Here is a 214,244-nt window from a genome sequence, read left to right on the forward strand (position 1 = left end):
TGAATCTGTATTTATTGAATATTTAGTCCAATAAATAAAAAAAGCAGAACACACTTTTATTGATTATTTAACAAATTTTTATAGGGTTTACTCAAATATCTTACTTTTCCAGAGTCAATAATTTAATTACCTAGTGAAGAGAAAACAAATACGTATTTCAAACTGAGATATTAAATTACTCCCTAAAATTACCTGAAGTTAATATGCACTCTCTTAATATGCATCATTCTTGAATTCCTTGGATAAGAGAATAAAGTACTCAAGCTTATTAAATTTCATTTTCGCATTACTTCAACTACTGTACTTAATACTCAGTTTTAAATAAAGGAGATAAAGAGTTTCCTAATTCACTTAAAAAGAAATCAATGCAAATTAATATTTTTTTAAGGAAATAATATTTATGTAACTGTTACTTATCTTTTTTTTTATATACCACATGGGCATTTCTTGATGGAAGATTTATTTAATAAATTCTTTTGATAACTTTTATCAACTGATGTGTAATTATATTTTTATGTAAATAAAAGCAGAAGTCTATGTTTAAAGGCTTATTGTATATAAATATATTTTTGAACTTAAACCCCAGATTCTGAAAAATATTTAATCAAATTTATATATGTTAGACTTTAGGAAAAAATGGCAGGTGATGTTTTGAGATTATATTCCGTTTGAAAACGTTAGACATAAGTTGTAATTCAATCACTGTGATAACGATATACAATAGAAGATAGCAATTTTCCCTCAATGAAACTTGCACATTTCGAAAAAAGTAGCAAATGAATAACGAACTGTGTTTTTTACGAGCAAACGGAAGTAACTGCGTCTGTTAGCTGACTTTTAGCCATTCTTAGAATCGCTACCAAACTTTAAATTCTACTTCGAACAAATAAAAATCAAGAAATCGATTCTCATATAACCTTTTTATATTATTAATACTTTGTCCTAGAAAGAATAAATACCCTGATAGTATAATTATTGTTTCTTTCCTTTTAGCTTCATGTTTGCAAATAAATGTACAGTATATTTCCACCATTCACTTGTTTACAATTTGCACGTTAAATATTCACAAGACAAACGGGTATTGACAGAGAACAAAAATTTGTAAAATAATTTCAATAAAAAAAATATGCTTTTACACCATCATTAATTTTGCTAATTGAGTAGTACTCATTTTTGAGCTGAACTTTTTTAATTTTTCAAAACTTTTAGAAAACGTGTATATTAAATTATCAGTAACCACCTCAATGAACATAAATACACAAAACATGTATGACAAAACATGCATCCGAGACAACTTATCATTTTTTTTCTCTGTAGTAAAGGGTAATTACATTAGAAAATAAGCTGATTCTTTATTTAAAATACATATTTGTATTATTCTAAAACTAGTTAAAATTAAATTCTTTTAAAACATGTCCAACAAAAAGTCTAAAAAAATTTCGCTAACAAGAATTTTAAGAAAAATGAGGTAAATGTCACCTGTTTTCAAGCAAAACGTGAACAATCAAATCGCTGGAGACTACAAGAATAATTAAAATTTGATTTAAAATAGTAAGAAGAACAATACTAGCTAAACTTCCGTTTACAATAAAAAATTTCTCAAGTGAAAAAAAAAGTAGTTTACCCTCAAAGCCATAAGGACCATAAAAATACAGATCTGTCCACAGTTTTTTTTTCTCTTAAAATATGTGGCCTCTGATCACAAATTAATATTGTGCTCGTAAAAATAATTTTCATTCCGAACCATCACGTAGTTTGTTGATTCAAGGCGAACAGTGGAACGAGGCGAAGAAGTATAGTGCTGCCATCTATTATAGAATTAGAAAATTGCATATTCCAATGTAAGGGAATGCTGATAAAGAAATTCTTTGCACCCGAACAGGATAAACTCGGAATTTTTGTGACAGTAATCTGATACTGTAACCACCATAGAATGCGATGCGTGCACCTCCGATATGACGTCAGCTTTAATCAGTTGACCGTTTAATTCGCTGTCAACTCTACTAATTTTTCTGGAGGTTACAATTACGGGCGCTGAGCTTTTTCTCAAAGAGGAGAGCTGGCTGTAGAAATTAACAAACAAATCTTCGGGTATAAAGAAAATTCCTAAGTTATCTTATAACTTACTTTTAGATTAAATAACATTTAATACAAATATAAAACAAAATTTTATATAAATACAACAGCAAACAGATATAATTCAGATATAATTTATAATTTCCCTCGAAAATTAATAACTTCACTAAGAATTTGAGCAAACTTAAGTATTCAGTACGAAAAATTCTATATTTCGTACAATCACGAAGTAATTATTCTTTTTAAAATAATAATACTTTTGAAGTTTTTCGAATAGATTTAATATATATTGATTATAATATTAACAAAATGTAACTACAAAATTTTTTTTGTATTATATGTCTGCACAGTGAAATAGTTTATATCGAAATCGTTTTAAAAAGTATTGCGAATGAAGAAGTATCTAAAACGTAATTTATTTTTACATATTTTCTAAACAGCATGAATTACAAAATTTGATGAGTCCAAACCAGCCTAAGAACAGCTGGATCCGAAATAGGATTAGGAAAAGCAATCTTTATCTCGAAGCTGTTAATTAAGACGTTGAAAACAGATGAGGAAAAGCAATAGTCCTTTCAAAATTGTTAATGAAGCTTATAAATATTTTTCATCACTGCCAATAATAATTAAAAATAAAGTAATATTTATAATTCTTTTTCAGTGATCACATTTTTTATAGCGATTATCACATTCAGGTCACAGAAATAAACAAATAGTCTATTTTACACGCAATCAATATCATGCAAATTTATATTGAAATCAGTTCGATAAGCATCGTCAAAAGCCTAATAATTATTTTAAACATAATTTCGTTATCCTTTATTCACAATATGTATAACGAAATTTTGTAAACAGAAAAACTATTTTTTTCAAATTTTTATTATTAAGAAGAAAAAAAACATTAAAAGACTATATAAATTAATTATATTTAATTCGAATGTATACTGGTGACCAAAAATAAAATATATACGCTTGATCGATTTTTTTCCAGAACTACTGAAAGCATTTTAAAGAAATTTGGTTTATGCATAGGTTAATATAACTCAAAAAATAATAATAATAATATTAGTAATAGTAATAATACTAATAATAATATTTATAATAACCTTAATAATAATAATAATAGTAATAATATTAATAATAATAATAACCTTAATAATAATAAAAATAATAACAATAAAATAATAATAAATCTGATAATTATAAAAATAATAATACTAAAAATAATAATAATTATGATAATTATAAAAATAATAATGCTAAAAATAATAATAATTATGATAATTATAAAAATAATAATACTAAAAATAATAATAATTATTATTAAAAGTATCAATATGTTCTATTATTATAAAGTAATGTAATGTTATAATGTAGTCTTATGTAATGTTATACTATTGTAATAATAATAATTATTATTATTATAATTATAATAATTATAAAAATAATAATAATAAAATAATAATAATTATTATTAATAATAATAATAATAACCTTTCAGAATTTCTTTCAGATCACGTGTAGCACTAATCGGAAAGTATGAAACAGTTATAATTGAATCAATTAAAAAATACGGTTTAATAGAGGGCAAAGCACATAAAACCATTTTTATCAGACGAGTGACGGAGAGTGATTGCTGCCCTTTAGTGTGAATTGCCTTAGTGTAGTGCGCGTCCATGCCAGTGCTGTCTTCAGGTCCTCATTAAGGATAAATGTTAAACAGTCGCCATTAGCCCATTAGTGTAGCTGTAAAGCTTCTATTAACAAAGTAGCGTAGCTGTAAAGCTGTAAAGCCCCATTAGTGTAGCTGTAAAGTGGTTTCATTACTAAACCAAAGAATGCGTGCGCCTCTCCCTTTTACAGACTTATTGACTTACACAGAAATTTCCTATTATACTTAAGACAAATTTGAAAATTCAGCGAAAATTAGTACGCAATGGTATTATACTGCCGGTATTATACCGTAATAGTGTACGTAATTAGTACTGCTGTAAAAAATGTCAAACATAAAACTCCTTAAATTCTGTCTATAACTTTTGGAGATAATCAACCAAATCTTAAATTTTTCCTAATTTTAAACACCCATATAACAGAATAACAAAGAGCGCTTCTCTTCCACTATAAATATAACAATAATACGCGTTAGACAACTCTGATGCCTTATTCCTACAAAATAAATGTAAATTGCAACTCTTTTTCAAAAAAAAAATCTAAAATTAGGAACTTTACTTAATCGAAAGTTAGGAACTTAGGTCAATTTCATTAATAAAAAACGATCATACCCTTCTTTAAAAGATTTTCCTTTAAACTCTTCATTCCTCAAATCGGAGTTGCTGATTTAAATAATCTTTTTTTTTTAATATTTTAATCTAGCATTTAAAAGAATTTTTAATTATTTATATTACATAAATATTGAAAATAGTTCAGTTACGAGAAAAAAATGCAAAACAAAAATTTCGAATGAAGCAAAATATTATCGTTTATTATCCTAACATTTTTTTACTTGGTATTAATTAACTACCCTATACTGGATTAAATATTCTAGCATCTATTTTCTTTACAGTAAAAATTTTAGTTCTTTTTTTTTTTAATATTTCAGGTATAATGCAACTTTTTTCCTTGGAATTCAACATTTTTATGTTCCACAAATTTAATATATCTTTTTCTAAACATTATTTTATTCTCATAAATGCATGAATTATTTTTTACTCTGAGAAGGAGATGAAAGTTTTTTTTTTAAAAAAAGGTTTTATACATAATTTTTTCATGTTACTACGAATTTTTTTAATTTTCGAACCAAATTATTTTTTTTTAAAAAAAACTACAAAGAAAAATTTACGGTTTGTTTTTTTGCCTGCCATGAATTTAAATTAGCCAGAGACTTTTAGGCATAAAAAATATTAAAATGAATTATATGAAATAAAATAAACAAAGCCGGTGTAGAAAGGTTCAAATAGATTTTTTTTCCTCTTTTAATAATAAAAAGTAAATACATTCGAAAAAGATTAAAATAATTTTCAATGAAAAATACTTTTTTGTGAAATTGAATTCTTTTTTGTTTGAATATTTAATCGAAGAAAATCGCAATCACATTCATTACAAAAAAAAATATACTTTTTTAATTAATTTAAATAATGGAAAATTAAGTAAAAAGTGCTCTTGCTTCAAGACATTTCAGTAATTAATTTTTTATTCATTTTACAAAATAATTCAAAGCTTATAAATAAAAAATAATCATTAGGTCGATTCTTTCCTTAAAAGTTATTTGTAGAAATAACTTTATTAATTATTTGAAATTGCAAACCGACGAGAAATTCAATTCTACAAAATTGAATGACATTTTATGCAGATTATTTCATAAATATTGAAATTCGGAAAAAAGAACTTCAAAGCAAAATAACATAATTAAGGTAATATAAAAAAAATTATAATTACATACTAAAAAATTTTTACTGATTTTTCAACAATATTCATTGCTATGGGCATGCATTTGCCTCCTGTTCGTTATCATTTTCCGACTCAGTTTATTGACGTTTGTTCGATCGAAATTAGACCTTTTCGATTAAATTATAAAGCTCAAAAATTTTATTGCTTTCAAACAGATTTGGTTCAATAGATTTAATGTCTGATTCTATAATTTAAGTCCAGTAATTGTGTTCAGTTACCATTGCAATTTCATCCACTAACTGGTTTCTTACCACAAAGAATATTCGCAGTTTCGGTTGACGATGAATAATACAGAAAAACTTTTACAAGTCGTATTTTTAGCACTAGTATTTAATCTATTTAGAAATGGATGAAAGTTTACGATAGATAGTTTCATTGATGAATTCGCTTAGAAGCGGTCTAGAAAATAATTACAACTTGTGTAGCAAAAAGTTGTGAATGAAATTTGGTTATAAGGAGAGGTATAAAAATTTTGATTGGAAATGAATCCTGTTAATATTGAATGCACGTAGCGATCAAGAAACAATTGAAAATTAAATTTTCTGCAAACACGGAACTCTCAGAAATATATAAGTACTCTAGCTAGTCAGAAAAGGTCGAAATTTCCATTACTGAATTTCATCGTTAAAAACACAAAAGTAGGTAGATAAAAATGTCTTAATAAAAATTAGCCCAATTTACATTTTTTATTTTCATTTTTGGATGCTAATGAAAACCAACCTTTCTAATATTTATTAATCTTCAACGCAAATTAAACATAGTATCATATTATCTGTATTTTTTTCTTTTGTTTTTCTTTTTAATTTTAAAAATATGTTAGTACCACCTTTACCCCAATATTTAAAATAACTTCTATTTCAGAAAAATAAATCTGAAAGAAATTAGTTTTAAAGCATTTGAAAACTCAATTCTTTATACTCAAGAAAGATAGTGTTGTACAGTCAGCAAAAAAAAAAAGATATCACCCTGAATAACTTTTGTTCTAATGATCGGATTTTCACGATCTAAGTGTCAATCTTAATGGTTCCCGGGGGTGACCTCAAATATGCTAATTAATTAGTGCTAACTATTAATTAAGTTACGAAATCAGACACAAAAACGTACTTTCTCTGAATAAACATGTATTTTTTTTTACATATTTGGATTCCTGACCTTCAAAATAGGGGGGGTAGACAAAATATCGAAAAAAATGGGTTGTAAATTAGGTGGCAATAAGGATTTATATATCTGGCGATGGTTTAAAAATATGCCAAATTACCTCGCCATAGAAGGGGAAATAATTTATAACAACCATAAAGAAACTGAATGAATGACAAGATGGGAAAAGATAGTGCTTCTCGTTGCTAAGCAACCAAAAGAATTTTTCGTGTTGCTTTCTGGGCTTTTTTTTTTTTTTTTTTTTTTTTTTTTAAATCTCCTTTAAAAAGGAAATTTAAATAAATTAATAAATTATTTTTGATTCTCCAAGATTACAGAATCTTTGAATTTTTATCTGACATTATTTATTTTTTTAAAGCTGTTTTAATGTAATTTGTATGACAGTTTTGAATTAAAACCAAATTTTCATAAGTTATCATAAATTTATGAAGAGTTGTAGGGTTAAATGCTTTTGCCCCTCACTTCGAGTTTCTTAGGAAAGGGAAAAAAAAGCGATCAAGCAAAGGTGAACCTGAAAAAAGATAGCTATTCTGATGCATAATCGCAAAATTTTATAGAAATCACGGTATTTATTTTCGATAAAATTGTAAAACTTAATAAATGTTATATGGCCAGCGATTTTGTCCCTTTTTTTTGTTAGTTGAAACCAGCTTGCGCATTCTTGTAATTTTTACATTTTATCTTTGAAATTTCAATCTCGAAAGACATGCATGAAGTGACGCATAGTCCAAAGAATCTAAGTTAAATAGTTGTAAGGCCGATTATTACGAAAACAATTAACTACTCTGGTTCAATGAAACAATTACAGTAAAACTTGTGTAAGTTGACCACTTCATGTGCATTGTTTTAGTGGCCAACGTAGACAAGTGGTCAACTTATAGAAGGGGTGGGACATTGCTTACTTTTTCGCTTCCTACATGTTGCTATACATTAAAATTTTTTTTTTACTTGACTTAAAAATTTGATTTAGCAAATGGCCAAATGAATATCTCAAGAAATGTGTTTAAACCTAAACGAACTTCAATTTGTTACACAGAAATAATTTAATATTTAACTAACTTTTTAAAAAAAATTATTTTGTTAGTTATGCATGTGAAGTGTTTAATAAAAATAATTTCTTAAAATATCAGAACACGAAAACATTGAAAATTTTAACAAAACAAAATTATTTTAACACTTTAAAATTTATTCTGTTATTACTACACATACAAGCCTATTTGCTCACTATTGCAACTGGAAGAGCAACTTTTCAACCAACACACCAGTTTTCAATGAATGAATGAAAGAAATGGTCAAAAGCTGACTCCCTACAGTTTCCCCAGATGGTCAACTCACAAAAAGGTTTAGATTAGCTTTTTACACTATTTCACCAAACAAGTGAAATATTAACATACATTGCAAAATGACAGAAAATTTTCTGAATTTTTTTTTCTGGTCAACTTATGAGGGCTTTAGAATAGAATTTCATAATACTCCTAGACAAAATTAACTTATTTCAGTGGTCAACATACAAGATAGACAGGTGGTCAAGTTACAAAGGTTTTGCTTCTTTATTATGTAGGAAAATTTCCGTTCTTGATAATTGAGGTCAACTTATTCAGGTGTAAAACTTACAAGTGTGATCAACTTGGCAGGTTTCACTGTATAAATAAATCATTAATATTTTTGTTTTTTTATTACGAAATATTAGGAGAAATTTGTATACATAATTTCTTCAAAACGTGTGTTAAAACTATGATTATAAGTTATTTAAGAAGAAAAAAGTCAAATGGAGTAAAAGAACAATTTTTGAGATGATGATTCTAAAAATAGCACGTTTTTCAAATCTTTTTACAATTTTTTATTTTAGTAGTTGTTTAACAAAACAAGGCATATCGAACATTTTCCTGATATAGCAATATTTTTTTGAACTGTGCAAAAGTTGAGAAATCATACAAACAACTTTTAAAGAAAATATTTTCAACTTTTTAAGACAAAAGGGTAACTTAAAAGGGTTAGCGCACAAGATTAACTTTGAATGTTGAATTAAAATTGCATGCCCATAGTTTTTTGTTCATTTAAAAAACAAAACAATCTGTTAAATTTTTCCCCTGTGCGCACATACGCATTTACTTTTCATTACTCGAATAAATAAGAAGCAATAAAAAAAATAAAATTAATAATTTATCTTCATTTTTCGTAAACAATAGTATTTTTAGTAAATAGTCAGCTGTTCTGCTTCGAATGATATTGTGTGTGATCAGTAGAATATTTTTAATTTCTTAACAAGATTTAATTCTCAGATAGCTGGCAATAATTCTAAGTTTTCTTTCAATAAGAACTTAGCAATAATTTAAAAAGTAATTTTATTTTAAAGAAAAACATAAATTAAAGTACTTAAATGATTAATTAGTATATTATTGGAAAAATATATACATAATAGAATTTAAAAAAAATTGCATTAAAATTCAATAAAAAAGTTAGAAAAATAATTCTGCGAAACACGCACAGACAGGTAATTTACAAATTTATTTTAAGATTAAGGCGATATATAAGATGTAAAGAAGTTTTAAAAAACTCTACTCTAAACTCAGCTGCACGACAGCCCATGGAGGGCCAAGGCCTACTGTGCCCACCTCATTTTTCTAGACCTAGGGCTCTGGGGTGCAGGAGCAGATGTTCCGGTCAGGTGGTCAGCCGAACGCGGAACCCCCAGTGTTTAGTTCCCAATCATGCTTGGTATTTATTTATCGACCCACTGAAGGGATGAAAGGCTGAGTCAGCCTTGCCCGGCCCGAGGAACGACATCGCGAAGCGCTACCGCTCAGCCACCGGGCGAAGTTTTAAGATGATTAAAAATGTTGACTACGCATTCGTATTAATAATTATAAAATATATATTCAAGAAATTGATAAATATATTATTCCAAATCTATGCATACGTATGTATATTATTGAAATTGTATCAGTTATTGAAAAAGAAAATCAAAAATTAAAAAATAATCACATTAAGTAAGCACAATCTGGTGCATAATCATATTCTATCAGATGCACGCCTTTATAAAACTAGACATTCGTTGAATAAAGTGTTTTTTATTCAAAATGTTTTATTCATAATTTCTTTACTGAATTACAAATAAATTATTAAATGACTAAAAAGAAACATCGTATTTTATACTTTGAAAGAAATAAAAATAAAAAGATTAACAAACGATTATTAGCGAAAAAAATATGAATGAAATTTTACACTACGCGCGCGAAGTCAAGTTCCTCGCAAGTTTATCACATTTTAATATTAATCGCCCCATTTAATCATTTTTTTATTGTTGCCAAATTATTTTTTTAAAAATAATTAATTTTAATCTTTTTCAGATTCTAATAAATAAAAACAGTTGAAACTTTAGATTTTTCTATTGAAAAATATGTAGATTATTATGGTATAAAAAAATTCATACCTTATAATTCAATATTTTTTCATCCTCACTTTAATTAAATAATAAAAAATAATAAATAAATATTAAAAATTATTTTTTTCATGAAATTATCTTTGGGTAAATGAGTTTTATGAGTGGGTGCAATTTTTTTTTGAATTGCTTCATTAGTTTTGAAAATATGACTGAAAACGCAAAAAGCGAAATTAACATTAAGGGGTACGAACTTTGGATCGCTCTCCTGACCAAACTATGGGGACCACATTTCCCAGATTGCGGCTACCCCCTATATTTTGAAGGTTAGGAATCCAAATATGTAAAAAAAAATACATGTTTATTCAGAGAAAGTACGTTTTTGTGTCTGATTTCGTAACTTAATTAATAGTTAGCACTAATTAATTAGCATATTTGAGGTCACCCCCGGGAACCATTAAGATTGACACTTAGATCGTGAAAATCCGATCATTAGAACAAAAGTTATTCAGGGTGATATCTTTTTTTTTTGCTGACTGTACAGTCCGCAAAAAAAAAAAGATATCACCTTGAATAACTTTCGTTCTAATGATCGGATTTTCACGAACTAAGTGTCAATCTTAATGGTTCCGGGGGGGGGTGACCTCAAATATGCTAATTAATTATTGCTAATTATTAATTAAGTTACGAAATAAGACACAAGAACGTACTTTCTCTGAATAAACATGTATTTTTTTTTACAAATTTGGAATCCAGACACTTGATATAGGGGGGTAGACAAAATTTTGAAAAAATTGGGCCTTAAATTGGGTCACAATAAAGGTTTATATATTTGGCGATAGTTCAGAAAACCGCCAGAAAAAGTCGCCAACGCAAATTAATATTTTAAGGTAACCCATTGACTAGTTCAAAGGAAGAAGACTTAATATCACTAGGTTGCTAAGCAACCAATTTCTGAATGTAAAAAAAAAAATTTAAATAATGCTCTGTGATTGCTTGGTGAGGTTTAATAGAAATATCTCAAAGTTAATAGAAAATATCTCAAAGTTTCTAGGATATAGACAATTTTTAAGCTAATTTCTGTCCAAGAAGCAAATTTTTTTTTTTTTTATCTCCTTTGAAAAGAAAATTTGAATCGATTTATAAATTATTTATGATTTTCTAAGTTTTTAGAATTTAAATGCATGAACTTTTTATCTGATATTATTTAGATTATGTTGTTTTTGTTATAAAAAATCGAGGATTTCATACTAAAATCAAATTAACATAACTTATTATGGCTATATACAAAATTTTAGGGATAATCATTTTTACAGCTTTAATCGAGTGTTCTAGGCAAGAAAGTTTGAAGGAAAAAAAGAGCTTGAAAAATAAAATGTATATTGTATAATAATTCTAATGCGCATTCACAAGGTTTTCTATAATTTACGATATTTCTTTTTTCTATAACTCAAGGAATTGCTGAATGTTTAGTGGTATTTTAAAAACGCTGAAATATATTATGTTTAAGAATAAGATATTGAAAGAATATGTTGCATATTGTAAGAGTCATTGTTTAAAAAATCGCTTCATTTTGCTAGATATTTAGGTTGCAAGGCTTTCTTTGGATAAAGATGATTAGCAAATACCATCCTCATCTTTCGATACATTCTGAAACTTACATTCGCAAATTCACCATAAAATGTCGCACAGCATATTCAAATACGATTACAGCTACATTTACGACCAAATACTGCTACTATGATTATTTTTGTTTTCTTATATATGTTACCGGCAAAGTATGAGACGCCGGTCTTGAATAGAATGTCTCGGCATTCTATACAATGCCGGATGTTTTTAGGCAAAGTATGAAATATAAGAGGTATTACATACTTTCCCTAGGCATTCTATAGAATGACAAATGTTATTTAGGCAAAATATGAAAAAAACATGCTGATGAGGTCATTATGTTATATTAATGCTGTGCAGGTTACTGTGAATGATCGAAATCGGTGGTTGTTGTCTTTCACCGGTGAATGTTGACAATCACATAGTCGCTTTGGTGAATGTCCGAAATATTTTTTACAACCGATTTGATATTAATTTATTCGCTGATATTATTACATTTATTCAATATTTTAATACTTACTGACGATAGATTAGAAGAAGCATCATTGTAGGGTATACCGGGCAAATGCATACCAAGGAGTGGCACTTGACCTTAAAAAAGCATCAGTGTAGGATATACCGGGCAAATGTATACCGGGCAGTGGCACTTGACCTTAAAAAAACATCAGTGTCTGGTATACCAGGCAATTGTATACCGGACAGTGGCAATTAACTAGAACTAGTATGACTAGACCTTCGGTAAATGTCCGAAATATATACTAGGTCTAGTTAAGTGCCACAGCCCGGTATACATTTGCCCGGTATATCCTACACTGATGTTTTTTTAAGGTCAAGTGCCACTCCCTGGTATACATTTGCCCGGTATACCCTACAATGATGTTTCTTCTAATCTATCGTCAGTAAGTATTAAAATATTGAATAAATGTAATTATATCAGCGAATAAATTAATATCAAATCGGTTGTAAAAAATATTTCAGACAATCACCAAAGCGACTATGTGATTGTTGACATTCACCGGTGAAAGTCGACATTCTCCAGATTTCGTTCATTCACGGTAACATTCACAGACAGGTGATTAAAAAATCACTTTTAAGATTAAGACGATGTATAAGATGTTGAGAAATTTGCAATGATGTGAGAGATACTTAAAAATGTTGACTACGTATTTTTATTTATATTTATAAAAAATATATTCAAGAAATTGATAAATATTTTATTCCAAATCTATTCATACGTATGTATATTATAGAAATTGTATCAGTTATTGAGTAAAAAACTAAAAAATAATCACATTAAATAAGCAAAATCTGGTGTATAATCATATTCGATCACAAGCATGCGTTGATTAAAATGTTTCATTCAAATTTCTTTGCTAAATTGCAAATAGAATTTTAGACGACTAAATAAGAAATATCGTATTTTATAGTTTTACAAAAATAAAAATAAAAAGTTTAGCAAACGATTATTAGCGAAAAAAGTATGAATGAAATTTTACGCCACTCGCGCTAAGTCAAGTTCCTCGTAAGTTTATCACATTTTAATATTAATCGCCCCATTAAATCATTTCTTCATTGTCACCAAATTATTTTTTTTTAAATAATTAATTTTAATTTTTCTCATCTTCTAATAAGTAAAAACAATAGAAACTTTAGATTTTTCAATTGAAAAATATGTAGATTAAAATGGTATAAAAAAATCCCTACCTTATAATTCAAACTTTTTTCATCCTCACTTTAATTAAATAATATAAAATAATAAATAATTATTATAAAATATTTTTTTCATGAAATTATCTTTGGGTAAATGAGTTTTATGAGTGGGTGCAATTTTTTTTGAATTGCTTCATTAGTTTTTAAAATATGACTGAAAACGTAAAAAAACGAAATTAACATTAAGGGGTCCAAACTTTGAATAGCTCTCCTGACCAAACTATGGGGACCACATTTCCCAGATTGCGGCTACCCCGTATATTTTGAAGATAAGGAATCCAAATATGCAAAAAAAATTATATGTTTATTCAGAGAAAGTACGTTTTTGTGTCTGATTTCGTAACTTAATTAATAGTTAGCACTAATTAATTAGCATATTTGAGATCACCCCCCGGAACCATTAAGATTGACACTTAGTTCGTGAAAATCCGATCATTAGAACGAAAGTTATTCAGGGTGATATCTTTTTTTTTTGCGGACTGTACTGAATAGTTTGTTAGACTGAATAGTTTAAGTTAAATGAATTTGAATTAGGAAGAGTAAATAAATTTATAATCTCGAAAATAATACCCTTTCTCTCTCTTTAGAAATATCTATTAAAATATTTTAAGCTAATTTAAAATAGATAATTCTCCTTTCGTACATCATAGTTAAAGTTTATTGTCTCTGAATAAAATTGTTGGTTAAGTAAATCAAAAGAAACTCCAATTCAAGTTTGATATTCTAATAACATTTATTTTATAACAAAAATAAGAAATTCAATATAAATATAAATCATTCAAAAGTCAATTAACATGATGAACGAAAAAAAATATTATGAATGCTGTTATATGAATTTTATTTCTTCTACTTATTGTTATTATTGTATTATTATAATAATAAAATTATATAATAAAATATACTCCAATATTTAAGGCTATGTCCTGAGAAAATGAACTTAAAGTATGAAAATCTTTTATAATGTATTCACAATTTTTGTAAAGAGTTTTGATGAAAAATGTTTACTTTTTTAATATTTATAATTAATTTTATGATATTAATTATCTAATAAAGTCTTTTGATGACATTGGTTATGTAATAAAACTATTTCATTAACTTTCAGAATAAAATTTTTAAAAAAAATCAATTCTAATAAAAAATCTCGATTTAATTAATATTTTTTTCCTAATTATCCTAAAAAAATGTACCATCTACTATTTTGTCAAAAGAAAATTGCCTACGAAGTGCTGAACACGTCAGCAAGTAATTCTTGTAAAGAAAAAGATGTTATCGGGGCTCGTATCACAAAAATAAAATAAAAATTTAAAAAAAGGATTGTTCTAATTTCTATAAGGAAAAGAATACCTAACTCCTCGTGGAAAATTGTAGTCGATTGTTTTGGATCGCACATCTATGAATTTCTTTTGAACGAAAGTGGGTAAAGGTTATTCCTGAATTTAAATAAAATTTACTTAAAAACTGAACAAGAAAGTTAAGAATACTCAAAATGTGTCTAAACTTTTGGATCAATAAATCTTAAAATAAAAATTTTAATAAGTCGTACATACGTTTTTATTCATATGCAATCCATCATGCAATTCCTAATGTACCTTGCCTTAAAAAAATTTTAAAAACGAAGTAAATTATAAGGTTTTCCTCAGACAGAAATTGAATACGAATATAATTGAAAAATGAATAAAAAAGAAGAATATAAACGAATAATTCAAAATGAAGTAAAAATGAATGATATAAATATAATTCAAGAATAATATTAGCTCTTGAAAGTTAGAGAATGGGAATATAGTAATGAATGAGAGGAAAATAAAGAATTTTGCTAAATATATAAGTTTCTATTCATCATGCAATTCATAAATTTACTTAAATAATACGTTAAAAGACAGAGAGAGAAAAATCAAGTACATATTATTTGTCGCAATACTTTTTTATGAAGATTTAAATTTAGCCTTAAATTTTAAATGATCAATTTTATAATATTTAAGTGATAAAATAAAGCTTGAAATTTTTCCAAGAAATATTGTTTTTTAACCTTAATTACTAACTTATTTTTTGATCCTAATCGTCAAAATTGAGATTTATTTACTTACTTAATTTTAAAAAGAACACTCTCTAGTGAAATATGTAGAAAGCAAGAGATATTTCACTAGTTTTCATTACTAAGTCTAATATATATATAGCTCTTCATATAAAAGTCAAGTGTCCTGTTTCAAAAGCTGCTAATAGATGGCACCACCTCTTTTTCCGCAATTCAAAAATCTAAAAAGAACTATAAGAACAACTACGAGAATTATTTGATCTGATACTCGCTGTTCTAAATAGCAAAAGTAATCGAAAATAAATGAAATAATCTTCCATTTAAATAAATAACACTTAATTGATAATTTTTAAAGAAATTAAATGAAATCTCTTTTTCTTATACATAACTTCATTTATTATGCAGTAACCTTCAAGGCTACTATATGATCGTTATTTTTTGAACCACATAAACTGATTTTACATCAAAACCAAATATTATTAAATCAAAATATCCCAGAAACTTTTTTTTTGTATCGACGCAGATTTAGTTTCCTAGATAAAGTTTCCGTTTTTATTCTTTCTATAAGCAAAAAATGAAACCTAATCATTTTGCTCGGTTAGCATTCCAGTTTCATTCACAACTTGTTTTTATAAAACTCGGATTTATTTTTATTTTTGTCAAAAAAAATAAGAAAATAACTAACTCTGTATTTATTTTTTTGAAAAGAAATTATTTTTCAATAGTGCAAGGAGTTAATTCTAATTTGTGCTTTATAATTTTGTATTCATTATAACTTAACACGATGATGGGGCATGGGCTTACCCAGAACTTTTAATATTAGTAAACGTAACTTATTTATTATTTAATAATGTAAAATGGTTAATAAGTTTTAAAACTGATTTACATATGGTTTTATATATATATATATATATATATATATATATATATATATATATATATATATATATATATATATATATATATATATATATATATATATATATATATATATATATATATATATAATATGGCGTTATTAAGTAACACCATCGGAAAAGAAGGTATGTATTAAAAGAAAAACAATTTTTATATTTTTATACTATAATGATAACCTATTAGATTGATCATAAGGAAACACCGATTTCAGTTATAAGCCTTTAATTTTTTTTTTTACAATAATCAAAATTGAAAAGTAATATTAGCAAAGAATATTGCGATAAAAGAAATATTACGGATAAATACTTTTAAAATCGGAATAAAAAATATGTTACGACAAACAAAACTTTTAAAACTTTAACTGATGTTGTGCTGATTACGACCGAAAAAAATGTGGTGTTTTTATTGTGAAAGCTGTAACCATAGCATGTGGTTTCTTTTTCTGACCAATAAGAATACGTCTACAATAAGGGAAAATGGTTAAATGCCATCACGTTTATATGTGATACTCTCTCTCTCTCACTTGTTAATCAGATTTATTTTTAGCCTTTACAGATTCTTCTGTGTTTTTACTATTGAGATTGTGGGAGGAGAAGCTATCAACAGTGCCAACCTTCATCCATCAAAAGGTACCTCCTCCATCCACATTGGTGACCCGGACGTGATTTGGTATTTAATATTTGTAGTGGTAGTTACGCCACATTACTCACCTTCCAGAATTTTATCTGCCATAGAATTCGATGAACGATTACTAGTTGATTCATGCTGTTTATATCATTTTCGCTCATTATATTTTTTCTTCCTTTTTTATAGCATTTTGCTCATTATTTTTTCTTATTTTTGTTTATAGCATTTCTCTTATTTTTTTTCTTCAATAATGTTCATTGACCCCGGGAGACTATTTACTTCACCGGATTTTTTTTAAGCAATTTATATTAAGCAAATCAACTGCTTATTGTGGACCATCCATCATGTTAGCGAGTTCATATCACGTCCACGATCACCATTCAAGGGATTTCAATTATCGACCATGTCATCTATCAAAAGGTGCCACGTGATTGAATCAAGTTAGCATGTCTTATATACCAGTGAATTGATGTTTAATAATTGTAGTGGTAGTTACGCCACAAGATCATTCTCACTACATGCGATTTCACTTGAAAGTAATTGGCGCATGAGCGAGTAGTTCCTCTTAAATTAATTTTCTTAACATTCGCTCCCAGAAGACTGTCATACTAATTTTTTCATAGGTTATATTATAGTTATTTAGAAAATGGTTTATGTTGTTTGTTAAAAACATTCTTTTGAGATATTGAAGTTGCTTTGATAGTTCTTATCAAAAGACTTCATTAAATGATGTTCTCTTGTTTCGATATTTATCTTAATAAGAAACTTGAAAAGTTTAAAAACAGAAATATTTATTATTTAAATAACATTATCTGATCATTATTAATATTATTATCTATTTTTTGTTACCAAAATAACTCTCGAATAGTAACTTTCGACTCTCTTTTGATAAGCATTAACCACAACAGCAAATATTTGACTGCCTTCTTTAAAGAAATATAAAGAAGTTATTCTCAAGTAAAAGAAATATTTTTACAAGAATGTTTTCATGAATAATTAATATATTCAAACAAATTCAGAAATATTGTGCAGTAAATTCGTTATTTTATTTTGTTGTATTAAACATTTTATACTTTGCACAAATTGCGGTATAAAAAGAAGTAACCTAACATCATAACTAAGCTTTTTAAGGCAGCTGCACGCATGCTAAACATCACAATGGCAACTAACAGCAATATAAATATACTAATACTATCAGCATCTTACGGCATGAGCTTTTAACAATTGATTTAAATTTGAGCTTTTAATAATTAATTTAAATTTGAGCTCTTAAAAATTTCTTTTAAACAATTGGTCTAAATCAATTTCAATTAATTACTTTCCTAAGACACGTTAAGAACTTTTAGACACTGAGAAAAGAAGAAGAAAAAATGCCTTTTAAATATAGAAAAAAAATTTCACCAATCTCTAAGCACGAGTAATTCTGAGAGCCATGTTGCCGGCTACAATGTTAGGAAATCCCCATGTTTCCTATACCATAGCATGCTTCCTATACTATAGTAATCTCTTAATTTTATTCAATTTAAGCACAATTACATTAAAATTAATGCTATAATTATACTTCATTGAATATTTTTCACTCATTTCTTATACTATTTTTGTATTACACATTGATATCAGGTAGTTTACAGAAATATCACTTTGAAATCGTTTATTCTTTTTTTGAAGACAATTTTTAACAAAAATAACAAATAATTATAAATTAAGTCAAATAAAGCTTGGCCATCAGAAACATTTTCAGTGTCCCTTTAGAAATGATTAAAGTAGCGATATTAAATTAAAACGTTTAATTCCATGGTGAACAATAGTTTTTTAACCTATATTTTTTAAGTAAAATTGTTACTATTACAATAAAGTTCTCATGACCGTAATTCAGTAGCTTGGAACTCTAAATGATGTTGAATATGGCAAGATAGGTTATTGGTTATTGCAAAAATTTTCAGGCTTGTGTGCTCAAAATAGGCTTATAAACCTTCGTCAAATAGAAAAGGACAGATAGCACAATACGTGAGACAGCACCAAGTAGTACCGCCTCAAAACCCGGCAAGATAGTTTTTGATAAATAAAGCTTCAAAATGCATACCGTTATTTTAATCCATCCTATGCTAACTTTATTTTAAAACAAAGAAACTGTATGCAACATGTAAACATTAACGTTTTGACGTAGATGAAACACTGATGTTCCTTTTGTATAGTTTTCTCTAACGCTCTAATTGGAAGTAAAAATACATTTCGGTATCTTTTGATTATAAAAAAAATTGTTAGATTATAGGAATTATATTTGTACTAAAATATGAAATCCAAAATGAGTAGTTTGATTTGTTTTATTCATATTCAAAATTTTATCAATATTTGATTTTGTATATTAATGAAATTTCAATGATAATAACTGCTTCTCCTAGACCTAAATAACTGCTAAAAAGTGCAAATATTAAAAACTATTGTTTAGGAAATAGCCATATTCAGGCGATCTTACCTTTAAAGTAGAAAAAGACATTGCTTCATGATGTATTTTATTACCATAAATTATTAAAAATCTTAATATAATATTTTTCTCTTATTTCGACCTAAATTAATACAAAATAATAAAAAAAGCAGTAAAAATATGTTTAATAAAAATTCTGAGTTAGAGGGTATCAGCTACGGTTATATTATTTTATTAAATTAAAACCATATACTACTGACAAGTTCCCAAAATGACACTTACTTATCTGATTACTGACTTATTTTAATACATTATTTGTTTAAAAAAGAATTACAAATATTTACTTTGAGAATATTATTAATATTCCAAGTATTAGAATTATCAGAAAATATTATCCATATTATTTTCGAAATAGACAAAACATTAAATAAAATCTCTTTATTTTGGAATATGTACTGATTTATATTCGATTCATCAAAGCCTACAGTATTCGTCTCGCAGACGAAGTTCTACTGGCCTTAAAGTTAGAAATAAAGTTAAAAAATTACAAAACTTCAATAAAAAAATTAAAATTGAAATATTATTTCCTAATAAAAAATCGATTTCATTTCTACATAACAATTCGCATACCTTTCCTGTGAGTTAAACAGAAAACCATTTGCTATTATTATCTGTATGCACAGCTTTTTTGTTATCAAATTTTATAGTGCCATTAATAACTTTGTATTACTCACATAATATAATAGAAAAAAAATTACAAGCAATATGTTCCAAACTGAAATATGTTATGAGCTTAAAAAATCATAGTAAAGCACAGCTCTTGAAAAAAATGAGGTTTTCCAGATTTATGGTAATATTCTTTTTAATGCGTGGGTTATTAAAATTAAATGCATTTTTATGTATTGTTGTTGCTATTTCATAAATCAAATTTGATGTTCAATATTACTTTTTATAATATCATAATCATAATTACTATTATGTAACTCAAAAATTATCCATCTTCTCTGTTTTCTTCCGTGTTTTTTTCTCTTCATTTTAAATTCAGTGCATCAATGACAATTAAGTAAAATAATCAGAATTTTAAGTCAGATAAATATTGAAGTATGTTTTGAATTAGCAGCTTTCTAAATTACGAAATATACGTTTTTTCGCATGTCATTATGGTTTACATAGCAGTTTATTTTTATGCAAAATTTTATCTTCACCTACAGGTTTTTTTTTTCTTGTGAGTTTGATGCTCAAAGTTGCCGAAAATAACCATTTAATTGAAGTAACAAATAATCTAATAATATAATGTGTCTAGCTAAAGGCTGAAGACGTAATGGGAAAATGTTTTAGCGTATTACTTATAACTTTTAAATTATTTGTGAAGTATGAAAATACCACTCTTATTTTTGTTATATAATTTCAATGTTCTACAATATAAACAAATTCTGATCAAATTACGGTAAAATGTATCAGCACCCTGGGTGCATCATCGTAAAATTAATTTTACCATTAAATCCATTTTACCATGACAAATTATTTTTTGCAGTGCTTCAATGATTTTACGATAAATATTACCGTAAAAATTACGATATTTCAGATTTTTTGTTTCTTAAAATGTTACTGCAAAAACGGATTATATGGTAAAAAGTAGCAACGAATTTCAAAATTCTTGGGACAAAAGAGTATTTTTAAAGACAAAATTCTGTATCTATCATTTAGAAATTTATACACCTTAAAAGCTATCACTTCATTTGAAAAACTTATCGTTTAATTTGAATAAACATTGATTTGAAAAGTAAATTTATAATAATTATTATCATTTGCATTTATCATTTTTAAAGCTAATTTATATTCATTATTTTTGCATTTTCTGAGTTAATTCCCATAGAAATGCAAATGCTACATGCAAATATATACTATCATTTCATTTGAAGAATATATTACACACTTGCATAATCTATAATTTCTTTCAGAACTAGCATTTGCCAAGCTTATTCATATTTTTGATAACTTTTGCATTTATCATGTACCAATAATATAAAATCATTTGCAGAAATCTATACTATCATTTCATTTGCATAGTCTGTCATTTGAAAGGTTAATTCATAATTATTTGTTTTTAGAAACAAGTGAGATATGTCCCGACGTGTAGAAGTCCATTATCTACTTACTCGTCTTCTATCATCACCTTCTTAAAAAGAAATGAAGATCTCTGGATTCATGAGATGTCTCTTCCTCGACTTCCTGTACCGCCACTTCAAGCCACATTGGCAAAATATTTATACTCAGTTCGCCCATTCCTGTCGAGTGAGGAATATTTAAAAACAACAAATGTAAGCTTTTTTTTTTAAGTTTATCCTATTTTTTTTATACTTTAACAACATTTAAAATTTTTCATTAAAAAAAACTCTTTAGCAACTTTTTAACACAGTTCTTAAGGCATAAAATTAAATAACGATTTTTAACGAATTTTTTATTTTAATAACTGAGCCGGCCAGGTGGCCGAGTGCTTAGCATGCCTGACCTGCGAAGCCAATGGCTGCTGGTTCGAATCCCGCTCTGGGCATGTTTCTCTCGCTCTCTGTTGTCATCTGATGTGTGACTGTATGAATGTGGCCCACCCTATGAGCAAGTATTCGTGGCAGTGTGGCGTGGGTAATGTTGCTCGCCTCCGTGACTTTGATTCACGGGTGCCCACTGGGTAACAATAAATAGGAACCACTTACAGCATCTTCTAAGGCGAAGAACGCAAGTTCAGTGCCTGCCGTTATTTAAAAAAAATTATAACTGTCTTGAGTTTTCTTCTATTTTATAGCCAGTGCTGTACAACCGACCCAATTTTGAATTTACGACTCTCCCTTAGATAGATGGATCAACTACGTATCATTGTATTTTTAAACCAGAAGACAAAGACATCCAAAACAACCCAAGGACTACCCAAAAGGCAAGGGAACTCCTGTAACTCAAACTAACCTTCACGAAATAATTTTTGATGAAACTAATCCGCATTTGCATGAGACGGTGAGAAAAACCACGAAAAGATCCCATGGTAAGCCCATCGGCAAGAGAATTCCAATCCATGATCCATCTTCCAATGAGGATATTTTGTGTCACCACTGTGGTAGCAAAGTTCGTATGGAAGAGCCATAGTTGGGATACGAACATGCGTCCCCTCTTTGAGAGGTGAGAACTCTATGCTCTGTGTCAACATGATTCCCAGTCGTGAGTTTGTAACAGTTATTCATGATGATAATATTATGTCTTGATCATCTTTAACCACTACGCTAATTATTAAAAAGGTGCAAAATGCTAATAAGAAAAGAATCGTAGTTTTGTGAAAACAAAAAGCGTTTGTGGGAAATATTTTTAAATTTTAATGTTTAAATCACCTAGTATACGAATAAAAAACTCACAATATAACATTTTAATATAAATTTATTAATATTTGAGAAGTTGTCCCTTCTCTGCATTATTTGCACTCCTGAAAACATAAAAATGAGCATTATTCATTGATTTTAATATCTTTGATCAATACATGAAAAAATATTTAAGCTAGTCATGCGTTACAAATTCCTGACGATTCTCTTCTCTGAGGTAGCATATAAAATTTTATAGCTATATTATCTGAAGTTCTGTAACCATTAATCATTTTTTGTGTTTAATTAAATTTGTTAAAAAAATATAAAATTTTGGTCTACTTAAATATTTTAAAATAATGGGAAAAAACATTTGTTAGATTAAAGAAACAAGTACCTTCTGGCTATAAAGTCTGTATTCAGGAAATATATAAATTTTGACTAATTACAATATAAAGATGTAAATGCCAACTTTTTAACGGATCAACAATTATAACATCCCAATTATCCTGTAGTTAGCACAGGACTTGTTTTGTCGCACTAGAACTGCACAGTGAGCAATTGGTGACGGTCTGGGAAACATCCCTAAGGATGATCCGGAGACAGCATACATACATCACATCCCGTTTAATAGGGAGATCACATTCACACGCCATCCATTCGCCGTAATTTTGATTTGAAACATAGCTCGATCAATCTCCATTCCAGAATTCCCAGAGGTATAGATTTGTAATGTGAACTAGGAAGACTTTGTGACCTCAACAGATTTAGCTTGCACCAGCCACCATTTTGTACTCAGGGAGTCATCGGCCATCGGAAATCGAACTCACGACCTCTCGAACTTGAGTCTCATGCCCTCTCGAACTTGAGTCTCACGCCCTAACAGCCGGGCTATCCCGGTATCCTTGTTTTGAAACATAAAGCTGTTTTGTGAAATATCATCATAAGTGCTAAGGCTCAAACTTTCGTCACAGATGTTACGCATATTCCGTTTTCTGACTCAATGAAAATCTTGCTTATGACTTCTAAACACGCGTACGCCATTTAAATATGATAAGAAGTATTCAGATGGTATGTAACTTACTAAAAAAATAGTTTTGAAATTTATTCGAAATTTTAAAATTAATCAAAAGCCTTTCATTATAATTCTACTTGTAAGCTACAGAGAGAAAAACTCGCCAGCATGTTTTTATATAGTTCATATTTATTTATAAATTAAAATTTTTTAGCCATTTACTTTATTGAAAATATGGGTTTTAGGAAACTTATAAACAACATAGCAATATATTAACTTAATAAAAGTTATTTTTTATGCTTATTACGATACTGCTCTTGCTGGATCATTTAGCTGTGGCATTTTGGGTAGAATATTCAGGTTATAAAAGCTGACATTAAAATTAAAAAACTCACTGATTAGCTACACAAATAGAAAATTAGTTATTAAATCATAAAGTAAACGAGACAATTGAATTTTTTTAAATTAAGTTTGTTTCATTTCATCTTTTTTAATGCATTTGAATCTTCAGACAAATAACTTAAATTAAAAAGATATGAAAAAAATTACATTTAGTGAAATTACATTTCATGAAACACAATTTCTTTGTTTTATTGCGCTATTGCATACATTCACTATTATTAAATTATAACATGTACTATAATATATTTCTTGTTTATTTTAACTTATAATCTTATTATTCAAAATATAATACGATAGAAAGGTAGTAGGAGTATCACATTCATGTATCGACCCTGAGCTTTTTGTCCGAGAAATAGTTCAAAATACTTTTATACGAAAATGGATAGAACTCAAAATACATGTTCATAAAAATAGACATAGCTCAAAGTGCACGTTTACGAAGATGGACTAAATGCGTGTTTAAAAAATGAGCAAAACCTTTCTAAGAAAATAAACATAAAATTTTATTTAATTTTTCAAACTTCTTTTATGAGTTTGGTTCTTGATTTAAAGACCATACTAATACATGTGACATCATCCATCAATCGTATTCACTATAAATCACTTCACACGTTTTATTAAATTACCATTTTTGAAACTCAGCAGTTTCGTTTGTTTTTTTTTTTACAATTTTGCAACGGATCTTATAAATTCATAATACTAGTATAGTAGTTATAATAGTGGTGTACTACTTTGGATATTAAAAAATTACTTTATCGTGCAGAATTCTGAATACGAACACATCGCTAGAAAAGTTACAAGTGTTATATGCCTAGCTAACTCGACCCCAAAGTTCATGACTGTTGCTATGATATGATTATGTTTAAATAAGTAAGAAAAAGTAAGCACAAAATTTCTCGTTTAGTTGTTAAATTCGAGTAGAACTATAAAAAACTCATTTTTGGCTGTATCCATTTTTTAAACACGCATATCAAGCTGTGTTCATTTTCGGAAATATGCGTTTCGAGCTATGTCCGCTTTTCTAAACACGCATATCGAGCTATATCCATTTTCTTAAATATGCATTTTGAGCTATATACATTTTTCTAAATCCGCATATCGAGCTGTGTCCGTTTTCATTTTGAGCTATGTCCATTTTTGAAAATACGACGTATTTTGAGCTGTGCTCAGAACAAAATGCTTACCGACAAATGTTTCTTCATAGATTGTGAATGAATTTGCCTCACCTAATGGATTGGGAACTAAGCTGCAAACCATGTTGGCTGAGAAAGCTAAAAGAAGCTATGATTGGGTGAATATATATTTTTGTGACGTTAATTTCTTAAATAAAAATTTTTATTCGTCTTATTATGAATTAAATAACATGACCCAGAATTCTTGGTAACGTTACAGTTAAAATGCAATAACTTCGTTTCTTATAATCTTGTTACTATCAGTAATTTTAGAGGGAAAAAAATTTTCCTAAATCATTCTCCGTTTCGAAACATTAAGAAGTCAGTGCTTGTAATAGTCATTCATCAGAATTTCTAACTTAAATAAAATTATTAAATTATTCATTTGAAAAAAAAAATATTAAACAAGAAAGTAAATAAAGCTTTAAGTAATAAAACCATTCAAAAGAATATAAAATATTTGGGAAAGATTATTGTAAAAGATAATGATTGAATTTGAGTGAACTCTGCAAGTTTGCCTGTAAAAGTAACTTACATCAGTGATTTCAACTACAAATGCTATATTTACGATCAAAACATAGCAAATGCAAATGGCAGTAAAAAAAAGAAAAGAAAGAAAAAGACGTCACCTTTACAAATATATTTCTAAATGTAAAGTAAACTACCGGTTTCAGTAATGTTATTTCTTCATGCACTTAGACTTAAGAGATTGCTTTTAGATTAAAAACAAGCTTTATCTGATACATAAACAAAGCAATTTTGATTAATTGTTTCCATTTATTACTCATTGCGTTTTACTTATTGTTCTAAGAATCTATAAAGAATTACTTATTAGCATCAATTGAAAGAATTCTGACTGTATATATTTTAATGAAGATAAAAATTATAAGGATTTAACAAGATTTAACAAGGATATAAGTAAAAAAGATTTAACGAAATTTAAAAGGAAACTGGAGGGCTCCCCTCCCCCACAGTTCACTGAAAAGCTCAAAACTGTTCTTGTATTTTCTTTCGGCCTGCTCACTGGAGCGAGCGTAGCGTCATCTGAAATCTCTGGTTTATACATATTTTAAAACTATTTCATCTTGGAGGGTGTAAAAACCTATGAGGGGGCTGTATATGAAAAGAGGCTGTATAAAAGAGCCATGGTGGGTAGAGTTTTCGCCTTCCAATGAGGTGAACCGGGTTCTAATCCAGTTTAGCGATGGAGGTACGAATTCCGCATTCAGCTTGCACCGACTACAATGCTAATGTAAAATATCCTCAATGATAGACGGATCACGGGTTAGAGTTCCCTTGCCGTCCGAATAACCTAAGGAGGTTGTCGTGGTTTTCCTCTCCATGTAACGCAAATACGTTAAATGCTGAAAACTGATTTGTCTAGATAATGAGCATTTGATTTACTCTAATTTGCATATTTTTTACTCCAATTTTAACTAGATTCAAAAATCAAATATTAAAGGTTATTCAAAAATCAAATCAAATATTAGGTTATGGAGAAATATCTTGTAAACGATAATATTTATTTCTAGTCAGATGAATTGCAATTGAATACATATTTCCTTGAAAATCGGAAACCTCTAGTTTGTTACAAAAGTCCAAGCTGTGGAATATATTATAAAAGTTGCAAGGGAGACAGACTTTGGTAAGTAGCAACGTTTTTTGTTCTGTTACTTTTGTTATAATAATTATTATATTGCCAAGAAAACAAACATTTGTTCTTATAAAGAATTGGAAGTGGTATGTACTATTTTTTTTATCAATTTATATTTAAAAAATTTCTCATTCTCCTGTATTAGTCCTGTATAATATGAAAATGACAAAAAATAAGCATAAGCTTGTTTTGTTTTATAGTACGAAGAACAGTGCTGTTGTAGAAGTTTGATTTACAGGCGCACAGAGTGCGAAAAAAAAATTTAAAAAATCAAGAAAGAGCGAAACGGGCCACCCTGAATGACATTTGATTTTAAGGTTCGGACTTTCACTTTCTGGGACTCAATCCTAATGATTCACAGGGGTGACCTGAAATATGCTAATTAATTAGTGCAAACTATATTTTTCGTTACGAAATAAGACATAAAAACATACTTTTTCTCATTATTTTTGATTGATTTGATCCCCAAAATATAGGAGCTAGGCAAAATATACTTCAATCCGGAAAATATAATCTCAATAGTTTGGTTAAGAGAGTGGTCCAAAGTGCAGACCTTTTAGTTAATTTTACTTTTTGCTTATTTCGTCATATCTCGAGAACATCTACAGCGAATTCAAAAAAATTTGCTCACAATTATAAAATCCATATATCCAAAGATAATTCCATACAAAAACTAACTTTTAGTAAATATTTATAATTTTTTTATTTTTTTAGTGATAAGAATTTTGAATACTAAGATATAGGTAAATTATACTTTTAAAATTCAATTCCTCGTGAACTATTCATCCAATTTCGCTCAAATTTTGTATTTTGTCATCTTAAATTACGTACTTTAAAATGATTTATAAATTAGTATACCTTACAAAAGCTCTGAAACTATTAGTAAATACATCAATAGGAAATATTAAATTTCTATTAAAAGTTATTTTTTGCATAGAATAATCTTTTGATAAACTAATTTTATAATTGTGTCCAAAAATGCATGATTTTACTTAAAAATTTCTCGAGGTATGGCGAAATACGCAAAAAATAAAATTAACAACAAGGGTCAAACTTTGGACAACTGTCTTTACCAAACTATTAGGATCATATTTCCCAGATTGTGACTTCGTCCTGTAATGTGGGTCAGTAATCTCAATCAGTCAAAAATTCAGAGAAAGTACGTTTTTGTGTCTGTTACGATTGGGTGTTAGAACGTGAGATTCGAATATTGTTATTCAATGTGGTTCCGTTTTTTTACGCACTTTTCAGTAAAAACAAAATTTGTCTGATGAGAATATACGTTTTTGAAATATTTAAAATCATTTCATAGAAATTATTTGTATTTGCTTATCGCTAAATTTTACCATGACGATCCTTATTTTATCATTATTTATAATTGTTACCAACTCTTATCTCACGCGAAGTGAATAGTGTCATAAATAAGTAATAATATTTTGGAAAAACTTTTCATGTATTCAGCTTATGCAGTATTTTTTTTTGTTTTCATAACGATTATAATCTTATAATTTATTTATACTTAATATTTTGCTCCCTTCAATTTGTTCTTGTTAAAATTACAAGTTATAGTTTCTTTGGATAGGCTCTATAAAAATTGTACAAAATTATTTTCAATGAAGTTTGAAATAAAACTGATATAATACAAATTGGAAAGTTAGAATCCAGGGAAAATGTTTATAATTATCTCCATTCAATGATATAATGCTTTTCAGAATTGAAAAAAAATATTTCTGATTTTTTTTTAAATACAAAAAAAAAACATTTTGGCAAAACTTATATTTGGCAATTTATGCGTCATAAACTAATTTTTTATTTTTTTACTACCGTCGTTTAATAGCTGACAAAACTTTTAAGTTTGCGACTACTAATGTTCAACTCCTTAGCCTTTTAAATTTTATGACCACCATTGAACAGTCGACCCAATTTTTGGGTTTACGACTACTAATGTTCAACGCCGTAGCCTTGTAATTTTGAACCAATCCAGAAGACAAGGAAACTCCTGGATTGGTACCCGCAGAGGTATTGATTTGTTATGGGAACATGGAGGACTTTGAGACTCGACAGATTTAACGTGCATCAGTCACCATTTACTACACGGGGAGTCTTCGACCAGTGGGGACCGAATCCATGAACTCTTGGACATGGGCCCCACACCCCACTGACCAGACTATCCCGGCCTAACTCCTTAGCCTTGTAACTTTGAAACCAATCCCGAAGACAGGGGAACTCCTGGATCAAGAATCGAGAGTAATTTGTCTTCGTGGAAGACTATTTAATCGCACTAACCCGCATTTGCGTTAAATGGAGAGAAAAACCACCAAAACCTAGCACGCGTCTCCTGACAGCAAGAGGGCTCTAGCCAATGATCCGTCAACCACTGGGGATATTTTATTTCAGCATTGTGGTCGGTGCACGCCAGATGCGGAATTTGTAACAACCAGCCATCTCTAGGATTCTAGCCCGATTTATCTTATTGGAAGGTAAACACTCTTTTCCCTGAGCCACCACGACTTTTATAAACTATTTATAGAGCTTAAAAAGATTTTAAAAATACTCTTCAACACTTTAAATGATTGGTGCGCTAATAGTTACAATATGAAATATTAATGTGATCCTCAAAAATAATGAAGTCTGTCGTAATTTCGATACTCAATTCTATTTCTCAGATGCAAAGATTTTAATTTTTAGGCAGGCATCTAGGATGGTAGCTGGACTTCTGAATTTCAAGAAATCGATAGACAAGTAAGTCAAATAATTTCTTTATCTGTCTACTAAGCTAAAAGCTTAAAATTTAATGCAAAATTTCGAATGAAAAAAACTTTATTTCTAATTCAGAAATTTTCAAATTGAAGTTTCAGTTTGGAAAAGAAAAAATATGTAGTTTTAGTTTAAAGAATAATAGCAAAAATTGAAATTTCAAATTTCTATTTTAGTTGAAATTTAGGTCATTTGATGATCCTTCCCAAAAGTTCTATAGTTAAAGTGGGCTTTTTGAGAAATCATTTATCATTAAAACGAACCCATCTAAAAAAAGCGAACATTCTGCAGAATATTTCATCCCGAAAACGGACACTTCATGAAATGAGAATTTGTTGTTTTGAGGAAATGAAATAAAATCTTTAATTTCTAATTTTAAAACTATAGTCGAACTTCTATTTAACGAACTTCTTTTTTTTTGCGAATTTCTCTTATATGAGGGGGTTTTTCTTGGGAGGGGGTTGAGGAATCAAGAATATTGTGGAAATTTCTTCGTAAAATAACTCCCAAACAACGAAGTGAATTTTCTATTTAACGAACTTTTCTTTGAGAATCACTTTTTCCTATTTCCCAAAATATTTTAGAACATTTCATCAAATTTGTTAACGAATTTTATGGGGGAAATTACCTAGAATTGATTTTCGAAGACACTTAACGTTTTGCAAAAACAGTACACATTTTTCAAAACATTTTTTTTTTTTCAAATAACACTGGCCCATTACATAGGGCTAGTGTGGACATATTATAGGGCTTGTAGGAACAATTCATAAAGCTTATTATTTAAAATGCTATTATGAAAACGCAAGTGAAATCAAAACATAATCAATTCAGTTTAAATTTACAGTTTTGAGAAAAGTAATCTTAACAATGTTTATTTTAGTTTATGATAGAACTAAGTAAATACATAAAATTAATGGATGAGTTTTTCTCGAATATTTAAAGTGGTAGCAAATATTACACATTACCATTTAATATTTGATTTCATTAATTTTGATTTATTATGATCTCATCCATCACATTTTACAAATAATTTAAACAAATAAATAGGGCTTGATATTCAGGCGGTTAGGTTTTCAAGTGCCTAAAAAATTTGATTTTCTTGATATTTGTTACAGAACAATTTATATACAATAGGAATATGCAACCTTCCAGGTTACATGTATGTAAATATAGATTTAAAAATTAATCTAAGTATAATACAATTACGTAAAAAAAACTGCTGCATTTGACTGCATTTTAATATTTGTTTGATAGAATAATATTTTATTAAATCAAATATGGTTTTGTTTTCTATGTCTTTTAAAATAGTTTGATAAATTAATATTAAATCCCTTGTCAGAGAAAGAGGTATTAACAGAGTTTCGGAAGTACACATTTTAAAGTTGCTACAAAAAATAATAAAACTCCAAAAGTTATCAATAATTTTTAATTAAAAAAATCTTAAACTGCGTTGAAGAATTAACCTAAGCAAAAACTAATCTAAACGAAAATGGAGAATTCAAATTTGAAAAATTACTGTTTGGAAAATTTTATCTTTAACACAGGAAAGGCTCCTGTGTTTTATATTATATTTTACAACCATAAGTTATTAAAATGCAAAATATAACATTTTTAATTTATTTTGACCCAAATTAATACAAAATAGTGAACAAAATTAAGAAAAATACGTTTAATAAAAATTATGCGTGAAAGGGTTAACAAAAATTTAGAACCCTGTTAACATTTACATGTCTTGAGAATTCCCATACCTATGTGTCTACATTTGTCCCATGGAGGTATTTATACTTTTTAACTTATTCTCGGTTAATTAAAAGAAGTCAAGTAAAACATTAATTAAAAGAAAGTAAATCAAGAGTGACTATTAAAACATATAACAAACTTGTCATAACTACATGCTTACTACAAGAGAAAATGTAAATTAGTTTTGCCAACCTGACAAAATATATTTTAAAAAAATTTAGATGGCAGAAATATTCCATTTATCAACTTTAGCTCCATGTTCACACTACACTGTAAAAAACTTTAGATCAAATTATGCTATAAAATACCGGCACTTTGGGTGCAGCATCCGTAAAATTCATATTTCCGTAAAATCCATTTTTATTGCGAAATATTACACCAGAATTTTTACAGTCGCATTTATTTAATTAGAGTGATTCAATAATCTTATGTTAATTATTAATGTAAAGTAACGGTATATCAGTTTTTTTTCGATAAAAATTTATATTACAGTAAAAAGTACCAGCACTCTGAAGGCCGGTACTTTTTGCCATAAATTTTAGAAGATTTAAATCCAGAATTTTTATAGTGTAGTCCTGTCTCTCTACTGATGAAATGCGTTTTATATGTCTTTTCATTGCTGTCTTTTCATTGTTTTGTAATTTTAATAATTTATTTCAGCTATTTTCTACCAATTCAAATTAAATCTGATCAATCTGATGATTTGCTGGCTTATTATAAAATTTTCTACACATGCCGAATTCCTGCTATACCTAAAGATAAACTTGAATTTTATGGTTTGGATAATGAAAAAATTAAACACATTATTGTCATTCATAAGAATCAGGTAATCAAAGTGTATTATTTAAAACAAAATTAGTTGTTTTGCATGGGAATAGAGTAGTATGAATACAGAACAGAACATAGAATACTATAGACTGGTATGACCATAATTAATTTTAATTAATAATTGATTTTAATAATATTAATTTTTAATAAATTTATAAATATATAAATATGGTGGACTAAACTCGTCAAAATGTTTTAAGTTCAGGCATTCATCTTATTTCCATTCTTAATATCAGCTATTTTAATTTATTGGTTAAAAATAATGAGTTATATTTTAATTTTTAAAAAAAAAATTTCTTGAGTTTTCTGCTTATTTCAGTAATGATTTCATATTTCCCATGATTTCCAAAAAGTATTTAAATGGGCAAAAAAATTCAAATTAAATAATATAAATAAGTAAACAAAGCAAAATAATAGAGTCAAAGAAAACGTTATTATTAGCGATATATTTATAGTAAATCTAATATTGAATCACGGAATAGTAATTCGAAAGTATATTTCTTTTACTTTCCATTCTTAATATCCAACTTTTAAATTAATATTTCGTTCAAGAAATAAACTTAACATAGCTTTAAATTTCTACACAAAGTAGGAAAATTCCCTCCATAAGACATCCAATATAAATTATTATTAAATGATACTTTTAGTGAAATAAAATGTTAAGAAGAATGTAATGTTTAGAAAAATGTTAACGGTTAATGAGATAAAATATTCGCCACATAAAAAACTATTTTAACAAAACACGAGAAGTGTTTTTTACGTAATAGCTACTTGAAAATCAAATCCAACTGAAGAAAATTCAATAGCTAACTTTTATTTTCAGATTCTGCATACATTTCTCTATTTTCGAACATAGTTGTCATGTCAACATTTATCATACCATACCTGGATTTAGCATACTCTCTTAACAGAAATTTGCCGTCTGTTCCGGTAACTTGTTTTTACGTTTTCGTCATCGTTGTATTGGTTTGATATTTAAGATAAATTTCATGATGATATATAGGATAGATTAAGATGATATTTAACATAGCGGAAAAGATAAAAATCACTCGGCGCAAGTTCTGGTCTGTAGGGGGATTATCCAAAACATCCTAGCCAAAAAAGTCCAAGAAACCTCCGGTCTGAGCGGCGGTATGAGACCTTGCATTGTAATGGAGTGTCAAAATTACATCTCTCAGTATGCAGTCTGTTCTCAAGAGTTTTTGCTTCAACTGAAGCAACCATATTGTCTGTGATGATGACCTATCGGGGAGAGACTGGTCACGGACGTTGTCGCAGCCAGCTTTAAAGTCTCTGACCCACCTACGCACTTTGCCTTCATTCATGGCAGTAGCTCCATAAACTTCACAAATATTCCGGTAAATGTCTGCAACAGACGGGTTTTTTGTCGTCAAAAAACGTATTACTGATCAAACTCCGCACATGGTGGGTGATTCGATAGTCGTTAACATCTTAAAGAAACAGAACAGACAGTAAAGATTACCTGCGCAACTACTGCTGAGCATAGTCGCTCCCAAGGAATGCAGGGAAAGTCGCAAAAGCTTAGGGGATAAAGCGCTCGCCTTCCAATGAGGCCTTCCAATGAGGTGAACCGGGTTTCGAATCCTAGCGATGGCTGATCGATACGAATTCCACATCCAGCCTGCACCAACCACAGTGCTGACGTGAAATATCCTCAGTAGTAGACGGATCATGGGTTAGAGTCCCCTTACCGACAGGCTAACCGTGGGAGGTTCTCGTGGTCTTCCTCTCCATGTAACGCAAATGCGGGAAGAAAATAATGAGAATTTGCTAAATATAATATGTAATTGAACTCAATTGTTTTTTTCATCAACAGTAGCAACTATATTGCAAAAGTAATAAAAAATAAGTAATACTAATGTCTAAGAAATTGTTGTTACGTAGAAAGAAACCTTTGAAAGCATAAAGTTTATGCGTAGGCAGGCGTATCATCATTAAGTGTAGGCAGTACTGCACTACACTTTAAGGAATTTCGAATCAAATTGCGGTGCGTTATAAAGTACTGGGACTTTAGGTGCATCATAGGTAAAATCCATTTTTACGTAGAATATTAAACTGTGATTTTTACAGAAATATTTATTTCATTATAGTGTTTCAGTGATTTTAAGGCAATTATTTCTGTAAAAATTCCAGAATATCAGATTTTTTGTTGCGCTACATGATCTAGCAGAAAGGGATTTTATGGTAAAAAGTGCCGGTACCCTGAGTACCCGTACATTTTGTAGTAATTTGATCCTGAATTTTTTACAATTTCCAGAAAATAATACATTAGTCCCTTGAACCGTAATACGAAATAATATGCTTCAAGCTTGTAAAAAAAGACGAAATTGAGTTGTGTTACATTCAAGTTATACTATATTATTGAGTAATTCAGTTTAAAAAGAATTAAATCTTTCAAATTATTAATTTATTCAACTTAGTACAATTTAACGCTGCAGCAAATTTGAAAGAAGTTGTGGTTCAACGAGATTAAGAATTTTTAACATTGTAGATTTTTATAACCAGCATGATGTAAAATAAAATTTCTATGCAAATTCAAATAACAACACACAGGGCACAAAAAATTCAAAATGAAGTTTTTATACGTTAGGCAATTTTGTATGACGAGCTGAATAATGGAAAATATTTTTTTTCGAAAAGCAGTTCTTAAACAGTACTCTTAAATTTCATTTTAGCGTTGATAGCATTAACAAAGAAAAAAGAACAGTTGTCACGACATTTTTTGGAAGTCTATCGTGAAGAATTTTCGTAGTTTTTTTTTTCAATTTCATGGCAGTAATAAATTTACCAACTGTTTTTGACTTTGAAACCAACTAAATCAAAATTTTATGTTTTTTCTCTAAATTCAACTTTTTTAGTTTCTTTAAAAGTTTGGCCTTTGACCTCTTTAAGTGATTCTGAAAAAATGCTTCTAGACGTTTTAATTCATCTTTCTTTTACTTTTTCGGAATTCAAAATTTTAAGAAAACTATTAAAATATTCTGGTAAAAATGTTTGCATTTCTTTTCCATATGCATGCTTTGTTTTTTTTTTTTTTTTTTTAGTATATATTTGTTCTTTTACATACATCTACATAGTTTTTCAGTGTGGATGTCTATGACAATGATGGAAATGTTCTAAATGAGAATCAAATTGAATATCAGTTGAGAAAAGTAGTGGAAATGTCACCAACTAGTAAAAACCCCATAGGTATTTTAACCACACTTAACAGAGACAAATGGGCAAAAACTTATAAATTACTGTTACAATGTAAGTAATTTAGCTTATAAATTATTAAAATAATTTTTTTATTATAACCTTTAAGAAACGGCTGAATAACCCAGTCAAAAAATCCAGTAAAACATATTAACTTATTTATAAGTTTCATGCCACTTAACCCTTTAAATTTCTATTACAATGCAAATCATTTTGCTTATAATTAAAAACATCAAATAATTCGTTACAATTATTACTTATTATAATTTATTATGTTAAATTATTCCTTCCCAATACGTAAAAATGCCATTGAAATAATCACCACCATTAAACTTATAAACACTAAAAATCAATTTTTAAAATGCAAGTTAAGTAAAACAATTTAGCGTCACTGCAATTATATCTTGTTAATTCATTATAGCAAACCATTTCATATATTTAAAATTTCTATGCAAATTCAAATAACAACACACAGGGCACAAAAAATTCAAAATGAAGTTTTTATACGTTTGGCAATTTTGTATGACGAGCTGAATAATGGAAAATATTTTTTTTCAAAAAGCAGTTTTTAAACAGTACTCTTTTATTTCATTTTAGCGTTGATAGCATTAACAAAGAAAAAAGAACAGTTGTCACGACATTTTTTGGAAGTTTATCGTGAAGAATTTTCGTAGTTTTAATAAGTTGTATAAAATATTAAACTGCAAATGTTTGCTAAACATGCCCATTGTTTTGAAAATTAAAACGTAAAAAATGCATTTTTAAAATTTAGCATCAATATTTGATAAAACAGGATATATTCATAAAAACTATTACATAATCTTTATGCTTTCTATGCCTATTAAGCAAGTTTTTAATTTAAAATAACTTAAAGTTTGCTTTCCTTTTTACTGAATTATACAATCATTATGAAACAATTCAATCATAATTATTATAAGATAGAAAACGAAAACTATTGTTTAAAATATGCATTTCTTTGCTGGTTTTAACAGAAGGTGTGTTTATTTATTCACAAGATCAGTTTAAGGAATCTAAAGGGTTTTCCTTAACAATATTCGGGACTTTTTTTGAAAAAAAATATATGTTACGGCCGTTTTTGTTATGGTCAATTTACACCAAGTACAAGATAATCCTCAAAAAACTTCTAAGTTACAGTAAAAATACTGAACTCCACGCAATACAGAAGCCAACTGAAAACAAAAAAAGCATCCCCATTTTCTGAATAGGAGCCATCTGAAAAATCACATTTTTTTTGTTTAAAACTATTCAATCGGTTTCACTGTCCAAGCTACAACTTCTAGTAAAATTTTTAGTTCATGTTTTGCCGAAATTTACAAGTTTAAAGGAGTTATATATTACAGAAGGATAAATGTCACGACAAACGTTTAGGGGAGTTATGGCGCATCATCATGATTGAAATTGCAACAGAACTCATGCCCGGAAATTTCGTCGTACGCATCTAGGGCACTTCTCTATTATGATGCTCTCATCATATGTTTCTGAACAAGTCATAATAAGGACGTGCATCTAGCCACGTATGATGACATTTTCGGGAAAGGGTTCCTATGAAATTTTAATCATGATGAGCCCTAAAACCCCTTGAAGTTTGTCGTACTATTTATGCGATCTACGTTAAACTTAGATATTTTAACAACAAAAAATAGATTAAGAATGTTATTTAATTAAAAAAATCTGTAGCTTTAGGAGCAAAACTAATTTCAGATTTGAATTCCCCACGTACCAGGTAAGCTCAAGTATTTACATAAATGCAACAAGACATTTGCTCCCCAGTGTAATCTGTCATAATCTCCAAGCGTAGTACAAAGGGCTTTTTATTTGCTTCTGAAACTAAAAACTTCCAAAGAACTAAAAACCAAAAGAAACTAAAAACTTTCTGAACCTAAACTTTCAAAGAAATGAGGAAAATCTCATCGTTAAAACTGAGTAGCATCACAAATGAGAACTTTGAAATAGGTTTATTGAACATTAGCAGTCGAATATATAAAAACATAACAACACGATGTGGTTAAGTCGAAACTTTTTGAATGAATAAATTCACACCCTATTTTTCAAAGTTACAAGATAAATCCTAGAAATTAATATTCGTAACTTGAGTGTTAATGCTGTTACAAATATTTCTAAAAGTATTTACATGCGTTATATATTTTTATTAGATGACCATGTAAACAGAAAATCACTTGCAACTATTCAGAGATCATTGCTTGTTGTATGCATAGATGAACCATCAAAAGATCTTTTAAAACCTTATAAAGACCAGTTCAATAAACAGGTCATTAATGGTGGCACTGTTGAAGCAGGTGGTAATAGATGGTATGACAAACCATTACAGGTGAGGTTTTGAATAAGATTTCCTTACATAAAAATGCCGGGTCAGCTAATACTCTACTTACAGAGATGCTGGAATCGCAGACTGTAGAGAAATGTAGAAATCAGCCTAAATATGACTTTGATACTTTTCATTTCAATCTTTTTTTTATCACATGAACATAACAATTATACATACTGGGAGCTGCAAACTTTTAAAATCTCATAAGCAACCTTATGAAAAAAAAGTATAGTCAAGTAACATCGTTTATATATCCATTTTAGTTTCATAAATAATTATAAGCTAACTGGCGCACCCAAATTGTAACCTAATTTTAAAATTTTATTTATATATATATATATATATATATATATATATATATATATATATATATATATATATATATATATATATATATATATATATATATATATATATATATATATATATATATATATATATATATATATATATATGTATATATATATATATATATATATATATATATTCTACAGTCAAATCACTCTTTTACTACTAGACAACCTTGAGAACGTTGATGATTAATGATAGAATTTATTGGAAAATTTTCTTAACGGACATTTCCTTTTGATGACATCTCGAAAATTCCGGAAGCATTCAAAACAAAAAACCAGAAGATATCAAGATGACAGAATTACTTTATAGCTTACACAGAGATATTAACTTATGGGTTTTAAATGGAAGTTAGCAAGGTAAACATATTCAATTGAGTAATTGGTAAAATAAAACAGGTAAAAGTAGAGATTGTTGTGTGATGAACAACATCACACAACTGATCATGAAATTTGAAACACTTAAAAAATATTCTTAATGTGAACCTTACGCTGAAAACTTCTCAAGCTTATACACATATAACAATGAAAACGTCAGAATGATAACGCATGTAGAGTTCGAGCATAATGTTTTATGTTTGGAAATTTTTCTTTATTCCAAAAGACTTTAGGTGTATTCGTGCGATAAATACCACACAGTGCCTCTTCTTAAGAGACTAAAAGCTAATATGCCATGACCAACAACGACTGTGAATCCATACATGTATGCGTATAAATGCTTACATTTACATTATATGCCACACCGCAGATGAAACGTAATTTGATAATCAAACAAGTAGTACTAAAAAAAAATTTACACGTCTCTTCCTTAATGTATAGTAAACAAAAATATAATAATAAACCTCGATCTTAATGACTCAAGGAGTTGAGTTTAAGAATGCAAATTAATTTGTACAGACGATAATTTAACCTATGAAATCAGACACAAAAACGAACTTTCTCTGAACAAATGTAACTTTTTTCGAAGGATAATGATCCAAAATCTGGGGAATAGCCACAATCCTGGAGATACGATTCTAATATTTTGGTCAGGAGAGCGATCGAAAGTAGACCTCTTAATGTTAATTTTACGTTTTACGAGATATCTCAAAAACTTTACAAACGAACTGAAATTTTTCGCACACAATAATAACATAGCAATTTATTTATCCAAACATAGTTCCTGGCAAAAATTATAATTTATAATTATTGATTCTTTTCACTATTTTAATTAATTTCATTCGGTAAATTTTGAATCAGAAGGTATACAATTTTTTACATAATTTTAAAAAATGTCATTTTACGTGACAAAACACAAAATTTGATCGAAAAATGTTTCTAAGAAATTACATTTTGAAAAAGGTATCTATCAAATGTCAGACAAATTTGGAATAGGATCGCTAATCCAAATTTCAAACTGTTTGATATAGCTGTTGTCTCAAATTGTTTGATATGAATTAAAACACTAAGGAAGATAGCATTGCTCCGCGTAACATCTGACATGTACATGATAATTATATTAACTAATTTTAAACTATGATTCAGTCGAAAAGATTACTTGTTTCCAACCACAATACCATTGATTAGTTAAACATTTGAATGAAGAAACTTGGCATACAAGCTAAGTTGCATTAAACATAATCAAATTATAGCATAAAACAATGGCGTACTTATGTATAATTATATATTTTATTGTTAAAGATAACGAAAATAGAATCGAGGAAAGGCTTTACAATTCATTATCGCCATGTGGACGTATACGAACTTTCCATCTATTTTTAGATAATTATCACACGTATTTTAATTTTAATATTTATGATGCATCTCTTTTATTATTTCTGCTTCAGGTTTCATGCAACAACTTTTCCAACGAAAACCTAACAAACTCTTCTACTTTTTTAACTAAAACCTAGCTTTGTGGATGCATAAGTTCACCTTGTTCAGATGTTGTACCTTCAGTTTAGCCATATGCGTCATATGCAATTCCGTTTAAACAGTTTCCTGCAATCTGGATATGATTCATTGATTTAGATACTATCTGAATCCATTTAAAATCGCTGCTCAATGCTCCGAATTCCAAATTTCCAATCAAACTGAACTTTTAATCACTACAATGTTCAAATTGGCTGAAGACATGAAAATTATTTTTTTAATCCAAACTATTTTGCTTAAATTACATGATTCTTTGCTGCTGTTATAGTGTTTATTAACATTGGTGTCTGTTAACTTTGTCTTTATTTAAGAAACAAATTAAATAAATTGTTAAATTTTGAAGTCAAACAGTAATTTTATCAAAGTTTCACAATTTACAAAAAGTATCTTTTATCGTAAAGTTTATCTTTTATCCTAAAATTAATTTTATCTTAGAATTATTCTTTATCGAGAAATTTTCTTTTAAGCATAACTATATCTTGATTATAAAATTATCCTCTATCAAAAATTTCTACTTAAATGCTATTTTTACCTCTTTTATATGTTTGTTTCATTGAGATTTTGAATTTATTTATGTTTATCAGCTAATTGTAGGCGAGCATGGAGCATTTGGAATAATTTTCGAAATTTCTGCATTCAATGCAAGACCGCTTATAAATGTATTCAAATATGTAAATGATTATTTGTAAGTATATATTTTTTAATTTTTCTTTAAATGCATTTCTTGATAATTTTCTGCAGAGTTGTTTTGTTAACTTGTTTTATTAAAAGGGCCAGAAATGAGGAAATTAGTACTATATCTGTGACAAAATATAATCCGAAGCCCAAGAAATTGAATTTTTTCTTGCCTTTAAAAGCATTACAAGACATTCAAGAAGCTCGACTTAACTTGGAATGGTAAGAATTTCCAAAATTTGTTGGTGTTCACAATGTCTTTTATAACTCAGTATTTTCTTTCTTTTCACCTACTCTGTTTTATTAAACTATGCGAATTATATTCTCCAGTTCAATGTTGAACCGTGATATCGTTTTCTTGAACTACAATATAGTCCACACTTTCTACAACCAAATAAAGTGTCATTTTAAACCAATTTTCAAAGAACTATACTATGTTATTAATTTTATGAAATACAATGATGTAGTTTAACTTAGCATATTTAGATGGTGGCGAATTCGAACGATGTTAAGGGTCAAAAAGTTTCAAACTTTTCAACAAATTAAAAAAAAAAATAAGTTAAGGGAAGTGTTCCGATAAAGAAATGCTTAAGAGCTAGTAATTTTAAGTATTAGGCAGGGTTTGCTAATTGATATATTTTAATTTTGTTAAAATTTTCAGATATATTCTTTATGTAAAAGTATTAGATGGGTGATTTTTTAATTTTACTAAAAACACATTTCAGCATTTTTGGGGGTTAAAACTGAAGGTTCTCTGGAATTAAAATAAACACACATCTTCTTACATGCGTTACTACTTTTTGAGAAATGAGTGAGCCGCAGACACTGATCATTATTTTATATTCTACTACTTTCACACCATTAAAACATGACATAAATTCATGGCAGGAATTCTATCATTGGATATTTGCATGGAAGATCAAACGCCATTTAAAGACCATCGAAATAAAGCTATTTTGTTCGACTTTGGTCCTCAAAATCTATCTTTGCCAACAGAAAACCAAAAAGATAAAGGTTTCTGTGAATACATACAGACTTGTAACATGTAAAAAATGAACATGTGTGCAATTTGGGGGGGGGGCTTAAAATTGACATTAAATTATCGAGAAACTGAAACTTCAATGGTCATTGAGTATTGTTCAAAACTTTATTAAAACAAGCAAGTATGAAATTTGGAGGAAAACAATTCTTGATAATAGTCGAAACAAAATTCACAGATTTAAGCATACTGTTTCAATTTTTAAACAATATGTCCCGTAACTGAGCACATAAACGGTTACGGTACGAATTAGAGTTTGTAACTTTTATCCATACAGCCATACTTACAAAATTTTGACTATATTTGATAATAATTTATTTTTATGGCAATTTTAATCCAAGTGTGACTATTTAAGTTTCAAAAAATATCAGCGCAAACACACGATAACATAAGTGAAATAGAATGATATAATATAAAATTGCATTAAATGTTGAAAATTAAATTAGTAGACATAAAATAAAACTCTTGAGCTGCAACGTAGTGAGTTATCAATGATGTTATGGCTTCGCAATTTCATGAATAACGGCAGGATTGTTTCCTGACCAATGATCAGCATTGAGCACTGGTCGCTTCAATTCCCAGATACGTTGGTACCTCTCAATCTGAAACAGGGTGGGCTTAATTGAATCATGGGTTATGGAGCCCCAGTCCTTTCCAAATTACAGTTCAGTGTCCTATTTACGTAATACTTTCTGTACTTTAATTTGTCAATTTTAAGATCAAATAGAATACTCATATTTGTTAATGCATGTGCGTCTGAAATATATAACTAAGGAATGCAAATTTAAGCATGTTTTTCATGTGGCTATGGTAAAAAAAATAACTTTTAATACTTTTCTATGAATTTGAAAACAAGTGTCAAAACTAAAGTATACATTAGCTTTTGTATTAAAGTGTTTAACAGTGATGGTTAATATACTTTTAGGATTATTGATAACTGTGATGTTGGAGAATATTATTTTGATGATTTCGAAACAGAGTGCATTAAATATCGAAATGCAAGTCCAGATAGTTATATGCAGATGGCTCTACAACTTGCATTTTACAAGTATGATTTCTAACTTCTTGAATTTCGAAATTAATGAACTTCCTCTTTTTTAACTACATAATTATAAGAATTGAAATTTAGACTTGATTTAATTTTTCTTTTTTCATTACTTATTCGAGCATAAGAAATTTCGAGCATTACAGTACATAGCTCTCAAAATCACCGAAAATAGGGAGAAAAAAATTTCTGTTTTCAATGTAACATAATTATTTATTCGAAATACTAAAAGAATTGTTTGCTCTTTTTAATGATCGAAATATTCGATAAAAAGTTAAATATCTAGAGTTTTCATCGAAGATAAAAAATACACCTTATTTTTCCAATAAAAGAAACACCAAATTTCGTAAAATGAATACAAAATTTTGACAGATTATTAAAATGTTAAGCTTAATCGCTTAAGAGCCACAAACAATTTTACTGCGCCTAACTTCGAAGTTAATACAAAGTCAAAGTAGTAAAAATCATAGGATATTATTATCTTAGCCTGATACAAATAAAAGGGAAAAAAATATAACAAAGAAATAATGAAAACAAATATTCTTAATGCTCTTAGAAATCGTGTAATCCTAATTTACCTACTTATAAAAAACTACATCAAGGACAAGAATATGACAGATTTTTAATTTTCTTCTTCGTTTTTTCTCTTTGCTAAAGAACTACAAAAATAGTATATAACACACATGATGACTATTCTCTTTTAACCAAATCTATATTATCTTTAACTAGTGATTTTCAGTTATTTGTTCTACTTAATATTTCTATGGTCTAATGTGTGCAAGAAATATTTTAAAGACGTAGTTCTTTCAGAGAAAACGTCTTAGTGATCAACTACATGAAATTGTAAAACATTAACCTTGGAATTCACAGACTTGAAATATAAGAAAAAATATTACATTTATGTCAGGCATAAATATCCCAGGTGTAAAACGCATGAAGGAATGTAAATAAATCTGTTAGTGAAATTTATAAGCAAACAGTAAACAAACAGTTCACTATTTAAATGTTCAGAAATTTATTTTTATATATATATATATATATATATATATATATATATATATATATATATATATATATATATATATATATATATATATATATATATATATATATATATATATATATATATATATATATATATATATATATATATATATATATTACTTTTCATATATCACTTTTATATATTGTCAACATTACAAATTTGGTTATTTTAATTGTGCTTCTACCAAAGGGAAGATTTTGCAAATGGATAATTTTTAAAAATTTTGGATTGTAACTAAACAATTTTGGCGAGAGGGGATGTAACATAAAAAGCTTCAATTAATCTTTTTATGTTAGTTTCTTTTATGAAACTTCATCCTAATTATTATTCTAATCGAAATACTTTCTCACACTTTTAAAAGCCACATTCTGTTCTTAAATCTATTTTTGGCTCAAGTATGCATTTAATTAAAAGCAGGACATATTTCCCTTTGCTCTGTGTGGGAAACATTCGATCTATTTCATAAACCAATAGCAACTACTAAGATTTCCCTCTTTCCCTAAATGAAGACATTTTACGGATTTTACTTTGCAAGATTTTCCCTAACATATATCCAAGGAGCGCAACTTTTCATGTGCACTTTTACTCACTCTCATGACTGCTGTTGTCTAATAATTAATAAATAAATTTTGTACCCTCCTTCCCGACCTATGACCTGTTTTAATATATATATATATATATATATATATATATATATATATATATATATATATATATATATATATATATATATATATATATATATATATATATATATATATATATATATATATATATATATATATATATATATATAACGTCGTTGCCGAGAGGAAGGATTAAAACAGGTCATAGGTCGGGAAGGAGGGTACAAAATTTATTTATTAATTATTAGACAACAGCAGTCATGAGAGTGAGTAAAAGTGCACATGAAAAGTTGCGCTCCTTGGTTATATGTTAGGGAAAATCTTGCAAAGTAAAATCCGTAAAATGTCTTCATTTAGGGAAAGAGGGAAATCTTAGTAGTTGCTATTGGTTTATGAAATAGATCGAATGTTTCCCACACAGAGCAAAGGGAAATATGTCCTGCTTTTAATTAAATGCATACTTGAGCCAAAAATAGATTTAAGAACAGAATGTGGCTTTTAAAAGTGTGAGAAAGTATTTCGATTAGAATAATAATTAGGATGAAGTTTCATAAAAGAAACTAACATAAAAAGATTAATTGAAGCTTTTTATGTTACATCCCCCCTCGCCAAAAATGTTTAGTTACAATCCAAAATTTTTAAAAATTATCCATTTGCAAAATCTTCCCTTTGGTAGAAGCACAATTATGCAATGCGGTGACTTGCAAAGCGGACCATATAACCATGTAAGGTTGCATAGCAATACTTGATGATTGATAAGTGTCAGCAAATAAGCCGGGAAAGTGTCAATTGGGTATTTGCACTTCATGAAGAAAATGACGGATACCCACTCATGTGACCTATGGCGTCAGTGCCAGCTGATCGTTTTTAAGCAAAATGGCTTGTTGACATTGATTTAAGTATCTCGGCGTAAGTTAGAATGTTATTTAACGTGAAGTTAGTTAAATACAGCGCAGTATCGCTCATCAAATTTGCTGAAATATAATTCTTCCTCCTCTACGTCTTTTACTTAACTTAGATTTATTATTTGTTTGTATTTTTATTGTATTGTAGCCATGGCGTATTCTTGTTTTGTGTGCCTTGCAACTTCGCTGAATAATTAGTTTATGTTCTACATAGCTTCGTGTCTGTCTTTGTGTTAATTACGAAATACACTGGTTATCATAAATTAAGGAAAAATCACAAAAATAGCGATAACTCTTTCAAAAGTAAGCCAAACCGTGCAAAATTTGCATATGTTGTCCACTAAGAGTAGCTGAGTAAAATTGCAATATGCAAATTAGTGGCGCTGCACTCGGCTTACGTCATCTGCCTGGAGCATAAAAGTCCAAGTTTGAGAGAAAGCACACAAATTTTACTGTGATTGCGACATTGAAAATCTGAGATAGCCAATTCGTAATAATGACCTCTAGGCATCATTTGCCTGAAGAACTACGATGGAGAGCCATCGGGAGACTAGAGGCAGGGCAGAGTCAATCAGAAGTGGCCAGATGGCTAAATGTGAGTCCATCTGTGGTTCATAGACTTTGGAGGCAATTTCAAACCACAGATTCGGCATCTAGGAGGTTCAGTCAAGGACGGCCAACTGTTACGACCAGTGCCGATGACCGATATTTGACATTAAGTGCACGCAGGAATAGAACCGCTACTCCGACACATCTTAGATCCTCTCTTGCTGCAGCCACCGGAAGGTTGGTGTCAACGTCAACTGTGCGCAGAAGGCTCCACGAAGGTGGTCTGTATGCGAGACGACCAGCCATTTGCGTGCCGCTCACATCACGCCATAGGAGAGACCGTTTGCAGTGGGCCCGACAACATGTCCACTGGACGTCAGATCAATGGAGGCCTGTTCTCTTTACGGATGAGTCCAGGTTTAGTCTAGAAAGTGACAGTAGACGTTATTTGATATGGAGAGAACCTGGGACCCGTTATCATCCATCAAACATCCGTGAAAGAGATGCATACGGAAGAGGCAGTGTCTGTGTTTGGGGAGGCATATCCTTAGGAGGGCGCACATACCTCCATGTCTTTCCAAGGGGAACCGTGAATGCTCAGGTTTATCGAGACAACATCCTTGATGCTTATGTGCGCCCATATGCCGGGGCAATTGGTGATTGCTTCCTGTTACAGGACGATAATGCAAGACCACACAGAGCTCGCATTGTTGATGATTATCTTCAACAGGAAACAATTACTCGCATGGAGTGGCCAGCTCGATCCCCGGACTTGAATCCTATCGAGCACGTTTGGGATGCTCTAGGGAGGCGTGTATCTGCCATCAATCCGCCCCCTCAGACCCTTGCCACGCTTGCAACTGCTTTACAAGAGCAATGGCTCTCACTTCCTATTGAACTGATAGACCGCATAATTGAAAGCATCACACATCGCTGTTTGTGCTGTATTGCTTCTAGAGGCAATCATATTCCATATTAAAGGTACTTTTTCTATTGCAAACCGATACTTCCAATTTGTTTATTTTATACATGTGCTAATTTCTATACTACTATTAATGTCTGATAATTTCTTTTTATGTTGTTTAATACCTTACTATGTGTTGTATATTGTGGGTAAGTTTCATAAAATTCCATGTGTAATTTCTTGAGTTATCGCGATTTTTGTGAATTTTCCTTAATTTATGATAACCAGTGTATATAGTAAAAGAATTGAAATCATTGTAAAAGAATCTTTGTGTAAGAATATAGAATATATCACTTAAGAGAATTGATACTTGACGGACTTGGCTTATTCGAAATAGAATGGAAGGAACAGTTGCTAACGTAAACAAATGTCACGTTTCAACAACCAATCAAAATCGAGGTACCCGCACTACATTACTTGCAGGTATCCCATTAACCATTTAAAAGCGTTGAATGGTCTGACCTATACCACCATAAAAGTAAACAAAAATGTGGCTCGTAAGAAAAAGAAAAAATTGTCAGCGGTGGATTGGTGCAGCTTCCGTACGCTCCCGAACCTAAGATTTCAAGTAATTACGCTTGCACTCTTCTAGTGCGCATGCGTCAGTTCAAGTGAAATGCGTAAGCGCCCGTGAAAAAATATAAAACTTAAGTAAGTGAAAATAAGAGATTTTGCAAAAATCTGCAAGTTAAAAACGCGAACGTAGTGGAAAATCATTTTAACTTTGACCACAAACTCAAAACAAACGCATACAATGGACGTAAACTATCTCTTTAAAATTGTTGCATACGATTCAAAATGCTTTGCACTACGTAAAACTGCCGTTATGTTAGAGAAATTTGGTAGATTATAGAGTTTGATGAATTCAGTAATAAAAAATACAGTTTTTTATTATTAATAATGTTAAGAAAAATATTATTAAACTTTTATTGATTATTTTACTTCTTTCAACCAAATTCTAGAGTTAAAATAAATATAATTTATAATTTTAAAATAGCGAAAATATATCTAATTTTTTCTGGAACTATTGCAATTATACAAACATAATGTTAAATAAAAACCAATCAAATTATTTATTTATCGAATGAACTAATTGTTTCAAGATCAAACGATTCATTTCTAAATTTCATCAATATATTTCTTAAAATTCGCATTCCATATTCATGTTTTTAGTTCGAAGGTAGGCTTAAACAGAAAGCAACATCTCTCTAATCTTTTGATCTCCTACTCTGTGCCAAAACTACAAATGTGAATGTCACATTTAGGAAGACAGAATAACATATGCTAAAACTTCATATACAGTACACAGATAAAATAATAAAACTTTAAAGATATATATCTTAAAAGTAACTTTTCAAAAATTCATGGTTTTGGCATGGTACTGAAAATATGTTCTACATCTTTTAATAGAGTACATCATGAAATAGCTGCTGCATATGAGACCGCATCTACGAGCAAATTTTTCAATGGTCGCCCTGATTGGATACGATCAACATCTGTAGACAGTGTGAACTTTTGCAAAGAGATGATGAATAAGTCCTCGTCCTTTGTTGCTAAAGCAGCTGCCTTAAAATCTGCGATTCAAGTCCATCAAGAACACACACATCAAGTAATTTATAACTTTATTCGGAGAAAAATAACATTTTATTACTAATACATTTTAAGATCTTCTATAGTGTCTAGCATAAGTTTTCACCTAGAATTTCGATCTGGTACTCTGAGGGAAACGTATGGAAACTTCCCAAATTGAAGCGCTCATATATAAAAGAAGATGTTTCTATTCTTTGCTAGTTATGGAAGTAGGCCTTTTCAAAGATTTCAATGTCATTAAAATACTTTCAATTTTTGACAATAAACTGTATGAATATAATCAGCTGTAGGAATTTAACTAAATATAACTGCCCAGAAGTTATATTTAGCAGGACAATTCAATGAAAAAAAAAATTTACTACAGTATTTCTGAAATGGAGGGACAATGATTATAGATAACCATAATAAAAACAACAAGAACAAAAATTTTATAATAAATCATGGAGAGGGACAAAAATTAATTAGTGAATTACTTAATGCCAAAAAACATGAACATTTTTTGCAAATATTCCTATAATCAAATCGAGGAGAATACAAATAGTTTTTACAAATCCTTCTTTTATGATAAAAATTTGTATTTTTATTATATATTTACGTATAAAATCTTCTATGACATGTTCGTCGAATTTATAAGGAGAAATTGGGAAATGTTTCAAAGTTCATACATTAGCGACGCTTAAAATATTGTTCAAATGTTAGTCAAATCATTAGATAAAGCATATAATGACATGTTTCTAAAAATTCTTTGGCTAACAGCTTGAAACAATTTTGCATGCAGTCATTGGCTTCATTGTTTGTTTAAAGAGATAATTTTCAAGGTAAATTTTTTAGATAATCAAAAATTCCGAAGTCACGTGATGGTGAAGTTGAAGGGAAAAAAAACGAATGTTTTCCACGCACATCAAAACAAATTTTCCACTTCATCTGTTTTAAAAAGTTTTTTTTGTCGAATAATACGTTGAGAAAGTCTTCAGATATTACGAAATTTCGCGTTAAACGTCTATTGGAAACTATACTTAATAGTAATTTAAAACATTAAAAAGCTGCATTGAAAATTCGCTTCTGAGGCAGTGTTGCCAGTCTGGCAACACTTATCAAAAAACGCTACAAACCACAAAAAATTTAAAACCAATTACTTCTAAACGTTCACCATTCTTTTTTTTGCGACCACTAGTTTTATTGCAGCATGGATCTCAAGTATATATCTTTATTTAGAATTTATAGTTCAGGATTGAAGTTACTAATATGCTGGCTGTCTAAAATTTTCAATTAACATTTGCTGCGCCATGAAGGGTGTAGGTAGATCAAAGCTCATCTTCAAAAACTCGTAATTGTGACTGCAAACCTGAGAGCGAAGACACATGTGACCAAGTCTTGAGATAACTTAAATCTCTTGCGAAACTTTTTCAATGAAACTCTTCGGTATTGATGCTACAAAGAGAGGAAAACCGCGAAAAATCTTATAACCACCAGATGATAAGGGAGATATAACCCATAATTAATCTAGCATTAAAGATATTTTCTCTTAGAATTATGATCATCGTAAGCCGAAAACAACAAAATCAAGCTGCCCTCACAGGAATTCCAACCCAGTCAGCCTAATTAGAAAGCGAGAGCTCCCCCCCCCCCTCCTAACTGTACCGTTACATTGCTGTTGTTGATTTAGTTTACTAATTGTATCTATAAATAAATGTATCGTTGTAGTTTTTTTATTGTCAAATAATGTGATTTTCTTTTATTAGGCAATAAATGGTATGGGTATTGATCGTCATTTCTTAGGTTTGAGAAAAATTGCTGAAGAAAATAACATGCCAACTCCAGAAATATTTTTAGACCCAGCATATTCAAAATGCTCTTACTTCAGAATGTGCGGCAATCAGGTAACTTTCTAGAATTTAGAGATCAATTCAAGATATGCTTTTAAAACATATTTAATGGCCAATCAAAGAAATTGAAAATGCCATTTGATTTCCACCTATAAAACTATTACAAAAATACTTTAAAATACTAAATTCATTTAGATTACAAAATTAAATTACTTTAAGAATTAGTAATAAGCATTTGCTTCTAAGACCACATACTTATCAATATTTTTAATTATATACATAATCAATTCCCCAAAACTTTTTATTGTTGTACGAGTTTAAAAAAATCTGACAAAATATTTAATACTTGCATTTGTTAAGAGATAATTAAACACAATGAAACTAAATTTTTACACTCTTCATTGATATGTTTAGTTTTTTTTCCATATAGTAAATATGGTACATGGTCAATGTTCGGAAGTAAAGACATACAAAGTGTTTCTAAATTTGATCGACATATTAAGTGATGTTATAATAGGCATCAAGAAAATAAAAATACTCTAAGTAACATGGTATGACGTTGAAAGGAATCTCTGAATCTCATCACACGGATATCCAGGGTTAAGCGGTCAAATCAATTGAGAGTTTACAACTGTCAATGTACAACTTCATAGCTATGTAATTTTGAACCCAACCCAAAAGACAAGAGAACTCCTGGATCAAGAGTTGGGACAAACTAGCCCTAGTGGAGATCTTTTTGACGGAACTCACCCGCATTTGCGTTATGTGGTACAGAAAATCTCGAAAAACTCCCATGGTTAGCCTAACGACAAGGGTACTCTAACCCAAGATCCTTCTACCACTGATGATAAAAAATATCATATATAACTGCGTATAACATCATGTATAACTGTGGTTGGTGTAATCCAGGAGCAAAATTCATATCGACCAACCATTGCTGGAATTCGAACCTGAATCACCTCATTGGGAGGCGAAAGCTCTATTTTCTGAGCCACCGGGGCTCTCATAGCACGGATTTGATTTGACTTTATAACCGTCGTTGAACAGTCGACCCAATATTTTGGGTTTACGACTACTAATGTTCAACTCCGTAGTGTAATTTTGAATAGTCGTTATTTCGGCAGATATTTAACGCACGCCGGATTGTGTTCGCGAATCGTCTTGATGTCCCTGTGATATCTTGTTAGCGAGCACCAATTCTTAAAATGATTAATCAAATAAATATTTTCGTTCGTTTGAAGTATCCTTTGTAGTTGTTTCCCAGATTGACATCGAAACGACTGCATGGGTTTTTTGCGTTTTTTACCCTTTTGACGTGGATTGAACCAAGAGTAATGAAAAAATTAGTCCAGCTCACTAAATGCGTAACTGGCATGGAAAATTTCTCAGTACGGAATGCTGTACCATAAGAATAACTTGTAGGGAGAACAGCATACTTAGATTTAGCAGAGTATCATATATTATAAAATTCAGTGCATGAATATTAGAAACAAAAAGTCACGTGAATCGGATGTTCGTTTGGAGCGATGCCTCCTACCAACCATTATTTCATTCTTCCATTCCATCTCAAAATGTGCTAGAAGATATAATCAAAATGGATGATATGAACAAATTCTCAAAGAAATTTCTTAATAGTACAGTACTGTTAATAAATAGCGTGAAAATTAAGCAACATGCCAACCATAAATAAAAAGACAAACATTCCTTCTCCATTCCCAGGCAGTGATTGGAGGGAAAGGTGGGTTCGTGCCCCTTTACAAAAAGATCTTCTGCTCCTGTGCCCCTTAATGTTAATTTTTACTTAATTCCCAGGTCCCTTACTTTCCAATCTCTCGGGGAACGCTTTGCATTCTGTCTATAGACGTTAGCTTTCCTTCCGCATGTAGGGGAGAGTCGGGAAGCCCCGCCCAGCGGGTACCCCCGTCCACAGTCAATTTCATATGTATAGACTATTTTCCAAGTCAATGGGCCATCGGACATTAATTGTCATATTAAAAAAATATTATTTTCAAAGTTTCAAGCATTTATGCAGCTGTTAACATGGTAAACAATAGTTTTGAAAATATTTTGAATACAGTAGTCATGAAATTAATAAAAATTGGTTGAATGTTTCGATTAAACTTCATTTTAATACAAAAGAAATAATTTTTTCTATACATACAGCATCAAAGTATGCAGTCTTAAGTTTAATTTGCACGAAGAAAGAAGTTTATATGTGAAAAATTTTTCGAGTAATTACAAATTTACAAAAAAATTGGATTTCGGGTAGCCCCGCTCACATGAATGTCGGGTATCACAGCCCAATTTTATTCCGTCGATAAATGTACGGTTGCAAAGATTATTTTTTTATTGCTTCAAATTTGAATGCTATATGCATTTTTAACAACAAATATTGTTGTTATTAAATGATAGAATTCACTAAAAGTATATAAACATGTAATAAATAGAATAATTTTGTGATAAAAATGATAAATGAGGTTTATCTATTGTCAATACATTGGTCACTTTCATTTACTCCTGAAGAAACAGTCAAAAAACATAATTTTTGTAACTGGGCGGAGCTATCCGACACATTTTGAAAAGAGCTGAAAAACATGTTTTTTTAAATTTCTATTTTTTTAAGTTAAACTATTCTTTTTTGGTTTATTCTTTTTGAATTATTTAATTAGATGGTAAAACAATAGAAACATACAAAAATATTGATTATTACTCAATATTATACAGAAATATAAGCAATACTCCTTAAGTGGGAGGGGCTACCCGACTCTCCCCTATATTCTTTTGGCAACACGATTAACATGAACAACCATTGGAAGTTTCTCTAGTTACCTTTTATCATTCCACTGAATTTTTCAGACAAATTTTGATACCCTGTGTAGAATCTGTAAGTCAACAGTTTTTTTTTTTTTTTTTCATAATGAAAATCAATTAATTTATTTAGTTGCGTATTGTAGTACAGCTGCATACACATTAGATAATTAATGCAAAGGTCTTTAGCGTTTCGTATCACGAAGTTAATCTGTGTCTTAAAATTATAGGTGCCAACCAAATTTGATATTTCTCCACATCAAAGTCCTTTGGAACCTGATGGATATACTTGTCTATACAACCTTCATTTATCTCCCATTAGATTCAACATTTGTGCGCAAAAAGGTTGTCATGAAACATCAACTGCTGATTTTTACGAAGCATTGAGAGAAACTTTGATAGAAATGAAAACTGTAATAGATCATTCCAAAAGTGCCAATTTATGATGTAAGAGCTTCCTATCGTAAACTGCGATAACTTTGATCCGCACAGGTTACTTTGTACAGCTTTTTTTATCCAAACGTCGAAAAAATATGTGTTTTTCTAGTAGTTTGCCAAAGTGTAAAGTATGAGTTTTTTGATATAAAAAAAAGACTTTAGTTGACAGAGATTTTATGCTTTTGGGAATTTATATGTTGTTATTCTAACTGCCATTAGCTTTCGTTTAAAATAAAGTAGTTTAATATAAAAATTGTGTAATTGTACAATGCTTGCAACTCAGCAAACTTTTTACTGTACAATCTGTAATGGAAAAGTACAAAAAAATTAAAATGTGGGAGCACCTCTGTTAGCCGCAGTCATCTTGTTATTTCTATTGGGGTTTTCAGGCGTTTTTTTCTTCTCTGTTCTCAATTTCAATGACAGGCTGTCATAATTTGTCCATAGATTTTAAATATATATACATATATATAGGTATATACACAATATATATATATATAGTTATGTCTATTGCCCATATATATTGTGTCCATTTGTCTTTCATAATAAATAAAAACACACTCTTTGCACTGCTTGACTACGTAAACTTTTTTTTTAAAGTTTGTTATCTTCCTAGACATTTTACAAATTCTGATATCATTGGTTTTGCTTTTCTGTAGCTCGCAAATATGTAACATAATTGCGAATATGTAAGCAGAGGGTATGTTACACATAGTACTGCACATTTAACAAAATCTATTATTTGCGAATTATTAAACATTTACAAAATCAACAAACAAAGCCAACGAAATTTTGAGAACAACTGTTACACGAAGAAACTATGTCAAATAGGATTTATAAGCTTAGTCATTATTAAAGAGAAGGAAATTTCTTGTTCATTAAACGCCAATTTTACGGCGAGTATATATTTTTGAAAAAGTTATTTACATAGTTTTTGCTTTGCTTTCCTTATAATTTCTGTGATCTTTAAGTTGTTATGCCTAATTTTTACACTGAATGAAATAATGTAAATTATAAAATAGCATTTATTTCTTAGCATTACGAGAGAAGACATAATTTCGATACAATTTGTAAATATCTTCATACCTACTTGACAAAAACACATTCATTAAATTTTAATATCAAAAAAGAAATTTAAACTCTATATGATGCTTCGAATTATTTAACACATAGTACCATTCATTAAAAATATGTATTAAAAGATATTATCTGTTGATATGTTATATTTGCATAGTTATGGAGCGAAACGAAGTTATAAATTTACAGAACAATATTTTAGACTTAGACAAGATTTACAGAATATATTTCGACAGAATTGTATATAGTTAGTTGGAAATTGCGTAAGAGCTACCCAATATATTACATGTATGGAAAGAAGAAATGCGACACATAATATTTATGTGTCTTCGAGTAAAAACTTGGCGGTAAGTTATTTAATAAAGAGACACGACTGCGGCACTTACTGATCGTTTATTCACAATGCAAATGAACTTTCACCTAAAAAGGTGGAAAATCCCCATTATATCTTCAGGTCTAATAAAGTTCGTCAGTATAAAAAAGAACCTTCCATATTTTTCAAGGTCTCATCTTCCGAAAACTCAACCGGAAACTCAGAACCTGTCAGGAACCTTCAGTCTTCATAGAAGTTCCGTCGACTTATCTTTTTTTTTTTATATATAAAGATAGCTCTTACGCAATAATAACTTAAGTTGTAATTATGTGAATAGAAAACAAAACAAGCAACTCTTTTTTTGCTCGGGGCCAGTTCTCAAAAAAAACATAACTATCACACGTTTAAATCTAAAATGAAGTTAATTTTTTGTCATATTTGGAAAACCCTCACTTGTTCCGTCAAGTATTATGGAGTTGATAACTTTTACGAATAAATTTATAAAAACTAGTGATAATCAAAGCGGTAAGAGAGGTCGATTAAATGAAACATTTAAACTGGATTTTGACAAATGTTTTAGTATACGGATAGTCTTATTTGGACACTACAAGGTAAGTCTTCGAAGTTTCTTATATTAATTTCTTCTTTCTAAAAAAAAATTCTTTTTTTATTTTTGCTTTTGATTTGAAGGGTCGAAGCAATATAATGATGCAACACTTTTTCTAATAATTAATGAGTGTATTTTTGATGAATAACGCAGCAATTTACATGTATGCAGTCCGATATTTCTCTGTATTGTGCTCTGTCATTGTGCTAGAAGAAATTTCGGAAACCTGTGAAGTACCTATCTGGAAACTATTCAAGGGAACAATTTGATGAGAATTATGTCGTCTTCGAACGAAAATGAAACTTTTCACTATATTGACCTAACCCTTTATTTAATAGCAAGTAAAAGTTTTGCTGAGTAAAATATAATTCGTGAAAGTGATAGATCTATCAATACTACTACATTTAGTTTTAATAGATCCACCAATACAGTCAATTTACATTTAGTTATAGTTTTGAGCAACGCAACTTTAATGGCTTCTCTCGAGATTTCTTTTCGGTTTAAGGCGGGCTTTTTTTAAGTATTTACTACGCAGTTTTTCTGTTTACTACCTTTCTCGCTGTGTTTTTCATTTGTATACTCTAATAAACACCTCTTTTTAAAATAAATGTTGTTTCAAAGTAGTATAACCTCAGAAAGTTTTTCTTTTTAATATTTGACTAGGTCGCTTTTAATCTTTTTATTGAAAAATACCAATCAAAAATATTATGTTTTATGTATAAAAAAAAATATGTAAAAAATAAAATAAAATGATGAATAACATAAAATAGGAAAAACTTTCTTATTTTTAATTTTTGCGTCATTTTCAACCAAAACAAAGTAGAAATATTTTGATCATGCTGCTTTTTTTAAAATACTCTTAAAAAATATTGTTTTAATCGAATGCGTAATCCCACTGTCATTTTAAATAAATTGAAGTAGATTAATCTATTTCAATTTTGAATGAAAATCTCGAAAATAAAAAAGGAAATTATTAAACCACTTTGGTTTCATGCCATTCAAAAGATACATACTAGCAAATCAGCAGTAGAAATATTATTATGTAAAAAAAATAAGAAAAAAAGGCAGTTTTTACATTGCCAAAGTAAATGTCACGATATCATGTCAATTTTAATTACGAATATGATCAAACAATATCATGAATCAAAAACTTCAATGTTTTGTTTTATTCATTTCTCTGTTACCATTAACAATTACTGTTTTGTTTTCCACAATCAGATCTACTTAGCAATTTACTCTTTTAACTTAACAAACTTAGAGCTTATTTTATGTTTCGGCATTGATTTCTTTTTGAATTTGACATTTTTCGACATCATTTACATTTGAAATTTAGAGAATACTGAGCTGCATTTTGTTTATCAACTAGAGAGGTATGTTACATCAGAATATTTAACAAACAAATGACGGGAATAATGGTTTTATGTATCTTAAAATCCCAGTAAATATTTAAAATAGAAGTATGAAGAAACATTTTTTTGAACAAAATGATGATAAGCCACATTTTTAAATTGCTCAGGAGAGTGTTTCTGGTGAAAAATACCACGTATCTTGTAGGTAATAAATATCTCAGTGCATTGTTCTGTTATGTAAAGTAAATTCTGAAAACTTGTAAACTATTTATCTGGACAGAATATTAAGGGACAGTTGGAAGTAAAACTATCAAATTTTGAAAATTGAGTAAACTACTATTGCATTATTGAGGGAACTGCTAATTGAGTTACTACACCTTATGATCCCAGAGTGTACCATGCATAGTATGGTACGCTTTTCATACCATACTCACCCAATATATAGTCCCACCCTTTAAATTCATCTACAGTAAATATTCTAATGTTACATAACCAAGTATGTTTACTAACAATCTCTGCATATTATGTCTTCTTAAAACGCATAATTAAAGTACAGAAGAACCTTTATTATCCGAACCTCTTTCATCCGAATACCTATGTGTACCTATTTCTCATACCTCTTTCAATTGAATGCGAAGTCGATTTTGAAGCGTTTTCCTTAATAAGCTCATGGTTTTTTTGTTATTTTCCCAATCTATACCTGAGGCCTTTACCAAGCTATGCCTGAGGCCTTTAGAATAAATAACACATTTTGTAATGCATGACTACTTAGAATATTTATTTGAGCGATAAATAAGTGTTTTGTTAATTGATTACTTCTATTTCTGAAAGGTGGTCTTGTTGTTCAATCTACATTTTCTATTTTACAAGCTCGTGAGCTAGTACCTGAAAAATTAAATTTTTAGTTAGTAGCCAGAGATTGGTAGACTCTAATAATTAGTAGCCACTTTTTCCTAAAACCAATACTTAAAGTCTTTCTGATTTAATAGCCACTTTTTGCTTCTTTTCTTTTTCGTTTTTTTTTCTCAGATAAAAAATTTTTTAACAATTCATGTATATTAGATATATTCTACGCTGTAACAGGTTAAGTCAACAATAAAAATAAAATAAATTTCAGACCGTTGCCTATAGCCCATTGTAAAGCTCTAGTGCGATGTATATAAAATATGCTTCGACTACCACAATTTTACTATTTCACTAATTTTACTACCATTTGAGCTAAAAGGTTAGCATATCAGCTACATTAGAAAATATTATATCGTAATAAAACTGGATTTGGTCAAAAAAAAAGTTTTTCAGAGATTGCAAAAGAATATAATTCAGTAAAATCAACGCGAAAACAATTAAATCGCCAAATGATTCAGAATTTGATTCTGCTTCGTGTAAATGAATTGAACATACATGATTTGATATAAGTTTTAATATAAATAATTCGATACAAATGATGTTCGTACAAATGATTTGATATAAGTGATAAGGAATCAAAGCCAATATTGCAAGTGAATTTTAAAATGAATAACTTTTTACTCATTTCTTGAAAACATCTTCATTAAATGGTCACGCTAAAGCTAAATTAAATTATAAGTAGTACAATTATTGAAAAAGTCAATTTTCAAATTCAAATTGTAGTAGTACTTTCTTAGATGGCCAAAGTAGAGCAGCACAAATGACAAATATTTTTTATATTGTTGCTGTTAATTTACGTCGCACTGAAACTGCACAGTGGGCTATTGGCGACGGTTTGGGAAACATCCCTGAGGATGATCCGAAGACATGCCATCACAATGTTGATGCTCTGCAGAGGGGATGGCACCCCCGCTTCGATAGCCCGACGACCTGCGTGCGAAGTCGAGCACTTTACGGTAGAACAGTTTAACGAGGACCAGTACCGCCCACCCTCGGTCCCTACGCAGACTGATCCAAGTGGTCACCCACCCGCACACTGACCGTAGCCAGTGATGCTTGACTTCGGTGATCTGTTGGGAACCGTGTCTTAACAATCAGTCCACTGGAGGACAAATATTTTAGATGAAAAATGATTAAAATTACTTCAGTTGTCTGAACTAGGCTCGATCCTAATTTGTTTGGTTGATCAAGATCTTACTGTACATGAAATACAAATTTGCCAAAAAACAACTGAATATATGTCAAGAGTTACTGTCAGAACTGAACCGGCTACCCTAAAGTTCGTGGTATTTTGTGGGAAGACAACAACAATGGCTGCTAAAGCTTTTGAATGTATTTAGGAAATATTTTCTCTTCTGAAGATTTTAAACTTTAAGTAATTGTAAAATTTTAATGTTTTGGTGAATCACTCATTTTTGTAAGAACAAAACTACTTACAACTTAGCAAGAATAATCACTTAAGTTTTCAATAACAATTTAAATACTCTCTGACAATCATGAGAAAAGTAACCTCACTGAGATTTCGTCTCGTGATTGCTAGACTATATTCTAACTGTTCTCATTATTAATTTAAGCACTTAACTATTTGTTGTTGTTGTTGTTGCTAATTTACGTCGCACTAGAGCTGCACAATGGGCTATTGGCGACGGTCTGGGAAACATCCCGGAGGATGATCCGAAGACATGCCATCACAATTTTGATCCTCTGCGGAGGGGAACTTAACTATTTATTATTCACTTTAAAAATAGTTAAGAGTCAAACCGATACAGTGATTCAAAAATATATGAAAGTGCTACTATTTCGACTGATAGATACGTGGTACTTTGGCACTTTACGTCATACAAGAGATGCACAATAAGCTATTTTAATCCTCGTAGAGGGATTGTTTCCCAAGCATCAATATCGCGCATCCTCATTGCCTGATATTAAATATTAAGAGATGGTCCATGATGGGCATTCAATAACTTTCCATAATTCATAATCAGCTTTCATTTGGAAAATTTTAAATTCCTTTCATTTATTTTTAAGAGTGTTTCCTTTAATTTTCACTAAAATGGCCGGGATAGCCTGGTTGGTAGGGCACTGGGCTTATGTCGAAGAATTCGTGGGTTCGATCCCCGCATGCCGAAGACTCCCCGTGAAGTAAATAGTGACTTATGCCCATTAAATCTGTCGAGTCGCAAACTCCTCCATGTTCCCATAACAAATCAATACCACTGGGGTACTGATACAGGAGTTGCCTTGTCTTCTGGATTGGTTCAAAATTACAAGGCTACGGAGTTGAACATTAGCAGTCCTAAACCCAAAAATTGGGTCGGCTGTTCAGCGACGGATATAAAGAAAAATTCCCAAAAAGAGCCAGGATATCCTGGTAGCTAGGGCACAGTGCCCACCTCCAAGAGGTCGTGGATTCTATCCCCACCCGCCGAAGACTCTCCGTGTAGTAAATAGTGTCTGGTGCATGTTAAATCTGTCAAGTCACGAAGTCCTCCATGTTCCCATAACAAATCATACGTCTGCGGGTACTGATCCAGGAGTTTCCTCGTCTTCTGGATCGGATCAACATTACAAGGCTACGGAGTTGAACATTAGTAGTCATAAACCCAAAATTGGGTCATCTGTTTAACGACATTAATAAAATAATGTAAAATTTTCCCAAAAAATTTAATCCTCTTCGGAGCTCCACGGGCTGATAAAAGTGGTTACCCACATGCTCACTGACGGCAGCGAGAGATGCTTGACTTCAGTGATCTACTAGGAACTGTGTCTTTTTTTTTCTTTTTTCCAATGCCCACTTGGAGAATGACCTAGGTCATACAGGCATCTGAAGGACAGATTTGTTGGCCACTCTTTCAGGGACACCATATTTGGTGGGCCAACGTTGCTCCCACATTAAGGACAGATAGTACAGAGAAGGAAAGAACATCCATGCCTTACCCGGGATTCGAACCCAGAACCTTTCTGATGCAAGGACAGTTCCCTAACCCTTACACAGGCCGGTCGGCACGAACTGTGTCTTACGATCACTGTTTGTTGTGGGACACCGTTTGTATCACAACTCAATGTTATTAGCATGCAAGTGATTACATATTTCAACAATTTGAGACACAAACCTAAAATAATTATGTCTTCCCGTACAAAATTGGAAGCGTGATCCAAAGTGTTCAGTGACTTCGGAAGCGTTCATTAACTTTGGAGCACGAACCTACGACATTGTCAGAGAAGGAAGGGACCTCAGTCTCTCGGCCATTTTAGCCTAATAATTTTTCTCGATACTAGAGGGATCATGATAATACGAAACTGACGAAAGCCATGATCTGTAATGTGTCAAAGGATCGTAAGACAGCCATGAGATCTGTTATGAAAAATTAAGTTCGGTATTGTTATGAAGATTCGTAAAACGAGAAAAAAGTGCCTGAAATTTTAATTGTTTAAAATAAACTTTAAGTAGTTTTTAAAGGTAAGAATTTCTTTTCTACTTTTAAAATATGCCTATGCTAATTTTAATAAACATTTTAATTTTCGGTGATAAGTTAAATCTTTTCTATGGATACTTCTTACCCTATTTTAAGAAATGAATTTGAAGTACAACTGGTAGAAACATCTTTAAAAAGTGTAATACTTAAGTTTTGTTTAATTGATGAGTTCCTTTTACCAATAAAAAGATTTATTTGAGAAATTTTAAAATTGAACAACTGAAAAAGGGAAATGTTTCATTAATCAAATATATCATATTCAAGTTCAAAATAAAATGTGTCTTGATGTTAAGAAGGGTTCTTATATACGTCCTAATTAAATATTTTTTTAAAAAAATTAGGATTTTTCTCTACTTTAAAATAGTTTTTATTTAAACTATGTAACTTTTTCCAAGGTTTTGAATAAAAATTTTGATGTAAAAAACCTAATGATAGGCTGTTAATCGTTACAGGAGCGTCTATAGACTTACACATGTTAATTTTATGGTTACACTAGATCTGGATGTGCAACTATCTATAAAATAAATTTGTATATGATTTTGTGCTATCTTTAAATACTGTATTATAAAGCATTAACTTGTCCTAATGAAGTATAATTGGAAATATTAAGCCATAATTAAAGTATTATCTTTTAAGTCCTTCTTTTGAAAAACAGAGCGAGAAACGTTGTAAACAAAATGTTGCAATCATAATTCTGAATTTGATTGCAGAGGAATTAGCAGATAAATTGAAACATCATTGTAATTTTTGTAATATGAAAGAATTCAAAAGTACATATAAAAAGTTGGAAAATAAATATATTTTTTATATTCTGGCATGCATTTATATAACTGCCAAAATTTAATAATTACTTTTTGTGATCTAATCATTTTAAGATTATTTAATTTTCTTTTTACTCCAGGAGCTGATGCAATTATTAATTCGGTTGCGTCTTCAAGTTCAATAATTTTTGCGATTTGTTCTAAATTTTAACAATCAAAGAAATAAATGTTTTAAAAAATATATATTTATTCAAATATACCAATTGAAATTTGGTTAAACCATTTTAAGAAATCTGTATATCAGGATTTAACAAGCAGAGAATGTTATTTAAAAAATGATTATTTGATTATTCATCAACTGGAAAACTATTGAAACTCTAAGTTTGCAAATCTATTTATGTAAATTTTCTTCTTAGGTAAATTTGCGTTCGGGACTTATAAATAAAAAGAATTTATTAATAGCATATTTTTAATATAATAATTATTTCAAATCAAGCATTCAAGCAATAATTCATAGGTTCAGAAATGTGATAAATTAAGTTTGTGATAAGTAATAATTGAAATAATTGTCATAATATCCATTTCATCAATATTATATTACCATTATATCATAATTCCATTATATCACAAAATCTTTTATCTTATTTTTTTTATCTAAAGCGATAAAAAAAAAAGTTTAGCAAATCGAAGTCTGAATCAAAAACAATTTTGACACAGACTCCTGAAAATATTTCTACAACTCAAAATTGGAAAGATTGGAAAGGCCTTCAAATTTCATGTGGCAATCAAACTAGTTTTGTTCCATGTTCCTCAAAGTGATTTCTCAAATCTAACAAAATACTTTTTGCTCAAATTTTAAATTGCGATCCCTAACATACTTTTCAAATACTTCTAACATATTTTAACATACTTCTAAACATAATTTTCAAATTACTTTTTTTATATAAACAGAACAATCAGACAAGCAAAAAAAATTTAATTAACTTTCGCAGTCTTAAGTTAAATATTAAAATGAAAATACATTAACTAATACTTTCCATTTGCCGTATAGAATCTCCAAATAGTTCATAGTTTCAGTTAATAGTGGTCTACAATTTCATTGAAATAATTGATTTCATTGATTACCAGTAATCGGGATAACGGATAATTATGAGCCTAAATTAGCCTTTCCCATTGCAATTATTAAAGTGAAATCGCATGTTCCGGAGTGAAATCTGATTATTTCCGTTAGAAATGTTTTCCAATTGAAAGCTTTCGAAACAAGAAAAGGATTGTCCGTAAAGTATGAAAATGTTGGAAAACATTAATCTAAGTGAAATAAAAGCACAGTCTTTTAGCTTTTTCTTTGAGTTTCTTTTGGTATTCCGCCATTTTAATATTTGTCAAACACTCAGTACTGTATCCAGGGTACCGGTGGTTTCACAACATTGTAATAGTATTAGTTAACTTTTCAACAAAGCAGAGAAAATTCACCTGGTTCAGCAACCATGTAAACGCTGCAAATTTTCACCTCAGCCATAAATAACTCTTTGTATGTGTTTGAGTTATCGAACAAATAAGGATAATCGGAAACGTTGCATGCTAACTTCCTAGAAATATGAAATAAATTTTTAACCACTATAATAATTTTTAGGGCCGAGCAAGTCTTGCTGGTAGGGCGGTGCTGCCATGTCCGAGAGGTAGTGAGTTCGAATCCTACCTGGAGAAGAATTCCCGTGTTCAAAATGGTGACTGGTGTGAGCTAAATCAATCTGGATCACAAAGTCCTCCAAGTTTCCATAACGAATACCTCTGGGGGTACTAGATCGGAAAATCATCGCTCTCAAGTTGAGATCAAAATTAAGATCTGTGGGTGGATAATTAGAGTAAACATCCCTGTTAAACAAGATCTGACATATGCATATTGTCTCAGTATGATCCCTTGGAATGTTTCCCGGACAGTCACCAACAGCCCATTCAGTACGTCCAGAGCCACGTAAATACAGTTCCAAAGTACCACGTACCTACAAATAGAAATAGTAGTACTTTCTAATACTTGTGAAGGAACAGAATAATTTTGAAGGAATTCGGACCCCTCAGAGAATCACCCATTTCAGATTATTTGATCTATAATTAATGCTTCAAATGCATCTAATAAAATTTAGTAGGCATATTTCAGGCAATTCAGGTAAATGAGCTTTTGTGGAATGGTCAGACCATTCCACGAAATCTGTCTTTAAAATTACAGGCGTAAATAAATAACATTTTCTTTAAGCTCGTTTCTTCAGGAAAATTTAAATAATCTTATCAAAATTTTTTTCTTGACGAACGAGAATTTTTTTCTTAACAGTGGTAAAAAGTTTGTCTTGTAGAAAACATATTTCTTCTGCATAAATTGGTGTAACTCATTGTTCGAAACAGTAGTAGCTTAGGAGATAGAGCGTTCACCTCCAGATGAGGTTTGAATCCCAGAGGTGGCTGGTTGATATGAATTCTACTCCCATCTCGTAACAACCACAGTGATAACGTAAAATATCCTCAGGGGAAGGCGGACCATGAGTTAGATTTCGTTACCGTCTCGCTAATCACGGGGGGTTTTCCTGGTTTTCTTCCCCGTGTAACGGAAATGTGGGTTAGTTCCATCCAAAAAGTCCTATATTGAGGATAGTTTGTACTTTATCCAGGTTATTAATACTTAATCCAGGAAAATGCAACTTATTTTATGTCATTTATTGATTTTTTTCAAAACATCGCTGAACTGTAAAAAATAATTATTTCTAAAACTCCCACGTGCAACGAAAGTACATCAATGCAATTTAAAAAGGTTGAAACAGAATGAAATTTGAACAATTTTTTTAACTTATTGAGTACAGCAAGTTTTAGATAATTCAAAAGTAGGTTGTAAGCAATATTTTACATAAGCGCTTGTTTTTTAAATTGTATTTTGTAACATGATAAAAATACAAATTAAAATATGGACAATAAGATTAAAAAAAAAAATCAAGTGTATCACAATCGTTCAAAATTCACTAAAAATCCTTTTTAACAGGCTTCTAATGTGTTGTTCCTTCATAAAAGCATAATTTCTAAATAGATTTTATTTTTCATGCCAGGTAAATCAATTTTTTAAACTTTAAAAACAAAGATTTATATATAGCATAACTTTAGCTGCCACTCAGTTTTTTCCTTATGATCATTATTAACTAGCAGCTGTGCAATCTAGAAAGATGATTTTGCACAATTGGGTTATCATACAGCAGAACAACACTTAACTAATAAAATGTTCATATTTTCAATGGTATATTCATAAGAAATGAGCCATAAATTACATAATTTGAAAAAAATGGATTTACTGTTTTGAGTAATACAATAATTCAAGTGAAATTGTACTTGGTTTACATAAATCCAGCAAAATAAAATTTCTTGATTTCTTAAACAGAACATGATTATGCCTTAAATTGTTTATTCATTTATAGTTTAATACTTATGTCTTAAAATCTTTCATTTACAGGTAGCCTCAAATTTAAACTTTTTACCAGAATTTTAAAAATATATTTTGAACATGGAATTGATTGCAAACCTTGAGAAAACAAAGTGAGTATTGTAGACGTATCTTTACTTTAAAATTCTGTTAATCTACAGTTCTAACAAGTTATTAATTTTTTTAATTAATAATGCATTTTAAGAATAATGAATTACCCTATAGATCCTCAAGGTATTGTAAGTATACATTCAAAGATCTTACTAAAATATTTTTGTTATTTAATTTATTGTGTTTTTAATTTTATAGTGTTCATTTTTTAAGTCTGTAAGCAATTATGAAATATTTATTTAATCGATTATTGACAGTAATTTATACTTTAACAGCAAACAGCTAATAACCGCATTTATAATTTATATTTAAACAACTTGAAGTAGTATATTAACCCTTAGCTCTCAGTAAGTATTTCAAGTAAACCTCCCAACAGACATAATTATAATAATTAATTATAATAATTAATTATATTGTTATCCATAGCTATGTAGTTAACTATAGTTAAATTAATTATAAATATGATAACGATGAGGGGGAAAACTAAAATTATTTTTGCCGTTATTTACGTGATATTGAACCTGGAACGTTAAAGTTGCAAACCACTTATATGCCATTCATCGGTCTGTTAGGGGTTAATACCAAATTTAAGATTTTGTATTGTTGAACTGATCATTTTGAGGACCTGAAAAACTAATAAACTATGAAAAAAAGAGATCTAAATATAAATTTTTGTGTCTAAATTAAAATTACAAATGTCTTAAAGATTTTTTATTTATTGCACATCAGGCCTTCTGAGGGACTTACGCCGGAAAACTTGAGATACTTGGAAGAAATCTTCAATAATGCCGTTGGTAACAATAAAGAAGTTGATTTTGAGAGTTTTAAAAATATAGTGCAGTCAAAAAACGTAAGTATTTTTTTATCCATTTTAGAATCCTAATTAACATAGCTTTTGTCCTGAGATGTATAGGCTTAAAAGAAAACAAAATTTTAAAAAGTATAATCATAAATAAAAGTAAAAGTTTAATGAAGGTATAATAAAAAAGTATAATATTAAGTTATAATATATATATAAAAGTATAAATACTCTCTACAAGCGTTTTCCTTCAAAAGAGTCCTCCTTAAAGGCGTCCTCATTTTTCAGTCCAATTTCGTGCATTATTGCAGCTCTTTGTTCTTGAGCCAAAACTCCTCATTTTATAACATAAATTTTATAAATTTTATAAATCTCATAAATTTTATAGTTACTAAAAAAATATGATTTGACAAATTATTTTTGTAAACAGATTATAGAAAAAAAATGTCCCAAAAATCGGGAAGAAATTTACTTATTTAATATATAAATTGAAATTGTTCAACAAAAATCAATAATGAAAACTTATTTATTGTAACATTAAACTGAATGTTAACTAATCCTTATGACTGAAAACTTTATTCCAATGGAGGCAGTTTCAAAATTTTAGTCATGGTTAATCATTTTTAATTATATTGATATTTTAGATGCAATATGATAAACTCGTAATCTATGCAATGTTAATACCCTCTAAAAACAAAATTTGCAATAATTTTCCGTTTAACGGGTGAGGAAAAACACAAAACTAGACTTAAGAAGTCTATAAAGTACGAAAAGTAGACTTACTACAAAATGGGGAAGAAAAAAAAATTTTTTTTGTTTATTAAATAAATTATATTTTAATAAAATAAATTTTATTAAAATAAATTTCAAAATACCAAGTGACACACAGAGGGAAAAAGACCCGATCTAAGGATTTCAAATTAATAGCAAATAAATTAACCAAATATCAAAAGCATTTGCCAATTCTCGAAAGTATTTGCGAATTCTCCAAATGCGAATCGTAATATTTTTGTATGATTAATTTTTTTCCCATAGAAAATTTATTTTACTGTACTTTGATTCAGACTTATATTATTTGGATCCAATTCTAATTGATTATGCGGCTGCATCTACCGAAAATTACTGTAATATAATAAAAAATACCTATTTGTTTAGAAAAAATTCTTTTTTTAACAGGTGTTTTTTGTAAAGCGCATCTTCCATATCTTTGATGCCGACAAATCTGGAACTGTATCACTCGAGGAATTCATGAGTGTTATAAAATCTTTTGCCAATCAAACGCCATCAGAAAAACTTCATTATCTGTTTCAAGTTTATGACATTAATGGTAAGTAAAATTTTTGAAAACGTTTAAATTAAAAATAACATGAAGCTTTTTTCAAAGCACTTTTTAATAAATTGTTTAAGATTTATTATTTCAAAATTTTTCCGAAGAATATTTCGAGATTTTGTTTTCTTTTTGCTTTGTTTTATTTTCAATTTTCGAAGGTATCATAAAATTTGAGAGCTTATTGCCCCAAATAATTTTGGAAAAATTTAACAATATTTAATAGATTTTATGGTTAACTTTAAATTAAGAAAAAAGCATTACTTTCTTGCTTAATTTTTAAATACACTTGTTATTTTTTACAATTTATTAGTTGCATCAAAATGAGCTTCCTGCAATCTTAGTAAAATGCATCTCATAACATTTTAAAACTTTTTGCAGGGTAAATGTAAAGGGATACCTGCAGTTTATTTTTTACAATTTATTAGTTGCATCAAAATGAGCTTCCTGCAATCTTAGTAAAATGCATCTCATAACATTTTAAAACTTTTTGCAGGGTAAATGTTAAGGGATACCTGCAAGTGACGTAGTGAGGGTATCTCGATCCTGATTGGTTGTCGAAAGGTGTCATTTGTTTTCGTTAACAACTGTTCTTCCCCTTCTATTTCGAGTGAACCAAGCCCGTCACGTATTCATTCACTAAAATGAAGCATTCTATATAATTTGGACCCATTAACGTTAATTCTATTTTTTGCTTATTTCGCATATCTAGATAAATGTCTTTGCTAATTGAAAACTTTTTGCTTACAACTTTAAAATTCGTTTATCCAAAGATGATTCCATAAAAAATATAACTTTTAGTAAATATTTATTTCTTATTTCTTTATTTAATATTAGAAGAAAGAATTTTGAATCGTATGGTATAAACATTTTTACATCATTTTAAAGGATGCGATATAAGGTTCTAGATAATAAGTTTTATTTAAGATTATTCAAAAAATAGTGTTATGTTTAACTTATCGAGAAAAATTTCAAATTACAGAAAACTAATTTTTAAATTTGCATTTTTTTTTTTAACTTTTAAGACTATCAAAGTGATTAGGGTGAATTCTAATGCATAGAATATTTTAGTCAAACTCAATTAATGAGGTGATTCTAATTAATATAAATTTATATATTTTGCTAACGTTTATTTATGATTATTTTAACGTATATTTACGATTATTCTATTGTAATTTTATTATGATGATATATTTATTATGATTATTATTTCATGATTATTAACATTTATAAGCACTTATTTATGATAAGCGCCTTTGTGTGACTGAAATATCGTTGAAATAGTTTTACTTAGCACTAGTTTATGTATATTAATTAATCTAAATATTATAAAAAACATTGTGAAACTCTTTTATTTTTTTTTAATTTTAACGTTACTATAAAATACTTGACCGTCTACCGGATGCGACCTTTTTTTTTTGTCTAAGATTCTGTGTCCAATGCATTGGACAACATTCGGTATTATTAAAAATTTCTTTAAACATTTTTTTTTGTTTGTATGGCTTTACAAAGCCATTGTCAACGCAACAATATAATTAGATATTTTTACGTTGAAGAATTAATTGTGGAAGAATTTTAAGTGGTCAGAATTTCTAATTACAATGGAAAAATTACAGAAAAGTTAGGAATTTTCAGTCAAGTAAACTTTGGGAAAGTTTTATATTGCATTATTAAATATATTATTTGAGCCAGGTTTATTTTATTTCATGACCAAAAGGTGAAGAAACATATTGTAAAAACATCCTACATTATCACAAAAAAGTTTAAAAATTGAAATTTGTCTTTTTTTATGTAATTATCGAAAATAAAGTTCATTGGTTTAATTGAATTATTAAAAATTTTATAACTTGTTTATGTGTTTACTTTCTAAGTCAGATATTTTTATCAAAAGTCATATTTTTGCCATTATTTAAAGCTCTGATCTTAGGAGATTATACCATCTAGATATGAGCGTTATTTTTAAATGAGAAATTTTAAAAATATAGATATTAAAATAATATTGTAAGAAGATTAAATTTACTATTTTATTTAAACAATGCTAACAGAATTAAAAACCGAAATTGGAATTCTTCTCTAGTCTGACTCATATGTATGAGTGCAGTGCTTGCTAGAAATATAAATATGCTTATTGTTTTTATTTGAAGGCGATGGAACAATTCAATTTAATGAGCTACGAAATGTTATAAGTGAATGCATGAAAGAGAATGGCCTGAAGTTTCAAGAATGTGAAGTTGATGAGTTAACACGTATGCTATTTGAAGATGCTGATGCTGACGGAAGTGGCAGTATAACATTCACTGAATTCAAGAATCAAGTAGAAAAGCATCCAGGTTTCATGGAGAATTTAACTCAGAGGCAAATATATCCTTCAACTTTAACATTCATTTCATGAATAAAAATTATTTTCCTCATAAAATAAGAACATTATAATAACGTTTATACTATTTAAATGTTATATTCTAAGTAATAAAGTATTGAAAACAATGCTCGTATCATTAAAATACAAAAAGAAATTAAATTAAAATTTTCGTAAAACCAATATAGTCCTAGTTGTCCGGGATTATTTTATTTTATGACCGCCGTTGAACAGCAGACCCAATTTTTGGGTTTACGACTACTAATGTTCAACGCCATAGCCTTGTAATTTTGAACCAATCCGGAGGACAAGGAAACTACTGGATCAGTACCCCCAGAGGTATTGATTTGCTACGGGAACATGGAGGACTTTGAGACTCGACAGATTTAACGTGCAGCAGTAACCATTTACTACAAGGGGAGTCTTCGACCGGCGGGGAACGAACCCACGAACTCTTAGACATGGGCCCGGCACCCCACCGACCAGGCTATCCCGGTCTAGTAGCGACAATTTATCAGAATTATTGCTGCACCGCACCTGTGGACCTGCTGCAAGGGGAGTATTAGTTGATTATATAGTCGATTATGTCAGTAAATGGAAATTGTCCGGGATTATTGTAATAAGATCGGGGTGCGTTTTTAAAATTCAAACCTAAATTTTTGGTTTCCTTTCTTCTTTCAAAGCACTACAGCCTATTACAGGCCAAAGACATCTCAAGTAGTCTTTGCCACCTGGTCCTATCCGCAGCAAAGCTCTTTCAGTTTCCTTTACTATTTGAAAGTCAGACATCCAGTCAAGCCACCTAATTGATGATCTTCCTCATTTCCTGTTTCCCATCGGATTAGTAAAAGGGTGCTTTTTACTGTATTTGTATTATCACATCGGAAAAGATGTCCAAACCATTGTAGTCTACTGCATTTTATGACTTTAACAATATCAGGTTGCTTGTCTCTTTTGGTAAATTTCAAAGTTACACAAAGATCTCATTATTACTATCATAGACTGCACCAACTATTTTTCTTAAGATTTTCCGTTCAAAGGTCAATTTATTTTCATGTAACTTGGTTCTTGATCAGCATTTACTCCCATATGCCAGAAAAGGTCGAATTAATGTTTTATAGATGTTGATTTTTGCAATAATGAAAAAAACGTTAATAGTCCCTCTCTAATAAAGTCCCATTTTCTGCTGTCGGTACATAACACCGTTAGACTTTCTCATCCAAGTTAAGCGTATTGTTAGCGTTTCATACAGCTCAGACAATTGCAGTTAGCACCAAATAACATAACAGTACAATTGTTATATGCATGTTAGTTTCAATAAATTGCTTACTTTTTTAAACTTTTGTGATAATACATTTCATTTTCATATACGTAGATGTACAGGAAGCAATGATCTTTATCCATCTGATGAAAACATCGTTTTACAACCTTACTATGCATTAATTTCCTTCAGATCGTAATCTACAGACAACATTAAAATTTTAATTGAACTTTATTGAATTTCCGTAGCCATTTCCGTTTGAATGGGAATCGCGTCCGTTATAATTAGATAATTACTACACTAATTTAAACTTTCACTTAGACAACTATAAAAAATAATGAAATTACAAAGCTTTTTCTGTTCTTTTCCTTTATGCAAATGTGGAAATCACGCTGTCAAGTATCCCTAATGACATTTCCTCGTTTCAGTTTCTACTCTTTTAATCAACCTATTTTCTTTTTACTAAACTGGTCATTTATAGTGAAATTCTGAGATCAACATTTCTTGCCAGCAAGTTTTGAATAAGAGAATAGTGCAATAGCTTTTTTCTTTTGTGAAAGCACACAATACAGCTAATTTTATTTTTAATATTATCTAAAAATTTATGTAGTGGTCCGAAGTATTGGATACGAATTTAAAGCAATGACAATTATCGCAATTTAAAGTTATAGTACTTGCCTGCATAATATTCAAATATGACATTTATTCTTTGGAGACAAATACCAAAACTGAATAGATTTTCACGATTCAAAGTTCGTGAAATGAAATCGTAAAAAAAAAAAAATTCCTCCACATAATAAGCTAGTATGTTTTAGAAAAACGTTTCAAGCTTACGAAAATAGTAGTAGTCAGGGTCCGTAATGATTATGAGCTCTGGATTTAAACCGCTGGTTACATGAATATTCCCCTAGTTCTGTAAACCCCCGGTTATATTGAATTACCATAAATCTTTTGTGCTGAAGTTTGAACCTTTTAAAAACTATAATTCACTCTGTTCCGTTATGGCTGTCCTTAATTTATATTTTAAGACGCCTTGTCAATTATAAACATTCCCACCTACTTAATTAGAGATTCGTTACATTTCTATAGTAATTTCCCCATTTAGATGTATGTAGCGTAACTACCAATACCAAAATTAAACATCAATTCACTGGTATATAAGACATGCTGACTTGATTCAATCACGAAGCACCTTTTGATAGATGAAGGCATACCCTCCAACTGCTACGAAATTTCCGTAGTTTCAGAATTCTTCTTTTCAGACGGTAGCAAAATTAATGTCTTAATATTTAAAAAAAAATTAATTTTAGCGTAACTTGTCCACTATTACTTATAAAAGTGCAGACCATATGGCTAGATTCTTAAATTCTGATAAAAGTTTTATCAGAGATCCATTAGCTTTAAAAATTTCTACTTTGGTTCGCTACCACTAGAAAGAATTATTTTCAAAATCTTCATAAGTTGGAGGGTATGTGAAGGTGAACCCCCACATTGGTGACCTCCGGACGTGATTTGAACGCGCAGTAGCGCCCACTTCGCAAAATAACTTGATGGTAACGCCTACTTCGATGGATAATCCACATTGAACAATTGACTTGTGACTGCAGAATGCAACAACAAATGCTACGACGTGATGTTAATACTCCTCTCACATTCAGCACTCAACAGCGCTCTCCCGAACTTTCACAAATACCGCAACTAGTGTTATCAATTCATCGAATTCTATCGCCGATAAAATTCTAGTGAGGGAGTATTGTACCGTAACTACCACTACGAAAATTAAACATCAATTCATTGGTATATAAGCCATGCTAAATTGATTCAATCACGAGGTACCTTTTGATAGATGAAGGTTGGCATAGTCAATAACTCCCCCCCCCCCACACACACCCACATATATTTTCTATAACTTAGCTCAATATTTTCCTTAAACTTAGTGTCATAAAACTCTACATTTAATTTTAATATAATCCTTTTTAATAAATTTAGCATGTTAACGTATAAGATTTTTATATTTAATGTTAAAATTATCATATTTTTTGCAAATTTCCCATTTTGCCATGATATATGATTTCATGTTTTTTTTTACATTTCTTTGATATTACACACTATTTAATATGCGATTGATATTCTTTGATTTTTCAGTATTGAAAGATGGTTTCTGCCACCAATGAAACCAAAAGAAAAGCAGTCTTTTTCATGTTCTTGCTTTCCGAGACGAATAAAATGGCTGCACATCAGAAACAACTTGACAAGTGTAACTTTCCTACTCATGTTCTTCCTTCTCAATGTCACTTTGTTTACTTCAAGAGCTTGTCACTACTGGGACACAAATATATACGTCATACTCGCTAGAGCCTGTGGTAAGTTGAAGTGACTCGAAATTCCATCAGTGAGTTTAATTTCAAAGTGATTACTTAAAAAAATTCACAAATTCACTGTTAGTCACATTATTATAAAGAAAGTACATCATCGGTGAGTATTTTATTCTTTGCGGAGCATATTTTCCACATAAACGACTGCTTTAAAGAAAAATGCATATTCTTTGGTTTTTAACTGTTATCCGCCAAATGTTAAATAATAGGGGGGTTACGATTTTTTCTGCGTCTTTGACGGTTTAAAGCTGTTCGGTAGATAACTGTTCTTCTCTTTCTTAAACGTAATTATATATTAATTAAAACCGTCAATTCAAATTCTAGTTTTTGCCATTTAATTTTGTTTACCGTTCGATAGCTTTACATTTTTTTCCAATCGTTTTAAGATTATTTTCTATACTTGCTCTTAATTTTCAGCTATTATTTTATGGTTTCTTGAGCATCACATAATCGCCTGCGAATCGACTTAATTGTCAAAATGATACTCTACCAGATTGTTTCTTTAGATTTAATTTTGTGGTAAGTTAAGTTGCCAGACTATTTCATAAAAGCAGGTCACTATAGTTTTCAATGATTTTACATTGAAATATAATTTCTATAAGACTTTTAAGATAAAAACAGTTTACGAATTGCATTCATTAAGAAAGTTAGAGCTTTCAGATGACAGAACACTCACTTTCCAATCAGGCAACCAAGGCTCGAATCCCTGTGATGATTGGTCCTATGAATTTTGCTCGTGGCTCTCACCATTCTTAATGCTAAGTTATTTTATAGTTTTTTGTTAAAATAAGTTATTTTTAAATTGTTTGTTAAATTAACGAAGTTTGTATGCTAAAATAACAGTACTTAATTGCTTGAAAAACAGTTGTTCGTTTTCAATTAACAGTAATTTCCTGTGAAATAAACGGTTTTATGCCGCCACACCAGCTGATTTTTTTTTTCGTAAATTTAAGATATTTTTTTAGTGCAATATTTCAAATATATAAATATGTAATTTGTAATGATATGTCTATAACTGGAATATCTTGACATTAAAAGTTAGTAGCGTCTTGGCATTAAAAGAAATTAAAAGTTAACAGCCAAAAATAATAGAATTTTTATCTATAAAAAATCTTAAACTGTATAACGGATGATTCTATCTGATTTGTCCCGCTCATCACGTGAAATAAAGGTAGTTATTAATGATCACCCATCTTTGTTAGCTCTACTTTTTTGTTCTTTTACATGTGCTTGTTGAACTGCAACACAAACATGTTGTAAAAAAATAATAGTCTCAACTTGTTCTTGTAATCAATTAAAATATAATGATATGGAAGGATTAAACTCCCCTTGTTCATGCTTTTCATTTTTAAATTACTAAGACTTAGTAATTTCTAACATTTCTGCGATATCGATTTCTATTTCCAGGACAATGTCTCAATTTCAACTGTGCTTTCATCGTCTTTTTGATTCTACGGCAAACGCTCACATGGTTGCGAGCGCATGGGTTTTCCGAATATTTTCCTATCGATCAACATCTCTACTACCATAAACTAACAGGCTGCGTCATCGTATTTTACAGTGTCTTACACACAGTAATGCATGTCATTAATTTTTGTAAGTACTTGTTTTCGTATGTTAGTTTGTTAATGAATATTTATTGAAAGTTTTCTACGTATTTAATTTTTCCGCAGAAATGGTTGCATAGCATAGTTGGAGTACCAACTTATGCGTTTAATAAATCTATGTTTTCCTTTTTTTTGTTTTTGTGATAAATTGTGAAAGTAAATTGTGATTAGATTATTTAAAAAAATTCAAATTTTTGATTGAAATACAGCGACAAATACTGAATTATGCTATCATTTCTTCAACCTTGTCCCATCGAAATTGTTTGAATAACTTCCTTTTTTTCCCATAAAATTAATGGTGATAAAATTCTCCATAATGTAGCATAAGATTTCTTGATTACATTTTTGAATTTATAAGCTTTAAAGCTTCCCTTTGTTTACAAGAAAGTTACATTTTAAAGCTTTTGAAACAATTTCAAAATTAGAAAGTCATCAAAAAAGAAGGTTCAAAAGTTAAAATCATAAAAATAGGTTTCATCAAAATAAGTTTCAGAAAAATAGGGTTGATAGTTTCCTTGGAATCAATGTGACAAAATAAATTTTCTTGAAAACACAATTTATTATAGAGAAATAAAATAAATAATAAGTATACTAAAAATAATCAGATAAATTTTTACTTTGCGGAGCGTGTTACAAATCTCTCTATAAATCAAAAAATAAACTTTTGTAATGCCTCAAAAAATCTGTTTTTCATAAATTCTGTATTTAGACAAATTATTTAGCACGCCTTCTTTTATACAAGCATAAATTTAAAAACAAAATCAATTCGTTTTTTTCTATTTACTTAATATAAACGGCTTAAATTGAAACTTACATTACAAAAATATTTTTTTAACATTTTTTCTAACAATTTATGGCAGTTAATTGTTAAATAAATTGAAATTCCTGCTTTGTAGTTCCTAAAATTCCTTCCAAAGGTTTTTGATTATAGAATTGAAGCGTTTTGAAGGGTTTCGAAAATATTAAGCATTTATTATTCTTTACTTGATTAAAAACTTCACTCACTTCAAAAAATACACATAATGAAAGTAGCAGTCAACATGTTTCAAGAGCCCCTTTTTAAGATTTTGCCAGGCTCAGGCGATATTCACTATCGCCGAAATGGAAACTTTGATGCATTTCCCTCTTCAATTAACATTTAATTCGATATCATTATCTTTTAATACTGACTTTTTAGTAATAACATAAGTTCCTCCCCAACACTCCATAGGGCTTGGAAATACATTTTAACCTAATTTCCCCTCCTCGGCTTCTTTGAGCTTTCTTGTTCCGTGTTTTTAATCTTTTTTTCTCTCAGCTACTGTGATTTTTTTCTACTTTTCTTTATCGCTATTATTTATCCATTTTTCGTTAAAACTTTGCGTTTTACATTTCAAATCAATTTTTTTCTTTTTCGTTTGGCAAGTCTTGAAAATGGGCACCGATTTTTGAGCATGAACTTATACTTTAAAGCGAATGAAGTTTTTAATCACGCAATAACTTACTGCTTTAGCTTCTTGAGATTATCGAATTCATTTTTCCTATTCACATGTTACACATATCGATGAGAATGTGTTCATTGAGACATCTGTTTTTAGAAATTACAATGCTCTTATTCACCTGTAGGGCTTTGAAATGTTCTCGTGTTTATTGATTGTAGATATTATTTAAGAGTAAGTCGCCATCAAATTTAATAAATGTATAGCATTTAGGAAATATATAGCATTTCCGAATAAAGAATGATTTTTCAGCAATTAATAGTTTTGGCAGATGACTAAATTCTTTTCTTTTTTTTTTCAGATAACATGTCTGTACAAAGTGAAAGTAAGGACGAAGAAAGTATTCCCTTTCTACAATTCCTCACCTCCACCCACCTGAATATTGGTTGGATCGGGGGTGCAGCGTGTATAACTGGGTGGATTCTGATACTTATTTTGATAATCATGTTTATATCCTCCATGCCTTTTGTTCGTCGAAATGGAAAATTTGAAGTAATTTAGTCTTTTTATAAACATTTAATACGATATCTTTTACGTGCAATCACTAATTCCTCAATACGTAATCACCTAAAATCAAGGACAAATATAAATTTTTGAAATAAACTAAGAATCTATTAAAATGAAATTTGTAAAAAGAAAAACTAATACGCAAGGTTTTTTTAATAGAAAACTTGTCCTTATAAATGAAGTTCAAAAAAATTCCCTACAGTCAGCAGTACCCTTCCCCAGTCCCGCCGTGGACTGATCGTTAAGACACGGTTCCCAGCAGATCACCGGAGTCAAGCATCACTGGCTGCGGTCAGTGTGCGGGTGGGTGACCACTTGGATCAGTCTGCGTAGGGACCGAGGGTGTGCTGTATTGGTTCTCGTTAAACTGTTCTTCCGTAAAGTGTACGACTTCGCGTGCAGGTCGTCGGGCAACCGAAGCGGGGGTGCCATCCCCTATGCAGAGGATCAAAATTGTGATGGCATGTCTTCGGATCATCCTCAGGGATGTTTCCCAGATCATCGCCAATAGCCCATTGTGCTGCTCTAGTGCGACGTAAATGAACTACAACAACAACGCTTCCCCCATTTTTGGAAGAAATTAAACGTCCTTTATGCAATGTACAATTTTAAAGCGAGACGTTATTTCCGATAAAATATTTATGCTAATGATATAGAAGTAAAAAAGGTTTATGTGGAAAAAATATGATTAAGTGAAGCATTACTTCTTGTGCATTTTTAGTGCTAAATTAAGGGATCAAGCGGAAGTCAATTGAACTGATAGTTCAGAAGCTACGAAAGTTTCAATGTATATTAAAAGTACTTTTATCCATAACTTATTTACAATTTAGACTAGTAGGCTATCTGAACTAGTGAGATACAATGTAATGTACGTACAACGTAACATAATGTCGTGCATTATATTACGCTGTATCACGTAAAGACATGTTGGAGACTGATAGCTCAAAAGTTATACTAGTTTAAGCACAAAAGGAAAAATGTTTGACTTGTACCTATTTATGAATCTGCAATTACTATCTAAACAGATGAAATATTGCTTCACCCTATTTTCAATGAAACTAAACATTAGCCAATAGAATTGATGGCTTATAAGCGACATAAATGTATTTCTAGCATAAATTACAATAGCATAAATCTAGCATAAGTTACTATTTTCGACTTGTGCTACTATTTTACTTATATTTTGTAAGCTGTACTTTCTAAGTGTTAATCCTATGGGCTCAGATTTGGTTTTACTCAATTCAATATAAAATACTCGAGGGGGGGGGGACAATGACTCAATGGTGTAGATAGCAATATAAAAATGAAAATAAGTTATATTAATAACTCTTTTCGTACTTAAAACTATTATAACTTACAAATCTATATGTATTATAACTTCTTAAAATGTTTTATTTTCATCAAATGATATTCGATTATTCTAATATTTTGGATCAATGTCATAAAAATTTTATTTTTACACAATTTTTTTTCATGAATATTAAGTTTATTTTGCCTTATTCACATTTGCTACAGGCATATACGCATATTTAAATATTTTTTCGGCAATATATTTATTTCCTGCCTCACTTGTCGTACAAAACCGTGGAATTACAATTGGTACTAGACTTAATATGGCAACAAGTTTCTCTTATCTAAGTTGACATACAAAGTGTATAGGAATTGCCCCTCTATATATTTTAAGAAGCCTTGTCAAAGTTGAAGTGCATAAAAATGCTATAGAATTCTGCAGAATCAGAAACAAATCACATGAAGACCTCTAAATTGTTAGTTGTAATGCAAAGCCCAGAAATTTCGCATCAAATTGCGTAAATAGAAACTTTTGATTCAAAATACATAGAATAATACAGCGAATTGGATGCCTACAATTGACGTCCTCTTATGCAAATCATGGCATTTGTCTATTCAAAAGCCAATCAGGTTCGACTCAGCCTTCAGGTTTGATATCACTTATATGTATCAAATTAAATCTGATTCAAATCACAGGGTTATGCGTAATCACTTCTCTTCTTGAGCTGCAACTAAACTAATAATAGTCTCTGTATTTTTATGAAACTTATAAAAAATATCTGTTACTAATCATTTGTATTTCTTGTAGGTATTTTACTACCTCCATCAATTATCGTTTGTGTTTTGGATGTGTCTAATACTACACGCCCCTCATTTTTGGAAATGGTTTTTAGCACCAGCGTTACTCTTCTTAGTTGAAATCGTTACCCGCATTAGTCGGCATTTATCCAGCAATAAGGTAGCATATGTTCAACATGGAATCCTTCTACCTTCTAAGGTAATAAATTTTTATTGATGAGCAGTCACAATAATGCTAGTCAAAATTCCTGAAAGGTTGAATACAGTTTTAACTGTAAACGAAGGGCAGAATAAACCTACAGCTATGCAAAATTCTAAATATATTCCTTATGTTCCTTGATTATTTTTTTTTCAGTTTAAGAAGTTTAGACTATTAATTTATTGCTAAAAATAAATATTTTAGTGGAAAATAGTTTTTCTTTTCTTCGTTGTTTCTAAATACTAGTGGGCCTGCGCCCACTATTCGCTAACGCTCGCCAACCCCCAAAAATTGCTGCACAATCTTATATGTTTTGCTTCGCTCGCTACTAACTTATTTACATTGCAAATGCACAAAATTCTAAGAATTCAAAAAAAATCATTCAAATCAATATAACAACTTTTTTTTTAAAAAAAATTACATCTTTTTAGTAAATACTAAATCACAAAAATAAATTTTAAATCAAATAAATGACATGTAATTCGTTAAATATATTAGAAATGTGCTGTAGTATAAAATCTTAAAGCGTAACAGCACGACTGAGACTCATTTTTCAATGAATAACAATAATAAAACAAATAAATTCGTGATATAAATCAAAAATCGTCAAATAAATTCGTAATATATAAATTCGTGAAGAAAAGCGCTTTCGACAAAATACTAACATAGAGATCTATCGACAAAGACTACTCACTTCTGCCTAGCTTAATAGTATGAGAATGCCGCAGCTGATAGGGTGAATTTCGGAAGAGATCACATTTAGTGAGAATGCTCTCTCTGGTTATTTTCGTTTCCGTTTTTAAAAGCGCTATATGTTGAGCCACCTCAGCTTTATTTGGCATGTGACATTTTTAGCCACAATCATTGGTCGATTTTCTAGCGTTGCCATTCGGGGAGTTGTAATGAGGCTTTTTTTGTCGCCGTGTAAGAGAAATATATATATAGATACTCGGCTTAACCGACCAGACTGCATAAAACTGGTTTTTTGCGTGATTCCAAAATTAACTTACCATCCAAAATGGAGTGTTATTTTTACATTATTCTATTTTTGAGCAAAAAGGCAATTTTTATCGTTCAAAAAATTAAAAAGTAAGCAATTGTATTCAGATTCTTTGGAAAAAACCTAAAAATGGGGACCCAGTTTTTTTTAACTTATCCCCTACCTGTAAGAACCTTGTAAACTCACTTCTTAATAAAATCGAGGTGCAGTTATAAGGTAGTAAATAATAGGTTAGTTTCCCGACATGGATTTTCGAAATCAGCTCCAAACTCTTCTGACGATACCGTTCGAAAAAAAGCTGAAAAGTTCAATGGGTTTTCATCTTAAAGGAAGAGTTTAGATATTATTTTCCCTTTTTGTTAAAAAGAATTTCATGCAGAATTCAATTATTTTAAAAACAAACTTTTCATTTCGATACAAAATATTTTCCAACACTGCTGCGACAATACTTTTTGTCACTTCTTCAGCAAAATAGAAATACATATGAACCATACTTTTAGAAAATGAAAATTTTATTGGTGCATTAAAAGTAAAGCGATCAAACCAAATTCAGTGGAAATGTTCCCGAAATTTTTAGAAATCGTGAATTGTTTATTATTCTTTAAGATTTGAACTTTTTACTGTACGTTAATTTTCTGAAAGAAATAATTAAAATATTGGCAAAAAATTATTAAAGAATAAAGATATCATGTGAAAATTATAAAATGAATCAATCTAAAATTATGCTGTTAAACGAGTAACAAATGTTAACTGTTAAACGACAAGCTTCTCAAAAGTTGAAGAAATTTAGAGGGCTCCAAAAGCTCCATGTCGTGGAACAGACCTAATGTTTATATGATTTTACTATGACTGAGTTTTTGTCTGTGAGCTTATTATAGATTAAGTTTCGACATCACATCCAATTTTGTTTCAGGTAACTCAACTAGTTATCAAGAGGCCTCCCAAATTTGATTACCGCCCTGGTGATTACGTTTACATAAATATTCCCGCGATTGCAACGTATGAATGGCATCCCTTCACAATTAGCAGTGCTCCAGAATTAGATGGTAAATACTTTTATGCATTTGATGGTAAATACTTATACAATGTATTACTTACTCAATGAGCAATCTGTGTGCTTTATTACTAATCATTCATATTCATATTTTCTTAATTTTTAAACATAATTAATAAGTTATTAAAAATATAATTTTTTGGTGTATTTTCATTTAAAATTTTTGTGACTGAGATAACGAAAGTATTTATCCTATTTTCTGGCAAACCAATCTATTTTTCAAAACAATTTATTCTTCAATTCTTAGACTGTTAACAAAACTTACTTAAGTTGATAGTTAATACAAATGGAAATCTAAAATTAACTGTCCAGGCACGTACAACCTCACAATAAAAATTTATTCATTTTTTTAACACCATAAATAAAATATTATTCTCAAAATACTTTTAAAAGTACCGGAAGTCAATCATGAGACGCATTTAAGCAACACCTCCTAAGAAAATGTAAGCCTCAGCACGGGTTACCATAAATATCCTTTAGTAGTCCAAACGTAATGACATATTTCGTATTTTCTACCACTGCGCAGCTTAGTACCCCGAACGTAATGACTTCTTTCTTATTTTTCATCAACTGCGCAGTTAACTTCGTCACATCGGACTACTAAATTGATCCGTGCTGAGGCCTTCCTTCTTCTAGGAGGTGTTGATTTAAGCCAACCCATATTGAATGGTAAGTAAAGATGCCTTGTGAGCGATGCCCTATTACGTTGTCACAATCACGCAGTTGGTCTCGAAGCTGTGGATTCTTAACTTTCGTCACCTCCCTGTTCTACAACGTGCTATTACGGAAATGTAATTTTCCTTTTTTTATTTTAAATACAATAGTCATAACAGTAGTTTAAGATCTGTGTTCATTTCCTATTTTTAACCGTTAAATTCAAGTTATGTCCCTTTTTTAAACACGTATTTTGAGCTATTTCTGTTTTTTTTTTTTTTCATACTGCTTTGACACAATGTTTCAGCTCATACGCTTTATTTGGAGAAAACACAAAAAAAATCAGACCATTAAAAGTCCTCTAATTTTATAATTTAAATTTTTTATAACAACTCTTCTATTAATACCGTTCACAGACACTTTCTGAATCACATAAATATGATTTCATTTTATTTTACTGAGCTTACTACTCTCATAACCCTTTAATTGCATTCTTAAAATTTTAATAGATATTTTACAAACAGGGATAAAATATTAAATTATCTAAATATCCTAAACTTCATTTACGAAATTCTTTATTTTATGTTTACATTCTTTGTTATAGATGTTATTTGGCTTCATGTTAGAGGAGTCGGTGAGTGGACTAACAGCCTGTACAATTATTTCGACAGGACTGAGAAAGAAGCTGTTCTAAGTGATGAATTAGCGAAAAATTTGGAAGTTGAGTGTCAGTCACAAGTAGGCAGCGAGCAGCTTAATTGCTTTCGAGATTCTACAACATCAGACGTATTAGCGGGTACAGATAGAAATTGTAGCGCTCTGTCCTATTTAAAAATAAACGATGCAACTTTTATCTGCACGCCTGAACCAGAGCAAAAAATTATCCACAGAGAAAATGCCCTGATTTCTTCCAGCAGTGACATACTAGATGACACCTTTGTCAATCCATCTTTTGTATCTGAAGACGATGCAAACCAAACTGTCATAGAAATGGAATTAGGTAAAGGAAGACAGCAAAATAATTCAAATAAAGACAGCGTGAGCTCCCTGAGCATCAATTCAAATGTTGATCTTGTATGGCGAAGAACGTCTTTCACGTCAAATTCTACAAGCAGAGCAATACAGAAAAAGAATCGAGAGGATATTAGGAGCTACATGGCTGAACAAAGCATTAACATTAGTAGACCTGATACTACCACAAACAGATCTTCGTCAAGATTATCAGTAAAAGGATTTCCAAAATCTAAGAGGAAATCGGTTCGAGTCTCCATTGCCAAGAAAGGTTTACGACGATGTCAAACAGTCATTGTAATGCCAACCGTCGCAGAAGATGAGGAAGAAGAGCCGAAGATGGATTTAGACAAAGATGTGCTACCCACTGAAGAAGAAATCAAGGATTTAAATAGGGAAATCGAGTTTGAAAATGTCATTGTAAAACAAGAACCCTTAAAAGTAAGTCATAACTTTAAAAAATCAAAAATTCTGTTTTTGGTCAAATCTAGATAGTGAAACTGAGTTATTTTGAACATTGCATGAGAGCGATTTATAATTTTAAAAAAAATTAAATGTACCTCCGATTTCCATAAATGATGGATAGATTCCATAGATTGTCGCTTTTTATTTCAATTTAAAGTTCAAATGGATTTACTAGGTAACGAAACGTACGTAACGGATTTTTTTAAGTAACGAAACGTACACCTGAAATAATAACGGAATACTGTTAATGAATGACATGAATTGCAGAAACACAAATGTCCACGATACCTAAATTTTTTTACAAATATTGTTTTAAAGAATTGGAGATTCTAATCTATTTTTAATTCAATTCATAGTAACTTACACAAAGTACTCTCTTGCACTATAACAAGTCTAGTTAGAATTCCGGCAATACTAACTTGGTTCCGTTTCTGTTTATTTCAATATTCTATTCGTCTATTTTAAACAATGCTCATCAGATTTTCCCACAGATACGCAGACCATAATTTTCAGATGTTTTTGACCCAGGAATACTGTATTTTGTTCTATATAGTATACCTTAAATGAAAATTTCATGCACATAAACTGCTCGAAGTAGAAAAAAATTCTTTCACGTGAACAATTCTTTCTCGGACGTATTTCGGTGAAAAATTTCAGTGTGAAGCTTCATCTAAATGTCTGATGCTTAAAGCTCCTTGCGAATTTTTTTTGACGCAACCTCTCTGTTACTTTTATTTCCTGATTAAAAATTGCTTTTTAAATCGATTCAAAGCAATTCTCAAATGTGTGAATTTTGTAAGAAGCTTAAATCCACTCCGTAGCTATTTGTCATTTGGCTCAGTGAACAAATACTAAATTTTAATTTAAAAAACTATTGTGGAATCAACTATATTTGCGATTGGAACTGTTACTAATTACTGTTAATTGCAACTAATTTTTGATTTTAGGAATTTTCAAAATTTTGCAACTGGTATTATAAGTTGTTCTTTATTTTCAGATATATTTAGATGGACCTTATGGATCTCCATCTCGCCACATATTCCACGCAAAGCATGCTGTTCTGATTGGTACTGGTATTGGAGTAACCCCTTTTGCCAGTATATTGCAAAGCATTATGTATCAATATAGAAAATCTAGGCACACATGCCCCAATTGTAACCACAAATGGTCTGATCCCCTTCCAGTATCAAACATGCACCTTAAAAAGGTAAGTTCATTTACAACTGTTTCTATATTTTTTCATTTATTTCATTAAATTAATAAAGCTTGATATAGTGTTTTTCACAGTGAATGTATAGTATATTAGTTAATAGTATATTAAGGTGATAATTCTAAAGGTGAAATCTGAAAATGTTGATCAACTTCTAAAAAAATACATACCTTATATAAAAATGGAAGATAAATTCTAATGTTCTCGAATCTCTAAACATCATACAATTTTTTGCATGCTTAAAAAAGTCCTTTCACAACACGAAAAAAATTTTATTTCTTAAAAAAATTGGAAATAATAAGTCTTCTGGGGTATTTTGAAACACGAACTAACTTCTTTGTTTCCCGCTGCTCGATCAAGACCAAAACCAGTTTGGCTTGAAAGCATTTTATCAGATATGTTGGAGCATTCTTTGCTAGAATTAGGCCGCCACTTGAGTATTTTACGAGCGAATAATTAAAAAGAAAACTGCTTAAAAAGACTTTATTTGCAGTTGAGACGTGTAAGACATGACAATCTTATTAATTATATGCGTTACTACATGGAATAATTTCAGTTCTCTTTGTATTTCTGAATCCAAAAAAATATTTTCCCCAGATGCAATGAGACCGACATTTACAAATTCAATTAAGTTAATTTCTCCTTTTATGTATTTTCAACTGCTAATTCTATTCTCTTTCACTCAAAGGCTGTCACTGGCGATCATACAAAAGTCTTATTTATTTAAAAGCGTAATTAATAATTAAATTAAGGTACTTGAAACACATTTGCTTTTGTGTAAGTTAAATATTTTGCAGTTAATTTCAGAATTTGAATAAGAGTATTTGGTAATGTTCCGTTTCGGTCGTTTCCAGTTGAAGCGGTGCACTAAAATAGTCCTGTTTGAAGCGATGTTTTCATATTTGGTGTTACAAATTAGTTTGGCTTCAAAATGAATTTTAAAATATCTTACTTGCATCCTCCAGTGACCAGCTAGTTCGCCTTTTTAAATAAGTGAAATTTCGAGACTTAAAATCGTACAGTCAAAAATCAAAACAATCATACAGTAACGGTAACTCATATTGCTCAAATGAAAGTGGATTTAATTTTTGTCTCCTACATGCTCGTATGGTATCGTGGTGACATTTTTTTACTAAAAGGTTCAGTGAAACATACGCTAACATTAAAAATAAATTTAATTATCTCAATGACATCTTTGATGAATAATAAATCAAATTAGAAACTTTATCAAATCAAATTGTGCACTTATTTTCTATTACTAATTATGCAAGCCGGTGAATTTACTTTGTAAAATATGTTATAAATTTCTTTAAGCTAAAGGATTGCACAAACCTAAAACAGCAAACAATACATTATAATGTAAAAATTTAAATTTAAGAAAATAATTTAGCTTAATGGCGTTGTTCAAGAACTAAAAAACAACATAATCAAGTAAATGAGTATTTAAGTATGAAAAAAGTTAATCAGTCTTTACATTTATAAAACACATTTAATTGATAATTGAAGTAGACTTCAGCCTGAAAACTAGTTTCACTTAACTTTAAACCTAGACGAAAGATTTTTGTGATCAAAAACTTTTCTTATTATTAAGACCCAGGAGTTAAGACTTAACTTATCTAAGTCTTAAATGTGTATATTCAAATATATAATTTTGATACTTTTGGGGATCTGTCGGCTGTTGACACTCATCGTCTCATCTTCTACTTATCGGTTATAAGGATCGGATCTACTTTTTCGAGTTGTCACTCAAACAAATATTAACACCCATGACTAATATGTAAAAATTTTAATATTGCGATACATTGTCAAAAACTTATCACGATACTTTCCCAATAAATCTAATTTCTATATTGGTGTCAATATTTTTTTCCCAAATAAAATTTAGCAGCATTTGGAATAATATCATATTCAGTAATTATCGCTTTGCAGAATACGCACGATATTGTCCTATTCGATGCACCTATGTGCATTATCGTGCTCCCTTGACCAGTGTAAATCAGAATCTTACAAACGTTGCTTCATGGTACCAATAACCGATAAATGCTGATTTTTTATAAAGCTTATATTTTCATTTAAAGGATAATTGTTATTCAGTAAACGTATGTTAACAATTTAAACAAAAAAAAATGTGTTTTGGCTAAAATGGTATTTGTGAGGATACCATGTATTATAATCAGCAAATTGGTTAAAATCAAATTGTACACTTATTTGCTATTATTGATTATAGTTGTGTTTGTAATTAAGGCAGATTGTTTTCATTGTTGACTCAACGATATTTTTATTCATTTTCCGAGTCAATAACATTTGTAAGAGCTTTTTTTACACCATAATAAAATGAAATTTCCTTTTTTTCCGCTCAATGCCGATTAACACGTTGAGCACGGCGTCAGCCATCGGTGGCTGACACTGGACTTTCCATTTAGGTCGCGTCAACCACCGGTGGCTGACACTAAAATTACATTTAGGCTGCGTCAACCACCGGTGGCTGACACTGAAATTACATTTAGGCTGCGTCAACCACCGGTGGCTGACACTGAAATTACATTTAGGCTGCGTCAACCACCGGTGGCTGACACTGAAATTACATTTAGGCTGCGTCAACCACCGGTGGCTGACACTGAAATTACATTTAGGCTGTGTCAACCACCGGTGGCTGACACTGAAATTACATTTAGGCTGCGTCAACCACCGGTGGCTGACACTGAAATTACATTTAGGCTGCGTCAACCACCGGTGGCTGACACTGAAATTACATTTAGGCTGCGTCAACCACCGGTGGCTGACACTGAAATTACATTTAGGCTGTGTCAACCACCGGTGGCTGACACTGAAATTACATTTAGGCTGCGTCTGCACCACGTGTTGACACTGACCTTTCACATAGGCCGCGAAAAACAGCTGTCTGACAGCGTATAACATGATATAGAACTATAAAATTTACTCTTTTATGGAATTGCAGAAAATTTATTCAAAATTTACTTAATTATAGTGATTCTTGATTTAATAAATTCTATTTAGTAGATTTTTATCCACCACTATTTTTAAACAATTCGTAGTCTTATATAACTCACCACTTTTGTCATATATGTCATGCTAAACCTTTTAAAACTAGCAAAATCTGTCTAACATTAGCAATTTTAGTTTGTAGTTAATTACAGTTTGGGCAGACGGGCAAGCCATGTAAAATTAGCGTAGTGTTCAACGTATTAAATGAATGCACAAATTGGAATCGCTAAATAATTATTTTTAAATCAAAATAGTTTAATGGCGCTGTTAAAGAACTAAAACGCAGCATAACTAAATCAATAAGTACTTATGTTTAATAGTTAAAACCAGTCTTATCATTTATCAGACATGTTTATCAAACAAATAAAATCAAATGAACCAGCAGTAAAAAATAATTTTAGAAAACCTGAGTGAATGAAAATGTAAGGAGTAGCTTGCAAGATTTACTTATAACGTTGCAAAAATATTTAAAAAAGGAAAAAAGTGCAAATGTTTTAGTTTTCAATAAAATTACGTCTCAGCAAGCTTTTAATACTAGCATACGCTGTTTCAACCTGTTTTATTTAACTTTTAAGCTTAAATGGAATATTTTTAGTAATAAAATTTCCTTTAATATTGAGACAGGCGTTGCGACTTATCTAAGTTTCAAATCTGAGTACTCAAATTTATAATTAATGTTTGTTTAGTTCATCTAGACGTCTAACCTCTCATCTTTAAAATTATAGATGAATAGTGCATACCAGTTATAAGAAGCATGCTTTTCATTCTATGAACATCTTTTTCGAGTTTTCATACACGCGAACATGATCCCCAAAATTTGTAACTACAAATTTTAATAAATCGGTGTGTTGTCAAAAAATGTGCACATTTAAGTACTACTACAATTTTTTTTAAATCTGTAAGATATTGATAGTAGATGGTATTGTTTAGGCTGTATGTCTTCACTTTGGAACATTACATCAGAATAAGTCAAATGATTCTATCTGCTCGTCGTTTCCAGTTATAAATTTGTTAAATAAATATGTGATCGTCTAATTGTATCTTTCCTTTTAACTCATCTTAACCTAAGGGTATAAAATGTCCGAATAAATATTTCCTTGTCAAACTGAGCTTCAAAAAAGAAATGAAAGAAATTTATTTCCGAAAATGAATATTTCTTACCCGAAGAGAAGTTGAAACTTCTCCTTGTACGCTGTCGGAAATGCCAGACGTCTGAATATGTCCCTAGAGAATAATATATAAAATATTATACAGTTTAAATCTGGAAGAAATCTTGTTGATGTGAGTAGAGTAGCATAAATGCAGGGAAGAATGAGATGAAATTTATTTCTTGTTAAGAATTAAATTAAAATTGAATAAATAAATAAATGAATGACAGATGCGTCTGGCTGATGCGCATGATTACCATCTGATTCTAAATTGACGCTGCCAGATTGAGTTCTGAAAAAGGTTTGAGGAAATAAGTGTTTATTAATTTTGTTTGTCTTGCAAGTATTTATAATCATATTACATACAGAAGAATATGCTAAGGAATATTATATGAAATGGATTATAAATATTTCATAGAAGGAGGTTTAGTAAATAATAGGTTTTTATATCAAATCAGAAATGCAGAAACTAGAATATACATAAAGGCCATATATTTTTCTTTAATCCATGTAAATAAATTAGAGAAACAAGTAATCATTTTTGAAAAGAAACTGTTTATCTATAACAGTTCTACAATTTTCTAAGAGTTATTTTTGTGCTCCTCAATATTTCTATTTCTATTTTCCATTTCAAAGGGGAAGAATTAAATGAACTTCCAGCATTCTTAACTCAGAAACTGTTATTACCTTTTAAAAAAAACTAGTCTTTTAGTTTGAGTAATATAGCTGTAGATTATTTTAATTATCGAAATAAAATTAGTTTAAGCATGTTAAACTGGTTTTAATTATCAAAATCCAAAATTTCAGCGAAATTGGTTGAATAATTTTAGAGAAGTTCTAAAACTTATGTTTTAATATTCATTTTTAGTGTCTAGTCTTTTTTTTTTTCAAAAGTATCTTAAAGAAAGTTTTCCAATCACCAAATTTGAGAATCATTTTATTGCAGGTGGATTTTTTCTGGCTCAATCGACATCAGCGTGCATTTGAGTGGTTTGTGAATTTGCTCAGTGAACTCGAAATAGAACAAGCTCAACTTGAGGAGAAAGACAGATTTCTGGATATCCACATGTATATAACATCGGCCTTACACCGGACAGATATGAAAGCAGTGGGTCTACAAATGGCATTGGATCTTCTTTATAAGAAAGAGAAAAGAGATCTTATCACAGGGTTAAAAAGCCGAACCCAACCTGGCAGGCCAGATTGGAACAAGGTTCTATTTTTCTAATTTCAATTTTAAATCACGTATTTTACTGTAAAATTCGCTCATGAATTCATAAATCTTTAGCAATTTTACTCTATTTTAAGCATACATAACTTATAAAATTATGTTTTTATTTGTAGCAAAGTTCACCCAGTTGGTTGAACTTAAACTCCAAAGATCTAAATTATGTAATAAATCGAATAAAAATTGGAATGATAAATCTAATAAAAATTGAAATAATAAATCGAATAAAAATTATTTGTTAATGATTCCACCCAGAAATTCGCACCAAACTGTGCCCGATTTTAAGATGTATAGTTAATAATCCATTGCCCAATTTTTTCTTTCGAGAGCTTAAATAGATCAACATTACTCTAGTGGTAAGTAATAAACAACAGTATTCGCACAAGCATCGTAACTGTTTCTTTTCAGAGTAAATTTTTGTCTCGAACTTGGTTGCCATGAAAAAGTTTTAGCCGGCTTGTAATGTAATGAATTCTGTTTGTTTCTGTATGCAGAATAAAATCTCTCAGTTGTGCGTTTCCTGGAGTCCTAAAGCCGTTTCTTTTCCTATTGAACAAACTTAAAGTTATTTTTTATTAACTGTAAGTTCGGTTAACTGTTAACTTTGCTAGAAAGATCGTCTAAAAGAAAGATTGTCTACTGAAGATAAGGGGCAGTCAAACAGGTAATAAACCAGCGGTCCAAACGGTGAGGAGAGCAAGATATCTTCTACATGCCTTTAACTAAGAAAGTCAGTTTCAGATTTTCATGAACTTTGCTCTAACTATTAAGGCCTAATTGCGCTTTTAATAATAATCTGAAATTTAAATTCTTTCTTAAGATTGAAATTTCATAAAAAATTGAGTTTAATAATCTCTAAACTTAATAATATTAATAGCTGAATATTTTATTTCAGGTGTTTTCTTCAATTGCAGAGCAGCAGAAGGGAAAGGTGACAGTATTTTTTTGTGGGCCAAATCAACTAGCAAAAACATTGCAAACCAAATGTGATGAATTTGGATTCCGATTCAGAAAAGAAATTTTTTAGTGCGTTTATTTCGTTAAAATTTTAATGTTTTTACAATTTTCATCGAAATTATTTTTATAAAATAAATTACTGTTTTATTGTTCTATAAATGTGCCAATTATTATTTGCAATTTATAACATTTTCAATTTTCTAATTTCATTATTTAGTTTGAGTAACAAATTATCTGTTACATGAAGCAACTTTGCAGGATTATAGTTTATAAAAAAATAGAAGTTTGGAAAGTCCGCAAAGAAAATGCCCTGATTTCTTCTGTCTAGTCTAGAAACTGTCTAAAAGCTGAAACTGAGCTGTGTGTCAGAGCCACCTATTACTGCACACATGCTTACACAAAAGTTTCCTTTTAAGTTCCTAAATAAAAAAAAACTATTTGAAATATTTTTTAGATATCCCACACTCTTTAAAATTTCGACTTTTTCAAGATTTTAACAAACATTTTACATTTTTGATGAACACAACGCTTTTTAAAAATCTTGACCCCTTAAAAGTTTCATTTTAATACCCTTAATATGAAATGAAAAATTATTGTATTCTGAACATTATTAAAAACCCACAATGACTTTGAATTTATAAAATAATGTTCTTTTATTTTACCAACAAGATGTTATCCGTTTTCATCAGTGTTTCGAAGCTAAAAGCACATGACCTCTCAAACATTTCTGTTACTAAACATTTTTGCTCCTAAGCCTTTATTAAAACTCTCAACCAGTTTTTATTAAAAACTAAATTTAAGTAAATGACCTTGTACCATTCGTTTTCTTTTTCTTGTAACTAGTTAATAAGTTATACGACAAACGTAAACTTAACATACATTCTAACTTTTTCTTTCGAAACGGGGAATACCTGAATTTGAAATTAATGTAATAGAGGAAATATGTCCTGAAATTGCTTTTGAATTTGAAGCTACAAGTATGATTTATTAAAAGATGCCTTACATGATCAAAACACGGAAGTGTAGAAATTATGTCATATTTGTCATCTCTCAAGAACTCAGTGGCGGAAATCTACCGACATACGAAGATGTCATTAAATATTTTCTTTTTAAAGTTAGAGTCAAAAGCTAAAATATTTGTTTCACTAAGTAAAAAAGTGATCGTTGAAATAGAAAGAATAATACAGATATGTAAAGAAAGTGCAACAATCACGTGCATGTTATGTACACAGTGGGTCGTAAAGCGTCTTAAAAATTATTTTAAGAAATGAAATAATTTTAAGAAACCACGCAAGAAAAAATCCATTTCGAGAAACATACAAAGGTGATTTTCTATCAAATTACTGCCCAACACGAAAAAAGGTTATTGGTATCATTATTTTGCCAGACACTCAAATAAAATATGGTGAGACAAGAAATTACAAACCGAAGAAGGACGCCGCATTAAAAATGTTCAGGTGCCTCGTAGGAAAATCGATGGCATCTAAATTAGTGAAAAGGACATGCACAACACGGAATTCGAAGACCCAGGAGAAAGTGATAAAACTGTCATATTTTGAATGCATCCGAAAAGAAGAGATCCAGAACAGCAAAGCAGACATATTTAAAGAAGCTCTCAGATCACTTCCCGCAGCTCTAAAAGTGACTCAAACAGCAAGTTGCTTTGCCTCCTACTGCTTTAATAGTATCTGCTACTCTCACTGATTATGGTCTGATAGCAGAGGACAATGTGACCAAAGCTATTAAGCATCATAAACTCTATAAAGAAAAAAAAAGGCTAAAATTCTTCGAGGAAACTCCGAAGAAAATATAATTCAATATTTTGAAGGCCGGGAGGATTTAAATACGAAATATTGAAAAGGGGGAGAAAAAGAGGAGCAGAAAACTAATTGAACAACATTATGTAAAGTTGATAGAATTCGACGTCTACAAACATAATCACGTGATACCAGCTACAGAACATTCAGATTCCATTGCATCCAGTATTACTGATCACTTGACAGGAAAAAATGGTCAGAAAAATACTTGATATCAGTTGGTGCAATGGAACTGTAGTTAATACAGAATTAAGTATTAAGGTGTTAAAATTCTTGAGAAATATGTAAATAGTTGAGAAATATGTAAAATTTCATTGGTTCATATGCCGATTGCATGGAAAAGACATTCATCTTTTTCGACACCTGTATGGCATTATAGCATGCCCTGAAGCCTTCTCAGGACCTATAGAGTAGGGATGCGAAACTATGGAAGTTGTTGAATTTGAGAAAATATCTTAATCATTTTAACTTTGGAGCGAAAGGATCAAAGTACTAGTCAATTGTACTTAAAACATCTTAGTTAAGCAGTAGCCGGTGGAGCACAGTGCACACCTGAATAGTTTGGTTGTAAAAGATACGGTGAAATAAGCCATTCTTGGTGGCTCAAAAGTGCAAATCACGCATTATTGCATCAATCGCCTTCAAGATGACGAACTATATAAGAAACTATGAACTGTTGACGTATATGTTATAAAATTTTACTAAGTTGTATGATTCATAAACAAGGCCAGACCAAATCGAACTCAAGGAGCTTAGAATAAGTTCTTCGAGGTACTTTTCCGAGGATTTAAAATCTGCTATATCGACCTAGCCATCCAGTGTATGGCACACTTAGCCAGCACTGAAAACTTGCTGCTGATTATGATAAATGACAACCACAAACACGAAAGAACATTAACTTTCAAGAGAATTCTACGGAACAGAAATTCAACAAACAAGTGCAGCTCTACTTAATAATTTTTTGTTTCTCCTTCAGGAACTTGAAAGGAGGAACAGGAATTCCTCTTTTTCTCCGCAAACTTTATTTTAAAACCCGTGTTGAACAGATAAAATTTTGAGTTTGATTATCAATGTTTCAACTCCGTAGTCTTGTAATTTAGAACAACATTAAGAAAAAGCAAGGGAAATCTTGGATCAAGAATTTGAGTCGAATTAGTCTTCGTGGATAACTTTTTAATGGAACTAACCGCATTTGCGCTATATGGAGGGAAAAACCTCCCACAATTGGCCCGTCATCACTTTGTCGATGCGAGCCGAAAGTAGAATCCGGATCGACCAGTTATCATTGGATTCAAACCCGGTTCACCGTGCTGATCCCAAGTAGACTGATCGTAAAGACTTAGTTCACAGAAGAACATAGAAGTCAAGCATCTTGAATAGTGGTCAGTAAACGGGAGGGTGACCCCTCTAATGAGTCTATGATGGGAACCAGTGAACGGGGTTATTGGTCCTCGTTAAACTGTTCTAATATAAAGTGCCCGACTTCTCACAGATATATATCAAAATGGAGGAGTTTTCTCCTCTGCAAAGGATCAAAATAGTGATGCCGTGTGCTCGGATCATCCTACGGGGTGTTTCTCAGACCGTTGCCATTAGCCCATTGCTTAATTTAAATTTGCCATTGGACTTGCTTACATTAAAACTAAAATATAGCTCTTAAGCACTTTGCTTTTGAAAATATGTTGCATAATATACAATACATACCTTACACAGATTATCGATATTGCTGGCTATCTTAAATTAAACTAACGGTTTTCGAAAAATGTATATTAGTTGTACCGATAATTTTAAAATTTTTATTCTTGCAGCTTATAAATCTGACGGATTTGAAATTTCCTAATTGAACTTTTCTGGTGTTAGTTCAAAATGTTTCTACAAAAGGTGCTGCAGAAAAATAATTGAGTCTCATCTCAATTTCATTTTAATAAATCAAAATAGTACATTAATATTTTCAAAATATTTACCGTCAGCCGTAATCACTTGTCGTAATATTACACATGGTTTGATTCATAATTTTTCTTTGATTTATGGAATTAATATCCGCTAAACCATCTGTCAAAAAAAAAATTTGAGCTAACATCGGATACTTTGTAAAAATATATCATCCTATACATGAAGATATATATATAAAAACCTTAATCGTTTTCCAGTAAAAAAAATTTTTAAACCGTTAGCTTGTAGCCTGCGTGCTGAAGCGTAGACGTAGCTAGTTTGAATCTGTGCTATCAAGGATGCATCTTCTATTGTCTTTCTCTAATTCGTGCAATCTGTTCTTTGTGTCTAGCCCTTTTTTAACATTTCTAATTAGTTTCCTGTATTGAGTACTCTAATCCATTTACGTGTGTAAATAAATAATGCTTGATTCAGAACACCCTGTTTGTAACTACTATGAATTAATGTATATAATTGAAGCGAAAATATACTATACATGTAAATGCAGAATTGTGTGCTCAATACGGTTTAAAAGTCCTTGTCGAGCTGAAAAATAGAACAAATTAGAGACTTATAACACCATGGATTTCAACGGGACTCGAACTCACATTCTTTGCGCTAAGAGCAACAGAATTACTGGGCTTGGAAGGCCCCATGGTTGTTTATTTATTGCTACACATACATATGCTGGCTTGTGTGCTCATTACAAAGATTACTTAAAAGCCCTTTTAAAATAGAAGAACAAATAACGCGATTTGTAGATGAACATCGCAATGACACTTTCAGATTTACTGTGTTTTTTCGAGCCCCCGTTAACTAGAGGTTATGAATCGCTTGACGAATCGACAAGGCAGCTCAATGGCCTTATCTCACTGGATACGATTTTATAACATCCGAACAAGAAACTGGACTGCCAGTTTCTCGAGGGTAAATATTTTCAAAAATCTGGTTCTCAGTCACATGCAATTTTTTCGCATGCAAAAAATAGCATCCAGCGAGAACGGTCCTTGCCAAAGAGGCCCTCATTTGTATATAGTTTATTTTTAACTTCTCATTTCTGTTCATTTTATGATTCAGTTTCTTTAAACTCTTAATTGCCACCGAGAGAAAAGAAATTTAATCGGTTTTGAGACACTAAACGAATTTGTGTTTTGCATTATACATCAGGGCCTTTCTAGTCAAGCTGTTTCTTTGTTCCACAAATGCTCTATAGCAAAGGTGTAGCGAGTTCGAAACCTGCCGCAATCCTTGTTATAACTTTTGCTCTCTGTTTTTTTAACTTAACAAGAACTTATAAGCCATTTTTTGAAATGTGCACCTAAGCCTCTATTTACGTAAGTAACAATAAATAAAAAAAGTATTTAACTATTGAAATTTAACTATTGAAAAAGGCATTGAGTTCTCAGGGACATTTTTATTTTATTTTATTTCAGTTCTTAGAGGCCTCTATTGCAGAACGGTCTTGCTGATCCACCAAACTCTAGAACGCGGAGGAAGCGGATTCGAACTTCGCCGTAACCCAGGATGTATATTTGTAATGTCTTTCTCGAATTTGTTTTTTATGTGCTTCTGTATGACAAGGGCTCACAAGCCGTCTTTTCAATGAGCACACAACCCTGCATATGTATGTGTAATAATAACGAAATAAATGTTAGCTCTAAGCTAGCTTTAGCTTTTGATGCAGAGTCGAAAGATATTGCGATATTTAAAAAATATTGGTGATTATAAATGAGATGGTACACAATAAATAAATAAGACTTCTATATCACGAATAATATTAGAAAAAATTATTAAAATTTACAGGTGTTTTTTTAACTCCTATACTTTTTTTCTATTAGAAAAAATTACAAGAAATATGAAAGAACGGAAAATTTTTCAACACAATCATGTTTAAAAGCATAAAAGTGCTTATAACTTAAGATGTATTATTAAGATACGTATTTTTCATTTATTTTTTCTGCTCATCTTTTTAAAATACGAAAATCATCATTTTAATATTCCAAGACAGAATATTCCAAGATATTTTTATTCTAATATCTATTATGCCGAAATATACTTTATAATTAGTTTATAAAAATATTATGAAATTCAAAAATGAAACTTTTTTAAATTAGGGAAACATATTCTAATGAGTTAAATACTGTTGACACTCGATATGAGGACCCTTGTGGTCCAAGGAAATATGGGTATCAGAACGTAAAAATCGCAATAACGTAAGTACTCAAAACTATAGCAAATATTTGATCATAAATACTGGATTTTTCTCTAAAATATCCACTACCAATCTAATCAATGCAATTCCTTCAAACTTTTTAAATTCTTTTCTAAGCATATGGCTTTTTGCAAATTAAGTTGAGAGCAGACCTTTTTTTTTTCTAAATATACACCCAGAAAATTGAAAAATTTTACACAAAATAAAATCAAACGAATGTCAAATTTACTGCGAGGATTCAGCATTCTCATCTAATTCTCAATATTGGAAGATCCCGCAGTGGAATGGTACACACAGCAAAGTACTCCACGCCCGATACCGAGTTTTACCGTTGCCAAGAAACTGAAAAAGGGTGGTATCACAACGATCAGTATGATGCGTTCCGTTGACGCCAGTTCACCGGAGTCGCTGTTTAATGTGGTGTCGGGAACACAACAACAGGACAGATTCGCAATGGGGTCGAGTACTCCTCAAGAATGAGAGCCGATTTAGTCTTTCCAGTGATTCTGTACTCAAACGCATCTAGAGAGAGCTAGGAACAAGCAATGACCCCTCTATCATTATCGAAAGAGACTGATTTGGGGGAGGCGGAGTCCTTACATAGGGTGATATCATGCTTGGTACCCGTACTGATCTATTCATCTTCTAAGGTAGTTCAGTCACTGGTGCCCGCTTTACATATTTTTTTTTTTTTTTTTTTTTTTTGTACTGAGGTTCTCCTTCCTCGTGCGCGTCTTTTTAGAGGTGTTGTGGGTTCTGAGTTCCTCTTTCTCTTCATGGACGATAATGCTACACCTCATCGTACAGTGGCTATCACAAAACTGTTGGAAGATAATGCACGCAGAAATGGCCGGTAAGATTCTCAGATATCAATCTTATTAAATGCGTGTAGGCCACTCTAGGGAAAGTCCCCAATCGCTAGTAACAATTCCGCATCTGCGATTAGCTCTACAACAGGAATGGGAAGCAATTCCTCAAGAGCTTCTTAACATTTTAAAGGCTGAAATTTTCTCGCCAATTCCGTGTAACATTGATGTTTTGGTCATTTGTACAATTGTGTCTAAGCATACATTTCAATAAAGTTCCTTATTAATAAGGAACTTTATTGAAATGTATGCTTCAAAATAAAAAATATTCAAACCTCAGAACAATTGTTCTGAGGTTTAAATATTTTTTTCTTTGCAAGTTGCTTACTTGCCCATATTCTTACATTTTGAGGATCCTATAGTATGATTTTTTCAATTTTCAACACTGTTCACACTTACATTTTAAAAACCACTTTGTCCTAAATTTCTGCACACCAGTGTATTAGGTTCTCCTCCTTTCTTGACGGCGATCAGAGTTACGTGAATCACATGCAGTGACAACCATTCCTCAAATTGAAAGAACGCATTAGCAGTAAATATTTCGATATTCTATTAGCTTTTAGCTTTAATGCTACAAATTAATTATTTGTGCCGTAGTCTGGCAACAATATTAAAGTAAACAATAAACAAAACATAAACTATAAAAATGAGGGATGAGATGTAAAAAGATTTATAAACTACTAAATTGATTTAATACACTGTTACTGGAATCTTATATCTTTCTTAATGTACTTCCTTTAATGTATTTCGATTAAATGCTCACACCATTGTAACCAGACAAGTACTTAAACACATAGTTTATGTTTCATGCTTGATATTTAAAGTATCTACATTTTTTTAATAATGATTTCTAGGTTATCCATTAGATTGGTAATTATTTTTAAATTAATATAATAAAACTAAAATCTCTCTGATTGTATTTATAGTAATTTTTTGTATAAAATAATGCTTATGATATTTAGTTTCTTTTTCAATATCGAAACATTATCCAAATTTTTAAACTTATTCACTTTTAAAAAATTAATGTAATTCGCAAAACAACTGTCATTGTGATATTATTTGGAAATATTTTTTTCTTTATTTCTCTTTAGAAAGGTCGTTACACTACGACAGCCAATTATTCTACTAATTTATCACCTTGCAACCTGCATTGTGTAATATTTTCCTGACGGAATTTAGAGTAAATTTTCCTCATCGGGCTTTATTTTTATGGTACTGTTAGAAAGCAATCTTTGTCATAAATTAACATTGCTACCAAATTATTGTTTAAAATTGTACTTTATATTTTATTTCCCTGAGACTTCTAATCTTATTTATAAAGATAACATATCTCGTTCAATTGTTGTGACGAGTTACGCTTTGTATATTTTTAATAAATATCAGTTAACTGTTGTGTGTTGTAGTTTAAAATCTAATTATTGATTTCATTAGCATTAAACACATTTTTAAGTAAACCAATATGTTTTCTGCTTTGGAAATAATTTTATATTTAATAATAATTTCCTTAATCATTGTTCCAAAAAAAATTAAGTATTTTTACTAACGTTCCAAATGTTAAGCTTCTAAATTAAATTATACAGAAATTTTTCTCCTACATTTTTACCATTCAATAACATGTAGAAATTAGTTTTTTGATGCTGGAAAATCTGCCTCTGAAAGTTCCAAAAAAGCTGAGACTAATGCTGAGAAGGTTTATGTATATCTTTCTTCTATTGGCAGTATATTTTATCCTATATTTTTAAAGAGCTTAATGGAGAATCTGAAATGTCATTTCGAAAATACTCGTCTATCTTGGAATGGCAAATAATTTATAGTTGCTTTTAATTACTGAACATCAATTTATTATGCCAAATTTTAAAATTAGATGACATTGAATTAAATTGGATGTTTTTGTAAGGAACTTTAACTTAATGTTCTATTACATTTTAGAATTAAATTTATCTTATAAAAATTATTATTAATCATGTCTCATCCATAATAGCTGAATATCTCCAAAAAAATTATTAGCATAGTCATTCATTCACCAAGTTCTTCATTAATCTAGTTAATTCCAATTTTTTATGTGTTTTCTTGTATTATTTTTACCACGAGCATTATTATTTTTTACCATGTTCACATCCTCCTTATACATGTTAAAAAATTTAGTTATATTTAAGCATTTAATCACTTAATAAATAAGTTTATCCAATATCTTATATAATCTTTACTTTTTAAAATAAGGTGTCCTGAAAAAAATAATTCTATATAAATTTTAAAACTAATCTTTATTTAAAATATTTTAAATGAATTTTATTTGTCAATCTCTAAAGTTTCTTTAAAATTTGTTTAAGAATGAGGAGTGACTATCAGAAGAGTTTAAAGTAAAATAGAATAATGTGCCATATTATTCTAAAATGCTGGAATGTGAACATAATAAAAACCAACTAGATGTCTTCTATATTGGAATTGCAACTTAGTATTTGCAAATGAGCATGATTTCTATCCAAAACAAAAATAAATATATATGTAAAAATTACAAACGTTTTGAAAGTAGAATAACTCTTTTGTAGATATCATATTTTCTGTTTTAAAGTACAAATTTTTAGTAATCAAATTATTTAGATTTCTTTCAATCATGTAGTGGTATATTAGACGATAATATAATGTACTTTTAATAACCTGTTTTTATTCCAGATTGAAAGACTCGGACTATATTCTAGCAAACAGCATTTTGTTACTTCTGCTTTTTCATTTAACAACATAAAAATGAATAAAGAAATGGCTGCTCACCAAGAATCATTGCCTAGGCTTCCAGTCCCACCTCTTCAAAAATCATTAGAAAAGTATTTATGGTCAGTTCGTCCATTTCTCTCAGACGAAGAATACCTTAATACCTCAAGAGTGAGTTTATTGCTTTCTATATTTTTAATAAAAGTTCTTGAAAAAATTTACTCTCTTAAATATAATACTTTTTTTATGGGAGAAAGATGTACAGTGCACCAAAAAAAGGACCACCCTGAATAACTTTTGGTCTAATGATCGAATCTTCATGTTCTATTACTCACTCTTTATGGTTCAAGTGGGTGACCTAAAATATGCTAATTAATAACTGCAAATGATATTTTTTTAAGTTATAAAATCACACACAGAAACGTACTTTCTTTGAATAAACATTCGGATTTCTGACCCCCAAAGTACAGTATTCTATTCACCTAATTTCTTTCCTTTTAAATATGGTTTGTTTTTCAGTTATTTAACTAATAAATTAATTAAATGTAAATTAAAAGAATATTAAAAGATTTTTTATGTTACATAAAATGTTAAGCAATTACCTTTTATTTTTATGATTGGATTATTAAAAAAATTTTAAAATTTAATTACATAGCAAAAATTTCAATCTCTAATCACAATAACCATGCATTATTACCAATATTTTTTTATCGTTAATCCACCAATAAACTCCCGTGTTTTATTTTCTGAAATATGATATATTTTCTGATATATAACAACAATTTAATCAATAATGTACTCTCCATTGTTTACGACTTCCTCCCAATGTTCGAGGAGTTTTCCGGTGCCTCTTCAGTAGAAATCACCCGGAAGCATCTTGAAAAAGTCGCCCGACCAAGCCCGTAATTCGACGTCATTATTGAACAAAACGCCATAGCATTTGAAAGCGATCGGAAGAGGTGAAAATCTGAATGCGCCAAGTCCGGATAATATGATGGATGTGGCAGCACTTCCCAGCCAAACATTTGAATAGCTTCCTTGGTCATATTGGCGATATGATGTTGGGCGTTGTCGTGTTAGAGAATAATGCCTTTTTGTCGATCGGATGTTTTTGTTGAGGCGGTGCATCTGTTGAACATAAGGCTCTGTGTTTACTGTTTGGTTCCTGTCAAGCAATTCATAGTGAATAATGCCTTCCCAGTCCAACCAGACACACACCATTGTCTTCCGAGGATGAAGATCTTGCTTCGCTCGCAGGGTCGCTTGTTTTTCCGGGCTTAACCATTCTTCGCGCAGTTTCATGTTGACGTACAAACACCATTTTCCATCACCAATAACGATGCAATAAAGGAATCTTTGCTTGTGTCCATGAATTGAGCGGTAACGGGCAAGCAAACTGGCAGCAGTAGTGGAACATTGATTTCTGTTGTTTACGCTCAAAACACGAGGAAACCATGCGCCAAGTTTTTTAACCTGGCTCCCAGGTGTTGAACTATAGTCGATTAATCGCAATCCATTTTTTCCGCTAATTCTCTGGTTGTTTGACGTGTGTCTTCGTGCAGAAGTTGATTCAAACGCTCTTCATTGAACTCACTTGGTCATCCAGAACGAAGTGCGTCATTGAGGTCAAAATTGCCAGTTTTGAACTTCGTAAAAAAATCTTGAGCAGGTTCTGTTGGCTGTAGCACCATCTCCATACAAAGTCAAATCTCTCTAGCAGCATCTGTGACTTTGGCACGCCGATTAAACGCAAAAAGAAGGTGGTGTCAGAGATGCTCGTTTTTATCGACTTGACACTCCATTTAAATGCTCTAAAAAGTAACAAAATCTAATGTCAACAGGAAAAATAAATACACTATTTTATTGAGCAAAAAATTCTCTTTTGAATAACACAAAAAATTATGCCAAAAAAATTAATTTTCAACGGAAATTTTTTCAATTAAAAAAAAAAATGCAGGAACTTAAGCATCAACAAAATAGTTTGTATAAATTTATTTAAATGTTTATTTACTAGTGTGATTTTTATTTATTTCAGCAAATTATGCTTATTTTATATTATTTATTTTTATTTGGCTCTTTTTGATTTGTTTTATACTTCGGTTTGGAAATGAGCTTCATTTACTTATTAAAATTCTCATTTGATTATAGTAATTCTTATACTATTTGATATCTCTAGGTTAATACTTGACTTAGCTAGTTCATTGAAGTAATAATTTAAATGGATTTGTGATTTAAAAATTGTTGTCCTAAGTTAGGGGTGCAGAACCATTTTGAGTGAAGGGTCGCATGCCAAAGTATTTAGACATGTTGACAGTAATTGTAGGTAGTAATTGTTATAAAAACATCATTGTACTAGGCCCTGAATTCTTTTTATCAGTTAACCCTGAAATATATTGGCATAAAATTAAATACTTTTAAATGTTTAAAATTAGAACTTGAAAAACTGATTACTCAGAAAATAAAACAGAATCGGAATCAATTTATCAGAAGAAAAAAAATTCAGATGATTGAAATAATTAAAAGCAATGGGACAATTCATATTTTTTTATCACATTACATATTACAAAAATAATATTGAACATTTAGTAAGGCATCTACTTCAACTTTAAAATATTTATTTCAAATAAATTATAAGACGTCGGGACTGGGAGAGGAAAGAAAACGTTAATTTTGAAGGAACTATTTTCTTAATAATACAAAACTAATAAAATACTTGTTTGCAACTCTTTATGATCAAAACTTTTTTAACATAACACTATTTACAATTACTACACATATATTATCAATTAATTAAAGCTTACATTACTGATTTTTATCTTGATTTCATTTTTTTGCAGTTAAAATTTTATGATATACAAATTTTTTCCCAGCATATGATCATAAATTATACAAAATGGCCTACGTAGATAGAAAAAAGTTTAAAAATTTTCGTAATGATTATCCTTCAAATGGCAAAATTTTCAAATTTTATGATAGTTTTATCTATTTGATTATGTGATAGCTTTTTCAGGCCATTGAATGAAAATTTAATGATTTTGTTTAAAGACTGTTCCTTGATTTTGAACATACCAAATTCATTTTGAAAACAGCCTTTCGACAGAAGCCGTTGTTGTGGGCAGTATTTAACTTTAGGCAAGTAACTTGATAATTTGAAAATTTGTCCCAGGTGGTGTTTTTCTTTTCCTGATTTTTAAATCGCGTGAACACGAGTAACCGATGTGTGATTTTTAAATTGCATGAATAAAAGACGTAATAAGTGGTTTTTAAATTGCGTGAATATGAATTGAGATGTGTGATTTTTAAATTGAGAGAAGACTACAATCTATGATTTTTAAAGTGTGTGAATATGAATTGCGATATGTGGTTTTTAAATTATGTGAATATTAACGTCAAACGTGATAACTAACATTTGAAATTCGTGTATCATAAGAATGCTGTACTAAAAATATTGGTATTTTCAAAACCATGCATAAATCCGTAGTCTTAACCATTGAAAAAAAGCAATCGAAAAGCTGCATTGGTTGAGATTGGGTACATCAAAAACTTAAATGCTCAATTTCCAATTTCCAAATTATTTTTTTATTTTTGAAAAATAACTTTTATTGTTTTTTTTTTTTCATTTTCTTCAGGTTGTGCACCCCTCATTCCTAGATTTGAAAACTGTAGATTTAACAGAAACCCTGTTCTTGTTTATTGTCTATCTAAACTAAACTCAGTGGCGTGGCAGCCCATAGAGGGCCAAGGCCTACTGTGCCCATCTCAATTTTCTTGACCTTGGGCTCTGGGGTGCAGGAGCAGATGTTCTGGTCAGGTGGTCAACCGAACGCGGAACTCCCAGTGTTTAGTTCCCAAGCATGCTTGGTACTCATTTATCGACCCACTGAAGGGATGAAAGGCTGAGTCAACCTTGCCTGGCCCGAGGATCGAACCCAGGACCTGGGGCACGGGAGCGCGAAGCACTACCACTCAGCCACCGGGCGTTGTTTATTGTCTATCAGTTTATTCAAATTCTAATAAACTCGAGACTCCCGAAATATCCCCTGGATTAATCCGCTGGAGAAACTCTCTAAATCGTATGTTAAGTCACTGTTGAGAATAAACTTTATATCACCGTTTATCTACCTTTTTTAGTGGTTGACAATGCATCCCTAGATAGATATCTGATTATGAGGCAAAATTAGGAAGTTTTGCTTATGACCAGTAGCCAGCTGTAGTATTTTTATCAGTGGCCTTTTTTTTTTCAAAAATAAATTTTTAAAAAAGCTGATGATATTAATAATGTTTGGCATTTTCTTTGAAACATTTCTCAAAATGTGTCAAACATTGGAACATTATTATTTTAAACGTTATTATGATTCATTTCTAAAATGAATAAAAAAATTTAAGAAACGTGCCTGAAATAAAGTAATTTTTAGACTATTATAAAATATTCCTAATAATTTCATTTTTAAAAAAAGTAAATAGAATGTAAATATGGGCTATTTCCAATTTAAAAGAGGTGATCAGTTGGTGATTCTCAGGCAGTTTTTTTACTTTCCATTTATTGTATTTAGTCGCTCTTCGACTGGTGGTGACTGTTAATTTTTTCCTTTAGTTGCCATCTTTAAAAATAAATCCCAGACTGTTGCCAATAACCCTAGTGTAGCTCTAGTACAACATAAACAACCAAAGCAGTTGTAACATCAGAATTTTTTTAATTTGTATTTCTTTTCTATTTTGCGTAAATTGTCTGCTATTAAAGTTAAGTTATTAATAGCAAGCATGATCAGCTTTAAGAGAGCTATTCTATATGTTTTGTTTTCCTTTCTCTTTTCTTTTAAGTATAAATAGTTCAGTTACCTTTACCTTTTTTACATTGTCTTTTTTTACGCCATGTCATACTGCTGGGGCAGCCATAACCCTTGAGTAGAGAAAGGGATTGCATCTGAATTCTAAGCGAAGTTATATGTGCAAATAAAAAAATACTGTTTGCTACATATACCTTTATACTATTTGTTGCAAACATGTTCTAAAGTATGCAATCGATTGCATGTGAAAGATTAATATTAATTTTTCCCATAAAATTGTAATAAACCTAACACTCAAAAGCATTTGGTCCATTGTTGCTATCATGTCTTCATTTTGATAGAAAATGTCACAACTTACTAAAAATCTTACAATAATCTGCCATTTATAAATATCTAATTGTACTCAAATATAACTGTTAATAAAAATAATTTTTGTGTTAAAAATGTTTAGTTTCTGTTACATTTAGCGTTACTCGGTGTATTTGATTTTAATATTACTGTGATTTGGCCAGATAAGCTTACAGCACGTTTACTAGCATGGATAATTGTAATTTTTATGCTTTCATTAGATAGTGAAAGAATTTGGAGCACCTGGGGGCTTAGGTGAAAAGTTGCACGAAAAGCTGTCAGAAAAGGCCAGAACTACAGAAAATTGGGTAATTATAAAATCATTTTTATTTCTTCTACTTTTAATTACATTTTATATAATTTCTTTTAAAAGCATTTAACTTCTTTTTATTTTCACGTTTGAATTAAGTGAATAAACTTCTGTTTAGTGTTGGACATTCAACATTTTATTCTTACCTAAATCATTTATTATTTTTAATAACTTTGTATCAAAAGTAATAAATGATTATTTTTTAATTTAGTAAGAATCACACCTTTTCAGTCTTGTTTTAAGCCTTTTTAAAACTTTTTCTTATGTTTGGCATCTATAATTATATTGATGTTTGCTTGTCTTAAATTTTTTTCAGCAAGAGTTCATATTAATTGAAAACAAACTGCAGTATTCTTCCAAAAGGGATATAATATCATGTAACAAAATCTCTATAATATATTTATTTACAAAATATCTGACTGCTATATTTTGTTTTCTGTGCTAGAATAAATATGAAGCAATAAGTTGTTAATTTTGTTATGCAATTATTAATTTTTATCTAAGTAGGTTACAATTAAGTTTATAATATTTATCGCTTAACATTAAGTATAAAAATATATTTATTCTTCATTTTATTGTTATTTTAGTAATGAAAACTAATAAATAACAGTTTATATTTTAAACTTTTATGTTTCTCGCATATACACTTTATAAAAAATATATATATAAATAGAACTTTTAATCATTTTGGTTATTTTCTTAATCCTAGTATAATAGGTTGAAATTTTTTGTCAAAATGTCATTTGGTGTAATATTAGGTGACATACATGCTAATATCAGAAAATTAATATTTTTTTACAGCCTAATGTTGACATCTGTAAGTAATGTTTTCTGTATTATGCTGTTGAAATGGTTGGGAAAATGCTTGAACATAATAGAAATATTTTAGAGATGAAAGTTTCAATTATATTTTAAAGCTGATATGAAGCAATCAAAATTTTTATTAATAAAATATTATACATTTTTAATAAAATATTTTTGTTATTGTATTTGAAGTTGTTATTAATTAAAATTGATTTGTTTAATTTTCTAAAATTTGCAGTCAAAACTAGTTCTTACACTAAACTTACTATAAAAATAATTCATGACTCATCTTACTTCAAAAATTATTCATAAATAATGTAATAATTCATGGTAATGTCTTGGTTAGTTTTACCGTTAATAGAGTGGATGCATTTCTCTTACTTGATAAATAAAATTATAATACTTACAAAATATAGCAAATGAACGATTTGTAGAAATCTTTTTTACATTAAAGATTGCCAAAAATATTTGTAGTATTTTAGAGTGGTTAATATTTATATAACTAATGGCTCAGATATAAAATGATGACTAAGTTTATGCTGGCCATTGGTCTTCACTGTCTCCCAAAACACTTGCACTGTTTCCACATAGTTTCAAGTTTATCTATCAAGTCTCAAGTATCGTATCAAAGCTCTGTAATCTGAAAAAAGTCAAGTGTGAAAGTCAAGAGTCAAAGGAGTCTCTTGTGGACCACTACTTTGAGACCAATGGCCTTTTGGATTCATAAACTATTTCTACAGCTGTTTCTCTCATTGTCTTTATTTTTTTTCTCTCTGTTTATTCTCTTTATATTTAATTGCTGCATTAGAAATATATATATATATATTTCAGTTGTCAGACTGGTGGCTTGATACAGCATACATGGAATATAGAATGCCTGTTGTTGTATATTCTAGTCCCGGTTTAGTAATGCCAATTAAAGAATTTGATTCAGTTGAAAGACAATTAAGGTAAGGATGTAACTTATTTATGTAAAAATATAAATATCTTTATTACTGCATTTTAAAATGCATGCAACATGGTTTCTGTAAAAATAACTTCCTAGTTTTTTTATATGATAATTTGTTGATGGAAATCCATTCAATAAATCGTTTTTATGTTGAGGAAAAATGCCAATAAAGAGTGTCTTTTTAAAAATTGTTAAATATTTATCTTCATTTTATCTGTAATAAAAAGTAAGAATATGTTTTTCTAATTTTAATAATTTCTGATGAGAAGGTTACAAAGCAGGTCACAGGAGCTAAATGACCCCCATTAAATGTTGTATTACAATTTAATTAAAGGTTGCTGTGAAATCAAATTGCCACTAGACAGAGAGAGAGACATCATTTGAAGATTAATTAAAAATAAATAAAAAATTACTATAAAAAATAATTCAGTTACAAAAAATGTGAATGCTTAAAAATTGAACAATTTTGTTTATGATTCAATGGTATATTTTAAGATGATTAGCTTAGCAATGTTCATAGTTGTCCTAATATTCCAGGTTTTCTTGATAAAAAAAATATTTTGTCTTAACTTTTAGCATTTAGTCCTGATATTCCTGATTTTTGTGTTTTATAACATCTGTCCCAGTTTTCTACAAATACAATGGTTTTTAAATGTTTTCTTCAAATACAATGGTTAATAGTTTCTACATATGGTTTTTAAAATAACTAATGTGAAGAATCAAAAGATTTGGATATTTTATCCAGTATTTATTTTTTAATTAATAAGGCTTGTAAAATCGCTAAATTTCATAGTTTCGTATCCATTTTATCCAGAGTTAAAGCATTTTAACTATTTAGTAATTCATTGATTTTATGATAAAACTTTTTATTATGGTGATGAATCAAATTTTTATGAGAGATGATCCAATAAATTACTTTATTATAAAAATGTTAAGCGGCATACTTGTTAGGTTTTCGTTTTGAGATTATTAAAACCCTACGTTTAAATTATTCAATTAAGGAAATCATGTGCGAAATTACATATTTTGATTAAATATTTATATAAAAGAATAGTAACTCATTTTTACTGGGTTTTTTTTTAATGTAATAGTACGAGGCTTGTTTTTTAAGTAAGTACCATTTTGAAATTAGAAGAAGACGTGCAAAGATATCTCAATACTTTTATTTTAACATGAAAGCCTGTACCTTTATCTACTTTTCTACATAATTTCCTTCAACATTGAGGCACTTGTCATAACGTTGTACCAGTTTTTGAATACCCTCCTCATAGAAGTCTGCCGCCTGACTTCTTAACCACTACATCACAACTGTTTTGACTTCGTCATCGTCTTGAAGACGCTGACCACCCAGGTGTTTTTTCAAGTGCAGGAACAGATGGTAGTCACTGGGGGCTAGATCAGGGCTGTACGCAGGATGATCTAGAGTTTCCCATTGAAAAGATGTGATGAGATCTTTGGTCTGATTAGCCACATGCTGACGGGCATTGTCGTGCAGCAAATCGATGCCCTTCCTCAACTTGCCACGTCTTTTGTTCTGGATTGAGCGGCGCAGATTGTTCAATGTCTCACAATAAGCTGCTGCATTGATTGTCTCATTACGTGGCAGAAATTCCACAAGCAATACTCCTTTTCTGTCCCAAAAAACTGTGTACATGACTTTCCGAGCAGAAATCATTTGCTTAAACTTTACTTTTCTGGGTGAATCTGAATGCCGCCATTCCATGAACTGTTGCTTTGATTCTGGTGTGACGTAGGCCACCCATGTTTCATCGCCCGTAACAATTTGGCTTAAGAAATCATCACCGTCGTTGTGGTACCTTTCAAGGAAAGTCAATGCACTGCCTAAACGGTTGGTTTTGTGCACATCCGTCAACGTTTTTGGTACCCAACGTGAGCACAATTTTCGGTAAGTCAAGTGCTCGGTCAAAATGCTATACAAAACACTACGAGAAACATTAGGAAAGTCAAAACACAAGGAGGAAATCGTAAAGCGTCTGTTTTCTCTCACCTTATTGTCCACTTCCTGCACCAAACTTTCATTAACGACTGAAGGACGTCTACTCTGTTGTTCATCATGCACATTTGTGCGGCCTTCTTTAAATGCCCTCACCCACTTTCTTACCATTCCATCACTCATAATGTTTTGTCCATAAACTGCACAGATCTCACGATGAATATCGATCGGTTTTAGGCCTTTAGCACTAAGAAATCTTATAACAGCCCGTAGTTCACAGTCGGCGGGACTTACGATTATCGGAGGCATCTTAAACACTCAGTAAACAACGTAAACAAGGAAGAATCAGACTGCAATGGCGTAAGTGCGTGGGCAATAGATGTAGGTATCCAGTGCGCATGCGCAGAACGCCGACCGCAGCGCTGCGGCGGCGGTGCAGCAAAACGATACTTACTTAAAAAAACACGCCTCGTATATGCCATAAAAAGTTTTTATATAATGGTCTTAAACTGTTGTGATTTGTTCAGTACTCCATTAATAAAATTATGCTAGAACTACTAATACTTTTTATTCTAAACAAAGTTATTCTGAAATTGTAAAATAGTATATTTTATTATTCTTTTCTGATACAATTTGCCTTTGTTATATTTAAAAGCAAATTATATATTTTTAAAACTGGTGTCTTGATTTTTTCTTTGGCTAACTATATGTCCAGGGTTAATTATTCTCTTCTTTTATAAAATTTAACATCTTTTTTTATAAAATATATCTTAAATAATATTTTTTTTTATGTGAGAAGCAATTTTATTGGTAATTTATTCTATATTGTCTATAAATTATATATATTTAAATTATAAAGTTAATTTGATTATGGTAAAAATAAGTAAAATAACAAAAAAAATCCTTTTTCAAAATACAGGTTTCAATACAAAGGTTTTTCTTATGATTTATGTTAGTAAGCTGTATACAGAACAGAAGCTTTTTAATTACATTTTTAATTATAATATACATTTATTATGTTCAGCTGAGAAATATTTTTTCTGATGTTCATTTCTTTCTAAACTTTTCATAAAAGGTCATCCTTTATTACTTTATATTTAGTTAAATTATGGATATTTTTATGTCATTCATTTTATCTGTATTTTGTACTTTTTTTTCAGGTTTTCTGCAAGATTATTGGCTGGAGCTTTAGACTTCAAAAGTTTAATTGACAAGTAAGTTGCCAACTGCAAATTCATTTCAAAACCTCTTTTTAAACTTCCTTCTTTAATTATAAACTTTCTTAGTCGTATATGCTATGCTTCAATTATAATTATTATTCAATAATGATTATTAATGACATTTTTTATTATTGTTTTAAAATATTTGTTTCCAGAAAAATGCACCATATTTATTTGAATCATTATGCGCTACCTTTTACTTGCATTCTTAATAATAATTTTATACATAAAAATTTAATACTCAGCAATTTTATCATTGTCAAAACTAGAGCAAATGGGAAGTAAATTAGAAAATGTTTCTCCCAAATAATTGTAACTGACTTAATAATAAATAAATGACTTAAAATATACTTTAAAAATGCACTTAATATTTGAAGTATAAAATCAATTTGGACATGACCTTATGACTTATCCCTTTTGTTATTTTGTCAAACATTAGTGTGGGTAAAAAGAAAAACAAATTTTTAGACTGTTTTTAACCCTTGCCCTCCTAAGGGTATTTTATTTCTAGTACTCTAGAGCAGTGGTGCGCAAACTTTTTTCGACCACGACCCCTTTTGTAGAGAGAACATTTTTGGCGACCCCTAGAGATAAATGTTCACAAATACAATGTATATTTCGAGCATTTCTTTCGTTTCATCGAATAAAAACATCATCCTATTTGACTCATATTAATTTTATTTATAATTTTAAGAAAATACTTTTTGTATAACACAAAAATCAGTAAATTGCCCTTTAATGAGATGTATGTGGCTGCAAGTTTCTAATTATCTCGTCGATGTTTGGATGTATGTTGCTAATTGCAATTCACATATCATCTTCAGGTTTTAAACGCGAGTGGTATTTAGTTTTTATTCAAACTAGTTTGCTAAATCCAGTTTCACATAAATACGTTGATGCAAATTGTATTAACACTCTGGTGGCATTCTTGCATAAAACGGGATATTGTTTTTCCACGGATAGCCAAAATGTTTGGCAAAGCTGAGTCTTAAATTGATTTCGAAGAGTATAATCACTAATCAGATCTATCAATTGCTCTTTCTCACTAATTTGAAGCGTTGAACTGCATATGTCAAAGGAAAATGGATCACGAATTCAACCAAGATTGTTTTCAGGAAAATCCTCGAATCTTCTCGAAAAATTTTTCTTTAACTTTTCAATGTGATTGGAAATGATGTTTTTAAATGTAAATATATCTATATTATTTTCCTTGATAAAATCGTTAAAGCAAGGGAACATGTTGGTGTTGTTTTTATTCAGTTCAGTTTGCCAGAGACTAAACTTATTCTTAAAAGCTTGAATTTTACTGGTTGTAGTTATGATAGTTGAATTCTCACTCTGCAAGCTCAAATTTAAGTCGTTAAGTTTTTCGAAAATATCAACTAAATAGCTCAGCTTCCCTAGCCAAACTTCATTGATATAATAACTTGCCAATCTATGTTTCTTTTCGATTTAGAACATGTACACTTCATTTCTCAAATCAAATATCCGTCGTAGTATTTTCCCACGTGAAAGCCACCTGACTTCGATGTGTAACAGTAATTTCTCATAAGTTGAGCCCATCTCATTGCAAAGTATTGAAAAGAGACGGCTGTTACATTTAATGTAGTTAATTGAACTAACAGCGTAATACTTGTAATACGTTGTGCAACTCTTCATCCATATCTTTTGCAACAAGAGCTTTCCGATGAATCATACAGTGATTAAATACCATATGAGGTGCCACCTTCTGAATTAAGCCTCTGAGCCCTTTATTCGAACCTGTTAATGCTGCAGCACCATCAGTACAAACCGCAACACAGTTTGCCCAGGTAAGGGACTTTGTTTCAAAATATTCATTTATTACTTCGAATATTTTTTCTCCAGTTGTTTTTCCTTCCAAATTTTTGCAACATAAAAACGTTTCTGTTATATCTTCATTAAAAATAAACCTAACGTAAATAATTAGTTGTGACATTTTAGTAATATCGGTAGTCTCGTCCAGTTGTAAAGCAAATACAGATGAATTTTGTATGCGTTTTATGACTTCTGACTCGATATTTCGTGACATTTCGGAAATCCAATTGCAATTAAACAGTGAGTGATGGCGCTTCACTCTTTATATGTACACTGTATGGTATGCAGCATGCAGGGATAATGCATTTCATAAAAATTTGGCGACCCCCAAAAAACTTCTGGCGACCCCCACTGGGGTCGCGACCCATAGTTTGCGCACCACTGCTCTAGAGGATCCCTTGCCAATTAAATTTTCAAAAAAATTTAATTATACTAGAAAAAATTAATTAGATTAAAAAATTTATTATAAAAGCTTAGATTTTTTTTAAAAGTTTCGTTTTATGTATTAAGAATTTGAAAAAGAAAAGAAAAGGGAAAATATTTTTTAAGTTAGATTATTATTTAAAGAAGGCTATTAAACAAAAATTTCTTACTTCTACTTTTAAAAGTCTTGCATCTGTAAAACTTAAACAAATGTATATAAAGTAATTTTGAAAAATAATAAGGAAAAAAGATTGAATGAAAATAGTTGATGAGAAATCACTATATATTTCAATGATTCAGACTAAGAACTAATGGGGCGCTTAGTGATTTAATTATTAAACACCCTCATAAAGGACATAATAATTGTGAGATACAGGATGTTATAGAGTTTGAAAATAAAACATCCACACTTTAATCATTTTTACAGGCTTCACACCAGAGCAATATTCATAAATGTAATTAAAGTAAAAGTAAAATTCTAAAGGTAATTATGAAATCAACGTAATTATATAAGATAATATAAATAATTGTAGTTTTTCATATGATTTTTATTTAAAGGTAATATCCTACACATTGATCATTCCAGAGCCACATTACAACTCTGAACTGCGAGTTGTGTTGTGCACCTCCAAATTATGACCTTAATCATTCTGTTTAAAGATAACAGTTTATTTTCATTATTTCAAAGTCCTTTTAATGCAAATGTCCTTTTGCTAATAAACTTCTTTTTTTAGAGAGTATGCGGAATGTTACCCCCTATATAAAGGAAAATGTGTACTATTATAGAAATGATTATGAAATTAAATGTATCTTAAATAAACGTTTTTTAAATATGCTTAAACTCATTCTATTTATTCATTTCCTCTTAAGCATGTTCTTCTTTTTTTTCCTTTCAGCCAAACTCTAAAATTGGAAAAAATGGGTGGGCAACCTCTTGATATGTCACAGTATCTCAAAATATTTTCTACCTGCAGAGTTCCAAATATTCCTAAAGATTCACTTGCATTCTATGGAATGGAAAAAGATAGGCCTAAGCATATTGTTGTTGTGCACAATAATCATGTAAGAATTTTTTATAAATTTTTGTTCATTATATAAATTTTTGTACTGCAGTAGAAAACTATTCATTTATGTAGTATTGATTTATTTATGTAGTGTTCATTCATTTATGCTTTAAATATTATATAATATTAAGAATTTTTCTAAAATAAAAACTGACACAATTGAAACAAGCTTATATAGTTATAGTATTTATTCCCAGCCCAATTAAAAGATTTTAATCAAGTTTTTTTAAATTAATATTAACAATTATAGTTTAGTTTATAAATAAGTCTTAAGAACTTAGTTTAAAATATTTTTTAAAAAGTTTTTATTAAGAAATGACTTATATGTCGCATTATATCTCGGTATAAGTTAAATATCATTTGATATATGACTGTATTATTATCTTTTCACTCTGTGATATACTATGAAAGTAATAGATTGATTTATTTTTAAAAAAAAAAAAATTGCAAAATGAAACACGTAAAAGTTATGTTTTCAAATTCAATAATTGAATTTCTTAATTATTCTATATTTCTGCTATAGCAGTTTAAATACTTTTATTTAGTCACCTAAATGTTATTATTTTTAAATTTGATACTTTTTAAGATATAAAATCAAAAAAACTATGTAGGCTGCTTAATAGCCTTTATTTATTTATTTCAGTATTTTAGTGTTGATGTGTATGGAAATGATGGTAAACCTTTAAATGAAAGCCAACTTTTAGCCCAGTTACAAAAAGTGATTGAACAGTCTCAGTTTCCAAAACTACCTATTGGTGCTCTTACAACACTTGATAGAGATAACTGGGCAAAAGCATACAAAAGATTATGCAAGTGTAAGTACAATCAAATCTGAAATAAAGTGTGATGCCACAATTGGCATTACATATTTATTTTCTATCCTTTTAAAATATCTTTCATTACTTAAGCTTATTTTTTATTAATAGCATTACATTTAAAATAAATCAAAAACTTAATCTTTTAAAACGAACAGAAAATATTTATTCTTCTCTTATACATCAATGTAACGGATACTTTTTATTTCATTACTAATGCAGACTTATTAATTCACTGTCGCCTCTAATCGAAAACAAAAATCTATTTATAACTTTTTATTCTAAATTTCTAACCGCTAAATGTTTCGGTTGCATGGTTGTAATAATTCTCATAAATTTGTTGGCGACTCGTGATCGCCAAGGTGTTCTTTTAAACCCAATATTGATATGCTGGTTGGCTTTGTTTTGGCTATGTTATATTTTGATAAATCGCCAATTTTGGATCTCCTACCCATACTTTCTCTGTCCGTTATGAATAATTATATTCACTTTTAATTTCAAATTTGTGGAGACTGGGCGTCCCCCTTACGGGCCTCCCCAGTCTTAATTTCCAACCATCAGAAATGATATTCTGGTTGTATGATCTCTCTATAAGAGGGTATTCTGATTTCATCCCTTTGAGGGAATCCTTTTTTCTTTTTTTTTTTTGGATGAAGAAATGGCCATTCTCTATATCACCAATTATGTTTAATAAAATCTAAATTTCACTAAACAATTTGTATATTCTTTCCTGGAGACTGTATAAAACTATTTTCCACTATACGAATATTGACGGTTACTGACGGAGAACAAACCTCCTCCATATAAGGGTTGATTTTTTTGAAAGAAATTCATACCTGTCAAGTAATACAAAGTCATTGGAATATTTTATAGATTAACACTCAGCATATTCAAAAAATGTGTGAATATAAAAATAGGTGATCAAATATGTAGTGTAATGTGTTATGGAATGTATGTTAAGTTTGTTATATTAAGAATAAAAACTTTATGACCATAAATGATAAAAAAAAATATCTTAATCACAAACGTCTCATTAACTATTTAAATATAATATTTTTGAGTTTTAGCATTTATTTTTGCTTTCTATGTTGTTGTGGCATTATCAGAAATTGCGTGAAAACCTATGAAATATTACTTTCCCTGTATGCAACACCTATTTTTATTTTGTTAAATTATATTCTATTCTGAATAATCACTATTAGTTACATTTTGTCGGAACCATATTTGTAGTTGAGGGTTGAGTAAGCTTAAAAATACAAAAATTTAGTTAACAATATATTTTACATATGGAGTATGATAAAAAAAAAAAATTTTTACTTTACTTGTGTTTATTTTTTTTCTCTTAGATGATTCAATGAATAAGGAATCTGTAAGAGTGATACAAAAAGCAATTTTAGTTTTATGTCTGGACAAACCTGTATCAGATGCTGGATTATTAAATAGGAAGACTCATGTAGCTCTTCAGACTATCCATGGAGGAGGTGCTCAAGCAAATGGTGGAAACAGATGGTATGATAAAACTATTCAGGTAAGGATACTCAAAAGATAAATTTTTATCGGAATTGCAATTCGTATAAATTGGTTCTTTTCTATTTATTTGAATTTGTTATATTTGATGGTTGTTGCTTTTTTTTTTTTTTTTACAGTATATAAAACTAAACATTTAGCATACTGAGCTTAATTTTTTTTCCATAAGATCTACATATTTTCCTCAAATTTAAATAACTAATTTTTTCTTAAAATTCCTTTTAAGTTGTTTGTCTTAAAAATGCTTTTTTGTTGCATTCCCAGAGATCCAAAATTTATAGAGCTTTGCCACAAACCCCATTTCAACAAGGATAATACCACCTCAGGGAAAAAAACTTCCAAACTTAGTGGATTTAAAATTCCTTTAAAACATTCAGGGAAATCAAATTTTTTGCTTAAAAAAAGTTCAAAACCTAGAATGTTTGATTTTGTTTTCTTTTTGTAAATATTTTTTCTAATAGTCATAATTTTTAGCATAAACTCCTCCCCTCAAATTATTAGTTTTTAACTGCATATATTTTCATGAAGTTAATTCAACAAGGATCAAACCACCGCAGGAAAAAAGCCTTCCAAACTTGGAGGATTTAAAATTTTGTTGAAACATTCAGGGAAATCAAAATTTTTGCTTAAAAAAAGTTCAAAACCTAGAATGTCTGATTTTGTTTTCTTTTTGTAAATATTTTTGCTAATAGTCATAATTTTTATCATAAACTCCTTCCCTCAAATTATTAGTTTTTAACTGCATATATTTCATGAAGTTATTTTTATTGTAATTTATTCCCTGTGATGTTTGAATAATTTTTAAGTTTCTTTAATTTAATTAAGTATGTTAGATCTGAACTTGAACTAATTATAAGAAGTTTCTTTTTTTTTTTAGTTTTAGGTACTTAATTATAAACAATCTTTTTGAAATTCTTCAATTATTTGATTAATTGAAATTATTTATTAGGCATTCAATTTTGAGGTTTGTATGTATCATGGTATTGTATTCTGAAACTAGTTATCTTATAGAAATGATAGTGATTTCATAATAATATATATTAATAACTTTTAATTATTTGTGCTTTTAAGATTTTTTATTAGTAGTTTATGTCCACATACATTATTCTTATGCATTCTTAACTTATGTATTGTGTTGATGTTAATATTATTTTTTGGAATTTTTACTCTTGGTATTCAGGAAATTTTCTTCCAGAAATTTACTATCAACCCTAATCCAATCAAATTTTAAAATTGAAAAGCCTCTTAAAATTCCTATACTTCCAGTCTTTAACCAAATTATGTCCTATAAAGAAGCAATTTTTTTTATTTATTTCAAGATTACGGTTTTTTTTTTCTTCTGAATTCAAAATTATATCTTTTGTAATCTTTTAAGTAAACAATATAAATTTTATGAACCATATTTATGTTTTCATTTGCTTATATGATTTGTTTGCTTTTCTTAAACATTAGTTTATTGTTGGAGCTGATGGTGTTGTTGGTCTGACCTATGAACATAGTCCAGCTGAAGGTCCTCCTATCACTCAAATGATGGATCACGTCTATGATTATATGTAAGTAATTGAAATACTACTTTCATCGTAATAACTTTTATATAATATACAAATGACATAAATAAAATTTCTTATTCTCTGTAGCTTGTATGTGTCTTAGTAAAACAACAAGTATAATATTAATTTCACACAAAAATTTCTTGCATGCATTTTTTGTAGTACTAGGGTTCTTTAGAGAATTCGAGAAACTCCTTAGTTCTGTCCCAAATCCAAAATATCAAAATTATCCATTGAATTTAAGGGCGATCTCTTGATATATGTTGAAGCATTGCTGTGTTAAATTGGACTATTGTTTTAATATTTCATGCACCAATACTATAAAAAATGTGTCAAAAAACTTAGTAATTTTATTTATTTCATGTTTTATTGGATGTAAAATTTAAAATTATAATTTTTAGGCATCTTATTCTTGTTTTTTTTTCTCAAAAAAATAATAATGAAAGATAAAAATTCATGTTTAATTCAACATTTTTTTTTAATTTTCAACAATTATTTGTTACTACAATTCACATACCAAATATTCTTCTTAGCTTTGCTATTTAAATTTTTATTCATTCTTAATTAAAATTTCTTTCTAATTTGTTGCATTTTCTTCTTCTTTTTTTTGCAGTGATAAAACCCGGGGAAATAAATGGTTACCTTCAAGTGCTGTGACTGAACCTACCAAGTTAAGATTCAGGCTTTCCGATGAAACTGTTCAAGATATTGAAGAAGCTGAAAAAGACCTAAAAAGGTTCATTTCCAATACTCATCTTGTTATTTAGAATGTTCTATTTGTATTTATTTATGTTTTAATCTTTTACTGATTTGTTTGTGAAGTAATCGATAGTATTAAAATTGAACATTTCGGCGCTTGCAGTTACTTTCTAGTTACAAAATAATAAAGTTAGAAATATGCCAGAAGTGTTCCTTTATAAGTTAATCTTTCAATACTAGTATTAGATAAGAAATATTTAATGTTGTGTTGCTTTTTAAAACCCTGAATCTTTCTAAAAATAGCTTTTAATGATAGAATAATAAGTGACTCTCTAAAACATTAGTTATTATAAAGGTATTTACCATTCATATTGATATTGTGGTAATTCTTTTCTTTCATTATAAAACTTTTGAAAACATAAATATTACTTATGCAGTCACAAAATCCATTGATGAAAAATTATTAAAACTTCTTCAATTGTATTATTAGAATTTTTAGAAAATCTTCCTCTTGATATCTGTTTATTATTATTAAATTCTGTTATAAAATTAATAATTTTTCAGTCTAAAATATTCCTTGTTTAACTTTTGACGCTTATGCCTTTTTAATTTAAAATTATAAAAGACATTTCAGCTATGTTCCACTTTTTATTTAGTCTTTTTTTTAATGCAAATATTTTTTAATTAAATTTTGTTACCTATCCTCTATGGTGTTAAATTCTTTAATTTATCCCGTATCTCTATCTATGCATTATATTTAAAAAAAATTTCAACTGTTAACATTACTGAATTTAGGAAATATCTATATTTTGATATTAATAATTTTATAATTATGACTTTTACCTTGAAAAAGTAATAAATTGACAATAGGATTTCAATTTCAATGTTTTCATTATTTCACTATTTTGAGAACTAAAATAGCTTTCTATAATATTGATTTAAGAAATATTTAGCTTCTCAGCATAGCCACAAAAGAGGGAATTCTTGAAAAATCTGGATATTTTATCAATCGAAAAAAAATCAATGAAATGTTAATCTGTTAGTTTTTTTTATATATATATATATATATATATATAATATCCAAAAATCACAAAAAACGATGATACCGAAGAGTCATATATATTTTTCCGAAAAAAATGACACCTTATGCTTGATCTTATTATTCTAAGTAGATTTTTTATTATGCTTTATTCAATTTTAATTTATACAGTACCCTACAATATTAAATTGACACTTTCATCTTTTGGCTGTTTTTCTTTTTTTTCAAATTAGTTTTTTTTTTACGTGTTTGCTCCTATCCTGCTACACTTCAAACAACATTATTTTTCTCATTTTTGTTCATTCATCTAACTTAGTCTTTATAAATTAAAAACTATATTTAAGTATTTTGATAATCAAGAAAACATATTAAGATCATAATAAAAAAACTATGATTAAATACTGTAATGTTTACAGTTTTTCATTAGTTTTGTTATTTCTAATGAAAATCTTCTTTTCATGAAACTAATTATTTACAACATATATTTTGTTTTAGCCTTGTTGATGATCTTGAGATGTCATGTTTTACTTTTGAAGCTTATGGAAAAGATTTTATCAAATCTCAGAAATTGAGCCCTGACAGTTATATTCAAATGGCTATTCAGTTAGCATATTTCAAGTATGATTTACCATTGGCCTTTATTTTAACATGTTTTATTATGTATTTTATTTTTATATCCAGGAGTGATTGTATTCCAGGGATATCCCGAAATTCCGGTTTTTTGTATTATCCTTCCTGGTCTAAAAATTAGGAGCAGATCAAATTATTTTTTTGGGAATATCGCGGAATTCCGCATATCTCAAAATCATTAGTTCTCAAATTTTTGCTAGTCAAAAACTTATAATCCGACGCGATTTGCACGGTTTCTTCAATCTAAAATTCAAATTTTGAAAGTTTTGCTGATTCCTGCTAGCGAGACGCTTACATACACGTGATTCTTATGCCAATGGGCAGAAATTCGCCAATTGATTCTTTTAGTTTGGTGAATTTTTGCCATTTTGAATATTTGAAACTGCTCTGGAATTCGCTAATATCATGATTCCTATTCACGTGGTTTGAATATCAAGCATCAATTTTTGTATTTAACCAGTTTAAGTCACACGTAGCGATTTGTATTCACATGAGTTAAAAATCGTACATCGCGATTCATATTCACCGAATTTTAAAAGCCCAACACTCCAATGCCAGGGTTCCCACGGTCCTTGAGAGTCCTTGAAAGTCCTTGAATTTTTTTTTGCTAAATTTAGGTCCTTGAAAGTGCTTGAAAAACGTCTTAGGTCCTTGAAAAACTTGATAGGTCCTTGAATTTGTCCAATACTGCCGACGGCCCTTTTTACAAAACACCCGTGGATCTTTCTCGTTCTTTCTGTTTTGTTCCCGAGCTCTCTCACGTGGTTTTTAACGCCACCGTTTCTAACCGGGCCTAGCGTCTTGGTGTCTGCCAAGCGCGCGGAGCACAGCAGACAATCAATGCGCTCGGGGCGAGACTCCACTTCATCTTCTGTCGCATATGCTTAGATCTTCTTTTTTCTTATTGAAACTGGAATACTCTCGAATTTCGTAACAATATGTACCTTGTAGTTTTCAATAAATTTGCCGTTTTACCATCCGCACTTGTCCTTACGTTTGCGTCATTTCAAAACTTTATTGTAAAGCGTATTCGCAAAGGCACGACTTCGTATTTGTGTTATGTAGTTTAGACTAGTTATGCCTGGGAAGTGCTATTTTAATCCCCAATGGATGGATAATCAAGCTTATAAAGAATGGATTTTATCGATGCCCGAAAAGAAGTTCAGAGCCAAGTGCCGATTATACATGAAGGAGATCGATATTGCGAAAATGGAGGAATCTGCTCTGAAATCACACATGAAAGAAAGGTAAAACAAAAAAGCAGTCTCATGCCCTGAGTTCTCTTTTTCCAAAGACATCAACATCTAATTCATCTGGTGTAAATACTCCTTCAACATCGTGTGCCCCATGTGAAACAGAAACTTTAGTGGCCGAGGTAACATTGTCTTCTTATCTGGTCAAAAGGAATGTGCTTGATGCTGAAATTCTCTGGAGTCTGAAGTGCATCACTAGTAATTATTCATGTAACTCCTGTGAAGGGATTAGTAAATTGTTCTCCAAAATGTTTGCTGATAGCTGTATAGCGAGACAATTTTTTTGTAGTGCCACAAAGTGAGCCTATTTGGGCTCCTTTGGATTGGCACTGTACTTCAAAGGGGTTCTTATAAATGAGCTGAAGAATGTTGATTGCTACACTGTACTCTTTGATGAGAGGTTAAATCAGTCTCTACAATCTATGCCGATGGACATTATGGTAAAGAATTGATAATAAAGTTTGCACTAAGTATCTTACCTCCCAATTTATGGGTCATGGAACTGCAGAAAATATTTTGTCCTCTTTTTACAAATGCATGGATGATGGTTAAAAGCTCTCTAAAATACTTCAATTATCCATGGATGAACCCTATGTCAATTGGAAATTCTATGAGAAGCTTCAGTGTGAATTAAAAGAGAAATATTCCCACCAGGTCATATTCATTGGCAATTGTGGTTTACACATAACGAATAATGCTTTTAAACATGGTGAAAATGGGATGTGTTCCTTCTAATCTTTATTTTCAGAAAGAATTGTTGCTGCATAACATTTAGAGAATGTTGTGTAAATTATGGATGAATAATTTCAGAAACGATGTTTAATAGAGGAAAGGAGGGGGTTATGGAATAGTCATGGAATATGGAATACCTAAAATTTAGCTCTGTCTTTCATGCAGCCTTCACATGGAAATACACAGGATTAAAGGATTTCACCATTAACACCTCATTACCATTAGTTATAGATTGTGCTGAAAATGATTTTGAGAATTAGTATGCAAAACCAGTAGGGTTGTTTTTAAAAAAATATAAATTTTAGTCCATAATACATATACTCTCTTCTCTCTATATAGGCAAAGCATTTAGGTATTATATTTGAAATTAATTATTGCCACAACAAGCATTGTTGCTTCTAGTAAAATAGAAGAGAATAATTTTTAAAATTGGTCTTAGATTAAGGTCCTTGAAAATTTTGTTGAGGTCCTTGAAAAGTCCTGGAAAGTCCTTGAATTTCAATCTCATCATAGAGTGGGAACCCTGAATGCGATTCTTGTAAAAACTGAGATTTTTCTTAAATTAGTTACTATAAAGGTATGATAATCATTGGCAGGTAATTAATTTAATTAGTAATTTTATTTCTAAAGAAATTTGTTAAATAAAAAACATGTATGGTACACAAATTAAAATTTTGATATCGATTTTTTGCACATAAAATTTTCAAGGTTTTTCACTTTGTGTCACATTTGCCCTGTATATTACACCACATACCTAAAATTAACCCACAATATTTGAGATCATTACATAATAATCAAACGTTATTTTTTATATAGAGATAAATTATGCAATATATTTCACATGTTTTTGAATTAGACTGAAGTTTTACATTTTAAGTAAGTGAGATTTTATAAAAAACACATAAACTTTCATATCCTGAAATAATTTGGTTATACATATCAAAAGCAGTTTTCATGACATTTGATTGAAAATGTGTGTTTAATTTAATACATTTAAAAAAATTGAGTTATTGTTTAAGTTGTATTTAAACTCTATAATTTTTAATAAAATTACTTTTAAAACTAAATAGTGTTTTCAAATAATTTTCATACTTCTTTTATGTGCAGGTATAAACTAAAAGAGTGATTATTGATATCAAAAATATTATTTAATGTACTTTAAATTTCTTTAATTGGTAAATTGTTGTTCTTTTATTCTATTTTTTTAATAATCGTTGTTTATTAATACATTTGGGTAACTATTTGTACATAAATTTAAATCATACTTAAATATTTAAGAAAATACTTTTATACGATTGTAAAAACTATAAGTTAATTTAAAAACTAGAGCAAGTTTCTTTCAACTAGCAAACAATGCATTATCATACTTTTGTTTTATTGCTCAATACTTTAAGGACTTCTTTCAATAAAGAACTTTAGTGTACCTCACATAGGGCATGCTTGAACCAGTAATCACTAAGGCTGTTCTTAGTTGGATATTGAAATTGCTTTTAACATGTTTTTGTAAAAATCTCAATTTTTCAATAACATTTTGATCTTACCATTAAATGCTAACTGAAAAATTGGTAAACAAAATTATGTCTTAAAAGTTTTTGATTTATTTGAATTAATTGAAAGATTTGAAGTAATATGCAATGTAAAATTTCAAAGAAGTTTCAAAATCTTAATTAGTTCAAAGAAAAAAAAATATTTGCTAAAATTTATTTTAAATGTATTTTTACAATTGTATTTACAAAAATATTTTTTTCTGTTGTCTGATAAAATTTTATATTTTATATAAGGGGAATGATCCGTTTTTGTCCAATTTTCATTAAAATTATGATTAGATTATTATCTATTGCATTTATAGAATTAACAAGTGTCGACAAATCAGTAACGTGGGAAATTGATTCTACTCATGAGTCATAACAACTGAAAATTGGTTGTGCTGGGGAAAAAATGGTTTTTGCCCATGCTTGATTTTTTTTTTATTTTACGGACATAAACCATTCTTTTCTCTTGATTTTTTTTAAAATGATAATAATCATCTAAACAATTGATATGTGGTACCATTATTGACGATAGTTCCACCAATTATGAGTCTATGATATGTATTTTTAAAACTGTCCCTAAAAAGGAGCTGTTGTCACTAATAGATTAATGTGAAGCATACAATGTTTCTCTAACTCAATTTATTTAGGTATTAATTTTACTTTATTTTATCATTCTACAAGAATACATGGAGAAATAGCAGCAACATATGAATCAGCATCCCTCCGCAAATTCTTGCATGGTAGAACTGATGTCATACGTTCTGCCTCCGTTGACAGCTTAAAATTTTGTGAGGAAATGGCTAAAAAATCCTCATTGCCTGCTGACAAAGTTTTAGCTTTAAGGACTGCTGTTGAATCGCACAAGGATTATACAAATCAAGTAAGTCCTTTTTATGTTTATGTTTACATTATATTGAGTATAATGTGTCTATTATGTGCAATCTATCTCTGTGGCACCCAAATTGTGATTCACAAATTATTCCTCAAAAGAATCCCAAAGTGATCCACAAAGCAAGCCATTATGCATCACCTTTAAAGGCTATTTAAAAAGATAAAAATCTGAATTGTAAGCTTATTAGATAATTTTAGTTTACATCATTCTTTAACATCTAGTGTTTGAGTGTGTTATGTTGTTGATCAACAAAGGTAGATTGAAAAAATATTTTTCTTAAAGAAATTAGATAGATTTTTTATTAATTTGTTTACTACTTTTCTTATAAAAATAAGATTATTTTTATATTATAATTTTTTTTAAGTAATTTTATTTTAAGTCTAGGAAAAAAAAAATTTTTAGGGAAGCAATCTACTGTACTAAAGAATGCTTGTGAAAATGAAAATATAGTAATTAAAAAAATTCAACCTTGTTCAAGTTATATAATCCAAAATTTAGTTGTATAGTTTCTTTGGATTATAAATTATAGAAAAATGCCTAATTCTGCTATGCTATCAACATTTGTTCTATTCTTTAGTCCTGAGTACTGAAATAAATCTGGAGTAAAGGCTAGTGAGCTGAATTCCAAACTACAATTAATCTCTTTATAATTTGTTTTTTGAGTTTTTCAAAAAAATTAATTTTTTCTTTTAAAAAAATTGAAGCAAATATCTTTGGTTAAAAATAATGTTAAAAAAATATTACTTGATGAAAACATTATTTTTTGTTATTATTGCGAAATAATCGAGTAATGGTCACTTCACAATAAAGGAATTGAAATTATGAAACTTCAGCATCTTCAGTGTTAAATCTTTTTGAGTTTTTTTTTTCCCCTAATTTTTAGAAATGCTGCAAGAATCAAAATGAAAAGCTGATGCAAAATTATACTATTTTTTTTTAAAAAAAAATAAAATTTATAGAGCATAGAATAAAATTTTAAGATGGAGTAGAATATATGTAGAGATATAAATTACTTCAAGAAAATGCTGATAGTTTATTTTTCAGCTAATAATGTAAAAAGAAATACAAGATAGCTTTTATATTTGCTTTCTCTGCTATGAAAAAATATGTTTATTTTTTAAAAGAAGAAATAAACAATTCATTGATATAATATGTGAGCCATTCTCATGGAAAGATGATTTTTGCAGTCATTGACCAATATATTTCTGAAAATTCTGATGAACAATGCTAAACTGTGTTAATTAGTAAAAAAATATATTCAGTCTTGAAATTTTTTTTAACTGGCACCCATGTATCAATCATACATGTATTTTTAAGCATTAATATTTTAAGACAGTAAGTAAAGAGGCAGAAAACCATTTTTAAAAAAAAACTGTATATATTGTAATAAATAAGAGAAATTTATTTGCTTGTTTGAGTTACTGCTCCAACAAAAAAAAATCTGTTTTTACCATAAAATAAAACAATACTATTCATGTATTTAATAAGGCCTGAATTAAATTTGTTATTATAAATATATAAGGTAATCATAATTTGTTATAAAACTTACGAAAATTCTGATTTAATATTGAGAATTGTTTGATACATTCTAATTTATATTATGTAATTAATTCAAAGTATTACTTTAGGTGGAAACCATTTTGAATATCTCTTCCACTGTTCTGTGTATTTACACTGAGTGCTTGCACCTATTGACTTGTCATAAATAAAATAATTTTTTATTTTGCAAATGCCACACATTAAAGGAAATAGCACATTTGCTGTTTGTGCACTTGCTCTTCAATACTTTTTAACAAAAAAACTTAAACCACTTAGTGCAGGACACATATCCAAATGTTCAGCTTCCATAGCCTGAGTCACAGAGTACAATCAGGTGAGAGGACGATGTCAATTCGAAAGAGATGAGAACTCAGACAGTTATGTCAACATTCTAAACCATTTATTAGTAACTTTTAAAACACATTTAGGGTTCTCATTTAGAATTGATCCCTTGATGTCTCAGCATTCGGTTTAAAATTTGGTTATATGTAATATTAGTAAAAAGCCTCTAAGAATGAAAAGTCAATTTTTGTATAGGTCTTACAAATGTTATTATGGAAGAATTTAACAGTGTTTATATGTGTTTGTTAGTATTTAACAGTATTCTGTCTATTAAAAAGCTTGCAGACTCTGAAATATGCTTATTCAGTTTCTTGATGCAAAAGATGTGAAAATGAAATTGGTGAATTGTTACAACAAGAACTGAAAACATTATTTAAAAAATAGAATATAAATATATGACTATGCAGGATAAGAAACAAAGTGAGCAATTTTCTGCCTTTAACACTAAACATACCATAACCCGTCAGCGAACCAGTTATGAACTTTTGCATTGAAAATGCACATATCTTATCGCCTTTGCTCTTTTGATTTCATGACTTTCTCAATTAATTATATACAGTTAATATTCTATTATTTTTTTATTTGTATTTTTTTTATTTTAGTAATATTTGTCGCATACCGGTCATTTGACCAAGACAATAATATATTGCTTTATAAGGTTATTGGGTTTGAAATTATTATGTACATGCTTATTCAACATGTTGTATTCAGTTTGTTGCTCATTTCTGCAAAGACTGCTGTGCTGTTAGTTCAACCAAAATAACTGCGTTAAAATTTCAAGAAAGTACCTGAAATTTTAGTTTGGAAGTAGCATTTTAGTGTAAAAAAAAGTAACAAAAACTAAAAGTTTTAATAGTTATAAAAATGTCAAAACAATCAGGACAGTACAAGTTCTTAGAAGATATAAATAATGTAGGCGAAGAGTTTTCGGAATTTGGTGAAGATGAATTTTCTGAGAATGAAGATGTTCTGATTGAAATAATAATCAGTTTGAATGTACCGATACTGACAATAAAGAGGAAAATATTGTGAGTATATGCTGTGGACAAAAAGAATAAGATTTATCTCAAGTTCTGAAGAAGAAATAGAAAAAAAAAATTAACAGCATGTTGCAATTCATGGATCTGTTTAGAAAGTAATTCAAATAGGTGGAGCATCTTTAAGATCACCACTTTATAATTTTTTCAGGCAAGAACTATGCCTAATTTGATATGCAAAATGTCATATTAAGAAGGGTTAAGCTAGGACTGAATTTTTGTTGATAATTGACGATTGTTATGAACCATATAAAAACATACAAAATAGAAGAAGCAAAGAGAGTGTTAGTATTTGATAAGTATATATCTCAAGAGAAGTTAGATGCATTTATTGCAATTTTATATGCACAAGGTGCATACGGAGCAAATAATTTTAAAGTTTCTTTTTGTGGAATAACTTCAGGGCTTAACTTTTTCTCCGAAAATATGAGAAGAAATAATTTTATAGAAATACTCAAATTTATCCATTTTGATAAAAAAAAAAAAGTGAGCTGATCCAACTTTTGAAAACAGACAAATTTGTAATATAATATAAATTATTTATATATAATTTAGTTTAATTGAAGTTAATTTGTTTATTTCCTTCCTAACATCTATATTTCTTACATTCAATCTGGAAACATTAAATATGGTCATTTGGCCAGCTATGGTAGAAATAGGTATGTAATAAGGGTTGGTAAGTTTAGTGTTAATGAAAACTTAGTATAAAGTATTGATGGGAAATTTTTAATGTCATGACAGATTTCTATATAGATGAAATTCAAAAACTGTTTATTTAATACATCCTGATTTAATTTTATGGAAAATTTTATTGAACTCTGGCTTTTGTTTAAAAATGTTTTTAAAAAAACGATCTTTACATAAACTCCCTTACAATTTAAATATTTTTACTTGCAGTGTCATTTTTTTAAAGCAATCAATCTGAAATCAAGTTTATTTATTCTGTTTTGTAGATTTTAATAAATGATAGTCTTAACAAAACGTCACAATATATATTTTTTAATGTAATTATATTGTAGTTATTGGAGGTGAAAATGTCTAAGCGCAAATGATTTAATTTTTCAGGCTGTTAATGGTATGGGTATTGATAGACTTCTTTTGGGTCTGAAAAAAATTGCTTTGGAATCTGGCATGAATGTTCCAGATCTATACATGGATGGTGGTTACACAACAAGTACTCATTTCAAGTTGTCTACTAGTCAGGTATACTTAATAAGTTTTATATTCGAGCAATAATTCCCAAATAAAAGCAGCAGAAGTTCAACTGTCAAATAATATAGTTTGATATTTCATACTTTTTAAAGGAATAACTTGTACCTAATTGATATCTGAAGCATCAATGTATGCATAATCTAGTTACTACACATGAGAAAATTTTCATGGGGGTAAGGTTAGCTCAAATTATTATTGCACCTATATTACTTAGTACACTAATACATATATCATTTAAAAAAAGGAGGAAATTTTCTTTTTTGCATTGGCAAAACAGAAATAGTCAGTTAGTGGGCAGTCATATACATGAAAAACAAAACAGTATCTAATAAATAAGGCATCTACTAAATAACAAAATCTACTGAAAGCAACCTCAACATCAAATTTAATCATAAATTAGACATGCCTTTTCAATTCCCATAAATAAAGCTTTAAGCCGTATCTTTCTGGGATGATATCCTTTATTCGTTATTTAATTTAGTTTAGTTCCTGTTGTTATCTTCAAATTAAGTTCAAATTCACAATTGTATATGTATATTATTCCGGAGGAAAGTAAGTAATATTCCATTTCTACAGGCCACAATAGAATGGCTGAACTATTATTGATGCCAGTGACTGGTAGTTGAAAAATTTAATAAATTTTCAAACAATCTTGAGTCCTTTGTTCAAATTCTGCTAAACAAATAACAATACATGAATATTGGAAAAACTTTCTGTTGAGTAAAAATAGTTTATGTTCAATATAAATTAAAATAATTGAAATAAAATTTAAGTGTAGCTCTTAATTTATTGTATTCGCAAAATTTAACTTTAAAACTTTTTATCTAAGTCTAAATACCAGTTTATAAAATTGTTCTCTTTATAAAATCAAATGTACTCAAAGCAAATGAGATTTTAAAAAGCCTCTCAGCACTTAATCAGTTAAATTTTATGAAGTTAACATAATCTTTAAATAGAATGAAATACAAAGAAACAATCTACTATGAAGTTCAACGACATTCTTGATTTAGTATTAAATAATTATTTTCAAATAAATGGTAAATCGATGCTTTGAAAAGAAATTAAAAACCCTTTTTCATTCTTATAAAATAAAAATTTTTTTAAAAAAATATGCATACAACAAATTTTTTTTAGTAAATTTAATATACTTTTAAATTTTATTGTTAATTTTTTTCTTGTATATTTTAATATATTATATCTGCCAAACTACTCTGCAAATTATATCATTGAATGTGACATAATTTCTTAATTTATTTATTTGTTTATACACATACTAATTCATTTATACACATACTTACTAAATGCTCTTTATAAAATAGACTTACAAACCCATTTAAAATTGAAAAACAAATAGAACAGTTTAGAGAAGGGCAGCACAAAGCAGTATTTAAAATCGATAACTCTGTGTGCTGAAGCGCATTGATGACTTCACTGTTTCATCCAGGTGAAGATAGCTGTGCTGCTTGTTAACATGATAATTAATAAATTTATTGAATTCAATATTTTTAAACAAAGACTTCTTAAAATGTTCAAAAAATTTATCATCCTGTGCTACATAGCGTATCATGAGTTTTATTGTTATTAATTTTGTTAAAACTTTTCATAATTGAATTTTATTTATAGATTTTACTTTTATGCAAATTCAGTGCATCATTTTATCACTTATCTCTGATTTTTAATTAATAAATCGAAATTACAATTTTAAAATTATGTTAGTCTGAGCGTAAAATGTTCAATAAAATTTATTTCATTACTTTACGTATTCTTAGGTTCCATCTTCACTTGATTCTTTTATGTGTTATGGTCCTTTAGTTCCTGATGGTTATGCTTGTTGTTACAATCCAAGACCATCCTTTATCAATTTTGGTTTATCTGCCTGCAACAGCAGTCCAGCTACGCACTCCAGCAATTTCATGGCTGCTCTTACTGAAAGCCTTACTGAAATGCATGATTGTCTTGTACAAACTCAAAAGTCAAAACTTTAATCGTAAAAATAAAGCTAAATATTGTTTTGAATGTTATATAAAAACTGAACATTTTATATTGCCAATGAAATGTTAGTTTGTAGAATTAAAGAAACTTGGATTATTGGGTTAAGTCTATAGAAGACTAGCAAAAGAAGTTCATTTGTTATTATTTATAATTTATTAAGTGTTTATATATATATAAATGAATGAATGAACCGAAACTTCAAAATGCATGAAATTTATATTACTGAAAAAAATTGATAACTGTTTTGCTGAGCATTTTTCTACATGTAACAAAAAATTTTAAACTTGTATTTTTATTACAAATTGTATTCCAGAAATATTTTTTCTTATTGAGAACTGATATTAGTTACTTGTTATTTAACTTATGCTTGTAAGATTTAGAAGATAGGATGGCATCAAAACAAAACACAATCACAACAAAGGTACTAACTTCTTAATTTTATTATAATATGTTAAAAAAATTTTAATGAACCGTTTATTTATTTTGTCTTCTTAGTATTCCCATATAATAACTGATGACACAGACTCCTTATGTACTTTCTAGAATGTGTTAACATATCTCCATGGGATGGTTTGCTAACCACAATTTGTAAAAATTTGTTTACAACTTATTAAATTTCACAAATATGAAATTGTTATAAGTAAAAGTTATATAAAGTAAACATTTGTTTCATTACTACTTTTTTTAAATATGTACAAATATGTATGCACTTAAATTAAAAAATATTAAATTCGTAATTCTTAAAACTCAAGTTGAATTTTATGGGTGAAAAAAATTTTTGACCTTTTTTATTAAAGTTATTTCTTCTTGTTCATTTGAACTAATTTGGTGATCTTGCCCGGTTTTTTTTTCTTCCATTTTCTCCATATTGACAATTAGTGTAATGGTTATTAATATAGTGAAATATGTGTAAGTTGAACATTTATTTGACAATAATTTAACTATTCACTTAAGAAAATGTTCAATATTTATATATATATATTACCAAGTTCGTTCTTGATTATTGATATCAACTTAGACAGAAGATAAAGACTTAAAAGGTAGGCATTTTAACAGATTTCGTTGTACTTTTGTTGTACTTTCACCTTCTTTTTTTTCCCCACAAAACTATTTTTAAATGGAATTATCAAGCTTAAACTAAAAACCAACAGCACTTCTCACTACTTATATTTTACTTTAAAATGATTAATAATGTTAGAAATATAATAAATACTTTTATTGCATTTTGTGTATTCAGATATTTTTAAGAAACAAATGTGTATTTCTCTTTACTATTATTAAGTTTTGAAATTATTAATGCATTACTTATGTCTCAGTTTAAATTTATATAATAAATTTTATATATAATGATCTGAGTTTTCATAAGTATTTATTTATGTTAAAAAAAAGGATAATAAAAATAATTTTTATTGTATAAAGAGTGTATAATAATTATTTCAATATTTTATTCATCATCACTGTATAAAAATTTTATTTAAGTATATTTTATTGAGCAATTCTTATAATAATTCAATATACATAATTCAATATGTTCCTCTAAAAAAAAGAAGAAAAAATATGTTTCTTTTATATACTATTTGTATTTCTGTGGCTTCAATATCTTAAATATTTGACTTCATTATAGAAGTAAGAGTGAATGCAAAAATATATTGCATAATTAATGTTCATTTTTTCTCTTAAATTTGAATAAGGATTTGTTTTTCTTTCATTTTTTTCCTTTTTGTAAATTATTATTAAAATAACAATTTTTCAAAGTATTGAAAAGATAGGGATGAATCATAGTATTGTAAGAAAAATATTGTGATAGAGTCCTCAAGATAAATATTAAGGTAATGTAAAAAAAAAAAATTAAATCTTTTTTTTTTTTTTTAAATATTTATAATTTTATTGAACCTGTTTAAAAAAACACACTGCAAGACATAATACATTCGAAAGAGATGTGTGCTAATAAACATTATGCATTAATAGAATTTTAAAAAATCAGGCTTTATAGTTGTTAAGATTTTCCCAACACAAAATGCTTTCTCTTTATTTTTTTGTAACTGCAAAAGAAAAACTGTACAATAATATAATTTTAAATTATTGTATAAGTTGATGGTCTGTTATAAATTTACCATTACTTCGTTTCTGAAATGATCTGCGATTATTGAAGTAGGGTAACAGTTTGGTGCAGATGAGACATCGGTGCCCTTTTTATATATATTTTTTTCTGGTGCTCTAATTCTAATTAAAAATGCATTTTGTTTTTTTTTTAATTATTAAAAACGGTCTAATAGTTATTAGAAAATCTGTCAGACTCTTGGAATTATATTTGTTCTAAAATATAAAATTCAAAAAAAGTATTTTAATTTTTTTTTTCATTCATATTCAAAAAATTATCAATAGTTGATTTTGTAAATTAAAGAAATTTCAAGAAGGAATTACTGTTTCTTTTAGATTTAAATAACTGCAAATTAGTGCATATTTGAAAAATTATTCTTTGGAAATTAACCATGTTTGAAGAATTTTACCCGTAATGCGAAAAGGGACACCGTTGTCTGATGTTGTATTTTATGACCAAAAATTATTAAATTGCTAAATATAATATTTTCACTTATTTTGATCTAAATTAATACTGAAAATGAATGATAAACATGTTTAATAAATATTCTGTGTCAAAGGGTTGAGGGGCTGTATGTAATATATTATTTTGGTTTCTGATACATGATTTTTCTCACCTTGTAACAGAGACAATCTTTTTTTCCTCTCTTTTCTAAGAGAAGAGGTCAGAGTACCATGCTTCCGTCTGATTAACAAAAGTTGTTTTTAATCAAAACTTAAATTTTGCATAATTTTTAATTAAAAATTCTTAGTTTTCACTAAAGGCTTTCATTATCAAAAAATATGAAGTAAATTGCCTTCTATTTTTAAATTGCCGTCCGTCTTATTAACGATTATTATTATTTTATATTAATATTTTTTTCCTTGTAAATGTCAGTTTTTTAAATAATGATTTTATTTATTAATTTCTTTTCTTTTATTATAATGATATTTGATTCCAGATTACGAAATATTACGTTTTTTTAATAATTTGTTCCTATCTTGATTTTTTATTTAAAAACGCTACGTTTTTACTTCTATTTTCTTTCCTAGTAAATGTTATGGAGAATTAAAGAAATATGCCTCATACAACGGAATTTTCAAAACAGTGTATTACATTTTTTTTAGCCTTCTTAAAATTATAAATAAAAAATTTTCCTTTTTTTATCGTTATTTTTTTTTTTTTTTTTTTACATAAAATGTCTTGATTTTCCTTTTTGAACTACTACTAAATCTTTTTTTTTTTTCTAAAACCTTGATATTGAGAACTATTCTTTGCTCTTCGTTTAAATTAATTATGAACTATTTATTTTTATTTATTTGAAATTTGAGTCGAAACTTTTTTTGTAATTTCTCAAAAATTCTTCCTTTCTCTTTTTTCAATGTGGACTTAAAAAAATATAGAATCCACCTTCTCTCCAAATAAATTGAAAACAAATTAACCATGCGCTTTAAAGACTGTTTCGTGTGCTCTGAATTTAAAAAAAAATTATAATTCATTATTGTTCATTTCAATGTTACTTTTGTATAATATAGTACTTAAAAAGAAAGGCTTTCAAATCTATTGAAAAACAGCTTCACAAGATGAGCGGGAGTTTTAACAGTAGGATTTTATTTAGGGAAGTATATACACACTTTTCATAAAATTACACTACTGCTTTGAAACTGAACAACTACAAAAAAAGATCAGCTTATTAGAATTATGATTAGCGAAAGTAGGTCCCATTGGGAAAGAAGTCCAACTGCTATTACTGCCAACTATATGAATTAGGAAAGATATTTATATATTAATAATTGCAAAAAATAATTCTTCTAAGTATTACTTTAACTTATAAATGGGTTGTTGTTATTGTTTTTACTGACTACTTTAAAACACTCGTTTATTCTGATTTTGAAGATCATGAAGGATGCAAGGCACAGTATCTGATTGTTTTTTAAACAAGAGAAAATTTAAGTGCATTTGAAATAAACATTCAATAAGTAACCTTGGAAAACTTGACTTTTGGCTGTAAAATGCCTTGAGACAAACATCTTAAATGAGCCACTTGAAAGCTTGCTAACACGAACAATGGCAAGACATACTATCTTTATATAAACATTATAACTAATTTACTCAAATTCACTAAAATGTTCCATCTGAGCATCCTAATGCAAATGTATAGGAATTCTCTTTCCATATATGTGTTTTATTTACTGCTCGCTTTCTTAAGTTGCTGTTCGCCTAATGCCGGAGAGAAGGTGTTGTATGATCAGTCTGCAACTGCACTATGCTTCCTTACCATTCGACAATCGTGAACTTGTCTGAATCAGTAAGAGTCAAAGGTATTACATTGGAATTTATTCCGAACCATTAAGACACTATTGCAAAAAATGCTATCCGAGCACACACAAACTTCAGGAAATCAAAATAAGTTTCAGGATCTAAACGACCTAATTAACCATACCTACTGGACATTATAAATATTGGAGAATCTACTTGCGGATGCATGTACAGTATACTCGTGGATGTTGAAGTATACTGAATGATACTTCATGAGTATATACTGAATGCAGTGACAAAGAATCTATGCTGCCTAATTGATCATGGTTCTCGCTGCCTATTGATCTCGGTTTGCGTCTTTAAGGACCTCTCTGCGAGAACGGCATTGGTCATTGCACTGTCTCTTTATATTTTATATCTGTCGTTGAACAGCCGACCCAATTTTTGGGTTTGCGACAACTAATGTTCAACTCCGTTGCCTTGTAATTTTGAACCAATCCAGAAGACAAGGAGCTCCTGGATCAGTAAACCCAGAGGTATTGATTTGTTATGGGAACATGGAGGTCTTTGCGACTCGACAGATTTAACAAGCATCAGTCACCATTTACTACACGGGGAGTCTTCGGCTGGCACGGATCAAACCCACGAATTCTTGGACATGGCCCCAGTGACCTACCAACCAGGCCCACTGTCTCTATAGTATAGAGTGTTATATTACTATACGCAAATGAATATAATTTCTCTCTGTCTTTCGGTGCCTCTAAAACACTTTATTTTAAACACCGCTCAGTCGATGCGTTGTGTTTAAAATTTGCCTATCAATGCTTTGACCAGGACTAACAGAGTCCGTACGAAGTTGCCTCGTTTGTATGCGAGAGGGTGGATTATAGAATCGCAGGATTGCAAACAAAACAAACAGCAATGCTAGTTTTTTTTTTAAGAAATGGACACAGGAGAAAATATGTATACAATATCAGTGGATACCATTTTCGGCCCGCGGCTGCATCAGGCCCACCAAGCCTTTTTTTGAGGCCCGCTAACTAAAATATATTAGTTGTCGTTTTTTTGAGGACAATTTTCGTAAAAAATCTATATGGGTTTAAAATATTTTTCTTTCGTTTAAAAAAAACTAAATTCTTCGTTTCTGTGAAATTTAAAATACCAACGGTGCAAAAAAAAAAAAAAATTATTTCTCAGGTTTTGCACCCAAGAAAATATTTATTCAAATGCAAAAATAATTGTGTATATTGCTCTTTTTTATTTTATTTTTTTTTTGCATTTTGCGAATATAAGTCATCATGTGCGTATCAGAAATTTTCTCGCAGAAATTCTCCCATTCAACTTTTTGAAAGAACATTTGCAAATTTGGTATACATTTGCAAATTTAAAAACGCATAAAAGAGGGAATGAATATCATGTTTTATTTAATTTCCTTGAATTGAATATCGCGGAAAATAAGAAAAAAATTAATTTCAGATGCTCGATAATTTTTTTTTTTTTTTGCTGTAATTTCTAATAAGTCGAAAATGTTTTTTATCTATCACAGAATTAAATTTAAAAGAAACAAATTCTTGTCACTAAGTTTCCGATTAAGAGAAGATTCAAAATGTAAGTACTAAGCATTATTTGTAATGCTTGCAGTGGCGTGCCAGCCGGGGGGGCAGTCGCCCCCTCTGAAATTTTAGTGAGGGGGCAAACAATATATTTCGCCCCTCCTGAAATTTAAACATTCCAGAAAATAAAATCAAGTAAGAAAACCTTATTGTCTTCTGAAATTTAATAAAAGGGCCTATATTGCGTTTCGCCCCTTCTGAAATTTAGACATTCACAAAAATAAAGTCAATTTAAATTAGTAAACTTAATGGAAGAAAAAAACTTTTTTCAACTTTGAAGCGATTTTCTAAGAAAAAAACTTTATTTAATTCTGAAATTTAAATGAAGGGTGAGTAGTGTACTTCGCCCCTCTTGAAATTTCGCCATTCGTGATAATAATGTCAAGTTAAATTGATAACTTTAGAGAAAAATAACCATTTCTTTTTCAACTTTAAGGTTATTTTCGAAATCAAAAATTACTTATTTTACTGTGAATTTAAATTGAAGGGGCGAATAACGTGCTTCGTCCCTTCTGAAATTTAGCCATTCTTGAAAACATAGTTAAGTTCAATTGGTAATTTCAGAAGACGAAAAGGAACTTTTTCTTAACTTTGAAGTTTTTATAAAAAAAATGTAAGAAAAAAAAACACTATTTTCTTTTGAAATTCAATTGAGGGGGCGAATAGTGTGCTTCGCCCCTTCTAAAATTTAGCCATTCGTGAAAGTAAAATGAAGTTGGTAATTTGGAAGAAGAAAAAAAACTTTAAAAAAAAAAAATTTTTTGTCTTAAATTTAATTGAAGAGGCGAATAGTGTACTTAGCCCTTTATAAAATTTAGATATTCGTGAGAATGAAGTCAAGTTCAATTGGTAACTTTAGAAAAAAGATCCATTTCTTTTTCTACTTTAAAGCTATTTTCGAAATTAAAAACTTTATTTTACTGTGAATTGAAATTGAGGGGGCGAATAATGTGCTTCACCCCTTCTGAAATTTTGCCATTCGTGAAAATAAAGTTAAGTTAAATTGGCAATTTTAGAAAGAAAAAAAAGAACCCTTTTAGTTGTTTTTTTTTTTTTTTTTTTTTTTTTTTTTTAAAAAGCACTATTTTCTTCTGAAGTTTAATTGAGTGATATTTAGACATTAAACCCCTTTTGATATTTAGACATTCATGAGAATGAAGTCAAGTTAGATTGATAACTTTAGGAAAAAAGCACTATTTTTTCCCCTTTAAAGCTATTTTCTAAGTAAAAAACTTTATTTACCTCTGAAATTTAATTGAAGGGTGAAAAATGTGCGTCGCCCCTTCTGAAATTTAGTCATTCGTGAAAATAATGTCAAGTTAAATTGATAACTTTAGAAAAAAGCAATATTTTTCTTTCTACTTTAAAGTTATTTTCGAAATCAAAAACTTTATTTTACTGGGAATTTAAATTAAGGGAGCGAAAAATGTGCTTCGCCCCTTCTGAAATTTAGCCTTTCGTGAAAATAAAGTTAAATTGGTAATTTTAGAAGAAAAAAAATTTTCTACTTTAAAGTTTTTTTTTAAACATTTTTTTCCTCTGAAATTTAACTGAGGGGGCGAATAGTGTTCTTAGCCACTTCTGAAATTCGGAAATTCGTGAGAATGAAGTCAAGTTAAATTGGTAACTTTTGAAAAAAAGTACTGTTTTTTTTTCTTCTATTTTTGAAATTAAAACTTTTATTTTCCTCTGAAATTTAATTGAAAGGCGAATAATTTGCTTCGCCCTTATTGAAATTTAAAAATTCGTGAAAATAAAATTAAGTTAAATTGGTAATTTCAGAAAAAAAAACTGTCTAAAAAACTTTCTTAAGACAAAGACTTTTTTTTCACGTATAACTTTCTATATAATTAAAAGAAAATCTCATCCCAACTTCATCTCTTTTGCCCTTCCCGGGCGGAAAGAGTAATAAAATGCAACCTTCACTGATAAAAATTGGTTTCAAAGCCACCCCTGACTTTCAACAATTTCCTTTCCACCCACTTTGGCATATAATTCTGGTGGCCAAACCCCCCACAAAGACAGTTATTTGACTCCTCAGAAACAGCCACCTCATGTTACACACTGTGGGTAAAAGTACTTTGCTTCTTAAATTTTCATTTTTATGGCCTTTTGCTCCTTTGTCCTCTTTTTAAAATGTCAGATATCCACAGAAACATATCTAATTTGGATATCTCTTCGTAAATCGTCTCAAACAAGCAATTATCTAGATTTTCTGAGAAAACAGTGTTTTAAGCTTTTAAGGGATCTAAACTGGGGAGGACTTGTTGATATTTTCTCTGGTCTGGTATTTTTGTGATGAGACATTTCCTAGACTAACGTAAATAAACGCTCTCTGTTAAATTTTTTTTTAGCTCTTTTAATTACATAATTTAAGTTATCAATTTCAAAAGAAAGCATATTTTTTTTATTTTGTTTAATTGTTTTAAATTATTTTTTTAAATTTTTTTTGTTGTTGTTGTTGTCGTTATTTTTTTTTACATCAGTTTGATAAATTAAATAACAAGGAAACGTAAAATAGATATCGAAGGAGGTAAGCAAATGTTTTCATTTCATTAAATTATTTAATGCTTTAATAATTATGCATTTATGTACTATTTGAATTGCTTCAGATAGTTGTTCGTATATCAAATACATTTAAATAGTACATTAGTTCATGATTTTACCGTTTGTTGTTGGTGTATGGATTAGTTTATGTTACGAATTTAATTTTTTTTAATTGTTAAATAATATTTTGAATTCTTTTCACTTTTAAAAACTTTGTTTTTATTCGAAAATGAAATTCAACCTTTAATTTTTTAAGAAAATCCTAGTCAATAAAAAAATAATAAATAAAGTACCTTGAAATAAAAAATTTGTTTTCGTATTTTCGATTATTCTTTCAACTTTTAGGAGGTATATTTTAATATCGGTTCCTTAAGATCATCAATGCCTTTATTTTATTGAAATTAATTTTCTTCTGCTCTTTTGGCACAAAAGTGATATTCATTGCAGATTAATATACTAAAAATAAATAAATAAAAATGACCGAAAAACTATTGATTCTAAAAACAGGAAAATAACACGATTGAGAATGCATCATATCAGCTCTGAAAGGTGTTTTTCTTTTTCCTTTTTCTAATTTTTTAAATTTACTATTTTATTTTTATCTTATATGATAACTATTATTATATTATGTATATCATATGATTACGTAGAGCAGAACTCTAACACCAAATCTGTTATACATTTACTCTCTCTCATGTGAAATAAACCAATTAAAAAAAAAACATTATACACCAACAATAATTTGTATAAATAAGGATAATTCGTTTAAATAATGATAATTTTTATTTTAATACAAACAAATTAACTACCATTTTTATTTTTAACAATAAAAATGTTAAAAAATTATTCTTTAAAAAAGGTTCATTAAAAATTTTCATAATATTTTATCATTCTCAGTAATAAAAACTTTAATTAAACAAAAAACTTATTTTTAAGAATGGGGCAATATTGGAGGGTAAAACACATTCCGTAACATTGGAGGGGAAAAAATAATCCGCGTAATTTTTGTAGTCTTTTTTTTTTAAATCATAATTTTCATAGGATGCTAAAATTGTGTTAATTAACTTTGTGAAAGCTTTTTTCATGACTATTTCTTCTGAATTTAAAGTATTAATTTTCAAAAATTTTAATCCTGAAATTATAAATGCTGTTGATGGAGATTAAAAAATTAATGCGATTAATACTATTGTAATTCATCATTTCTTAAAAATGTGAATATTTCTCTTTATCAATTGAATATTTTTATTTTCCGTTTTAAACATGACAATTACGACTTAAATCCAGATAAATTAAACTGGAACAATATGAGAAAAATACTACACATAAAACTACTTAAATTCCATTTATTTTTCCGCATTTTGTGTTATATATTATATGTTATATATGTATTATGTGTTATATATGTTATATATATGTTATTGTGTTATATTTTTGTTTATTTTATTTTTCTCTTTAAAAATCCGAAGCAAATAAAATTCATTGTCAAGACAAGCCATTAAAAAGAATTTTTTATTTAGGAAAAAAGCTGTATAACCTTTTTCTTTGGTATTATATTTGCTTTGGAATTTCAAATAAATAAATAGTTCCCTGTCATGATTGTTTACTCATATATGACGTCACGAATATATATATTTACATGCCTTTCTGATCAAAAGTTTTATTAGGCAAATTATTCAAAAAAGAATCTTCTTTAATATATAGCCATATTTTTAGGTCCCTGTACACACTGGAGTAACGTAACTTTATTTTTAACTCGATGTTAATTATATAACTGCTGAATATTTTTTTTATAGTAGCTTTTTAAAAGGAGAGCATATGTGATACATAAAACCGTAAAAATCCATCCAATTTCTATAAAAAGTGTTGAAAATTTTTAATTTGAAATCAATAAGTAATTTCATTTTTTATAACTATATATTAAACAGATTCAAGAAGTTTTATGAAATTGACACTTCATGACTTGCATTATAATTAGCTTGTTGACTAGGGATACTTTATTTAAGACTTTTTATGATTACTTTATTTATTTAATTTTAAGTTATGAGCTTCCATTGCCCATAAGTGATATATGCGCCAGTTTCATAAACTTAATTTATACAACAATACAGATATTTACTAAAATTGTCTGAAAAGTTAAGTTTAAAAATAATAATAAAGTAATAACTTAGTTAATTAAATTAGCTCCAACTGTTATTATTCTTTTTTTAATTTTACAATATCATTTAATCTAATACGTCATATGGTAACCATATTATATATAGACAGAGCTATACTTTCTTCAAAGTTTGCATTTTATATTAAATCCATTTTTTGATTTTATAAAACCTTCGAAATACAATTTTCAGTGTCTGACCTGTTAATTCCATCATACCTGTCTTTCTGTATACCGGATAATAATAATAATCTGAATCAAAATAGTTTGGTTTTATTTGATGACCTGTAGCTTTAATAGCTTTGTTTAAAAAAATTTTCTTTCATAGACAATATCAATGAAACTTTGGCGTTAAGATTGTTGTTGTTATAAGATTGTTGTTTCATCAATTAACACAAATAACGCACGTCGCATGTCGTTTTTATCATCAGTTCTCAAATTCATTTTATCCAATTTTAAAAGTTCGATAACTAATTTGTTTTTCGTTTAGTTTGCGTAACATAATAAAACTATAACCTATAGTTCAATTAAAAATTAACTTCAGAAATTTTTTTAGAATTTTGAAATTTATGTACAAAAAAAAAAGTTATTTCTTATAAAATAATTTCAGAAAGCTAAAAATATGCAAAAATGAATATAGAAGTATGCACCAAAGAAAAAAATGGGATAATTTATTTTAAGATTTCGTCTGAAAGAGAAAAAGAAGTTCCTGGGCAAAGTAGAAATTGGGAGCCATCACCGATTTTATAGTTAATACATTCAATGTCAATTTCTCTTCTACTAATCAATTTTCAGGATCTCTTAAAACGAAAATCTTCGCTTAAGTTCCAATTGTTCATGCGATTTCCTGACAATTTTGAGGAATCTCAACTAAAATTATTAATTGTAGCATTTAGAAGAAGCAAACACATATTCATCGTCGACATTGACACCCAAATCTTAAAAAAAAATATAAAACATTGCTCAATTTTATAAAGAATTATTAAAATAATTGAATATCCATTTAGTAGTAAATTATATTTAGTTTTTTTTTGCATCACATTATTTTTACTAGAAAAGCGATAAAAAGAAAGCTGTTGTCTTTTCATATTCTAATTGGTCAGTTAAATGTGAAAATTTACGGAACATGTACAGAAACGGCTAAACCGAGCAAACACAAATTATTATTTTGTTCAAATTTAAATTGTTCGTTACTTGAGTGGTGAGGTTTAGCACTTTCTTGTAATATCTCGCATGCTCACGCACTTTTAATTTTTGATTCTGTGCAGTGCAGGTAATAATTATTTATGTACGTGAACTAGCAAGAGGCTAAAGTTTTCTATTTTGAAGCAAAATCAAACAATGCATTGAGCGTAAATAAATAAATAAACAAAGCAAGCACTCTTAGATCAAACAATCGCATTTTCATAGGACTCAATTCGGATAGTTCGTTAACCTGACTTTAAATATGCGAAATAATTAGTGTAAGGGTAGACGATTTTAAGAGTCAAGAAATTTCCCCCACGAAAACGTACTTGCTTTGAAAAAACTTTTTCAATCAACGTATGCAGATTCTTGACCCTTAAAATAATGGGATAGCTGTAATCTGGAAGGAAAAAAAACAGTTCGACAATTTAGTCAGAGCAGTTAGAGCCTTCTTATGTTTGCGATTTGAATATTTTTGTTATACACAGGGCTGACGATTCTAAGGTTGTTCAGTGATGATCAGTAATCTTTTAATTTATTCCTTTTTTTTGTGCGTCACACATAGTTTAATGCATTTTTTGCAGGTATACCTGGCTCAGTAATTACGATTTTTGTCTGACATTATTTACTTTCTATATTTAGTCATGTATTATTGAAATGCTTTTTCCGAACATTTTAATTTTCAAACTTCGTAGTTTACTTTGATTATTTGTCAGTTATTTTTAAAAATAATTTTTTTTCGAATTTTTATTTTCTCTATAATAATTTCTATTCTTCTGTCCTTGTTATTTTTCAAACATTTTTAAGCTAAATGGGAATTTTTGTGATTAATTTTGTGACCAGTAACTCTTTATTCTCATTAATAAAATAATAAGTCTTAATAAAAACTATGTTATAATACAACAAATTTTTAATAAGTACAGCAAATTTTTCAGATTTAGTCTTTGTTTAGTTGTAATAATTTTTTTAGATTACATTTTTATCGGATTTTTGCTTTTACGCTTATGTTAATGATATTTTTGTAAATTGTTTTCTCTATATTTTGTTAGAACATTTTAAATTCTTTCAATATATTTCATTCAATTTATACTTGAAAATTTTTAAATATTTTAAAAGTATATTACATAATTTCTCAATATCATTTGGTTTTTCGAAAGATTCTTTTAAATTTCCATTAGTCTTTTTCGCTCTACAATTTTGTTTCAAATAGCTATAATTCAAAAAATAATATTGCATTGTTAAGTTAAAAAAGCACGTAGCCTCTAATATACAATAAAATTTTTGGTTATAATTTTATAATGTGTTTAGATTATACTTCTGTAAATAAGAAACATATTTAAATATGGCGAGCTGGAAATTAATTCCTTCATTTGTTTTAATTTTTTCATCCCTAGTCCTTTATCATGAAAACTTAATATGATAAAGTTAATTCTACTTCATTAAATTACTGCATATTTATATGTTTAAAATTGTATTTTTTTTTCTTTGTATACATTTTAAGCTTTACCTTGGAATTAACCAGAAAAATCAGAAGACTTGTGAAAATTCAAAGTCATTTCAAAATAAGATTTAATTTTAGAAATCAATCTCTTTTACTCCTTCATTTATTTTAATGTTTTTATACCTTGTGCTTATCATTAAAATTATGATAAAGTTAATTTTCCATTTTTTTGTAAGCTGAAAATTTATATTAATGATTAAATTCAAATCTATGCTAGAATCAAAATTTAAATAACAAGTTATTTTTAATTCAATATGTTTTTGAGGAGCGAAAAACCATTCTATGTCATTATGATTAAAATGTATCGACAAAATGTATTGCTCAGCATTAACAAGTTTAAAGGAGTAAAATTACAAAATTCATTAATTAAATTTTTTACATTTTAATACACTTTTTTTCTTTTTAATTAGTTTCGGATTGATAAATCATTTTTTGTTAACTAAATTGGTGTGGATGTAATAGTTAAATCATCGTCGTCGTAAACAACGGAAATAGTTTAGATAATTACAATTAGACAAATTACAATATTAAAATAATACAACTAACTTTAAAATATTAAATCAAGCAAAGCTTATGACTTTGCATTGGCTCGCCCCCCCAGTCAAAAAAAAGTTGGCACGCCACTGAATGCTTGTTATTTTGCTTTTTGACATTAAAAAAAATGGCGGCACGCCATTTGACTGGTGTTTGTAATTGCGGCACCCGGCCACGTGTAAGTTGAAAATCCCTGATACTGTTGAAAGGATGATGAAGGAATGATAAGAAAGAATTTCGTTCATCATTATTCGATGATGATGAACTAAATTTTGTTGAACGAACTATATAAAAAGAAAAAAAGATTCTTTGGTTTTTGATGAAACCAGCACAAATAAAGAGTCCATTGGAAATGCTTGATTAATACAACACTCGAGTGTTGTATTAATACATATATACATATCGGGATTTTTTAAGCCATGTGGAAACGTGCATTGCCGGGGGAAAAATACGAGGGGGATTTACGATAAATTCTAAATTCTCGAGTCATTAGAATCGCGTTAAAAGGATCGAGATTTTAAGAAATACATGGAAATCGGACAATATAGCCTTCTCAAGTACGATCGAGTCACTTAGAATAACTACGAAATTGACACAAATAAGGAACTTCCAAAGTGATTACTTCGAAATTCAAGCTTCATAGTTTTGTCGCACTAAAAATATTGTGATTTTTGAACTATGGAAATTCGCAGTAATAACCACCGAAAAAAGCGATCGAAAAATTACATTTATTTGATTTGGCACGTGCGAAACTTAAAGACAAAATTCAACCTTTCGGATTTTGTTTATTTTCTAAAATAAATTATAATAGTTAATTATTATTATTTTATTTTCAAGTGTGACCGCGGGCCGCACGTTAAGAGCTGGCGAGCTTCAGGTGCAGTGCATATATGTGTTAGTGTATTATTTCTTGATAGTGCACCCTGAAACCTCGTGCGCTCCCTTACATCGCGATGGTTGCTATTTACGCCACTGATCATGAACCATATAATGTGGTTTTTAGGAGAACTCCTCCAGACATCAATATCTCGCTGCCTTGCGGGTACTATTGTTAAGATGAAAAATCACTTCGAATAGGTGAGTGGGGTGAATAGTTTTGTCTTTATCTTGGCATAGGTTGGAGTGAGTAAACCAATCGACACCTTTTTTTATTCAATTCCACCCTAATGTGCTCTCACTTGTTATCACAGCAGCTCACAGCCCCAACGCTTAATTCGGAAGAGCTCTCCTCAAAGCTGAACTGTAGACGCTTCAGAGATTACCTTATAGAAACTGTATGGGAGCATTCTCACCAAATGCAATTGCCACATCTTCGATCATCGTCTAGACTCTAGAGCAGTGGTGCGCAAACTAGGGGTCGCGACCCCTGTGGGGGTCGCCAGAAGTTTTTTGGGGGTCGCCAAATTTTTATGAAATGCATTATCCCTGCATGCTGCATACTATACATTGTACATATAAAGAGTGAAGCGCCGTCACTCACTCTTTAATTGCAATTTCATGCTGTCCACTCTTTCTTTGACCGTAACGCGTAATGTATTCTCTATCTAGCTATCCGTGGAAAAACAATATCCCGTTTTATGCAAGAATGCCATCAGGGTGCTAATACAATTTGCATCAACGTATTTATGCGAAACTGGATTTAGCAAACTAGTTTCAATAAAAACTAAATACCGCTCGCGTTTAAACCCTGAAGATGATTGCAATTAGCAACATACATCCAAACATCGATGAGATAATTAGAAACTTGCAGCAACATACATCTCATTAAAGGGCAATTACTGATTTTTGTCTTAGACAAGAAGTATTTTTTTAAAATTATAAATAAAATTAATATTAGTCAAATATGATGATGTTTTTATTCGATGAAACGAAAGAAATGCGCGAAATATACATCGTATTTGTGAACATTTATCTCTAGGGGTCGCCAAAAATTTTCTCTCTACAAAAGGGGTCGCAGTCGAAATAAGTTTGCGCACCACTGCTCTAGAGAATAAGGTTGTTGTTGTAGTTCATTTACGTCGCACTAGAGCTGCACAACGGGCTATTGGCGACGGTCTGGGAAACATCCCTGAGGATGATCCGAAGACAAGGCATCACAATTTTGGTCCTCTGCAGAGAGGATGGCACCCCCGCTTCGGTAGACCGACGACTTGCGAGCGAAGTCGAGCACTTTACGGTAGCACAGTTTAACGAGGACCAATACCGCACACCCTCGGTCCCTACGCAGACTGATCCAAGTGGGTCACCCACCCGCACACTGACCGCAGCCAGTGATGCTTGACTTCGGTGATCTGCTGGGAACCGTGTCTTAATGATCAGTCCTAGAACCTTGTCCTTGTATTAGTCCGGGACCTAGAGAATAAGGGAATCCAATTGTTGAGTTTTTGTGGTAAAATACACTTCATCGAGAGTAGGCAACCGCATTAGGTTAAAATGCTGCACATGCAAATCAAGTACAGTGAGAATATTTCATAAAAAGATCCTAAGTCACAAGGTCATCTTAACCATGATATACCCTAATTGATATTTGGTCAATTTAGGAATTGGTAACTGGGCGGAGTGAGCTTGACGCTAGCTTTCATCCATCAATCTTCTTATAACCCTATATTGATTGTGTAACCAAACTTTTTCGCCAAAGCAATTGGCGTTGTTTAAACAAAAGCTATTGTTATAGAGGAGAAGCCATTTTCTGTATTTGGCTGCGCGGGATTTCATATTTAATCATCATGAAAGTTTTAATTGCAGGTAATTCTTATTAATTAAAGATTTATAATATTAGTGTACGTTTCATAGCAGTATATAAAAAAATTACATGAAATTTTTAAAAAGATTAATGAATTTTATTAAATATCTGTGAATACCACGCGTTAGATTTTAAAGTAAATAGTTTGTAAAATGTATGTATTTTAAGAAAATCGTTATAAAAATTCATTTATCAAAGTTTTTCTCTGCTTCCTTAGAAATCCTTTGTTCTGCCGAAATTGTGTGAAGCAGTTTAGTAATGAAATTTCATTTAGTTAAATTACTTGATTTATGTTTATTTTAGTGACATAATACAGAGGTATCTTTTTTTTCTATGAAATATATTGCTAATTAAAATTTATTTTATATAGAAAGATTAATATTGAATTTTCTTAAAAATAGTGAAGAGGGTTTTGATCATGTCTAAAATAATTTGTTTCAATTTTATTGTAAACTAATCTAAAAAAAAAATTCTGAGAGAAATGGAACAAATTTAGATAATATTTATCATTTTCATTCACAGTTATTGCATTCATTATTATTCTTTTAGGTTGTCTTAACTATTGAATAAATTATGAGCATGCATACTTTCAAAAAAAAAATTTTATTCTATAGGTGTATCACATTTATGTGCAAAACAATTTGTACTCAATAATTTGTTTTATTTAAAATACATAATACAAATACTATAATAAATTAGAAGATAATTCAGATTAGCAAGTTATCTTAAATTTAAGTTATCTTTATTGGATATTAATATGAAATTGAATTTTTTCAATTATTTAACTTCTCAAACTATATCTATAATTTTTTTTTTCATTACCCTAAGATTTTTGACAGTTTACGTGGACAATGTAAAGCAAACTTTTCATATTTCTTCTTTCTCTTCATAAAATACTTTTTTACTAGGTGATTCCCTGGAGAAGTATTTGGCTAATTACTTAAATGCTGAATGAAAATGGGATATCGATGTTTGCACACCCTGGAATCGGTGTGGTCAAATTAAGTGTGCAGTTGTGAAGGGACGATTGTGTTTTTGTCTTAATTCATGTTGGTAAGTTGAAATGTAATTTATTTACATATTTAATGATTATGTATCTAAACCATTTGTTGGCATTGTTAGTATCTTGTGTAACTATTCTAATTCAGATACTTATTTATTTTTTTATTAATATTACTTATGGTTGTGCTATAAAATAATAATTTATTTTGCTTTTCTTAAAAATAAAGGAACTAATGATGTGCAATTGGGTACAATGCCCAACTTTAAAAAACTGGCTTGTGTGGTTAATAAAATTTGTGGGGTTATTGGGGAGATTTTGTTTGGTTATCTGTGGAAGAATAATTCTGGGTAGCCAGCCGCCAGGAACTAATAAAAAGAGAAGGGAACTCAGAAGGTATAACTCGTAACCACCCCCGGACAACTATCTACATGTGTTTTTTTTTTGTTATTAAATTTGCAAGTTTAAAATCTGTTTAGCACCTTGGCGATTGTAGTTGGCATGGCAGATCACAATACAGAAATGTTTCTGAGTTGTTTTTCTCGAACGAAGAGTTTAGAAATTTCTCTTGCTGAATGCACTGTATGCATCAACATTTTGTTAATCTTGAAAACGTCACTATAAAGCGATTCAATGAAGTAATTAAAACTTAGTGAATTTTACTTGGGCTAATGTTCTGTGAATCAGCTTTATCTGTGGATGAATGTATTGGTTAAGATCACATACATTTAAACTGCCAGGGCCAAATTCAACTGGCAAACATCTTTGAAGAATGCATAGCAAAGTTGCTAAAAAAAGAAGTGTATTTATACACAACTTTATATACTAATAATATAAAAATATTGTAATCTTGTCTTGACATTTAGCCAGATAACCAGAACTCATCCCATACAAATAAGAAAGAGTAGTCACAGTCAGATATCTGTTTAGAAGAGATTTGGGTCCGTTAACGAACTATTCACAAAATATCTTTTCATAGAGACGGACATTTCACAAAATAATTTATCCTTTACTCAGACCCTTCACAAATTCGTTTATCTTCATTATTGTTTTGTTAATCAAATAAACCCTTCCGGGGGGGGGGAGAACGACAGATGTAATCTAAATAAATTTTGTCTTCGGCAGACACTTCTTCCTTTATTCGTCCGAAATGAATATTCTGCGTTCAGCAGTATAGGCAAAATACCAAATATTTGTGTGTTGCATCTCTAATTTAGTAGCAGCAATTGCTGTTTATTTTTTAAATTTTAATTTTTTTAATTATAATTTTAAAGTGTTGGGCATAATCTTGTAAGTCTTTACAATTTAAAAACTCCTTGAAAAAGTTTTTTTTTTGCAATAACAGACCCTATTTGCACAAATTCACAAAAGCAGGACCCTGGTTGAAAGAATGTGACTTAACGTTTATTTTATATTCACAAATTACAAGTAATTTTTTCCCAATTTTACAAATACGAACCTTTTACAGAATGTCTGGACAGATCCCTGACAGTACTTGAACAGATTTAGTACTATGATGCTGTAAAGAAAAATATTCAGTAGAGAGTGTTTTTTTCTAATATTCTTATCTGTGCTACTTTACACAATGCAGAAAATTTTTTAGATGCAATAGAATATTTTATGACTAGTTCTCTCTCTCAATGATTCTGGTTCTACCCTTAAAGGATAGAGGGAAGATTGTTTAGAGCATTGTACCTGAATTATAAATACTCTTCCACTTTAAATGCCTTTGGTAAAATATACTAAATGAATAATGCTAATAACGCTAATGAATAATGCCAATTGCTATTTCTAAATAGCAATGGGTATATGTTCGACACTAAAAGAGATTATAAAAATTTTTCAATTGCACGGAGATTGATCTAATTCTATTCTTTGTTAGCTTAAATGAGATCTAGACTCAACAGAAGCTAATATGAGTGTCTCAGTTAGTATCTTTCTCTTTTATTACTATAATGTTTTGATTATTCAGAGAATTGTATATTTTTAACAGTGGCATTATACCTTAATCGTTGTGAGTTTTTTTTCCCCAACTGTATTGTTATAGTACGGATTGTTTACTGTTAGAACAGCACTGTTTATAAATTATTACAGTATTAATAAAATAATTAAAGTCAGAATGAATTAAATGATCTTTTAATGTTTATCAGTATTTGTCTTTAATCACACCGTGGTTAAGGAAAAGACAGTGCCCTACCAGTTAGTATATTCCTCTTTTATTAATAATATATATTCTTTTACTTTGATTATTTCAAAAATATTTATTACTTTTGTTTTTATCAGTGACATTTATTTCATTCTAAATAAAAACTAATTTAATGTTTGATCTAGATACTAATAAGTTTAGAAAATTAATTTATGATTTTATTTTTTATTCTTTTAAAAGGTTTAGAAAATAATATTCATTAAGGAACTGGTGATGTCGACAGAATTTAGATGATTAGATACTAAAAAACTGGGGACAGTGCAATCAAACCTGAACAATGGACAAACACATCAACATGTACTGGCTCATCATTAAAAGTCAGCGTGGGGATAACACAACATGCACATTCCATGATCCATCATGGACTCGTACCTTTAAGAAGCCTACGTGGCTGTCTCTAGGGTAAACGGTGACTCAACAGTGCACACACCAACTGAACAATTGGCTGTGGGGTCATTTATGTTGTGTAAAGAAAATATAATAAAATCTGTGCTGTGACTAACTATTAAATGCTGTGATGTAATGTCCTGTGATTGTCTTGTTCTTAAAGCCATTAGTCTTTATATGTAAACCCTGATTGATGCTGCAATAGAAATATTAAATAATATTAATCAGACACTTTCCCTCTCTTTCAGATGTAAGTAACCTGACTAAATTGCGGATCTGCAAAAAGAAAAAAATCGAGCAACAAAGCTAATGTTGCAATAATTTACACTCCTTTTTTATGTCTTGATTTTAAAGTGACAGATGTGTCAAATCCCCGAGTATGAGTTTGAGTGATGCTTCCACCCAAAAGAGTTGTGAGACCACTCTGAAAGTGTCGCAAGTATGCCATATGCGTGGAAAAAGATGGATATGCCAGATTTAATAATAATAAAAAAGTTTCTGTTAATCTGTGCTTAAAACTTATACTTCTGTGCTAAATGTTCTTTCACTCTGTAATTCAAATTGATTCAAACTAATGTATGCAATCCTTTATTAGATTCACAATTTGAAGAGTTGTGCTTTTATCTATATACTTAACCATTGGTTGAAATCTTAACAAGGTATCTTGATTACAATATTAATTTGAAGCAACTTGTTCTCTTCTAGAGTTTGCCTGGATTCTGCTGATGATTCATGTTTGTCCCGGGGAATGGTCTCACAGCATTGTCTGCTTAAAGCTTTTCTGTGAGATATATTTACCAGGACTTGATTTTCTACAATGGTTTATGCAGAGTCTCATTTAGTTTGAAGAATATCTCTGTACCGTAAGAAGATAACATTTCAGTCATTGATTTTGCTATATGTATTAAATATAATTGTATATTTTTTAAATTCATAAAAATAATTAAGCTCTTTATTTTCCAGCACGGTTGTCAGTTATTAAATAACTGAAGTCTTTGATTGGATTCTGATCCACTGTAGAATTTTAAAGTAACACGATTTCTATTTTTTTATCTAGAAAAATGCTTTTATTTTACAGCTGACTAAGCAGACAATAGCATAGCTGCCAACTGTTCAGAATTTTTCGGATTTGTTCCTAATTTTTAAATCCAATCTGATATTTTTATAAAAATTCTGAATTTTCATAAAATTTTTGATTTTAAACCAATCCTTTTTTCTGATCGCCACAAGCATGCATCCTGTGATTATTGTGCTAAAGTAATTTTTAGTAGCTTTTTATTGGAAAATATTATTCCAATAGCTGTCTGTTGCTGATTATTTCACTAAATTATTATTTTTGGAAATTTTTTTTTTGTAGTATTTAAACACTTGCATCAGAAATATTTGTTTATGATGTAGATTATTATTTACCAGTGTTTTATAATTTGGAGATAAATAATTATATATTAATAGGTAATGTTAGTTTTTAATATATTATACCGGTATTCCTAATTATAAAACATTAATATTATAAGTTTCCCACAAAAGATAGTGTTTATAGTTTTGTTTTACTAATTTACATATTTAAATATATGTCTATTAATGTTATGATTTAATAATTAAATTTTTATCTTACTCTCGTAATTAGTGCGTATAATTTTGTCGCATATAGTGTTCCTCATTTTTGATTCCTAAGGTTGGCAGTTATGCAATAGTTATAAAGAAAGACTTAGCTGCTCTTTTTCTCAGGATGGTGCCACTGATAGTGGTCATAGAACTTATATGATTGCATCTGCAAGCACCTTCATAGAGTCAAGCTAGCTACCATAGTCTGTCTATTGTGTAAGAACAAAAACAAATATACGTGCTTCAAATTCTCAGATCCAACTTGAATAATTTTTTTTTCTTCCTTTTTTATACTTTTTACATATGCTGTACTCTTACCACTAAAAATAAATATATTCAAAAGAAAATTTATCTCATTTATTTATTCTTTCTTGAAGATGTATATCAAGAGAAAGATACTATTTTATAGTACATATGTATCCAAGGTGCTACTACTATAACACTGCAACTATTTCAGTTTAAATGAATCTCAAGTTAGAATTTAATGCTACTATATTTAATTAAAATTTTAAAAATACGTCCAATAGTACGTTTAGAAGTTATTTGACTGAAATATTGATAAGTATTGTACAAGGGCTAGCTCTTGACCTGAGAAAAAAACAAGAGTTTCGGGAAACGAAAAGCGTTAGTAAACTTATTTTTAACGAACTGTAATTCAACTTTTTTTTATTTTCAACTAGCTGAATATCCACTCTTTGAACAGGATTAATAAAATCAAAAAAACAATAACTCGGTACTGAACAACCCAATGAAATCGTGGACAAAACTGAACGGTATATACTGACAAAATTAATAAGCAAAAACATAACAAAACCTGTTTTTTGTTGTTCAGCCCATTAAAATTGAGATTAACTGTATTCAACATTACTAGGCATAATATCGAAATTAACCATTAACTTGGAATTTTTGTAAATAAGTAATTTTTTTAATTTATATAATAGGAATTACCCATATTAATTAAGCATCATTGGCGACAATAATAGTATGGCGCTTGTTTACGATTAATCTATACGAATAAGTACCTGAACTGTAACATAATGGCTTTCTTTTTAGTATTTCAATATGCATCTATTACATTACTTAAATGAACTGAGCGTCAGCATTAACGCTTCGACTCACAATTTTCATTAAATATATTTTTTTTTTCATTATTTCTTTGTATTTATTCATGTCAGGATAGGTGAGAAATAAATTTAGAAGTTTAATAATATTTGGTGAGATGAAATATAACGTGAAACACCATGTCTTTTCCTGCATAAAAAGTCAAATATTTCAAACGCGGTTCACTTCCAAACAATTTAACTAATATGCAGTTATTTAAATCTTAGCGAAACAGTTATTTATAATTGAAACTTCTTTAATTTACAAAATCATTAATACATTTTTGAATATGAATCAAAAAAAGATTTTTCCAAACTAATTATTTTGAATTTTATATTTCAGTAAAATATATAATTCCGTAATCTAACACATATTTTTTATCAGCTGTTTGACTTTTTATTTTTAAAGAGAGAATACCAAAAAAATATATATATTCTTACTAGGAATTAAAAGGCCAGAGAAAAAGAAAAGAGGGACAGCGGGTAATAAAACTGAAGTAATTTTCTACGTTTTTCCTAAGCAAATTAGTACCACTTTCCCATTAATTTTGACTTTCATTGCAAAAGAATTTTTTTTAAATTTTAATTACCGCTGTTTTTAACTTATTTACTTATACCGAAACACATTTTGACAGACGTGACAAATTAAATACGTGATTTCAGATAATTTTAGAGATAATTTGGTGACATAGTGCTACCACGTAAATTTTTTTTTCATTGTTGTTGTTTACGTCGCACTAAAGCTGCTCAATGTGTTTCGTGCTTCCGATAAATCTACCCGATCTATCCAGCGATGAAATAACTTAAATTTACAAGAAATACCTGCGTACACATATTTACAAAAGCAACCATTTTATTTTCGTAGAACCAAGCGTAGAACACATCTAGCCAGTGTTGCCAGAACTTAAGATTAAAAAGTAGCGAATGGGAGCTCCAAAAGTAGCGGATTCGAACATTTTGTAGCCCAAATATAGTATATATATATATATATATATATATATTAACAAAATTAATATCACAGCATAAATAAAGTGTAAAGTTTGCCATGTTTTGAGTGCTCTAATTTATTTGGCTATATTTCTGTAAAACAGCGCCGTTTGCCAGAAAACACTAAAGTTATAATAACATTGGATAGCTCGTTTTTTTCAAGCTTTTTTATGTGTAAAAATCAGTAGGAACTGTCTTCGATATTTTAATGTTGGTGCGGTCTTTGAGCTGCATAAGAATACTAAGAGGTTTCGATCTCAGCTCGCTTCGTTCCCCAACCTCAAGAACCTTAATTACTCGCACATAAAAATGTTCTCACTAGCTAATTTTTTTTAAATAAAAATTATCTCGCGTTTCGAGGAAATTAAAAATAAGACCTAACTAGGACCCAAACTCCAACAAGAAATTCAGAAAAGTTCAACTTCATGGGCCTACATCTGTGTGTATTTAAAAATAAAGGGCAAAAAATCTTTTTTTGATAAGCAAAATAGTTTATTTGATCATTTCTGCTCTGAAGTTCGAAACAATACAAAGTACAAACATTCAGCTCGCAGATGAGAAATATGACTTTTCTTTTCTTTGTAACAGCATCAATAATTGTTTCAAACTCGATTGAGAATAGTTTTGATAGTAATTTAGTGAACAAATGAATATTTTGATTTGGGCCTCTTATGAAACAGTATTTTAAAGCATCTACGAAGCAACAAATATTTTTAACTAATTTTTTTTTCATTTATAGTAGCCGTAACATCTGTTGCAAAGTTTAAAAAAAAACAATGATAAAAAGATAGATTTGCACTAAATGCTCGTAAATATTTTCTTTTCTCGCAGCTCGCTTAGTTGCTGTGCTTACTTTACTTGCACAGTGAAACATGTTAAGTTGACCATCTCTATAAGTTAATCACCCATCTAAGATTTTGATGATCAAGTGCAAAACTGGTAAAAACAATTTATTATCATTTTTATAAGATGACTTCTCTTATAAAACCATCAAATTGTAGTTCCACTTCTGATCAGTTTACGCTAGTTTCACTGTAGTAGCTTTAATAATTTTCTAAACTCCTTTTATAACACACAGCATATACATTACCGTGTTTATCATTTAAAGTAATTATCTTTCCTAGTTATTTTGCAATTACTATAAATGTTTCGAAAGGTTTAAAATGTTGACATTTTCGAATTAAAAAAATTTTCGTTATTCAATTTTCCTGATCCCTAAGTGCATTATGTTTCAATTAACTTAGTTATTTTTATTCATAATTTCATTGTTATAGTTAATTGTTTGTTATAATTATAAGTTTGTTATATTTGTTATAGTTATAATTTTATTTATAATTTGAAATTTCACAGTATATATTTTTGTTTGAAAAACAAAATCCATCTTTTGCGTTTCATCGTCATCATTGGGTGGGCCTTGGCCTTCTATGAAATATTTCTTCATGTCGTTCTCCCTGATGCCAATTCTGATTATCATTTGCGTTTGGTAATACGAATTTTATTTTAATATGATAACTATCCAAAACTTCATTTTTATTTGTTTCATTTATTTATTGCATATTTGGCAAAATGAGGTGAAAAATAATAACTGTAACCATAGCAATACATATTATAGCTTATTTTTAAAAAAAATAATTTCATCATTTACAACGGGCAAATCTAAGCTCTAGAGAGATATAAAAATTTTCCTATTTTTCGTGCAACTGTGAATAGATGGTGATTTACAAAAGTGAAATGAATTCACAAAAAAGCATTTAACAGTACGATATTTTTTGGAAACTCATTGTCATTCACAACTATTTTCATTCATCAGGTTTAATGACTTTGGATTTAATTTTTCTGAGTTTCAAAGCGAGTAACGTGATTTTTTTTCTCCAGAAGATAAACGATTAATAATAGTTGGAGTTAAAAAACATTTTCCCCATCATACTCTCCGTGCATTTTTCCATATATGTCTTTGCGATTTCCCGAGTCTACGATTTGAAACATAAGCATGGAAAGATTATAGACTCCATCAGTAAAACATATCAATAAGAATCCGAAACTGAAGCGAGAACGTTTTCAACAGCAACAAAAATGTCCTTTTTAAAAATGGTAAAGAAGCTGCAAACTTTCAGAATCATTTTATAATGGGAAGGGAAAAAATTAAAATATATATATATATATTTCAGTAAGGAAAAAAAGTAGCGCATATTTAAGATTTGTAGCGTTCGAAAAATAATAAGTAGCCCAAAAAGTAGCAAGTAGCGAAAATTCAATTTTCAGTAGCGGGGACTTTTAAAAGTAGCCCAATCCGCTACTTGTAGCCCAATCTGGCAACACTGCATCTAGCACAACATTCTTTCTGTTGCCACTCACACTTTTCATATATACACAGGCTAAAAAATCGTTTTAGTTAATATTTACACTTTAAATGAATGACGTCATCTTATGAGAGTGACGTAACACTCCCACCTTTTGATTATGTGTATTTCAATAATCAAAATAACAAAAAATCTAATATAAATTTAAAATTATGTGTCCAAATATCTTGATGGAATCTTAACCGTTCGGCCGCTTCCTGTGGTAACGATGTTTCGTAAGGTACTTTGGAAATTTTTATGCTTGTCACCTTCATTTGAAGTTGCGCTTGCGATTGGAGTTGAACCTTCATTTGGTGTCGAACGTATTTCCAGCGGATAAATCCGCTGCACTGGCCTCAAAAACTCGGTATGTGCTGTTTTAAGTCGAGCCACGCGTATCCTTTTATCTTTTCCCGGATAGACGGCAATAACTTTAGCCATCGGCCAGTGTAATCTTTTCTTTAAGTCATCTTCGATTAACACAATCTCGCCAACCTTTAGATCATAATAGTTATTCTTCTTGCGCGGTTGAAGGAGTGTCGCTAGGTATTCGCGGCGAAATCTTTTTCTCAACTGTTCTCTTAACGTCTGTTGATACCTATAGCGTTTTTTAAGATCTATTGTATCCAGCTGATCTAAATCAGGTACTCCCACCGTCGAGATCTCTTGTAAAAACATGGATGGAGAAAGAGGTATTAAGTCATCCAGATCTTCTGAGAGGTATGTGAGAGGTCTTGAATTGATAACGGACTCGCAGTCACACAGAACACTAATCATTTCTTCGTATGAAAGGCATGCTTTCCCCAAAATTTTTCGAAGAATATTTTTTACCAATTTCACCATAATCTCCCAAAAGCCTCCCCACCAGGGAGCAGATGGTGGATTAAATTTCCATTCTATTTTGTATACGGATGTTTCAGCTTCAATTGACTTCCAATCTAAGGACTGAAGTAGATTCTCAGCTCCTATAAAATTACTCCCGTTGTCACAATAGATGATGTAAGGTCTTCCTCGGCGAGCAATGAATCTTCGTAAACTTAAAAGGAACGCCTTAGTTGAAAGTGACAGCACAAGTTCGAGATGTATTGATCGATAAACGGCACATGTGTAGATGACAATCCAACTTTTCACACCTTCCTTTAAATGAAGAGGTCCGGCAAGATCTATCCCGACCACTTCAAAAACAGAAGCTTCTTTAACTCTGTCTTCAGGTAAACCTACGGGAACAGTTTTTATACTTCGTGCATTATATCGTTTGCATCTAACACAGGTCTTGAGGATGCGACGAACTGCTCGACGTCCATTAATAATCCAATAATTTTCTCTTAAATTGGACAGTAAAATTTGCAGTCCAGCATGTAAACATTTCAAATGCTTCTCTTTGATTAGCATATCAACCAATACAAGTTTTTCTGGAAGCAAAATAGGTAATCTAAAATTCTCGGTATCATTTCTCTCTGTCAATTTTGTTTTAATTCTATATATACCTTTTTCATCTTTGAAGACATTCAATGATTTTAAGCTTTTTATATAATCTGCTGTAAAGGCTTCATTTTGTATAACTTTTATAAGTTTGATTTCTGCATTTTCTATTTCAGCCAGAGTTAGTCCACCTTTTTTCCTATCTTCTTCAGACAGTTTGCAATTTTCAAGGAATCTTAGAATCCATCCAACCATTCTGACATTTTTTGTGTAGCTTGAAAAATAAGAAAAAAACTGGTTTGTTCCAAGCAAATTTTTACTTACGAGTATGGTTGTTCTTTTTTCCTTTTCCTTGTTGATAACGTCTTCATCAATTTTATATTCAGATAGAGGCCATGTGTTTTCAGGTAATTTCAACCAGGAAGGACCTTCCCACCACCTTGAACTCAATAATTTTGTTACCGAGCAGCCGCGTGATGGTAGATCGGCTGGATTAGAGTGACCGGGAACGTGTCGCCAATTTCCTGATGAAAGAGCACGGATTTCTTTAACTCTATTTCTGACAAACACACTCCATGGCTCATCTTTCTGGATCCATTGTAAAGCAGTTGTAGAATCGGACCAATAATGAATCTTGACATTTTCGATTTCCAAGCTTTTCTTAACGAAATCTGCTAGACGAGTACCAATGCAACAGCTTAGAAGTTCAAGTCTGGGAATAGATATTCTTTTTAAAGGTGCTATTCTTGATTTAGCAAGTAACAATTGTACTGTTGTTTGATATGGTGTCTCATATCTTATGAAAACAACAGCTGCATATGACAGACCACTAGCGTCGCAAAATACATGAAGACTTAAGCTACTATTTCTCAAAATAGCGTGACGGGGAATTTTCACTGTATGCAGTATATTCAGATCTTCCAACCATTTGAGAAATTTCTTTTTTATATCCTCGGAAACTTTTGAATCCCAACCTAATTTTGATTGCCAACTTGTTTGTAATAAAATCTTCGGATATAACATAATTGGACAAGTAAATCCGATTGGATCAAACACTCGATTAGCAAAAGATAATATTACTCTTCTGGTGATAATTTCTGGAGGATCTATAATAGTTCGAGTGTCACAAAACAATACGTCTTCTGATCTGTCCCACAGAAGACCCAACACAGGTGACGGTTCAAATTTTTCAGTTAAGTTTTCTTTCTCTGTAAACTCCCAACCTCGCAGTTCGAATTTCGCTGCAGCCATTAAGTCTGTCGAACCTTGAATGAACTCTTTTAACTCTTGTTCAGAATCCACAGACGTGACACAGTTGTCAACGTAGAAGGATTTTTTCAACTTCATAGCCACATCTTGGAAATTGGAGGATTCATACTTGCTCAAATGATGTTGAATAACAGCTCCCAGCAAAAAGGGACTGCAATTTAAACCAAAGACAACTCTGGCGTGTTGAAAAACTTTAACTGTTTTCGCTTCCTTTTCCTCCCACCACAGAAATTTTAAATATTTTCTATCGTCTTCATTTACGGATATTTGGAGAAAAGCCTTCTTTATATCTGATATAACTCCAATTTTCTTTTCTCGAAATTTTATTAGTAAGGTAGGGATCATTTTTAACAAATTTGGTCCTTTCATCACGTCCGGGTCACCACCACCACCACCATCACGTCCGGGTCACCACAATGTTTCGTGCTTCCGATAAATCTACCCGATCTATCCAGCAATGAAATAACTTAAATTTACAAGAAATACCTGCGTACACATATTTACAAAAGCAACCATTTTATTTTCGTAGAACACATCTAGCACAACATTCTTTCTGTTGCCACTCACACTTTTCATATATACACAGGCTAAAAAATCGTTTTAGTTAATATTTACACTTTAAATGAATGACGTCATCTTATGAGAGTGACGTAACACAATGGGCTATTGGTAACGGTCTGGTAAACATTCCTGACAATCATCTGAAGACATGCCATCACAATTTTGAACTCTGCCGAGGTGAGGCTCCCTTCGCTTCGATAGACCGACGACATGCGCGTGAAGTCAAGTACTTACGTATAACATTTTAACGAGAACCAATACCTCACACCCTCGGTCCCTTCACAGATTGATCCAAGTAGTTTTTCACCCGCACGCTGACAGCGGCCAGTTATGCTCGACTTCGGTGATCTGCTGAGAACGTGTCAACAATCAGTCAATTGCGGAACTGTTGTTGATTGAAATTATGACGTAGCGAAAAAAAAAATAAATAAAGTACAAGCAATAACTCTTTTTTATTGTTATTAAATAGAGCTATAAAGTATCGATGATGTTATCTTTAAGATTTTTGAGGAAACAACGGCTAAGGCTTAACCAGTCAACCCCGCTTAAAGGAATATCATCAGTTCCAGCCAAATCTATGCAATTGAGCGGGTTATTCGATTAAAAGGATAGTGCAATATTCTATCCTAAATTTCTGCGAAATTTTATTTTTAATGGTATTTAATGCAAAGTATAGTGTTTTGATTAAATAAACTTAGTTTTATGATCAATAAACAATTTTGATTAATAGTATCTGTGTTAGTATCATAAAATATAAATGTCATTTAAAGTTATATAAAAATAAATCAATATTAGTGAATAGTTTAATATATAGGTACTAAAATATTATTTGATCCCTTCCGAAAAAATCTATAATTGAAGACTATTTTTATACCCGTTTAATTCGTCAATTTATCAAAATTAGATTTTCCCTTTCAGTTTCTATTAAGACTTTCATGAATAATTGCGTATTCCTCTCAAACGCATAGTCAGATTATTTATTTTAAATTTTTTTTTTCTAACCTCGTCTTGAGAATTTCCAAATTAATGAGCTATTTTAGTTTGGAATTTTTTTTAATATATCGTTTCCCAGATTCATTGCCCCCCCCCCTCGATTAATTCAAATCCATCCTTTTCTTGCTGAACTTGCAATCATTCTCAGAGTTATTCTCTGGATTAAGCAATAATTATTCTTACTTAAGAGAAAGACACACTGTATACTGATTTGTTACGTTTTTGAAATTTTTTCTTATGAAAGCTAATAGCGCACCAGGAGGGGACCACAAATCTTGACTACAAAACAAATCACTCTGTACCTTTTTAAAATTCTAAATGATGTGTAAGTAAGTACAATTTGTCTAAAGTAAGAACTCCCCTATTCGTCTGGACCTGTGGGGGTGACTATGGTAACAAGGTATAACTATTTCAAATAGGGATGTGGGTCACTATTTAGGATATATTTTGTCTCGGGTGGGGGAGAGAAAGGGAATCATTTTTCTTCATATTGCCCTAAAGCAGTGTTTCCCAAAGTGTGGTACGCGTACCCCCAGGGGTACGGGAACAGTTTAGCGAGGGTACGCGTCCTTATGCGAAATATCTTGCAATAAACGAAAATTTCAAACAAACCTATTTAAAAACAAAGCTAGCCATGAAAGTTTACGATTACGTATTTTTCTATTTGCTATTTTTTGCGGAGTTTGCAGTTAATAATTAGTGGTGTCAACAGCCAGTTGTGATTTTTAACTTTTGTGCAATTTTTTTTCATAGTAAAAAATACACTCATTTTTTTATTAGTGGTACACAGCATTACGAAAAATTTAGAAAGGGTACACAAAAGTCATAAGTTTGGGAAACACTGCCCTAAAGTAAAGAGAAGCTACCCTCCCTGAAATTCGCTATTCTTGTTTCCTTAGCAGCAGACGGCCTCAGATTTAGTGGCGGGGGGAGTTCTTACCGTAACCAAACTATAATTCAAAGAGGGGTAAAACACTCGTCGCTCACTTCAATGTATAACTAGCAGCAAGATTAGATTTTTTTTTTCAATTTTACCCCTAACACCTGTTTAGACCAACTAATGAACAGGACCCTTTTGAAGTGACCACCTATTGTATCCTTATCTTAACTGAAAAAAGAAAATTTCATTTTAGTTAGTGAAGCATTTCTCCAAAATAAACAAATTTTTTTCATTTCAGTACCTCTTCTTCATGCAATTAGGCGGGGACAAAAAACAAAGAATGTCAGTTTAAACGGGGAAGTTTAACATTAGTTGCATACAAAATGATTTGGTTCCATTCGTGTAAGCTTGTTATTCGATTATCCGACATGTAATTAAGTGGACATGACGCAAGAAAGTTCCAATCCGTTTTTCGCTCGAACGGCTTGTAATATAATGTTTTAATGTGAACAATAACCTTCGTGCGACGAACTATTAGTATGCCAAATTTCATTGCTCTCTGACGGATGGTTTAGTCCAGGGGTGGCAAACCTTTATGTCTCAACGTGCAATTTTTTCTAAAAAAATGTTTAATGAACTAGTTAATGTATAGTTTGTCTAAAGTAAAAACTCGCCTAGCCATTTGTCAAGACCCTTGGCGGTGACTATGGTAACGAGGTCTAACTATTTCAAGGGATGTGGGGTCATTGCTTAGGACAGATTTTGGCTAAGATTCAGCGAGAGTAAGAGGACTTTTTTTCCAGTCTATTGTGTTAGCCCTAGAGTGAAGAGAAGCTACCTTCCCTACCCCCCAATGCCCGCCTGTGTTAACATTTTTCGTCAATTCGGACATTAACAGGGCACCATATTAGGTGGGCCAACGTTGCTCCCACAGTAAGGACAGATAGTACAGAGAAGAAAAGAACATCCATGCCTTGCCCGGGATTCGATCCCAGAACCTTTCTGGTGCAAGGGCAGTTCCCTAACCCTTCCACAGGCCGGTCGGCTAGCTACCTTCCCTGAAATACGCTATTCTTGTATCCATAGCAGCAGACGGTCTCAGACCATGTGGCGGGGGGAGTTCTTAGCTTAGACAAACTATAAATACTCTGTTAAATTCTGCATCCATTTATAATTACATTCATGTTTTTAAAATGTAGGAAAAAACAAGTGAGTGCGAGCGAAAAGGACACATGGCCTCTAACATAATTGGATATAAATAGGAGAACAGATTTTAAATTATCGTAAGTTAAAGCTAGACGCCCGGTGGCTGAGTGGTAGTGCTTCGCGCTCCCGTGCCACAGGTCCTGGGTTCGATCCTCAGGCCGGGCAAGGTTGACTCAGCCTTTCATCCCTTAGTGGGTAGACAAATGAGTACCAAGCATGCTTGGGAACATGCACTGGGGGTTCCGCGTTCGGCTGACCACCTAACTGGAACATCTGCTCCTGCACCCCAGAGCCCAATGTCAAGAAAACTGAGATGGGCCTAGTAGGCCTTGGCCCCCTAGGGGCTGTCGCGCCACTGAGTTTAGTTTAAGTTAAAGCTACATTTTTTTTCCTTCGGCGTAATTTAGTTAAGCTAAGATTATAAGCAGTAAAATTATGATCGCGGCAGTACCTTTAGAGTGGGGGGAGTCTCTCCCCCCTCCCTATATATATATATGTGTGTGTGACATAAAACGCTTCAACTTATCTTTTTATGTTATTCCTTTGTCGAAGTCCTTTTCTTAATTTACTATTATAAACTAAACGCTTTTGCACTTTAATATTCACATCCTGTCTTGTAATCTACTTTTGGTTTCAAATCATGCATTGAGTAACAGTTTTGATTTTCCCCCTTATTTGAACTGTGAGAAAGACTTTTTCACTCGCCTTATTTAAAATATAGATTTTATTTTATAACCGTCGTTGAACAGCCGATCCAATTTTAGGTTTACGACTCCTAATGTTCAACTCTGTAACCATTTAATTTTGAACAAATTCAGTAGGCAAGGAAATTTTTGTTTGATTTGTTATAGGAACATGGAGGACTTTGCAACTCGATAGATTTAACTTGCATCAGTCACCATTTACTATACGGGCAGTCTTCGGCCGGCAGTGGACTTTTTCACTCGCCTTATTTAAAATATAGATTTTATTTTATAACCGTCGTTGAACAGCTGACCCATTTTTTGGGTTTACGACCACTAATGTTCAACTCCGTAGTTTTGTAATTTTATAATTAAAAACTGGAAAGTTCCGCCCCTTGCTTACGTTGCTGATCAACCCTCATGGTTGCTTCTCATTAATCATTGCGGATTAAGAGAAAAAAACCGTTTATTTCCATAAATTACGCTTGAATTGCTATTTACATTTTGAAGATGACTAAATTTAGACAAAACAATAAAATTGGTACCAATCAATAAAATTGGAACATCCTGTAGAGTTAATACTCAGTGAAGATGGAACGAAGGGAAAAAGTATTCGCCTCCGAATGAGGTGAACCAGATTCGAATTTTAATAATGGCTGGTCGATACGAATTCCGCACCCGGCTCGCACCTACTACAGTGCTGATGCAAAATATCCTCCACGGTAGACGGATTATGGGATTTCGTGGTTTTTTTCTTCGTGTAACGCAAACGCGAGTTAGTTTCAATAAAAAATTTTCCCAACACTTGATCCAAGAGTTCCCTGGTCTTCTGGATTGGTTACAAAATTACAAGGCGACGTTGTTGAACATTGGTAACAGTAAACCCAAAATTGGGTTGGCTGTTGAACGACGATTATGAAATAAAATAAAAATCACGCGCTCCAATCACATTTTTCAATAATATCCCGATTTTTTTTTTTTTTTTTGAGAGTCAGATTTAAAGCTCTTAAATATCATTACTTAAACTGCATAACATATTTGAGTTTGGATGGAGTTGGATGACTGCATTCAAATCATCCTACTCCAGTCATTGTTGTCGAAACTGGTTGTCGTAATAATTTCATTTAAAAACAATAAAAGGTTTCAACTTAAACAGGGCATTTCATAAAGTTCAACCACAATGTATATTTTTAAAATCCTTGATGAAATTTAAGTAAAAAAACGAGTACACACATTGTCATAAATTAATAATTAGGCAAGGAAAAAAAAATCAAAATTTAATGAATCATGATTGATGAAGGTGAGATTGGCTAAAAACTTGTGATTACTAGAGAAAACAAAACTTAGAAGGCGATTAAAACTTAACACGTTCGTGTGTCATCGGCCATTCAAACTGATTTTTTATTTTTCATACCGCCTATTTAACAATTAATTTAACTAATACGATGACGTTGTCATTTTTTCTCCTCTATGAAATATCAATTTGCAGCTTTTACAACGTGTTAGATGTAATTACAGAACACCCTGTATGATGTACAGTATTTTACGTGATTATTAATTAGGTAATTTTCACAATCAAATTTAAATTTTAATAAGATAAATAGCTTTTCTAATACCTAAAATTTAAAAATATAATTTTTTAACTTCCTGTAATTACTACGTCTCTTCAAAATTATGTTGAAAATTTATGATGTTAAGAATGATATAAAATGTTTCATACCTTTTAAAATACACTTCTTTTTATAATCATTAATGAATAAAATACAAATAATATTTAATTCTTAAAGGAACTTCAACATTAGTTTTGGACAAATGAATTTTACTGTAATGTAAAAATATTTTTAAATTCTTGAATTTAACTTCATAGATACAACTGAAATGCGAATTGTCATAGCATTTGTGCTCATATTTTCGACCGCTCTTTAGAATGAGCTATTGCAAAAAGTTGCATAGATCTTACGAAAAAAAGAACAACTTAGTGTTCAAACGATATTGAGGAGCATTTAGAATGTCGAAGGCACTTAGGAAAAAAAAAGTAAATAAATAAAATTCTGCTGCTTTTATCCTTGTGTTTCATACTAGGTTTATTAGGCATGTTGCAAATATTGATGAGCTTTCTTAGAGTTTTTAATGTCATTGACGTTTGGAACAGTATAGTCGATTCTGGTAATGCTGTCATTAAACTATAAATGAAATTTCATCTAGAAAGAGTCGGCCCAGTTTGAGCTCCATCCTAAGCACACTTCTCTTCAAATACAATTAATTCATATATAAAATGTAGCAAATCAAAATTGAAACATTATTTATTGATTACCAGTTAACCTCACTATTTTCCTTAGTAATAAGCAATGAAAACTCACCACTCATGCTCTAAGGAAAATCTTTTTCAATGGTGCATTAGAGTTCAAACAGCGATTTTACAAATGAACAATTAAAAATAAATAATAAAAAGTACTGTTAAATTAATGGGGTAATGCCTTTTCATTCTATGCATGAATCATGGGGATAAGTATAGGCTTACTGTTTGCGGGTTGCAGCCCAAGAATAGTCAAAGGGTCATCTAAGAAACGACAAAAATAAATAAAATAAGAAAAGCTATATCCAATAATTTTTTGAAAAAAATGTCAAAATTCCAAAACTGCTAAACAGTATGAGAAAGAGCCTTACTGCAGATTATAAATAAAATGCCAATTCTATACATGCAAATAAAATAAAAATTATATATATATTTTTTTCATGCGTAAAAAATTAACTAAATATATCTCATTTTCTGTATTAAATGTATAAAAATTTATTTTAGCCATGATAAAAAAATGAAGAAAAAAAATTATATATGTGTATCCTGTTATGAAAAAATGAAACTTTACTTTACTTGTAGCTTTTTTTTAAGACTATGTAAAAAAGCAGCTTCTTTTTTATATTAGGTTTTATTTCATACCAAACTTTGAGTACATTAACATTGATACAAATGGTAAATTAATTAAGAATTTAATATACTTTTTATGACCATTTAAACTGTAGTTGATTTAGACTAAGAAGAAATAATACACTTCTCCATTTGATTACAAAACAAAAAATTATTATTTTAGGCTATAAAGTAGCAGTAACCATGTAAGCATAAACAAATACTGTTAATTCAAATAATAACAAACAATTTAATTCTATTTACTTAAGTTGATTTGAAATGAGATCCACAATCCCTTAAGATGTTCTTTGGTCTCTTTATGTTTCTAAACAAAGCATAAAAAATAAATGCCCTTTTAACATAAAACGAGACAGTTGTACTGTAAAAAAAATTTCTTCCTTCATGTTTCAGCATTCATACATAACTTTTTCAGAAAAAAAAAATATATATATATGCTAGCAACATTTAGACCAATTTAAATTAGATATTCATCCAACACAAAACAATCCTATAAAAAAATTTAAAAAAAAACTTTAATGAAATAAAAATTAGAGTAAATTATTTACACTTTTTAATATTGTCATCAATAAACAAATTTTGTGTATTATAAAATCATATTATGATTGTGAGAAATAGAGACACTTTTTAGAAAAACCACACAATCTCCGGTACACAAAAAAATCAATTAAAACAGACACGAAAGCCACACATCAATTAAAACGAAAATGTATTCAAATTCATCTGAAAGTAAGATCCAGTCAGTGGTGTTACATCCATTAGAACTGCTCTTAGAAATATTAGAGGGTATGTTGTTATTTTGCAGTACTGTCAATGGTGGATATGATGTATTTTAGATGTAAATATAAACTACGAAGAAGTTAAGATATGTTTTCTACAGCCTCATGGACCCTTACTGTCATACCCACGGAAGCCTTTGATATTGAAAGTAAATAAATCATGGATCATTTAGAAGGTTGAAGTACTAACAACAACAGGTTAAGACTTTTTCATACCGTCTGATGAGATAAAAATAATTAACAAAAATATAGCACTACATCATTCCTAACTATTTCATAAAATTTGATAATGCTTATATGTTTAAAAAATTACTAATTCTGTTCATAACATATTGTAACAGAGTTAATAATCATAATTTTAATTTTATAAATTATTTTCTATGAAATAAATGTTATTCATATCTTGTAATTATTTTAAATATTTTTTGCATATCAAAAGGTAAACCATTTTTTAATAAGAAAAATATAATACACTTGCTAAAAATAAAAATGTTATTTTCGATACATTTTAGGAGCCAAAAGTAAGGGACAAATATTACTTTTGGTATGAATGATCATTGATTTATATATTGGTTTAAGAATTTTAGGCTTTTTACTCAGTTTTCTACGTATATTGTATGAAATGTCTTAAAGGGGAAAAAAGTTGTACAGCATACCACTTTCAATTAATAAAAATTTTGGTTTGCAATAATTAATGTTTTTTTTTTTAAAATTTCAATTTCTATGCTACAAATTTGAAAGGTGAAGAAGAATGTTGCAGTTAATAAAAAATATTTCTTTCGTAATTCTTTGAGATCACATATCACAGGTCAAAGGCCTAATCAGGTTGCTTTGAAAGTTGACCTAGCCTCAGAAAGTCATATAAGGTATCAAATGAAAGGTCTATTGCAATGGTGTTTCAAATCTTTTTTTAAACACCTTTTACTTTCTTCTAAAGTAAAAAAAAAGTAACTTATAAAGTAAAGTTCTTAAAGTAACTTTTTTTAAGTAAAAAAAAAAAAGTTGCAGTTATTTATATGCATGCAAGTTAGTGGTTTTTTCAATGAAAATTTTATTTTTTCACGTGTTTATAACTTGGACAAATTTCAAATTAAAAACTGTTCGAATTGTTTACATTATCATGTGTGCATGCTCCACCAAATTTCATTAAAATAGTAGGGGGGTCAGTTCAAAAGTGATTGATCTGTTGTGGAATGACTCATTATGAAATTTTTCCTTTGCTAATATTTCCTTCTACTTATTATATAAATATAATTCAAATTTTAAAGGATCTTTTTGATTGATAGTTTCTAAATCAAAAAATAAAAAATTTTACTCTTATATGCTTCAAATATAGATTTTTATATATTTATTATTTGATTGTTACAAAATTGTTTTTCTAATAAGGCAGTGGTAAGTTTAAAAAAAGCAACATTTTTATACTAGCCACTTGATGCACATTTGACATAACTCTTAATACATTGCAGTAAATATGTAATCAAAAATCTAATCTATCATCATAAAAGTAAGTAGTCAACTATTTCAAAAATAAATTTCATGTAACATGAATTTTTTTCATTTCCAATATTATTGTTATTTCCACAGAATTTTTATCATTTCAATATTATTGTTTATCATGATGTGCTTAGATTCACAAATATATTATTACTTTTCATTACTTCCAAATAAATATATAATAATTGATAACCACATAAAAATTTTATCGATAATTTTTAAATCTTGCCATAGTTTTATTAACTAGCCATAATTTTATTTTATTAAAACTGCTCGTTACAAATTCATTTATAAAATGTTATAAGTAGAAACACTTTTAATGTCGAATAAACATAATATATAAACACTTAAACATCAATTTGAACTTTACTGCAGAATTATTTTTTATGTTACAATTACAATGCCTAATAATTAAGTACAAATGTTAGGAAACATGCATAGGATGATTAGACATTACATGGCATAATTATTCTTTTAATTTAGATCCGAATTTTCTTTTCCTTACAACAGAACGTAAGAAAATTATATAAATATTGCAGCTAAGCTTTTAAAAGAGAATACTTAATTTAAAAGTATTTAAGAGCACCCGTTAACATACTCTTAATATCAAAATGACATAATTTTATTTAAAAACAAATAATAAACATAGCAAAGAAAACATTCATTTTTATTGTTACATTTATAAATATCGAAAAATTCGAAAACATTTTCGCCTAATTTCTTTTTTAAGCACAAATCTCCTCTTTTCCAGTGGCTGTTTACGAAATAAATGTAAACACAATCCATCAATGAACCAATTGTTTCATCACACCAAGTACGAGATTACGCGAGAACACAGACAGGCGTGCACAAAATTATTGAAATTTTTATTTTAATTCACAATAAACGCGATAACTTCTCAAATTCTTGCAACCATGAGTGATACTCAACAGCCAATCACAGTGCGAAAAGCCCACTGATCGGACGTTATCATCTCCTTGTTGCCATTCTGTAGTAGAAACTATGGTTTAAAATTAGTTACCAATTCCTTAAAAGATAGAGACCCAACATAATTATTTGTTTAAAATTCGATACTCAAAGTCTACAGAAACAAGTAGCTGGAAGCGATAACATTAAAATAACAACAATAATACTAAACTTTAAATATTACAAAACTAAAACTAATTCGCTAGGTTTTTAAATTTGTTATCATTATTGCAATAAAAAAAGAATGGTTAAGACTAAAAAAATTTAGTTGAGTTGTATTAGTTCGTGATATACCATTTCTGGACTTTGAAATTCCACGTATTAAACATATTCTTGTGAAACAAGAGATATGCTTTTCACTTTTTACGTATTTCATTAAAGATGGGAAGCTCGGGGAAATTCGTAAATGAATGGACTTCTCTTGCTATAAGCCATGTGGAATATCAAACCGGTTTGTTTTTCGTTGTGTTTTCAGATAATTCTTCTTGCTGAACGAAAAAAAAAAAAAATTGCAGTCAATTACTAGAGATTTTTTACGGGAACGTTCTCTCAGATTATAATTTGAAATTTTATTTATGCTTTAACTAATTTGACTGAGCGGTTTTTGAATGGTGTTAATACAACTTGTTGAAATAAAAATGGTACACTTTAATTGAGCCATTTGATTCTTTCATAGGATTTGTAGTACTAGTGATGCTATATGTTAATGGAAGAAATAAACAAAAATATCTAAAAGTGTTAAAATAATTAAGCCTGGTTCAATGTGCCCCTAGGTTTAAACTACCTTGTTTATCCTTATTACTCCTAATTATTTTAAGTATTTATTCTTATTAGATATTATGTTAAATCTTTCTTTATTATTTACCTTTTTTCAGTTGCAAATTGGACAACTAAAGTTTTGTGTAATTAATAAAAAATTTCACCCATGTTTTATTTTATGGATGGTGTTTTCTACACTAGGGAACGCTGTAAGTTCGGTATGCCTAAATTTCCGGGTTACTGTTTCCGTTGTATTTTAAAGCCATTTGGCATCATTGTGTTTTGAGATTCTTGCAATCAATGTATTTGATTACATATTACTTGTGTTTACAATGCTAACAATACTGGTGTTTACAATGCTAAAAGTGTTAACACTAACGTAAGATGGTGCACAGCTTGCGACAAAGAACAAACAGTAATAAACTTATGGAAAGAGGCCATATTAAGACTGCCAAAAAAGCGAGTTATTCAAAATCTAGCAACCATGTCACCTTTTTTAACAATATATCTCTAAAAAACAAACAAATTTTCACTTCAAATTCACCAGAATTACATATTAACATTAATATCTTATGAAATATGTCAGATTTGAGCTCAGAAATTATCTAATTTATTTCTTTTATTGAAAACAAAATTATCCGTTTCAAATCATCGCCTATCTGAATAACATGTAGTAAGCAGCTTCAAACTTTTTAACCGGAACTAGAGTAGGTGCCGAGCTCGACATTGTTATTGTTTACATTTCTATTGAAAACACCACCCATAATTAGTGTAGTTTTCAAGGACCATTATGTCACATGGATATGAATACTGACACTTTCTATTTTGTTCTGAGAACTTATATTTGAAAGTTTTATTATAATTCAGTGATAAGTAAGTTATTTTTAGCAATTTCATGTTCTAGTATGAGGAAGAAAAGAAATTGTTGGCAAAATTTAAGAATATTTTTTAAATTATAACTTTCTCACTGAATAAAGAAAACTTTTTTTGTAAGACTGAAGTCACAATTTATAAAAAATAAAAATGCTACTCATAAAGCACTTCTTGCTTTTAGTTTAGATTTTACTTGAGTCTTAGAATTATTAAGCTTATATTGGATTAAGAATTGATCAAAAATGTGCCTTATTAAACTATTTCAAACTCTTTTAATTGCTAGACTAGACATAAAATTTTGTTAAAATAATGTACCTGTAAATAGTTTGAATTTTGAGTTGGTAATTAGACAGGTTATTTGATTAAAATAGTTACTTGTTTTTATTTAAGAGTTATTTTTAAAAAGAATTATTTTGATATGCAAATGTCTTGTTTGATTTTTACAGGTGACTGGTTTGGGAAACTTTTAGCTTTGACTAGTCTTTGTCCACTAGCATTAGTTGTTGCCTTTGCTACATTAATCATTTTTCGAAGAGATCTACACACTGTAAGCTTTATTTATAATATATATATATATATAATCTGATATCAAAGTATCTTTAATTTGTAATAGCTACTATTTAATTTGATTTTAAAGGGAATAATCCAAAATTCAAATTAAAAAAATATTCAATTTTTTGATTGAGTGATTAAACTATAATATTTTACAATAACAAACCTTGTAAAATTTATAATATTTTATGGAAGATTTGGTGTTAGGATTGTTTTTGTATGCAAATGTGATGTCACCTATTAAGGGAGAATATGGTGTTGGTGCTGATGGTGAAAATTTGGTGTTGAATGCCTTCATTTTTATATATTTTTTTTTTCAAACCATTCATTCATTCTTATAGTATATTTAAGTTAGATGCAAAACATCTTATAAATTAGCCTTGGAAATGATCTGATGGTATGTCATATTTTTAAAATTAAGTTTTCTTGAAAAGGTCTTTTTATTGACCTTTGATTTCATTGATTTGTTACTTTTTTCTATGTTAGTTCTATTAAATACTAAATGTTTACTTGTATGTGAAAAATTAGTTTTCTAAGTAAGTTACTTCAGTAGATCTTTATGATACTAACCTTAAAACATGAGACCTTGCACTAAACAGTCAAACCTTAATCCATAATTTTCACATCTTTTGTTTTCTTGTAGTTATAGTCTTGTTTGATTAATCCATCTCAAATGCTATTCTTAGAATGTTAATTATATCTGTTTAGAATTGTTTTATAAACTAAATGATTCCTGCATTTATTGTTCAGAAATTCTGCCTTTTAAAAAATATTGAAATTATTAATTTTGAGAAGAAAAATGACAACTCTGATTGCTGCTAATATTGAAAAAAAAAAATGAAATGAGGATTTATTAAAGTTAGAGGAAAACTCATATAAATAGTACATTTCTTACTTGTGTTGGTTCAGGAAATTGTTGCGGAATCTGAAGACAAACATAACCATTGCCAACATTTACAAAAAATCTCAAATCCTGTAAAACAATGAGGAATAGTCTTACAATAAGGAGCATTCTTACTATTTAGATACAATGAGGAACTTACAGAAAATAAACAGCAGCAATCTGTTACAAATGTTGAAAATTTATTTTTTACGCTGAGAAGAGTGTGTTCAAATCAAAATTTCTAAAAATTTGAAATAAAACAATGTTTATTCATCTTTCTTTTGCATCATAAATAATTTCACATTAAAATACATAATTTTTTCTTTAGAAATTTTATGCTTCTTGTAAGTTTATTAGTTTCTAAGTCCATTACGTTATTACTTTTCGTACATTTGTTATTTTTCAAGTTATTTGATTTTTAATGTTAATGCACTTTTGTAATTTTCTTGCATGTATCATTCTTTATAAATGGTCTACTGAGAAATGATCATTCAAGGTCCTACTGTATTGGAGCTTTTGCTAAATAGACCATTTCATGTATCATTAAACAAACATACTAAACATGGCAATATATATGGAAAATAGCAATAGCTTTAAAATAATTTTTAAATGCAAAGATTTTAAAATATAAAAATATGCGCTAAAGTAAATTTTAAATATGGAAAAAATTGAAATTATGAAATGCATAAAAGCATTAGAAATAAAATCCTAATAATTTATCAAATTTGGTTTGCTTTAACGATTGTAAAGATAGTAACATGATATATGAGAGTTGCAGTTTGTTGAATTGCATTAGATAGATCTTCTACTGTTTATCTTTTATTGCTTTTGCATTTTATTATTTTTTTTTTATTATGTGTATAAAGATTTTAATTATTCCGGGTGAAATATTAGTTTTCTTTTTCAAAATTGTAAAGAAGTCATTGTTATAATGAAAATATTTTGCTAGTATTTGAAATTTTTACTTCTAAGTATTGCCCAAAGATTTCTTTAACATTACCTTTTTAAAATTGAAAGTGTTTCTTATTAGTGATTCTACAAATTATTAGTATCTTCTATTTTAGAGAAATTTTAATGAGATTAATAACAAATATACTTATTTTTGTCAAAGATTTTTAATTAAATAATAAAGATAATAATGAAACAATTGAACAAAATAAACATGTTTCTTTATTTGGGATTTTTATTAATAAGGTTTTGAGTTTTTTTGGTATTCATATGAATGACGTACTGACATACAATGTGTTATCGTGTTATATATATATATATATATAATCTATTTTTTCTCCCAGATTTCTTTTTTTGGTGGTACAGTCCTTAACGAAGCTATTAATTGGATCTTGAAGCATTGTATTAAAGAAGTGCGTCCTTGTCATGGTATGTGTCTGTGATAATGTTCAATTCACATAAAGTTTTCTTCCTTTTAAATTTTTATTATCTCATTGTTTTTCCAAATTGAAGTGACCTGTTTTTAGTTTTTTTTTTTTTCGTTTTGTGTGAAATTTTATTACATTTGAGTACTAGACTTAATCTCAGTGCCTTTCACTTTTTTCAAAGTATAAATTTCCATCTTTTTTCATTGTCTAATTTATTAATTACTTTGTGCACAACCCCTGTTTAAAATAGTTGAGCCAAATTTTAATTAAAATAGATACATTTTCTGAATTTATTAATTTCTCTGTTCAACATGAATATTTTATTATTAATTACTAAATATATTTTATTTTCACAACATATATATGTCTTTGGAATCCTGTGTATGTGTACAACGAAAATTGCCAAATTTTCTCATTTTCCTAATTTCCCTGTCCAATATACTTATTTTTTTGTTAACTAATGAATGCATTCTGTTCCAATATATGCATTTGAAATAGTGCAAAATATACTTTATCATTTGTCCACTTAATAATTTTTTTTTTTTATTTTTTTTTTGTGCTCTTGAGAGAGGAAAAAAAATTCCTCTTTTTATTCAACTGACAAATATCTTTGGTACCACTTTCATGTATTTTTTGTGTCTTGTATACTTTTTAGTGGTATGTGGCATAATTTTGTTTTCATATTGTTTTTTTAAACTAAATGAATTTTATAAAATTACTTATAACTTTTAATAAATGCGTATTTCTTCTTTCTTATCATTTCCATTCCTCATTATTTTATAAAAAATATTGAAAATGTGATGGAGTTAAAGTTTAGTTTAAACTGGATGTCAGAAATCATTAAATTAATTCAACGGAATTAACTTTCAATAGCTTTTAACTAACTTTCAATTATTTCTTTTCAAAACATTGATTATTTAAAAAAAAAATTAGTTTAAAATTACTTTTGTGAACAATAGCAAAATTGTATATTGTATTCTATTATTAATCATGACAAATTTCAGATTCTTGGTTCTGAAATACTAATTTACTTGTCTATATTTTAGGTCGAGAGGTTCTTTTTTCTGAATATGGCATGCCCTCAAATCATGCACAATTTATGTGGTTTTTTGCTACTTACATGGCATTTTTTCTGCTAATTAGGTAAGGTTTCATAGAAAATTTAGTTTAATAAAAATTTATTTAGTATCTTTGAGAGTTATCAGGGGTCTGTCTAGGTTTTTCTGAGAGGTACCTATTTTGTGAAAATTTAGACATAATTTGTGAAAAATTAAAAATTATATTTAAAAATCAACACAAAAATATGGATTTATCGCTTCTTAAGGGATGCAAAAATAAAATTTTAAGAAAAAGTATTTTGTGAAACTGCCGTTTTTCCTAAAATTGAATTTGTGAAACTACCGTTTTTCCTAAAAGTTGAATTTGTGAAGGTACCGCTAAACGGTAGTAAATTCGGCCTGGACAGACCCCTGGTTATGCTTGAGTGTTAAAGGCAATTTTTTATGAAATCAAAATGATTATTTTATTATGTATGATTTTGATGATATGCTCCACATTAAAATCATACAACATCAAAATCTTCAGCATATTATATTTTAAAAATGCTCATCATAATTGATTGATCAACAACTTTTATTGAATACATTTTATTAAACTGTTCTTGAGTTTTTTTATTTTATTTATTTTTGAAACTCCTGCTACAAATATCATGTTCTCTGAATTATTATAATAGTCAATTCCATGATACAAAGAACAACATAACAATTTATTATTTTGCTATAACAATAACAAAAGTTTATAAAAATGTTAATATAGTTTGTATTCATAATATCTGTGACATAATATTGCAACATCAGTCACAAGTGTTTTTTTCTATTAGCAACTTTCTATATTTCATTTCATGTGTACTTTCAATGTTTACTTTTAATTCAAAGTATTTTTTCAATTAAATTTGAAAATATATTGCCATTCTTTCTTATAGAAGAAAGAGAATTTTAAAATAAAAATATGTTTTGTTCTATGTTCTTTCAATGTAGTGTCAGTTACAGTTTATAATTTTTTCTAATTAAAACATTTATAATATCCATTCCTTTATCCTATATGCATAAAGATCCTAAGTTAGTGAAAGTTATCCCATATAATTTACAAAAAGTTATTAAAGATTTATCAGTGAAAAAAAAGTTTAAAAATATCAAAACTTTATCAAAATGTAATGTCAATCATCATGGAGTTGCCCTATGTACTGTATGTAAATTTTTTCTTCTTTATTTTATTCTTTCTTTAGTTTTTTAAAATTTTATACTTATGAAAAATGTCGATATAAAAATAAATGTTGTATCGTCGTATCAATAAGTGCACTATATTGATTTGATATTTGTGTATATAGAAGGCTATTATCTCTAAACTGAATTAGCTTCAAATTATTTTTCTTACTATTTTCATGTATTATTAATTATTTTAATATGTTTGTTAAGGATTTTTATGAAAATATAATTTATTCTATTCTTAGTCAATATTTCATTGAGTTTTGTAAAATAAATAGTCAGACTGCAATTGAAATTTATTTGAGCTTGTAAATAAATGGAATGTAAATTTAAATTAAGTTTGCGAGGAAAAAAAATTAGAGTTTCAGATTTAAGACATGATTACTATCAAATGAGTTAGAATCGAAGACTCAAAATTCTAAGCAATGCTCTAGTTGTCCATTGTAAATGTAAACATGCCTAAATATTTTATGACAAAGCTTCTTTCAAATATCATGAGACTATTTGGCAAAATAATTAAAATTTTGTTATTATTTGATATTTACATTAAACCTTATATGTTTTTACTTAATTTTTAATTATGTTCTCATTCTTCTTCATATGAAATATTCATAATTTTTTTCTTATATTTATTATATATTTACTTTATAAAAACTCTGTAAATATGGATAGTTTGAGTCCTAAAGACTGTAATTTGTAATAAATAATTTGAAATTTTTTATTTCATAAAAGCTAGAATAAATAGATAAAAAAATATTTAAACTGTATTTTTAATGTAAAAAAAAATTTTCTTGCATTTATTTAAGCTCTTGATCTTACCTAAATAGAGTGTGTGGTTTTTTCAAATATGAAATTAGTTTTGTCTTGAAAACTGCTGAATGTTTTTAAATGGCTGATTTGTATGAATGGGTTTTGTCTGAATGTATAAGTTTACAAAGAATGTATGGGTTTATCTATACATATGATAAAATAAAGAATTTGGGTGTGTGTCTGTATACCGGATTGCAGGTAAACCATAGGCTCTAAAAATACGTCATTCAACTTGAAGCTAAATGAGTGCAATTGTAAACAAATGACTATGTCTGATTTTTGATTTTTTTATTATATGTAAAATTTAGAGACACTTAGAGAAAAGAATTTTCTCATTGGCTAAACAAAAGACATTGTTTTAAAATAAAGTATAGACGGTTCAGTTTTGTAAAATATTTTAAAGATAACAATACTTATATATGTTGGCTTAAAGCTCTTCTCCAAAAAGTTGTTTATTGCACTTTCGGTAATACTTAATTATTTTATATTCATTTTGCCAGGCTTTCTGACCAATAACATGATCGTGCAGTATTGCTTAACCACGTGATTATTTTGTTTCTAGCCATGTTACTATAAAATTAAATAATTTAAAATCAATGGCAATTGAAATTAAAAAAAAGTTTTGTGCTGATAAGTAAAATTCATTGAGAATGAACATAAAAATACCAATATTATTTTTGTTGCCAATTATAATTAATTTTGGTAATAGTTACTAATTGAAGAAAAATTATAAATTATGTACTATAAAGCACGATTATTGGAGAAATGTTACTAATTCGTCTAAGAGAGCACTTCTGCAAATATTCTCTGCCTGCAAAAATCTGCAAAATATTATTGACGATTGATTATTGACTTAATAAATTTTTTGTAATAGGTATTAATTAAAATAAAAATAAGATATGAACTAAAAAGAAAAATTAATGGAAAAATGTACTTATTCATTATGGGTAACTGAAAAAGGCCCCTTACTATTGACTCAAATGATACTTAATTTTGGCAGACGTGCCAACTCTCCCGCATTTTGTGGGAGTCTCCCAAATTTTGAGTTATTCTCCCGACCTCCAGAATTTATTCCAAAAACTCCCGAATTTTACTGCAATCGACGGCCAAACTCAAAATTACATAATTTTTCCGCGAGTGCGTAAGTTATGTTTTTCTTTCAGCGTGAATTCCATCCCCTCTTATCGAACTACCATCTGCCTGAAGCGTAGCTGCATGTGCTTTATGTCCCCCCCTCTTTAACACTCCTATTTCACCCGCCCCCTTACACTGGGATTTGTAGGAATCTCATCTTCCTCTCCTTTTGTGTGAAGTTGAATGCGATGACGTCACATGACGATATAGAGTGACGTCCGTACAGGAGTGGAGAAACTCGTACTCTCGATAGTTGGAATTGATATTGTATCTTGCTGATTTTATAGCTTTTATTGCGTATTTTTCCGGTGTTGGCAGCATTATTCGTTTAGTCTTCATACATTAAAAATAATTTTTTTTTCAAGAATGTCTAAGTCGAAACGGAAGTATGCAACCAATTCCAACAAATCATGTACCAATGACTTTAGCAGGACTTAATTGCAAGGAGCTAAATCTGCATCTCTTTTTTATGCATACAGTGGAGAACCATTTATCCGGTATCGAGATAATCCGGGGGGAAATTTTGCTCGGTTCTCCTGCCATTTTGAACTAAAACGATATGAAAAAAAAAAGCGGAATTGGATTCAGTTGATCTTGCCATGTTCCAGGTTTTAATATTTATGCTAGTGCCTTTTTTTGAACTATCGTTTCGGTTCGATAATTTTAAGTGTTGTTTTTATTTAGATTAATAAGTTTTCCTTTTATTTTATCGTCCCCCCCTATAATTAGGTATGAAATATATTGCGTTATTTAATCCTTGGTTTTGTTTATTAGTTAATTTAGGAATTGTAATTATTTTTTAAACTTGTTTTTCTTGTCTAAACTTGCAAATTTTTTTATTCTTTTAAATGTTATTTTTCTACAATTTTTTTCCTTTTTAGATTTAGGAGTGCTTTTCTTTTTTCTCTTACTTTAAAATGTGTTTACACTTTCTCCTTGTAATTTGGGTTCGATAAAACATCGATTAACGACACTTTTTGGTCGATCCAGAAAACCGGGAGATTAAGACATCCGGGATAGCAATGGTCCCAAGCATCCCGGATAATTGGTTCTCTATTGTACAGACATTAGTATTATTATACATTAGTATTGAATTGGTTTTTAAATATAGTTCTTCAATTTGTTAATCTTTTAAAAGTTTTTGTGCATTTTTATTACAGTGTCAAGGGTTTTTGAATAATGTTTTATTAAGGAAATGGTATTTATTTTTTAAATTAAGAGTATCTACCTACTATAGTTTTGTGTTGCTAAATCTGTGTTTAATTGTTTTATTTCCATTTAATATTTTTCCACAATTTGTGCTCTATTAGTGTGTAAAATTTCTTGCATTCTTATATTTAAAAAATTTTTTACTTAAAATTCCTTAGAAGTGTCAAATGTTGCATACCGTGCACCTTTTTTTACCCCTCCTGAAATCTCCTGAATTCTTGTTAGGGAAACTCCTGAATGTTAATTTTGCTAGGTTGGCACGTCTGATTTTGGTAATTTGCACTACTGGTATCATGGTTATTGGTACAGTATTAATCGGTACCAAATATACTCTTATGTAGGTAAAAAGTATTTTATGAGTAAATTTGATGTCGTTTACTGCTGCACCAAATCTGTACATTTTTATGACAGGTTTTTTACTACCCCTCAAAGATATAAGTGCAGGAGAAAGTAGTTTGATTGTGAAAAGATTTAAATATCTTGAGTTGCCTCGAGCAACAGCATTATGCCAGATGATACTGAATACAGTTAATCCTTATTTAGATTTGATGAACTACTAAATAAGTTTTTTGCTTAATCTGACAGCATAAAATTACCAAGAAGGGCAACAAATAGTAAAAAAAAAACAACAAAAACATTGGAATTATTTTAGATTTATTATTTGGGTCAGTATTTGTCTTCCCGTTTTATGCACAGTTTTGTGGTGTTTTTCAGGATTTATTCATTGTTACTTAATGTTTCACTCCATACAGGAATGGGTATTCAGCTAGTATATTTATATATATAAACAAAGATAATCTGCTTATTTTATAACCGTCGTTCGTAAGCCAACCCAATTTTTAATTTACGACTACCAATGTTCAACTCCATAGCCTTGTGATTTTGAAGGGAACTCCTGCATCAAGTATTGAGAGAAATTTGCATTTGTGGAGGACTTTTTGATGGAACTAACCCAAGTTTGCATTTCATGGAGAGGAAAACCTCCCATGGTTAGCTTGGTGGCAAGGGGACTCTTAACCCATGATTCGTCTATGACTGAGGATATTTTACGTCATCATTGTGGTCGGTGCGAGCCGGGTTTGGAATTCGAATTGACCAGGGATTCAAACCTGGGTCACCTTATTCGGAGGCGAGTGCTCTTTCCCTTGAGCCAACACGGCTCTCATCTGCTTATTTGTAAATAATACAAATGACAAAAAACATGGGATCTTAACTTGTAGCACCATAGCTGCATATTTTGCCTTCTTTCTAACACTACGCCTACATACCAGAGAAGTGGGAACACTTGCTAGTCACTCAAATGAATTTATGAATTTTAGAAAATCCTGGTTCAGATTTTTTAGTAAATTGCATAAAAACTGTAGTTTGTGGAGCAAAACTGACACCAGATTTGAAATCAGCATTTTAAAAGCATCTAACAAGGGAAACTAGGGAAATGTGACTCGCCAATTTTGAAATAAGCTAGTGGGATGTATGCCTTATGAGGAATAATTTTAGGGGGCAACATTCGTTTCGACCCATAGAAGGTCCTGTGAGAGATAAAAAATAATTCAATATATAGAAAAATCGGTATTTTATTACTTCAATGCAGACTATTAGTTATTGTAATACTCCAATTAATTTTGTGGTACTTTCACGTACTATATAATGCATATTTATTGTCAAAATTGATTTCGAAAGTTTTATATATTTGCAGTTTTTCAGAAAAACCTGTTCGGTTAATTTTAAAAAAAATTGACATCAAATTTTTTTTCTTCAAAAAAATTTCCTAATCAATTGGAGTATGTAATAATTGCAAATCAATTAATTAATAATTAATTAATAGTTAATAATTAATTAAAAATTAATTAATAGTTAATAATTAATTAATAATAAATTAATAATTAATTAATAATTTATTAATAATTAATTAATAATTAATTAATTAATAATTAATAATTAATTGGAGTATGAGACAATTTCAATAACTAATAGTCTGCATTGAAGTAATAAAATACCGATTTTTAAATATATTGAATTATTTATTATCTCTCACAGGACCTTCTATGGGCCAAAACGAATGTTGCCCCCTAAAATTATTCCTCATAAGGCATACAGCTCACTAGTTTATTTCAAAATTGGCGAGTCACACTTCCCTAGTTTCCCTTGTAAGATCTGTTAAAAAATTCATGCAACCGATTTTTTTTTCTTTCTCCAGTGTAATCATTTCACTATTTGTCTTAAATTATATATTTATTTAAAAAGTGAAAAAAAAAATATTTTCATTAAGTATACTCTTTTTTTTTAAGCATTAAAATATCCTATGGTATAAACTTGTTTTTATTTGGCACCTTTCATACATGTTTAAACAATTTATTGAAATTATTTTATCCTATCAGTTTAACTAAATACCTAAAATAACTTAATGTTTTTTTAGACTGCATCATGGAAATAATACGTATCCATTAGAAAATGCATGGAAATATTTCCTTACTTTACTTTTCATGTGTGTAGCAGCTATTGTTACATATAGTAGGTAAGAAACTATAATTTTGTTTAATTTTTATCTCTATTTTACATTTGGGCAGAACAAAATAATCAATTTCTATAATAGTGTTATAAAATCATTCTCTAAATTATTTATTTTCTAAATGATTTGTTATGTATTTATTTATATATAATTACGTATTTAATATTTATTAAATTATATTATAAAATGATACTCACACAATGTTTTGCAACTGGAAAAATATATAGTCTCAATAGTTAAAGCAGGAGAATAGCTGAACGTTTCAGCTACTCAATATTTATTTCATATTATGCATTTCTCTATATATCTTGAATTATTTCTGATAAAATAATTTTTGCACATGATTATAAAATTCCTTTGTCCAATAATGATTCGATGTAAAAGTTTTTAAATGAGTAAATCAGAAATTTGGTAACCTTTCTACTATAGAAGTGATATTATAACAAAGAGTTTTTGAGAAATAAAAATGTAAGAGTATGTTTTTTTAATACAAATTTAAAAAATTATGAAAAAAGTAAATTTACCTTTAAACGGCACAAACTTATGAATGTCTTGCTTAAACTATTGATATCAAAGTTTGCAAATTCTGACTACCCCCATATTTTGAGGGACTAAAATCCAAATCCATCAAAGGTATGCGCAGAGAAAGTAACATTTGTGTGCTGATTTTGTTACTTAAAATAACTTTTGTACAAATTAGTTAGCTTACACAAGCCTTTACAATCATTAAGATTACATTTTAATTTGCTGTGATTCAATCAATAGATAAACATAAGTTAGATATTCCATTTTTTATTTTGTGCTCATACATGCTTGTATATGTTTACAGTTACATTTTCATATTTCAGAATCTATTTGCAATATCATACATGGAATCAAGTGTTGTGGGGAGCTCTTTTAGGCATCATTTTTGCATGTTTGTGGTTTGCCTTTACACAGTTTACATTAACTCCACTTTTTCCAATAATTGCAGCATGGTATGTACATTTTACTGATCCAATTTATTAAGCTCTACCGACTAACAAACAAAATAAAAAATTATAATTGTTTCCTAAACTGTAGTTTTTTCCCATATTTTTCCATTTACTATGTCATACATTTAAAAAAAAATTATGTAAGGAATTTTCTAAAGATTATTTATTTTATTTATTCTATCTCTCCCCTTCAAAGAACGTTCTCCTGTTGCTGTAGAAATGAAACGTAACTCATTATTATTTGCTTAACTGTGTTAATGCTTTTTTTTGCTGTTTTAAAATAGTTTTAAAATAAAACTTTTGATACTATCAGAAAAACAATTATGTAAAAGAAATTGAGACAATTATTGACTTTTAACTTTCTATTAATCAATCTTTTTATCAATTCTGTAATTATGCAATTTAATTTGCAGTAAAGCTATTCTGATATGAATGGTCTGGACTGATGTAAAATTAAGAACAGATTTCAGTCTTAATTAACAGTTTTAAACATTGCTGCTTTGTGAAAGTTACCTTTATGTAAGTTACACACATATACATTTATGTGATTGAGATTGGTATATAATTTATTTAAAATAGTATTTTTGATAAATGAAACAAAGTACTTTTCATGATTGCACTAGCAATGGCTGAAATAATGAAAAAGCGAATTTATTTTTTACATTTTTTAAAAAAAAGAAGAAAAAACACTACATGTTTAAAAAATTATAATTTTGAAGAAAAGCTGCATCATAGTTATTAGAGCCAGAACTTTCTTATTTAAAACTTTCTTAAGAAATATTATTGATATGCATTCTCAATAGTTGTTAATATTATTAACATTACTTAGATTAATATTTCTTTATTCTTATTTTAGGCCCATAAGTGAATTTCTGATGTTAAGAGATACAACACTCATTCCAAATGTTATGTGGTTTGAATATACGTCCCATCGAACAGAATCAAGGTAATCACTATGACTTAATCTTTTTTTTAATTGTTTCATTGGCTAAATTTTTCCATCTTCCTGATGCATTTTTTATAAAACTAGAATTTTACATTTAAGTAATATTTTATTAAAGTTCCAATACTCTTGAATTATTTAAATTTTATGCTTGTTTGTATTGCAGGAATTTGTTGTTACAAGTTTATTTAAAACTATTACAAGTAAAATGACTCTTATAAAGCTCTTTTATTGTACCTGTTATAAGAGGTTTATTTTTGAAAACTTATTTACTGTAATGTTTTTCACTTTTCATTGTACAACAGTAAATTGTTTTTGAGCTAACTTTTTGCTATTAACTTATCTTTACTAGCTTTGATAATTTAAAGCTATTAATTTTTTTTTTAAATTTGAAATTTACTTGCAACTTCAGTACAAGGTAATTTTACAAGATTTTTTTCATTTAGATGAAAATTATTATAATAAATAATTTATTCTGAATTTTATGTCTTTTTCTGAACATAAACATAGTGGCCTCTCTCTCTCTAGAAATAGAAAAAACTCAGAATTTCCAGAAAATCAAAAATATGGCTTAAAACTCTTGAAACTTTCAGGAAAATTTACAAACAGCCCTGGAATTTCTTAGTATTAATATTACAATTATTACTCTAAACTATATTGTGAGAGAATTTCTATAAATTTGTTTTGTTTGATTAAACACTGAAACTGTATAAATCATGTCTTATAAATTTTTTTTTCCAATTGCACTATAATTTTTCTTGTCATCTGCATGATTTTACTAAATTAATTCTATTTAATAATGTTTCTTTTTCCTTTTTCTATTAAACAAACATTTGTTTCTTCAATTAAATTTCTGAAAATAGAAAGATTGTAAACATTTTCAGAAATTAATTCATTTCTATAGTTATTACTATTTCAAGATTTCATTATTAATAAAATTTATTAACAAAATTATTAAATAAAAATATTTTCACCATTAAATCTCTTTGTTTTGTTTAATATTATTAAAAGTTTAGGTATAAAATAATGAACTATTTTCAATTAAAAGTTAAGAATTTTAATTTTAAGGAAAATTTTTACACCTATGCATTCTGTCTTACTGTATATATGATTTAAGTTATTATCGAAAATACTCTTAATTTAAACTGTGACAGTCTGCAGATCTTCACAACTTTTAATTTGAATATTTTGGAGAATTCGCTTTGTCTGCAGAGTGGCCGCTCTGATAAATAATACAATACTTCTCAATTACACGCAAGTTCAGAAGTTTTTGTTAATGAGTAAATTAACTGAAACTTTAATGGGGCATATTTTACACTAGGGACAGATTTGGCGGTTAATTTGTACCCCATCCTAGGATTTCAAACATGCTCTTCAAGTGAAGCTTAACTTTGTTTTTATTGTAATTTTTGAGATAAGTACTTCCCTTGTTAGCTTAACAGTTATGAAGTATGTTTTGTGGTCTGCATAAACTTTTAATTCCATTCAAAAATTTATTTCTTTTTCAGAACAAGACAGCGAAAATTAGTATCCATGAAGTCGCAATGACTGGATAATGCTCAATTTATGTTTTATCACAATAAATGTACAAATTACTACTAAATTTTGCTTTTTTTTATACTCTAAATAGTATATATCATTTGTGTAAAATTTGTATAATATTTGTGTGTTTTTGCTGCAAATAAAAATGTTTCTGAGATCTGTTCTTTATACACAGCAATATGGATGTAAAAAAAATCATAAATAATTGTTTATTTTATTATAACTTAACACACTCTGGTAGTGTTGATATGTCCATATTTTTAAACAATGGCAAAAATATTTCTATCATGTTAATATATTGATTCAATTGGTTTTATTCAATTATTAAATATGTAATGATTGTCAAAACTATAAAGTTTTTTTTCTTATTAAGCATTATTGTCTTGCATTTTTAGTATCAGCAGAAAAATTTATTTTTGTGAATATGAAAACCTAACAACTGTGGAAAGCAATGCTGTTATTCAGGATGCAATCAACTACACTGCAAAAGGAAGAATGCATCATTCTAGCAAATTACTGTCTTAAATGTTCTAAAAAAACAACAGAAAATTAAAAAATTCTTTAAATCAGTGTAGGGAGAGGGGAGAACAACTAATTTTTTTTTAGAAACCAAATTTATCGCAATTCATTTTTAGAAACTAAATCTAGAATTATTCACATCAGAGACAAACTATGAACCTTTTTTTTCTTCATGAAATGCTATTTTAAATAAATATTGAAGATATAAAATTGAACCTATTCTTACCTTAGTTACTTACCATTACCATTCTGTACCTCAGTTATTAGTTGAAAAGTATTACTATGATATATACGTTATAAAAAGAGTAAAAATTTATTATTTATAATAAAAATGAATTACTACAATTATTCTACTTTTATCAAAAGAAATATTTTATGACTTTTTAATTTTTGACACATTTTATATACTTGCATAAGCACATTTTAAAATAGGTCTATTGAATTACGTATGATTATTGTTATTTTTAGTCTCGACAAAAAATTTCATGTGGAGAACTTGAAGACTGGACGACTGTGTTAAGCAACACTGTTATTAAGGATTCAATCAACTACACTGTAAAAGGGAAGAATGCAACTTTCCAGAGAATTACTATCTAAATGTTCTAAAAAAGAATACAAAAAAAAAAAAAAAAAATTCTATAACAAAATCTATAGCAATCTATTTTTTAGAAATTAAATCTAGATACATATATTCACTTCAAAGAAAAGCTGTGCACCTTGTTTTCATAAAATATCATTTTGAATTAATATTGAAGAAATAAAATTTAACCTATTCTTACCTTAGTTGCTTACCATTACCGTTCTATACCTTAGTTATTAATTAAAAAAGTATTATTTTTAAATTGATTACTATGACACATACATTTTAAAAAGAGTAAAAATTAAGTATTAGTAATCAAAATGAATTACTACAATTATAACTTTTTCTATAAAAATAAATATTTTATGACTTACTTTTTAATTTTATGACTTACTTTTTAATTTTATGACTTACTTTTTAATTTTCTATACATTATCTATATTCGCATAAACACATATTAAAGTAGGTTTATTGAATTATGTATGATTATTGTTATTTTTAGTTGCAACAAAAATTTAATGTGGTGAATGTGAAAACCTAACAACTGTGGAAAGCAAAACTGTCTAAATGTTCTAAAAAAAGGATAAAAATTTAAAAAATTGGTATGAGGGGTGAGCAACTAATTTTTTCGATACCAAATCTATAGCAATCCATTTTTTAGAAACTAAATCTGGAACTGCGCAACTTTTTTTCATAAAATGTTATTTTGAATTAGTATTGAAAAAATTAAATTGAACCTATTCTTAGTCATTAATTAAAAAAAAGTTTTTTATTAAACTGATTACTATGATACATAGGTTATAAAACGAGTAAACATTTATTATTAATAATAATAAAATGGAATTCTCCAATTTTACCTTTTTTTGATGTATAGATCATCTATATTTGGATGATCACATTTTAAAATTATTTCAATATAAAATGACACCCACAAATATTAAAATAAAATTTAAACTTATTTTTGTCGTTTGATATCTGTCAGCTGTTACAATTTGACTGAAAATCAACTTTCAAATTTTACACCTTTACAAGGTATTGCTGTAAAAAATATTTCAATTTTATGTCTTACAGCGATATATTTTTTACCATTTATTGTAAAAAGGTTTTTTAATTCCTTGTAAATAAATTCCTAGACAATAAGCTTTTTACAGATTTTATGTGCAGGAAAAATGAATATAAATATATATTTAGCGTTATCTATTTGTGAGATTTTTGTAACATAATATATGATTAAATGTGATAGAATCAAGCAAAATATCTTATTAGAGAATTACTCTACTTTTACAATAGGTGAAGCACCTATTGAAGAAGTGACCTATACTGAAACATAACACAACTGTTGTCATTGTTAAGCAAATAATGAACAGTAATGAAATTTAGAAAGTTTTTATTTCAGCACAAAGACTCTTTAACCCATTAATTATGCATAAATTTTATTTTATGAAAGTCTTTAAATTTATAACAATAAATAACTAATTTTTATTTCTCTTGGGCTGGGAGTTTTGCCATTGATCAATTTTCAATATCATGTAAACAAATTTTTCTTCCTACTGCACTTAAAAGAAAAACAAAAAACTAATGAGATTCCAGAATAAGACAAATGGTTTAGAGTCAGCACATTAAAACTTCTAGTTGGTTATATAAGGTGTTCTAAATAAGCCTGACAGTTTACGAAAGTATACAACACAAAAACAGTTAAAGTTAACGGTTAATTCATTTTTTTTAAAAAAAGCATTTTTTTAAATTAAAATAGCAAAATGTTCAGTGTATTTCACTATTATGCATCATGAAGTTTTTTATAACGAGATTCTGCATGAAAATATCTTCTTGGCTCTTCCTAAGGCTGTCTGTGTGTGTTACAGGTTAATTGCTCCTCTCTTAGTTTCTCGCCCCTCATGTTTTTATTATCGTATTTATCTTTTCTAATTTTTTGTTCCTAAATGTTTTCTTTTGATGTCTTCTTGTCAACCCTTCTACCTTTAAGTCATAAATTGTACTGTCATCAATCGTTTCTAATGTTTACATATCCGACAATTGTATTTTCTTAACCACGTGAGTTTTCTTGAATAGTAATTTTATTCAAATAATATATGGTATTAATGCTTCTCAGCGTGTTTATAGGGTTTTTAACAAGTGTGAAATAGCAGTCCTAAGTGCGGATATTTAGGATACTCGCGCACGTTTATTGGATATTAAGACTGAACTTTTTCATCTTCATCTGCTCCTTGCTAAATTATGCGTTTTGCTCAGTAAACATATGACATATGGCAAGCTTAGTAAAAAATTGAATAACCTGATTTTGGTTTATGACGCTTAGGAACAGACTTTTTGTTACATTAGTATAAATACTGTATCTCGCCTAATTCGGGTATGAGGATTTCATATCTAAAATTAGTTTTCTTCCTGAAGCTACATTTTTTTTAAATGAAATTTTTTGTCAAAATGCACAAGTTTAAAAACGTTATATATAACTGAAGGTTTCATAAATGTCGTAACAAACGTCTAGAGGAGTTAGAGGGCACAGGACTAGAATTAAAATTGCATGAAAACCTCTGCCCAGAAATGCCGTCGTTCGCTTCTAGGGGCGCTTCTCTATTATGGCAAGTTCAGAAACATATGAAGAATTAGTTCATAATTGGAAATTACCCCCTAGCGGCGTAAGATGGCATTTCCGGGCATGTGTTCCATTGCAGTTTTTATGGTGATGATGCTAACTCCTTTAGAAGTTTGTCGCATATTTATGTGACGTCCTGTTATATATAATGTTTTTAAACATGCACTTTTTGAGAAAAATTAGACTAAAAATGTCATTTAAAAAACTAACATGAAGAGAGAATCCAAATGCAGATTTGAAATCAGCCACACCAAAGTATCTAAGATCTGTTGAAAAATCTCATGCAACAGGAAAGAAAATTGTTTCCTAATATAATGAATATTATCCAAATGTCAAATCATTAATACAACTCTCTTGTATATCTATCTTCTATTAATCTTAGTAACGCATAAGAAGAGGTTTAAATTTGAGGTTAAGATTGTAGGTTTAATTTTGGTGTTACTAACAAATATTTGGCAACCCATTATTATTGTCCCTTTAGAATTAGCGTTTAAGCGGAATGGATTTTCTTCTGATCATATTGATACTGTTCGAAATTCAATTTTCAGCACCATTTCTTTTCATAAAATCTTAAGTAAATCTAGTCTCTCGTATTCTCAAAACAAGCTTTTAAGGAACTTGATTCTCCTTTGATATTTTCAATGCCGCAGCAGAAGAAGGTAGGGAGACTTCATATTTGAACTTCTGTTCTTAACAAGTCGTTGCCTAATTAACACCACTCAAGCAATTAATGCCTGATTACTATAATTATGTTGTTAAACACAATTTAAAAATCTGATTCTAATCCCTTCTCATTCTACTGTTATTAAGAATAAATTAAAAAATCTTCTTGTACATGTACAGCCTTATATTCCAAATTGTGCCTTTCTAAAGTTCACAAACCTAAACTAACTTTTATATCTAATATTGATTCCCTAAGCTGAAAGCTTTCTCAATAACTCCTTATTTTTATCTCTGACTTCTAAAAAGATCTATATTGTTAAAAATTCTCATGTTCTTTTTTTTCACTAGTGTTCTTATTTCCAGAGCGATTGGTTGTGATTGGTAAATGATGACAGGAATTTCACTACTCTTTTTCGTTTCTCATGGTAGAAAAGATTTGTTTATGAAAAGATTGTCGTTTGTCTTAGTAGCCAGTTTTACTGATCTTCAAGTATTGACAACTTTGTTGACCCAACATTCAATTTACTTTTGACGTGTAAATTAATTTTCCTATGCTTTTTTATGTTGTAGTAACTAAACGCCTGATAACTTTTCAACTTCTGTTTATTGTAAACTATTCCTCTCCATTCTAATATTTCTTCTAATCACCCCAATTGCCTAAAAATTAAGCTTCCTCAACTCGCTTGCTGCTAGCCACGGATTTAACCCTACAGTAGTTAATTCAAATCTTGATAAACTTACTAAATCCAACAGTCTATATCATACTGTGAGCTTAATACTATGCTTTTTTTCTCTTCAGTTTGCTACAAAATTACTATTTACCCACTCCGTTTTAATTTTAATGTCGTTTTCAGGCCTGTTAATTAAATAAATTTTAGTCTCTTAAAAATCTTATCAGCATTGATAATCACTATTGCATTACCAATACCTCGCCAATGTAACCTCTACATGGGATAGACCAGCCATGCATTAAAATCGAGATTAAGGGATCCCTAGCCTAGTAAAAAACTCGTTAAATAATTAATTGCCACTCATCGTCGGAACTTGGTTATAAACTTAACTTCGATAACTCCAAAATTCTTTCTACCTCTGGCCTATTAGCCCATCTTGATGGTCTGTAATCTTGTTTCCAAGTGTCGGTTCTCTAGTTAACAACATGAGTTCCTCAAACCCTGCATACCGCTTGGAAATGCAACCTGCCCTGATTTGCTTGTGTGTGTGTTTTTTTTCCTTTCAAATCTGTATTTTTTCCTTCATTCACTTATGTTGAGTTTTGAGAATAGGCGTCTTGGTTTCAAGCTCTCGAAACATTTTATATTTCTCTACCTTAATAATTTTTGAAGCTAATGTAGTTAATTCCATATTATTCCACTCTAGAGTTTTGAGATTATTCCTTTTATAGCCATGATATATTAAGCAAATAGCTCTTTCTCAGAAGTCAGATACAAAAGCATACTTTTTTGTATGACAATAACCTTTATTAGTTTAATTATTTTTCTTTACTCGGTTTGGAAACTAAACTCTCAACATCTGAGTGAAGCCGCAATTTGAAAAGAATGAAAGCGGTCAAAACTCCAGACTTCTTAACATCTCTTGTTACATACTGCCTTTTACGCCATAGGTTTGTAATTCATAGCACGAATGAAAATGTTGTTTGCGTGTAATTTTAAAACACTTTCTCCCAACTCAGTGGCGTAACGCAAGGGAGGGGTTTAGGGGTTTGAACACCCCCCTTGAGCTCAGACAAAATGGCAAAAATAAACATTTTAGTAGAAATTATGCGGGTATTATTTTTTAAGACTATACATTTTTATTTGCCTTATGCCTACCTTTTTATCTCACGGTATTTCTCAGAATACTGAAAAAAACATTTACTATAATAGGGTTGTACTTTTGAAACCAAATTCACGTGATACTGTAATGGACTGGTTCCTTTCTATTCTGCCAGTCTCGATAGTTTTCGAGACTGGCTGTCATTCGCGAGGTCTTTACGCGATGATTCTGGAATCTTAGGGGGAACGGAGTACATTGTAAGTTTTTCTGTTGTACAGAAATGTGATACTTCCGTTGAAAAAAACGTTTCTAGCATAACGAAATCTGATGAATGTGAAAGTGGCCCTCAAAGTGTTACTTCCCACCCATATGACATTGGACTTTTTTCAGAAGATATTACATGCGAGAAGATATTACATTATGTCCTTAAACTTAAAAAAATCAAATCAAAATTTAACTAAACAATGTTGTCTAAATAAAAAGTCAAAACTCTCTAGCTGTCTAAATTAGGGAAATAATAGTGCTTTATTACATACTCGAATTTCTTTTAGTAGCTTCAGAAAATTATGAACACCCCCCTTGAAAAAATTCTGCGTACGCCACTGTCCCAACGATATTATTAAAATTGTTTTCATACATTCAAAAAATATGTTTATTATTTCATACTTTTTATTTTTGTTATTTGAAAAAAAATTATTGTGAAACATACCATTCCGACGCATTATTTATAGTAGTTTAATAAAAATTTCAGAAAGCTTTTTGAGTTATAAACCTCCTGTCATGGGGCTTGGTTGGACAAAAACAGCTTAAAAAAAAAAAAAAAAAAAACATTAAAAATATTTACGTATAATTCAAAATAAAGAGCAAAGTTTAAAATTTAATAAATAAAATAATAGAATTAAACTTTTTCGACAATGTATAAAACTTTATGTTGTAGTAACTAAACGCCAACAGAACACTAGATCTCTTTTATCTATTTCCCTTAGAAAATATGATGCAGAGTTGCTTTCCCAACCATTAACATCAAATGAAAACAAATCATATAATCAATCATAACATCAGACATCAAATCATTCACACAACAGCAAATTATCTTATGTAACTCAAAATGCGCCTACATCAGTTAAGTGTATATGAATTTCTTCAACAAATGATTTACGTTTGATATGTGTTTCAACTCGAAATTACTTTTTATTATGAGTGAATTTTAATGATTCTTAAGAATATAGCATTTAGTTTTTATGCTGTTAATATTTTCCAATTTATTTATTGGTTTTTTACTAAAACATTAAGGTTTTTTTTTGTTTCGTTTCGTTTCCTTTCATTTCCCATCTTTTTTATTAAAACTTTTACAGCACGTTTCGAGACATAAAAGAAATTTGTTTTCATTTTGTGCTTGCACATTTTGTTTTGAATACAAGCAGCAAATAAATATGCAATGTCACTTTCTCTGAAGTAGGTTGAATAATTTATATCTATTCTGATAAAAAACATATTCCGTTGTTACGAAAAGCAAGAGTTTCCCTTTCTACTTCTGAAGATTTTCTTGGCAATCTTGACGTAAGACACTTGCAGGTATGTATTTTTTTTTTTTTTTTTAGCTTTTATAAATATCTATTTCTTACAGTTGAATTCCATGCCAATTGAAACTAGCAGTGAATTTTTAAAGTTTAAGCAATATCCTTGTAATTGGTATCATTTCAAAGGAAATTTGTGGTAATTTATGAATTCAAAAGTTATTTTTTTGAGTTACGCATGATTATAGTAAAATTTATCATAAATAGAGAGCATTCATGGTTTTGACTTATTCTACCAAAAAACTGTCTATTTTAAAGAAAAATAAGTTATTAAAAATATTACGATTTTACAAATAGTTAGATTTATATTGAAAAATAAATTGTTCCCAAGTTTAATTATGCAGTGATTACCTTCCAAAAAAAATTTTTTTTTCTTATTTTTTAAGTCAAAAATTATCTCAAATATATATTGTCCCCTCTGTTACAATTATTCTTTTAAGTTTATTTTATTCATTACACAAAAAACTTTTTTAATTAATACTTGGTTTTTACAATCATGCTATATTATATTTTTAAAATAAATTAAAAATTTTAAAGTTTCTCATATAACAGAGGGGGTGTAACAGAGAGGACAAAACTAAATGTCCCCTCAGTTACACAAACTTGATAGGTGGAACTCTAGGAATTTAAGCAAGTGGTTATGAATCTTGATGCAACTAGTTTAAACCAGTTCCTCCACTGTTAGAGCCCACTTTTTATACAAAGCTGTGCCATTTTTATTTGATAGTGTGTTTAGTTTACAGTTAAAAGTTTTTTAAGTGAGTAATCAATATAGGGGAAAGCAGCAGCAGCAAGAATGAAAGAATATCGAAGTAGAATTTTCCAAAAAAAAAAAAAAAAAAAGGAGATATTTGTAAGAAGAAAGATAAAGAATATAAAATGAAAATTTATGATAACAGAAGTATTTTGAAAAAAAAAAAACTTAATTTAAAACCTAATAGATAAATTGAGAAAAGAAAGAAGGCAAAGGAAAAATAAAAAGGCACTGATACAAGCAGTAGAAATTCAGGAAGGATATTCTCTTTATAATATTCCTTAGATATTGGGGAAAGCAATTAAAAAAGCAAACCGTGCATTACTTTGTATCTCTAAGAAAACGTTGTATTGTTCTACGCATACTTTGTAACCTTACTACCAAAACAAAAGAAATAGCCTAGGAACAAAGTTTGTGATGAAACAAAAACAAAAAAAACTTGTAATAAATTTCTACTCATCTGATAAACTTTCTTACCAGATTTTTGGTAGAGCTGAGTGCATGATTGTCAAAGAAAATGGACAGAAAGTCCACAAAGCCGAATATGCACCTTGATGGAAGCATATCAAATATCAAAGTAGATGCTTCCAAACAAAAAATTGGCAAATCTAAGTTTGCTGCACCTATCCATATTTTATGTGTAGGTAAAACACCATATAAAATGTGTATGAGCTATTCACGAAAATGTGAATTTTCTATTAAAATCAGTTGTTTGCCTAATAATTACGAAGAATTACTAAATATAGCGACAATTGCTCAATTGTTTTTTTTTTTAATTTTATAACCGTCTTTGAACGGCTAACCCAAATTTGAGTTTACGGCTACCAATGTTCAACTCCGAAGCCTTGTAATTTTAAACCTAATCCAAAAGACAAGGGAACTCCTCGATCAGTACCACCAGAGGTATTGATTTGTTTGGAGAACTTGGAGGACTTTGTGACCCGGCATATTTAATGTGCACCAATCACCATTAAAGACACTGGGATTCTTTTGATGTTGCCATAGATAGTTTTGCAAGTGTAAAAAGTTCGAGGAAAAAATTGGGTAGTTGATTTTATTGCCCAAATAACTGAAATTGAGAAAGAAACAAACAATGCAATTTTTTAAACAGGGTCTGGTAAAATAAAAACTTTAAAATATAACTACAAAGATATAGCACGAGTTTCAATTATGGCAGTGTTGCCAACTCCAACTTTAAATAACCGAAGAGACACTTTTAACAGTGATATTTCCTTTTAACTTCTTGTCAAATTAGTAAGATCACACTGTTACATTCCATGTCCTCTCTGTTACGATGCATTATTTGAACTTAAAATAAAAGAAAGTTGGAATTTTAAAAGTTTTATAATTTATTTTTCCTTGAAATGTGATAATTAAAAAAAAAAATTACAGATCATCTTTAGGATGGTCCAAATCACAGAATTTAGCATAAATAGCAGTGCATGTCAAAAGTGAGGGATTTTATTTGTCCTCTCTGTTACAAGTACTTTTAATTAACTTGCAATTTAATTATGAGGCTATTTTAATATTTTATGCCATCTAATTAAACATTGCACCCTAAAGTAGCATATTCTAGTAGAATTTTTATTTTTAAAAATATGTAATATATTCTTTAGAATAAAATAAGTGTGATTTCTCCTCTGTTACGCTTGGAATTCAACTACATATTTAATTTAGCGGTGCTTCGAAAATTGACAAGTTAGGTCATTCGTTTTCAAGAAAACTCAAATGTGATAGAATAAAGATATTCATTGCACATTATAAAAAATTGTACAGCTGGAATTATTATAATTTTTACTTTGTGTTGTTTCCTAAATAAATAGTTATATTTCAGTTAATATTAAAGTAAGTTAATATATAATTAAATATCCTTGTGAGTTGTTTTACCTATAACATCAACTTGTTTGGAAAAGTGTGTAAAAATGTTGTCTTTTCGTTAAATTTGGATTAAAACTCAAAAATTTTTAAAATTATTGCTGTTATTTTTTAAAAAAAAAAGTTTATTGAATAAACGTTTTAACTACATTACCTTAGCATTTTTTTGCGAACCTCTAATTTATAAATCTATATTTATTCATCTACACGTTTTATCATAAATGCTGGAATAAATAGGTATTATAGACATAATGTAAAGGAGTGTGATAATGAATTCTTTTAGAAAAATTTAGCAAAATATATATTTCATTTACTTTTTTGTAAAAACATGTATTTTTTTTGTAAGTAATTTTACGCAATAAAATTTTTATAAAACGTATCAGAGCTTGTACTATATGCTGATAAGAACTTAAGAAAAAAAAACATAAAAAGTGTAAAGGTGAAACAAAAAAAAGAAAAAAGGAAACATAAAACAGTGAAATTAAAATAAAATAAAAAGTATGCACTTTAACGATTGCACATTTATATTTACTCGAATAAAAAATAAAATCGCTATCCAAACGTAGCAAATTACTGACGGTGAAAAATGCAGAGATGAAAATACCCAAATCAGTTTGATTTCCTGTGTAAACTTAGGTACGTTGTGGTGATTTGGCCAATTCCGATACAGAATTTTTGAAGTGGAAACATTGCAAAATTACTGAATTTTGTAAACTGCAGTAATTTTGTAGTAGTACCAGCTTCAAAATTTTTACTGTTAATATACAAAATATCCGTATTTAGTGGTGCCACCTATCGTGAGCCATGGAAAATACTATAGTTTTTGTTAAGAAAAAATACTTTTTGTAGAAAAAGTTTTTGATAAAAAATATTTTTAACTTGTCTATTGATCAGATGATTTTTTTTCCTACAAAATTATTTGTTTACTTTATAAAGCTTTATTTTCAAGCAATAAAAGAGGTAAATTGTTTTAAATTATCTAAATTTATTTAAGACAATTTTCTGAAACAGAGTGAAATTAATAAATTTTTGAAGGAGAGGTTTGAAGCTAAAAAATCTGGATTAAATATCCATTTTCAAATTCAATTTTGTAAACTCTTTTGATATAAATTTGTTTAAAATCCAAACTAAATATTTGTTTTGATCGACAACATAAGCATAACTTTTGTTCTACAGTAATCCTAGCTTAGTATGAATTCGAATAAAAAAATTAACTAATTGATGTTAACTACTTATCTTTACTTCAATATTGTTTTTACCATAAACCTTGTGCAAAAGCAGTTTTCTTTAGCCAAAAATAAATAAATAATAAAAATTAATAAAAATAAAATTGGTAATAAAATTACTAAAATACAGAAATACTTAAATACCTAATTTTAGCCATATTTTAAACTAATTAAATTGTGTCAAAATCTTACTTAAACGTTTTTTACACATCTGAATTATAAATAAATCAAGTATGTATTTTATGAGTTTTAACTTTTATGAATATAGACAGTGTACGTTATTTCTGTTATCAATATATATATGTTTAAAATTTTTTTGACAGTTAAGATTGCACTAAAGCAAATCAGCAGTTGACTCTAGAAAAACTACAAAATTACTTCAGTTCTGTAGAAAAACTGCAGTTTATTTTTAGATGGGAATTGAACAGTTTTATCTCTTTCCGTTTTATGGTTGATTTTTCGAATCATTGGCCCTTTTTTGAACACCCGTATTCGCAGCGGTTTGTCATATTGACATCTAAACCAGAATTACCCCGCATAATAATTGCAGAAAATTCGAAAAGAAAAGAAGAAAAAAGATATAGTTTTAAAACTTCGATGATTCGGCCAATTCGCTACAGAATTTTTGAGGTCGAAGAACTGCTAATTTACTGCAGTTTGTAAACTGCAGTAATTTTGTAGTATAACAAACCTCAAATATTTTATAGTAATTATGCAGTTATATTAACCTCAAAAATTCTGCAATAAATATTGCAGTTGTATTGATCTCAAAAATTCTGTTGTGGAATCGGCCATATAACCACAGTCTTTAAACTGTATTTTTCTGCAGTTATAATTTAAAGTGAATAAATTTTATGCATTACTAAATAAAGGATTAATTTGCTAATTAAGATTAAATTAATAAGAAATTATAAATTACTTGTGAGTAAAGCGTTTTTATTAAAGTGCCAAAAAGAAAATCAGAAATTTGATAAAATATTAACTTTTCTTGAAAGTTCATGTAAGCCTTTGCATGCAGTAATAATTCAAAAATAATATATGTCTTAACTACTTGACATATAAATATCACTCTAAAATATGCGTTTTAACTACTTATATAACTGATAATGGTGTAAGTAGAAGCATAAATAAAAGCAGAATAAAACACTTACTAAAATATGGCGTTATTCTTTCTATTATTATTTATTTAATTTAAAAAGGTTTATTTTTTTAAGCAATAAAAAAGATATTTTGATTTAAATGATTGAAATTCATCTAAGATAAATTTTAAAAACAGACTGAAGTTTATAAATTTATGAAGAAGAGGTTTGTCATTTGAAGCTAAAGCTAAAAAATTTGGGGTTAAATATCCATTTTCGAATTCAAATATGTAAGTTCTTTTTATGAAGTTGTTTGAAACCCAAACTAACAAATATTATTTATTTTGATTCTATGAAATAATTCTAATTTTGGTTTTTAAAGAATTTAGCTTTGAAAAACTTTTGGTTTAGTAGAAATTCGAATTTAAAAAAATCACATATTTTACTTTATTTTATCACATATTTTATTATAAAATCATTTTCATTATAACTTTGTGTAATATCTTTACAGCTTTGGTACTAATCATTTATAAATGGAGAGAAGCCCAGTGGATAGTTATTATAGTTGGATAGTTGCAGTGGCTGGTTCTGTAATATTTTTGTTAGTGTCATGTCCTGTTAGATTGGGTGCTCAACTTTTTGTATCAATGTTACATCAATACCATACTACGAGAGAAGCCGCAGCTTTTCCATTTGCTTTAGCATCCCTTATGAGAAGTGTATCAGGTGATTACTGAATTAAGTAATAAGTGCTAAAGTTGTAAAAATAGCAAGTACCAAAAGAGAAAATGGTAAAAAACCTTGAATATTTGATAAGCTTATTTTTCACAAAACTAAAAAATGGGATCAAAGCCATAAGCGATCGCAACGCTCGATACACCATCTGGGGAGAAGACCGGTTCCATGCCTTTGGCCCTTCTACCTTCCCTCTCCTCCCCTTTTCAGTTGTATAGGAATGTACTACGATATTTTTTCCTTCTCTCAATATTTTTCATTTTGATTTAATAAAAATATTTTTTAAAGTTTCCATGATGCTTTCTTTTAGAACTATGTTTAATGTTTTTCTGTTCCACATAGTTTCCCAACTTAAAAGATTTTAATCTACGTATATGAAAATCAAGACAGAAACTAGTGTACTTCCTTCGTCTATGACTCTCCACCTCTAATGGTGGAAGCATGAGTAGGTAGAGAGTTCTGCTCTGCGCCACCTGTAGCCCATTTCGATCGGCAATTTTATTTTTAGCATTTGCTTTTGAAAAAATACGAAATTCGTATCAATGGAAATACATAGTTATTCTAATCAATTGATCTAGTTTCACAGGACTGTTTATTTACAGGAATACGGTATGCAAAAAACATGACCTCTTTAAAGCATACCTAAAATGCATCTGCATAGCAACTAACTTCACATGTGTATGTCGATTAGTGGACACAGAGTAGTACTATGCAGTACAATGCCCGCTTTCCACCCCTACCACTTTAAACAACTAAAGCTAGAATTTATCATAGCCGGAAAGAGATCCATTTTCAAGAAATTTAAGTTAAAACAGAAGGTAATCGAACTCCTTATTTTTCCAGAAGATCATGAGGATATCCTGAAGTGATTAAAATAAAAAGAAGACAAAATTATGCAATGGTCTGCCGCAATGGCAACTAAATTTGACCAATTAGCCCAGGAAACTTTCTCACCATAATACTCCAACTAACGAAATCTATATGTTTTTTGCTGCCTTGTCTTCCAACCTTAACCATTAACCGATAAATGCCTCATTTGGGGCATAGACGCCGGGTTAGGTGTTGATGTGTGTGTGTGTGTGTGTGCTACATTTATCAAGTTTCCGGTACACAGACTACAAATATACAATGTGTGCACGCTTCGTCATCGGCACACTTTCCAAAGCGAATCCACTTCCGTCCATATGTTTTATAGCATGTTTCTATCAATGACTTCATATCATATGTGATTTATTCCTGTTGTGTTGTTAACATTGGAATACAAAAACTTTGTACTTAACAATTTAGCATTGGGGGTGCACAATAATCCTTTACAAGTTATGTTCAAGTTTATTGAAGCACGTATTGTACATTTGCACAGTATGTCTCAAATATATCACTTCCCAGAAAAGCAAATAAATAAAGGAAAAAAGGAATGCTTATTGAACCCAAATTACAAGAAATGTTGAATTCTTGTAATCTGTCAATTGACAAAATAAGCACGCTTAACATGGTTATCGAAAATATGAATCAACGTTTGTGGGAAGCATATTTGATCTTATTTTTCAATTTTTAATTTTAATTCGGGGTTAAGTGTTAAGCAATCTGCGTAGCCATCTTTTCTTTAAAAATATCTCTGTATAAAATAGTCTGGAGGTAAAAAGTCTGGACTCCATTGGAAATCAGGCCGACTCAGGTGTATGGACACAGACTCTATTCTAGCGAACTCATCAGCATCTATATGAGCACATAAATATTGCACAAGCAATTATTCTCCCATCGATAGTGCTATTTCCCTGTTTATCAGAGGTCGCGCTTAATTTGGGACATACTGTAGTATGAGCCTGAAACTTGATGAGCGCATGTAACTCCCCATATATTATTCGTCTTTTTGCGCCGTATACTTATAAATAAAAAGTCCTTTGAGACTGGTTGAATAATTTAGGATAACGCTGCATGAATATTAAAAATACAAAATTTCCATTTGATTCAAATGGCGTGATGTAAAATCTTGGTAGTTTTGGTTTAATCTGAAGAGGAGAATAACAGAAGAAACATCCATTTCATGTACAACAACCTTTTTTTTAATCACAAGGATACTTTTCTCCAGGCTGAAAAATATGAAATATAACATTATGCATTAATGGTTAAATATAACCAAGGTGTTTGCCTTTGTTTAAAACTTACATTCTTGACTGCTTTTCATTCTTTATAGGTAAGTAAACGCGTCCTTGAACAGATGTTGAATTTTTTATTTGTTTAGACATTGTCCTACACCTTAGTTAAATATTTATCACTGCTAGCACGCCAAAATCAAAAGTGTTTTGCCGCTTACTACTTTTGGATATTTATTTTTGATATTCGACCGTGCTTTGTCACAAATGAAACTAACAATGCTGCTGTTATTATGTTGAATCATACAGCGCACTTTTACATTTACATAATTTTTTTTCTTAAATTAATAATAAGAACGGCAAGATGATTTATTATATTAAAAAAATAATTGTGGTCAAAATTATAAACAAATATTATTTGCATAGATGAAGCAAATAAGGTTTTCATTTCGAGAAAGTGAAAAATAATACAGAAACTGCTCTCTATATGCATCACTATGCATTTTGGAATTATGTTGGCAGTAAACTAATCATGATTTTAACAAAATGCTATGAATTTTTAAATTATTTTGGGGCATATTTTTCACATGAATGATAGTGTACGTCATTAGCAAGTATATTGAAAAATGCAAGAAATGTGTCAAATGAGTTTAATGTAAAATGTTGTCGCTTTCATTTTAATGGAATTGGCGATTAGTATGTACCAAATTTTTAAAAAACCTATTGAATCCAAGTATTTAAGAATAATATTGATGTTCAAAAAAGTCTACGAGACATCTAATATCCCCGTTTTTTTCACTATTAAAATTTAGACTTTAGGTTTTAGTTTTCTACTTAGGTCTCAAACTTTATTATTTTCAGTAAGAGATTGAGATCTCTTGAAATTTCGACATAGACGAGGTTTTTTGAATTAATACCAATCAAGTTGAGTATAGTGGACTTAAAAGAACAGATCATCTTCTTTTATGTGTTAGGTTTTAAATTGAAGAATTTCTTGTAAAAATATAATACTCTGTTGGGAGATTTCAAGGTGGAGGCATAATCAGAAATAATAATTTTACTAAGACTCTTTTATGGATATAAAAAACATTATTTATAGGTATTTATTATTACTTTTGGTACTAAGATATTGCAAGCAAAAATATACATTTGTAATATATTTTTTGAGATATATATTGATTTCCCGTTACACGTTTGAGACAAAATCTCAATGTTCTGTTGAGGCAAAATCTCAATGTTCTGTTGAGACAATATCTCTATCTGGAATCACCAGTGATTTTATGCTCCGTAGTTTCGGTTATGTGTTTGCGTTTTTTTTGCTTCAGTCTTCAGATAAATAAAATGTACTCTCTGCTAATCAATTATCATGTGACCTTAATTCTGTTGTGGAAGATTATTATATCAATTAATGAAGCTAATTGGTGGATTCTTAATTCGTCATATTAAAGAATTTATTAGTTAAGGAATTTAGTTTCGACACCCACTTGAAAACTTGTTTAGTTTAAGCTTTCTTTATAATATACGCTCTATCTTTAAAAAGACTCAAGTTTTCAACTTATGCTATGAAGAGAAAAAAAATAAAGCATTTTTTTTGATATTTTTGTTCATAACACAGGATTTATCAATTTTATCGTTTTTGTTTTGATCGAATTTCAGGTCCTTTTGCTGGGTTCTTCAGTGGAATACTTGGATTACAAGGAGTGACTTTGTGTGGCTGTTTGTTTTCTACGATAGGAATTGGAGCATGTTTCTTTGCAGAAAACATTCAAACTATTGACGTATTTTTGGGAGTAATCGCAGGTATTTTTCTATTTTATAAATGAAGATCTTACCGAGATGTTACATAGTACAGTTTTTCCTCCAGTAAAACAACGAACCTTCTTTATAAATTAATCACTACTAAACTGCTTAAATAGAATTATTGTATCAATTTAGGCCCCTTAAAAATCGAGAAAATGCTAGCCTAGAAATTCAACTGCTTATTAATTGAAATCTTCTTCCTTGTTATTCTAAAGTTTGTTAGATCCCTCTATTTCTCATCATTTCCAATTTCCATAGCAGCCAAAATTACAAAATATAAATGCTTTGAAAATAACTTTGAAACAGCCAAAATTTCAAAATAAAGTTCAATAAAGTTTCATACGATGGAGATAAAAATTGCAGTAGCAATTTTTATCTATGTTAATATCATTGGAATATAAATTGTGCATTTGCAATATCATTGTGCACGAGCAAATAAAATTAAGCTACATTTTTTTAAATAAACATGTACTTATGACACAAGTCATGTATAAAGTCTTTACTCACTACGCAAACACTAGTTAGTATGAAGTTACACCAGTTTTAAAATGAAAAATTCCTTTTCCTATAATTGATTGCTTTTGCTCACTTCGATTTCTTATTAAGGCAATTTCTTAACTAAAATTTTTGAGGAAAACTTGGTAGATCTAGGTACCTGTGTTCTAAGTTACACTAAATCAGGAATTATAATATCAAGGAACAACTTGATAGATCTTGTGATGCCACAATTGGCATAACATATTTATTTCCTATCCTTTTAAATATCTTTGATTACTTAAGCTAATTTTTATTAATAGAATTACATTTAAAAATAAATCAAAGACTTAATCTTTTTAGACGAATATAAAATATTTATTCTTCTCTTATAGATATCAATGTAACGGATGCTTTTTATTTCATTACTAATGCAGACTTATTAATTCAATGTCGCCTCTAATCGAAAACAAAAGTCTATTAATAACTTTCTATTCTAAATTTTTAACCGAAAATATGTTTCAGTTGCATGGTTGTAATGATTCTCATAAATTTGTTGGCGACTCGTGATCGCCAAGGTATTCTTTTGAACCCAATATTATATGCTGGTTGGCTTTGTTTTGGCTATGCTATATTTTGATAATTCGCCAATTTTGGATCTCCTACCCATGCTTCTGTGTCCGTTGGGAACAAATTACACGTACTTTTTAATTTGGCTTTTGATTAGGCAGGTTGTGGGGGATTTATCTCCCATGGCCTGTCCTTAAAAATATTATTATGCAAAATTGATTCAACTGAAATTCGTATGGATAATATGTATATTCGGTATCTCGAGCTCTACAAATATAAAATAAAAGCTTTTTATTAATTCTGATCCAGTTCAAGTATTATTTTCATCACCCTTCTGTTTTCATTACTATTTTCAACTGGCCCACTATACCAATACGAACTCCACCCACACCTTAATATTCCACCATCATCACCAATATAAATGGCACCCTGAATCCTCCTTCTCCGTAGATCTAGACACCAGTGTCCTTATTTTTATTAAAACTGGAAATTGTAATGGAGAGACGTGTCCTAAAAATCACTTTAATTGAGTTCACATAGCTTAAAAGAGTTCTAATAATAGTAAAATAATAAAAATGTTTTCTTTTAGGAATTGGCTTTGGTTGGTCAACAGCTTTGATTCCGGAAATACTCAATCAACATTTCGAAAAGCACAGAACTAAAGCATATGGCGTGTTTATGGCAGGAAGTGGTCTGGGTGCTTTCATTGGACCTCCTGTATTGGAAGTGATCATAAAAAAGTACAGCATGTCTGGTACATACCTTATAATGAGTGGAATCGTTTTCAACAGTGTGGCAGCTGCATTACTTTTAAGGAAACCAGAGTTTCGAAAAAATAAAATTGCTAATTCTCAGGAGGAAAACAAAACCGAGGCTGTTATTACTACAATCTGTCTAAATAATTTAAATTGTGATGGAGCATTTTTAACAAAAGATGAACCTAATGGAGACAGTTCAACTCTTGAAATACCAGATGAACATAATAGTCAAACTAAAATGGCGTCTCATAAAATTGATGCGCCTTGCAATGAAAACAAAGACGCACAAAATAACACCGAGTTAACTTTTGAAAAATATTCCGACTCCTCTGGGTCAATTACGTCATTCTCTAAATCGACAATTTCAAATACCGCCAGTATATCGAGGTGTGAAAATGACCAGCTACAAAAATCATCAGTAGTACTTAATGCTCGTGATTTAAATGAGCAGTTTGCTCAACCAAGTACCAGGCAAAATAATGAAATGACCGATAAAACAATTGTAAAAAAAACTGCTAAATCTTATCTGAGTTCGATTGATGTGATCTGGCACCCAATTTTTTTATGCGTGACTATTATCAATAGCTCGAATGCTTATGTGAATTATGTGTTTTGGACTGTTTTGATTGATATCGTTAGAGATAAAGGAATAAAAGGCTATTTGGAAATATATTTTGCGATGGGTATGAATTTGTTCGATGTGTTCGGTCGCTTCTTTTTGGGCTCATTAATTGATTGTGGTTTCCTGTCTGTTACAAGCCTTTGTGCATGTTGTTTTTTCGTAATGTGTTTGTCTTGTCTTCTGATTCCATGGATCTCAAGCTTCAGTTTAATGATGATTGTGTTCTGCATGCTAGGCTTAGTGTTTGGGGCAAACACTGCCACAGTGCCAATGATAGTGACAGAATTCATTGAAAAAGAAAAGAGGACTATGGCTATGGCATCAAGACTAATCATATATATACCCATGAGTTTTACAATATCTCCTTTAATAGGTAAATTTTTATGTATCTTGCAATTCGGTAAACACGAGAACTACTTAGATAACAGACTCGGGTGCAGTTAGATACAGTAGTTATGAAGATTAGTTACTTCAAATAAGGGTTTGTGATTAACTGCTTCTCATTTAAATAAATTAAAAAAATGTAATTAAATAATTAAAATTTAATTAAATAACCTTTTTTTTTCTTGTTCTGTTTTGCATATGTTTTCTCTCTTGTCTTCTGTGGTTTTCCTAGTCTTTATTTCTTACCTTTATTTCTTCATTTTTCGCTTGGCAACTTAGTGTTTTTTTTTTCTTCAAATTATTTTTCTTTTGTTACATTCACATCTGTCAAATATTTTTAAGGCACTTGAAGCATGTCGACTGTCATTTCAATTTTGTATATTTTTTGAAGCTCATGAAATTTGAAGTTTTTTACAGGTTTTCGACTTGTTTTAAGTTGGGATAAGTTTTTTTTAAATCCCCCCCCCGGCCATCAAATATGATTTTACTCTGATTTCTGCAGCAGCAGACAACAAAAGACTTTCTGTTGGGGTAGTTCTCGTGTTAGCTGGACTGTACTTATTGTCGAATAATGTTTGTTTGTGCTATTTAAATTCGTTCTTAATCTATTTTATTACATAAGAAATTTGCAACATCTATTTAGAAACATGCATAAAGTCTCAATACTTAAACTTGATACAATGTACTAAAGCAAATTTCAAAAACAATTAATTTAATGTCGTTATGACATCAAAACCGGCATTACTATAGTTTCAAGGTGGTTTTTAACCAGTGAACTAGGTACGGAATTTTAATATTAACTAAGATATTAGATTAATACTGTTAAAGTTAGTCCATTTGTGATGGCGCATTTTGTAAGAAAGTTTCTTTTCTTGTGAAAAAATTAATATCAATAGTTCTAAGTATTTTTACTATTTCTCAAATTATAGCTTTTGGACAGTGTGGGAAATGGTTTGACATTTGAACTGTAAATCCTTCGAGTTATGACAGAACCTGTTGATTGTAGTGGGCCCAAAGTTAATTCAAAAAATTTCTAATTTATTCATTTATAATTTTTTTTAATTTTTTAAAAATTATAAGTGATGTTGATTTAATTTCCGACACTATCCTAACATAAAACTTTCTTTATGTAGGTTATTTCAGAGGCCAACTAGGTTCTTACGATGGATATCTATATATGATGTCATTACTATGTTTGATCTGTTGCATTGGAGTTTCCTTACTACCACGATTTGTAGATGCCAAATACAGAAACAATAAAGATGGACGTTAAAGTAAAATTGGACTGTTTGCGGTTTCAAACAAATTGAATCAAAATAGAGAATTAACTCGTCGCAAAGACATCAAATATCATTTTCGAGGTAATAATGAAAGAAATAATCTCAAACTGTTTCAGTACTGTTCGGTGGCATAATAGCAGAATATGACACAGTAGAATCTGGAAGTAAAAACTGATGCTGATATATTATCAATCAAATTTTCACCGTCTTAAGTAGTATATGGTCATCGAAAAAGTATTAATCATTAGTTCTATTTATAGGTTAAATATTAGATCTAACATAAAGACAGATTATATGAGTCTTGAATTACAGAAAAATTTAGACACGCTGGGTGCTAACCAATACAGTGTTGTGAAAGGACCTGGTTTAATGTAAATGCGCCGTTACCGAACATTTCTCTGCACAGCAATCAGACCAGAGACGTTTCAAAAATGTACGTTCAGAAAAATGTGACAATGCTGAAAAACGCCAGTTCTTCTTTGAAAGAGGGAGTTTTTTAGTGTATTTTCTAAAAGAGGATGCAACGCTGAATCGGATATGAACTGCGAAGTAAAAAGGCTTAAAATATATTACTTTAATATACACTGTTGGAAATTTCTCGAGATGGCTAAACCGTCAATCTCATGACCGACAGAACAGTGTTTAGAGTCCCAGTGTTGATACTACTATATTTCCTCCATTCCTTTTAACGCATGAAACGTTTCTAGTGCCCCGCATTCCCCAATTTGTCACTCTGGTCTGTTAAAGTACGATACTCTCATTCATGCATAGATGGCAGCACTATAAGGTTGCTGAACTATCTCCAAGTCCAGTTAAATGTCTTTTTTCGGGTTTTAAAACCATGCTAGTTGTAAATGGTTTGAGAACTATATAGTTTTGTGTTCATGGTTTCCCGGTTGCAAAACCATGAAGGTAAAAAATATTCTCTACCGTAAACTTTACGGTTAATTGGATGGGCAGACTGCTGCCAGTTATTTTACCATAATTTTCGAATGAAAATTCTAACAGTGTAGTGTTTGAGTAATTTTGGAGTACACTGTTTGCCTTAGTTAGCGCAAAAGTTGCTTTGAGTTTTGATAATGGGATTTATTTGAGAATTTTACAAAATGCGGGAACAAATATACTTGGTATTCGTTGAATATGTAAATTGACACGATCTGATGCTTTTTTACTGCAATATAAGTGATATGAAGAAAGTATTATCTGAAAAGCATCTAGAAAGTATCTGTGTACTGAAAGGATTATTTTCAATTACTAACTTAAAACTTTTTCTTCTTCTTAGAATTCCAGCTTATTCAAAAATCATTGCAATTTTAAGGAATTTTTTTCGCTTATATTTTTGTTCACCTTTTTTTTCTTCTTTAACTAGAGATTATTTATGCATTGGCGTAAAAAATACATACATATTTCTCTCGATATTTTAATTTTATACGATAGTGTTTGAGCTGATGTGAAAAAATAAGTGAATAAAATAAAAAATAATAATCTAAGAAAATGAAGAGAAAGAGTGAGAAAGATGCTGCCAGATATTTTTAAATCTATAAAGAACTCAAAGAGATAAAAACAGTTTATTAATATAAGGTTATTGCTATGTATTAGCAAAAAATAAAATTACTTCTCATTCAATGCTTTTTATTAATACATTATATTGTGTCTCATATTCTATATTTCCTAAGTTTAAATTTTTTTTAAAGATTAGTTGATTATTTTTCATAACCAGACAATCATTTATTTTGTTACGGTTAATGTATGATAAAAAATTTCTTACATGAAATTATAATAAATATGCATTTTATGAACGAAATGATCTTCTTTGTGGAAAATATTGAATTGAAAAAAAAAGAAATTGAATGAGAGGCAATCATGAAATTAGAGAGTGGGATGAGTCAGGGGTAGAGCTTACAAGTTTATTAAATAAATTAATAAATTATAAATAATTTAATTACGAAAATATAGAACTTCGGCTTCAATTTTAAATTTTTCAGTTCTAATCTAATTTTTATTCTTCAGCTCTAATTTTAAATTAATATTTGCAAAGATTGTTTTTAAAATTGTATGACTATCGCCCTAGCAAAATATATTATTGCATTTGTATGAAAAGCTCCAGAAATTGAGACTGAATTTTCCGATAGCAAAAAATAGTTCTATAATTTTAAAATAAAACATCTGTGTAAGTAAAGCAGCAGGAGGTTTATACGTATGCTTTGTAAGTACCTTATATAAATCCGCAATTCTAAACCGATCCGCGCCAAATTTGGCGTTTATACTTTTAAAGACACGATGGACATGTATACTTAAAAACTTCCTCCGAGCACCGTTTTGGGGCATTTATTTTCCTTCGGAGGAGGTAAAGAAACAATTCCATCAGATTTAAATCACGAACGTAAATTGATAAGATTGGTTCTCATTGTCTCTCATGGATATAACTATTCTAGTAAAAATTACTGTACCGTATGGTCATAACATTTCTGGTAAATAAAACGAGCTTCAACAAAATTCTGGTTAATAAAACCAAAATATACGTTAAGCCATTTATGAGGTAGTTTTTCCTGTTCATATGGTAATGGTTTACAAGAAATTTTTGTTCTTAAAATCATAGTTCTTATTACCACTCATTTAGTAAAAAATACAAACTAAAAAGATAATTTAACTGAATAAATAGTTTGTGCCATGCTGTTAAGAGTAATGATAAAATTAACAAATTTTATCATGTTTGCTACATTTTATCACATATTATAAAATAATATTTTGTTGTTGATTTTAGCGATACCATTATTAAGACTCTTCGGTAAAATTACTGAGCTTTTTGGTATTTCCATACAGCCAGAAACTCGGTAAATTTTACCATATTCTGGCTATTTTGACCATACCTTTTTTCTATGTGCAGCACCTGTAAATTCAATATCCGTAATATTTAGTACCACTTTTAAATAATTATCAATGGTGTGAATAAAACTTTGGCTATTATTATTCTTGACTCATTATTAATTTTGTAATAATGCTGATTGTATCATTTAAATTGATGTTTTCAGAAGTACGAAATATACAAACATTGGTACCAAGATATTTGCTATACGTACAGTGTAAATAGAATTTTTAAGGCTCACAGAAAGGAACAGATTCCAGAAAAAATTGCTGATTATGGTATTTTTTGGCTATCAGAAGTTGACCCCGAGCAATAGTATAATGTCAATCGATAATGAATACAGTTAATCTCTATTTTGATAGGATGAGCTTCAAAAAACATGCGTTGATTAATCTAATAACGTAAAGCCCCGGAAAAAAATAACAATGAATGGAATTAACGTAATTAATTTTGTTCTGTCTTTCTGTTATGAGTATGAGCTTGCAATGTTGATTAATACCGATTCTTGATTATTTACATTTTCTTTCTCATCGCACGAAAAATAGGTATTCAGATGGTAAACAATATAAAAAAAGTGTAGAGATAAGAGATAGCATCTTAGTTCCACGCCCATCCCTAATAGATGATTTGAAAATATGCTTACATGACCACGTCACCAGTTTAGAAAGTATATATTTAAAGAGTAATATGAAGTACGGGGATAATTTCAAGGTGTGTTCACACTGGAAGTTAAGAAGAAATTTGATAGGTTGGTTGGTTGTCAGCGATTTATCCGAAAGTGGATTTACATACGGCAACAAATATATTAAACTAGATAATACTAAAATTTGAAGAAAAAAAATTCAACTCGTCTTTACAAAATCATTTTAATTCAAAGATTTAAAAACAATAGTTGGATAATAGTTGATTTTAGTTAAGCTTTGGAGGAACTGGTAAATTTTTTTTGAGGTAAAAAATGATTACAACAATTTCTTTTATTTGTGCTAACTTTGCCAAAAATAGTATTTTCTTATATGGTTTTAGAAATAATAGTATTCCCGGCAATAAATTTAGTTTACTTAAAACTTGAAATCATTTTTTGAATGGCATAAGACAAAATTTAATTTAGACAAAATTAAATTTGAATAAATATTAAATTTAATTCAAGAAAATATGCGTAAAATTTATTTTCTGAATTATAATATTACAAATGAGGATAATATCTACATTAAAATTCGTTTTTTTGGGGATTGATGAATGGATTTTGAGAATAGGGTTTAAACTTGCTTCTTGCATCCGATTTTAGGATACTAGCATAAACTTTTTGGAGTTCCAAAGGAAACAAAATAACTCTTACTTATATTGCTATAAATTGTTAAATAATTGACAATATTTCATTTAAAGTTGATTAAAATAAAAGAGATTTAAGTTTGATTGATTTAGATATTTATTCAAATTAAATTCATGGCTAATTTTTTAGTTTTCGAAATTTGTACATGGTCATTAGATAGTAAAAATATTTTGAATTTATAATATAATAAATTTAAAAGGTAGTCATAGCAAATGCTAAGCAAATGCGCAAATTACATTCTTAAAATTTTATCTATTGTTTTAAAATTCATTTTCTGTTTTGCTATCATATAGCTTCTAAGATTAAGCTATAGATTCTAAGAGAATTGTAATTTTTTAAATTTAAAAATTGAGATTATGATTAGAATTATGTTTGTTCCAAGACAGGTTTTGTCTTTTAAAATATTGATTGTTACATAAACTGAAATTTGTTTAATTGGGCATATATATTTGTATAAATTCGTGGTTATTAGTTTACCTAACTTATACAAATAAATAAATTCATATTACCACTTGTCATGATTGTAAAATAAATAAAATTATAATTTTTTAAATTTTTTTTTCCATATAGTTAGCAAAAGCGATGCACAGCATTTCTTAAATTACAATTTAAAATCAAACAATATTTAAGAAAATCTCACTTTTTAAAAATTTATTTTAATATTCAATACATTCAGGAAATTTAATAAATATATTTTATGTTTGTATATTCCGTGTAAGAAAAGAGTTATATGAAATTATAATAGCAGTTTGTTCTTTAAAAAATAGAGATTAAGAATAGAATATTGTTTATATAAATTTGGTTTATATAAAACAAAACAAAAAGTATTAGACAAAATTATATAAATAATAAAGTTTTTCTATACATTATTTAGAACCTTTGCATAAAGATGCCTCGTGTCATTCGCTGCAAATTCTTTTGAAATTTGTCCTGTACCGTTATTAAACAATGCTTTTTCTAAGAATAATAAATTAATAACATTAAATTAGAAATAAATGTAAAGGTTAATATTTTTTCATGCTTAGTTTTTACAATTATCAATTCTCAATAATTTAAAACATCTTACGCTAATGTTTGGGAGAAGTCTTATTTTCTAAAGTCTATTATTATCTATTATCAACGCTCGGAGGCTGAGTGGTAGAGCTTCGCGCTCCCGTGCCACAGGTCCTGGGTTCGATCTTCGGGCCGGGCAAGGTTCACTCAGCATTTCATCCCTTCAGTGGGTCGATTAATGAGCACCAAGCATGCTTGGGAACTAAACACTGAGGGTTCCGCGTTCGGCTGACCACCTAAACTGGAACATCTGCTCCTGCACCCCAGAGCCCTAAGTCAAGAAAACTGAGATGGGCACAGTAGGCCTTGGCCCTCTATGGGCTGTCGTGCCACTGAGTTTAGTTTGGTTTACTATCTATTATTAAAGTTTATTTTAATCCTTTTTGTCTTTGGTGATACTGTCGATTTTGGAAAGTTAAAGTCCAATGCTGTAAAAATTATCTTAAGGAATGGGTATACTGTTTCATGCTATGGTTTTGATTATTATTTTCTGCTCAAAACTGTTTTTTTTAAATGTTGAATAACTTATAGAATAAAAATTAACTAAGAATAAATGCGTTAGTTTCGAATGGGAAAATATTTTACACTCATCTTTTGACAATATTTTACACTTATATACACAGTATTTTGATAATATTTCACACTTATCTTTATATCAAACAATAATTGATATAAAAGTGTGCTTAAATAAAAAAATAGTGCGTGGAGTCCCTCCGCGCGGAAGAAGTTAAACTTCGCAACCTGCGACGTTATTTGTAGAAGAATCAGCAGTCGTAGAAGGATCGCTAGTTCTATTCAACGACTCTTTTTTCTGCTCCGCTCGCTTCCGTGCTCTGTAATCACGGTAATATTGTGCATTTTTCCCTCGTGGACCTCTTGAACCAGTGGAAGTGCTTGTGGTTGCCTCATCGTCTCGCCCTGGAAAATGTGTTTGTA

At 29.4% G+C, this 214,244-nt stretch overlaps 6 protein-coding genes and 1 long non-coding RNA gene across 12 annotated transcripts; 6 read left to right on the top strand and 1 right to left on the bottom strand.

The window, feature by feature from the left end:
• Positions 1-20,112: 20,112 nt before the first annotated feature.
• On the top strand, positions 20,113-53,882 carry LOC107452957 (carnitine O-acetyltransferase). 4 transcript variants are annotated; one of them, XM_016069591.4, is made up of 14 exons: positions 20,117-20,233; positions 21,495-21,704; positions 25,349-25,435; positions 26,849-26,961; positions 29,659-29,712; positions 32,128-32,293; positions 35,394-35,565; positions 37,686-37,861; positions 40,704-40,804; positions 40,891-41,016; positions 42,759-42,881; positions 48,378-48,576; positions 50,300-50,437; positions 53,422-53,882. In XM_016069591.4, exons 1-14 carry the CDS (start codon positions 20,171-20,173, stop codon positions 53,635-53,637), a joined length of 1,944 nt encoding a protein of 647 aa, XP_015925077.2. In that variant the 5' UTR covers positions 20,117-20,170; the 3' UTR covers positions 53,638-53,882. The 4 variants fall into 4 exon arrangements, with proteins under 4 accessions (XP_042900960.2, XP_042900959.2, XP_071039951.2 ...); XM_043045026.3 differs by lacking the exon at positions 21,495-21,704 and having other exon boundaries at positions 20,113-20,233; XM_043045025.3 differs by lacking the exon at positions 32,128-32,293 and having other exon boundaries at positions 20,116-20,233; positions 35,402-35,565.
• Positions 53,883-55,197: 1,315 nt separating this feature from the next.
• Nox (NADPH oxidase) lies at positions 55,198-91,578 on the top strand. Of its 3 annotated transcripts, none has more exons than XM_016069601.4 (14): positions 55,198-55,630; positions 65,609-65,691; positions 66,419-66,539; positions 67,665-67,815; positions 69,960-70,170; positions 73,578-73,795; positions 75,215-75,403; positions 77,194-77,384; positions 79,498-79,686; positions 81,600-81,732; positions 82,999-83,846; positions 84,868-85,077; positions 90,181-90,447; positions 91,358-91,578. In XM_016069601.4, exons 2-14 carry the CDS (start codon positions 65,660-65,662, stop codon positions 91,487-91,489), a joined length of 2,892 nt encoding a protein of 963 aa, XP_015925087.2. In that variant the 5' UTR covers positions 55,198-55,630; positions 65,609-65,659; the 3' UTR covers positions 91,490-91,578. The 3 variants fall into 3 exon arrangements, with proteins under 3 accessions (XP_015925087.2, XP_087009845.1, XP_015925086.2); XM_087153719.1 differs by having other exon boundaries at positions 55,538-55,634; positions 65,613-65,691; XM_016069600.4 differs by lacking the exon at positions 55,198-55,630 and adding an exon at positions 61,143-61,341.
• A 7,277-nt stretch (positions 91,579-98,855) lies between these two features.
• Positions 98,856-132,664, top strand: LOC107452962 (carnitine O-acetyltransferase). Its single transcript, XM_016069598.4, has 14 exons — positions 98,856-99,116; positions 100,920-101,126; positions 106,312-106,398; positions 108,036-108,154; positions 111,268-111,321; positions 114,483-114,648; positions 115,294-115,465; positions 116,812-116,993; positions 118,445-118,545; positions 119,156-119,278; positions 120,776-120,898; positions 125,109-125,307; positions 129,303-129,440; positions 131,219-132,664. The coding sequence occupies exons 1-14, from the start codon at positions 99,090-99,092 to the stop codon at positions 131,432-131,434; spliced, it is 1,914 nt and encodes a 637-aa protein (XP_015925084.1). The 5' UTR covers positions 98,856-99,089; the 3' UTR covers positions 131,435-132,664.
• A 15,207-nt stretch (positions 132,665-147,871) lies between these two features.
• Positions 147,872-151,888, top strand: LOC147802954 (uncharacterized). Its single transcript, XR_015429896.1, has 2 exons — positions 147,872-148,057; positions 148,964-151,888. It is a non-coding gene; the product is annotated as an uncharacterized LOC147802954 (long non-coding RNA).
• A 5,962-nt stretch (positions 151,889-157,850) lies between these two features.
• LOC147802955 (uncharacterized) lies at positions 157,851-160,448 on the bottom strand. Its single transcript, XM_087152786.1, has one exon. It carries the CDS (start codon positions 160,446-160,448, stop codon positions 157,851-157,853), a length of 2,598 nt encoding a protein of 865 aa, XP_087008912.1.
• Positions 160,449-170,958: 10,510 nt separating this feature from the next.
• On the top strand, positions 170,959-187,055 carry LOC107456541 (dolichyldiphosphatase 1). The gene is made up of 8 exons (XM_016074423.2): positions 170,959-171,306; positions 172,934-173,034; positions 175,215-175,299; positions 176,345-176,441; positions 183,132-183,230; positions 184,073-184,201; positions 185,055-185,144; positions 186,650-187,055. Exons 1-8 carry the CDS (start codon positions 171,237-171,239, stop codon positions 186,687-186,689), a joined length of 711 nt encoding a protein of 236 aa, XP_015929909.1. The 5' UTR covers positions 170,959-171,236; the 3' UTR covers positions 186,690-187,055.
• Positions 187,056-193,973: 6,918 nt separating this feature from the next.
• LOC107456542 (uncharacterized) lies at positions 193,974-209,854 on the top strand. Its single transcript, XM_016074424.3, has 5 exons — positions 193,974-194,407; positions 199,855-200,069; positions 203,828-203,971; positions 205,605-206,768; positions 207,913-209,854. The coding sequence occupies exons 2-5, from the start codon at positions 199,877-199,879 to the stop codon at positions 208,050-208,052; spliced, it is 1,641 nt and encodes a 546-aa protein (XP_015929910.1). The 5' UTR covers positions 193,974-194,407; positions 199,855-199,876; the 3' UTR covers positions 208,053-209,854.
• Positions 209,855-214,244: the final 4,390 nt, after the last annotated feature.

The sequence above is a fragment of the Parasteatoda tepidariorum genome, chromosome 10 (assembly GCF_982258835.1).
Source record: "Parasteatoda tepidariorum strain Cologne lab strain chromosome 10, Ptep-v5.0, whole genome shotgun sequence".
NCBI lineage: Eukaryota > Metazoa > Arthropoda > Arachnida > Araneae > Theridiidae > Parasteatoda > Parasteatoda tepidariorum.

Coding starts and splice junctions, on each gene's coding strand:
- LOC107452962 (XM_016069598.4), top strand. CDS start 99,090: ATGATTTCTAGGTTATCCATTAGATTG. Junction 118,546..119,155: donor GATCACGTCTATGATTATAT/GTAAGTAATTGA, acceptor TTTTTTTTGCAG/TGATAAAACCCGGGGAAATA. Junction 119,279..120,775: donor GCTGAAAAAGACCTAAAAAG/GTTCATTTCCAA, acceptor ATTTTGTTTTAG/CCTTGTTGATGATCTTGAGA.
- LOC107456541 (XM_016074423.2), top strand. CDS start 171,237: ATGGGAAGCTCGGGGAAATTCGTAAATGAATGGACTTCTCTTGCTATA. Junction 175,300..176,344: donor AGAAGTGCGTCCTTGTCATG/GTATGTGTCTGT, acceptor TCTATATTTTAG/GTCGAGAGGTTCTTTTTTCT. Junction 176,442..183,131: donor GCATTTTTTCTGCTAATTAG/GTAAGGTTTCAT, acceptor ATGTTTTTTTAG/ACTGCATCATGGAAATAATA.
- LOC107456542 (XM_016074424.3), top strand. CDS start 199,877: ATGGAGAGAAGCCCAGTGGATAGTTATTATAGTTGGATAGTTGCAGTG. Junction 203,972..205,604: donor ATTTTTGGGAGTAATCGCAG/GTATTTTTCTAT, acceptor GTTTTCTTTTAG/GAATTGGCTTTGGTTGGTCA. Junction 206,769..207,912: donor TACAATATCTCCTTTAATAG/GTAAATTTTTAT, acceptor TTCTTTATGTAG/GTTATTTCAGAGGCCAACTA.
- Nox (XM_016069601.4), top strand. CDS start 65,660: ATGGAATTGATTGCAAACCTTGAGAAAACAAA. Junction 79,687..81,599: donor GAATCCTTCTACCTTCTAAG/GTAATAAATTTT, acceptor ATTTTGTTTCAG/GTAACTCAACTAGTTATCAA. Junction 85,078..90,180: donor CAAACATGCACCTTAAAAAG/GTAAGTTCATTT, acceptor ATTTTATTGCAG/GTGGATTTTTTCTGGCTCAA.
- LOC107452957 (XM_016069591.4), top strand. CDS start 20,171: ATGAGCTTAAAAAATCATAGTAAAGCACAGCTCTTGAAAAAAATGAGG. Junction 20,234..21,494: donor TGAGGTTTTCCAGATTTATG/GTAATATTCTTT, acceptor ATTTGTTTTTAG/AAACAAGTGAGATATGTCCC. Junction 50,438..53,421: donor TCAGAATGTGCGGCAATCAG/GTAACTTTCTAG, acceptor TTAAAATTATAG/GTGCCAACCAAATTTGATAT.
- LOC147802955 (XM_087152786.1), bottom strand. CDS start 160,448: ATGAAGTTGAAAAAATCCTTCTACGTTGACAACTGTGTCACGTCTGTG.